The 272,124-nt window shown below is 38.2% G+C and overlaps 36 protein-coding genes, 4 long non-coding RNA genes and 3 pseudogenes across 52 annotated transcripts; 23 read left to right on the forward strand and 20 right to left on the reverse strand.

Moving 5' to 3' along the window:
* Window positions 1-1,704: 1,704 nt before the first annotated feature.
* On the reverse strand, window positions 1,705-2,571 carry LOC126794546 (uncharacterized). The gene has a single exon (XM_050521297.1). The coding sequence runs from the start codon at window positions 2,569-2,571 to the stop codon at window positions 1,705-1,707; it is 867 nt and encodes a 288-aa protein (XP_050377254.1).
* Window positions 2,572-15,210: 12,639 nt separating this feature from the next.
* LOC126794556 (uncharacterized) lies at window positions 15,211-16,077 on the forward strand. The gene has a single exon (XM_050521307.1). It carries the CDS (start codon window positions 15,211-15,213, stop codon window positions 16,075-16,077), a length of 867 nt encoding a protein of 288 aa, XP_050377264.1.
* Window positions 16,078-22,229: 6,152 nt separating this feature from the next.
* On the forward strand, window positions 22,230-23,150 carry LOC126794567 (uncharacterized). Its single transcript, XM_050521317.1, has one exon. The coding sequence runs from the start codon at window positions 22,230-22,232 to the stop codon at window positions 23,148-23,150; it is 921 nt and encodes a 306-aa protein (XP_050377274.1).
* A 1,499-nt stretch (window positions 23,151-24,649) lies between these two features.
* Window positions 24,650-25,414, forward strand: LOC126794683 (uncharacterized). Its single transcript, XM_050521453.1, has 3 exons — window positions 24,650-24,742; window positions 24,828-24,968; window positions 25,076-25,414. The coding sequence occupies exons 1-3, from the start codon at window positions 24,650-24,652 to the stop codon at window positions 25,412-25,414; spliced, it is 573 nt and encodes a 190-aa protein (XP_050377410.1).
* Window positions 25,415-26,165: 751 nt separating this feature from the next.
* On the forward strand, window positions 26,166-29,182 carry LOC126790711 (uncharacterized). Of its 2 annotated transcripts, none has more exons than XM_050517057.1 (9): window positions 26,166-26,329; window positions 26,556-26,688; window positions 27,111-27,214; window positions 27,300-27,471; window positions 27,590-27,730; window positions 27,825-27,904; window positions 27,979-28,032; window positions 28,261-28,302; window positions 28,480-29,182. In XM_050517057.1, exons 1-9 carry the CDS (start codon window positions 26,238-26,240, stop codon window positions 29,063-29,065), a joined length of 1,404 nt encoding a protein of 467 aa, XP_050373014.1. In that variant the 5' UTR covers window positions 26,166-26,237; the 3' UTR covers window positions 29,066-29,182. The 2 variants fall into 2 exon arrangements, with proteins under 2 accessions (XP_050373014.1, XP_050373022.1); XM_050517065.1 differs by lacking the exon at window positions 27,979-28,032 and adding an exon at window positions 28,127-28,180.
* Window positions 29,183-29,732: 550 nt separating this feature from the next.
* Window positions 29,733-30,522, reverse strand: LOC126795129 (40S ribosomal protein S30). The gene is made up of 3 exons (XM_050521955.1): window positions 30,391-30,522; window positions 30,148-30,285; window positions 29,733-29,958 (listed from the first exon to the last, which is right to left on the reverse strand). The coding sequence occupies exons 1-3, from the start codon at window positions 30,392-30,394 to the stop codon at window positions 29,912-29,914; spliced, it is 189 nt and encodes a 62-aa protein (XP_050377912.1). The 5' UTR covers window positions 30,395-30,522; the 3' UTR covers window positions 29,733-29,911.
* A 4,430-nt stretch (window positions 30,523-34,952) lies between these two features.
* On the forward strand, window positions 34,953-37,928 carry LOC126788304 (lysine histidine transporter-like 8). The gene is made up of 4 exons (XM_050514633.1): window positions 34,953-35,498; window positions 35,631-36,195; window positions 36,972-37,103; window positions 37,196-37,928. The coding sequence occupies exons 1-4, from the start codon at window positions 35,026-35,028 to the stop codon at window positions 37,682-37,684; spliced, it is 1,659 nt and encodes a 552-aa protein (XP_050370590.1). The 5' UTR covers window positions 34,953-35,025; the 3' UTR covers window positions 37,685-37,928.
* A 791-nt stretch (window positions 37,929-38,719) lies between these two features.
* Window positions 38,720-43,774, reverse strand: LOC126790181 (protein S-acyltransferase 10). Its single transcript, XM_050516713.1, has 11 exons — window positions 43,416-43,774; window positions 43,086-43,200; window positions 42,622-42,696; window positions 42,453-42,524; window positions 42,176-42,310; window positions 41,488-41,521; window positions 40,544-40,653; window positions 39,969-40,055; window positions 39,613-39,696; window positions 39,451-39,516; window positions 38,720-39,184 (listed from the first exon to the last, which is right to left on the reverse strand). Exons 1-11 carry the CDS (start codon window positions 43,507-43,509, stop codon window positions 39,010-39,012), a joined length of 1,047 nt encoding a protein of 348 aa, XP_050372670.1. The 5' UTR covers window positions 43,510-43,774; the 3' UTR covers window positions 38,720-39,009.
* A 10,546-nt stretch (window positions 43,775-54,320) lies between these two features.
* On the forward strand, window positions 54,321-54,798 carry LOC126794694 (GDSL esterase/lipase At5g55050-like). Its single transcript, XM_050521465.1, has 2 exons — window positions 54,321-54,462; window positions 54,578-54,798. Exons 1-2 carry the CDS (start codon window positions 54,321-54,323, stop codon window positions 54,796-54,798), a joined length of 363 nt encoding a protein of 120 aa, XP_050377422.1.
* Window positions 54,799-55,512: 714 nt separating this feature from the next.
* LOC126789229 (GDSL esterase/lipase At5g55050-like) lies at window positions 55,513-57,579 on the forward strand. The gene is made up of 5 exons (XM_050515703.1): window positions 55,513-55,784; window positions 56,051-56,202; window positions 56,367-56,582; window positions 56,674-56,920; window positions 57,226-57,579. Exons 1-5 carry the CDS (start codon window positions 55,529-55,531, stop codon window positions 57,450-57,452), a joined length of 1,098 nt encoding a protein of 365 aa, XP_050371660.1. The 5' UTR covers window positions 55,513-55,528; the 3' UTR covers window positions 57,453-57,579.
* Window positions 57,580-67,147: 9,568 nt separating this feature from the next.
* On the forward strand, window positions 67,148-72,600 carry LOC126794703 (GDSL esterase/lipase At5g55050-like; annotated as a pseudogene).
* A 6,242-nt stretch (window positions 72,601-78,842) lies between these two features.
* Window positions 78,843-80,878, forward strand: LOC126787201 (putative F-box protein At1g65770). Its single transcript, XM_050513122.1, has 2 exons — window positions 78,843-80,140; window positions 80,513-80,878. Exon 1 carries the CDS (start codon window positions 78,904-78,906, stop codon window positions 80,116-80,118), a length of 1,215 nt encoding a protein of 404 aa, XP_050369079.1. The 5' UTR covers window positions 78,843-78,903; the 3' UTR covers window positions 80,119-80,140; window positions 80,513-80,878.
* Window positions 80,879-83,097: 2,219 nt separating this feature from the next.
* LOC126786094 (uncharacterized) lies at window positions 83,098-83,910 on the forward strand. The gene is made up of 3 exons (XR_007671167.1): window positions 83,098-83,137; window positions 83,229-83,296; window positions 83,555-83,910. It is a non-coding gene; the product is annotated as an uncharacterized LOC126786094 (long non-coding RNA).
* Window positions 83,911-83,930: 20 nt separating this feature from the next.
* Window positions 83,931-86,394, forward strand: LOC126794714 (CLIP-associated protein-like; annotated as a pseudogene).
* Window positions 86,395-96,399: 10,005 nt separating this feature from the next.
* LOC126788087 (uncharacterized) lies at window positions 96,400-98,513 on the forward strand. Its single transcript, XR_007671332.1, has 3 exons — window positions 96,400-96,543; window positions 96,809-96,953; window positions 98,367-98,513. It is a non-coding gene; the product is annotated as an uncharacterized LOC126788087 (long non-coding RNA).
* A 5,903-nt stretch (window positions 98,514-104,416) lies between these two features.
* LOC126793527 (putative F-box protein At1g65770) lies at window positions 104,417-106,561 on the forward strand. Its single transcript, XM_050520080.1, has 2 exons — window positions 104,417-105,596; window positions 106,366-106,561. The coding sequence occupies exon 1, from the start codon at window positions 104,429-104,431 to the stop codon at window positions 105,572-105,574; it is 1,146 nt and encodes a 381-aa protein (XP_050376037.1). The 5' UTR covers window positions 104,417-104,428; the 3' UTR covers window positions 105,575-105,596; window positions 106,366-106,561.
* An 889-nt stretch (window positions 106,562-107,450) lies between these two features.
* LOC126794724 (uncharacterized) lies at window positions 107,451-108,724 on the reverse strand. The gene is made up of 2 exons (XM_050521496.1): window positions 108,523-108,724; window positions 107,451-108,328 (listed from the first exon to the last, which is right to left on the reverse strand). The coding sequence occupies exons 1-2, from the start codon at window positions 108,722-108,724 to the stop codon at window positions 107,451-107,453; spliced, it is 1,080 nt and encodes a 359-aa protein (XP_050377453.1).
* A 6,424-nt stretch (window positions 108,725-115,148) lies between these two features.
* On the reverse strand, window positions 115,149-116,982 carry LOC126786498 (putative F-box protein At1g65770). Of its 4 annotated transcripts, none has more exons than XM_050512365.1 (2): window positions 115,789-116,982; window positions 115,149-115,575 (listed from the first exon to the last, which is right to left on the reverse strand). In XM_050512365.1, exon 1 carries the CDS (start codon window positions 116,944-116,946, stop codon window positions 115,804-115,806), a length of 1,143 nt encoding a protein of 380 aa, XP_050368322.1. In that variant the 5' UTR covers window positions 116,947-116,982; the 3' UTR covers window positions 115,149-115,575; window positions 115,789-115,803. The 4 variants fall into 4 exon arrangements, with proteins under 4 accessions (XP_050368322.1, XP_050368314.1, XP_050368306.1 ...); XM_050512357.1 differs by having other exon boundaries at window positions 115,149-115,578; XM_050512349.1 differs by having other exon boundaries at window positions 115,149-115,587.
* A 4,713-nt stretch (window positions 116,983-121,695) lies between these two features.
* LOC126792515 (UPF0548 protein At2g17695) lies at window positions 121,696-123,348 on the reverse strand. The gene is given in 6 exon segments (XM_050518926.1): window positions 121,696-121,883; window positions 122,409-122,587; window positions 122,590-122,658; window positions 122,737-122,813; window positions 122,815-122,883; window positions 122,971-123,348. Coding segments are annotated over 6 exon segments (651 nt in total). The 5' UTR covers window positions 123,045-123,348; the 3' UTR covers window positions 121,696-121,700.
* Window positions 123,349-126,629: 3,281 nt separating this feature from the next.
* On the reverse strand, window positions 126,630-128,743 carry LOC126787736 (uncharacterized). Its single transcript, XR_007671263.1, has 3 exons — window positions 128,600-128,743; window positions 128,190-128,334; window positions 126,630-126,776 (listed from the first exon to the last, which is right to left on the reverse strand). It is a non-coding gene; the product is annotated as an uncharacterized LOC126787736 (long non-coding RNA).
* A 10,005-nt stretch (window positions 128,744-138,748) lies between these two features.
* On the reverse strand, window positions 138,749-141,212 carry LOC126794742 (CLIP-associated protein-like; annotated as a pseudogene).
* A 20-nt stretch (window positions 141,213-141,232) lies between these two features.
* Window positions 141,233-142,612, reverse strand: LOC126787425 (uncharacterized). The gene is made up of 3 exons (XR_007671242.1): window positions 142,006-142,612; window positions 141,847-141,914; window positions 141,233-141,588 (listed from the first exon to the last, which is right to left on the reverse strand). It is a non-coding gene; the product is annotated as an uncharacterized LOC126787425 (long non-coding RNA).
* A 1,485-nt stretch (window positions 142,613-144,097) lies between these two features.
* On the reverse strand, window positions 144,098-146,939 carry LOC126790396 (thiol-disulfide oxidoreductase LTO1). The gene is made up of 6 exons (XM_050516613.1): window positions 146,524-146,939; window positions 146,021-146,280; window positions 145,819-145,925; window positions 144,943-145,090; window positions 144,566-144,703; window positions 144,098-144,416 (listed from the first exon to the last, which is right to left on the reverse strand). The coding sequence occupies exons 1-6, from the start codon at window positions 146,900-146,902 to the stop codon at window positions 144,333-144,335; spliced, it is 1,116 nt and encodes a 371-aa protein (XP_050372570.1). The 5' UTR covers window positions 146,903-146,939; the 3' UTR covers window positions 144,098-144,332.
* A 789-nt stretch (window positions 146,940-147,728) lies between these two features.
* Window positions 147,729-149,434, forward strand: LOC126791505 (thiosulfate sulfurtransferase 16, chloroplastic-like). Its single transcript, XM_050517965.1, has 6 exons — window positions 147,729-148,003; window positions 148,116-148,226; window positions 148,382-148,455; window positions 148,558-148,628; window positions 148,741-148,794; window positions 149,078-149,434. Exons 1-6 carry the CDS (start codon window positions 147,846-147,848, stop codon window positions 149,150-149,152), a joined length of 543 nt encoding a protein of 180 aa, XP_050373922.1. The 5' UTR covers window positions 147,729-147,845; the 3' UTR covers window positions 149,153-149,434.
* A 1,431-nt stretch (window positions 149,435-150,865) lies between these two features.
* On the forward strand, window positions 150,866-151,475 carry LOC126785158 (protein IQ-DOMAIN 5-like). The gene is made up of 2 exons (XM_050510771.1): window positions 150,866-151,105; window positions 151,208-151,475. The coding sequence occupies exons 1-2, from the start codon at window positions 150,866-150,868 to the stop codon at window positions 151,391-151,393; spliced, it is 426 nt and encodes a 141-aa protein (XP_050366728.1). The 3' UTR covers window positions 151,394-151,475.
* A 74-nt stretch (window positions 151,476-151,549) lies between these two features.
* Window positions 151,550-156,954, reverse strand: LOC126800394 (serine/threonine-protein kinase STY17-like). Of its 2 annotated transcripts, XM_050527763.1 has the most exons (16): window positions 156,589-156,954; window positions 156,080-156,194; window positions 155,755-155,855; window positions 155,524-155,643; window positions 155,322-155,376; window positions 154,782-154,892; window positions 154,644-154,694; window positions 154,038-154,204; window positions 153,859-153,966; window positions 153,682-153,755; window positions 152,988-153,163; window positions 152,725-152,820; window positions 152,382-152,462; window positions 152,190-152,243; window positions 151,990-152,124; window positions 151,550-151,919 (listed from the first exon to the last, which is right to left on the reverse strand). In XM_050527763.1, the coding sequence occupies exons 1-16, from the start codon at window positions 156,786-156,788 to the stop codon at window positions 151,848-151,850; spliced, it is 1,716 nt and encodes a 571-aa protein (XP_050383720.1). In that variant the 5' UTR covers window positions 156,789-156,954; the 3' UTR covers window positions 151,550-151,847. The 2 variants fall into 2 exon arrangements, 1 of the variants encoding a protein (XP_050383720.1); XR_007672711.1 differs by lacking the exon at window positions 151,550-151,919 and having other exon boundaries at window positions 152,110-152,124; window positions 152,382-152,490.
* Window positions 156,955-166,548: 9,594 nt separating this feature from the next.
* On the forward strand, window positions 166,549-168,334 carry LOC126794752 (ammonium transporter 2 member 3-like). Its single transcript, XM_050521529.1, has 4 exons — window positions 166,549-167,157; window positions 167,305-167,590; window positions 167,713-167,917; window positions 168,074-168,334. The coding sequence occupies exons 1-4, from the start codon at window positions 166,549-166,551 to the stop codon at window positions 168,222-168,224; spliced, it is 1,251 nt and encodes a 416-aa protein (XP_050377486.1). The 3' UTR covers window positions 168,225-168,334.
* LOC126783655 (bifunctional nuclease 2) lies at window positions 168,103-171,269 on the reverse strand. Of its 2 annotated transcripts, XR_007670888.1 has the most exons (10): window positions 170,933-171,269; window positions 170,580-170,792; window positions 170,434-170,486; window positions 170,297-170,353; window positions 169,769-169,834; window positions 169,601-169,672; window positions 169,355-169,464; window positions 169,175-169,266; window positions 168,516-169,048; window positions 168,103-168,214 (listed from the first exon to the last, which is right to left on the reverse strand). XR_007670888.1 is itself a non-coding variant. In XM_050509236.1 (9 exons), exons 1-9 carry the CDS (start codon window positions 171,204-171,206, stop codon window positions 168,996-168,998), a joined length of 990 nt encoding a protein of 329 aa, XP_050365193.1. In that variant the 5' UTR covers window positions 171,207-171,269; the 3' UTR covers window positions 168,377-168,995. The 2 variants fall into 2 exon arrangements, 1 of the variants encoding a protein (XP_050365193.1); XM_050509236.1 differs by lacking the exon at window positions 168,103-168,214 and having other exon boundaries at window positions 168,377-169,048.
* A 495-nt stretch (window positions 171,270-171,764) lies between these two features.
* LOC126787008 (ankyrin repeat domain-containing protein, chloroplastic) lies at window positions 171,765-174,147 on the reverse strand. The gene is made up of 7 exons (XM_050512955.1): window positions 173,387-174,147; window positions 173,199-173,275; window positions 172,849-172,947; window positions 172,655-172,753; window positions 172,468-172,566; window positions 172,275-172,373; window positions 171,765-172,083 (listed from the first exon to the last, which is right to left on the reverse strand). Exons 1-7 carry the CDS (start codon window positions 174,069-174,071, stop codon window positions 171,985-171,987), a joined length of 1,257 nt encoding a protein of 418 aa, XP_050368912.1. The 5' UTR covers window positions 174,072-174,147; the 3' UTR covers window positions 171,765-171,984.
* A 143-nt stretch (window positions 174,148-174,290) lies between these two features.
* Window positions 174,291-177,558, reverse strand: LOC126787018 (serine/arginine-rich splicing factor SR45a). Of its 3 annotated transcripts, XR_007671235.1 has the most exons (9): window positions 177,470-177,558; window positions 177,354-177,373; window positions 176,559-176,693; window positions 175,988-176,011; window positions 175,733-175,832; window positions 175,442-175,591; window positions 175,117-175,354; window positions 174,812-174,881; window positions 174,648-174,716 (listed from the first exon to the last, which is right to left on the reverse strand). XR_007671235.1 is itself a non-coding variant. In XM_050512962.1 (8 exons), the coding sequence occupies exons 1-8, from the start codon at window positions 177,470-177,472 to the stop codon at window positions 174,487-174,489; spliced, it is 732 nt and encodes a 243-aa protein (XP_050368919.1). In that variant the 5' UTR covers window positions 177,473-177,558; the 3' UTR covers window positions 174,291-174,486. The 3 variants fall into 3 exon arrangements, 2 of the variants coding, with proteins under 2 accessions (XP_050368919.1, XP_050368923.1); XM_050512962.1 differs by lacking the exon at window positions 175,117-175,354 and having other exon boundaries at window positions 174,291-174,716; XM_050512966.1 differs by lacking the exons at window positions 175,117-175,354; window positions 175,988-176,011 and having other exon boundaries at window positions 174,291-174,716.
* Window positions 177,559-177,883: 325 nt separating this feature from the next.
* Window positions 177,884-183,321, reverse strand: LOC126784495 (phospholipase D delta). The gene is made up of 10 exons (XM_050509961.1): window positions 182,167-183,321; window positions 181,838-181,954; window positions 181,368-181,562; window positions 180,873-181,172; window positions 180,691-180,759; window positions 180,453-180,600; window positions 179,899-180,047; window positions 179,387-179,539; window positions 178,735-178,935; window positions 177,884-178,399 (listed from the first exon to the last, which is right to left on the reverse strand). Exons 1-10 carry the CDS (start codon window positions 183,112-183,114, stop codon window positions 178,103-178,105), a joined length of 2,577 nt encoding a protein of 858 aa, XP_050365918.1. The 5' UTR covers window positions 183,115-183,321; the 3' UTR covers window positions 177,884-178,102.
* Window positions 183,322-203,554: 20,233 nt separating this feature from the next.
* On the reverse strand, window positions 203,555-204,555 carry LOC126805003 (uncharacterized protein At1g76070-like). Its single transcript, XM_050532090.1, has one exon. It carries the CDS (start codon window positions 204,463-204,465, stop codon window positions 203,815-203,817), a length of 651 nt encoding a protein of 216 aa, XP_050388047.1. The 5' UTR covers window positions 204,466-204,555; the 3' UTR covers window positions 203,555-203,814.
* Window positions 204,556-204,775: 220 nt separating this feature from the next.
* On the reverse strand, window positions 204,776-212,564 carry LOC126805002 (DNA-directed RNA polymerase II subunit RPB1). The gene is made up of 15 exons (XM_050532089.1): window positions 212,281-212,564; window positions 211,919-212,182; window positions 211,533-211,826; window positions 211,286-211,444; window positions 211,003-211,164; window positions 210,654-210,874; window positions 210,416-210,557; window positions 209,974-210,309; window positions 209,608-209,894; window positions 209,093-209,351; window positions 205,973-209,013; window positions 205,728-205,799; window positions 205,581-205,634; window positions 205,341-205,486; window positions 204,776-205,110 (listed from the first exon to the last, which is right to left on the reverse strand). The coding sequence occupies exons 1-14, from the start codon at window positions 212,362-212,364 to the stop codon at window positions 205,375-205,377; spliced, it is 5,487 nt and encodes a 1,828-aa protein (XP_050388046.1). The 5' UTR covers window positions 212,365-212,564; the 3' UTR covers window positions 204,776-205,110; window positions 205,341-205,374.
* A 2,692-nt stretch (window positions 212,565-215,256) lies between these two features.
* Window positions 215,257-216,028, forward strand: LOC126795726 (uncharacterized). Its single transcript, XM_050522498.1, has one exon. It carries the CDS (start codon window positions 215,354-215,356, stop codon window positions 215,750-215,752), a length of 399 nt encoding a protein of 132 aa, XP_050378455.1. The 5' UTR covers window positions 215,257-215,353; the 3' UTR covers window positions 215,753-216,028.
* Window positions 216,029-216,784: 756 nt separating this feature from the next.
* Window positions 216,785-218,035, forward strand: LOC126795698 (uncharacterized). The gene is made up of 3 exons (XM_050522478.1): window positions 216,785-217,117; window positions 217,447-217,568; window positions 217,652-218,035. The coding sequence occupies exons 1-3, from the start codon at window positions 216,872-216,874 to the stop codon at window positions 217,794-217,796; spliced, it is 513 nt and encodes a 170-aa protein (XP_050378435.1). The 5' UTR covers window positions 216,785-216,871; the 3' UTR covers window positions 217,797-218,035.
* A 1,306-nt stretch (window positions 218,036-219,341) lies between these two features.
* On the forward strand, window positions 219,342-221,809 carry LOC126797548 (probable prolyl 4-hydroxylase 10). Its single transcript, XM_050524230.1, has 8 exons — window positions 219,342-219,711; window positions 219,796-219,880; window positions 220,123-220,220; window positions 220,338-220,435; window positions 220,556-220,685; window positions 220,791-220,978; window positions 221,212-221,300; window positions 221,512-221,809. The coding sequence occupies exons 1-7, from the start codon at window positions 219,506-219,508 to the stop codon at window positions 221,283-221,285; spliced, it is 879 nt and encodes a 292-aa protein (XP_050380187.1). The 5' UTR covers window positions 219,342-219,505; the 3' UTR covers window positions 221,286-221,300; window positions 221,512-221,809.
* A 256-nt stretch (window positions 221,810-222,065) lies between these two features.
* Window positions 222,066-227,981, reverse strand: LOC126804605 (aconitate hydratase 1). The gene is made up of 20 exons (XM_050531979.1): window positions 227,845-227,981; window positions 227,630-227,734; window positions 227,188-227,348; window positions 227,004-227,096; window positions 226,657-226,842; window positions 226,360-226,521; window positions 226,063-226,207; window positions 225,798-225,940; window positions 225,668-225,724; window positions 225,496-225,575; window positions 225,324-225,399; window positions 224,823-225,008; window positions 224,319-224,386; window positions 224,115-224,233; window positions 223,910-224,031; window positions 223,653-223,751; window positions 223,052-223,531; window positions 222,843-222,941; window positions 222,515-222,757; window positions 222,066-222,435 (listed from the first exon to the last, which is right to left on the reverse strand). Exons 1-20 carry the CDS (start codon window positions 227,846-227,848, stop codon window positions 222,367-222,369), a joined length of 2,697 nt encoding a protein of 898 aa, XP_050387936.1. The 5' UTR covers window positions 227,849-227,981; the 3' UTR covers window positions 222,066-222,366.
* Window positions 227,982-231,967: 3,986 nt separating this feature from the next.
* LOC126787036 (NEP1-interacting protein-like 1) lies at window positions 231,968-234,014 on the forward strand. Of its 2 annotated transcripts, XM_050512982.1 has the most exons (5): window positions 231,984-232,414; window positions 232,890-233,068; window positions 233,201-233,284; window positions 233,375-233,542; window positions 233,640-234,014. In XM_050512982.1, exons 1-5 carry the CDS (start codon window positions 232,261-232,263, stop codon window positions 233,760-233,762), a joined length of 708 nt encoding a protein of 235 aa, XP_050368939.1. In that variant the 5' UTR covers window positions 231,984-232,260; the 3' UTR covers window positions 233,763-234,014. The 2 variants fall into 2 exon arrangements, with proteins under 2 accessions (XP_050368933.1, XP_050368939.1); XM_050512976.1 differs by having other exon boundaries at window positions 231,968-232,414; window positions 233,201-233,542.
* An 8,673-nt stretch (window positions 234,015-242,687) lies between these two features.
* LOC126798097 (probable serine/threonine-protein kinase PBL11) lies at window positions 242,688-245,006 on the forward strand. The gene is made up of 6 exons (XM_050525328.1): window positions 242,688-243,006; window positions 243,239-243,445; window positions 243,544-243,791; window positions 243,884-243,946; window positions 244,051-244,373; window positions 244,449-245,006. The coding sequence occupies exons 3-6, from the start codon at window positions 243,788-243,790 to the stop codon at window positions 244,887-244,889; spliced, it is 831 nt and encodes a 276-aa protein (XP_050381285.1). The 5' UTR covers window positions 242,688-243,006; window positions 243,239-243,445; window positions 243,544-243,787; the 3' UTR covers window positions 244,890-245,006.
* On the reverse strand, window positions 244,972-248,193 carry LOC126795670 (protein ALTERED PHOSPHATE STARVATION RESPONSE 1-like). The gene is made up of 4 exons (XM_050522693.1): window positions 247,327-248,193; window positions 246,648-246,880; window positions 246,080-246,300; window positions 244,972-245,984 (listed from the first exon to the last, which is right to left on the reverse strand). Exons 1-4 carry the CDS (start codon window positions 248,189-248,191, stop codon window positions 245,171-245,173), a joined length of 2,133 nt encoding a protein of 710 aa, XP_050378650.1. The 5' UTR covers window positions 248,192-248,193; the 3' UTR covers window positions 244,972-245,170.
* A 2,388-nt stretch (window positions 248,194-250,581) lies between these two features.
* Window positions 250,582-254,302, reverse strand: LOC126796608 (probable protein phosphatase 2C 60). Of its 2 annotated transcripts, none has more exons than XM_050523633.1 (5): window positions 253,926-254,302; window positions 253,050-253,460; window positions 252,475-252,842; window positions 251,419-251,655; window positions 250,582-251,074 (listed from the first exon to the last, which is right to left on the reverse strand). In XM_050523633.1, the coding sequence occupies exons 2-5, from the start codon at window positions 253,366-253,368 to the stop codon at window positions 250,817-250,819; spliced, it is 1,182 nt and encodes a 393-aa protein (XP_050379590.1). In that variant the 5' UTR covers window positions 253,369-253,460; window positions 253,926-254,302; the 3' UTR covers window positions 250,582-250,816. The 2 variants fall into 2 exon arrangements, with proteins under 2 accessions (XP_050379590.1, XP_050380109.1); XM_050524152.1 differs by lacking the exon at window positions 253,926-254,302 and adding an exon at window positions 253,756-253,774.
* A 7,027-nt stretch (window positions 254,303-261,329) lies between these two features.
* Window positions 261,330-266,024, forward strand: LOC126803846 (CSC1-like protein At4g35870). Of its 3 annotated transcripts, none has more exons than XM_050531744.1 (4): window positions 261,330-264,353; window positions 265,191-265,382; window positions 265,635-265,686; window positions 265,765-266,021. In XM_050531744.1, the coding sequence occupies exon 1, from the start codon at window positions 261,479-261,481 to the stop codon at window positions 263,885-263,887; it is 2,409 nt and encodes an 802-aa protein (XP_050387701.1). In that variant the 5' UTR covers window positions 261,330-261,478; the 3' UTR covers window positions 263,888-264,353; window positions 265,191-265,382; window positions 265,635-265,686; window positions 265,765-266,021. The 3 variants fall into 3 exon arrangements, with proteins under 3 accessions (XP_050387701.1, XP_050387631.1, XP_050387557.1); XM_050531674.1 differs by having other exon boundaries at window positions 265,186-265,382; window positions 265,765-266,020; XM_050531600.1 differs by having other exon boundaries at window positions 261,330-265,382; window positions 265,765-266,024.
* LOC126794925 (aspartyl protease family protein 1) lies at window positions 265,180-269,842 on the forward strand. Its single transcript, XM_050521725.1, is given in 14 exon segments — window positions 265,180-265,382; window positions 266,814-267,056; window positions 267,231-267,375; window positions 267,770-267,999; window positions 268,094-268,146; window positions 268,149-268,189; window positions 268,191-268,336; window positions 268,440-268,575; window positions 268,696-268,769; window positions 268,900-268,922; window positions 268,925-268,998; window positions 269,067-269,127; window positions 269,451-269,501; window positions 269,589-269,842. Coding segments are annotated over 14 exon segments (1,668 nt in total). The 3' UTR covers window positions 269,777-269,842.
* Window positions 269,843-272,124: the final 2,282 nt, after the last annotated feature.

Consider the following 272,124-nt stretch of genomic DNA (forward strand, 5'->3'; position numbering starts at 1 on the left):
TCTGCCATAATGCCTCGTTGCTCTTCAAAGAACACCAACAACAGCATGCATGAACAAATGTCAGACACTCCCACTATTCACTGCCATATAAATGAAAATACGGCCAATCTGTAATAGATCACGAATGAATATAAAAGAGTATCACACCCAGAACATCAGTTTTAAAATATGAGTTTGTGGCCTATAATTCATGGCCATTGATCGATAGTACACAGCACCTTTCCAATTAGTGCTGGTCAGCTGGGCATATCCGCATATGCCTCTCTGGTTCTTTGAATTACGATGGCATGCACAGTCGACACTCCTGAGTCACTGATAGAATCCATTTCTATCATCGCAAACGAAATCATATAACTACTATAGCATGAGAACTATGTCGTCGTTGCACTCCGACAGCCGTTCAATGAAAGTTTATATATGTTACGTCAACGATTTAATATTTGATTATTTAGTTAGTGTAAAGAATATTTATATATATATATATATTGTTTAATAGGGATGAAATTAGTGATGAAATGATCATGCATGAACTCATCAATTGATCACGAAGCAAGTTATGATTTGTGAAAGCAATAAAAGCCATACAATACAAGAAGTCTGGAAATGCAGGCCGTTGTTCACGTTTTATAGAATATATTCGAAGATTAATGTACCAAATCAATGATCACCTACGCCATTGGTTATCTCACCTCATCCCAATTAATGGAATTTTTTTTAAAAGGTTCATTATCGTTTCTGTTGGCTAAGTTCTTAAATCTAATTAAGTTGCTAAGTGCGTCTCTTGTTTAGATTGAGACCACGATATTACATGTATAATAACGATCTTGCATGGATTATAAAATACTAGAAACTACCCACACCCGTAGAGGTGTGGAAAAATAGGCGGTTATTATTGTGAATATGTGATTTTTTGAAAATATTTATGTTTTAACTATAAAACTTATGTTTGTTTATATGCTAATGTTTGTTTATATGCTAATGTGAGATGTGAAAGAATATTTTTAGAAGTTCGTAATTTAGTGGTATTTAGGGTGCTGATCGACTTTATAGTAGTAGAGTTGTCGAGGCTCGCTAGCTTCTTTGTTTCAATTTGTTGATATATCTGAAATAGCTAAGGTTTTTCATTGATATGGGTGAGTTTTTTTTTTTTTTGACGAATTGATATGGGTGAGTTGAAAATGATATGTCATGCTTTGTATAACACAGTTCAAGATCAAGTAATTAAAGGAAACATGAAACATCGACGTCAAATTAAGGTCATCTTCGTGCTCCAGAACAGGGAAGCGACCTGGTCACCTTGTCAAAATAGCTTAGCCTTCTATTCCAAGAAAAATGGAGATCATGATGAGCAAGCAGGCCGGAGTTTGTTCGTTCTTTAACTTAATTTGATGCTACAATCCTAAGAAGTGGGGGTGCTATTTGTACGTTCAATAGTTTGAAAAGAGGATTGAATCAAGTGCAAACTTATTGATACATCTCATTAAGGGATGCACTTGGAAGATAACATAAGAGACATGAATATATATATATATATATATATATGATTCTGAAATAACTAAGGTATCAATAGTACTAATTTTACTGTGTAACTATACATATCACAAATTTCTCTCGATCAAAATGTAATCCAAAGGAAATCCTTATAAAATGCGGATGCCTCCGATGATTTTCGAACAAAAATAGTGGCCTTTGAGAATCCACAAATCATTGTGAGATTATGTTCAATAGAGAAGCTCTTTTTTTTATCAAACGCCTAGATAGGCTTTCCAAACCACTCTCAAGGCATTCGAGGCAGACTTCCAAAGCCTCCAATTCCTTTTGTGCAAATTGAATGTTTTCAACTCCAGCAGATTTGCAGAGTGAGGATAGAGCAGAATTAACACCATCCAATAAATGCCCAGTAATGTCTGCTTGATATTCACATGCTACGACTCCTTTGTGCATCAACTTTGAGACCAAAGACCACTTACTCGACTTGGAAACTGGATACGCCAAGAACACCAAGAGAGATTGGAAAATTGACATGTTCTTTGCACAAACTTGCCGTAGAACCCTAATCACGGCGGCGAGATGCTGATCTTGCTCTAGTGGTTTTGATACAATCTTGTTGTTTGCTTGTTTCAACTGTGAGATCAGTTTTTTGGCGTCCTTCCTCATTTTCTTGCTGAAACTCGTGTAGTTGGCGATGCTGGTCTCAATGCTCGAGTCTCCCTTTCTTCGCCTTAGAGCAGATTGAAGAGCAGAGACATGTTCTTTGACTTGTAACATGAAATCCCTTGTGATCCCACATACGTCTAGAAGCTTCACTGATCCATCCAACAACTCATCCATGCATTTCTCTTGTTTGTGTCGAGAGAGTAGCTGTTGGGTTGATGCCATCTGGAGAAGATCATCAACACAATCATACAGCTCTTGAAGACCAGATAGGCCTCTGCAGATTGAGTCGGATGTTGAAGCACATAAAGTTGACTCCCATGATTGGAGCCTGCTGAGCTCTTCTTCAACTCTGACAGTTGCTGGGTGAGACCTTGAAGGCAAGCTGATTGATCTGGTCTGGTACTTTGAGGCCATAGTCTTGTAACTAACTGAAGCTGCTAAGTACCTAGTGAAAATAATGAAATGCTCAAGTGAAATTTTTAGGGGTTTGAGCTTTGTTTTCACAAGAGCTTAATATTGAGTTGCTTGGTCTCAACAATGACAGAGTTAGGTTTATATAGGAAGTTACACACAGAGAGATCAAAGAATAGAGATAGAGCATGTGGAGCCAGAGTGGGCATCGCTCGGGAGAAGACCACATTGTCACTTATTGGGTAACACTGTATCAATAATTGCTCTTTATTTAACCCTAAATGGTCTTAGATTAAGCATGAGGTGTCCGCAGAATCTGATGATGGGTAGCATTCGTTAGGGCAATAACCTCAAGAGTCATCACCTACTTTTCCCCCCTTTGTGCCACATTAACCCTTCATTAACATTACTTAAATCGTGGGCGACCCATCCTTCAATAGCTGGCCTGTTGGGTTGTCTCAGTATCGAAGAGGCCATAGCTTCAACCCGAAAATTTCCCTTTTGCTTACAAAAGGATACAAGATATATCATTGAGATTTAGATCCATGGGGAGCATTAAGAAAATGTAGCATCTACCAATTATACTCGGTTGTTAGAATGCCAAGATCAACATGGTCGATTATATTGCATAATCTGTACTGATATTAAAATGTGCACGATCACTTTGTAGTACTCGTGTCTCCTTAATTTTGCGAGAGGTGACCAAACCGTTTCATCTGTAAAGGAGCTGTGAGCCTATGTTGCTAGCTGCATGCTTCTGAAGACGCGTGTGCGCGTTTGTGACAGGTGCATGTTTCTCTTTTAGTCCGAGTCATTTCACTAAATCATTGGAGTAGATTCCTACTCAAATTGGTCAAATATATTTTCTCCGTCTTTTTCTTCAAATTATTGGAGTAGCATATATTAATTTACCGGTCCATTTACCGAATTATTGGAGTAATACTTCTGTTGAAATGACCTGTAGGTACCGCAAACGATATGCCATTTAACTTAAACAATCTGCGAACTGGATAATTAATTAACTATGTACAAATTGGCTAGGAAACGGAGAATAATTATGATCAATAATGCCAAAGTAAGTTTAATTTATAGGGCAAGATGCTTTACATTGGGTAGGAATTCAAAGAAAGCTAGATATAAGAGAAAGACCATTAGACCAAAAGAATCCGCACCATGCATGACAATGGCATTGCATATCTGCATTGATGAGGCTCTAACAAAATGTTTATTGCTAGCTTGAACCTAACATGACATGGATTTAGGTATCCTTCAATGATTGAGAAGGCCATATTCAATAAAACGGGGTTAACTGTACCATGTATAATTATTAACTCAATTTCTTTCGTTAATTCGTCTTATAAAAATTCCTTGATTCTTGATTACGGGGAGGACCCAGGGACATAAGATTAGAAATATAGACTCTCATCCAAACTATTATTGAGAGCACGTTTTTGATTAAAGAATTGACAATTAGGTTGATGATATGTGGTTATCAAAAGAAATTTAAATACCTCTACACGTACAATTCCTAGCCTTGTGCTCTTTTTTTACGTGAACATGGTCACTCCACGTCTCCACATGACTGATTAATTGCTGATAATGCTCTATTTGTTTCATTACAATTGGCACTTAATTGTTAATCAAGCTCAGTTTAAGGACTGCAACGATCATTTGCATGCATGTGTCTAGTACTAGTATATATAAGTTCCTAATTTCCTTTTTAAGGAAAATATTTTATTGGGTCGACCAAACTATTCATCATGCTCAGATTTCACGCTTTGCCGGCCTGCGGCATTTGAAATATAATTCAGCAAACTATACATGTATTATGGCCTTATGGGACGGCAAAGTTAAATGGTAATCGATCTGTACCTTATTCGAAGTTCAATTTATACTAATTAGTTTGTGGGTCTAGACAACGTAGACCTGTTCATGACTTCAAGTTATATTAATTAATTATGGATGGGAAATATGTAAATATTCTCTTCTGTCTTCTGATCAGATAATATATATCTCTTATACGACTTAATTTAAGTATCATTATTCATCCTTTATCATAGCGTTTGTACGTGAAAAGTTTGGATTAAAGATCAATTTGATAATCCCTTATTCTCTGTTAATGAGTTAGTTGCAATTAAGTTTTCTGGGTTGCTGCAGAGAGAATAATGTGATCTGAAACTGCAGTAATATTATTCCTTATATATACTGCATGAGATGAATTGAGAAGATGCATGCATGTATACAATTGTGTTAGTTTTATGTACATATTCAAGACAATGCACTGCCTACTGTCCCGTGCATATATTTAACATAAGGCAATTAAGTTGACGATGCAAAAAGTTAATTACCCTGCTAGCCATGGTTTTTTTTTTTTGTTTTTTTTTTAGAAAACTGCTAGCCATGTTTAGTATAGCATGTAATAGGAGGGAGATCGACAAGAAGAAATGAAGAATCATGTATATGTCTCATGAATATAAAATAAGCATGTGCTCAGTGCTTAGCTACCAGTTAATTCGCTTCAGATTTGGTCTGAATAGTTGAAAGCGGCCCACCCTATAATAACCCGATTTTTCGGAACGATTTTTGGATTGTTTAATTTCTATTAAGTTGTGAAATTCAATAAAATGAAATTTGGATCGCTTGCAAAATTTCGAAACTCGGACGGAAACGTTTCAGAACGTTTATTTAGTAAAAACGTTACGATTCCGCAACGTATATATCGACTTTTACTCCGTCGATCGTTTGAGAAAACTTTCTTCACGGAAGTTGTAGAGTTCGTTGATACGCGTTCATAGACACGTCACGCGTTTAATTCAGACGTCGGACGTGAAAGTTATTAACGTCGGAAGTTAGTTTCCGATTTTGGAAACGAGTATAAATAGACATTTTTCAGATTAGGGTTTCCATTATTGGAAACCCTTTCTCTCTCCCTTCAGCCCGCCTCCCTTTCGCACTTTCTCTCTCTTTCTCGTTTTCCCTCCTCTCTCTCTCGGCTTCCACCTTCGATCTCTCTCCCCCGAGGGAGGTGTTCCTCACCGCCGGCTCCAAGGTGCTTAGCAGCCCGATGCGACGTCCCACCGAGCATGGCACGAGCTCCAGCGTCGTCGTGAAGTATCGTCGAACTTCACCGAGCTCAGCAGCGACGGGTTCCAGCCCTCCGCCGATGCGAGCACACGATCCACACCCCTATCCACCCTCTGACGCCACCACAAGTAATTGCAGCCCTAATCGAGCCATCACACGCCTTCCACGAGAAATCGACACGATCGGCGATTCGTTCCTCTCCGACGACTTACGAAGCCTCCACCGTTCGATCTAGGTATGAGATGATGATTTTGATGCTTATGTGTGATTGTGTGGTGATTTGAATTGATTTGGGGAAGATTTGGAGGAGGATCGGAGGTAGAGGTGGAGTGTGGAACACTGCCGCCTTAGGCGGCGCGTGTGAGTGCGTGGAGTAGCCTAGGGGCGGCGTGAGGCCGTGGGAAGGGCGGAGGAAGGAAGGGGAGAGATTTGGGGCGGCGGTGGCGTCATCCGCGCCTTGGTTGGTGTCGGCGCGTGGGCCCCACGCGCTGCCACAGTGAGTGGCGCATGAGCGCCACGCGCGGCCTGCCGGAGGTGGCGCGTGCACCCCACGCGCCGCCACGTGCGGCGGCGTGAACAGTGATTCCGAGAAGGGTATTCTGGTAATTTACTTACGTACGGTAAATGTAAATGTAAATTTTATTTACGTACGGTAAATGTAAATTAAATTTTACGTACGGTAAATGTAAATATAAATTACTTTCAGTAATTGTAAAAAGTAATTTTGTAAAAGGTAATTTAGTAAATTTTATTTACTGAGATTGTATTTACATTTGAACAGTATGTATACGTACAGAAATACGCAAATAGTATATATACGTATAGAAATACGTATTAATTGTGTATTTGTACAGTAATACATGAACAGTACTGTGAATCGTAACAGTGAATAGTAACCGTGAACAGTAAATTCGTAAAACCGAAAATTGCTAAACAGTAACCGATTATTACTGTTTCGGCATTTAAAGGTTTACGAAACGTTTCTAAATTCTTTTCTTATCTTTTCAAGGTGATCTATAAAGCAAGGAAATGAATTATCTTCGGAAATTGTGGAATTATGCTCGACTCGATAAGGTGAGTAAAATCTCACATATTTACGAATCTACCCTTGCGGAGATTCAAGATTTTACAAGAGTTTTTAATATTGAATTACGACATGTATACGATATAGTGGATTACATATATATTGTATAAATGGTAATAAGTACATATATATATAGTTTGCTATATTATATACTGTTATAAATTCATTGGAATTGGTCATTTCGATGACGAGAATTAAATATTGAGCATGTGATTTAATTAGTACAATATGAGGTGTGATTATTGTACGTGGTTTTAACATGGTGTTTGTTAAAACGTTTTGTCTTCGGACGAGTTTTGTTTTCGAATGAGTTTTGTCTTCGGACGAGTTTTTGTCTTCGGACGTGTTTATGAAATATGACATGTATATGATATAATGGATTATATATATATTGTATAAATGGTAAATATGTACATATATATATATATAGTTTGCTATATAATATACTGTTATGATGTTATCGTGATTTATGTCATTTTGATGACGAGATTTATATATCGAGCATGTGGTTTTGATTTGTACAATATGATGTGAGATTATTGTACGTGATTTTAACATTGAGATTGTTAAAATGTTGATTTGTCTTCGGACTTGATTTGTACAATATGATGTGAGATTATTGTACGTGATTTTAACATTGAGATTGTTAAAATGTTGATTTGTCTTCGGACTTGATTTGGTACAATATGATGTGAGATTATTGTACGTGTTTGGCAAGTCTGAACCTAGCCTTTGGCCGGGCGAAAGTTACGATACAGTTAGAGCTCTAGTATGTCTGCCTTAGTACTGCATGTGAGGTAACGGGTGGTTATCTGCTCATGGGTACTCAGATTGTTTTGGATGTTGGGTAGCGGGTGGCTATCCAATATCGGCGGTGTATTACGAGAGGGGTAACAGATGTGTATCAGCGTTCTTGGTACCCGTATTATAAATGCATTTAGGTAACCAGAAGGGTTACTTAATTTCTCATGAGCGCTTCTTTTTCTTTGGGACAACCAGATGGGCCGTCCACTGACTCATGAGTGCATTTATATTTGTTTGATTTGTGGATTTTCGTATATATTGATATGCGAGTTATATATTTTCATTTTACTCATACGAGCTGTAAAGCTTACCGGGTTTGTGTTTACAATCCCGGTGCACCAATTCGATGGTGTAGTGGATAACTCCGCAGGTGTGGATTAGCGGGAATTGACGGACCGCTCAGAGGACTTGAAGTTATTTATCTCCAGTTTGTGTGAGGATTTTGTGTGACTATCTTGTGAGGTTGTTGTGAGGATTATACATTTCCATTTGTTATAATGTTGAATTATAATTTGGTTGTAATAATCGGTTTGACTGAGTTGTATTTTGAACTCAGAGATGATCCGCTGTGGCATTTTAAATGATTTCGATTTCATCGAGATTGTTTGGTGTTTAACGACTTTAAAATTTTGAGTTTTTATACTCAAAATTTTGGGGTCGTTACACACCCTTACTAGTGTCTATGTAGATTTCGTTCACTACTCGAAGTATATATGTAACATATATGCAATTTCCAATGCATTACTACAGATCTGCGCGAGATAGGTTGAGGAATATCTATATCCTACCTTATGGCTCCTTGTCTCCCCTAAAAACCAAACACCATCATCTTCACGATGGCAAACGCACCCTGTGACCCTCGCTCTATATATTATTGATACGATCTGATATTCTGATCAGTTTCACTTTGCCATATTAATCTAATAGTACTACTGTCAATTTTGAGGAAATATATAAGCTTGCTTTGCCCATGTCATATGAATAAACTATTTATCATTCCGTGAAGGCGTGAAGAAAAAGATAGTACATTAGTACTCTCTACACACACCGATATATCTAAACTTCCTTTAATCTAAGATTAATTATTAGCGCCCAGCAGTACGTAGTGCTGCTAATTAATCTTCTATGCGTATTGCGTAATGCAGTAGTGCAGCCATGCAGGCGTGATCGGCCTGACTCCTGTCAGTTACCAGTTGTTCACGTTTTAAATAATATGCTAGCTAGCTGCATGCATCACACATTCACGCATGATATATTCATACCATGCATCTATATGCAATAATTATCAAACGTACGCCACCGATTATCTCATCTGATTCCGCCGGCCGGTTGGGAATTAAAAAAAATGGTGCTTTGCCATTTATGTCAGCCATAATGTGTGAAGACCGGGGTCTCATCAGAGGTGACGACCTAGCTAGTTACACTGCCATGGATCACATGTATGCATGCGCAGGATTTGAATTATGAAGTTTATTCAATGTCAAAAGGTGTCTCCATTTTACACAATATTGGGCCGGGGGGGGGATTATAAAGTTCATTCCTCTGAACATGAAACAATTTTAGAGAAATCGAACCTCTATTATGGGGTCGATAAATCCGGCATCAATGTCCTTGTGACTAGATTGCCAACACAACCACGACTGATACAAGGTGTTAGTGCCTTTTGTGTTATGGATTTATTACTTATTAGGATTCGAATACAATTAATCAAAATTTAGGAGAATGATGTCCTGATACACTCTCACAGTCTCACACCACATGCATCACGGTAATATCTAGTAAGAGATAAGATGTATATCTGGATGAACATACTCAGCAGGAACAATCTAGTGTATATGGTACAAAGACCATTAATCATAAATGTAAAACACAAAAACGGACTAACAAGTAACAAGTCGAAAGTTCAAACATCATCTAATAGTACAAGAGTGAACCGAGGATAAATGCAAGCGTTAACCTGTATCTAATCACAACCATCATGTTGTGAATGTAACAAAATGACGAATTTAGAATAAGTGTCTTGTTATCGAAAAAAAAAAGCTTCTCTTAAAATGTATGCAAAGTATTCCCAAATTTCATTTTAACGTACTTTCATTGGATACAAGTCCTACAATAAATTGGTTATCGATTTAACACATGTGACATGATTTTACCAACATATCATGTTGTCTAATAATGATTATATATAACCGAATTCAATATAGCATTACATATGCCAATGAGATTATATCTACTCTAATATTGGTGTATAAGAGAAATCATTTGTACGTAAGAATGTACATATGGAGGAAAAACATGCATGTATGGATCCCATGAATATTTAATCTTCTTCCTCTCTTCTGATTTCTCAAGTTATATTTGATGATATCCTTTCATCTCAATCTAACCAATTTATACATCCCATCTGATCCCCCCAAAATGTCATGACCATACTTCCTTCCAGTGGTTGTATAACCAACTTCTATTTCCAAATTCCAATATCACTTCAGTTATCCACTCCAATGATTTGGGGGCAATTACTCAAATGCAAGAACCAAGCATATAGAGCACCAGCTGTCTACTTCCAAGTAAAATTCAGTAAACAACTACGACTCCAAATCTCCCAATGATTTGGTGAGGTGATTCGATTCCTGAAAACCGAGCATTAAAGTAGTTTATTTCGGTAAAAGAAAGAGGGATCTCTCAATGATTTGATGAAATAACAAAAAAAAGTTTAATGAGGAGGAAATGACTCATAAGAAAGAGCAAAGCAGTGAGCACCACCTGTCTTTAATCACTCCCATGCATATACACGCGTCTGTAGAAGAAGCAAACTACGCTTCACAGCTCCTCTACACATGAAACATCTAGGTCTTCTATTTTTTTCTTACACAAATTATCAATTGTTAACTTCCCACGCGCCTTTGTAGGCGCCAAAAGAAAAACCCTTAGAAAAGAAAACTTTGTTCCCCTTCCGTCCGCCGCCGCTGGTGCTTTTTACTGCTGCATCTCAGATCGAGTAGGGATGTTAGAGTAGTCGCAGTAAAGTCGGGGAGTTTTCTCTCTCTGATCTCCTTGATAAGGTGTCAGAGACAAGGAGGAGTGAGGTCGTGTTCGGGTTGTGGATTGTCGGCGGGACAATTTTGATATGATCGGGTTCAGTGGCGGATTCAGTATAAAAATGTCACATGGGCTAATTTTAAGGGCGGATGTAAGATTTTATGGGGTAAATTATAACTTTGGCCGAAGGCCAAATTTTTTTTTCAGATTTACAACATAGAGTGTGTGAAGTTCATAATGTCAATTAAACCTAAATATTCATATCATTCCCTAATTCTCTATAATCTTAAGTTCTTGACTAAGAGACAAACTCAAATAGGCAGATACTCAATATCTCATTCGACCATTCTCTAACATACCACCAAATTTCCAATAATTCTAAATCGATAGTTTAACTAACACACTCATACACCAACACTAATTCCCTATAATCTTAACAAACCCAAATAAACAAATAAAATACTCAATCTCTGATCATAATCTCATTCAGTCATTCAGTAAGACAGTAACAAGACTAATATACTAACACCCAATTTCATATAATCATATTCCAAATTTCTAATAAGATCTGTTTAACCAACAAAGTGAAAAAAAAACTCATATACTCACTAAATTCCAGTATCTAATCATTCAATAATCAATATTTAATTTTTTTAATCAGTATCTGATTCAATTTTAAAAGAACTTAGAGGAGAATTGGATAAGAGCTAAACATGTCATTCTACAATAGAAATGTAGAAGTGTAGATGAGAGCAGAGAGAACTTCGGGCGGTCGGGCCTTCGGCAGCGCGGCGACAGGGAGTGGTGGTGACGGGCTTGAATAATTTAAAAGAAAAGTAGTCGAGTAGAGGAAAGAGCTTAAGAACAAAAGAAAGACGTCTGAGAGAGTGAGAGAGACCTCGTACAATCAATTAGTTTAATTGTTTTTTTTAATAGAGGGTTGAGTTTTTTTTTCTGGGCAGAAATCTCACATGGGCTCCAGCCCAGTCAAGCCTGCGTTGGATCCGCCCCTGATCGGGTTGGCTTCGACTATGGGCGGTTCTGGATCTGGCTGGTTCTTTATGTTGGGGTCAACATTTTGGGTGATGGTGGTTACTTCGTCTGGTCTCTGCCGCTTTTGCATCAGATTTAGATCTAGAAGCTTTTCTGCTTCTAGAGGCTCTGGCATCTCTTTTGTTTTCAGGTTGAATAAAGCTCACATGCTCTTGGCATTTGCTTGGAATTCGTCTCCCTTTCATACCTTGCTCGGAGGTTTCTTGATTCCGCCTTCCCTCTTTAATGGTTGGTTAATGGCCTTTTAGTTGAGGTTTTGCTTTGCCCGACGTTTGGCAAGGTGGTGTGGCCGTTATGCGATTAAGGCTTGGTCGGCGTGGTGGCTATCGTCTTGGGCCTTGGGTCCCTGTCTCTCGTTTTTTGTCTCGTGTGTATGTTCTGGGCCTCCTTGGCCGGGCTAGCTTCATCAGTTTGAGTTGTCAGAGGTTCTAGCGGAAAAGGGTTTTGGCTTCGCCTTCCCCTTCATAATCGACCATGCTCGAATTCAACCTGCTGCTGCCAGTTTAGTCTTATTGTCATTATCTTGTCATGTTCTGTTTGTGTTTCAGAGTCTAGGCCTGTTATATGTCACAGTACCGAAATTTCAAATGATAAAACTCGAAATCGAAGCCACGAAAACTCTAAAACAATCTCAAATATATTGAAATCATCTTATAGTAATATTGTATCGAAACTAAGTTCATAGTATGACTCAGTCGACTTGAAAAATACATAACCAGTTTATACTTCAAGTATTATGACAAATGGAAATGTAAAATTCACTCAATCCACACCACAAATAGAAGAAATAAACTTCAGCAGTCTTCAGAGCAAGCCCTATAAATCTGCTAATCCATATTTGTAGAACTATCTCATATATCATCAAATAGGTGCACCGAGATTATAAACACAAACTTGGTAAGCTTTTCAACCCGTATGAGTAAACTAACATTATAACATACATCGCATACAAATGAGATATTACATAAAACATTAAAAGATAAGAGTACACATGAGACATTGGACGACCCATCTTGTTGTCTAATATGTGTACTCATGAGACATTAGGCAACTCATCGGTTTACCCAATATCAAATAAAAACACGGGTACTAATGAGACCCAGATACCCCTCTATTACCCCTCATGCAGTACGCCTCCAGACACTAGGCAACTCATATATTACCCAATATCACTCAAAACATGGGTACTCATGAGACCCAGACAACCCATCTGTTATCCCTCATGCAGTACACCGGTAGACAGAGTATAGCTCTAAATGATCATAATTGACACCCGGCCAAGACTTGGTTCCGATTACTGCCAACAACGTCAGAATACCAGAAACGTTTTAACAAGACTCAATGTTAAAACCACATACAATATAACAATAAACACATGTTTATTGTACTACAACCAAGCGACTATTGCACAACAATATAAATATATTCACCACAATATAATCTCATTGGAAATAAAAACCGTAACATTATATAATATACCAATCCATATATATGTATCGTATTTACCATTTTTTGTACACATACATAACCCACTATATTATATAGATATCACAATTCACTCTTTTTATAAAATCGTAAATATGAGTCACCGCCAATGGTTGACTTGTCATAATGAGATTTACTCACTTTATTTCCTGTGTGCAACTTCCACGACACCGAAAGTGTTTTCCCTCACTTATTTCGTTGGTCACCTAATAGCATGATAGAGTGCTTAGAAAAACGATACGTAAAATTCGCAAGCGACGATTCATTATCAGTAAAACAATATTCAAAAAATTTACTGTTCACGCATTTACTTTTCATGCGCCACCCTCCGGCAGCCACGCGTGACGCTCACGCGCCGCCCATAGTAGCCCCGCGTGGGGCTCACGTAGGCCCAAAACTCTGCCATTTCACTTCCTACATCGTCCTAGATTGTTAACTGATCCCTTGCCACCCTCACCTGCTCCCATGCGTCGCGACAAACGGCGGCACGCGCTTCACCACCACCTCCGCCCAAAACTCCTCAAATCAACAAACTTCTAACATTAAAAACGTAGATCACAAGGAGAGAGACACAACCATACCTTCAGTTTGTCCCAAGCCTGCCGGAAACCGCCAGAATCACCGCCGTAGGTCCCCGGATTGAGATTTGGAGATCGGAGTAGCTGCGGCTCGATTTGAGCTCACTGTTGGTGGAATTGTGTCGAGGAGGAGAAGAGAGGAATCGTTGTCGCAACCTTGAACCCCAGCTTCGTCGGTGACGTCGAGTTCGACGGAGCCGTTGTTGTGCTTCGTCGGGCGCGGCTGAAACTTCGCACAGGGTGGATCGTAACCACCACAGATCGACGCGGCTCGGCTGTGCAGTCCCAACGACACCGGCGGTGTCATGCACTGTGGTCGGAGGAGGGAGATGCCGGTGAAGAAGATCGGCAACGGAATGAGGCTCGGGGGAGAGGAGAGAGAAAGCTGCGGGGTTAATTTTATGATTTTGGAAAGTTTCTAAAAATGTCTTTTTATAGCGTTTCAAGATCGGAAACCAAGTTCTCATGATAATAACTTTCACATATAACGTCCGATTAAGGTGTGTCGCATGTCCACGAACTCCTATCGACAAGCTCTATAACTTCCGTGAATGGAGTTTTCATAGACGAGCGACGGAATCAAAATCGACTCTCGAGCCATAGAAAACGTAACGTTTTTCAACTTAAATTACCAAAATCAGTTTCGTTTCGCAAGAAAATCAACGAGAATGCGTAAAAATGCAAATTTGCTCAAATTACAAAGCTTATTAATGTACATGAATTATACAACTTTAAATCCGAAAATTCAGGGTATTACATTATATATTTTATTATTTTCTAGACAGATTTTCTGAAATCTGTTGGACTAATTTCATTTATGATGGATTATAATCCTGAACTCGTTCTAATTCTTTTTAAGTAAATGAATTATTCTTTGATGAATAAAAAATTTGAAGGCCGACCTGATTGGTACAAACAACTCGTGCACACATTACAGTGATGGTAATTGATCGATATTGGCATACTATATTCTAGGGCTATCTACATTTCTCACAAATTCCTAGACAATGTAGATCTGGATCTCAATCTATTATTCTTTTGAAAACCACTTATTTAACGCAAATTTTCGAGTGTTGAAGCTACCCTCTGCAAAAGAGAGACACAACCCAGACAAAGCCACCTATTGGAGGATTGGTCTGGCACAATTTTATACAAGAACATGAAGGGCTAATGTGTCACAACCGGAGGCAAAGTTGGTGATGACTCTTTGAGGCTATTGCCTTAACCAAATGCTACCCATCACAAGATTCTGCAGACACCTCATGCCCAATGCAAGACCATCTAGTCATAAAAATATTGCAAATTATTGGTTCCATGTTGCCCAATAAGTGACAATGTATCCTTCTCCCAAGGACTGCCCACTCTGCCTCCACATGCCTTCTCTCTTTCTGTATTCCTATATATACACCCAAGTCCTCACCAAGCACCTCAAATACATCTCTTCTCTGTAAAACAAAGCAAATAGCCTTACAAAGTTCACTGAGATTTTCATCAAACAAGTACAGTTGCAAAACCATGGCTGCCAAGTACCATGTCAGATCAATCAGCTTTCCCTCAAGGTCTCACCCAACAACTGTTAGGGTTGAGGAAGAGCTCAGCAGGCTCCAATCATGGGAGTCAACTTCATCTGCTTCAACATCAGACTCTATCTGCACAGGTCTATCTGGTCTTGAAGAGCTGTATGATTGTGTTGATGATCTTCTCCTAATGGCATCAATTCAACAGCTGCTCTCTCAACACCAACAAGAGAAATGCATGGATGAGTTGTTAGATGGATCAGTGAAGCTTCTAGACGTATGTGGGATCACAAGGGATTTCATGTTACAAGTCAAAGAACATGTCTCTGCTCTTCAATCTGCTCTAAGGCGAAGAAAGGGAGACTCGAGCATTGAGACCAGCATCGCCAACTACACGAGTTTCAGCAAGAAAATGAGGAAGGACGCCAAAAAACTGATCTCACAGTTGAAACAAGCAAACAACAAGATTGTATCAAAACCACTAGAGCAAGATCAGCATCTCGCCGCGGTGATTAGGGTTCTACGACAAGTTTGTGCAAAGAACATGTCAATTTTCCAATCTCTCTTGGTGTTCTTGGCGTATCCAGTTTCCAAGTCGAGTAAGTGGTCTTTGGTCTCAAAGTTGATGCACAAAGGAGTCGTAGCATGTGAATCTCAAGCAGACATTAGTGGGCATGAGTTGGATGGTGTTAATTCTGCTCTATCCTCACTCTGTAAATCTGCTGGAGTTGAAAACATTCAATTTGCACAAAAGAAATTAGATGCTTTGGAAGTCTGCATTGAAGGCCTTGAGAATGGTCTGGAGAGTGTATTTAAGCGCCTGATCAAAACAAGAGCTACTCTGTTGAACATAATCTCACAATGATTTGTGGATTCTCCAAATTAAGGCCACTGCTTAGTCTCAAAATTATCCAAGGCATCCGCATTTTATTAGGATTTCCTTCGAGATTACCATATTTTTGAGATATGTATATTAAGATATACAATGGAATACAAAAAATATACAATGAATTTTCTGAATCACATCTCATGTTTCTAAATTACCTCTAATGTTTCCTTTATAAACATTATCGATTAAAAGCCATAAGATTTAGCTTCTCAAAAGTAAATATCCATTGCTAAAGAAATTTGTACGCGAAGAAACAGAATAGTTGGCCAAGGGAGATTGATTTTGCTATATAGTTACAGAATGGATTTTAATGATTGAGGATTTATTCAATCCGTCTCTCAAATCACTCTACCGATCAGATTCTTTACTAAAATTTGGCACATCACTTTATCTTTTCCAGTTCAATACTGTCCCAAAATTAAAGCCGATCGTACGTTATCCATCAATAATCGTAAAAGAACTAATTAGATCATAAGATCTTATGTGGTGTCCTAAGTACACATATGTCTCTTTAGCTACCTTGAAAAAAAATGTCTCTTTAGCTAAAGAAACTTATATACATTTCATCCGATAAAAAAAAAACATATACATTTCTTAAGTTCATATAAAAGATCCTACCAGGCCTTCTTCTCGAGTGATCTTGTGGATTAATCAAATCTCAGGATTCCTATGTCCACTTATTTGCAAGTGTCCTCCACTAAGTCTCTTTAAAGTTGGTTTCCTAAAAAGAAGATCTAATAGTTTTCAGGTTTGGTGTTCCTTTCTGCCTTGTTCAACAAGGTTGATATCCACTTCACATTGATACATGCATTAATTACATTTAATATATTATTGAATAGAAAACAATGAATTAAGAGCCCAAGGGAGGTCTGAACGTACACCAGTAGTGTAGGGTGCTCCGGGGAAAACGGATCGCTCTAGGGTTATAGTCCATTGACACAGTCGTCGGACGAGAGTTGTGCTTGGGTCTATAGGGGCGGGGCAAGGGAGGCTGTATGGTGGAGGTCCAATGGAGGGTGGCTGATCCGGGGTTGGTCGGCTGGTTGTTTCGAATTCTGGTTTTGCAGGGTCTTCATCTGATGGCGATGCTTGTTGTTGGTCTTAAGGCGTCGGTTGGTTCTGTTGGCGGGTGGTGCTAGCGATGGGTGGTACGTTATGGGGAGTAGAGGCGTCGATTTGCCTGGGTTTGCTCTTTTAACCCAAGTTGGTTTCTTGGGGATCTTGCTAGATGGATTCTTAATATGCGGGGAGCAAGATCTGTTGTGGGACTGGGTGGTAGCTTGATGGTGGTGTTGGCGGCGACGTGGGGTGGAGATTTTTGTGGCCAGAATGAGGAACGGCCTGGAGGCTAATTTCGGTGTCGGTCTTTGGAGGGCCATGGAGGTGGGCTTGGGCTCTTCTGAGCCACCTAGGTTGGGTCAACTAGTTGTTATTTAGGTGAGATTGGGTCTTTTGGCCCAAGTCTTTTTTTAGGTCTTTAATTGGTTTTTTGTCCCTCCTCCTCGAGTGAGGGTTAGGTTTTGGCAGTTGGTCGTGTCGTCGGGTGTACCATAGTTACGATGCATGTTATTTCCATAGACTATTTAAATGTCGCTTCTTTTTAAGTGTCAATGTAATGAAGATATTGTCTATACAAATATGCTGGAGGTTTTGGTATGTAATGCTATTGGAGCAGTTCTCGTCTCGAAATTGATGGCGAGTAGGTATTGACTACTTCTGGAATCGGTTTGTTTTGGTTTGGGATTTGGCTTTATTGGCTCTTGTCTATTGCTTATTGTGATAGTTATGTGACTATTAGTTTTGGTCGAACGGAGTGTGGAGAATCTTGTTCTACCACCTAATGTTCTCTTATTGTAATATTTGTCTGATCAAATATATATTTTCTTTTCTAAAAAAAAAAGAATAGAAAACAATGCGTTTGATACCATGCTTATACATTTCATTCAAATTCAATAAATAAAGACAAGGAGAACGTATTGGTTCACACTTCAACTTCATGTACAGCTACCAACTCTCACTTCCTGCAATTATCTGCAACTTTTCTTTTGTTCTTTTGCCACATACCTTCTTCAATTATGGACTGATCATATATAATTATGAAGTGCTAGTATGCCCCATTAATACATTTATTGACAAATTTTAATTTTTCCATTATATAAATGATACATTAATTTTCCTCAATTATAACATGATGTTACCACGTGAGAACTCAGTGTCTAGAATTCTAGAAATTGGCTGTCCTCGCTGAGCTTGCTAGAGAAGCTCCATTATGTTATATTCTAATCCAACCTTTAACAATAAGTTTGCTGATAAATGTGATAGAATAGTATGTTTGATAATTTACTTTGTCACTTTCTTAAGTAAAGGTACTCCATCAAACGAATTTTGTAGACTTTCAAGTTATACGAATCAATCCCTGTTTTTGGCTAAGATTAAGCAATGTTAACAACTTTTAAGCTAGTCTAATAGTAGTATATTGACCTTGCATATATGCTTCTATAAACTTGCTTTCCACGAGTGAATACGACTAACGTTAACTTGCATATTGCACTGCGTCATTGTTTTATGCTATCACATCAGTAACGGCCAAATGCTTCTATTTCAACCTTATCCGGCCAGAAGCTTTTATATGAATGTATAGATAGAATCATCGCAATTTCAAGTATAAAACTCGAAAAATTGAAGCCATGAAAACTCAAAAACAATCTCAATAAATCGAAATTATCTTATCGTCACAGCGTATCATTATTGAATTCATAGTACAACTCAGTCAAATTGTTTATTACAAAACCAATTTAAAATTCAAACATTATTTCAAATGGAAATGTAAAAATCCTCATAATTCTCGTCACAAAATATATAAATAAACTTCTAAATTTTTAGAGTAGTCCGTTAATTATGCTAATCCACACATGCAGAACTATCTCATAACCATCGAATAGGTGCACCGGGATTGTAAACACAAACCCGGTAAGCTTTGCAGCTTATATGAGTAAAACAACAATATAACTCGCGTGTAAATACAGAAGAAATACTGAAACATTTAATTATAAATGTACTCATGAGTCATTGGACGGCCCATCTGGTTGTCTAATAATATCTGAAAATATAAATGCTTATGAGAAATTGGGTAACCCATCTGTTTACCCAAAAACATTTATAATATGGGTACTCATGAGCGCCTGATACTCATCTGTTACCCCTCATGCAGTACGCCGCCAGACATTGGGCAACCACTCGTTACCCAATATCCAAAAATATGGGTACTCATAAGCCGGTAACCCCTATGTTACCTCTCATGCCAGACACCGGCAGACAGACTAGAGCTCTAACTGTATCATAACTGTCGCCCGACCAAGGCTAGGTTCCGACATGCCAACACGTCCGAAGACAACAAAAACGTTTTAACATAACTTAAGTTAAAACCACGTACAAAAGAATTCTTACATGTTAATGATGTTATTGTACAAAACCAAGTGACGTGCTCAAATAAATAAATATCAACGCTATAAATGAACTTATTTGAAAACGAGAATGTGATAGTATATAATATAGCAACTCATATATATGTATCGATTTTACCAATTATACACATACACAACCCACTATCTCATATACATTTCATAGTTCAATCTTTTTAAAATATGTGTAATTATGAATCTCCGCTAAGGGTAGATTCGTCACTGTGAGATTTTACTCACCTTATATTCTTGAGCGTAATTTCCAAAATTTTGCTGCGAATCCTTTATTTATTGGGTCGATCACATAGAATAGATAAGAAGTGATTTCGAAGCGTTACGTAAAACCTCAAATGTCGAAACAGTAATAATGTTTTACTGTTCAATAATTTTCGGTTTTTATGAAATTATTGTTCATATACATACTATTCACTTATTACTGTATAAGTACATACTATTCACGTATTACTGTACAAGTACATACTATTTCTATATTCCTATACAGATACATACTCTTTATGTATTTATGTATACCCATGTACTAATCCATCGTAAATACAGTTCCAGTAAATACAAATCACTCATTTACGTTTCAAAATTTACTTTATAATTATTGTACGTAAAATACTTTTACATTTACTGTGCGTAAATTATTTTTTACAATCACCGTAGAGAAATCATTTTTCACGAAAAATTATTGTTTGAAATTTAATCACTGTTCATGCGCCACCTCCGGCGCGTAGCTCGCCACCGCTGCCCAAAACTCATCCATTTTCTCTCCTCATCCCCTCCACATCCTCCTGCACTACTCCATTTGCGCTCACGTGCCGCCACAAACAGCGACACGCGCCGCTTCACCACCTCCGACCAAACCCAACAAAAATAACATATAACCAACATGAAAATTGAAGAATGGGAGGAGGAGATCACAACCTTACCTTCAGCTTGACCGAAACCGGGCGGAGACCGCCGCAAAGTATGAGGTCGACGATGTCGTTGCTCGATTCGAGCCTCACCGTAGGTCGAATCGTGTCGAGGAGGAGGAGGGAGAGCTCATTGTCGTGCCTACAAGCTCCTGCGACGCCGGCGACGTTGAGATCGACGAGGCCGAGACTATGCTTCGTCGGCGCCGCTGAATCTCCGCCTGGGGTGCGTCACCGTCACCATTGGTCGATGTGTTGAGGCCGTGCGATCTTAATGACACCGACGATGTTGAGCACGGAGGCCGGTGGAGGGAGATCGCCGGAGAGAGAGAGAGAGAGAGAGAGAGAAGATAGGGGTTGCAGGGTGAGGGTTTCCGAAATTGGAAACCCTACCTCTAATTAATTCCATTTTATACCAATTTCCAAAATCGGAAACTAACTTCCGTTGATAATAATTTTCACGTACGACATCCGATTAGAACGCGTGACGTGTCCATAAACTCGTATTGACGAGCTCTACAACTTTCGTGAAGGAAGTTTTTGGAAACGAGCAACAGAGTAAAAGTTTATTCTTGCGACGCGGAAACATAACGTTTTTCCAAATACGGTTATGTTTTCGATTTCGACACGTCGCGAAGCGAAACAAATGCTGTTTATTAATTTTACAAAGTTTATTAATATCTAAGAATTCATAAGATTTGATCCTGAAAAATCGGGTCATTACAGCTGATTTGGCTTGTATGTGAGTAGCGTATTTGCTAAAAACACACTTATAAGAGTATTTTCTCGTAATAATTTTTTTTGACTCGAGAAGCATATATCAAACAATCAATTAGCTAGCTACGAAAATATGTGTCACGAGTTATTAAATAGAATCTCTCATTTCTTACAGCCAAAGTAAGAAACAAAAGTAAATCCAGAGAACAAGAGAGTTGATCAAGCAAGACTCATATAATAGTGGTATACCAGATTAATTAGACTTAATCAATCAAGTAGACAAGTACTAACCTAACCGACTAGGTTTAAATGACGTTAGGAAGGTTGCATGACACTTGGAGGGAACATAACAAAGACATGCCACTCGTGCAACCCATTATAAGTATGATAATGAATATCAGTCCCCATTTCCCAACCGAATCCCCAAAACAAATATAAAACTAGAGTTCCAAGTCTTCAAAGATCTTTCTCTGGATTTTGTTCTCGTCGATATTCAAAGCTTTTCCCTATCCAAAGAGCTTCGGAATGCCCCATTCTTTAGCCCACCACCAACTTCCATAAATTTGCCCAGCAATGCCGGTGCCGGTGGTGCATGAAATGAAGATAAAGCGAGAAAATGCCAAATGAATCTGCTTTCGATACCAAAAACAAATACCCAATTTTTCTTTTCGATCAAAACAAAAACCCTTTTTTCTTTTTTTGTTAGAAACAAAAACACTATTTGAAGATAGCACCTCACCGATATAAGTACATCTCTACATGAATTCATTAAAGGTCACACACAAAATTGGAGTCTTTTGTTTTGTTTAGTAGTTGTAAATAGTGACAACATAACACACCACCATAAAATAGCCCACATCGCCTTCACATGTTGATCACATTGACATATGCACATAAAAGATGCTCCATGTCCCCTAAATATCAATTCAGCTAGGTATATGCGTATATATATGTGATTTTGAATCACACAACTCCCATTCTCAAATCTCAACTCCAAAGTTCATATCTTTCTATGATGAAAAGAGCAACAATGGCTTCTTTCTCTCCAAAACCCACAAAGCGCTACAATGTCAGATCCATTAGTATGCCCACTAGATCACATCCCACCACAGTCAGAATTGAAGAAGAGCTCAACAAGCTCAAGTCCTGGGAGGCAACTTCAACATCATCAAATTGTTCAAAGGCAGATTCATTGTGCAAAGGACTAAGTGGCCTCAAGGATTTGTACAGTTGCATTGAGGAGCTTCTTCACCTGCCATTGACACAAAAGGCACTATCTTTGCACCAGAATGAGAAATGGGTGGAAGAATTGCTTGATGGCTCTGTCAAGTACTTGGATGTATGTGGGAACACAAGGGATATCATCTTGACAATGAAGGAGAGCGTTCGAGAGCTTGAATCTGCGGTTCGAAGAAGAATGGTTGGAGATTCGAGCGTCCAAGACAGTGTCGTTGCATACGTGAGCTTCAGAAAAAAGATGAAGAAGGAAGTTGTGAAGGTTTTGGCAACATTGAAGCAAATGGATCACAAAAATGAGGTCTTTCCTCTGGATCTAGATAACCATCTCGCCGCGGTGGTGAGGGTGCTTAGAGAGGGAAGTTTGATCACCAGCTCAATTTTTCAGTCACTTCTTTTGTTCCTTTCTACACCAGTTTCGAAGCCAAGGGCCAGCAGATGGTCTTTGGTTTCAGTTTTGGTGCAAAAAGGAGTATTAGCGTGTGAGAATTCCCAACACAAAACCATGAATGGGATGGAATGTGTGGATATTGCAATTAGCAATCTGTTTGTGGATAATGCAAGTGAAGATGTTGAGCCTGAGAAGATTGAATCTGCACAAAGAAAATTGGAGATTTTGGATGAAAGCATAGAAGGCCTTGAAGATGGATTGGACGGCTTGTTTAGGCTCTTGATCCACACTAGAGTTTCTTTCCTAAACATACTTTCTCATTAGGTTCACGATCATATCTGATTGTTTCGATTTGTATCCGAATTTTAGAGGATCTGCACGCATAGTGTTACTTCTCATCTTTGTCTGAATGTACATTTATGTACAGGTATCTAATGTATATATACCCGGCCTTCCGATTTAAATCTGAATCCATATGTTTCGACATATTCAACATCATTGAATCTTCTGTGTACCTTTAATATATGTTGCAGATCATCTTTTGGTAATAGTAATCTTTGAAAGGTTTGCTTCCAACTGTGAAATTGCAATTGCACTTGTGGGAAGCCCACATTTGATTGGATCAATCTAATATCCAAATCTTGGACCAAAAAAATAATAATCTAATATCCAAATCACTATCTCACACTTTCTGATTTGTGTGAGATATACTCATATATCTATCTAAACTAATTAATATTCACAAAGAATCGGAAGTTTGATCTCAGAAGAAGTATCCTGACGATTACTTTCCTTATATCGACCTAGAATGGCATATAAAATTCACATATCTAAATGAAACCAAAGCAAACAGAATACTATTACGTACTTTGTCTCGAGACTTCCATGAACAAGATGAAGCGTGGCCCCTCTTGTTTGCTTTCCGGATTTGACTCTTGCAAATGGTTCGTTTAGAACTCAGCCACTACAAAGTATCACTGTATCAGTGATTTACGGAGGAGGCAATTAATTATTTTTTTGTGATACTAATTGAGAACGAATGGTGTGTAACAGTAAACTTGCATTAACTATGGTACTGGCTAGAATTAAGTTTGTATATAACAAGACTGAGAAAGGTGGGGGAGATGAGGCATAACATTGCTTCACTCCTGCATAACGGTCAAGAAGTTGCTGCTGGTATCCGGGCACTTATCAAGCTTATGATATTTGCTTTTGGTTTGTATATTACTTGTTAGAACAAAATATTGGTTACTCCTCAATTTTTAGTAACAACAGTTTAGTTATTTATATTTCAATTTCAACCGATCATTCCTTATATTTTCAAATTTTATATATTTAGTTATTTCGTTAAGTCTCTAACCCATTACACTGTTAACTAACTTGGTAAACATTATATAAGAGGGGAAAAAATAACTTAATGGAATAACTAAATTGTTTAAAATTTAAAAGTATAAAAATGATCAATTGAAATAAAAATATGAAGAACTAAATTGCCGTGTTACTAAAAGTTGGAGGAGTGACCAGTATTTTGTTCTACTTGTTATTTTGTTTACATGAATGATCGTGTTATTCAAAGCTTGTTTCCTTCTTCATATATGACTTTATCTAAACATTGTTATAGAACATATGACCGCTTTTTCTTTGCTGAAAAAATAGTTTTGTGGTTGAACATTTGACAAGTGACCAGAGATATTTGGCTGCCTACGACCTCATTAGGCTCTTCTGCCAATTGGTCGTGGATAGACTTTTGTCCGCCTGATTTGAATGAAGGGGTTGCCAGTTTGATCTTTGCAGCCCCAAGATGCTGTGAGATTCCGGAACTAATGACAGTCGAGAAAATCTTTGAGAAGAAATATGGAAGAGAATTTGTATCCGCAGCTAGTGATCTAAGAGCCAACTGTGGAGTGAATGCTAAGGTACAAATTAAGCATTGTCTTCCGGTCTCACTCTTTCACTTCTTAATTTAGTGTCTAAGTGATTGTTGATTGCTTATCTGTATAGATGATTGAGAATCTCTCTACCAAAGCCCCTAGTGGTGAAGCGAAGTTGAAACTCATGAAGGAAATAGCCAAAGAGTATCGGGTCAAATGGGATGTAACAAAGTATGAAAAGGAGCTTTTCGAGCCTACAAAAGAGCTTATAGTTAGTTCCTATACCTGTATCTCGTACCCCAAACACACGCAAGCAAACACATTATTTCAATACATTTTCCATCTTTAAGATTAACATTCACTTTGTTCGATTCACAGGAAGGACCGAATACATTTGTTAGTGGTGCCCCATTACCTATGCAATCTGTTCAGTTAAATAAGGTCGAGAAAACAACTAGTGGAGAAAGGGAAAACATGCATTTTCAAGACGCACCATCAGCCGCGGAAGCAGCTGCAAGATTTGCTAGTGAGGCAATGTCTGCTGCACAAGCTGCTGTAGTTCTTGCCAATCAGGCATCATCACAATCACCTCAACGTGTTGATAGTAGTCATAGTACTATATCCAAGACTCGAATTATTGACGATCACGAAAGATTAGCTCTTGCTAGTGATGATGAAATGTTTGGACGTTTTCAGAAGCTGAAGTTGCGCAGATGATCACTTATACCTGATCTTATGTCTAGTAATATCCACTAGTCTTACAATCTTTGTATGATCTGAAATTCACGCCATGATGCAGATTGAAGAAACATGAGTTATATGTGAATTATAATATTGAATGATTGATCAACTTGAAGGAGAAACAATGCCAGCTACTTGTACCAATATCATCTTGCCAACAAAGAAAAAGTTGTCGATGTGTGCAAAATTTTCCACCTGCAAGTCTGCAACCCTCTTGCTTCACACCACCTATGGTTGTTAGGATTGTGGCTTTGGTAGAAGGTTCATGATTTCTATGAGAATCCACATAAACAGCATGCGAGTGCAAGAAAGGAAGTACGTGGAATTTCTTTCCAATATAAGAATCCAAATAATCCATCACTACATATTACATTATTACTAATGGATTTAGAGGATAAATTTAAGAAAGAAAATTTCGTCTGTTCTTTCTTTAAGAAATTTTGAGGAAATTAAGTTTTCTTAATCGACATTCAAAATAAAACATGAGAGTTCTCTGTAATCTCCATGTGGAAAACAATATGAGAGAACAAAGATTATTTTGCTATATGAAGCAACATATATACGTGTCACTGTAGAAGGTGCAATAGTGCCTTGCGCATTGGATACTTCTCTCCCCACAGGTGTCAAATCGTAACGGCTATATCAGGTCGGTGGTCATCTATCTAGTAGTGGTAGACCATCTTCCGATCAAGACCCTTAAAGTCTCGCTTTTATTGCCTTTCCATCTCAGGCGACCGTTAAGACTCCCCAAACAAACAAAACCCCAACACTCAGCTCTTTTAGCTTTTGTCTCTTGACCATGACTGTCGCCACCGCAGCCACAACCCAAACCAAGAAGCTCATGAAGCTCGGCCTCTCTCTTTTCCGACGGGGCTTCAACTCCTCCAAATGGTACTCATTTCACTCTCTGCATACTCCCCTTTCTGGGTTTCTCTTCAGTTTTTCTGTGTTCGCTTTGAAGTTGTTGAAGGTTGAAGCTTTATTGAGCTAAATTACTCATTCTTGTCTCTATGCAATCCCCTCTTTCTGGGTCTCTCTATAGTTTTTCTGGGTTTGCTTTGAAATTGGTAGAGTGTGAAGCTTATTGAACTGTTTTGTGGTTTTCTAATGGAAATAGCAAAACGGCGGCGAAGATGGCGGTGGCGAGAATAAAGCTGCTGAGGAACAAGAGGCAGGTGGTGGTGAAGCAGATGAGGCGTGACATTGCTTCTCTGCTTCAGAAAGGTGAAGACGCCACTGCTCGTATTCGGGTACTTATCATATTCACATATCATTAGAATCTAAGTTCAAAGTCTCAATGTCTCATGCTTTCTGCTTCTGAATTTATTTGCAATTTTGCATTGATGCCTCTAGCCAAGTGATTAGAACAATTTCCTAATTAAATGTTTGATTGCCAATGTAGTATTGACACACATTTGTGCTTATAAATTTGAAAATTTGAGAGAAAGAGCAAGATGAGTAGAATAGGAGTACCAGAAGCAATCAGTTCTTCCAAATTGTAATTGGAGTATTGAGTACTTAGTTTAGTGGTGTGGAAGATCTTACTGGAGGCTCCTGAGTCCTATCTCTTGTTTAAGTTAGTACTGAGAATGAAAGTTATTGCTTAATTTTTATGGTTTGTGGTTCTGTGCAAATTTGGTTTATGACTTAAAGCTTTGTTCTACTTTTGTAGGTTGAACATGTGATTAGAGAACAGAATGTTTTGTCTGCCAATGAGTTCATTGAGCTGTTCTGTGAGCTAATCGTGTCTAGACTTCAAATCATCGCAAAACAAAGGTAACAATGTAATATCTTTAGTGCATTTTTTGGTCTGTTAAAAGAGTTGTATGGCATATCTTAGATGCTGCTCTGATTTCAACAGGGACTGTCCGGCGGACCTTAAAGAAGGGATTGCTAGCTTGATCTTTGCAACACCAAGGTGCTCTGAGATTCCGGAACTGGTGGCACTAAGGAATATCTTTGAAAAGAAATATGGAAGAGATTTTGTAGCTGCTGCTACTGATTTGCGACCTGACTGTGGTGTGAATCGCATTGTAGGAGTGCTCATCCTGTCATACCATTTATTAATGCAGCCGTAGACTTATATTGGGTTGTACATATAATAGATATTCATTGGTTGGATAATTGTTGTCTGCATATGTTTTCTTGTAGCTCATTGACAAGCTCTCTGTTAGAACTCCTACTGGTGAAGTAAAGCTGAAAATCATGAAGGAAATAGCGAAGGAATACCAGGTTGATTGGGACACAACAGAATGTGAACAAGAACTTCTGAAACCTCCAGAAGAGACTATAGTATGTTCATCACTGTCTGTTTCTTTCTCTCCCAGACACAGCACGTACTAGATTTAAGGAGTTCCCCATTTTAAAGTCTTCTGTTGTTTATCAGGACGGACCTCGCAACTTTGTTAGTGCTACCAGCTTGCCCATCACAACTCGATCTTTTGAGTCTAACAAGTCAGAAACCAGGTACATTACATGTGATTTGTACTCAACACATAGTTAAGCTTGACAGTATGATGATCGTTCATTTACTATTTCAGGCATTCTTCCAGTTCATTGCGCAGAACAAGTGGTGGTGGAGAAAGGGAAAATAGGTACATTTTTTATTGATACTTCTTAATTTGAAATAATTCAACTCAACACATAGTTAAGCTTGACAGTATGATGATCGTTCATTTACTATTTCAGGCATTCTTCCAGTTCATTGCGCAGAACAAGTGGTGGTGGAGAAAGGGAAAATAGGTACATTTTTTATTGATACTTCTTAATTTGAAATAATTCAACTCGACCCTTGGATTGATTTTTTATCTTGTGTCTTACAGTTCTGTGCGCAGAATGAGTGGTGGTGCAGATAGGGAAACAAGGTAACTTTGTTATTGTAGTGCTCATCACATCTATATATAAACTCCACCAGAACGCATTTAATCATTGCTCCATCCTACTATTTTCCAGCTCCTTTTGCCCATTGCGCTAGTCTGATTGTGATTTGAATTCCAACCATCTTATGAATATTCATTATTATGTATCATTGTTTCTTCCAGCTCTTTTCACAGAACAAGTGGTGGTGGAGAAAGGGAATACTTGCAATTTGCAGATTCAGCAGCAGCTGCTGCAGCAGCCGCAAAATCTGCTAGTGATGCAATGGCTGCTGCCCAAGTGGCTGCATTTCTGGCCAACAAAGATCGAGCATCTGCTAATGAATTCAAAACCCTTTCGGGCAATTCCACTGGTGAAAAAGAACAAGATAGTCCAGCTGTAGACTCATATGATGCAGATCATCAACATGAAGCTGAGAGAAAAACGCACTGGTCTGAGAGTTTGGACAAGCCATTTTCTTCAAACAATGATGTTAGCCATGGAGGAGAGGCGAATAATTTTCTCTATAGAAGGTACAGCTACAATGCACCATCAGAAAATTCAGGTATCAAGTTTGATGAATCAGACACCGATGAGGAGATTGAATTGGAGGCACCTCCTAGTGGAAATCATCAGGCGCCAAAGCGTACTCCACCACCAGTACCTTCTGCAGCTGTTAGGCAGGACTCACTTCATCGCGTCCATCCCAAATTGCCCGATTATGATACACTTGCTGCTCGCTTTGACGCCCTTAAGCATCATCACAAATAAGCCTGGAGTTTTAGATTCGCTTGTGCGCCACTTTTTGCTTGTAAACTTCATATATACACATACTGCATGCGCAGTGCAAATACTAACAGAAAGATTGCTTAAGCACCAGTTTTAGCCATTTTGCTCATATGTTGCATGTTGGGATGCTTGTCGTCTATCATGTCAGATACTAAATAATACAGATTACAGATTTTGCTTATGCATCAAACCAATATCAGAAATCAAACTGAACAACACTCCCAAGCAGCCAGTAAGAGGATAATTCTCTTCGATTCTGAGAAGTAATCCAACACTGCTAAATGTATTATGATTTGTACGGTAGAGACTGAAAGTCACAACCTTGGAGGATGAATGAATTTGATTCTGAGCAAACACAGCTCAGTGGTACAACACTACTAACGAATTATGCTTTGCCTTGTAGAAACTGAAAGAAAAAAAGATCCTCTCCTGCTGTTTTCACACGCAGGGTTTACCTTCCATGATTTCCCATTCTACTGATTCTAGCAGCATTGCTCAGTCTGGTGTAGCCTATATGATACAAACTAATTCATATTCACTATCTCATGATTCTCATCTTAATCAGTATGGGTTTGATCCTCTCAGTATTCAAAACAACTAAACACTGCAAAACAAACAAGATATAGCACAATCGCAGAACACCAACAAATCCAGAACAAAATCACATTAGGTCCAAGTAAATCAGATTCAGAACACAAAATCCAGCATTGCCAAATACTTGAATCTCTATTAAAAAACCAGCATTAAGGGTCCTGAAAATGACAGAAAGGTTCAAATATAACTAAAACATCCCTAAGCTGCTAGAAGTTCTTCATCCTTTCAAGGCCTCTACTTCTCAGACGAGTTGGGTCCTCTCTTCTTGCCAAAGCCAACCACTGCAACATCAACACAACATACAATTAATCAAAACAAAATCCCATACATAGGTTCCTCACAAAAAAAAAGTTCCTAAACACCCACATCAAAAAATTCATAAATCCAAAACGGCAAAACCAAACTCGGCTCAGTCAGATTATGATAACCCTACATAACTTTAAAAGGCAAATCAGAACGAGATGAAGTACCAGCGGTGACGAAACGCCGATTGTACTGCATGCGCTTGTGGGCGCGTCCACGGGGCTTCTTCTTCTTATCCTGCTTGGCCACCTTTGGGGTTTGGCCTCTCACCTTACCAGCACGAGCTAAAGAACCATGCACTTTTCCTGTAATTCACACAAGCTAATCTCAATAATGAACAATACAAAACAAAGTGAATGGATTGAACCCTTCTGTGAAACTAGAGTGAGTGAGAGAAGTATTGAGCTTACCCATGATTTTCTACGAGGAGAGCTTGAGAGAGAGATGAGAGTGCGGAGCTGGGTTGAGTGAACGGCGCGGAATGAGAATGAACTGATTAGGGTTTAGGAGGAGACTATTATAATATGGGTCTCTGAGTGTGGGTCAATTACTTGGGCCTAATTTGTATGGGCTGTTCTAAGCTATTATCCGGGCCTACTAAATGGGGTAATACTATGTGGGAATAGACCAGACACCAGAGGTGAAAGTATATAAACAGTCAAAATTGCATTGTGTAGTTGCTCGTTGAGCATACAAGAATGAGACAACATTGTTAGTGTTAATAATGTTATTTGGTAACAAGAGGTGAAAGTCGTGAAACGTTAAAATGTTTGTTTGTGATATAATTATTGGATTGTAAAGTGTTAGATTTTGAAATTCTTGTTCCTCCTTAGAATTATGCAATGACTTGATGTATACAAAATATATTATTTATGTGGTCAAGTTGTCATATATCAAAGTCTATCATTTTTTAAATAAAATAATGAGAAATTTTAAATACACTCCAGTAACCTCTTAATACACCCATATTTTATTTTATTTCCTCAAATAATATATATAGAAGTTAAATGACTAATATAGATATATATTATTAGATGGAAAAAAAAACAATACATCTTGGTGAAAAATTTAATTGTTGGAAACATAGCTAGCTTACTAGAATTATATTAGTTGTTATGATATATTTTCATTATAGCTATTCTTAGTTTTCTTCCTGTATAATTGCAAGCCATGTTGAATAACTTGATACATGTTTTTATTTGATTTAGATTGATGTTGGAGTTGTAACAACAAAAGTTCTCCATTTAATTATCAATTTGCAATGATCATTTGAATATGGATATAAAATGAAGTTTATAGCCAAAATTATAAAAACCTATGATTTGGAAAAAATAAAAAAAATAAAGATATATAGTTATATTAAATAATATGATAATTAATGATTTTTAGATAAGCGTATTTTAGACACTTTGAGATGTGTATTTAGTAAAAAAATTAAGTTAGTATGTATTTAGTGAGAAGTGTGTATTAAGAAATTAATAGAGTGTATTTAAAATTCCATTAACCAGGTAGAAAGCAAGTAGATCATAAGTGGTATTGAACCTAAGTAAAAACAAAAAAAAGTAACAACAGTACCACCCGGAACAATCATCGATCCAAACTTATGACAGGTGACCTTCTTTAGAGAACATGTATCAAAGCCTATCTTGAAAGATCTACCGATGATTTATAAAAGTCATAATACATGCTTAAAACGTGAGATAAATTGAATGTGCCTGTATATGAGATGGCCGAACGTCGAATACATACCATTTCTAGTTTGCATCATATATACAGTATTTTATAACTTGCTGCGGTAAAACGAAAACAAGACTTTCACAACTACTAAAAAATTTGACCCATTTGGGGTGTGTGTGTGTGTGTAGAATTTCACAGTACAAGATATTGAAAAAGGATTGCAACTAATCCAGGTTCACCAGTCACCATTGTCCTCGGAATCTCCTTTCGAATCCTCATAGCATTGAAGTTCTACGATAGAATGAAACTCACTGGATATTAATTACATTGTGGCTGCCCAAGATTGTTGTGTGACTTGTGTCGTATAGGGGCGGATCCAAAGTATTGCCTGGTGGGGCTCAAGCCCACCCAAAATTTTTGGGGTTTACAAAAACAAATTTAGGTATATATCATTATTTTTGTGGTATTTATATTTGTTCTCAGCTAAATTTTTCCTAATTATACTCATTTTACACCTCTGTTTTTTATTATTTCCCACAACCCTTCCTTCTTGACGCAGTTCACATCGTGTTTGTTATTGAACGTGAAGAGAAAGTGATATTCCCAGTGCCGTTTTGGTTCTATTATGTCTTCTAGTTTTCTGATTGATATATATATATATATATATATTGTAAAATAATTTTCTTCTTTTTAAATAATCAAAATTTCTTAAGTAAAAACTCTTTTAATTATCTTCCCTCTATCTATTGATTTTGAAATTGTAAGTACGAGTTATTGAGGTTCAATCTAATCAATTTGAAAAGAAAAAGGAAAAAACTTGCGTACAAACTAGTATGTACGCGTGCGTCCAAACTCTCGTTTATTTGCACACTTTGCGAATATAAATACATGATTTTAACTGTTTAAAAGTTTAGTTTATTACTAAAGATCATTTATGTAAAAGATTAACATAAACAAAAATCGTCTTCATAGTCGATTGTATCAAACAAATTGACGGTTGATCATGAGACTACTAACTTTCACCATAACTGTTCATTTGTTTGATGCAATCGACTATGAAGACGATTTTTGTTTATGTTGATCTTTTACATAAATGATCTTTAGTATTAAACTAAACTTTTGAACGGTTAAAATCATGTATTTATATTCGCAAAGTGTGCAAATAAACGAGAGTTTGGACGCACGCGTACATACTAGTTTGTACGTAAGTTTTTCCCAAAGAAAAAATTAGTGCGCTTTCTAATGTTTTTGATTTTCATAATATTATTCTATTTACATTCACACCCATTTTTTATTTAAAAACTCATTAACATCTACAGTTTACATGGTTGTAGTGGTAAAAAAAAATTCCTTCAGTTAAACTTAAAGCCCATCCCATGTCCAGATCCTGAATTCGCCACTGGTGTCGTAGACGCTACGTATGATTATGCCGGGCATCCTGGAGATGAGTAATCAAACAAATGAAGTGACTGATAGAGACCATCGATGATAACCTGATCGCAGCAATTATTCAGTGTACCTATTAAATTTCCATTGGAAAAATAGTATTAGTGTGTTTCTCAATCATAACATTAGATATTTGGCCTGTCGTTCATGCTTTCGGGAATCTAATATCTTCACCACAACATGGGATAGAATGTTCATGTATATATATTAAATGTACAGATCAAGTTGATATAGTTAGGTTAGACTTGCACATCGTATGACATATACTGTGATCGATAAACATATTATCGATCTATTTTGTTCTCTTTGTTTTTTTTTTCTGGGGTGGATCGATCAATAATTTATTATCTTCTTCTTTTCTTCCAGGTATTAGTTGTTGCTTGATGACCTAATTCTATATGTCAGCAAGGATGCTATAGTTATTTGACTTCTGGTGTTCTCGATTTCTATGATCATCAGTCATCATATTCTAGATCTTCAAAAACTTTGAACCATATGCCCTTCAGATATTTTTTTTCATCCACTTTATGTTGAAATTTTTTGTTATGTGGAAATAGGAAGTGCAAGCAGCCCAATAAACAGCACCTGACACTCCCCATTGACAATTTCATGTGAGATATCCAATCCTTTTTAAAATGATATGTAGTCAAATTTATGCGATGCTCACAATGTGCATATTAACTAATCTCATAGTATATTGACCGAAGAAAAAATGGGATATAATACACAATCAAATGTCAAATTAATCATAAGGAGCAATAACTCATGAAACTAAAACATAATAGCTATCTCAACACCCTCTTTCTCACCCTAGAGCTCCTGGAAACACATAACTTCGAAAGGACAAGAAAACCAAACTAACATAGACTGAGATCCATGAGTTAGACTAACAAAATGATCAGAAAAAAAATTTGCTTCCTTGTGAACATGATAATAAAGTACGGAAACAGAAAAAGATTAAAAAAATATTTTCGTTACAATTAATCATAGTCAATTTTAGGTGACTTATTAATCAATTAAGTCGTCTGATGAACTTGAAAGTGTGTTTAATTATATGAATTGGCCATACTCCTATAAGTTTCTGATTTCTAAATCAAATGAGTAAAACAAAGATATACTTGGAATATAACAAAGGAGCACATAATCTGTATAGATTTTACATCATAGGCTAGTACTAAAATCTTGGTAAGAAAACAAAAATCACATTCTTTGATCTCATATTCTATTCCATTAATTTAGTTAGAGACCAAGAGACTTGTTTTCCTTGCTTTCTTTTGGGTCCAATAAAGTCAGAAGACTCGAAACTCAAACGAACGCTTATATTGACTCGCTTGCGCACCCTTTGAAAGCTGCAGCTCCCATGTATCGATTTGGTGCCTTTTCTATTCTCATACCACCAAAAACACCACATGATATAATTTGTACAGAATATAAATATATTTATATAACCCTAATGAGGTGTTGCCTCTTTGGTTCGTTCTGCTTAGGAGAGATAGGTTGACCAAGTCCTACTCCATTATGAGATTTTGAGCCTTAATCTACACTCACAATTTCAATTACCAAACAATGAGCTCCAATTCTAATAGAAAACTATATTCCAAAATGCATAAAGCAAGAAAAGATTAGCCAGCTAGCAGCCAAGTTTGCCCGTCAAATAACTTGCTTTTATATCTCCCCAACTAATTCCGATAGTCATAGCAGTCTAAACCAGACCAAGTGGGGTTCACAACGTAGAAGATCCGCTCTGCATTTTCCGACCTACTTCGTATTTTTTTTTCATTTTTCTTTCGTTAGTATTATTCAGCACTGTTTTTCTTCACCTATATGGCTATATATATAGTCCCATGTGAGTATTCCAACCAAGAAACAGGGGTAGAGCATAGAGAGCAAGAATCCCACATCGCAGACAGCGCTAAAGAACCATGAGTAACGAAGCAAATGAGATCAGTTCAGCTCCTATAACACCTCGGCCGGTGGCTCCGAAGCCTCCGGTGGCACCTCAACAGCAGCCTCCAGTGTCTTGTCCTCCTTCCCAGTACAACTCCCCTTCTTTGACCCGGTCACCGCTGCTCGAAGCAGCCATCCCAGCTGCCAACCACCACGGAGGTGAAGATGTCGAGGGCGCTAGTGCAATAGTCCCGAGCAAGACTCCTAAGGGAGCTAGAACCCCATTGGGGATAAGAACGCCAAGGATGTCGACTCCGAGGTTCCTCACTCCCTTAGGTAGCCCGGTAAGGAAGGCTCTCAGGGCTACGAGGCTTGACCCTGAAGATGCTTGGCTACCCATCACCGAGTCCCGAAATGGCAACAAGTACTACGCGGCTTTTCACACTCTTTGCTCCGGTATCGGTATCCAAGCTTTGGTGCTTCCGGTGGCCTTCACAATTCTCGGATGGTAAGCCCACCATCGGTAGTTTCCGGTTAATAAGCTCTCAAGTTTCAAGTAGAAGATACTTGTTACAGTTCATATATAAGACTTTCCGGTCATCTTCTTAACCTTTCTTTTGCTTTGTGATTGATTTTTCAGGACATGGGGAATCATCTGTTTGACCGTAGCATTCATATGGCAACTCTACACCCTCTACCTTCTTGTTCATCTCCACGAAAACATCGAAACCGGAGTCCGGTACAGCAGGTACATGCAACTCTTCAGTCTAACGTTCGGCGATCGAATCGCGAATCTGCTAGGGCTATTCCCTATCATGTACCTTTCCGGTGGTACCTGCGTGGCCTTAATCGTCATTGGTGGATCGACCTCGAAGCTCTTCTTCCAGATCGTCTGTGGCGCTACCTGCACCGCCAAGCCATTAACGACCGTAGAATGGTTCTTGGTGTTTACGTGTTGCGCTGTGCTTCTTTCATTGTTGCCTAACTTGAACTCCATTGCTGGGGTTTCGTTGATTGGTGCAATGACTGCTGTTGCATACTGTACCATGATGTGGGTGGTGTCTGTAACTGAGGGTAGGCTTCCTGGGGTGTCCTATGACCCTGTTAGGAAAGGAACCGAAGTTGCAAGAGTGTTTGATGTGTTGAATGCACTTGGGATCATCGCTTTCGCATTCAGAGGTCACAATCTAATCCTCGAGATTCAGGTAAACTTTGATCACTTACATGTTAATCACTATTGATATTGATTAATGCTCGTTATTCGTTAATATATTGAAAGAGATGTTATATTTCTTGTATACATCAATTCATTCAATTGCATGCAAAAATTTATTTTCTAACAACTTAACCTAACTAACTAAAGGGTTTTTCAAAGTCTACACCCCACTTTTTTCATGAAGAGAAGAATTTTCTAACAGGAAGTAATGGGTTTTGAATTTATCAAATAGAGAAAATGACATCGTGATGCTTTCAGAAATTGCCAATCTTGACCAGATGAACAAATCGTATGAATCAAAACCCGATTGTCAAAACATTGGAAAATGAAAGGTTTCTTAGACACTGTCCTTTGATGTAGTGAAAGTCCAATATAGTAGTACTATAAGGATTTTAATTGCATATAGTTATTTAAATACTACCCACCATGATCAATCATGATTTTTATTTGTTTATACTAGACTCTATTAGCTTTACTGGACTTCTATCACATTCACAATGTTCTTATTATATGTAGGGTATTACAATAATATTGTTGTAACATGCACATAACTTTTAAAAGTTATCTTTAAAGACTCCAATGTCAAAATCAGAGGGGGGACTCCATCTTTATTCCATGAAATTAAAAATTAACATTAAGAATACAAGAACGGGGCCCTCTAGGCTCTAGCCACACACTGATTATGATCATCAACATCGCTTAGGTTTATTTTTAGAATCATTCATTCAATCATAGACTAACTTACTGATACTATATGTGTGGCAGGCCACCATGCCTTCGAGTGAGAAACATCCATCACATGTGCCAATGTGGAATGGTGTCAAGGTGTCTTACACACTCATTGCTGCTTGCTTATTCCCCATTGCCATTGGTGGCTACTGGGCCTATGGTCACTTGGTAAGCACCCTAAACTTAACCTAGAACAAGATTTCAGAATAATGTTATGTCATTTCGATCATGCATTTCTAACTTTGCTTTTAATTTGATAGATTCCGGCAGACGGAGGAATGCTCGCTGCCATTTACGGATTCCACCGAACAGATGTGTCGCAGTTCATTTTGGGACTAATGAGCTTGTTCGTGGTAGTAAACGCCGTGAGCTCGTTCCAAATCTACGGGATGCCAATGTTTGACCACATGGAGTCGAAGTACACTAGCCGAAAGAAGCAGGCATTGCCGTGGTGGCTAAGGTGCATTGCGAGAGCCATGTTCGGATTCGGGTGCTTCTTCATCGCCGTGGCAATCCCATTTTTGGGAAGTGTTGCTGGTTTGATCGGAGGAATCGCCTTGCCGGTGACATTGGTGTACCCATGTTGGATGTGGCTCAAGATCAAGAAGCCGAAGAAGTACAGCGTAAGCTGGTGGGTCAATTGGGTTCTTGGTGTGTTGGGAATGGGTCTAACTGGTGTTCTGATTGCCGCTGGACTCTACGTTGTTATTGACACTGGTATTAAAGTCAGCTTCTTCAAGCCTCACTAATAAGGCAACAAAAAACAGAATGATATTTGGGTGAAGTTGCTCTTATTAATTTGTTTCAGTGATCTTTGTAAAGATGAAAATGTTAGAAAATGTTATTTACAGTTGAAGAGGATAACACAATTATATATAGGGTATTTTTTTGTTCTTGTTGGGGCATGGGAATGTTGTAATTCGACATTTATAGAATCTATTAGGTGTGTGATAACAATTTTAGTGGAAATTTCATATTGAATCTTTAATCTGTGTCTTTCTCTAGCAAAAATTATTTCATATATCTGACATCCTCTGAACAAGATTAAAATAAAGAAAAGCATCAAATTGGTATTTCCCAATGAGACAGGGAAAGGGAGAAAGTTGAGGGTGACTGGATTTGAACGAGTTCAAGTACTCGACTTTCATAAAGCTCTAGTTTACACTTGAACGTTGAAACATTATTACAATATAGTTCATTGAAGATGTGATACATATTCCAAATGAGATGGACCAGTCTTTCTACCTACAGCCTCTGTTTTGAAGAATCAAACGCCGGTTGCGAACTTTAATCTAAACGGGTTCATGAAACTCAAACATGGCGGCACAAGTTGCCAGGGGCATCTAGCTCATGCCCTTTTCAACGAACATGGTCTTGGAAGGTGGCTCAAGGTTAATGATCTCACAAGAGGAACCATGACCTGAACTCCCGAAGGTCAACCAGTGTGGCCGCACAGCAACTATGCTCTGTTTTGTCAAACTTGCACAGAGAAAGAATCGTGAAGCTTCGAGCTTTCAAGTACTTGGAGGATACAATTTCAGATGGTAGATGAATTCAACCAACCAAAAGTCAAAATGTAAATCATATTGATGGACCAAACGCCCTCCTTACAAATATAGTAATATACTATGTATGTAAACTTGCTCCGATGACTCTGCTGATCACACTGGTACATCTCAACTATATCGAGCAAACTTGGTATGCATAGCACGAGGGACATTTTCTCAACCATGAACCCTGTGATAAACTGATAATTGTTCGAAGGAGTTGTGGAAGAAAATAAATATAGTAGTAACGAAAATTGTTCACTGCTGTATAAACCGGCACAAACATTTCGTATCTTACATCCTTCAAAGACCATAGGGTCAAAAACAGACGGTATAACATTGAACAAGCCTAGAGATCTAGCCTAAAATGCAGTACAAACTATCCACCCTCAACCAGTTTCAACCCAAACTTCCGTGGTTGCCATATCTCGGGGCTATCTAAGCAAATGCATGCACTGATATGCCTCTGGATGGAGCTCTCAACAAACACGAGGTCAATGAAAAAAATTCATGGTACAATTTCAGTGTCAGCAACATCGACATGTTACAACATCCGTACATGTATAAGGTCTTGATTTTTCTTCAAGTTCCAGAGCTGTTGGTATTGATTCCATTCTGAATTTACTGCTTTGAAGACAGCAAAACTCGTATAAATTTGTGCACATTCCTTTACTGAAAGGATATACTCTATCAGGAATTCCCCTGTCGACCACAACAAAGTAAACAAGAAATCAGAATCTAATGCAAGGTCAAATATCTAATTCAACACATTACTATGCGCTATGCAGACTAGTCTCTTCAGATAACCTTTATAATAAAGTAACACATGATAGAGTACGTCATTCAATTCACTACCACTAGGAATCATATAGTCATTCCTAGTAGTGTTTGTTTTTGGTCGGTAGTTACTTCCATTGTATTACATCATAAAGTTAAAGAGAAGAAGAGAATGAGTGGAAACAACTAACCTTAAGTATGTGATACGTCTACGTCTTACAAGCTCGTAGGTGGTTTGATTGGTAAGAATAAGATAGCTGCCGGAAAATAAAATAAAATGAATTATGTCTTCAGTTATGTTTTTCACATAAATGACAAATTCAATATGGAGTACTCAGATATAAACAGGTAACCTGTGAAACAGTAGCAAGAGGAGGAGAAAGAATAGTGAAATGGACAAGGTAACCAACAGCACAATCATGATGGCATCCTTCCACCTGACATCCATATCAGTTTGAATAAGAACTCAGAATGAAATGAGGATGCCAATTACAAGTTTACAACAAAAAAGAAAACCCTTAATGGAAAAATAAGAAACTAAATAACTGAAAACCATAAAGGACCAAATATTTAAATGATGTTTTTTTTCTCTCTTGAATGTATTATGGTGTGATTATAAGAACACCACAGCCCCTAGGCATGACTTCACAATGGCAGGGTCAGTATATATATTTCTGAAGAAATAAAATATTGGGACAAGATGCCATACCAAGCACTTGAGATATTACTCTTCAGGTATGTGATATACTGGATGCCAGTCCAGATGCACAATGCAGAATCTTCACAAATGTACCACCTACAGCATATAGATCAAACTACATATAAAAATTTCATTGCTACTTACAAGTTGGAAATGCATGTTTAAATTTGGCCATTTCAATTGGTAGAACTAAAGTACATAAATGTTTTTTAAAAGGGTTTATCAACGGAAAAATTATTTAAAAAAATAAATAGAGAGAGAACATGATATGTACCAGAGAACTATTTAAAATTCTAGGATTTTGAAATTGTTTAAACCAACTAACAAGCAGCTTCTTTCAATTACATGACGCGATAGAAAACTCCTTTAAAAAAATTACATTAAACATAATGGTAGAGAGAATGCAGATGTTGATCAAACAATTACAATATTATACACATTCACAATGCTTAACTCCAAAACTGGTACTCATCTTAGCTTATCACACCACAAATAAAAGACATTTCCAACCTATTACAGATGTTAGAGCTTACGAGTGCCAATTACAATAACCAAGTTTAATATAAGTATCAAATTGCACTCACCAAAATTTACAATGATTACCCACACCAATGCATGTTCCAAGCCAAACACAATGGTGATCAAACTGTAGAACGCATCTGTCACAATCATGACAATGCTTTGATCTTGGAGGCTGCATATAAGTCACAGTCAAAGCCAAGGTTTATTATCTTAAACTTTGCATTATATGAAGATAACAACTATCACATAATTGCAGAGATAGATGGGAGATTCTCTTTCCACTAAAACTTCTGCAAGGAAAGGGCAATAGTACATGATTATCTTTCTGCACAAGCTGTCAAGTACTATGGTTTGAGAGTGTGGCATCTAAGGGTTAGAGTAACAATCTTGCTAAGTGCAAATTATTTTGAATGTTCCAATGTCTCTTGTGGTTCAAGCTCATTTGACTAGATGTTTTGTAACAAAGCTTGTCCAGGAAAAAGGAGGAAAGTGATTCAAGTTGGTCACAACAAAGAAGAATCTTTTGTTAATTTTACTTCTCAGGTTGTATGGTGACACTTGATTCACCTAGTCCAACATACAACACATGTTTTCATGCCAAGCTGCCTAGCAAGAAATAAATATTCAGGCACTCTTATAATGGCAGTGCATGTAAGAGAAGAACTGCAATACCATAATCTTTACGGAAGAAGAAAAAGCTTAATAAAATTGGAACAACAATTTTATGACAGACTCATAAATAATATCGGTAGTGTCATACAATATTGTAATTGCTTTGACTGATTAGACAACCAGAAACAATGCTATTTTCAGGGGAATATAGGAGGCAGGTTTCTTAGGGGAGGGACAGATATCAGCAGCATGTGGATTTTTCTTCATAGGAACATATCAGTTTGACCTAACTTGATGGTCTACTGGAGCGTCTGATTAATAAATTTTGTTGGCAAGAGATCCAAAATCGATGACTAGGTGTATATAAAAAAATTGAAAGCTGAAACGGTGGTACCTGCTCAGCATTACAGTAGGAGCAAGTCAAACTTCTGCAATAAGCAAAAGAAAGCAATCAATAAAAACACTCACCAAATTTTGACCAAAATAAGAGCAATTTTACCCTGACGGTCTTCTTTTTATATTTGAATTCAAAAGAAAATGCACATTGATCAATGTAAACTATAAGGCACTAATTATGTTTGTATTGCAAAAGATTATGAACTGAAAGATAACACGTCACCAAGTCTATGTAAGAGGCATAAACTGTACCCCGTGATACATACTGGGGAGCTGAAGACTAGAGTTTAGACACTTCAAGCCACTCTGTCCTAAAAATCAGAAAGGGTGAGTGGGAGCCCTCTTAGCGTTCCTCCATTTACAACTAATTATCAATTTGTTTTCCTTTAGTGTTCCATGCATTAAAATAAAACAAGATTAGGATTACTAACTACTTGCAAGTTTAAGTAAATAATGCATCTTTTAGCCAACTATACAACACATTAAGAATTTGATTTATAAGTCCTTGCATATATCTCAACAAAGACATAATGCAAACTATTGAAGGTAAATAAATATTTATCAAAACCATTTTAAGTCTATAACTGAGCAGATTCAACCATCCAAGAGATATATGGAAAATGACAAGTTTAGCTTTAATATTTTAACTAGAAGAGCGCATTCAATCAGCATGGTATTCTACCTACCTAACCGATGTTCCGGGAGGATACAAGTCCAGCACAAGTTTGCTCCAAGGTGTTCCATTATCTTTAAGAAGGGATCTTCCCAACTGACTGCCTTCCACTGTCACAACCACGCTTCCTTTACTTGAAGCAGGCTGTCTTTGCTTAAACATTGTCAATATTAAAATTTGAAAGTAAGATGATATCAATGAATTAATTGACTTAGAGGAGTAATGAGTTTGATTTCCACCATAGTAAAGCAAAAACAGAAACAAGAGAAATAAAGGCCAAAAACGCTTACTTTGAAACTGTCGCCGTCCTTCTAAATATTGAATTCGCCTCATTCACTGTCCTCATTGCATCAAGGACATAGCTAAAATATAGAAACAAAACAGTAATGAGCTGAAATTGGAAACAATCACATGAAGTTTTCTGTTGAAATTGACAAGCACAAGTGCAAAAACATTTACCCAGGAGAAGAACCAGAAGTAACAAAGTATTGAATCAATGTAATGACAAAAAGAGCCAAATATGCTCCTGTATACCTGAAGAAGGATAGAACAGAAATACAAAGAAATAAGGAAGACGAAGTATGACCTAGTTAGTTGTGCTCTTCAAGTACATTTGTTTCACAATTCCTAAATTCCACATTACGTTTACGATTACAAGCTGCTTCCTTTTACAACTAATGCAATGCACATACTGCTGAATAACAGCTCTGCTGGTAACTTAAACTTATGCTAATTTGAGACACCAAAGATGATACGATTTAACTTCCTGATCCTAAATTCAGAATTCAAAATTACACGTCTCTTCCCTTCGATACAAGTACAACTGTACCCCAGTTGCACAAATAGGCTAAACTTTCCACTTCACAATTTGAAATGCAACTAAAACACTATACAAACATAAGAGTAAAGAAGAACAAGCATACCATGGTTCTCTTTTAGTTTTCTCTATCAAACCTCCATCAAACAGAAAAAGAACACCGGCATATATCAGATGCAGCATCACCAATGCAGCCTTTAAACCCAACGCAGACCTCCGAGCTAAACCCACCAATCAAAAACAAAACAGAAACAATGTTTCAATGTCACAACAAAAATAAAAAGTAAAGCTCTACCAAACAAACCACCAACACTCACAAAAAGCTACGATCTTTGGCTCAATTGGGATTCAAAGAGCTAATTAAACAGTAAAGATCACATTTTTAACATCTGGGTTTATGAAAAATCCATATAGGGTGTTGTAAAAAGAAGCTCACCGGGATCGGAGAGGCAAGGAAGACACCGGCAGCACCAGTCGAATGCTCGGCATGACGAGTCTCGAAGGCTGCGGCAAACGTTGAAGATCGTCATCGGAAGAATTGAAGCAAATGAAGAACTGGTTGCATCAGTAATTCTTAAAGCTCTATTTTTTATTTTTCAGGGAAAGTGTTTTGGTTTTGGCTCGTAAAATTTGAGGGTTCTGGACAGAAGTGATGGATTTGGATTTCCAAAGAAACCCCGAGTCTGGATAAACTGTGGGAAGAAGGGTTTGGATTTGGATTGAGGTTTGTGTTTTTAAGAGGGAGCCGGAAATTCTGGATGGTCTCTGTCGATCACTGCGATTTGTCATGTGCCTATTGAGGCATTGAGCATCGGATGGTGATGTTGATGATGTTCTTATTTTTTTAATTTTTACAAAATGTACTCCTTTAATTTTTTTGATGAACAGAAAAATAAACAAATTAAAATAAAAGGATAAACTTTAATTTCCTTACTACTTTACCAGAGTTACCATGTAGGTACTAGATTCACTGAAATTTTTAAGACTATATTCATTGTTGTTGTTTGGAGATGTGTCTTGAATATACATACATGCGGAGAGACGATTATATAAAATTATTATAAAATGAAAAACTTAACATCATTAGAGAAAAAAAAAAAACAAGACTTGCTTTTCTAAATTGAGAAACTGATGTGCGATTGTACTAAAACCAGTGAACTATGGTATGTTAACATTTCGATATCTCATACAATTAACTCGTTTTACCACTCTGAGTACTTGTTTACCACTCAAAAACTCATTGTTATAACTATATTTTTTTACCACTTTAAAGCTCATGCTACCACTTTGAGGAGTAATATTAGTTATATTACTATTTCGATGACCAGTTTCGCGTTATATGGTTTCTAAGCTTAGAGTTGAATATAAATATTGTTATGACAATAGTTTCGCAAACTTGGACAAAATTAATTAGTACTATTAAATATCTAACTACGATCGTGAGCACAGTGACTGATTTGGATTCTGAACTCCATTTTGTTCCCTAGCTATTTCCTACAAGATGGAGAACAATGGTGGTACTGTGAATGCATGAGCCACGAGCTCATTGTAAATGTGAACTTGTGAAGCAACCAGTACGTATACGTAATCCAATCTAACTACGCAATTAGAATGAAACTCACTTGAAATTTTTAGTTGATTATGTTTATTAAATCAACACGAGCTAGCTAACTAGATTTAAATATCTCATGCAATAAAAAGATCGAAGAATAGATGTTCATTTCAGGACAGTTCATATCCATCGAGGGTAGAACATTAAATTAGTGACGTTCAGTTTTTCTATTCTTATGGAAGAGGAACAGTGTTTGCATGTTTCCCTTAAAAGAAACTTAACCATTTTATTAAAAGTTTATAGCATGTGCTCACATCTAAATAATTTAAGTCTTCATAAAATTTAACTTACCTTACTTTCAAACCATATAAGTGGGCTGACCCGTACTAGTTGAGCAAAGACGAAGCTCACCATACTATAGTTCCTTGTGCAGGTTAGGAAACCACAAGGGTTTAGAAAACATGAAGTTTAGGAGTACACGAGTCTTCAATTACTTTATCCTTGGCGTTGATGTTCAAATTATGTAATTTTGATTCTTATTATCGAAGTTGTATCCGAGGTGTATAACTTTTGTTTTTTTCTTATGAGTTGTCATTGTTGTATTGTTTTGGGCCAGTGACTTATGTATCGTTTTCTGTTGTTTCAAAAAGATTGTAAAGCTCGCGTAATCATTTCAAGTGTAAATGTTTGTTGTAATTCTATTGTTCATTTAAAAGTTGAGCTTGTGAACTTAGTTTGTAATAACCCTAAATTTCAAACAATATTAGTTTGATTTGAATTCTATAAAATTTCGAATTTTAATTAGAATGAATGTGTTTAGGTGCGACGTTATTAAACGAGAAACGGAAACGTTCTCGGAACGTTTAAATTGAAAAACGTTACAATTCCGTAACGTTTATATCGACTTTTATTCTGTCGATCGTATGCGAAAACTTCCTTCACGAAAGTTGTAGAACTCGTCAATATGAGTTCGTGGATATGTGACGCGTTCTAATCGGACGATGTATGTAGAAGTTATTAACGTCGGAAGTTAGTTTCCGATTTGGAAACGAGTATATAAAGAACTTTTTCTGTTTTAGGGTTTCCATTTGTGGAAACCCCTCTCTCTCTCTCTCTCTCTCTCTCTCTCTCTCTCTCTCTCTCTCTCTCTCTCTCTCCTTTCTCTCTCTTTCTCCTCGATCCCTCTCCCTCTTACTCTCGGCCTCACCACCGATCTCCCTTCACAGGGAGACGTGGTCGTCACCGCCTAGCCAGGAAGCACCGCACCGCTCCCCTCTCCAACCCCCGAGCTTGCGACACACGAACTCGCCGCCGAGACCTTCATCGCTCGCCCCGAGCTCCTTCGCCGACTCTGTGCTCAAGGAGGGCACGCCTCCTCTTTCTCTTACTTCCGGAGCCCTCCACGACAAGGGCTGAACCTCCATTCACCGCGCGGCCTCACCTCTGCTCGAAATCGACGTCGTCGGCCTCAAGCATCACCAACGACGAATCGAAGTCTCCACTGTTTAATCTAGGTATGAATTGATGAATTTGACGTTTGTGTGTGATTGTATGATGATTGGGAGTATTTGGGAGGATTTAGGAATTGATTTGGAAGGGTTTCGGAGGAGAATCGGAGGTGTGGAGGAGAGTGGAGCACCGCCGCCTTAGGCGGCGCGTGTGAGTGCGTGGAGTAGCCTAGGGGCGGCGTGAGACCGTGGGAAGGGCGGAGGAAGGAAGGGGAGAGATTTGGGGCGGCGGTGGTGTGACACGCGTCGTTAGGAGTGTCGGCGCGTGGGCCCCACCCGCTGCCTGCCGGAGGTGGCGCGTGTGTCACACGCGCCGCCACGTGCGTCACACGCGCCGCCACGTGCGGCGTAGTGAATAGTTTTGACAGAAGGGTATTTTGGTAATTTACTGTGTACGGTAAATGTAAATGTAATTTTTATTTACGTACGGTAAATGTAATTAAATTTTACCTACGGTGAATGTAAATATAAATTACTTTCAGTAAATGTAAAAAGTAATTTGTAAAAGGGTAATTTAGTAAATTTTATTTACTGAGATTGTATTTACATTAAACAGTACGTATACGTACAGAAATACGTATATAATATTTATACGTACAGAAATACACATATAATATTTATACGTACAGAAATACGTATTAATGGTATATTTGTACAGTAACCGTGAACAGTAACACTGAACAGTAACTTCTTAAAACCGAAAATTGCTGAACAGTATCCGATTATTACTGCTTCGGCATTTAAAGGTTTACGAAACGACTCTAAATTCTTTTCTTATCTTTTCAAGGTGATCGTTAACTCGAGGAAAGGAATTATCTTCTGGAATTGTGGAATTACGCTCAAGTCAATAAGGTGAGTAAAATCTCACATATTTACGAATCTACCCTCGCGGTGATTCAAGATTTTCGCAAGAGTATTTAATAATGAATTACAACATGTATACAATTTGGTGGATTACATATATACTGTATAATGGTAATAAATACATATATATATAATTCATTATATTATATACTGTTATTAATTCATTAGAAATGATCATTTCGATGACGGAAGTTTGCGTATTGAGCATGTGTGGTGAAATATGACATGTATAAGATATAGTGGACTATATATGTATTGTATGAATGGTAAATAAGTACGAATATATATAGTTTGCTATATAATATACTGTTATGATTTTATTGTGATTATATTGAGCATGTGATTTGAATTGTACAATATGATGTGAGATTATTGTACGTGATTTTTAACATTGAGATTGTTAAAATGTGAATTGTCTTCGGACCTGATTTTTGGTACAATATGATGTGAGATTATTGTACGTGTTTGGCAAGTCGAAACCTAGCCTTTGGCCGGGCGAAAGTTACGATACAGTTAGAGCTCTAGTCTGTCTGCCTTAGTACTGCATGTGAGGTAACGGGTGGTTATCTGCTCATGGGTACTCAGTTTATTTTGGATGTTGGGTAGCGGGTGGCTATCCAATATCAACGGTGTATTACGAGAGGGGTAACAGATGTGTACCAGCGTTCTTGGTACCCGTATTATAAATGCATTGGGTAACCAGAAGGGTTACTTAATTTTCTCATGAGCGTTTCATTTCATATTTCTTTGGGTCAACCAGATAGGCTGTCCATTGACTCATGAGGGCATTTATATTTGTTGTTTTGTGATCTTTCGTATATTTTGATATGCGAATTATATTTTGATTTTACTCATACGAGCTATAAGCTTACCGGGTTTGTGTTTACAATCCTGGTGCACCAATTCGATGGTGTAGGGGATAATTCCGCAGGTGCTGATTAGTGGAGGTTGAGTGACGACTACAGAGGCTCGAAGTCGTTCGTATCTTACTTGTGGTGAGGTTTTAGCGTGGATTTGTGTGGGAGAATTTGTGTAATTTCATTTATGAGATTGTGAGTGATTTGTGAGGATTATTACATTTCCATTTTATGCATGGATTATAAATTTGGGTTGTAATAATTGGTTGTCTGAGTTGTATTGAGAACTCAGAATTGATCCGCTGTTACACTTTAATGATTTCGATTTATTTGAGATTATTTTGTGTTTAACGATTTTAGAATTTTGAGTTTTTAAGTTCGAAATTTTGGGGTCGTTACATAGTTTGTCGTGTTGCAAAAAAATTGCACATATTCCTAAACTAGCGAGTGCTCGAACGTACTTTATTTGTTCGTTCGCTCACTTGTTAATTCAAAATATTTAATTCTAAAACTATCATTATCCTCTTCAGGATGTAACATTAAAAGTCTTCAATTTTGTTGAAATTTTACAGAAGTGATCTATACATTAGATCATAAAAGTTAAACGGTAGAGATGTTGAAATGTAATAAAAAAGTTGGTCTAGTGGCCTATTTTTTGTAAACAAAAAATGGATCCCTTATTAGAAAATGCCCTGATATATATATATATATATATTGAGACTGGACGTCCGCATTGCACTAAAAGTGTGAATGTCATCGATTCCGGCAACTACTGAGGCGCAACAACATCGCAGATGGTGCCGGCCGTGCTCCCCTTCTCGGCGCTCCTGTATATGCCGGTCGAAGCACCATCGCCGGTCAATGGCTGCCGAAATCTGGAAATTTGTAGATTCCAGCTACAGTGGGCTGGCAATGGAGCTCTGACTGACACATGCATGAATGCCGAGAGAGGGGAACATGGCTGACACCATCCGCATCGTTGTTGCGTGTTGCCAGTCTCGGGCGAATCCGCACCGTGAAGACATGCTAGATCTCAGCATGACAATGCTTATAGGTTTTTTTTTCGAGTGGTACTTACTCGTTTATTTGTTTAGGACATAAATCGGCACAAGCGATATGGTCTTCCCCCAAAGAAAATGAAAACGAAAATTTAAATGGTAATATAATATGTAGGGAAATTGTGCGATACCCATACGTGACATTCATTTACATATTTGACATCACACCGATTAGTTATCAGGTTTTTAAAGTAAATTACTTTTGATTAGCGGTGATTACTACACTTGCATGATTCTTTTACAAGTTTATGAACAAATTAACATTGATATGGTAATTTAATTGGTTCTATTACTTATATATATAGGATTTCTTAGGTCCGGACGTCTGGACCGGTTTTCCATCTGAATTTTCACCGTTTCTCCATGATCCAGATGCCAGCAACGCCGTCTCTTCTCACCGGAGTGACACCACACCATCCTAGACACTGCTGTGATAAAGAAAAAGACGAAAGAGATCGGGATCATAAGTCTACCATGATCCGCAGTGAAGTTCTAAGTGAGGTTGCTGCATAGACTTCCGATCACGATATCTTTCACATTTTTCTTCATTGCAGTAGTGTCTAAGAGGGTTTGGTATCACTCTGGAATAGAATAAACGACGTCACCGGTATCCGAATCGTGGAGAAACAGCGGAAATCTAGACATAAAACGTACACGTCCGGACATCCGTAGCTGAGAAGCCATATATATATATATCATATGCAAATGAATATAATAAATTAACTGAGTAATTTTGGTTCTATTAGTTGTAAAAGTGTGAGTTCATGCATCATAGACAACCCCCATGTATCAATGCAAGAATCAATCATATGACTAAGTAGATGCACGCTAAATTGGCAGCAGACACGTGTGTTAGAACACATATAAGCATCAAAGATTATTATATATATACATCAAGAAATTTATAGAATCGGTTTTAAAAACACACTTAACAAGTCTGCAATTTTAGTTCAACTGATGCATAAGGATAATGTTCAACTGCATCCTTTGGGTTCCCTTCTTTCTAGCTGCTCCTCCATGATGACTAATCTGCAAAATACTCATCTTATTCACATCTTCTGGGAATGCAACATGGTTGTTGATTCCTTGGCTAAGAATAACATTAATCATGATCTGTGATTGCTTATTTTCGAGGATCCGCCTGCTCATGCTGCTCAAGCCTATCTTGATGATTTGGTAGGAATCACTAGAGCTAGAAGATCTGGAGTTTGCTCCAATATTTAGGTTTTTTTTTTCTCTCTTTTGCTTGGGCCTATTAGGTCCCCCTTGAAACCAAAAAAAAAAAACACACTTAACAAGGGAATCGAAGAAACAACTCATTGCTAGCTGTTGCAGTCATAATCATTCAATCCTTGCTGAAAACATCAGTTAATTGCTAGCTGTTGCAGTTTGTTTTCCTAGTAACTATGAGGGTTCTAGTTCTAGCCAAACTTGTAAAAGAACTTGGGAGAACGACCCTTTTGATGTTTTGTATGAAGGAGACAATTGATCGACTTTGCCTCGGGAGATTCATGCATTTTGCATGTACAACAGTGCATATTGAAAAAATGGCTGGCTGAACTAATACCGGTATACCTGCTACGGTCCTACGAGTACACATCAATTAATGTTCTATCTCAGTTCTTTTATACGGTACTACAAAGGCGCCTCATCGAGGAATTGAGTTCAGAAACGCATGTAACTGTAATAACCCTAATTTTTAAACAACATTTGAGTGGATTTGAATTCTATAAAATTGTGAAAGTTAAATTAGAATGGAGGTGATTGGTTACGACATTATGAAACGAGTAACTGATACGTTATCGGAATGTTTAATTCGAAAAACGTTACGTTTCCGCAACGTAAATATCGACTTTTATTCCGTCGATCGGTTGCGAAAACTTCCTTCACGGAAGTTGTAGAGCTCGTCGATACGAGTTCGAGAGTATGTGACGCATTCTAATCGGACGTCGGAGGTAAAAGTTATTAACGTCGGAAGTTAGTTTCCGATTTGGAAACTAGTATAAATAGAATGTTTTAGAGTTTAGGGTTTCCATTTCAGGAAACCCTTCTCTCTCTCTCCCCCGCCGCTCTCTCTCCCTCTCTTCCTTTCTCTCTCCCCGATTCGCACCCCCCTCCCTCAGAAAATTCATCATCGGCGATTTCCCTCACCGCTCGATCGTGTCGCCCACCGCCTGTCTAGGCAGCATCACACGACCCTCCGCTACCAACCCCGAGCCTGACACGCCGTCCCACGCAGCGCCGGACCACCACCAGCTACCCCTGGATTCGGCAGGAAGAACGCCCCGACCTAGGCACATCTCCGACGAAGCTCGAGCACGGAGGAGGACTACCCGACGCCGATCCTCGCTGGTGCTCTCTGCCTTCAACATTGAAGGCCAAACTTCATCGATCCGAGCCTTCCCAAGGGTTGAAATCCATCGGTGATTCAAGCCCTTCCAAGGCCAAATCGAAGGGCCTAGCTTCGAATTAAGGTATGGTTTGGTTGTATTTGATGGATGATTGTAATTGTGAATGTTTTGGGATCGATTTGGGAGGATCGGAGGAGTGGGAGGAGGAGGAGTTACCGCCGCCTAGAGGCGGCGCGTGGGGAGGTCTGGGGTGGCGGAGGGGCTGCCTAGGACCGTAGGAGGATAGAGGGGAGAAAGTAGGAGAGATTGGAGGTAGCGGTGGCGTGCTACGCGCCGTGGTTAGCCTCGGCGCGTGGGCCCCACGCGCGGCCCGCCGGAGGTGGCGCGTGTGCCACACGCGCCGCCACGTGCGGCGGTGGGACAGTTTTGACAGAAGGGTATTTTGGTAATTTACTGTGTATGGTAAAAGTAAATGTAATTTTTATTTACTGCGGTAAATGTAATTAAATTTTACCTTTGGTAAATGTAATTATAAACTACTTTCGGTAAATGTAAAAAGTAATTTGTAAAAGGTAATTAGTAAATTTTATTTACTGAGGTTGTATTTACATTTAAAAATACGTATTAATATTTATACGTACAGAAATACGTATTAATATTTATACGTACAGAAATACGTATTAATATTTATACGTACAGAAATACGTATATAACATTTATACGTACAGAAATACGTATAAATCGTATATTTGTACAGTAACCGTGAATAGTAACAGTGAACAGTAAATTCGTAAAACCGAAAATTGCTGAACAGTAACCGATTATTACTGTTTCGGCATTTAAAGGTTTACGAAACGATCCTAAATTCTTTTCTTATTCTTTTAAGGTGATCGTTAAACCGAGGAAAGGAAATTAGCATCGGGAATTGTGGAATTACGCTCAAGTCAATAAGGTGAGTAAAATCTCACTGAATTACGAATCTACCCTCGTGGTGATTCAACATTTTTGCAAGTGTGTTTATTTAATGAATTACAACATGTATATAACTTAGTGGACTACGTATATATATAGTATAATGGTAATAAATACATATATATATATATATATATATATAGTTCATTAAATTACATACTGTTATTAATTCATTAAAAATAGTCATTTCGGTGACAGAAAAATTGTGCATGTGTGATTTTAATGGTACGATATGATGTGAGATTATCGTACGTAATTTTTCAGGTGTTTATGAAATATGACATGTATATGATATAGTGGACTATGTATATATTGTATAAATGGTAAATAAATACGAATATATATAGTTTGCTATATAATATACTGTTATTATTTTTATTATGGATATATTGTGAAAGTTTTAAAACGTACAATATGATGAGTGATTATTGTACATGATTTTATCACGGAAAATGTGAAATATTGTGATTTGTCTTCGGACGTGATGTGTGGTACAATATGATGTGAGATTATTGTACATGTGAGGCAAGTCGGAACCTAGCCTTTGGCCGGGCGAAAGTTACGATACAGTTAGAGCTCTAGTCTGTCTGCCATAGTACTACATGTGAGGTAACGGGTGGTTATCTGCTCATGAGTACTCAGATTGTTTGGATGTTGGGTAGCGGGTGGTTACCCAATATCAGCTTAGTACGGCATGTGAGATAACGGGTGGTTATCTGCTCATGAGTACTCAGATTGTTTTGGATGTTGGGTAGCGGGTGGTTACCCAATATCAGTTTAGTACTGCATGTGAGGTAACGGGTGGTTATCTGCTCATGGGTACTCAGATTGTTTTGGATGTTGGGTAGCGGGTGGCTATCCAATATCGGCGGTGTATTACGAGAGGGGTAACAGATGTGTACCAGCGTTCTTGGTACCCGTATTATAAATGCATTTGGGTAACCAGAAGGGTTACTTAATTTTTCATGAGCGCTTCGTTTTCTTTGGGACAACCAGATGGGCCGTCCACTGACTCATGAGTGCATTTATATTAGTTTTGATTGTGGATTTTCATATATTTTGATATGCGAGTTATATATTTTCATTTTACTCATACGAGCTGTAAAGCTTACCGGGTTTGTGTTTACAATCCCGGTGCACCAATTCGATGGTGTAGTGGATAACTCCGCAGGTGTGGATTAGCGGGAATTGACGGACCGCTCAGAGGGCTTGAAGTTAGTTATCTCCAGCTTGTGTGACTATTTTGTGAGAAATTGTGAGGATTATTACATTTCCAACTTACGCAATGTAAATTATAAATTTGGGTTGTAATAATTGGTTTTCTGAGGTGTATTGAAAACTCAGTGATGATCCGCTGTGCACTTAAATAATTTCATTTTCATTGAGATTGTTATTGGTGTTCTAACGACTTTGAGATTTTGAGTTTTTAGGCTCGAAATTTTAAGGTCGTTACAGTAACATTTGATCAACCTATGCTTGATCGATCACCCTCGTCGATCTGGTAACAGTACTACTCATCTGCCTCTCTATGGCGTCAGGTAGAATTATTACTAAGGTTCTTAATTACCTCACGCCATCGAGGCGTTTATTTTTGCTTACACGTTGAGGGCAAGACTGGAAATGAGTCATTTAGGGTAAAGCTATTCAGCTGTTGATAATGCGTATAGGTCTCCATCACCATATATATAGAGATCAGCACGTTGAGAACATTACTTGAAAATTATTCTACAAGAATTAAAATCCGATGGAGTATACAACAGGGGAATGCCGTGTCCTTGGGGAAGCAAGTGCAGCAATTCCAAACTGTACGGAACAATATATCGGAATTCAGGGGTGCTGGTGGATTGGATAATATTTCAACGTCTCTCTTTATCATCAGCGTTGGAAGCAACGACATGTTTGAACTGTTCGCTGCCGTTAACCTAACGAAGAGAACGGAGAAAGACTACTCGAGCAGACTCATCTCCTCTTACGAATATCATTTAAGGGTTTGTCACTGCGCTAGTATTTGTGATCTTGCTATATTTTACATCATTATATATATTTTCTTTATGATTTCGTTTTACTGATTTGCAGAAACTATTTAAGCTCGGAGCAAGGAAGTTTGGGATTATCAGCGTCTCACCGATTGGGTGCTGTCCTATCTATCGAAAACGCAGTGAAAGAGGTGGGTGTGGCCATGAATACTTATGCTAGCTTGTTCCACACGTCACTCCAAGTCCTCTTGCAGAAGTTAAGCTCACAGTTCAAAGGGATGAGATACGCACTTGGAGATACTTATTCAATGACCAAAGTAATTATGGAGAAGCCTGTTCCACTTGGTATAGTGACGGACATGTTAGAAATGATATTTTCATTATCCTTGATATCTTAAAGTATCGTTATTAACCTACCTTAAATACCCACGAATAACTGTATCTTTTTAATTTGTTGTAGGGACGTTGGAGGTGAAAAAAGCTTGTTGTGGTAAAGGGAAGTTGAATGCAGAGTTACCATGTAAACCAGATTCGAATTTGTGTCAAAATCGTCATAGCTACTTGTTCTGGGACCAATACCATTTAACACAAGCTGCTTCTGGGATGTTAGCCATGTATCTGTATGAAGGTGCTCCAGTTTTGGTGTCACCCATGAGTTTCGGTGAATTGGCCGTTGCATAGTTTCACAGATATGGTTTACAGTATATATAGTTACTAAACGGATGAATAAAAAAAAATTTATTAACCAAAAAAAAAAACGGATGAATAAAATGGAATACCAATTAATATATATGTAAATATATACATCGATTGGGTTAATATACGCAATACTTGGTAGCAAAACTCAATTCAACAAAACAAAGTCAAGAACACTTACTTTTGTTAGAGGGGCTGTACTGAGGTCATTTAAACTCTTTCCGCTGTATTTGATCAACTCTGTAATGAATTTCGAATTCTCTGAGTATATTTGAGCAGAAGCAAGACAAGAATAAGCGGAACTCGATTCAACTATCTGGAAATTAATAATAGCTTAAAAATCACCTTCAACAAGGGGAAAATTAAATCAGATTATTAATGTGCCTGATCATATAGGATATACTAAATAAGAGTCATCTAATTGATCGATTAAACGATGGTTAGAAAATTCCGCCACTAAATTCAAAACAAGACCTTTTTTAAGTACATTTTTTTCTTGTACATATACAGATGCTATGCGGCTTCAAGTACTTCCAGCCAGAATAATTAGAACTTTGGATGATGACTATGTAATTATATCTGATTCCAGTATCTTCTTCATTAAATTTTGTCTTGTAATTGCTGTATTTAAACTAGCTAGTTAGCTTCGTTTCAGAAGCATAGCTCAGAGTATCAGCAACACTAGCCAGCCAATTAGCTAGCTAGTACAATTCCTATGGCCAAGTCTGCCTTTCTTTTTCTCTGGCTCAATATTATTTTGTATCTTTGCATGCTTGGATCCCACATCTCATATTCTCAGTCCCATGTGCCCGCACTATACATATTTGGTGATTCCACAGCTGATGTCGGAACCAACCATTATTTGCCTGGTTCTAGGGCGAAGGCAGATTTTCTTCCTAACGGGATCGATTTTTCTTGTTCTAAACCAACTGGGAGATTCAGCAACGGTTACAACACTATTGATTTTCTAGGTATTACATCCTTTGCTTCTGATTGTAATTAGTGGCAGTATAGTGTACGTGCATGGTAGCTGATTGTAATTACATTTTCTTCTTCTTCTTCTTCTTCTTCGTTTTTTTTACTTGATCTTTGCACATTTAGCATGAAAGAGTTCTTCACTTCTTCATCTGGTGGATCTTGAGCTATTTAGAGTTCCTTAGCTACTAATTATTTAAATATTTGAGCATGTTTCTTTAATTTATTCCACTGACCTTAAAGAAATTTGGTCGCTCATTAGCCCAGCATCTGGACTTTGACGAAAGCCCGCCGCCTTTTCTCTCTTATTTGGATAGCAGTATATCGCAATTTCTCATCACGAATGTTCCAACCAAGGGAATCAACTTTGCTTCCGGAGGATCAGGACTTATGGATCATACTGGAGAAAAGTGGGTACGTAAGCTCCTCCGATCCTCTTTTAGTACTCTCTTGCTAGTATAAAGTATAAACTGTAAAAGTAAATAAATATATATAATTCACAGTACACATATGCAGATTTTTGCTATTAAAACCGTAATGTCATGTATTAAATGTTAATTTGCACATATATGTTGCAGGGAAGGGTGATTTCTTTTACAGAACAAGTCCAACAATTTTCAAGTGTCCGCAGCAATATTTCAGAATTACTGGGTGCGAGTGCGGTCGCCAATATCTCCAAATCTCTCTTTATCATCAGTGTTGGTAGCAATGACATCTTCGATCATTTTGATGCCAACCACACTGGGCGAAAGTACATCAGCACTCTTATATCCACCTACGAAACTCATCTAAGGGTCTGTCACTATACCTATTTCTTCTTTTGTTAGCAATCTTAATTCTGAAAATAAAAGCTAATTAAATACGTTTTATTTCTTTCACTTGCAGAATTTATATGATCTGGGAGCCAGAAAATTTGGGATTGTTAGTGTTGGGGCAATCGGGTGTTGTCCGGTCCAGCGTAATTCGAGTTACTGTAACGAGGCTATGAATGAGGATGCTCAGTTGTTCTATTCTGCACTCCGCAGCCTCTTGCGTAAATTGAGTTCAGAGTGCAAAGGCTTGATGTATGCACTTGCAGATTCATATCAAATGTCCAAAGTTATTATAGACCACCCCACTAGATTTCGACATGGTAATGAATAGTTGATCGATATTGAAACATATATGGATTTTATTTAGTAAAGAAATATGTATATTTACGATCTGTACATGATCTACACCATATGAAATATGCCTTCAAGGTCCTGTGATCATCGTCAGCATGCAGAAACCCTACAGCTTATAAGATTACCTACCTAAACCCTGATTATATTGGATCAAAGAAATAAGATATTGACATCGAATAGTGATAGAAAATTTGCATCAAATGCATTATTAATCGAAATTTGTTTTTTCAGAGTGTCTTGATGGTTTATACGTATATGTGCTTTCTTGTAGTTTTCACGGAGATGAAAAAAGCTTGCTGTGGAAAAGGAAAGTTGAACGCACAAGAGGCATGCAAACCTGGTTCGGATGTGTGTAAGGATCGCACGACCTACTTGTTTTGGGACCAATACCATCCAACAGAACGAGCTTCTTATTTCGCAGCCCTGGAACTTTATGCTGGCACCGACCCTGAGCTGGTGCCGATGAATTTTGGTGATTTGGCCTGTCATCAACCATGATTAATAATTGATTTCCATATATACGTACTTGTAGAATAAGAACATGCAGTCAAACCTTGTCATGAAAAGGAGTTCTGTTCCTTTCATAAAAATAAGGAGTTCTCTCCATTCTGTTCAGGAAGTTTAAATTTTATACTTGCCACAGCCCACATGTGTTTGCAAACATTTATAACCATCTATAAGACCTAGGCACATACATATTTATTTTGCAAGATTATCATAAATTGGTAAGTCCCTAAGTATTGTTTGCACCAATTAATTGACCAAATTAACAAAATATTTTAAACACGCATGCATCATGCATGCGAGCTAACGCCGAATTGACAACGTTTAAAAAAAAACTGGTCAGTTGACAACCTTTATAATTAACTCTTCAAACGAATTGACAAAGTCGGATTGAAGTTTGAGGGTGTATGTTATCCATGTACATATTGTAACGACCCCAAAATTTCGAGCTTAAAAACTCAAAATTCTAATGTCGTTAAACACTAAATAATCTCAAATAAATCGAAATCATTAAAGTGTAACAGCGGATCAATTCTGAGTTCTCAATACAACTCAGTCAACCAATTATTACAACCCAAATTTATAATCCATACATAAAATGGAAATGTAATAATCCTCACAAATCACTCACAAATCTCACAAATGAAATTACACAACTTCTCACACACAAACCCACGCTAAAACCTCACCACAAGTAGGATAAGAACGACTTCGAGCCTCTGTAGTCGTCACTCAACCCCCACTAATCAGCACCTGCAGAATTATCCCCTACACCATCGAATTGGTGCACCGGGATTGTAAACACAAACCCGGTAAGCTTATAGCTCGTATGAGTAAAATCACAATACAGTTCGCATATCAATATATACGAAAGATCACAAAACAACAAATATAAATGCCCTCATGAGTCAATAGTCAGCCCATCTGGTTGACCCAAAGAAATATGAAATAAAACGCTCATGAGAAAATTAAGTAACCCTTCTGGTTACCCAATGCATTTATAATACGGGTACCAAGAACGCTGGTACACATTTGTTACCCCTCTCGTAATACACCGTTGATATTGGATAGCCACCCGCTACCCAACATCCAAAATAAACTGAGTACCCATGAGCAGATAACCACCCGTTACCTCACATGCAGTACTAAGGCAAACAGACTAGAGCTCTAACTGTATCGTAACTTTCGCCCGGCCAAAGGCTAGGTTCCGACTTGCCAAACACGTACAATAATCTCACATCATATTGTACCACACATCACGTCCGAAGACAAATCACAATTTTTAACATTCTCCGTGATAAAAATCATGTACAATAATCACTCATCATATTGTACGTTTTAAAACTTTCACGATATCACCACAATAAAAATCATAACAGTATATTATATAGCAAACTATATATATTCGTATTTATTACCATTTATACAATATATACATAGTCCACTATATCCTATACATGTCATATTTCATAAACACCTGAAGAATTACATACGATATTCTCACATCATATCGTACCATTTAAATCACATACTCATGCACAATTTTCCGTCACCGAATGACTATTGTTAATGGATTAATAACAGTACGTAATTTAATGAACTATATATATATATGTACTTATTACCATTATACTGTATATATGTAGTCCACTAAATTATATACATGTTGTAATTCATTTGATAAACACACTTGCAAAAATGTTGAATCACCACGAGGGTAGATTCGTAATTCAGTGAGATTTTACTCACCTTATTGACTTGAGCGTAATCCCACAATTCCCGATGATAATTCATTTCCTCGATTTAACGATCACCTTGAAAAGATAAGAAAAGAATTTAGAATCGTTTCGTAACCTTTAAATGCCGAAACAGTAATAATCGGTTACTGTTCAGCAATTTTCGGTTTTACGAAGTTACTGTTCAGTGGTACTATTCACGGTTACTGTACAAATATACAATCAATACGTATTTCTGTACGTATAAATACGATACACGTATTTCTGTACGTATAAATACTATATACGTATTTCTGTACGTATAAATATTAATACGTATTTCTGTACGTATAAATATTATATACGTATTTCTGTACGTATAAATATTAATACGTATTTTTGTACGTATAAATATTATATACGTATTTCTGTACGTATAAATTTTAATACGTATTTTTGTACGTATACGTACTATTTAAATGTAAATACAATCTCAGTAAATAAAATTTACTAAATTACCCTTTTACAAATTACTTTTTACATTTACTGAAAGTAATTTATATGTACATTTATCGAAGGTAAAAATTAATTACATTTACCGTAGTAAATAAAATTTACATTTACATTTACCGTTACACAGTAAATTACCAAAATACCCTTTCAGTCAAAACTAATCACACCGCCTCACACGGCGGCGCGTGTGGCACACGCGCCACCTCCGGCCGGCCGCGCGTGGGGCCCACGCGCCGACGCCAACCAAGGCGCGTGTGATGCCACCGCCGCCCCATTTCTCTCCTTTTCTTCTTCCTCCTCCTCCCCGCGGCCTCACGCCGCCTCATACTCCCTCCTACCAACCTCACGCGCCGCCTAAAGCGGCGGTACCCTCCCCTTCCATCTCTCCCTCCGATCTCCACCAAACTCCTTCCAAATCAATTCTAAATTCGCCCAATTCACTCCCACACATCATACAATCACACACATCAATTAAATTTCATCAAGCTTTACCTAAATCAACCGGTCGAGCTTCGATCGAGTCGATCCCTCGAGAAACTTTCGTCGCGTCGCCTCCTTCGGTTGTAGGTGTTGCAGAGGTTGGGGAATGATGGAGGCGCCCTTGCTCCGCACCCTAGCTTTGTCGGAGAACGACGACGATTCGTAGCAGAGGCGAGGTGAGTCGGCGTGACGATCGGCGACGAGAGAGGCTCGATCTTCTGAGGGTCTGACTAGGAGGGTAGTGCGAAGCTTTTAGGAGTGGTGGTGCGTGACACGAACCACGGGTCGGCAAGATCGGCGGTGAAATTTCTGAGGAAAGGGGAGAAATCGGGGAGAGAGCGAGAGAGAAGAGAGAGAGAGAGAGAGAGGTGGAGGCGCGGGATAAGAGAGAGAAGAGGGTTTCCGAAAATGGAAACCCTACTTCTGTTCAGTTTCCTTATATACCCCTTTAAAAATCGGACCCTAACTTGTATCGTTAATAACTTTCATATACATCGTCCGATTTGAACGCGTCACATGCTCACGAACTCGTATCGATGAGCTCTACAACTTCCGTGAAGAAAGTTTCCGCAACCGGACGACGAAATAAAAGTCGATAAATTCGTTCGGAAACGTAACGTTTTCTTATTAACCGTTCTCGGAACGTGTCCGTTTCCGTTTCGTATCGTTTGCAAACAAATCAAATTCAATTTAAATGAATTACAAAACTTTATAGAATTTACTTCAAATCAAATATCGTTTTGAAAATTTGGGGTTATTACACATATACTTATGAGGATTTTCCTTTGTTACGAAGATCATTAAAAGTCACTGCCTAGGCAACCTGGTTAGAATTTAGTAATAAAAGGAACAATGATAGAAGGAGAATATTGAGGATCCGGACCTGGCTTCTTTCCAAGCTAGGGAAGACGTGCATATATTCTAAAAAACGAAAAGAACCAACGAAAACAAATTGAAGGACTAACTGTCTTGTCAAAAATAATTTTGAACTTTTCACTTTTCCTAAAGAATATTCCGGCCAAAAATTATGATCGTTCTCAGGTAGTTGACTACTTGTCGCTAGATCTGAGAATGAATAGAAGCTCAAGATGCCATGACGGACAATGATGGTATATATACAGGTTGAGTGCTCGATCTATCAATCATTCCAAAATCAATATGTGTCATACTGTAAATTTATGTATTATAAATGATATTATTATTTGTTTCATAACGCAAGATTTATACTGTAGAATTATTTATTATAAATAATATGGTATGTCGATTTAGATTCAATGATCGTAGAAAAAAGACAGAATAGATCTTTGTTTCATAACGCGAGTTCATTACCAAAAAAGAAGAAGAAGAAGGTCGACTCTAATTAGTTTAGCTAAGTAGAAAACAGTAATAATATAATATACGGTGACTTAGTGAGAAGCTAGGACATGCATAAGAAACCATGTTTATTTAGCTTTTTAGTGTGTCCATATTATAGGGAATTAGGATATCCGCAGAAAGAGTAGATACAAATATAAACACATGCATGTCCATGGGTATTATCACTAGGAAAATTCCCCAGAAAGGAATCAAGTTTTTTGTTAATATAGAAGCCGGCCAGCGACTACGACATCATTAATCACTACTAAAAAAACATAGCAAAGGAGACGAATGATTCGTGAGAGATGCTCTTTTTTCGTGGGCAACATCCATGTACAGTGGTCGTCTCCCATGTGTGCTGGTTTAACAATAAAATATCTATTTAATTATCTCACATATGTATAGGGTCGTGAGATCCTGTTCTTTTTGTAAGATTTAGGATTTAAATAAGCAATTAACCCACATAGCTACCTAAACGTGGGATCCCAGACTTCAATACACGTAATCATACTTGAATACCAACGAAATAAAAATTGATAAAACACCTAAATACTTAACATATCGGCTTATATCACTTTACCCTTTCTTCCTTATCTCTCATCTCTGCTCCGTAAAACATTAGATCTACACGTCTCTCTTCTTCCTTAGAAACCTTAAAAAACCCACCCAACCAGTTCTGTTTACTTCAGTTCAGTTCGGTGACTTCGGTCCGTCTCTCTGGTTCGATGACGTCATCAAGCATGCAGTACAACAGCCTGGGCCGGTCGGGGCTGAAGGTGAGCCAGCTCTCGTACGACGCGTGGGTGAGCTTCGGGAACCAGCTGGACGCGAAGGAGGCCAAGTCAATGTTGTCGCGAGCACGGCGTCAACTTCTTCGATAACGCCGAGGTCTACCCGAGCGGCCGCGCTGAGGAGATTATGGGCCAGGCGATCCGGGAGCTAGGATGGAAACGCTCTCCGTCGTCGTCGTCTCGACCAAGATCTACTAGTCCAGGTCAGTACAAGAGTTGCTTCAACTATCTTCTTGTAGTTTTTCCTCTGTTCTTGAGAAATCCATAAAACATTGCCCAAACTCTCCTTTAACATTCTCTCACCCATGTCATCCTCATAATTTATCTATCTTCATTTTGTCTCAGATCTTAAATGCAAATTTGAATATAGGTAACATACTTCATCTGTAATAACCCTAAATTTCAAAATAATATTTGCTTCAATTTAAATTCTTTTAAGTTGTGAAGTTTGTTTTAAAAACGAATGTGATGGTTGCGATACTTTGAAACGAAAAACGGAAACGTTTTAGGAACGATTATTCGAAAAACGTTACGTTTCCGAACGATTTTACCGACTTTTATTCCGTCACTCGGTTGCGAAAACTTTCTTCATGAAACTTGTAGAGCTCGTCGATACGAGTTCGTGAGTATGTGACGCATTCGAAACGGACATCGTACGTAAAAGTTATTCACGTCGGAAGTTAGTTTCCGATTTGGAAACTAGTATAAAAAGGAAATTTTTTTAACTAGGGTTTCCATAACAGGAAACACTTTCATTTCCGCCGCTCACTCTCTCTCTCTCTTTCTCTCTCTCGGCCCGACTCTCCTTCTTTCCCCCTTCGAATTCCTCTCGCCGATCTGCCACCTCCAGCTCTCCGTGGCCTGCACCGCCCAGTCCATCGACGTCGCAAGGACCTAGGCAGTCACCCTCCAGCCCGCCAGCACGTGTTTCGCCCCGTGAGGACCCCCGACGTCGCCACAGCCTCTGCAAGTCGCAGCGCCGATCCTCCTCGCCATCACCGTGCTCAAGGCGAGCTCTCCATCATCGAATTGAGGTGAGGATTAGCCTAATTAGGTTGTTTAGATGTTTGGGTGTGATTTTTGTGGTGGTTGAATTCATGTTTGAGGAGATCGGAGAATGAGGATTTTGGAGAGAGATGCCGCCACCTTAGGCGGCGCGTGTGGGCGAGTAGAGGGGGCTAGGCACGGTGTGAGGCCGTGGAAAGGCAGAGGGAAGGAAGTGGGTGGTTTTGGAGGCGGCGGTGGCGTGATACGTGCCGTGGTTAGCCTCGGCGCGTGGGGCCCACGCGCCGCCACGTGCGGCGGTGTGAACAGTTTTGACAGAAGGGTATTTTGGTAATTTACTGTGTAAGGTAAATGTAAATGTAATTTTTATTTACTACGGTAAATGCAATTAAATTTTACCTTCAGTAAATGTAAATATAAATTACTTTCAGTAAATGTAAAAAGTAATTTGTAAAAGGTAATTAGTAAATTTTAATTACTGAGATTGTATTTACATTTACATAGTACGTATACGTACAAAAATACGTATTAATATTTATACGTACAGAAATACGTATATAATATTTATACGTACAAAAATACGTATTAATATTTATACGTACAGAAATACGTATATAATATTTATACGTATAAAAATACGTATATAATATTTATACGTACAGAAATACGCTCGAGTCGATAAGGTGAGTAAAATATCACGTATTTACGAATCTACCCTCGCGGTGATTCAATATTTTGCAAGGGTATTTAGTAATGAATTACGAACATGTATACAATATAGTGGAATACATATATACTGTATAAATGGTAATAAGTATATATATATATATATATAGTTCATTATGTTATGTACTGTTATTAATTCATTAGAAACGGTCATTTCAATGACGAGAAATTGTGTATTGAGCATGTGTTTGTGAAATATGACATGTATAGGATATAGTAAACTATATATATATTGTATAAATGGTAAATAAGTACGAATATATATAGTTTTCTATATAATATACTGTTATGAGTTTTATTGCGATTATATCGAGCATAATTTTGAAACGTACAATATGATGTGTGATTATTGTACGTGAGTTTAACATTGAGTTTGTTAAAAAGTTAATTTGTCTTTGGACGTGATTTAGTACAATATGATGTGAGATTATTGTACATGTTTGGCAAGTCGGAACCTAGCCTTGGCCGGGCGAAAGTTACGATACAGTTAGAGCTCTAGTCTGTCAGCCATAGTACTTCATGTGAGATAACGGGTGGTTATCTACTCATGAGTACTCAGATTGTTTTGGATGTTGGGTAGCGGGTGGCTATCCAATATCAGCGGTGTATTACGAGAGGGGTAACAGATGTGTACCAGCGTTCTTGGTACCCGTATTATAAATGCATTTAGGTAACCAGAAGGGTTACTTAATTTCTCATGAGCGTTTTATTTCATATTTCTTTGGGACAACCAGATGGGCCGTCCATTGACTCATGGGGGCATTTATATTGTTGATTGTGATTTTTCGTATATATTGATATGCGAACTGTATTGTCATTTTACTCATACGAGCTATAAGCTTACCGGGTTTGTGTTTACAATCCCGGTGCACCAATTCAATGGTGTAGGGGATAATTCCGCAGGTACTGATTAGCGGAGATTGAGTGACGACTCCGGAGATTCGAAGTCGTTCGTATCCTGTTCGTGGTTAGATTTCTGGCGTGGATCTGTGTGAGAATTTGAGTGAATTTATTTGTAAGCTTTGTGAGAGTTTGTGAGGATTATTACATTTTCCATCATATTGAAATGTCGAATTATAAATTTGGTTTGTAATAATCGGTTTGACTGAGTTGTATTTGGAACTCAGAGATGATCCGCTGTGCACGTTAAATGATTTCAAATTCTTTGAGATTGTTTTTGGTGTTCTAACGACTTTGAAATTTTGAGTTTTTAGGCTCGAAATTTTAGGGTCGTTACATCATCTCATGTTTAATTGATCAACCAATCCCATCTTCCGAACTTTAGACTTGATGCTTTTATCTCTTGTTTAGATCCATGCCTCAATCATCTCATTGCTCACTTGGTTTTTCAATTACTGTACTTTACCTTTGCCTTTTTTCGTTATTTTGTTAATTGCTTTGGTACCGATTTCAGATCTTGCTCTATGATGGATTAATGTTTTTGCTATGGGTTCACCGCTTGGGTTTTAGATCTTGAGTTGATATTCATCTTCATAATGGTATGTTCTGTGATTCCATGAACCTATATAACATATGTTTTGTTATGATAATTATGTTTCCATTTATTATTTTAATATTTGGTATATTAAGTAAGTTTGGATTGATCAAAGATGTTGCATGTTAAAGTCTACATCAAAGTCTTTAACACCAGTAAAACACTTTGTCCGCTCAAATCATTTAAATTTGGGGATAGTACAAGCTTGACTAATAAAATTTGTGGATGTTAAAGTTGTTTAGTTTGAATTAAGAATTCACAGCACCACATTATTTGTAATCCATTATGGTTTCACATAATAATAAGAAAGACTTGGCCATATTGCTCAAAAAGTCATTCTTTACCTGATGTAACTAGCGTCTAGACGATAGCCATACCGAGATTTTCATATGCCTCTTGCTTAAGCTTTTTTGGCAAAATTCTAATATGTTCTCCTTGTATGCCTCGTAAACTTCTCACATTCAAGAGTGGACTGCGGAGGCTCGTCTATATATATTTTCTTTCCGGAAAATCAAACCTAATGAACTAGAGTTGTGGTTAACTCATCTGTCTCATCATCCAGTGGAGACACTATTATCTCAAACCACTCACATGAGTAAAAACTTCTCATATTCAAATATCCATGTGTTACCTCCAATGCTTCAATTTACATCTCAAGTTCTTGTTCATAATCCGTCACACACTATAGGAGCTCAGCTTCATGACACTTCCTTCCTACTTAGTATATTGTATACAACTCATTTCAATCGTGGTGGTCCATTAAGAATTGCTTAATTGATACTGATGTAGTTTACTCGTTTATTGATAGGTTTATCTAAACGCTAAGGTATCCTGAGTTGTACTCTTGCAAAATCATCGGACATGTGGAAGGTAACAACTTGAAATTGTAAACTAGTTGGTTAACAACTTGTCTCTTGCTACAAAATTTTTACCAATTTATTGTCCCACATTTTTACAGGTACACATATAGCTGCATAGAAGTTGAGGGCAGTTGCGAAGATGTTGAGAGCTTGAGAAACTAGGTGGCCAAGTAGGCATCTTTCCGTGTGTGAATTGAGGCTTATGCGTAGCTGAGGCATAAATATATAAGTGAAATTTATAAAGGTGGTTAATCTATATGAATTGATGATGCACCATAAATTCTAATATATAGATATGACTACACGATACATTGATACTTCAATTTGACTACACATACACAATTTAATAACTTTAAGTATGTATTTGAGAATGAAGCATTATCATATCCATTATATCAGCCAAACAATGTCTCAGGGTGCTTAAACTTACCTTATTCTCTTATTTATTTTCAAATTGGTCAATTGTATAGTTGTACCTAACGGTATTTAGCGTAAAGATAATTATATGACCTTGCACACAAATTCATGTGGTTATATCAAGTATGTGAATGCATTAATAATGATGTCGTTCATTTTATTATTGGTATGTTTACAAATATGTCTTCCATATCACCTGTAAAAGGCTATTCAACTGTCATACTAAATGTTTGGACAATTATAGAGGCTTGTATTCATGAACTCATATGTTTTCCAATTATAATCATCAGAATAAGGCAAATGGGGGGCGCGGCTCTAAGTAGGTGCATTCATGAATTGGATGCAACTACTGGAAGTGATGATTCAGAAGCAACAAGCTCAAATTATGAGGCTGCAAGGATCAAATAATTCCAGACTGGGGACAAAGACAAGTTGCAGCATAGAACAAATTTCTTCATTGTTCAAAGATTTTCATAGAGTTCCCAACTTGTCACAATTGGAAGATGACCAGGTGAATGAAATAGATCTAGCTTAGACATGAGTATGAATATGCGAGACATGATGACCAGCTGCATTTTTGCTGGATGAATCTTTGATCTTTTTGTGATGATCTTTTTGTGATCAACTGGAGATGTAATCAAAAACACATGTTAAAGACTTTATCTATATATATTGGTTTTTATGAATATTTGTGTTTTGTTTAATGTTTGATTGTGAAAATTGGTTCTGCATGACAGGTTGAAAAGTAGCATATGAGAACTAAATATGTAAATAATTTTAATGAAAAAGAATATTCAGGAAAACAAATATTATAAAATTAAGTTACTTGTAAAAGTGAAAATTTTGTTTTACTGCTTAAGTAGTTACTTAAAGGGGTGAAAGATAAAAGTAGAATACTAAATACGGGATTAAACCATTGAATGCATAATACAAGTTGTGAGTGGACCCGTTTTAATGAACAGTGTTGATCAACCCACAAAACAAAAAAGATTTTAGATAATCAAAAGATGGGGTGGGTCCCATATCTCACGAATGCAGCAACTGTGTGAGAAAATTGGCAATGGCCACGCGAGTAGTCCGAAAGAACACAGATTATGTCACTGCAACGTGGGAAAGAGTAATAGAGGCATAAATTTGTGGGCAATTGGGCTATACCCACGAAACAAAAAAGTGGGTAAAGAATACCTATTTGTTAACTTTCGAGACCTCCCGTAATATAAATGAGCAATTACAATACTTAGTTCATCATCACCCTCATACAGAGAAAAGGTTGTGAGAATCGGAACCTTTGCCGGAAAAAGCAATTTGAGCAGCCCTACTCCTAGTGCATCATGGAAAAGTGGAAGCTGACGATGCTTTGTTTTACATTTTGTTTGTTATCTGTGCTTAGTGCAACTGAGATAGCTCCTCCTGCGGCCATTTTCATTTGGAGACTCAACTGTGGATGTCGGCACCAATATCTTGTTGCTCCAAAGTGGAGCTAGGGCTGATTTCTCCCCCAATGGGATTGATTTTCCTTATTCTGTGCCTACTGGGAGGTTCAGCAATGGCCTTAACAGCGCTGACCAAATCGGTACGACCGTCATAAAATATATAGCCTATAGTATTCCGTATATCACATATATATATATATATATACAGTCTTTATCCAGAGTGAAGTTTCACTCTGAAATTACAGAGTGAAGTTCCAATTTTGGCACACTTTTTGATTAAATTTTTTCACCATAAGTGATTCAATATTTAGGTATGTTATTCAAGATCATCTCCACAAAGTTTCATCTAATTTGACAATTGTTTGAGTTTTCAAAATTGAGATTTACACGAACGGTTCACGTTGAACAGTTTTAATTCATTCATTGATTTAATCTAATTTCAATACCTTAACGATGTCCGAATTAGATGAAATTTTATAGAGATGATCTTGAATGGCATACCTAAATATTGAATCATTTATGCTGAAAACATTTGACCGAAAAGTGTGCTAAAATTGGAACTTCACTCTGGATAGAGACTGTATATGTATATATATATATATATGTATATAGTCATATAGAGATCATGCATGCATGGATGACCTATATATATATATATATATATATATCAGTTTATATATATATATATATACATCGTTTAGGAGAGTAATTAACTTTGATTTCTTTTTAATGAAGAACGTTTGACATGAAGCAATATTGCGGATACAATTTGAATAAAATGCATGGTATACCTAGCTAGCAGTAGAACTAATTATGCAAAATTTTAATTTATATTCTGATTGATGATTTTGGTTCCTGGCTTGCTGCATGTTGCAGTGAGACTATTTGGATATGCCAGAAAAGTCCTCCACCTTTCTTGTATGATGTGAGTCATATGTCTACCTTTAAAAGGGATATACTGAAGGAAGTAAACTTTGCATCAGCAGCTTAATTCATGTAGTGAAGACATTTTGTATCTATCACTCAATCTCAGCTTTTATACAAGCTGGGAGCTCCGAAATTCGGTATTATTAGTGTTCCTCCTATTGGATGTTGTCCACATGCTCGTGTTCAACTAAATGTCGATCCTAGGTTTTGTGTGAAGGAATTAAACGATCTAGCTCAAACGTTTTTCATAAAAGCTCAGGATGTCTTGAAAAAATTGAGCTCGGATTTGAAAGGGATGAAGTATTCACTTGGAAAAATTACCATGAGTATCATAGTATGCTTTGGTAAGCATCAAATTCATTTTGACTTAATATCTGAGGTGCGATATAAAATTAAATTTGAATATATATATATATATATCTCGTTACTATTGAGATTATATATATTGTGACCACACTGATCGACAAATATGGATATCGCACTTCTCAATATGCTAGGGTTTAAGGACGTTCAATCAGCCTGCTGCGGAAGCGGGAGGTTGAATGGAGAACAACCATGCATGCGTTATATATTTCAACCCCAACCTCTGTCCAAGTCGGCATGAATTCTTATTCCGGGACTTGTATCATCCAACTGAGTTTGCAACGGATTAGCAGCACGAACACTTTATGAAGTAGGAACAAGATATATGATCACACCGATGAACTTCAGTCAGTTGGTGGCAATTGATGTTTGATATCAACGTACTCCACCCTTGAGAAGAATAAAAGTTATAAAACAAGTCTACTATTCCGGTCCGAATTCACAGCCAGCAATACCATGAGTATGTCATATTGAACTCTCATTTCTAGCTGTACTAAAATTAGTTGATGTCAATGTTTTTTTTCTTGTTATAAGGTGATCGATCTATGCTTGGATATTGAAGACTACCCTATGTTTGATATCAATGTATTGTAAGAATAATCAATTATGAATTGCCATTTTGCTCGGTAGTTCTTCGATTTTTTTGGTTTTTCTCAATCTTCTTCAATCTTCATGTGCAGATCATGCTTACTTGCTTAGTTACTAATGGTGAGGACTGAGGACCTAGCTCAAAGTTATAATTTCTTCTCATGCCAATCAAATCCGCAAACCGCAATTGTTTAACTTCCATTAACTTGATCAAAAAAAAAAAGTCAAACTGTTTCAATCAAAAATTGAATGATGGTGAGAGCACGTACTCAACTACGCCTCATATATTAGCCAATCAAATTCGAGCTTAATTGCTTAATTCTTACTCGATCGCAAGAATTCGTTTATTCTAGAATTTAACTCATAAACTGTCAATATATAAACTGTTGTAATAGGATCTCTGAAGCAAGCAAGCATGCATGCCTACTCACATTATATATACAACATACACGTGTACACAAGTATTCGCTAGGTGAATCCGCCACAAAAGATCAAATTCTTTGTTAATACAGAGGTTGGGACTGTGACAACATACATCATAGTAGCCGTCACCGGCCTGGTGTATTCTTTTTTGGAACTTCACTGATAAATAAGCTCTCACTTCAACTGGTGGTCCGTGATCGTATGAGGTAATGGAAATTAGAGCCCTTTGCCGGCAAAACCGTTTCTTATCGGGTTAATATGGCAAGGGTAGCTGATTTATGGCGCTGCGTTTCATCATATTTTTTCTTTGTTCTCTTTCATAGTTGTCTGTTCGTACTCGTAACGGTTGCTCACACAGATGATCAGGTGCTTCCTAAACTTGCAGCTAGTTACATATTTGGAGACTCCACTGTGGATGTTGGTACCAACAAATTGTTGCCCAATAGTCTTTCCAGAGCTGATTTCTCTCCCAACGCCGACCAAATTGGTATGACCTTGTTGGATATAAACATACCTCAAGTTCCTGAACAAATTATAAGCATGCATGCAAATCAATGACGTAATATATCTCTTGATGGCTCAACCAATTAAGCTTAATTATATTGGTGGCTGACGAACATTAATTATTTCATGCATGCATTAGTTTTTGATCGGTTGATCAGTAATTTATTTCATTAGTATTACAGTCCTTTTATTTAATTCCCTTCTTCGATCGATCGTGTACGCTTGAATTGCATGGTTCTACACTATTTGCAGCATAACTATTTGGGTATCAGAGAAGTCCACAACCTTTCTTGTACTCTCTAAAACATCAATCACATGCATTCAAACGTGATATACTGCAGGGAGTTAATTTTGCATCCGGAGGATCCGGCATTTTCAACCAAACAGGAAAAAAAACTTTGTAAGCACCAATGAGTATATATATACAGTTATATAGATACATACTATCTCAAGTTTGATTGAAATTGTTTCAGCTCACAGAAGATAATCAAGTTTGCTTGATTTCATAAAATTATTTGTTGGCAAAGTATCCATTATGAACATACTTTTTTGAAGGTACAAGTCGTGCCACTGGAAGAACAGGTTAGTCAATTTGCGACTGTTCGTGGAAATATCACAGAACTAATTGGTCTTGGGGGAACTGAGTTAATGTTTTCACTTTTCCAAGTCTCTGTTCGTTATTAGTATTGGAAGCAATGACCTGTTCGATTTAGCCTCTTTTTTTTTTCTTCCTAATATCACTACCTTGTCTAAGGTTGAGTACTTGGAAAATCTTAAATTCAAGTACCGTAGCCCATTTGAAAGTACGTGTGTTTGAATTATCTCCCTTCTCCCTTAAACCCTATATAAATCTGTTAAGTATTACAACGTACGTTGATGAAGACATCGAATCATATATATATATGGCGTTAACATCGATCAAACCATTATTCGACACTCACAATTTTTCTATATGCACGTAATTTTGTAGGAGCTATACAATCTGGGAGCTAGAAAATTCGGAATTATAAGTGTTCCTCCAATTGGATGCTGTCCTGCTAGCTCTGCACGTGTTGGACCAAAATCAAATGACTCTAGAGTTCGTGTAGAGGAACTAAACAATCTTGCCTTAACATTTCTTGCACATAATGAGGATGTCCTACGTAAACTGAGCTCAGAGTTGAAAGGATTCAAGTACTCGCTTGGAAATGCTTATGAAATGACTATGAGTATGCTTGAAGACCAATTAGCATTTGGTAAGAAACCCTAATATTTGATGTTAGTATGCAATCAATTTTCACTACTGTGTACGTAAATCAGCACCTTACTGATGATCGACATTCTATTTCTTGATCATACACCTAGGCTTCAAGGACACATCAGCCTGCTGTGGTTTAGGAAAGTTAAATGGAGAGTTACCTTGCTTCTTCTTCCTCAATCCCAATCTTTGTCCGAATCGGCGCGAGGTTTTGTTCTGGGATCTGTTTCATCTACTGAATTCGCTTCCGAGTTAGCAGCCCTTACCCTTTATGGTGGAGGAACAAGATTCGTCAGTTGGTGGCTATAAACGTTACTCAACAATAATACATAAGTTTTAAGGGTTCCCAACGTATAGTTTACTTTTCACTTCTTTTTTTGTAAGAATGAAAGAAATCCAATTAACTGGCCGGGAGCTTCTATCATATTATTGATAATAATAAGAGATAAAGGGTAGTGCCTAAATCCCTACAATTTTCTAAAACATCCTCAAGGAGAATATCTGAATAATAACAGGGTTTTCTTCCCACCAAATACGGTCTAATCTCTGACCACTAGCAAGGTGAACAAGCTGATTGACTACACCATTTCCTTGGCGATAGACATGTCGAAATTGAATGAAAGTAAAAGAGATAATACTTTCTACAATCCTTTACTTTTCACTTCTTATCAAAAAACAAATTACTCAGAATATGTTTTGATGCTTTTATTTTGTTTTGATCCAAGTTAAATTGGATTGAAATCAGACGCCTCAAGTTGTATGAGTATCAAACCACCCTTATTGGATTGGCGAATATGTTCTTGCAAGGATTAAATACTTGTGACACGCTATACTTTAGGTGTAAAAACAGTTTTGTCCTTCTACTTTCAAATTTAATCTGTATATCCTTTAACTTTTATTTTTAACAGTTTTGTCCATTCCGTTAGTTAACCGTTAAAAAATCTAGAATACCCCCTAATTCAAATCATATTTTTTTTCTTTTTTTCTTATGCATTTTTTATTTTCTCTTTTGGTCTTTCTTTTTATTTTTCTTGTTTTTAAATTTCATTCATCATATGTGCTATCAAATATATATAATTGTAATCAACACAAATTATCAAATTAATTGTAAACATCTTATAATCAATTGGATAATACCTAAATTGACATGTGAGTGTCAGTACTTGTAATAACCCGATTTTTTCGGAACGATGTTTGGATTGTTTAATTTATGTTGAGTGGTGAAATTCATTAAAATGAAATTTGAATTGCATGCAAAATTTACGAATAAGACGTTTAGTAAAAACTCAAATGTTTAGTTAGTAAAAACGTTACGTTTCCACAATGTTTTGTAAATATCGACTTTTAATTTATGTCAGTACTTGTAATAGCTCGAACGGAAACGTTTCGAAACGTTTAGTTAGTAAAAAGGTTACGTTTCCGCAATGTATATATCGACTTTTACTCCGTCGATCGTTTGTGAAAAACTTTCTTCACGAAAGTCGTAGAGCTCGTCGATACGAGTGCATGGACATGTGACACGTTCAAATCAGACGTCGGAGGTGAAAGTTATTAACGTCGGAAGTTCGTTTCCGATTTTGGAAACTAGTATAAATAGGAAAATTTAGGGATTAGGGTTTCCATTTCTGGAAACCATCACCTGCGCCTCCCTCGCGACTCTTTCTCCCCCCTCGCGACTCTCTCTCCCCGACCCTCTCCTTCCAAGCCGACGATCTCTCTCCACCCGCCTCCGTGCTTGACACCGCTGGTGTCACTGAGACCGCGCGACCACGACGCAGCGACCGGTGGTAGTGGCGACGCACCCCGAGCGGGGATCGAGAAGCGCCGACGGAGCTCGACCTCGGGTTCGTCGATTTCTACGTGGCCGGCATCGCAGGACCTCGGCGCCACCACCACGAGCTCGCCCTCCTCCTCCACGACACGAATCAACCCACGGGGAGACTCACCTCGAGCAGCGACGCCAGCGATCATCTCCCCTCGAACCCGAGCCCTCATGGCGATTTTTGGAACTCCTCCGATGAATCCGACAGTCCAAAACATTGATTGAGGTAAGGATTAACCTTGTGTGATTGTTGTGATGGATTGTTGATGATTTTTGGAGGATTTGGTTTGGATTTGTAGGGATCGGAGGATTATGAACACCGCCGCCTTAGGCGGCGCGTGTGGGAGTGTGGAGGGGTCTAGGGGCGGCGTGAGGCCGTGGGGAGGAAGAGGAGGAAGAAAAGGAGAGAAATGGGGTGGCGGTGGCGTGCTACGCGCCGGCCCTAGGCTCGGTGCGTGGGCCCCACGCGCGGTCGCCGGCGAGTGGCGCGTGTACCCCACGCGCCGCCACGTGCGGCGGCGCGTGAACAGTGTTCTCGAAGGGTAAATTTGTAATTTATTTTTACAGACGGTGAATTTAAAAATGTGATTTACGCACAGTAATTGTAAATTTTATTTACGTACGGTATATGTAAATATAAATTACTTTCAGTAAATGTAAAAATTAATTTCGGAAGGGTAAATCAGTAATTAATATTTACTGAGACAGTATGTACTTTTGAATAGTATTTATACGTACAGAAATACATAAGCAGTATGTACTCGTACAAGAATATGTAATGAATAAGTATTTGTACAGTAATACATGAATAGTAAATACGTGAATAGTATACGGTGAATAGTAATCATTGAACAGTAATTCGTAAAATCAGAAATTGCTGAACAATGACAGATTATTACTGTTACGGCATTTAAAGGTTTACGAAACGTTTCTAAATTCTTTTCTTATCTTTTCAAGGTGATCGATAAATCAAGGAAACGAATTTTCTTCGGAATTTGTGGAGTTACGCTCGAGTTGATAAGGTGAGTAAAATCTCACATATTTACGAATCTACCCTTGCGGTGAATTCAAGATTTTTGCAAGAGTTTTTATATATTGAAATGCGACATGTATATGATATAGTGGAATATATATGTTTGTATAAATGGTAAATAAGTACTTATATATATTTTGCTATATTACATACTGTTATGAATTCATTGGAATTAGTCATTTCGATGACGAGAATTATATGACAAGCATGTGATTTAATTTGTACCATATGAGTTGTGATTATTGTACGTGATTTTAATATGGTGTTTGTTAAATGTTTTATCTTCGGATGTGTTTATGAATTATGATATGTATATGATATAGTGGATTATATATATTGTATGAATGGTAAATAAGTACATATATATATATAGTTTGCTATATAATGTACTGTTATGATTTTATTGTGATAATGTCATTTCGATGACAAGATTTTATCGAGCATGTGATATTGATTTGTACAATATGATGTGAGATTATTGTACTTGAGTTTTAACATGGGGATTGTTAAAATGTTGATTTGTCTTCGGACTTGATTTTTGTACAATATGATGTGAGATTATTGTACGTGTTTGGCAAGTCGGAACCTAGCCTTTGGCCAGGCGAAAGTTACGATACAGTTAGAGCTCTAGTCTGTCTGCCGGAGTACTGCATGTGAGGTAACGGGTGGTTATCTGCTCATGAGTACTCATATTGTTTTGATATTGGGTAGCGGGTGGTTGCCCAATGTCTGCGGTGTACTACGTGAGGGGTAACAGATGTGTACCAGCGTTCATTTGTACCTGTATTATAAATGTATTTGGGTAACCAGAAGGGTTCCCGATTTCTCATGAGCATTTTATTTTCATATGTTTTTGGGACAACCAGATGGGCCGTCCATTAACTAATGAGTGCATTTATATTTGTTGATTTGTGGAATTTCGTATATTTGATATGCGAGTTATATTTCATTTTACTCATACGAGCTATAAGCTTACCGGGTTTGTGTTTACAATCCTGGTGCACCAATTCGATGGTGTAGGGGATAATTCTGCAGGTGTTGATTAGTGGAGATTGAGTGACGATTCCGGAGACTCGAAGTCGTTCGTATCTTGCTTGTGGTGAGGTTTCTAGCGTAGATTTGTGTGTGAGAATTGGTGTGGATTTATTTGTGAGTTTTGTGAGTGATTGTGAGGATTATTACATTTCCATCTTATGTAATGTTGAATTATAAATTTGGGTTGTAATAATTGGTTTTCTGAGTTGTATTGAGAACTCAGTAATGATCCGATGTGCATTTAAAACGATTTCGAATATTGAGATTTGTTTTAGTGTTTCTCGACTTTGAAATTTTGAGTTTTTAAGCTTGAAATTTTAGGGTCGTTACAGTACTCAAATCCAATTAGAAACTTCATTTTTATTATGATGCTCTACAAACATATTTTGATTATTTTCTATAATGCTAAGACAAAAAAGACTTCTACTATCATATCCATACTTTGATGCAAAAATAGTTTCAAATTATTTATTTCCAACTTGATGTTAAGCAATTGTCATTAATTCTCCTCTTGTTTACAATTAATTTGATAATTTTTGTTGATTACAATTATATATATTTGATAACACATATGATGAATTAAATTTAAAAACAAGAAAAACCAAAAGAGAAAATAAAAAGGCATAAGAAAAGAAAGAAAAAAAATCTGATTTGAATTGGGGGTATTCTAGGCATTTTAACGGCTTAACGGCATTTTTTGACGGTAAACTAGAATTGACTAAACTGTTAAAAAAAGAAGGAAAAAACTGTTAAAAAATAAGAGTTAAAGAATATACAGATTTAATTTGAAAGTAGAAGGACAAAATTATTAAAAAATAAGAGTTAAAGGATATACAAATTAAATTTGAAAGTAGAAGGACAAAACTGTTTTTACACTTATAGTATAGGGTGTCACAATTATTTAATCATTCATGCAATTACAAGGAATTTTGTGCTTTCAACTTGTTTGTTGTATCAAAAAATAGTTTTGGTACTGTTAAAATCCACCAGGGATATTTTCGATCACGTCATTTTCCTATCTATAAGCAAGTCATCAAATAAAATCTGCCAGTAGCTCACTATTTTTTTTCTTGTGTTAAAACTTAAAAAGATCAAAGGGTTACACGTAAAACTACCATTTGTAATGACTCGAACCGTGCCCATAACCTAATATCATATTTTTTAGATAACGGTGCTCTTACCACTTCTGAATGATAGCCAAATAGCTCACTGGTTATAAGCTGTGTTTAGGTGAAGGGTCCAGTTCAATGGACACATTATTATACACAAATTTTTACACTTTTTTTTTTAACCCTTAGAGATTTAATTGTATTCAATGGTCTTGATCAACTTTCCTCATGATGTGGAAATGATATGGAATTAATTTTTTATTAAATTATAAAAATATTAAATTAAATATTTTAAAACATAATCAAAATAAAAATTTCAATAACAAGAACAAAATTTGTGTTCTTGTGAAAACGGAAAATAAAGACAAGGGGAAGATTTGTATTTGGGTGCAATAAAAAAGCAAATTTAATCAAGTGATGAAGAAGAATGTCCATTAATTAATTAAAGAACTAGGGCTTGAAACTCTCAGTTTGGGGCTAAATTAGTTAGGTTCATGTTTGATGGGGTTTAACCCAGAAAACTTGTTCGCATTTGATTGTGTTATGAGAGCTAAAATCATAGAACAAATTCTTACCTCTGACTAGAAGTAATTAATCTATCACAAAACAAATAATGTTACACCTTCGTTCTATGACTTGTATCTAGTACAAATCAAGTTTTTGGGCTTGAAGTTGCAATACTATCAATTGATTAAGTTTCCATTAATTAATTGATAGTATTGCAATAAAAAAGCAAATTTAATCAAGTGATGAAGAAGAATGTCCATTAATTAATTAAAGAACTAGGGCTTGAAACTCTCAGTTTGGGGCTAAATTAGTTATGTTCATGTTTGATGGGGTTTAACCCAGAAAACTTGTTCGCATTTGATTGTGTTATGAGAGCTAAAATCATAGAACAAATTCTTACCTCTGACTAGAAGTAATTAATCTATCACAAAACAAATAATGTTACACCTTCGTTCTATGACTTGTATCTAGTACAAATCAAGTTTTTGGGCTTGAAGTTGCAATACTATCAATTGATTAAGTTTCCATGCCGCTAGGCGCTAGCACGTTTTCTTGAGAATCTCATAATTAATAGCTAATTAGGGTTTAGTTGTTCTCCTCTTTTCTTGAAGAAGACATTGTAGCATCAAGTTCCGCGTTCTTTTTGAAGTTTTAACTTTTCTGATTTTTATTTTCATTGGGTTTAACATATTAAGTGCATGTCATTTCCACATCATGGGAAAAGTTAATCATAACCATTGAATACAATTAAATCTAAGGGTTAAAGAGAAGTGTAAAAAATTGTGTAAAATAATGTGTCCCTTAAACCGAATCTTTAGATGAATAAAAAGATGGTGCTATTAACACGCTCATTATAGCTATTAACACACAGTAACATACACCAAATGACCAAATGTTAATTCTCTTTCAGATTGGGCCATGTAGTTGGGTCTTCCTAGGTTGCGTATGGGTTGAAGCCTCTGGACCTTTCGGCCTCATCATTATGACCTTTTTTGTCAACAGTCAACCTCTTAAATTTCCCTTCACAATCTTAAATTCCTTTACGATCTTAAATTCCGCAGCTTCTTCTTGACCGGCTCACTCTTGGCCAATTGGCAAAGTCTACAATGGCCACCGTGAACTGGTCCGATCTTCCCGAGGAGCTCTGGCCCATCGTCGGAAAATTCCTCCACAACCGCATCGACATCCTCCGATTCCGCAGCGTCTGCTCCACATGGCGCTCCTCCCGCCCTCCTTTCCAGCGACCCCCACCTCCTCCGCCTCTTCCCCTCAGGTTTTCTCCCGGCGCCGCCAACCCCAAAAACCAAGCTCTCGTTTTCCAGAGCACAATCTACCGCATGGAGCCGATCGCCGACAACAACCGGGACGGTTCTTCTCGGTCGGAGCCGTGGCTGATGAAGCTGGAGGAGGATCTCAGTTCCGGCAAAATGCGGCTACTTCATCCGGTGACCTGCTCCCCGCTCCGGCCACTGAAATTGTCCTCCGGTAGCGCACCAAAGATGTTTAGTTTGTTGGAGTTTCGAGTTGTGGAGTTGCAAAAATCTTACGTGCTCAAGTTTGGGAAGAACAATGTTAGAGTGAAGTCTATAAGCAGATTGGTGGTAGTGCCTTGTGAGGTTTTGGAATTTAGCGATGTTTTCGCGATTTTTATGATATATGATGGAGGGAAGATAGGGTTTGTGAGATTTGGGGACAAGAAATTGACTCGTGTGGATGAGCAAAATGATCACTATGATGATATTATTGTTTATAAGGGTCAGTGTTATGTTGTTGATAAATGGGGCACGATTTCGTGGATTAGTTCTGGTCTCCAGGTGATTCAGTTGCAGATGATTCAGTTTTCGCCTCCGCTGTGTGGGTTTGGGGAGAGGAAGTATTTGGTGGAGTCTGGCGGTGATCTTTATGTGGTTGATCAGTTTTTGGAAAAACTGACTCAAGGTGACAATAGCGTATCACCCCAGAATCCGAATCAGGATAATGAGTTGCTTCTTTGGCACCATGGTCGTATTCAGCAATATGGAGAGGCAATTGGTTTTAAAGTTTATAAGCTGGATCAAGAATGGGGTAGATGGGTCGATGTGAAGGACTTGGGAGATGACATCTTTATTCTGAGTAGTGATGGATCGTTCTCCGTGTCCGCCAGAGAGTTTGGTGGAGTGAAGGGGAATTGCATTTTCTTTACTGAAGGTGCCTTAACTACTGGAAGGGTCTTCTACAGCCGTGTGTTCAATTTAGAAGATGGTAGGATTAGCAGCCTAGCATCGTCGCGCCCTCACACTCACATGGTCCAACCACCTTCAAGTTGGCTCAGCCATGATTGAAGTTTGTCTGCATGTTCTGAATGTGAGTGTGAAATATTGTCCTGTTAATTCCGTAGAGTTTTAATGATTATTTACTTGGTCTTGAAATGTTTGCCCCTAATGTACATTATCTATCGAATACGTCTCTGAACAACCTTAGTATTCTAGACGGATTACATTCTCTTGACTTGCGCATGTAGTAGTAGTACATTGCAGGATCTAAGTTAAGAACCTTAATACTTCTGAACTTGTAAGTAGATTGTGTTTGTTGGACTGGACTAACATTCACTGTTAAATTCTTCCCTTTCTTCCTTCCGAACCAAGGTATTTTGCTGTTGTGTATTATTCCAAACTTTTCATTTCAATAAAAAGAACGATTTCTTTTGGTATTTATTCTATCTTAACGTGATTCCAGGGAAGATGGTTACAGGTTAAGACCATTTGATTTGCATTTCTTGGAGATGGTGGACTATCCAATCCTCATGAAGAATGACCTGGTACCAGTTCTTCTGTAAACTAGTATAAAATATTATGCTAGTTAATTGTTCCAGTGTTTGCGAGTGTGGTTAATTAATGTTAGAACTCTACAGTTGTGTAAACTAGCTTAAAATATTACGGTAGTTAATGTTAGGATATATACATACAGATTATGAGTGTAGTTTGTTGATGAACTTAATGTTAGGAACCATACATACAGATTATATAAGATGGTGTGTCTTTAATGAACTTGTACGTAAATTACACGAGTAATATCATTTACTTTGATGATAATTTGTGAGCTTCTTATAATGGCCTCTTTGGATCATTTCAAACCTTCATAATGATCGAGTAGCAGGTCTTGACTCGCTGAAACTGACAGCATGTTCAAACTTGATATCAATATTTTGCAAGATACAGATTTCTACTCTTTTTGGGAAGATCTCTACTTCGCATATCGGTTTAGCGGCTTTTGAGATAACTTTTTGTGCGGGGGTAAGTTTATGCAGTAAATGAATAGAAACCGGTCCTTTCTTTTCTCTGCCTCTAAGCTTGCTTGAATGAAAGTAGTTGAAGACTTGTTGCAAGGCACACACTCATGTTGTTCAAATCACACGAGGGTTGATCTAAATTACACAAAAGTTTATACTTCAAGGAGATTGTGGTGGTCTACAAACATCTATATAGTGAACGCATTATACTTCGACAGAGTTTTAACGAGGCAACAATAAACGTGTTGTTCATTTAAAGGAAAGTATTATAATCTGTGTTATTATTCACGCTGTATGGGAATAGACTGGGTAAGATACAGGGATAAAATTTGGTTTGGAAGGGAGTGAGGCCGAGCCTCCTAGTTGGGTTCTAGGCGTGAGGCCGAGCCTCCCAACTAGGCTGCGTTTCAAATCCTTTTAAAACAATAAACAAATATGGGGAGTGATTAGCAGAGTGATCACAAATCCTCCATTGCCGTGTGGTTTCGGTGAGTTGAAGCATTTGGTGGAGTCTTGTGGTGATCGAGGGTGAGTGTTCATTAGGGCAGGGTGGACGAGTTCATATCCGGGGATGCAATTGATTTAGAATGTGGAAAACTTGGAGAGCCTATTCCATATACGGGCCGCCCATATACACGGTTCAAAAAATCTGACGTGTCCGTTGAAATTGAGCCAAACGGAAGAAAGTCTTCCGTTAGTGGATAGTTACGCCTATGATTATTATTTTGTTACATGCATGGAATAAGCTCTCATTTAGCTCTCTCCTCCATCAAGTCTGCAACTATTGAATCCCGATCCAGAATGGAACTCATCCACAATCGATGTCGAAGGCAGTAAGTCCACAGAAATGGCGCTGCAAGAATCTTACCCAGTTTGTTGAAATTATAAGATATCGGAGAGCTTGAAATGTACGAATTAGTCCTAAAAATGGATGTTGGATTGTAGTTTTGATTGGCCAGTGTGTCTCTACGGGTCAAACTGGGTTAATTTTGCTTTTACCAAGTGGAGATAAATCTGAGGAATCCCCCGACACCCAAACTCCCATCAACCCAAATTTCTTCCCTCTACCAAGCCTATGAGATTTTGGCGAAAGGGCGTTCGCTCCCTTTGGCGAGATGATCGAACCAGGGTGGTGGTGGCGTGGAGGCGACATGCACTTCTTTGGCCGTGCTCCCTATCGAGGACGCCGTATTCGTAACCGGAAGAGCTGGGAATCTCGGCTAGGATGAGGAATAAGTTGAGGTAGGGATTGGCGGAGGGTGGTGTCAGTGGTTATGCCGGTACCATGGTGGCGAAGATGATGTTGGATGATTAGTTCCAACAAAAAGGCGATGGCTGCGGTTGCGGGAGGAAGAGTGGGGAAGGGTTTGTGGGTACATGGTGGGGTGAGGTCTGGATCCTTTGGCTTAAGGTTGGTGCTTGTTTCTATAATATGATGGATTCATGTTTGTTAGCAATCGGAATTTGGCTTTCTGAATATCTTTATTAGACTTATTTGCTTATTGATATGGGTTTGCTTGCCTTTTTTCAGCTTTAGAATTGATAATGTGATGATTGATGATAATATAGCAATTGCAATCGGGATCGCGTTTGTTTTTTGTATCATATGTTTGTTCGATTCATGTTAAATACCGACTGTGGGCTCTAGTGTTGATTATGCCATAGATTTGTGTTAGAGAAACATTAAATTGGGAAGAACAATTTTGTAAAACATGTTGTAAGCCAGAAACATGTTTTCTGGAACATGTTATAAGACTCGTGCTGAATGATTTGGGAAGTTGGTGGATTGATGTCGTATTGCATTTAAGTTGGAAAGAAACGTGTCTTGCCTTGAATCATTTGATACAATTGCAGATTTAGATAAATATTTTTCAAAGACAGCCCAAAAAAATCCAGACTTTACAAACTGAAAGAGCAAAACAAAGTGAGACAGTTTTGTCTTTGAAATGTGGGTATTGAGCAAAAGCTCCTCCTTTTTCTTCATCCATGATTCACTCAACCTTCATTGAAGCAGACAAAACTTATTGGAAAAGCTTTTTAGCAGGGACAAATTTGGTCTTTGAATCAATCAGGTACATGGGTTTTAATTTCTTGCTATTGGGTTTGATCTGCTGCAATTGATTCTGGGTTTATCTGATTTTGATTTTTTGGATATTGTGTCAGATTAGGGTTTAACTTCATGTCTTTGTGTTTGTGCATTGTGTCTGAGATCCCTGAATATAAAGTTGAAGGTCAGTTATTGCAGTTAAAGATTCAACTGGTTTATGACTATTATTTGGTCAAGAAAATTTCTATCAATCCAAGTGAAAAGAAAGAATAGTAAAGAATTTAATTTTTAATAGAAGTTATATGCGTTTATAGTGCTCTTAATGTAAAAACAGTGATTTGACTACCAAAGGCACTATTTCTTGTGGTCCATTTGCTCTGATATTTTGTTTTTTATTCCTATAGGATAATGGATTCTTATCACTAGTTTAATTTGTTTCTAGGCTTGCCATCTGTTATGCTTTTTGTCGAAGGAGCTATTGGGAGATTTTGAGGCATATGCAGAGATTTTCATTCCAGTATGTTGATATTATCTTACCAATAACAATCCTGATCTGGTCACCAAATAGGAAGTAAAAAAAATTAAAATCATCAAGTGAAAAGGTGGTACTCTAATTTTATCATATGTAACCAGGTCCTTTTCAAGCTGGTTGTGATAGATGTACTTGTAATTGCAGAGTCTGTAGATAACTGCATAAAAACGATAATTTCAATTCTATTGACCCTTTTTCCTGCTACCTTTACCTCTCTCTCTTTTCTTTTTTCTCTTTTTTGTTTTACATAATATTCATTTATGAAAAGTATCTTTCTGCTTTCCAGATGTTACGTAACTGTAAAATTGCTCGGGTGCTTCCTCGTATTGCTTCCTCGTATTGCTGATTGTGCTAAGAATGACCGTAATGCAATACTTCGAGCAAGGTATATATATGACTCCAGTTTATATGTGGCCGCTTGTCAGACTTTTTTTCTATTTGAGTCACTAATATGTCTTGTATTGTAGGTGATGTGACTATGCATTGTTGATATTAGAGTATTGGGCTGATGAACCTAAAATACAGAGATCAGCAGATTTATATGAAGATCGAATAAGATGTTGTGTTGCAGATGCAATGAGCGAGGTATTCATATCAAAAATCCATATATTGTATTTTCTGACTGAGATGGAATGGTTAAATGTTATAGATTTCATATGTGAACCTTCATGTGTATAAATTGACAGGTCCGTTCAACTGCAAGAATGTGCTATAGAATGTTTTCAAAAACTTGGCCAGAGCGTTCCTGACGATTATTTTCACTCTTTGACCCTGTTATTCAAAGGGTATGTGGTCTTAATCTTAAGGATGACGTGATTCTATCTTACAGTCAGGTTCTTATTTTTATGTTAAAAAAATTTTGCACCAGTTAATCAATGAAGATGATGGGGGGATACATAGGCGACATGCTTCTCCTTATGTTTGTGATAGGGGTACACCCATCTCATTCACTCCCCAGCCATCTACATCTTCAAATCTACATGGATATGGAACTTCTGCTATTGTCGCAATGGATAAAAGTTCAAGTTTATCCTCTGGGGCTTCTTTCTCTTCAGGACTTCATCTTTGACAAGTGAAGTCAGTTGCTAAAGGTACTGAGCGTAGTCTGGAAAGTGTGTTGCATGCAAGCAAACAGAAGGTCAGTGCAATTGAAAGCATGCTTAGAGGTCTGGAGTTGTCCGGACATAATTCTTCTACTCTCTGGTTATCTAGTCTGGATCTAGGTACCTTATATCTTGCTTTATTTTTTTATTTTTTCACCTTGATTTAACTTATTGATTTTTAGTATGCCAACCCATTAGATAATCTATGTATGTAAATTGTTAAATTTCGGTACGTTTGTGAGGGGCTAAATTGTTCTTTTTTGTTGCCCCTAGTGCAGGAGTTGACCCTCCATCATCTCGTGACCCACCATTTCATGTTGCTGTCTCAGCTTCTAATCATCTTTCAAACTCTCTAATTACATATTCAACTACTATCAAAGGTAGTAACCGCAATGGTGACCTGGTTTTGTCTGATATCATCACGCAAATTCAAGCTTCCAAAGATTCTGCTAAATCATCATATCGCAGTCATTTGTCAGCTGAAACACTGCCAACAGTTTCATCCTACACCATGAAGAGTGCTTCTGAGAGAATCCACGAAAGGGGTTTTATTGAAGAGAATAATGAAAGCAAGGAAGCTCGGTGAACTCTGAATCATCAAGCTGACAGGCATTATTTGGACTCATCTCACATGGATGGAAACTTTAGGGATTCACATAATAATCATATTCCCAATTTTCAAAGGCCCCTCTTAAGAAAGAATGTGACAGGAAGAATGTCTGCAGGCAGGAGGAGAAGTTTTGATGATAGCCAGCCCTCACAGGAGATGACAAATTATGTAGAAGGTCCAGCATCACTAAATGATGCTCTGAGTGAAGGGCTGAGTCCCTCTTCAGACTGGTCAGATAGGGTTGCTGCATTTAATTATCTTTGGTCTTTGCTGAAGCAAGGCCAAAAAGGAATTCAAGAAGTGATTCAGAATTTTGAGAAGGTAATGTAGTTGTTTTTCCAACACTTGGATGATCCGCACCATAAAGTTGCACAAGCAACACTTTTAACACTTGCGGATGTTATTCCTTCTTGCCGTAAGCCCTTTGAAAGTTACATAGAAAGGATCCTACCTTATATTTTCTCACGGTTAATTGATCCAAAGGAGGTAGTTAGGCAGCCTTGCTCAACAACTTTGGTCATTGTTGGCAAGACTTACAGTGTAGATTCCCTCTTACCAGCTTTGCTCCGTTCACTAGATGAACAGCGATCACCAAAGGCTAACTTAGCTGTTATTGAGTTTTCTATTGGTTCATTTAACAAGCATTCAGTGAATACTGAAGGCTCTGGTAATAGTGGGATTCTAAAATTATGGCTTTCAAAGTTAGCTCCGTTGGTCCATGATAAAAACACTAAATTGAAGGAGGCGGATTATGCATGTATACTCCCACTTTGATCCAACATTGGTGTTGAATTTTACTCACAGATGACGTGTATATTTTCAAACGTGAGAGAAGAAGACTAGTTTCCTTCATGGTACGGCTTCGGACGTGACAACCACAAATTTGGGTTTGAACCATTCATTATTAGGATTCGCGGACGACAAGGCCCACATGGCTTTTAATTACGTGGACGATGTCCCCGTACGAAACGTGTACTGACAACTTGTTCTTCTCGGTCCCTTTGAGAAAGTAGTTACCCACCAGCTCGTATTATCAATCAAGACCAAAAACAGCTATTTGTCATTCCCTCAACGCCGACGCTGTGCGAAATTAAGTCATAGATGATAAATAAAAAATTATTAATAAAAATAAATATTTATTATTAAATAAATAAAATTTAAGACCCTCACATTTATAATGAATTTAATTTATCATTTATATATCAAATTTATGACCTCAAGAGTCAAATATCAAATTATATATATAAAAATAGAAAAAACAATACATTTGATTAAGATTTAAGCCCACAAAATTTGGTAATTGTAATAGTTATTAAATTCTTTTAATAAATAATTGAAGAATATGTGAAAAAAATAGTTAGTTTTGGACCTAATAATTAATTACATATCAATTTTTTGTTAATTTTTATATTTACAAGTAAAAAAACCCTATTTATTTCGGGCCCTATGTATGGGCCTACTTTGTTTTGGCACAGGGTCGGCCATGCATTCCCTATTGCCAACTAGAACCCAGAAGGCCAAGACCCTCCTAGCTAGATTTGGCGGCAAAGGAAAGCGATCGTTTTTCTTAACCATTTTCTTTTTTATGATTATTGATTGGAATTGTACATGATCATCATTAGTAACTTGAATATGGATCGTCAACGGGCCGGGCTGGGCTGGGCCTTAGTACATTTAAATAAGTGACTCGCCTAGCTAGGCTGGGTACTTTCACAAATAAGAAGATTTAAGCCCGCCCACTTAAAGCGGGCTTTGCGGGCTTTTACATGTCAGATCTTGCGGGCTTGTATTAGAAAAAAACACAACACTCTTATTTAAGAGTTTGGAACAATAAACGAATTATTATAAAACATTCTTAAAAAATTCACAAATAAATTCTGGTTTTGAAATATTGTCGATCGACACCAGTAGATGTGATCGATATATATATTTAGGGACCATGTAAACATTTCGTCCGTTTTGAACATGGTTTGACTGTCCATACCTACAGTCAACAAAAAAATAGGTGTTTTGACAAAATAAAACCTCATTGACCGAGATTTTACCAAATGAGTTTCCTCGTTGCGACCGCATACGATTGGTGACAAAAAATTAGGTGATTTTAAATATGTAAACAACTTTCAGCATTCACATATTGGTAATGGGTCATCCCTTAAGGGATATTAGTGGTGTTTTTGGTTTACCGGAAATTCCGACGGTTAAACGAGGTCCGAATTATATGAAATTTTTATAGGATCACTAAATATATATATCGATCACATCGGATGTTGTCGATTGATCTCGATAAGTTTCCTTCATATAGTTGTTTCATAATGCAATAGTTTTATTAAAAACCTATATAAATGTTATGATAAATTAGTGAACATTTCGGCGATCGATAACTCTAGTTTGAAATATGGTCGATCGACACTAGCAGATGTGATATGTATATATAATTAGGAAACCCGTAAAAATTTCGTCAGTTTCGGATAATGATTTTTCTGCTTGAAGAAAACTAATACTTCATACATGTCATCATTCCACATGATCTACTTACGGCATAACAAATGCAATATAATAAAGGAAAAGAGTTGATATGGTGGTATTAATTTAGACAAATTTATCAAATTCTAAATATTCATAGATCTAATCTCGATCAATTAAATCTTCTGCGAAGTGTTCCAATTCTACATTAGAACATATAGCTCATGGTTTTTAACGATAACGAGATTTAATTACATAATTAATAGGAACTGGTGATGGATGTTTATTTCAGATAATAAGAATTTCGAAATTAAAAAGATAACACTCAGGTGGCTGGATCTATTTTTATTGAACGGGCATGGTACCAAAACAACGTTTGGTGGACTTCAAGGGACATTTCAAATAATATATTCTTATGGGAAAAAATGCTTATGAGACGCACGTGCTACGTGTGTGACTACCATGCCAGCTTCAGATGCAGTCTGCTCACTGGTCTGCCGCTACTCACGTGCATCTATACGAACCGTTGACAAATGATTAACTTCAATTTTCTTTTTCTTTTTTACTATCCTTGTTTAACAAAGTGGGTCGGGTCGGTGTTAAACTATTCATGCCTAGGGTCTGGTTGATCGTTGACGGGTACTACTTAAATAGGCTAAAGACCAATTGATTACTTAACCGATGTGGTTAGCGATGAATGAAAATAGTTAAGAACGGTAGGTAGTAGTTATAGGCAGTTGTTTTGAAATATTGTGGAACACGTGATTACTTAAGGATTTTCAAGAGCTCCGGATTGATGAGGGTGAATTGGTTGGATTTGATTCAAGCTTACTTAGGAAAGCATTTTTGATTAGATCTATGAATCTCTTTGGGTATAGTAGAGGCGAAGACTTCATAATGAATGATTTGTGATAATTTACTTGGTGCACGTATGAAAAGAGGGGTTTCGTGTAATGTAGTAGGAGATGGATCATAGTTATATATGATTATTATATCGACAAGATGAAATTAAAATATTATATAATTGATGATTTTTAATTGATTTGATAATTATGATCTGAATCGAATGTTAGACCAACCTCCATGCATAATAAGATATCATTGTTCATTTTCTTAAAATACAAGAAAGTAAGAGGTTATATTTATATTATACTTAAAATGGTATGAACACGCTCGATTAGATATTTAGACCACAAGGAAATTTCTAAAGGTAAATTCTCACAATATCAAAATGATAGCGCATAGTCTCCTTGGTTAAGTAGGGAATTGTGAGTTCAGAACTATAACATTTAAAGTACGTTTTTAATTAAAATGTACATGTTTACTAACTAACTTTACAGCCGAAATAAAATATGGAAAAATCGACCGTATGATAACGTCGTCATAGTGTCTTATAGTTGTGGTAGACAATTCATCAGTTTTCAATAATATTAGGATCTCGATCCACAAATTTAGCTCTCCATTTCTCATTTCTTTCTAAGAGCGGCTGTGTAACCCAAATATAATTGTTTGTAAAATTTTATATGACTAGATAGAGCGCGTCACTGAAAGCGCGTAGTAATTTTGGCATATTTTTTTCAGACACTTGAGCTATTTTTAAAAAGTTTTTAAAGGTGCGAAATCAATTGAAAATTAAACAAAAAATGAGGTGGACAAATGGGTGGCCACATATGTGCCACGTGTTCTTTGTTGGACTTTTAATTATTTTCAAATGATTAGAAGTCTTCTTATCATCATTAAAAATAACTCTGACATTCAAAAAATTGTCCGAAAATTACCAGGGTCTCATCATAAGTCGTTTTATTGACGCATGTCAAAAAATTAAATAGTTTTTACTTCGCACAGGGCTTCCTTTAGGGATGTATTGTGTTAATTAGGGTTGACTAAGTAGATCAACACCCGAATTAAGACGAAAGTCCGTGAATTTCGTACGGTAGCCATATTTCAGTGTGACGATCACATCTAATGGGTAGAGTTTGATATTCTGAATTTTAGTCACTTGAATCGCAACATGCTACTAGTGTAGTATAACCTTTATATTCTGTTTTGTGAAAATTTGTATGTTTAAAAACTAACTACACAGCCTAAATAAAATTTGAAAAAATCAACCATATGATATCATCGCCATAGTGTATTATAGCCATGATAAAAAAAACTCATAATATTTCACTAATGTTTGGGTCTCGATCCACACATTTAACTCATTATTTCTCATTTCTTCCTAAGGGCGGTTGTGTAACCCGAATATAATTGTCCGTAAAATTTTATATGACTAGATAGAGCGCGTCACTGACAGCGCGTAGTAATTTTGGCATATTTTTTCAGACACTTGAGCTATTTTTAAAAAGTTTTTAAATGTGCAAAATCAATTGAAAAATGAAACACAAAATGAGGTGGACAAATGGGTGGCCAAAGATGTGCCACGTGTTCTTTGTTGGACTTTTAATTATTTTCAAATGACGAAAAGTCTTCTTATCATCATTAAAAATAGCTCTGACATTCAAATAATTGTCCGAAAATTACCAGGGTCTCATCATAAGCCGTTCTATTGACGCATGTGAAAAATTTTAAATAGTTTTTACCGCGCACAAGGCTTCCTTTAGTGAGGTATTGTGTTAATTAGGGTTGACCAAGTAGATCTACACCTGAACTAAGACGAAAGTCGGTGAATTTCGTACGGTAGCCATATTTCAGTGTGACGATCACATCTAATGGTTAGAGTTTAATTTTCTGAATTTTAGTCACTTGAATCGCAACATGCCTACTAGTGTAGCATAACATTTATATTTTCTTTTGTGAAAATATGTATGTTTACAAACGAACTATATTACCTAAATAAAAATTCAAAAAATCAACCGTAGGAAATCCTCACCATAGTGTACTCTAGCCGTGATAGAAAACTCATAATTTTTCGCTAATGTTTGGGTCTCGATCCACACATTTAACTCATTATTTCTCATTTCTTCATAAGGGCGGCTGTTTAACCCGAATATAATTGTCCGTAAAATTTTATATGACTAGATAGAGCGCGTCATTAACAGCGCTTAGTAATTTTGGCATATTCTTTGAGACACTTGAGCTATTTTTAAAAAGTTTTTAAATGTGCGAAATCAATTGAAAAATGAAAAATAAAATGAGGTGGACAAATGGGTGGCCAAATATGTGCCACATGTTCTTTGTTGGACTTTTAATTATTTTCAAATGATTAGAAGTCTTCTTATCATCATTAAAAATAGCTTCGACATTCAAAAAATTGTCCGAAAATTACCAGGGTCTCATGATAAGCTATTCTATTAACGCATGCAAAAAAATTTAAATAGTTTTTACCGCGCACAAGGCTTTCTTTAGTGAGGTATTGTGTTAATTAGGGTTGACCAAGTAGATCAACACCCAAACTAAGACGAAAGTCGGTGAATTTCGTACGGTAGCCATATTTCAGTGTGACGATCACATCTAATTGTTAGAGTTTGATTTTATATTTTTGTGTGGAAATCTGTATGTTTACAAACTAACTACACTGCCTAAATAAAATTTGAAAAAATCAACCGTACGGTCATAATTGTGCCACGTGTTCCTTCTTTGTTTTTTAGGTAATGTTAAATGGTCTTAAATCTTATTAAAATCATAAATAATAGCTATGAAGGTAAAAACAAAAGCTACAAATATAATAACAATCTTAGAATAATCCACTATATCCAATCATATAATAATTTTAAAAAACAATTATCCGCACACAAGGCTGCTTATAGAGAGATATGTGTTAATTAGGATTGAACGGATAGATCAAGACCTGACCGAAAATCGAAAAATTGTTGAATTTCGTACCATAGCCGTAGTTTATTGTGATAATCACATCTAACAGTCGAAATTGTATTTTGTGAATTTTAGTCAAGTGAATAACTACGTGCCTAGTAACACTATACAACTTTTATATTAGGTAATATGTGAATGTATTTGTTTATAAACTAACTATACTAAGAGAATAAAATCTAAAAAAATTGATCGAAGGATATCATCACTATAGTGTATTATAGATCTGATAGAAAATTCATGAAATTTCAATAATGTTTGGGCCTCGATCCACATAGTTCTCTTTACGCCCTATATCTGTAGCACTCAAACACTCACACTTGAACACAGAAATACTGAATGACTTCCGTAAGTTTATTGAAAGCAAACTTAGGCTTATATAGCCTTTACAAGAAAAGGATAACAAAACAAAACAACCACATTCTAAAAACATGGGAGCTGTTACTAATCAATTCAAACTCTACTGGATGTTCCTAAACTGCAAGAACTTATTAACAAGCTTTGACTGAGCCACACAGACCAAGTCAGATAACAAAAACAACCTTAACATATCCTCCCCTAAACTGAAGTATATATACTTCAGTTTATACCAGGTACTTCACAAACACCAAGCTCACTTCGAAGCTTCAAGAAAGCATCAAGCTTTAAAGGCATGGTTAGTATATCTGCAACTTGATCACTTGAACCACAATGAACCAACTCCACTACTCCATCATTTGCAAGATCCCTCAAAAAATGAAACCTTACTGCTATGTGCTTACATCTTCCATGCATAATTGGATTCTTGGACAATTTTATAGTGGAACTATTATCACACAGAATAGTAGTGCACTGACCTTGTATATGACCAATCTTTTCCAATACTGCTCTCATCCAAACACATTGGCATGCACATGCTGCAGCTGCAACGTATTCTGCCTCTGTAGTAGACAATGTCACCACAGGTTGTTTCTTTGAAGCCCAGGACACTGCTCCATCACTCAACATAAACACATAGCCTGTAGTACTCTTACTATCATCTGCATCTCCGGCATAATCACTGTCCGTGTACCCCAATAGCTTCTCATTTCCTCCTCTTTTGTAAAACACACCCAAATTCACTGTTCCTTTCAAGTAACGAAGCACCCTCTTAGCTGCTTGCATATGAAGAACAATAGGATTAGCCATAAATCTGCTTAAAAAACACACCACAAACATCAAATCCGGTCTGGTTGCTGTGATGTACATTAAGCTTCCAATGAGTTGCTTGTACACAGTGGCATCAACTGCAGCTCCCTCTCCTTCTTTAGATAGCTTGACACCAGGAACAATAGGATTTTTCACAGAATTCCCATTCTGCAAACCAAATCTCTCCAGTAGTTCACGAGCATATTTTCTCTGACTCAAATAAATCCCCTCTGAATTTTGTATAACTTCAACACCAAGGAAATACTTCATCCTCCCCAAATCAGTCATCTCAAACTCTTTCTTCATAGACATCTTAAAGCTCTCAATCATGCAAGCATTATTCCCAGTAAAGATCAAATCATCAACGTATAAGCTTACAATTAAAAACTTTTTACCTCCTTCCTCCTTCTTGACAAAAAGAGTGTATTCATGACAGCACCTTTCAAAACCCGCTTTGATAAAATATGATTCGATCCTGCTATACCAAGCACGCGGTGCTTGTTTCAGACCATAGAGTGCCTTCTTGAGCTTATACACTTTATCCTCTTCAACTTCTTCTTCACGTTCAGAATCATACTTCTTATCTTCATCATTATCACCCCAAGTCAAAACATCTCGCTTCATTTCTTCAACTGTCCTCCCCCAATTCCAATTCTTATCTTCTTCAAAAATTACATCTCTGCTCACAATGATTTTCCTTGCAACTGGATCAAACAATCGGTATGCTTTGGACTCCTCACTGACTCCAAGAAGCACACATTGAAAACTCTTATCATCTAGTTTCTTTCTTTTCTGGTCCGGCACATGAACATGAGCAATGCATCCAAAAACCCTGAAGTAGTCTACTTTAGGCTTCACTCCACTCCACATCTCTTCCGGTGTCTTGTCCTTTGTCACCAACGTAGGACTTCGATTAATGACATGAGCACTCCACCTTGCAGCTTCTGGCCAGAATTCTTTAGGCATTTCTTTGTCATAGAGCAAACACCTTACCATATTCATAATGGTTCGGTTTTTACGTTCAGCTACCCCATTCTGTTGTGGGGTATAAGAAGCTGTCAATTGCCTGCTAATACCATTAGCTTTACAGAAATTGTTGAATTCATTAGAAGTAAATTCTCCTCCTCTATCAGTCCGTAGGCAACATATCAAACTATTGGACTCCTTCTCAACTAGACTTTTGTAAGATTTGAAAGTAGCAAAAGCTTCATACTTTTCCAACAGAAAATACACCCACACTTTTCGACTAAAATCATCGATAAATGTCAAAATGTACCTCTTGTTACTGTTGGATGCTGGTGTGATAGGACCGCAAATATCAGCATGTACAAGCTGCAATTTGTGACTTGCTCTCCACTGACTTCTTTTTGGAATAATCTCCCTGTGTTGCTTGCCCACCAAGCACTCAGTACAAGTTTTTGTTGCAGCCTTGAAACATGGAAGTCCCTTCACCATTTCTTTGTATTGCAATGTGCGCAGACTTTTATAGCTCAAATGCCCAAACCTCTTATGCCACAACTCGGAAATATTTTCTGAAGTTGTCTGCAAACATGTTGGATCTTCAAGTACAATACTAGCTAACAACACAAACATGCGATTAGCAGTCATCATGGATTGCATAATCAGACCTCGCCTTGGATGATACAGTCTGCATTCCCCATTTTTTATAAGAATAGCTAGACCACGTTCTTGAAGTTGGCCTATACTCATCAAATTATTCTTCAAATCAGGCACATAGTATACATCAGTCAATACTTGATTCATTCCATTCAATTCAAGCCTTATGTTGCCTTTGCCCATCACTCTCATCCTTGAGTTATCACCAAGCTTTACTGAATGTCTGTACTCCTCATCCAGAACTGCAAACCACTGCTTATTTCCACACATATGATTGCTACAACCCGAATCAAGGAACCAAATCTCTTCTCTTTTTGAATTGTTAGCTTCAACAAATGCCATGAGGAGCATCTCATCTTCTTCATCAATCTCGGCATAGTTGGCTTTCTTTCCCCAACTAGGACATTCATACTGGAAGTGCCCTAGCTTGTGACACTTAAAACACTCCACTGTGGCTTTGTTGAAACTTTGTCTGCCTCCACCTCGTCCTCTTCCTCTAAATGCTCCACGTCCTCTTTCTCTTCCTCCAAACCTGTCTTCAACCGAAACCTTAAGAACTTGCTCTTCTTTCTCATGTCCCTTCATCCTCTGTTCATGTACCAGCAGACTACTTTGCAACTCATCAATTGTCAAAGTGTCCAAATCATTTGATTCTTCCACAGAACAAACAACATAGTCAAACTTTGATGTCATTGAACGCAAGATTTTCTCAATTATCACCACTTGCGCCATTGTCTCACCATGACTTTTCATTTTATTAGCAATTGACAAGGTACGAGCAAAGTACTCACTGACACTTTCTCCTGCCTTCATCTGCAAGACCTCAAACTCTTTTCTTAGAGCTTGTCGTTTTGCTCTCTGCACCTTACTGGTTCCTTGATATTTGAGCTTCATAGAATCCCAGATTTGTTTACACGTATCCTTAACAAGGATAGTCTCCAAAATTGTTCGATCTATGGCTAAAAACATATAATTCTTCAGCTTGAGATCTTTCAGCTTCATCTGCTCCACCAGCTTACGTTGTGCCTCCAGTTGCTGACGTTGCTCCTCTGTCTGCGTCTGCTGCCCTTCTATTTGCTGCGTCCTTTCTGCTACCACTGAGGAGAACAATCTTGGTCTACTGGATTCAGCTTCTTGTGGTAACTCCGGAATCCCTGGCTCTATGAGATTCCAACACTCCTTCGACCGAATGAAATTTTCCATTGTCATGGCCCAATGACCGTAGTGGCCATCAAACTTTGGAACTGAAACTGGCACAGAGCTCCCTTCTGTATCCATTCTCACTCTCTTCTTTTCTGGCTCTCACTCACTCTTTTCTTTTCTCCTATTGGTCAGGCCCCTGTGATGGGGCTCTGATACTAGAATTTGTAGCACTCAAACACTCACACTTGAACACAGAAATACTGAATGACTTTCGTAAGTTTATTGAAAGCAAACTTAGGCTTATATAGCCTTTACAAGAAAAGGATAACAAAACAAAACAACCACATTCTAAAAACATGGGAGCTGTTACTAATCAATTCAAACTCTACTGGATGTTCCTAAACTGCAGGAACTTATTAACAAGCTTTGACTGAGCCACACAGACCAAGTCAGATAACAAAAACAACCTTAACAATATCTTCCTAATGACAACTTTGTTACCCGAATATCACTATCCAAAAAAAATCATACGAGCAGATAGAGCGTATCAATGAGAAAATGCATGAATTTTCGCAGAATATTTCAACCACTAAAGCTATTTTTAAAGAATTTTTGAAGTCGCCGAATCATATAAAAACCAAATGCATACTCAGAATTGGGCCACGTGTTTCTTTTTTTATTCTTAAATAATTTAAATGGCTTTAAGTCTTTTTAAAATCATAACAAATAGCGATAATGTAATTTGTGGTCTTAATTGGGTCAAGACGACAAAATTGTGTCGTCTATAGATGCTTAAAGAAAATTGGAAACTAAGACGACAAAATATTGTCGCCTATTAACCGAGAAAAAGTTCATTTAATAGCCAAGATCTCATAACATGCCTCCCTTTCGCACGATCTGTACCTAAAACTCAGAGGAAATCGAGATCTAAAGCGATTATCTGCCTCTGAATCAATGGTTATCAACTCTAGCTCTATACCATCCTGGTAAGCGTCTTTATGAATCAATGGTTTTGAATTTTGTTTTTTGTTTTTGGGATTTACGGTTCACAATTGGGGGTTTTGTGTTCGCCATTTGGATTTGGGATTGTTCATTTTTTTTTCAAATCGATGCTTGCTTGGTGTTAGGATTTTCAGCCTTTGTATATTTTGAGGTCTAGGGTTTTCGATTTTATGGATTTGGGATTTTCCTATTCGGTTTGTTAAATCTATGGAAACAATTAATTATCTCCGTGTTTGTTGCATATTGGAGGTGCTGGTGTAGTTGTTGGTGTTGTCAACTATTGGAGCTGCTGGTTTGAAGTGCATATCAACTGTTTGAGGGGACACAAAGGATGTAGAGGTGAAAAGCTTTATTCTGGCTTGTTTGCTATCGCCCTTGTTTCACATTCCATTGTGTGAGTGACTCTTTTATTTATATTTGGTTTCAGTTACTGCTTCTTTTTAAATCTTATTTGCTTAGAATGAATCATGGTTTAGTGATATGGTTTGGGTTGTACCTTAATAAAATGGTATGAATTGATCAATGCTTCTGTATGGAATGACGTGAATTGGTATGATAGGTAGACACATGAACTAAAAAAAAAAAGATGCCGACTCCTTCAGTTGAGTTAAATTGAATTGGTGATAGTTTTAATTCTTTCAATCCTTCCTCTGTTTTTTATTTTGATAAGAAACTTCATATGTTTCATTTATATGCTGTGTCTTTCAGTCTACTCAGGTTTCTTGTAATCTTGTTAGTTTGTGCTCTTTTTCTTGTGGACAATCAAATTTATTCCAGACTAAAAAACAAGAATCTTATGCCTCTAAATATTAGTCAGGGAATTTTATTAAAGTCTGTTGGTTCAAGGCGCTTATTTGAAATCTGTTTTCGTTTTAAAAAAATATGGAAATTGGGTTGGTTCTTGAGTTTGCTATCATTACAGCTGATGTTCTTACTCTCCAGATTAATTAGCTATGTCTTTGCCTGTGATGTTCTACCTATTCCCAAACATGAATTGTGGTTATACAAATATTTTGGGATAGCAGCCAACCTTTACACAATGATATCTAAATTTATACTTGATAATCTTTTGAAACTCAGCCTCTTGGCGTTCCTTATATCAATATCTTTACAGTTTAGTGAACTTTTCTTCTTCCCTTCTCTTTTACAAGTTTGCAGTAAAGTATCTTTACCGATGTTAGCTGTGTTAAACAAACAACTAATTTTTAGTTATACAGAGCTCATACTATTTTCAATTAGTAACTAAATTTTAGTCTCATTGCGACTCATTTTTGCTGTGTTGTTTTATGTCAATGAATTCAACTATTGTTGACTTATTGAGCTATAATTTCATGTGTTGCCTTAGTGCTCTTCCCGTAATTATATCTTTGCTTTCTGTCCTGAATAGAGTAGCTACATCCACCCTTGTTCTTGCACGAAATGAAATTTTTGAGAATCTAAAGGAGACTACCTGGCTATGGACCCTTTTTCTCCAAAATTTAAGTCATTGTAATGATATATAATGATATACATATACATATTATGTATTTATTGCTCCAAGTTCCAAGTTATACTGCTGCAGTCCATTCGTTCTTTGTCATTTGTTATGTTCCTGAGATTTAAGCTTCATTCTTTGAACTCCACTCTAGTCTTATGAATTCTTTTTATAAATGTAAAAAGGTAGTCTTTATATTATGATAAACTCAACTTTAAGTCTCCTGATTTCAAAAAAAAAAAATGAAGTCTCCAAGTTTCTACATATGTTTACTGATTTCAAGCCTCGTTCAATTCCATGTTATCTTCTAATTGTTTTGCTTATGTATTTTAGATAGCACTATCTAAACATGAAGAGAGCTCTAATGTTAAAGTTGGTCAAATTAGAAGAACATGAGATGCGAAGGTCAGCACATTTCCTACAAAAGAAGTCTGCACATCTCCTGTGAAGAATACCACATCCCCGCATATTCAAAAAAAGAGAACTTGAGAAGATGGTCACATCCCTAGAGAAGAATGATTTGTCAAAGAGGTCTGGATGGGCACAAGAACTTAATTAGGAACTGCTTTTGATCATGTTGAATTGTATGCAGTATCATGTTTCTACTCTCTGGCTAGCTCCTTAAGTAGATTGCAAGTTTTTGTTTACGCCAAAGTTGTAATCAAAAGTATTTTAGGTTCTTTTTTGGTTCTCCTGATCACCAAGCGAGGTGGAAGTACTGTTGGATGTGTTTAGGTGATCTGTGCGAAGCAAAGTTTATTTGATAGCTAGCCTTTGGTGCAATTTTATGACTGTGAACTGTGTCGTCGTTACATGGAGATGGCGGCCACTTATACAAAGGTTACAAAAATGCGAGGGTTTATAATTGCATAGAGACAGAAACCGCTTATACAACTTACTCCTATTCTCCTATAGCGACTTTTTCTTGCCCTAACATGATCATCCTTACAAGATTTAAGAGTATCCTCTTTCGCTCTTCCATTGCCTCTTGCAAAAGATGACATAACTGTCCGGCACTTCCCTAAATACATAAACAACAATGAGCAAACGTAGCAGTGAAAACTTGCTGTACTTCAAAGGAAGAACTGTCATATGCTTCTCTTATCTCATTATTGTTCTTGAGATTTCTAAAGCAAAACAGCACTATGTCCTAAGAGATGCTGCATAAAGTGAAATAACACGAGTAAAGATATTCATATCCGATTTACAAGTGCACAACATATAAACATGCTTTACCAAAAAAAAAAAATCAAAGCAAGCCCGTCATCAACCGCCGCTTACTTCATCCCTGCTGCCTTCAAACCTCGCAATGTCATCTCCGATAACACTCAAAGTTGCAATCAATGCCCTTATATTACCTCCACATGAGAACAATATCTCACCCATCTAAGCAAAGCTCTGTCAAAAAGTTTAGTATTGAGTTAGAAGGCCTTCATTAACCATGGAGAAGAAAAATTATCAAACTACCAACATGAATCAAATATTTTTTGCAGACTCCAAGCTATCAGAGTATCATCGATATTTAACACAATGACCTAGCTGAATTTTTTGCTTACATGAACCTAGCAGATCTCACTAGTCACTACCATGCTACCCTGGTTTCGAAAAATAGAGTTCAATATATATCATGGTAAGTTCCATAACTACTATCACAGCCAAAGTCAGGAGTTGGAACAATATTTGACAACAAATTGACTCAAGTAATAGACCTCAGATTTCATGGTAAACACTTGAAAATGCCACCTTGGTTCCAGACATTAATTCAGAAAGAATGAGAATATGAGAAGTTGTGATATTGTCCACATATTAACTTATGAATGAAGTAAATAATGAAAACAGGAGTACACACACACACACACATCTTTTCTATTGTGCTACCACATGTTTGGAAATTTAGTCATTGTCATACAATGTTACAGATATTTCATTGCTAAATGCTGAGAGTTACAGCAGGTGTTAGGCTTGCATCCAATCATCTTAGTAATTAATAATGCTGCACTCCACTGTTACCATATTTTCCAGGATTCTCATGATTTTTTTCAGTTTGTGCCTCACAGGCATACTATCCTGAACAACAATAAAGAACATAGAAATGTTTTCAAGATGCTCATATAGATCAAATTTATACCCATGCTATACCATACCTGGTCTTCTATTTCTATGTTTCAAAAAAGTTTTAAGGGATCCAACCAAAAAGGTGCCTATATACTTTTTAACATAATCACTCGTTACATTAATCTTGTTCCTCAACCTCTCTTAAAATCCACAAGACTTTTAAGATGAATATGAACTACTATTGTTCCATCTATATCAAGAACACTATAAACGCATGAGGCATTAGTTGCAGCTTTAGAAGCAGTCCTTTACGAGATTGAATGGAAGAGAAAAACTTTAGTGAAGCACACTAACCTGCCACACAGCTTCCTTCCAATGTTCACGCCATACCTTTCTATGTGCATCACGTCCCAATTTCTATGAACCAAGCTTCTTGTGGCCTAACTCAACTGAAGCTTCCCAGTACTTCTCTTGCCACTCGGTAACTTGGTCGACGCTTACACCTCTGATCATTGTCCACCTGCACGTCACATCTTTATTTCCTTCTGTCAGATTGCCCGTATGTCTTCTACAAAAAAACAAAAAAAGCTCGTATGCATTATATCAGTACAACTTTCCTACGACAAGATCAGATCACAACATCATTTGTATAAAACACTCAATTCACGCATGAACAACCCCACGACCTGCTGCCCTTTGTACACTACCCAGTACCCAGAAACAAAGAATTCAAACTATTTTGCTGGGAAAAAAGAAGAAGAAAGAATTAAATTGTCTCAATTCAACCCATAATTCTACAAATCATGAACAAGAAAGCCTCATAGTAGTAGATAGCGGACAAAACCTCCATAATTAAGCAAAGGCCGACTCTTGTTTTCCCAAACAACCAAATTCAAAAATCTTGATGCCACAACCCTTAAACTAATCAAAACCATCGAATCAAAAAAAAAAACCTACCCAATTTCCACAACTTCAATCCCTTATTTAAACTACTCAAATACCTAAATTCAAACAACCCAGTACTAATTGCTACCCAAGATTCCAAACAGAATGCATGAACCTCACACCAAAGTGAAAATCCACTTCAGAACAGAAAAATCACAGCAAAGAATGATACCGCAGTAGCAAAGTTGTGAGGCACCAAATAAAGAACATTAATAAGAATGGAAAAAAAGGAAAGGACATGGAACAATTGGACAACCAATCCACCGCCTCCGCTCACTTAGATCTTTTTTATTAACAACCCATCTCTTTCTGGTCAGATTCCCGACTGATTCCCAACCTCAAACGTGCCTGTCGGGCCGCTGCACTTCATTCCATCGTCATTCAATGTAGAGGCAAATCCTTAATCCGATCACTGCAGCTGCAATCTCAACCCAGATCGGTCGTCCGCTCTACCTCTACATGGATTCTCCCAAAACACTCAACTACGGTGGAACAATTGCAGTTCGCGACTACACAACCCCATCCTTGCTCTTTCATTTCTATTAACGTTTTTACCCTACCAAACACAGACGCCCGTCAATGCATATAATTCTACTGCGTTGTCCACGCGGAAATTTGGATGGTCCAGATGCCCCGTGTATATGGGCGGCCCGTGTATACAATAAGTTTCGGGAAAAACTTGGGTGAATCATGTGTTTTAATCTAAGTAAAGATGGGGCTTTCTTTGTCACTACCAGATTGTTTGATGGAGTGCAGGGAAATTGCATTGTCTTCATTGAACGAGTGCCATCTACTGTAAGAGCAAGTTATCACAGTCGAATGTCTGATTTAGATGAGGGACCTAGCATCTTTGCCGATTTAGAGGATGGTGTAGGCCTTAGGTAGGAGTATAGGACCGTAGGAGTGTGTGACTTGGGTAAATAACTGGTGATATTTTTGATGTAGTCAATAATTTAATATAAGGAGTTTCTATTCATACATCTAAAATCGGCACTTTGACCTTCTTACTTATTAAACCTCCATTTTTTCTTTTACAAGCAGCTAAAATGTTATTTAAACCTCTCTAATTTTTCCAAAATGCCCATAGTTGAATAAAATCAATAAAACTCTATTTCTTACTTCAAAAATTCATTCAATTGGTTCAAATAATAGTTATATCGAGTCTCTCATGTGAGTTCAATCAAAATTACAGTATAATTAGCAGATGAATTTTATATGCATCATTACACAAAATGCATTCAAACGGGTGAATACAATAAATTGGAAAAATAAGAAGCTAAAAATTTAAAAAAATTAAACATCTACAAAGTGAGAAGAATATTTTTATTATGATGCATGCGAATTGTTGTAAAAGATCATTTCATAATTTAGTTGGATGATAGAGGAGTCAGTTTGAACTTATTATGATACAAAAAACAATTAAAAAATCAAATGTATAGTGTTGACTTTTTTTATTTATTCTTATATTTGTCTTTTTGGTAATTTAATATCAGTTGAAAAAATCAATACTAAATTGAAAAAAAATTAAGTTGTAAGTGTTGTTTTAAGATATATGAATAAAAGCTCCATTTAATATGTCTTTATTCAGTTTAAAATATAGAGAAGAGTAAATCCTATTACTTGAATTTTGTTTTGGGCTTTTTGACTGGGCTTAGGCACGGCACTAGAAATATAATCCATATAACATACTAATCTATGACATGTTTAAAGAAATATACAACTATTGTGATTTGATATGATGAGACAATAAGAAATGTCTGCAGTAATTCCATTAGTAAGTTTGAATATGTAGTAACCACAAAACTTATTTCGTGCCTTTGTGTGTGTTAGCTGCTAAGCTGCATGGAATCGGGTGCGGGTACGTGGAAGCGAAGCGTTTGAAAACGCGTAAGCGTTTTTTTTTTTTCAAAAATTAAGAAAGCGGGTGCGTTTTGGAAGCGTCGAAATAATATATATATATATATATATATATATTATATACTATTTTTATTTTTTAATTATTTTATCTAGTGTTCAAATAACTTGATAACTATTAATAACTTATTTTCTAAACCATGATTATCTTTGATTATAGCATTATTAAAGTTTCATTTCAAAATTCAAACAAAAGAATGTACTACATAGTTTGAAGGTGTTGGACACGTGCAAATCAAAGAGACATCACTGGATGAAATTGATTAAAAAAAAAGGTTCATCTTCTCTCTATCTCTCTCTCATTTGGATTTTTTTCATCTCTTCACAAATCACAACTCACCGTCTTCTCTCTCTGTCTCTCTCTCTCATCTAGATTTTCTTGATATCTCTCCCCGGCTCTCCCCCTTCTTTCTGACACGTATTAGATCGATTGATGTTATTCATCTTTAATCGCTTAACGAAATTGAAAGAAAATGAGATGACAAAAATAGTCTCAAGACATTGATTGATGAAATAGAGGTAGGAAAGGAATCGCGCTTCCAATTCGGAAGTCAACGCTTCCGCCGCGCTTCCATTTCGGAAGCCAACGCTTCCGCCGCGTTCCCAAACCCACCTTTTCCGGAATCGCGCTTCCGTCGCGCTTCCCCGCGCTTCCGAGTGCTTCCGCTCCCGCTCCCGCTCCCGCTTCCGAAGCGGGAATCGGTCGTCCAACCAAGCTTCCGTGCTATGTAGGTTAGCTGCAACCGCAATGGGTTGTAGGGTTTATATTGGCTTCAGCTTCACCCTCCTCCTCTTGGACTTGTCAGCTTGTAAGAGAGCAGCGATCAGCAGAAAAAAAATTTGGCACCAAAATATTGCGCTTTTGGGGAAAAATTTCCTAGCAGTGATTTTAAGTTAACCTAAATAAGCAACTTTGCCGGTCGTAGGCAGTTATGTCACCATGTGTCATTATAATTAATTTAATTATTAAAAAAATAGAAAAATGAGTAAATCCGAGGACATGATTTATTTTAAGGGGAAGTTTACAATGAATTTTATGAAAATTGGTTTTCTAAATCCGCCGAGTGTTTTTAAAAAGTACACAGAGAACTTTCCTTAGATAACAATATTCTGAATAAACAGTGAACTTTCCGTAGAAACCATTTTCTGAGGAAAGTTTACAGCGAACTATACGTACACAATTATTTTCTGAAGAAAGTTCGAAGTTTCCGTAGAAACATTTTTCTGAAGAAATTGCGCTGCGAACTTTACGTAGAAAACAATTTTCTAAAGTAAATTCGCAGCGAAGTTTCGGTAGAAACCTTTTTCTGAACAAAGTTCGCAGGTTCATGTAGAAATCATTTTATGAAGAGAGTTCGCAGCGAACGTCGGAAGAAAGTTCGTCCAACTTCTTGCACAGTTTAGCCACTTGTGTTGTGTCGTCTTTGAGTCTACTCTCTCACCTTCTTCTTCTTCTTCTTCTTCTTCGACCAACGCTGAACATGCAGAGCCCCAAAGTACAATGGTGCACTCTCCCAAAGGAGCTCTGGCAGATGATCGGGAAGTTCCTCGAAAGCCGCATCGACATTCTCCGCTTCCGCAGCATCTGCTCTCTCTGGCGCTCCGCCCTCCCTCCTCTCGACCCACCTGACACTCCTCCTCTCCCCCTCGGCTTCCCCCACGCGGACAACGACGAGCCTCCCGCCGCCGTCTCCCAGACCACTATCTACCGCCTCCAGTCCCTGATTGCCGGTGAAGGCTCCGATGAGTCCCTCCCCTGCCTGGTCAAGTTCAAGGAGTCCACTCCCGGCGAAATGCGCCTCCTTAATCCGATCACCAATTGGCAGCTCAGGTTGTCGATAAACCCGACTATCAAAGAATTCAGCTTGCTTGATTTTAGGATTGTCGAGCTCGTCAAGTTGTATTCTTTGAAATATGCTTATACTAACATTGATGTTCCTTATGTGAACAAAGTGGTAGTTTTGCCTCGTGATCGTTTGGATTTGGGGGAGGATTTTGTGATCTTTATGATTTATAGAGGAGGACATTTGGGTTTTTTGAGGTATGGGGATGAGAGTTGGACTCCTGTCGACGAAAACAACTCTTACTATGATGATCTCATTGTGTATAAGGGTCAGTGTTATGTTGTTGATAAATGGGGGACTATATCGTGGATAAATCATGCATTGCAGGTGATTCAGTACTCGCCTCCATTGTGTGGGTTTGGAGGGCACAAGCATTTGGTCGAGTGTTGTGGTGATCTTTATGTGGTGGATAGGTACTTTGGTAGTGAGGGGTTTTTGCCCCAGAGGAGGTTTAATTATATACATGTCGATGGCGAGGTGGTGGATTTTAAGGTTTATAGGCTGGATGAGGAGTGGGGGACTTGGGTTAATGTGACTAACTTGGGGGATCAAGTGATTATTTTGAGCTATGATGGGTCGTTTGCGGTCTCAACTAGAGAGTTTCCTGGAGTGAAGGGGAATTGCATTATGTTCACTGAACAGGAATTAGGTCTTTTACCAGCTGAAATTGGAATGGGAACAAGAAGTCGTCACCGTCGTGTGCTTGACTTGGAGGATGGTAGTATGAGCAACATTGGCTATTCTCAGTTGTTCCGGACGCCCTCAAATTGGCTCACGAATTGATGTCCGGCTGTATCCTCTGACTGTAAGTTCAAATCTCTATTGGTACTACATTATAACTCTTACTGCTACATGAAACTTTTATCTTTTTATTTCCCTAGCAACCATTAGATGTATCAAATTGCAGATTTTATGAAAAATCAGAAGGAACAAGAATTTGGTGTTGTAGTTCTTGAATCTTGAGTTTTCTGTAAATCGTAGGATTTTAATTAACAACTTAGTAATCCTGGCTTAGTTGTTCTGAACTTATGTTGCTTGGTCAAATTTTTGTTAACAAAATTGGGAAAGAAGGATTATCACTTTATCAGCTTAAGTGATGACAAATCCTCATCACACGAATAATCTAGGAAGTTAGAGAATTTCTAGGAAACATATCACAGGGTCAAGTTTGAAGGGCCAGCATATACTCTTGTTGCATGATGATAAGGTTCATTTTACAGGACAAGGAACCACAAGAAAAATTAAAGGCCTTTAACACTTGAAACAGTAGTAGAAAATTTGGGAGGTAGAATGACATAGATTTTTCTAATTTAGGAAAAGGATTCTTCGAACCCCTGCAAAAAGATCTTAAGAAATACGTTTGAACTGTCATGGTGTATGCCTGCTTTCAAGATTTTGTTAAGGTTTCACAGTAGTATGTCAGTTGGTGATACAGACACATTGAAGTATGATGAGACATGCAGCTAATCAAACCCCCTCCCTTGAATGCTCTGTAATATAATGAATTTCAGTCTCTACATCCAATATGGAGACGATGTCTTATGGTAATAATTATTGGCCAACGTGATTTACAGGGAAGTTTGGTTGCTGCTCAAGATGTTAGTTGCATTCCTCGGAGAAGATGGAAGAGGTTTCAATTCTCATGAAGGGTGGTCTGTAAAACTTTACAGTAAAGTAGTGTAAAACTTAGTGGTCTTGTTTATCCAGTAGAGTAAAAATTGCTGTTCATATAAGATACATCAGAGTTATATCATTTTAAGTTATCCGGTTGATGTTCTGTTCAAATTCAGTTCACAGATTCCATGAGAAAAGGTTGTGCTCGTTTTCACTTTCACCCTCATATTCTGTTTCTAAACCCTTTTTGGATCATTTTCTGCAGCTTGAAGAAAGTATTCCCTTAGATACATCCCCAAACTGTATGTTATGGCATAACATCCCCATACATCCCCAAATTGTATGTTACAGGATATATGTCCAAATGACTTAATTGAGGAGATTTAGACGTAACAAACGTTCAGAGGGCCTAGACAACAGATTGGAAGAGGACAAGAGGTGATGAAGATTTCATGAACATGTGAATTATAGCTTCGGCCTTTACCAACAACCAATATATCTTAAGCAACTTTGCTATAATTCACTGAACAAAAACAATATAGAAAACACATCCGATTGATAGACAATTCAGAACAGAAAAAACTATGAAACATCACAAACAAACATAAACTAAAATATCTTCCGATAAAATAGTGAACTCCAGTACAAGTCTTGTGGATTCTTGTAGAGAATCAGATAAAACAATCAACAGCATCTACCCACAGCAGAAACAAGACTTGTTATGAACTGCAAGTCTCCCAAGAAAGTTATTGGATTGCTTCTGGACTTGTGAACTGCAAGCTGTTCCCTAGAAACTTCGGAACTATCAGCAATTGACATGCATCTCAAACCTTCCAACCTCTAGAAGTTCCAAAGTACAAAGCTTTGAATCAAAACAAACTAATCAGAGAGAAATGCATCACCAAGAACTGTTCTTGTTGCATTTTCAGTTGCACAATCATCGATTAAACTGTCATAGTCAAGTATCTATAGAACCCCTTCTCAGTAGAAATCAAGGCTAGTCCATCTAAAACTTCTTGTGACGTTGGCGATTGCAAGTAAGAATTCAGTATCTCCAACTTTGAAAGACCACCAGTGGATGTGAATAGGAAGGTACGGTCAGCATAACTCTATAGGCTATTGATGCATGTGGAAGGAAGTCCAGTCCTTTCATAAAATTCAATATCTCAATGGCTGTCATATTCTCTTTCGGCAACTGCTTCCGAAAGCTTTTCAGTTCTTTGAATAAGCTGTTCTCATCAAAATCAGCAAACTTCCCATGATTAAGAAACATTGCAAGATGATCACAAGAAGTTTGTAAATGTTCCTCCCCTAATGAGTTCAACTTCTGAGAACAAAATAGGAACCCAGAGATATCCTCATATGCTTGGTACTGTGCAAGTGTACTCTTCAATAAACCAGTAACTTGATCCACAGTAAATAAAAAAAAATACTGAACTCTGAAGGATTCTTCAAGTGATTCAGGGGTTGACTGATCAGCATTCTTGCCAAAACGTTTTTTTTTTTTCCTACGAATTTCAAGTTCTTCATCAAACACAGAGTCAATTTCCGTTTTGGTGGCAATTTCTTTAGCAACATTCAGTGCTTCTGCAAACCCAACTTCCCTGTACTTCTCAAAAAGCTTGATCAACCTTTTTACTTCAATAATAGCAATATCAAGACGCATAACTTTAGATTGCAAGTATTTGCTTACAGATTCAACAGCAGATAATATATCAAACCAAATGATCATACCTAACAAGAACTCATATTCAAGACCATATGTTGCTAGACAATTAGTTTGGCTGACTATTCCGAGGTCAAACTCAGTATCTGCTACTTGAAGTAAGGCTTCTATTATATCTGAAGCATGGAACCTTATTGCTTTGACACATTCAAGGCAACTCTCCCAGCGTATGGTTGACAATGGTTCAAGAGCTAACCCTTTTACATTATCGTTCAAAATTTGCCATCACTGTACAATGAGCAAACACTGAATAAATGCACTGGATGGATCCAAAAAAACTGAACAGTTTGCTAGTAGGGTTTACCATATCACAGTGTTACATTGAGACTACGACAACCCCATGGGGTGTACGATGCTCTTGGATTTATACCTGAAAGTTTTTCTTGAATACCTTCAGCTCCTCCTTTCACCAGAGACCCAATGCCATATCCCTGTCCTCTCACATCATCAAGATCAAGAGCTTTTAACACATTCTGCAATTGTTCAAAAGGTCCATGTTCAGACGTATTGCTGAAGTTTAAGAACTCTAAAAAGTACTCATCTACGTTTATTGGACTAGTAGAAAAATCCACACATCGCAGTATCAAAAACATTTGTTTTTCACCATCTGCATCAAGAGCACAGTCCAAAATCACAGAAAAATACTTGGCTTCTTTAACTTTCCGGACGATTGAACTTTTGATCTCAGAAGCTAGAATATTAGTCCTGGATGTTGCGTCCAAGATGATAGGGTCAATCCCTCCTTAATGAAGGTGTGAAAACTATGTGATGTTCACATGAGTAAATCAAGCACACATATTGCTTTGGTGCCCATTAATTGATGGATTTGGTTTTGTTGAAACTTGGAGCAACCTTTGTTGAAGGTAAGAAACAAATCTACAACTTTATGGTGGTAGGTGGTTGATTTGTTTGACAAAGAAAGAAGAATGCATTCATGAGCATGCCAACATTGAGCATGAATCAAGGAAGAATATTGACTTTGCTTCCATACATGTTACATGCAAATGCATGAATTGCACAAAGATGTTTGCCTATATAAAGGCATGAGAAGTGGTGCAATATACATAGAAGAACAATAAGTGAGAGATCATCTTGTGTGTGATCAAGAGTGAGAGATAGAGAGAAAACTCCAAGTAGAGAGTTTTGTGTGTGTAGCAAAATAAAGTGTGTGAGAGTGTATCCCTTCAAGTGTGAGTCTTGAAGTAGTGTTTCTCTCGGTGTAACCTTTTTCGTATAGTGGAGGTTCTTTATTGTTGCTACACGTGGACGTATGCACTTTGCCGAACCACGTTAAATCTCGGTGTTCTCTTTCATTTTATTTTCGCTTGTGGTTGTGAGTTATTTTAATTTCCATTCTTCAGTTCATTCTTCTGCATTCCCTAACAGTGGTATCAGAGCTCCTGGTTCTGACTGGGAGCTGCTAGAATGGAAAGATCACGAAGTACCATGATCAGACTCAACCACTCCAACTGGATTACCTGGAAGCCGAGAATGGGGGATATTCTCTATTGCAAAGATTTACATGAGCCGATCAAGGGAGACGATGCTAAGCCAAGTGAGATTTCACCAGCAATTTGGACGAAGATGAACCGCAAAGCCATCGGTCATATTCGTGAATGGGTAGACGATAGTGTGTTTCACCATGTTGCCAATGAAACCAGCGCGCATGAGCTTTGGTTGAAGCTGGAGTCCTTATTTGAGAAAAAGACTACTGCCAAGAAAGCTTTTCTCATTAAAGAGCTCGTCAACATGAAGTATCGGGGAGGCGTTCGAGTAACCGAGCACCTCAACAACTTTCAGAGTGTACTCAATCAATTAGCCACGATGAGCATGAAAATTGATGACGAGTTACAAGCATTGGTGCTGCTCGGGTCGTTACCAGATAGCTGGGAGACATTTGTTGTCATTGTAAGTAACTCTGCTCCAAATGGTGTATTATCTATGGAAAATATTAAAGATAATATGTTGAACGAAGAAACAAGAAGGAGTTCTTCATCAAGTTCAGAAAATGGTCAATTCTTCGTTGCGGAGAAGAGAGGAAGGAGCAAGAACAAATGACCCAGAGGTCACGAAAGGAGTATGAGCAAATCCAGAACAAGGTTCAACGGCAAGTGTCATCATTGTGGTCTTCCAGGCCACATGAAGAAAAATTGTAACAAATTAAAGTGGGAATTCAAAGAAGCGAGAGAAGACGCTGCTCATCAACAAAAAGAGGACATAAACAATGTTGCTGCTGCGGTGTCTCATGATGAGTGTGAGTTCCTGTCACTTGGAGGTGAATGTCTACTAGTAGATAATCCTGGAGTCCAATGGATCGTTGATTCCGGAGCCTCATTTCATGCCACCTCTCACGTAGAGTTCTTCACTACGTACAAAGCAGATGACTTTGGTAAAGTGAATATGGGCAATGACAGCTACTCCAATATTGCTGGAATTTGAGATATTTGCTTGCAGACAGCTGTGGGCTGTCAGTTATTGTTAAAAGATGTGAGACATGTTCCTGGTCTACGTCTCAATCTTATGTCAACTGGTGTACTTGATCGACAAGGCTTTCATCATCATGGTGGTGATGGAAAGTGGAAGCTTACCAAGGGATCTCTTGTAGTTGCCAGAGGAAAAATGTGTTGCACACTCTACACGACTTATGGAAATATATGCAAGAGTGAGCTGAATGCAGTCGGGGAATCTTCTCCAAGTTTGTGGCATAGACGTCTTGGCCATATGAGTGAGAAATGACTGTAGTTGTTGGCAAAGAAGTCGCTAATTCTTGTTACCAAAGGTAACTCATTAGACTCTTGTGATTATTGTTTATATGGCAAGCATAAGAAAATTAGTTTTTCAAAGACTTTCACTAGGAAATAAAATATTCTAGATCTTATACATTCAGATGTGTGTGGCCCGATGGAAGAAGAATCATTAGGTATGCATAAGTATTTTGTTACTTATATCGATGATGCTTCACGAAAGGTTAGGGTTTATTTGTTGAAATCCAAAGACCAGGTGTTCTAGACATTTACAATTTTCCACACTATGGTGGAAAGGAAGACTGGAAGAAAATTGAAGTGTCTTCGTAGTGATAATGGCGGAGAGTACATAGCGCACGAATTTAGAGATTATTGTGCAAAGCATGGCATCAGACATGAGAAGACAGTTCCTGGCACCCCTCAACATAATGGCGTAGCAGAGCAGATGAACCGTACCATTATGGAGAAAGTCAGATGCATGTTGAAGATGACAAAATTATCAAAAGAATTTTGGGGAGAAGCTGTGAAGACTGCGTGCTACCTAATCAACAGAGCACCGTGTATACCTTTGGAATTCAAGACTCCAAATGAAGTCTGGACCGGGAAAGATGCATCCTACTCACATTTAAGAGTATTTGGATGTAAAGCATTCGCACTTGTATCCAAGGAGCATAGGAAAAAGCTGGATGATAAGGGGACATCATGCATATTTGTCGGCTATGGTGAAGAAGAGTTTGGCTACCGGTTGTGGAATCCAAAGACGAAGAAATTCATAAGAAGCAGAGATGTGGTATTCCATGAAGACCAATCTATTGCAGATTTCGACAAAGAGATACTACCAAATGCAACAAGTGATAGTCGCATTTATGATTCACCATTGCAGCAGGAATACAACGTTGGGCTGCAAGGTGATAGAGTTGAAAATGTACCTGACACGGGAGATGCTGAAGTCGAAGATGAAGGGGAGTTTGATCAGGGGGAGCAGCATGTGAATAATCAAGTAGTTGTTCGTAGAAGCACCAGAAGGCAAATTCCATCCATTAAGTATCCATCATCTCAATATATTTTGGTGACTAATGATGGAGATGATCCTTATACAAATTACATCATTTTGACCAGTGACGAAGAGCCTGAAAGTTACAGGGAAGCAAAGATTCATCAAGACCACGACAAATGGAGGCTAGCCATGGAGTCTGAGATGGAGTCTTTACTAAAGAACGGCACCTATGAGTTGATGAAGCTTCCTAAAGGCCGAAAAGCACTCAAGAACAAGTGGGTGTTCAAGTTAAAGCGAGATGAGAATGAGAAACTAACAAAGTTCAAGGCTCGCTTAGTTGTCAAAGGATTCAGCTAGAAAGAATGAATTGATTTTGATGAGATTTTCTCACCTGTTGTCAAGATGACTTCGATTAGAGTCATTTTGGGCATGGCTGCGAGCATGGATCTAGAGGTGGAGCAGATGGACGTGAAGACTGCATTTCTTCATGGTGATTTAGATGAAGAAATATATATGGAGCAACCAGAAGGCGTCGAAGTCAATGGAAATGAGCATATGGTTTGCAAGTTGAAGAAAAGCATGTACGGATTGAAGCAAGCACCAAGACAATGGTATAAGAAGTTTGACTCTTTTATGGTGAGTCATGGGTGCAAAAGAACGTCAGCAAATCCATGTGTTTATATTCAACAACCCGCTGGAGGTAATTTTATCATCTTACTACTTTATGTAGATGATATGTTAATTGTTGGCAAAGATACTGCTATGATTCAGCAGTTAAAGGCAGATTTATCAAAGTCCTTTGATATGAAGGATTTGGGACCAGCCAAGCAGATTTTGGGCATGGAGATTGCCCGTGATCATAGGAACAAGAAATTGTGGTTATCACAAGAAAAGTACATTGAGAAGGTACTAGAGCGTTTCCACATGGAGAAAGCAAAACCAGTTGCTACTCTACTTGCTAGTCACATGAAGTTCAGCTCAAAACAGAGTCCTACGAATCAGAAGGAGGAAGAAGAAATGGCAAAAGTGCCATATGCCTCAGCAGTAGGGAGCTTGATGTACGCGATGGTTTGTACTAGACCAGACATAACACATGCAGTTGGTGTTGTTAGTAAATTCTTATCTAATCCAGGCAAGGAGCACTAGAATGCTGTCAAGTGGATTCTAAGATACTTGCGAGGAACTTCAAAGATGAGTCTATGCTTTGGAAGTGGCAAGTCTGAACTAGTTGGCTACACAGATGCAGATATGGTAGGGGATATTGACACGAGAAAGTCCACATCCGGATACCTGATCACGTTTTCAGGGGGAGCTGTCTCGTGGCAATCAAAGCTATAAAAATGTGTTGTTTTGTCAACTACAGAAGTAGAGTATATTACAGCTACGGAAGCGTGCAAAGATATTTTGTGGTTGAAGAGATTCCTACAGGAATTGGGTCATACACAACAAGAGTTTGTCTTGCATTGTGACAGTCAAAACGCGATTCACTTGAGCAAAAATTCGAGTTTTCACTCGAGATCAAAGCACATTGATGTAAGGTATCACTGAATACGTGATGTGCTGGAAGCTAAGGAAATGCTGCTAAAGAAAATTCATACAAACAAGAACAGTTCAGATATGATGACGAAGTCTCTACCGAAGGAGAAGTTCGAGTTCTGCAGAAGCGCGTCTGGAATGGCGCATCCCTCCATTTAAGTCGGGAGGGGGAGATTGATAGGGTTAATCATTCCTTAATGAAGGTGTGAAAACTATGTGATGTTCACATGAGTAAATCAAGCACACCTATTGCTTTGGTGACCATTAATTGATGGATTTGGTTTTGTTGAAACTTGGAGCAACCTTTGTTGAAGGTAAGAAATAAATCTACAACCTTATGGTGGTAGGTGATTGATTTGTTTGACAAAGAAAGAAGAATGCATTGATGAACATGCCAACATTGAGCATGAATCAAGGAAGAAGATTGACTTTGCTTCCATGCATGTTACATGCAAATACATGAATTGCACAAAGATGTTTGCCTATATAAAAGCATGAGAAGTGGTGCAATATACATAGAAGAACAATAAGTGAGAGATCATCTTGTGTGTGATCAAGAGTGAGAGATAGAGAGAAAACTCCAAGTAGAGAGTTTTGTGTGTGTAGCAAAATAAAGTGTGTGAGAGTGTATCCCTTCAAGTGTGAGTCTTGAAGTAGTGTTTCTCTCGGTGTAACATTTCTTCGTATAATGGAGGTTCTTTATTGTTACTACCCGTGGATGTAGGCACTTTGCCGAACCACGTTAAATTCTGGTGTTCTCTTTCATTTTATTTTCGCTTGTAGTTATGAGTTATTTTGATTTTCATTCTCCAGTTCATTGTTCCGCATTCCCTAACACAAAATAATGATGACGAATCTCCTTACTTTTGATACGTCTGATATGTGCTTGCATAACCGGATCCCAGTCTGCAATCATTTCAATGAAGATTGAGAAATTTCCACAATCTTCCTGATCCATGATTCCACAATCATCCTCATCCACGGTCTCAGTTGTTTAAAAGAAAAAAGGCGTGTTCTGCTTAGCAAGGAATTTCACAACTGGGATTATTCTCAGTAATACAGTACGCCAATGCTCTTTCTCTAGCTTAAAAACAGCATTGCCGATTCTATCATCTTTCTCTCTTTCCTCTTTCTTCAATCTCGGACGTAAGCCTTTCCAGGTTGTCATGTTCAACATATGTGCCATACTTCTTTTATGATCTCGAATCAAAACACCAAGATTTGCCCAATCTCTGCATCCTTCATTCGCTAACTCAGAGTTTTGGGAACTCTCTTTAAGCAAATCACTAATTCGCTCCCAGTTTCCTTCATCCACAAAATCAACCTTCCGAAGAGAAACCCACAGAGGACTTAAGCTGAGGGTCTCCACTAACAAATCTCTAACAGGACCCTTTTCAACTAACAAATCTCTCAACTCGGCGTTGAGATTATCCCAATTTCTAGGACTTAAGTCATGTGAAAGGCTTATATACTATCCAACATCTTACACCATAAAGTTTTCAGTATGAATGGCTGAGATTGCACGTATACTTGCACCAACCATATACTATATCTTTTCATGATAAGTTCAAATGAAAACCATAAAGTTCAGATCACGATAATTACCGGGTACTATATATAGACCATTGTGTAAAGGCCTAGCTTCTTCTTCTTCTTATATTTTTTTTCTTGGTTTAAGATTCTGGTCAGTACATCTTATGTCAGTTTTGTAGTTGTATTAATGTATGATGATCTTGAAGATGGCATACAATGTGCATCAAAGCAGTAACATTTCCATAATTAGGAGATACCAAAACATGTGAATTTGGCTGTAGACAACTGTATATGCGAGGGTTTATAACATGGTATAAAGAGCTGAATACAATTGTATTTGTAAATTTTATAGATTTTGTGTAAAAGTCTTGGCATGTGAGTGTCACTCTCGCTGCTGTAAATCTTTTGTTGATTGTTTCGTTACCGATCCGTAACAATTTATTAGCCTTTGTTTATCACCAGATGGAATAAAACACAGGAACTCAAAGATGAGCACCTGCAATCTGGCCTTCTTCTCTAGAAAAATTAAGCATGAGCAATACTTTTGATGCTTGAATCTCCTGTCCTCGATCCTACACGCTGCAGATTAAAGATCATGAATATGCTGGTGCTGGTAAGCACATATGACCCAAGCCTGCTGGTGTTGCTGCAATGTTATTGAAACTACATGAGAGATTTGTTCAAATGAGTCAGTGTATCTTTATCATCTTATCAACAACAACACATTTTAAAAGAAATTAACAACAACATTCATCAAAGTTAAACATGAAAAAGAATATGGAGACACCAATTTTTTGTATAACGAACTTGACAGAGTTTTATGACGACAACAATAAATCATACTTACCGGAGAATACGTAAGTCACTTTGTCGGTGGCCAAAATACAGTGGAATCGTCTGGAGAAGATCCCAACTTGTGAGTGCTACGATCCTCCAAGCTGAACACAAAGTTCTCTGGTCTAGTTACGTCTCTAAGAGCAAGATTAACATTATTTTCATCTGTGAAGTAAATGCAATTCCCTTCACACCCAGCTAACTCTTTAGCCGAAACAGAGAAAGAGCAATCATTAGCCAAGAAAATCGCCTGATCAACCAAGCTTTTCACTTCAACCCATCTCCCCAACTCTCCTTCACCCCATTCCAGCTTGTAAACCTTAAAATCAACTACCTTGAGTTCACCAGACTCATATCTTCGGTATCTTCTACGTCTACGAAACATCCCCCAATCCAACCCTTCTTGCTTATTTTGTGCTTCATCAAAATACCTATCCACCACATAAAGCTCTCCACCACACTCCACCAAATGCTTCCTCCCACCTGAACCATCCAATTTCGACGAAATTTGGATCGTTTCTGAACACAGACTAATCTTAACAACACAACCCAACCCATCCACAACATATGTCTGACCCTTATAAACAACAACATCATCAAAAACACAATCTCCATGACTAAACCACCTCACTTTCTGATCTCCACTTTTCGCAAAACCCAATTTCCCTTGGTCATCTATAATCACAATCACACAACTACCCTTCTCAGAAGGCATCAAAGTCACTTTCTTTAACCCACTAACCGAACCAGACGCACGGATGTACCTTAGAAAATAAGACTTCCCTAACTCGACCATCTTAAACTCCAACAAATTCAAACACTCCGACAACGACTCGTCCCTTGAGTACCTGATGCGCCGCGAGGTGATGGGATTCCGGAGAAGCATCATGTCGGACTCTTCCACCTTGAGAAACCAACCGCCGGAGGATGACGTGGCGGGGGAACGGAGGAGATAGAGGGTGTTTTGGCAGAGGAAGGAAGTTGGTTCATTAGAAGAGGAGAGAGGGAGAGGGAACTTGGGAGGAGGTGAAGGGTGGAAGGGAGGCAAGTTAGAACGCCATGAGTGACAAACGCTGCGGAAGCGGAGATACTCGATGTGGAGTTTGAGTTTTTCTCCGATCAGCGTCCAGAGTTCGATGGGAAGATTGGACCAATCGACGATGATGTCCATTGGAACTGAGAGTGTCTTTCAGTTCTGCATTGACTTTACTCGCAACACTATGATTCATAGGCAAATAGCTGCTTAAGTACTTTCATGTGTTACGCGAGGGACGCAGAAATGTCATCAATGACGTTCACAACTGTTTGAATCCAGCACCGCTCAAGTTTCAACGTGACAACTGACAAGTGATATAGACCTAGAATGCATGGAAACGAAGCGTTTTCGGAAGCGATTTTTTAAAAAAATTAAAAAAATATATGCGTTTTAGAAGCGTCAAAATAATAAATATATATTATATATTATTTTTATTTTTTATTTTTTAACTATTTTATTTAGTTTTAAAATAACTTAATAATTATTAATAATTTTTTTTAAACTATGATTATCCTTAGTTATAGCAATATTAAAACTTCTTTTCAAAATTCAAACAAAAGAAGGTCCAGTATAGTGTGCAGGTATTGGCCACGTGCAAGTCAAAGAGACATCACTAGATGAAATTGAATAAAAAAAGGTTCGTCTTCTCTTTGTCTCGTCTATATTTTTTTATATCTCTCCCCAGCTCTTTCTCTTTTCTCTGACACATTAGATCAATTGATGTTATTCATCTTTAACCGCTTGAAGAAATTGAAAGAAGATGAGACGACAAAAAGAGACTCAAAACATTGATTGATGAAATAGAGGAAGGGAATGAATCGCGCTTCCAATTTGGAAGCCAACGCTTCCGCCGCGCTCCCAAACCCTCCTTTTCTGGAATCGCGCTTTCGTCGCGCTTCCGAAGCGAGAATCGGTCGTCAATGCAAGCTTCCGTGCTATGTAGATATAGACTGATTTATCTATTTTTGTTGGTTTATATCCAACACAACATACAAAACAAGGCAAAAGTCAACAAAATTGCTACCAAGACGAACACTTGCTGTCAATTCAGGTGTGGGGGATGGTACCGAAAAAATGGTACTGAAACCGACTGTATAGACTACTGACGGGTCAGGACGAATCGCTTAAAAAATTTCATCACATACTGAACTTAATACTGAAATTTTAGGAATGGTTTGGTTTGATATATGTATAATTCATATCGAATACATAAAATATATTAAATGCATATTTAATGTTTTCTTTAGTTTTTTAAGTTTATATTGTACTTTTAAAGACTTCAAAATATTAATTTACATTCGTTAATAGTTATAAATAGATAGAAATATATGTAAAAGTGCACATTTTTACCGAACCGAATCCATCCCAAATCAATATATACGGGTTCAGTTTAATATCAAGTTTCAAATTTATGATCCTGAACTGAAATCAAAACCGATTACATTATCGGTATCGGCCGAATTCCGAACCGAACCATATAGGTCTCAGCTCTAGTCAATTGTATCGAAAAAATAATGGGGAGAATGACCAAATGCACAAAAATCCTATAAAAGTGACAATTTCAAAAACCATTGCCCAAACGAACAAAGTTCTAGAAAACAAACTATACCATCCTTATTCTTAATCGTCTCTCCCTCTCTCTCACTAATCCCTCCATCCCTCACCACACACACACACACACACACACACACACTCTCTCTCTCTCTCTCTCTCTCTCTCTCTCTCTCTCTCTCTCTCTCTCTCTCTCTCTCTCTCTCTTTTCAGACCATTTTCTGATCGTCGGAGCTATGTCGAGCCCTAGTTACTTTAAAATCAGCTGCCGACTCATCGACGGAGCTAAAAGCTCTTCTCCGTTGTCGGCTTTGAATCCGCACAGTTTCATCTCTTCAGACCATTTTCTGATCGTCGGAGCTATGTCGAGCCCTAGTTACTTTAAAATCAGCTGCCGACTCATCGACGGAGCTAAAAGCTCTTCTCCGTTGTCGGCTTTGAATCCGCACAGTTTCATCTCTCTCTCTCTCTCTCTCTCTCTCTCTCTCTCTCTCTCTCTCTCTCTCTCTCTCTCTCTCTCTCTCTCTCTCTCTCTCTCTCTCTCTCCAGACCCTTCCTCGATCGCCAAAGCTATGTCGAGCCCTAGTCACTTTGAAATTAGCTACCAACTCATCGACGAAGCTAAACATTATTATCCGCCGCTGTTGCCGGTTTTGAATCCACACAGTTTCATCATAGTCCGCTCCGGCGAAGACCACAGTGCCGTGCTTAACACGCTGAACTAGAGGTCGGTGAAGCTGCCGTAGGGGAAGGTCGAGAAGGAGAAGGCCATGAGGAGAGGAATGTTGAAGAGGGACTTCGGTGAGTCCTTCGCATGTGAGGGATGGACTTGGTGCACCGACATTGTGCATTGTTGTGCCTCGCAAGTGATTATTGGGTATCAGTAATGTGTTTTAAAGAGATTTTAATGTGATTATTGAGTGTCAATAATATGTTGTAAAGAAATTTTACATATTATTTGGGGTCAATAACGATTATCGGGGGTCAATAATGTGTTTGTAAAGATTACTAGGGGTCAATATTGTGTTGTTAAGAGATTTTTAATGTGATTACTAGGTGTAAGTAATGTGTTGTAAAGGGATTTTACAGATTATTGGGGTCAATAATGTAATTACTGAGGGTAAGCAATATTTTCCAGCGACAAAAGTCCGGTGACCGGAGAACATACTTAATTATAAAAAAGTAAATATATATAAAATAAAATATAAGGATAAAATAATCTACAAACAAAACAAAAATTTGAATTTTGTAGTAAATGGACAATGGTTTGGTAAACTAGTGTTGAAATAGTCACATTTGAAATTTTCATGGAAATTGACAAAAAGGTTTCAAAATTTATACCAAAGACATTTTTTTCAAAATGATAATAATGTCAAATGACACGTGCACACTCTAACCGTAATAATTGACTTAGCAACCCAATTGTGATAAAGAAGAATGACTAAATGCATAAAAATCGAAGTGTTGAGATCCTCTAATCATTTCTTTATTTATTATTTCCCTTTCATGTCTTTTTCTTCTTTCTTGCGTATCTCTTCTAAACTTCAAAAATAATAATTAAATATTGATATTATTTGACACAATTCTTGGAGTATAGAAGTATCAAAAATAACTGTCATATCATAAATCAAATTCAAATTGACTAGATCAAACTAACTATATAATAATTAAATATTGATATTTGACACAATTCTTGGAGAATAGAAGTATCAAAAATAACTGTCATATCATAAGTCAAATTTGAATTTGACTAGATCAAACTAACTATCATCGGAGATGCTCGGATGCTCTGCTTGAATCCATCGCTGGATGCTAAATCTGTACAAAAAGTCAAAACCATAGGAAGATCCAGAAATTGTAGCCTTATGGACCATGGGATATATGGCATTGGCGCCATAAGGAGGTCAAATTTGTAACGTTGGAGTTGTAAATTGGTTTATGGTCGCTTTGATTTCTATAAACTTTTCTGGTTTTTTTTTTTTGCTTGTATGGATGGGAAGGTGATTAACCAAAAAAAATGGATGGGAAGGTGTAAAAATAATTCTGTTTTGGCAAAGTGAAATTCACCAAACTTGTAACAAAAAAAAGTGAAATTCACCAAACTGAGATGAAAATATAAGTTTAAGGGGATACCAGTTCCTTTTTATTTATTTATTTTTTTACCAGTTAGATTTTTTTTTTTTGGAGAATGAATATTACCAGGTACTTGGCCACTTGAAAATGGACATGTTGAGTCACTTGAATGTAGTGTTCTAAGACAATCACTTCTGTTTAATGGACATAACGGTTGTGTTTTCTAAGCCGATCATGAGGAATTTAAGTCCCCGGAAAAAAAATTATATCTCTTAGATATATACATATATATATATATATTAATTAAAAAAACTGAAGGGTATTCATTCAGAAAATCAATTGTTGTACTGTACCAGAGATGTTATGCTGCATTCATTATGACACGTTTCACTAATATTCATATAAATAGTATGTTTTGCTAATACGATGTGAAGAGGCTAGCCATGGAATCGAGAGTATTTGGTTTCTTCTTAGCGCTCATCTTGGCCTTTTCGTCGTCAAAATTGATTTGTTTTAGTGTTGCACAAAAAGAATTAGGAAATTGTGGGGCGTGGGCTTGGGTTGATAGTGGGCTTGAATGCGATACTGGAGATTTGTGGAACAATTACAATAAAAATGCCAGAGCTCAAAGCTATTGTAAGGGAGAGTGCATCAAAAAAGGTTACAAGCATGGTGCTTGCGACAACAAGTATGCGTCGTTGTTGCCTTGGGAAGTCTGTATGTGCACCAGTGAGGCATGTTAAGTTCTAGCATATTGTAAGCAATAAATAATAAAAGAGAAGATTACCCACCCAGTGCTAATATCTTAATGCCACCCCCAACATGACCGAAAGAGAAACCAAGCCAATCAATGTTGTCAGTTTCCATTCTGTGTTTTATGTCATTCAATTTCTCATCATAAATATGTTATAGTTCATTTTTTCTTTTCTTTTGAAAAAAAAAATTATTTGTTTTTGAGAAAAATGAAATATATATATCACCAAGGTAAATACTTCAAATCAAACAAGGAATGAGCCCTGAAACCATGTCAAAGCAGGTTTCGTGATGGGGTCATTTGACTCATTTTTATTGGAAAGTAGGGGTGATACAGTAGCCTTCTACAGTTGGCATTTGTAGCATTTCAGCGCTTAAAGGATTCTGCACTACGGTTGGGATTCTCAGAGCAACACATTCCAGAATTTAAGGACTCAGTTGGGAACTTGGGATGCTACTTATAACTTGATAGGAACAAATAAACCACAAAAAGATAAAGATATGAACTAGGATTACAAGGTATTTATATGTTTCTTGATTGCATTAGTAGAATGATGAGCAAAGTGCCTTTGCCTCAGCATTACATAAGGGTACCCAACGAATGACAATAGGTGAGCTGGTTTTGAGAAGGAAAGTATCTCATACCACACTTGGTTATTCTCATCCAGTTCAACTGAGAAACGCTCTTCCCCTGCCTGTTGCGTTGAAAAATCAGTTAAGCCTGAATCAGTCATAACTCACATACCTCAACAAAATATGATCAGGAAAACTTATTGAACCAACGATCATTTAACTTTCCTATCTGGTTTTCAATAAGAAGAAGATTATGGCCCAAGCTACAATTTTGAGGTGAGTTATCAACGTGCATACAGTACATTCTCATAATTGATGCATTATGCAACCTGCAGAACTAATACTACAGGTCGGGAATAAAAAGATGCAGATAACATATGTAAATAACCTATAAAATGCTTATCTGACTGACTGAATGATGAATACAAAAGATCAGTTGAACTTCCAGTTTAACAACTAGCAATTCATCACAGCAGTTATTGATCAAGGAACTAAGGAAATGAAAGTTTCACATAAAGTGATGCTGCCACAATAAATATGAAATTTTATGAAGACAGATCTCAACCATCATATTTGTCATTCGTAACTAAAAACCATGTAGGAAAATAGATTCGGGCTTGGAAAAACTATATATCAACTATTGAAACGGCACTAAACAGCAAGTGACTTTGAAGGGTACCACCCCAAAAACGAAAAGACGCCATGGACTGTGTACTACTTCTATTTTCATTCACATACACAATCTGAAGAGGCATCATGACCCATGGTAGAAACTCCTTGACACAAATACAAAACTTCACTCCATTTTGAACCGGCTTCTTCGGACAACAAACGCCCAATTCAATCCAAAATGCCTGCAAAATCCAAACTCAGTCAAAAACCATGACAGTCATCCCTCTCAACCAGATTTCAAAGACATCTACAGAAGACCAGAAGCAGAATGGCTGAACTCCAATCCTGAAGAGCCCTCTTGGCTCTTGCCCTTCTCATAAGTCTCCAAACCCGAACCGACCAAAACAAGGGCATGGTTGCAGAAGAAACCATTTTCTGCATGGTTGCAGGGAAGATAGGGACTTGGCAGTAGCCCCCCTGAACTTAGCTTCATAGTTAAAGCCACCTGACCTGGTTTAAATTCCAACTAAAGGTTTCACATTTCTCAACATTAGAATTGAAATCATACAAAGAGCAGCTAATTAAAATCGTGTTCACCTGTCAATGCAAGCCTTTTGTTCTTTTGGAGTTGGTGGAGCCCAGCTCAAGAAAACCATGTCTGTAAAAATCATCAATAACTTCAAAAATTGACACTGTAGCAGGTAACCTTTAGGTTATGTTAAAAAAAGAAACAACAAAAAAAAAAAAGAGAAGGGCTTTAGCGCTTTTCATATGGAGCAACAAAGTACAAACTTGCTGATGGTGTTGGAGAAAAGCAATCAAATTTAAGCAAACGCAGACTGATAATGAGAAATTTGGAGATCAAAACTAACATTTCTCTTGAATGAATAAAGGAAACTACTAATAACAGAAGCATGATTATAAATCAGCCAGAAGAAAAAATATTCAATTGATCTTCCCTGAGAGAAACCAGTGTGTTCTACCTTTTAGTCTGAAGCTGTTGCTCAGGGATTTGGCTGTGTGCCAGTCCCAGTGTGAGAATATAAGAACTGAATGTATCAAAAGCGAAACTTATTGTATACACGGGCCGCCCATATACACGGGGCATCTGGACCATCCAAATTTCCGCGTGGACAACGCAGTAGAATTATATGCATTGACGGGCGTCTGTGTTTGGTAGGGTAAAAACGTTAATAGAAATGAAAGAGCAAGGATGGGGTTGTGTAGTCGCGAACTGCAATTGTTCCACCGTAGTTGAGTGTTTTGGGAGAATCCATGTAGAGGTAGAGCGGACGACCGATCTGGGTTGAGATTGCAGCTGCAGTGATCGGATTAAGGATTTGCCTCTACATTGAATGACGATGGAATGAAGTGCAGCGGCCCGACAGGCACGTTTGAGGTTGGGAATCAGTCGGGAATCTGACCAGAAAGAGATGGGTTGTTAATAAAAAAGATCTAAGTGAGCGGAGGCGGTGGATTGGTTGTCCAATTGTTCCATGTCCTTTCCTTTTTTTCCATTCTTATTAATGTTCTTTATTTGGTGCCTCACAACTTTGCTACTGCGGTATCATTCTTTGCTGTGATTTTTCTGTTCTGAAGTGGATTTTCACTTTGGTGTGAGGTTCATGCATTCTGTTTGGAATCTTGGGTAGCAATTAGTACTGGGTTGTTTGAATTTAGGTATTTGAGTAGTTTAAATAAGGGATTGAAGTTGTGGAAATTGGGTAGGTTTTTTTTTTTGATTCGATGGTTTTGATTAGTTTAAGGGTTGTGGCATCAAGATTTTTGAATTTGGTTGTTTGGGAAAACAAGAGTCGGCCTTTGCTTAATTATGGAGGTTTTGTCCGCTATCTACTACTATGAGGCTTTCTTGTTCATGATTTGTAGAATTATGGGTTGAATTGAGACAATTTAATTCTTTCTTCTTCTTTTTTCCCAGCAAAATAGTTTGAATTCTTTGTTTCTGGGTACTGGGTAGTGTACAAAGGGCAGCAGGTCGTGGGGTTGTTCATGCGTGAATTGAGTGTTTTATACAAATGATGTTGTGATCTGATCTTGTCGTAGGAAAGTTGTACTGATATAATGCATACGAGCTTTTTTTGTTTTTTTGTAGAAGACATACGGGCAATCTGACAGAAGGAAATAAAGATGTGACGTGCAGGTGGACAATGATCAGAGGTGTAAGCGTCGACCAAGTTACCGAGTGGCAAGAGAAGTACTGGGAAGCTTCAGTTGAGTTAGGCCACAAGAAGCTTGGTTCATAGAAATTGGGACGTGATGCACATAGAAAGGTATGGCGTGAACATTGGAAGGAAGCTGTGTGGCAGGTTAGTGTGCTTCACTAAAGTTTTTCTCTTCCATTCAATCTCGTAAAGGACTGCTTCTAAAGCTGCAACTAATGCCTCATGCGTTTATAGTGTTCTTGATATAGATGGAACAATAGTAGTTCATATTCATCTTAAAAGTCTTGTGGATTTTAAGAGAGGTTGAGGAACAAGATTAATGTAACGAGTGATTATGTTAAAAAGTATATAGGCACCTTTTTGGTTGGATCCCTTAAAACTTTTTTGAAACATAGAAATAGAAGACCAGGTATGGTATAGCATGGGTATAAATTTGATCTATATGAGCATCTTGAAAACATTTCTATGTTCTTTATTGTTGTTCAGGATAGTATGCCTGTGAGGCACAAACTGAAAAAAATCATGAGAATCCTGGAAAATATGGTAACAGTGGAGTGCAGCATTATTAATTACTAAGATGATTGGATGCAAGCCTAACACCTGCTGTAACTCTCAGCATTTAGCAATGAAATATCTGTAACATTGTATGACAATGACTAAATTTCCAAACATGTGGTAGCACAATAGAAAAGATGTGTGTGTGTGTGTGTACTCCTGTTTTCATTATTTACTTCATTCATAAGTTAATATGTGGACAATATCACAACTTCTCATATTCTCATTCTTTCTGAATTAATGTCTGGAACCAAGGTGGCATTTTCAAGTGTTTACCATGAAATCTGAGGTCTATTACTTGAGTCAATTTGTTGTCAAATATTGTTCCAACTCCTGACTTTGGCTGTGATAGTAGTTATGGAACTTACCATGATATATATTGAACTCTATTTTTCGAAACCAGGGTAGCATGGTAGTGACTAGTGAGATCTGCTAGGTTCATGTAAGCAAAAAATTCAGCTAGGTCATTGTGTTAAATATCGATGATACTCTGATAGCTTGGAGTCTGCAAAAAATATTTGATTCATGTTGGTAGTTTGATAATTTTTCTTCTCCATGGTTAATGAAGGCCTTCTAACTCAATACTAAACTTTTTGACAGAGCTTTGCTTAGATGGGTGAGATATTGTTCTCATGTGGAGGTAATATAAGGGCATTGATTGCAACTTTGAGTGTTATCGGAGATGACATTGCGAGGTTTGAAGGCAGCAGGGATGAAGTAAGCGGCGGTTGATGACGGGCTTGCTTTGATTTTTTTTTTTTGGTAAAGCATGTTTATATGTTGTGCACTTGTAAATCGGATATGAATATCTTTACTCGTGTTATTTCACTTTATGCAGCATCTCTTAGGACATAGTGCTGTTTTGCTTTAGAAATCTCAAGAACAATAATGAGATAAGAGAAGCATATGACAGTTCTTCCTTTGAAGTACAGCAAGTTTTCACTGCTACGTTTGCTCATTGTTGTTTATGTATTTAGGGAAGTGCCGGACAGTTATGTCATCTTTTGCAAGAGGCAATGGAAGAGCGAAAGAGGATACTCTTAAATCTTGTAAGGATGATCATGTTAGGGCAAGAAAAAGTCGCTATAGGAGAATAGGAGTAAGTTGTATAAGCGGTTTCTGTCTCTATGCAATTATAAACCCTCGCATTTTTGTAACCTTTGTATAAGTGGCCGCCATCTCCATGTAACGACGACACAGTTCACAGTCATAAAATTGCACCAAAGGCTAGCTATCAAATAAACTTTGCTTCGCACAGATCACCTAAACACATCCAACAGTACTTCCACCTCGCTTGGTGATCAGGAGAACCAAAAAAGAACCTAAAATACTTTTGATTACAACTTTGGCGTAAACAAAAACTTGCAATCTACTTAAGGAGCTAGCCAGAGAGTAGAAACATGATACTGCATACAATTCAACATGATCAAAAGCAGTTCCTAATTAAGTTCTTGTGCCCATCCAGACCTCTTTGACAAATCATTCTTCTCTAGGGATGTGACCATCTTCTCAAGTTCTCTTTTTTTGAATATGCGGGGATGTGGTATTCTTCACAGGAGATGTGCAGACTTCTTTTGTAGGAAATGTGCTGACCTTCGCATCTCATGTTCTTCTAATTTGACCAACTTTAACATTAGAGCTCTCTTCATGTTTAGATAGTGCTATCTAAAATACATAAGCAAAACAATTAGAAGATAACATGGAATTGAACGAGGCTTGAAATCAGTAAACATATGTAGAAACTTGGAGACTTCATTTTTTTTTTTTGAAATCAGGAGACTTAAAGTTGAGTTTATCATAATATAAAGACTACCTTTTTACATTTATAAAAAGAATTCATAAGACTAGAGTGGAGTTCAAAGAATGAAGCTTAAATCTCAGGAACATAACAAATGACAAAGAACGAATGGACTGCAGCAGTATAACTTGGAACTTGGAGCAATAAATACATAATATGTATATGTATATCATTATATATCATTACAATGACTTAAATTTTGGAGAAAAAGGGTCCATAGCCAGGTAGTCTCCTTTAGATTCTCAAAAATTTCATTTCGTGCAAGAACAAGGGTGGATGTAGCTACTCTATTCAGGACAGAAAGCAAAGATATAATTACGGGAAGAGCACTAAGGCAACACATGAAATTATAGCTCAATAAGTCAACAATAGTTGAATTCATTGACATAAAACAACACAGCAAAAATGAGTCGCAATGAGACTAAAATTTAGTTACTAATTGAAAATAGTATGAGCTCTGTATAACTAAAAATTAGTTGTTTGTTTAACACAGCTAACATCGGTAAAGATACTTTACTGCAAACTTGTAAAAGAGAAGGGAAGAAGAAAAGTTCACTAAACTGTAAAGATATTGATATAAGGAACGCCAAGAGGCTGAGTTTCAAAAGATTATCAAGTATAAATTTAGATATCATTGTGTAAAGGTTGGCTGCTATCCCAAAATATTTGTATAACCACAATTCATGTTTGGGAATAGGTAGAACATCACAGGCAAAGACATAGCTAATTAATCTGGAGAGTAAGAACATCAGCTGTAATGATAGCAAACTCAAGAACCAACCCAATTTCCATATTTTTTTAAAACGAAAACAGATTTCAAATAAGCGCCTTGAACCAACAGACTTTAATAAAATTCCCTGACTAATATTTAGAGGCATAAGATTCTTGTTTTTTAGTCTGGAATAAATTTGATTGTCCACAAGAAAAAGAGCACAAACTAACAAGATTACAAGAAACCTGAGTAGACTGAAAGACACAGCATATAAATGAAACATATGAAGTTTCTTATCAAAATAAAAAACAGAGGAAGGATTGAAAGAATTAAAACTATCACCAATTCAATTTAACTCAACTGAAGGAGTCGGCATCTTTTTTTTTTTAGTTCATGTGTCTACCTATCATACCAATTCACGTCATTCCATACAGAAGCATTGATCAATTCATACCATTTTATTAAGGTACAACCCAAACCATATCACTAAACCATGATTCATTCTAAGCAAATAAGATTTAAAAAGAAGCAGTAACTGAAACCAAATATAAATAAAAGAGTCACTCACACAATGGAATGTGAAACAAGGGCGATAGCAAACAAGCCAGAATAAAGCTTTTCACCTCTACATCCTTTGTGTCCCCTCAAACAGTTGATATGCACTTCAAACCAGCAGCTCCAATAGTTGACAACACCAACAACTACACCAGCACCTCCAATATGCAACAAACACGGAGATAATTAATTGTTTCCATAGATTTAACAAACCGAATAGGAAAATCCCAAATCCATAAAATCGAAAACCCTAGACCTCAAAATATACAAAGGCTGAAAATCCTAACACCAAGCAAGCATCGATTTGAAAAAAAAATGAACAATCCCAAATCCAAATGGCGAACACAAAACCCCCAATTGTGAACCGTAAATCCCAAAAACAAAAAACAAAATTCAAAACCATTGATTCATAAAGACGCTTACCAGGATGGTATAGAGCTAGAGTTGATAACCATTGATTCAGAGGCAGATAATCGCTTTAGATCTCGATTTCCTCTGAGTTTTAGGTACAGATCGTGCGAAAGGGAGGCATGTTATGAGATCTTGGCTATTAAATGAACTTTTTCTCGGTTAATAGGCGACAATATTTTGTCGTCTTAGTTTCCAATTTTCTTTAAGCATCTATAGACGACACAATTTTGTCGTCTTGACCCAATTAAGACCACAAATTACATTATCGCTATTTGTTATGATTTTAAAAAGACTTAAAGCCATTTAAATTATTTAAGAATAAAAAAAGAAACACGTGGCCCAATTCTGAGTATGCATTTGGTTTTTATATGATTCGGCGACTTCAAAAATTCTTTAAAAATAGCTTTAGTGGTTGAAATATTCTGCGAAAATTCATGCATTTTCTCATTGATACGCTCTATCTGCTCGTATGATTTTTTTTGGATAGTGATATTCGGGTAACAAAGTTGTCATTAGGAAGATATTGTTAAGGTTGTTTTTGTTATCTGACTTGGTCTGTGTGGCTCAGTCAAAGCTTGTTAATAAGTTCCTGCAGTTTAGGAACATCCAGTAGAGTTTGAATTGATTAGTAACAGCTCCCATGTTTTTAGAATGTGGTTGTTTTGTTTTGTTATCCTTTTCTTGTAAAGGCTATATAAGCCTAAGTTTGCTTTCAATAAACTTACGAAAGTCATTCAGTATTTCTGTGTTCAAGTGTGAGTGTTTGAGTGCTACAAATTCTAGTATCAGAGCCCCATCACAGGGGCCTGACCAATAGGAGAAAAGAAAAGAGTGAGTGAGAGCCAGAAAAGAAGAGAGTGAGAATGGATACAGAAGGGAGCTCTGTGCCAGTTTCAGTTCCAAAGTTTGATGGCCACTACGGTCATTGGGCCATGACAATGGAAAATTTCATTCGGTCGAAGGAGTGTTGGAATCTCATAGAGCCAGGGATTCCGGAGTTACCACAAGAAGCTGAATCCAGTAGACCAAGATTGTTCTCCTCAGTGGTAGCAGAAAGGACGCAGCAAATAGAAGGGCAGCAGACGCAGACAGAGGAGCAACGTCAGCAACTGGAGGCACAACGTAAGCTGGTGGAGCAGATGAAGCTGAAAGATCTCAAGCTGAAGAATTATATGTTTTTAGCCATAGATCGAACAATTTTGGAGACTATCCTTGTTAAGGATACGTGTAAACAAATCTGGGATTCTATGAAGCTCAAATATCAAGGAACCAGTAAGGTGCAGAGAGCAAAACGACAAGCTCTAAGAAAAGAGTTTGAGGTCTTGCAGATGAAGGCAGGAGAAAGTGTCAGTGAGTACTTTGCTCGTACCTTGTCAATTGCTAATAAAATGAAAAGTCATGGTGAGACAATGGCGCAAGTGGTGATAATTGAGAAAATCTTGCGTTCAATGACATCAAAGTTTGACTATGTTGTTTGTTCTGTGGAAGAATCAAATGATTTGGACACTTTGACAATTGATGAGTTGCAAAGTAGTCTGCTGGTACATGAACAGAGGATGAAGGGACATGAGAAAGAAGAGCAAGTTCTTAAGGTTTCGGTTGAAGACAGGTTTGGAGGAAGAGAAAGAGGACGTGGAGCATTTAGAGGAAGAGGACGAGGTGGAGGCAGACAAAGTTTCAACAAAGCCACAGTGGAGTGTTTTAAGTGTCACAAGCTAGGGCACTTCCAGTATGAATGTCCTAGTTGGGGAAAGAAAGCCAACTATGCCGAGATTGATGAAGAAGATGAGATGCTCCTCATGGCATTTGTTGAAGCTAACAATTCAAAAAGAGAAGAGATTTGGTTCCTTGATTCGGGTTGTAGCAATCATATGTGTGGAAATAAGCAGTGGTTTGCAGTTCTGGATGAGGAGTACAGACATTCAGTAAAGCTTGGTGATAACTCAAGGATGAGAGTGATGGGCAAAGGCAACATAAGGCTTGAATTGAATGGAATGAATCAAGTATTGACTGATGTATACTATGTGCCTGATTTGAAGAATAATTTGATGAGTATAGGCCAACTTCAAGAACGTGGTCTAGCTATTCTTATAAAAAATGGGGAATGCAGACTGTATCATCCAAGGCGAGGTCTGATTATGCAATCCATGATGACTGCTAATCGCATGTTTGTGTTGTTAGCTAGTATTGTACTTGAAGATCCAACATGTTTGCAGACAACTTCAGAAAATATTTCCGAGTTGTGGCATAAGAGGTTTGGGCATTTGAGCTATAAAAGTCTGCGCACATTGCAATACAAAGAAATGGTGAAGGGACTTCCATGTTTCAAGGCTGCAACAAAAACTTGTACTGAGTGCTTGGTGGGCAAGCAACACAGGGAGATTATTCCAAAAAGAAGTCAGTGGAGAGCAAGTCACAAATTGCAGCTTGTACATGCTGATATTTGCGGTCCTATCACACCAGCATCCAACAGTAACAAGAGGTACATTTTGACATTTATCGATGATTTTAGTCGAAAAGTGTGGGTGTATTTTCTGTTGGAAAAGTATGAAGCTTTTGCTACTTTCAAATCTTACAAAAGTCTAGTTGAGAAGGAGTCCAATAGTTTGATATGTTGCCTACGGACTGATAGAGGAGGAGAATTTACTTCTAATGAATTCAACAATTTCTGTAAAGCTAATGGTATTAGCAGGCAATTGACAGCTTCTTATACCCCACAACAGAATGGGGTAGCTGAACGTAAAAACCGAACCATTATGAATATGGTAAGGTGTTTGCTCTATGACAAAGAAATGCCTAAAGAATTCTGGCCAGAAGCTGCAAGGTGGAGTGCTCATGTCATTAATCGAAGTCCTACGTTGGTGACAAAGGACAAGACACCGGAAGAGATGTGGAGTGGAGTGAAGCCTAAAGTAGACTACTTCAGGGTTTTTGGATGCATTGCTCATGTTCATGTGCCGGACCAGAAAAGAAAGAAACTAGATGATAAGAGTTTTCAATGTGTGCTTCTTGGAGTCAGTGAGGAGTCCAAAGCATACCGATTGTTTGATCCAGTTGCAAGGAAAATCATTGTGAGCAGAGATGTAATTTTTGAAGAAGATAAGAATTGGAATTGGGGGAGGACAGTTGAAGAAATGAAGCGAGATGTTTTGACTTGGGGTGATAATGATGAAGATAAGAAGTATGATTCTGAACGTGAAGAAGAAGTTGAAGAGGATAAAGTGTATAAGCTCAAGAAGGCACTCTATGGTCTGAAACAAGCACCGCGTGCTTGGTATAGCAGGATCGAATCATATTTTATCAAAGCGGGTTTTGAAAGGTGCTGTCATGAATACACTCTTTTTGTCAAGAAGGAGGAAGGAGGTAAAAAGTTTTTAATTGTAAGCTTATACGTTGATGATTTGATCTTTACTGGGAATAATGCTTGCATGATTGAGAGCTTTAAGATGTCTATGAAGAAAGAGTTTGAGATGACTGATTTGGGGAGGATGAAGTATTTCCTTGGTGTTGAAGTTATACAAAATTCAGAGGGGATTTATTTGAGTCAGAGAAAATATGCTCGTGAACTACTGGAGAGATTTGGTTTGCAGAATGGGAATTCTGTGAAAAATCCTATTGTTCCTGGTGTCAAGCTATCTAAAGAAGGAGAGGGAGCTGCAGTTGATGCCACTGTGTACAAGCAACTCATTGGAAGCTTAATGTACATCACAGCAACCAGACCGGATTTGATGTTTGTGGTGTGTTTTTTAAGCAGATTTATGGCTAATCCTATTGTTCTTCATATGCAAGCAGCTAAGAGGGTGCTTCGTTACTTGAAAGGAACAGTGAATTTGGGTGTGTTTTACAAAAGAGGAGGAAATGAGAAGCTATTGGGGTACACGGACAGTGATTATGCCGGAGATGCAGATGATAGTAAGAGTACTACAGGCTATGTGTTTATGTTGAGTGATGGAGCAGTGTCCTGGGCTTCAAAGAAACAACCTGTGGTGACATTGTCTACTACAGAGGCAGAATACGTTGCAGCTGCAGCATGTGCATGCCAATGTGTTTGGATGAGAGCAGTATTGGAAAAGATTGGTCATATACAAGGTCAGTGCACTACTATTCTGTGTGATAATAGTTCCACTATAAAATTGTCCAAGAATCCAATTATGCATGGAAGATGTAAGCACATAGCAGTAAGGTTTCATTTTTTGAGGGATCTTGCAAATGATGGAGTAGTGGAGTTGGTTCATTGTGGTTCAAGTGATCAAGTTGCAGATATACTAACCATGCCTTTAAAGCTTGATGCTTTCTTGAAGCTTCGAAGTGAGCTTGGTGTTTGTGAAGTACCTGGTATAAACTGAAGTATATATACTTCAGTTTAGGGGAGGATATGTTAAGGTTGTTTTTGTTATCTGACTTGGTCTGTGTGGCTCAGTCAAAGCTTGTTAATAAGTTCTTGCAGTTTAGGAACATCCAGTAGAGTTTGAATTGATTAGTAACAGCTCCCATGTTTTTAGAATGTGGTTGTTTTGTTTTGTTATCCTTTTCTTGTAAAGGCTATATAAGCCTAAGTTTGCTTTCAATAAACTTACGGAAGTCATTCAGTATTTCTGTGTTCAAGTGTGAGTGTTTGAGTGCTACAGATATAGGGCGTAAAGAGAACTATGTGGATCGAGGCCCAAACATTATTGAAATTTCATGAATTTTCTATCAGATCTATAATACACTATAGTGATGATATCCTTCGATCAATTTTTTTAGATTTTATTCTCTTAGTATAGTTAGTTTATAAACAAATACATTCACATATTACCTAATATAAAAGTTGTATAGTGTTACTAGGCACGTAGTTATTCACTTGACTAAAATTCACAAAATACAATTTCGACTGTTAGATGTGATTATCACAATAAACTACGGCTATGGTACGAAATTCAACAATTTTTCGATTTTCGGTCAGGTCTTGATCTATCCGTTCAATCCTAATTAACACATATCTCTCTATAAGCAGCCTTGTGTGCGGATAATTGTTTTTTAAAATTATTATATGATTGGATATAGTGGATTATTCTAAGATTGTTATTATATTTGTAGCTTTTGTTTTTACCTTCATAGCTATTATTTATGATTTTAATAAGATTTAAGACCATTTAACATTACCTAAAAAACAAAGAAGGAACACGTGGCACAATTATGACCGTACGGTTGATTTTTTCAAATTTTATTTAGGCAGTGTAGTTAGTTTGTAAACATACAGATTTCCACACAAAAATATAAAATCAAACTCTAACAATTAGATGTGATCGTCACACTGAAATATGGCTACCGTACGAAATTCACCGACTTTCGTCTTAGTTTGGGTGTTGATCTACTTGGTCAACCCTAATTAACACAATACCTCACTAAAGAAAGCCTTGTGCGCGGTAAAAACTATTTAAATTTTTTTGCATGCGTTAATAGAATAGCTTATCATGAGACCCTGGTAATTTTCGGACAATTTTTTGAATGTCGAAGCTATTTTTAATGATGATAAGAAGACTTCTAATCATTTGAAAATAATTAAAAGTCCAACAAAGAACATGTGGCACATATTTGGCCACCCATTTGTCCACCTCATTTTATTTTTCATTTTTCAATTGATTTCGCACATTTAAAAACTTTTTAAAAATAGCTCAAGTGTCTCAAAGAATATGCCAAAATTACTAAGCGCTGTTAATGACGCGCTCTATCTAGTCATATAAAATTTTACGGACAATTATATTCGGGTTAAACAGCCGCCCTTATGAAGAAATGAGAAATAATGAGTTAAATGTGTGGATCGAGACCCAAACATTAGCGAAAAATTATGAGTTTTCTATCACGGCTAGAGTACACTATGGTGAGGATTTCCTACGGTTGATTTTTTGAATTTTTATTTAGGTAATATAGTTCGTTTGTAAACATACATATTTTCACAAAAGAAAATATAAATGTTATGCTACACTAGTAGGCATGTTGCGATTCAAGTGACTAAAATTCAGAAAATTAAACTCTAACCATTAGATGTGATCGTCACACTGAAATATGGCTACCGTACGAAATTCACCGACTTTCGTCTTAGTTCAGGTGTAGATCTACTTGGTCAACCCTAATTAACACAATACCTCACTAAAGGAAGCCTTGTGCGCGGTAAAAACTATTTAAAATTTTTCACATGCGTCAATAGAACGGCTTATGATGAGACCCTGGTAATTTTCGGACAATTATTTGAATGTCAGAGCTATTTTTAATGATGATAAGAAGACTTTTCGTCATTTGAAAATAATTAAAAGTCCAACAAAGAACACGTGGCACATCTTTGGCCACCCATTTGTCCACCTCATTTTGTGTTTCATTTTTCAATTGATTTTGCACATTTAAAAACTTTTTAAAAATAGCTCAAGTGTCTGAAAAAATATGCCAAAATTACTACGCGCTGTCAGTGACGCGCTCTATCTAGTCATATAAAATTTTACGGACAATTATATTCGGGTTACACAACCGCCCTTAGGAAGAAATGAGAAATAATGAGTTAAATGTGTGGATCGAGACCCAAACATTAGTGAAATATTATGAGTTTTTTTTATCATGGCTATAATACACTATGGCGATGATATCATATGGTTGATTTTTTCAAATTTTATTTAGGCTGTGTAGTTAGTTTTTAAACATACAAATTTTCACAAAACAGAATATAAAGGTTATACTACACTAGTAGCATGTTGCGATTCAAGTGACTAAAATTCAGAATATCAAACTCTACCCATTAGATGTGATCGTCACACTGAAATATGGCTACCGTACGAAATTCACGGACTTTCGTCTTAATTCGGGTGTTGATCTACTTAGTCAACCCTAATTAACACAATACATCCCTAAAGGAAGCCCTGTGCGAAGTAAAAACTATTTAATTTTTTGACATGCGTCAATAAAACGACTTATGATGAGACCCTGGTAATTTTCGGACAATTTTTTGAATGTCAGAGTTATTTTTAATGATGATAAGAAGACTTCTAATCATTTGAAAATAATTAAAAGTCCAACAAAGAACACGTGGCACATATGTGGCCACCCATTTGTCCACCTCATTTTTTGTTTAATTTTCAATTGATTTCGCACCTTTAAAAACTTTTTAAAAATAGCTCAAGTGTCTGAAAAAAATATGCCAAAATTACTACGCGCTTTCAGTGACGCGCTCTATCTAGTCATATAAAATTTTACAAACAATTATATTTGGGTTACACAGCCGCTCTTAGAAAGAAATGAGAAATGGAGAGCTAAATTTGTGGATCGAGATCCTAATATTATTGAAAACTGATGAATTGTCTACCACAACTATAAGACACTATGACGACGTTATCATACGGTCGATTTTTCCATATTTTATTTCGGCTGTAAAGTTAGTTAGTAAACATGTACATTTTAATTAAAAACGTACTTTAAATGTTATAGTTCTGAACTCACAATTCCCTACTTAACCAAGGAGACTATGCGCTATCATTTTGATATTGTGAGAATTTACCTTTAGAAATTTCCTTGTGGTCTAAATATCTAATCGAGCGTGTTCATACCATTTTAAGTATAATATAAATATAACCTCTTACTTTCTTGTATTTTAAGAAAATGAACAATGATATCTTATTATGCATGGAGGTTGGTCTAACATTCGATTCAGATCATAATTATCAAATCAATTAAAAATCATCAATTATATAATATTTTAATTTCATCTTGTCGATATAATAATCATATATAACTATGATCCATCTCCTACTACATTACACGAAACCCCTCTTTTCATACGTGCACCAAGTAAATTATCACAAATCATTCATTATGAAGTCTTCGCCTCTACTATACCCAAAGAGATTCATAGATCTAATCAAAAATGCTTTCCTAAGTAAGCTTGAATCAAATCCAACCAATTCACCCTCATCAATCCGGAGCTCTTGAAAATCCTTAAGTAATCACGTGTTCCACAATATTTCAAAACAACTGCCTATAACTACTACCTACCGTTCTTAACTATTTTCATTCATCGCTAACCACATCGGTTAAGTAATCAATTGGTCTTTAGCCTATTTAAGTAGTACCCGTCAACGATCAACCAGACCCTAGGCATGAATAGTTTAACACCGACCCGACCCACTTTGTTAAACAAGGATAGTAAAAAAGAAAAAGAAAATTGAAGTTAATCATTTGTCAACGGTTCGTATAGATGCACGTGAGTAGCGGCAGACCAGTGAGCAGACTGCATCTGAAGCTGGCATGGTAGTCACACACGTAGCACGTGCGTCTCATAAGCATTTTTTCCCATAAGAATATATTATTTGAAATGTCCCTTGAAGTCCACCAAACGTTGTTTTGGTACCATGCCCGTTCAATAAAAATAGATCCAGCCACCTGAGTGTTATCTTTTTAATTTCGAAATTCTTATTATCTGAAATAAACATCCATCACCAGTTCCTATTAATTATGTAATTAAATCTCGTTATCGTTAAAAACCATGAGCTATATGTTCTAATGTAGAATTGGAACACTTCGCAGAAGATTTAATTGATCGAGATTAGATCTATGAATATTTAGAATTTGATAAATTTGTCTAAATTAATACCACCATATCAACTCTTTTCCTTTATTATATTGCATTTGTTATGCCGTAAGTAGATCATGTGGAATGATGACATGTATGAAGTATTAGTTTTCTTCAAGCAGAAAAATCATTATCCGAAACTGACGAAATTTTTACGGGTTTCCTAATTATATATACATATCACATCTGCTAGTGTCGATCGACCATATTTCAAACTAGAGTTATCGATCGCCGAAATGTTCACTAATTTATCATAACATTTATATAGGTTTTTAATAAAACTATTGCATTATGAAACAACTATATGAAGGAAACTTATCGAGATCAATCGACAACATCCGATGTGATCGATATATATATTTAGTGATCCTATAAAAATTTCATATAATTCGGACCTCGTTTAACCGTCGGAATTTCCGGTAAACCAAAAACACCACTAATATCCCTTAAGGGATGACCCATTACCAATATGTGAATGCTGAAAGTTGTTTACATATTTAAAATCACCTAATTTTTTGTCACCAATCGTATGCGGTCGCAACGAGGAAACTCATTTGGTAAAATCTCGGTCAATGAGGTTTTATTTTGTCAAAACACCTATTTTTTTGTTGACTGTAGGTATGGACAGTCAAACCATGTTCAAAACGGACGAAATGTTTACATGGTCCCTAAATATATATATCGATCACATCTACTGGTGTCGATCGACAATATTTCAAAACCAGAATTTATTTGTGAATTTTTTAAGAATGTTTTATAATAATTCGTTTATTGTTCCAAACTCTTAAATAAGAGTGTTGTGTTTTTTTCTAATACAAGCCCGCAAGATCTGACATGTAAAAGCCCGCAAAGCCCGCTTTAAGTGGGCGGGCTTAAATCTTCTTATTTGTGAAAGTACCCAGCCTAGCTAGGCGAGTCACTTATTTAAATGTACTAAGGCCCAGCCCAGCCCGGCCCGTTGACGATCCATATTCAAGTTACTAATGATGATCATGTACAATTCCAATCAATAATCATAAAAAAGAAAATGGTTAAGAAAAACGATCGCTTTCCTTTGCCGCCAAATCTAGCTAGGAGGGTCTTGGCCTTCTGGGTTCTAGTTGGCAATAGGGAATGCATGGCCGACCCTGTGCCAAAACAAAGTAGGCCCATACATAGGGCCCGAAATAAATAGGGTTTTTTTACTTGTAAATATAAAAATTAACAAAAAATTGATATGTAATTAATTATTAGGTCCAAAACTAACTATTTTTTTCACATATTCTTCAATTATTTATTAAAAGAATTTAATAACTATTACAATTACCAAATTTTGTGGGCTTAAATCTTAATCAAATGTATTGTTTTTTCTATTTTTATATATATAATTTGATATTTGACTCTTGAGGTCATAAATTTGATATATAAATGATAAATTAAATTCATTATAAATGTGAGGGTCTTAAATTTTATTTATTTAATAATAAATATTTATTTTTATTAATAATTTTTTATTTATCATCTATGACTTAATTTCGCACAGCGTCGGCGTTGAGGGAATGACAAATAGCTGTTTTTGGTCTTGATTGATAATACGAGCTGGTGGGTAACTACTTTCTCAAAGGGACCGAGAAGAACAAGTTGTCAGTACACGTTTCGTACGGGGACATCGTCCACGTAATTAAAAGCCATGTGGGCCTTGTCGTCCGCGAATCCTAATAATGAATGGTTCAAACCCAAATTTGTGGTTGTCACGTCCGAAGCCGTACCATGAAGGAAACTAGTCTTCTTCTCTCACGTTTGAAAATATACACGTCATCTGTGAGTAAAATTCAACACCAATGTTGGATCAAAGTGGGAGTATACATGCATAATCCGCCTCCTTCAATTTAGTGTTTTTATCATGGACCAACGGAGCTAACTTTGAAAGCCATAATTTTAGAATCCCACTATTACCAGAGCCTTCAGTATTCACTGAATGCTTGTTAAATGAACCAATAGAAAACTCAATAACAGCTAAGTTAGCCTTTGGTGATCGCTGTTCATCTAGTGAACGGAGCAAAGCTGGTAAGAGGGAATCTACACTGTAAGTCTTGCCAACAATGACCAAAGTTGTTGAGCAAGGCTGCCTAACTACCTCCTTTGGATCAATTAACCGTGAGAAAATATAAGGTAGGATCCTTTCTATGTAACTTTCAAAGGGCTTACGGCAAGAAGGAATAACATCCGCAAGTGTTAAAAGTGTTGCTTGTGCAACTTTATGGTGCGGATCATCCAAGTGTTGGAAAAACAACTACATTACCTTCTCAAAATTCTGAATCACTTCTTGAATTCCTTTTTGGCCTTGCTTCAGCAAAGACCAAAGATAATTAAATGCAGCAACCCTATCTGACCAGTCTGAAGAGGGACTCAGCCCTTCACTCAGAGCATCATTTAGTGATGCTGGACCTTCTACATAATTTGTCATCTCCTGTGAGGGCTGGCTATCATCAAAACTTCTCCTCCTGCCTGCAGACATTCTTCCTGTCACATTCTTTCTTAAGAGGGGCCTTTGAAAATTGGGAATATGATTATTATGTGAATCCCTAAAGTTTCCATCCATGTGAGATGAGTCCAAATAATGCCTGTCAGCTTGATGATTCAGAGTTCACCGAGCTTCCTTGCTTTCATTATTCTCTTCAATAAAACCCCTTTCGTGGATTCTCTCAGAAGCACTCTTCATGGTGTAGGATGAAACTGTTGGCAGTGTTTCAGCTGACAAATGACTGCGATATGATGATTTAGCAGAATCTTTGGAAGCTTGAATTTGCGTGATGATATCAGACAAAACCAGGTCACCATTGCGGTTACTACCTTTGATAGTAGTTGAATATGTAATTAGAGAGTTTGAAAGATGATTAGAAGCTGAGACAGCAACATGAAATGGTGGGTCACGAGATGATGGAGGGTCAACTCCTGCACTAGGGGCAACAAAAAAGAACAATTTAGCCCCTCACAAACGTACCGAAATTTAACAATTTACATACATAGATTATCTAATGGGTTGGCATACTAAAAATCAATAAGTTAAATCAAGGTGAAAAAATAAAAAAATAAAGCAAGATATAAGGTACCTAGATCCAGACTAGATAACCAGAGAGTAGAAGAATTATGTCCGGACAACTCCAGACCTCTAAGCATGCTTTCAATTGCACTGACCTTCTGTTTGCTTGCATGCAACACACTTTCCAGACTACGCTCAGTACCTTTAGCAACTGACTTCACTTGTCAAAGATGAAGTCCTGAAGAGAAAGAAGCCCCAGAGGATAAACTTGAACTTTTATCCATTGCGACAATAGCAGAAGTTCCATATCCATGTAGATTTGAAGATGTAGATGGCTGGGGAGTGAATGAGATGGGTGTACCCCTATCACAAACATAAGGAGAAGCATGTCGCCTATGTATCCCCCCATCATCTTCATTGATTAACTGGTGCAAAATTTTTTTAACATAAAAATAAGAACCTGACTGTAAGATAGAATCACGTCATCCTTAAGATTAAGACCACATACCCTTTGAATAACAGGGTCAAAGAGTGAAAATAATCGTCAGGAACGCTCTGGCCAAGTTTTTGAAAACATTCTATAGCACATTCTTGCAGTTGAACGGACCTGTCAATTTATACACATGAAGGTTCACATATGAAATCTATAACATTTAACCATTCCATCTCAGTCAGAAAATACAATATATGGATTTTTGATATGAATACCTCGCTCATTGCATCTGCAACACAACATCTTATTCGATCTTCATATAAATCTGCTGATCTCTGTATTTTAGGTTCATCAGCCCAATACTCTAATATCAACAATGCATAGTCACATCACCTACAATACAAGACATATTAGTGACTCAAATAGAAAAAAAGTCTGACAAGCGGCCACATATAAACTGGAGTCATATATATACCTTGCTCGAAGTATTGCATTACGGTCATTCTTAGCACAATCAGCAATACGAGGAAGCAATACGAGGAAGCACCCGAGCAATTTTACAGTTACGTAACATCTGGAAAGCAGAAAGATACTTTTCATAAATGAATATTATGTAAAACAAAAAAGAGAAAAAAGAAAAGAGAGAGAGGTAAAGGTAGCAGGAAAAAGGGTCAATAGAATTGAAATTATCGTTTTTATGCAGTTATCTACAGACTCTGCAATTACAAGTACATCTATCACAACCAGCTTGAAAAGGACCTGGTTACATATGATAAAATTAGAGTACCACCTTTTCACTTGATGATTTTAATTTTTTTTACTTCCTATTTGGTGACCAGATCAGGATTGTTATTGGTAAGATAATATCAACATACTGGAATGAAAATCTCTGCATATGCCTCAAAATCTCCCAATAGCTCCTTCGACAAAAAGCATAACAGATGGCAAGCCTAGAAACAAATTAAACTAGTGATAAGAATCCATTATCCTATAGGAATAAAAAACAAAATATCAGAGCAAATGGACCACAAGAAATAGTGCCTTTGGTAGTCAAATCACTGTTTTTACATTAAGAGCACTATAAACGCATATAACTTCTATTAAAAATTAAATTCTTTACTATTCTTTCTTTTCACTTGGATTGATAGAAATTTTCTTGACCAAATAATAGTCATAAACCAGTTGAATCTTTAACTGCAATAACTGACCTTCAACTTTATATTCAGGGATCTCAGACACAATGCACAAACACAAAGACATGAAGTTAAACCCTAATCTGACACAATATCCAAAAAATCAAAATCAGATAAACCCAGAATCAATTGCAGCAGATCAAACCCAATAGCAAGAAATTAAAACCCATGTACCTGATTGATTCAAAGACCAAATTTGTCCCTGCTAAAAAGCTTTTCCAATAAGTTTTGTCTGCTTCAATGAAGGTTGAGTGAATCATGGATGAAGAAAAAGGAGGAGCTTTTGCTCAATACCCACATTTCAAAGACAAAACTGTCTCACTTTGTTTTGCTCTTTCAGTTTGTAAAGTCTGGATTTTTTTGGGCTGTCTTTGAAAAATATTTATCTAAATCTGCAATTGTATCAAATGATTCAAGGCAAGACACGTTTCTTTCCAACTTAAATGCAATACGACATCAATCCACCAACTTCCCAAATCATTCAGCACGAGTCTTATAACATGTTCCAGAAAACATGTTTCTGGCTTACAACATGTTTTACAAAATTGTTCTTCCCAATTTAATGTTTCTCTAACACAAATCTATGGCATAATCAACACTAGAGCCCACAGTCGGTATTTAACATGAATCGAACAAACATATGATACAAAAAACAAACGCGATCCCGATTGCAATTGCTATATTATCATCAATCATCACATTATCAATTCTAAAGCTGAAAAAAGGCAAGCAAACCCATATCAATAAGCAAATAAGTCTAATAAAGATATTCAGAAAGCCAAATTCCGATTGCTAACAAACATGAATCCATCATATTATAGAAACAAGCACCAACCTTAAGCCAAAGGATCCAGACCTCACCCCACCATGTACCCACAAACCCTTCCCCACTCTTCCTCCCGCAACCGCAGCCATCGCCTTTTTGTTGGAACTAATCATCCAACATCATCTTCGCCACCATGGTACCGGCATAACCACTGACACCACCCTCCGCCAATCCCTACCTCAACTTATTCCTCATCCTAGCCGAGATTCCCAGCTCTTCCGGTTACGAATACGGCGTCCTCGATAGGGAGCACGGCCAAAGAAGTGCATGTCGCCTCCACGCCACCACCACCCTGGTTCGATCATCTCGCCAAAGGGAGCGAACGCCCTTTCGCCAAAATCTCATAGGCTTGGTAGAGGGAAGAAATTTGGGTTGATGGGAGTTTGGGTGTCGGGGGATTCCTCAGATTTATCTCCACTTGGTAAAAGCAAAATTAACCCAGTTTGACCCGTAGAGACACACTGGCCAATCAAAACTACAATCCAACATCCATTTTTAGGACTAATTCGTACATTTCAAGCTCTCCGATATCTTATAATTTCAACAAACTGGGTAAGATTCTTGCAGCGCCATTTCTGTGGACTTACTGCCTTCGACATCGATTGTGGATGAGTTCCATTCTGGATCGGGATTCAATAGTTGCAGACTTGATGGAGGAGAGAGCTAAATGAGAGCTTATTCCATGCATGTAACAAAATAATAATCATAGGCGTAACTATCCACTAACGGAAGACTTTCTTCCGTTTGGCTCAATTTCAACGGACACGTCAGATTTTTTGAACCGTGTATATGGGCGGCCCGTATATGGAATAGGCGACCGATATAACCATGTGAGCCCAGAAGAAAACAACCCAACTCTTCTTCATAGTTGCCGGCCTTCATTGTAGGCCCTTGATTGTTTATTGTCATTCGCTTAATCCATTTCATCATCACTGTAATTTGTTTTGTTTTTCATTACCCAGTAATATGTTTGTTGAACTGCTGCTACATGTAGTTACCATTACGTCATTTACATGTTGAAAATGTTACCGAGTTCGGATTTTTTTTTGGTTTTTTTCTTTTGGAGAACGTTACCGAGTCGAATCTCAAACTGCGATTGAAAAAAAAAAAAGGAAATTCTACTACCGGAAGAAGGTTCAAGAGATGACGATAAGCCGCACGGTTGAGAATTGATGGCCTTGCAAGTTATGCCAAGAAAATGATGAACATGGTCACATTTGTATGCTGCCATAAATCTAGCACGGAATGTGGCCCAAGTAGAGATTGAACAATCATTCATATGTGCCCCTAAAATTGTAGGTCATATATTTTCGAAATATCCCAAATTTCCAATAGAATGAAAGACTACAGATATCAAAACTCTAATCCCAACTGTGTAAGATGGTCGGACACTGGGAATGTAAGATTTGGATGAATGGAGATCATTCCCAACTGAGGCTGTGTCAAAATTGGATAATTTGAATGGTAAGGTGTGACATTACGTATGAGTCAGGTTCTATATCAAGGGGTTTCAATTGTACACATTTTGCTAATCAAAAAATTGTAACAAATACAGGAAACTACTGGTAACGATATGCCACCCAAAGTGCCTAGTTGAAGTATAATCATCAGGTATGCTATATGAGGTAACTTTCTACGATCGTTACCTGCACTGTGATGAACATGGTTGCTTACTCTATGAGGGGGTCTGATCAAATTCTTTCAACTCAAACCCAGATGCCTCTGCGAGCTCTAACAAATCTTTCTCTCCACTCAAAACCTGCAGTAAGAGCCACAATATGTTACAATCTAGTAAATCTAAAAAATACAGCAATTTTTCCTATTGGTAACAACATTATTTGATTGACGATATATCAATAAGGATGAAAGAAATGACAAAGTTCTGGAAACTATGAAAACATTTATCACCTCTCCATTGATCACCCAAGTAGGAAAACCTTCGAGTTTGGCATCAATACATGCCTTTGCCATTATAGTTCCCTTCCTAAATCCACTAGGGAAGCACTCAACATAGTTCAATTCCTTGGCTGCTTCACGTCCAAACATCTTCAAGAAAAAAACAAACAACCAAAGTTCAAAGACATGGCAGCCAAAGCACTTTTTTCATTTTGCAATTTTGTTTCTTTCTGTTTTCATTTAAGTAACACTATGATATGACTTGTCAAGATGATAGTGAAAACATAACCAATGTAATCTACATAGTTTTTGTTTTTCTTTTAAGAAGAAGTTAATATACATAGTTAAGAACACCAGAAAGTGAAAGGAGCCAAAAGTCGAAAAGTTACCTGCTTTTGTTCTACACAATGTGAACACCAGAAAGCGCCATACATTTTAGCACCTATAGCATTTAGATGCTTTGCAAGTGATATAGCAAATGGACTTGATGGTGTTGTTATTTCAGTTGTAAAGTATGGAAGATCAACATCATCCGGGCTGTTGACAGAACGATACAACATGGATATATATCAACATAAAATTCCCTTTACAAAGCTAGTGCATAATAAAATCACAACAATATAATCAGCTTCCCTGATATACCAAGATGTTTGTGAATACTCAAATTTGTTAACAGTTGACACTGTGATTTACATTCATAATATAACATGCCGAAAGTCTGGTTCCAAGGGTACAGGTGACCAGGTATTTGAGATCTTTAATCACTGGAAACATATATAATTCAATATACATAGATAGCCAAGTAGTCAGCGTAGTTTATCTCAATTAAACATGCTGTAATGAAATAATAGTCCATCTCAAATCAACAACCAATAATCTGACAGTTTACAGTCTGCTTAAACAAAAAAAAAAGATACAGAAGTGGTGTCAAGGGAAATACATTGTTGTATAATTGTGTGAGGCTAAAGAGATAAAAGCTGCATACTGTTTGTGGCACAATAAGGATTTAGATTTAGCTTTCCTTTACATGAAAGGTTCATGAGATCTAATCAAACTCATCACTCCAATCTTTCCGATTAATGAGACAATAACTAATATGAAGTTTACATTCTATCCATTCTCTGTCAACTAGCTTGATCAGGATATCCCTTAATCCTAGAATATATGGCTTCAGAGGAAAGTAAAGGCTCAAATGATTGCATAGTTTGCCAATTGAACATACTACTGACGACGAAAAACATAAGAGATTAAATGAAGCTAATCACCTTGAGGAGACAGGTGCACTATATGACCTGTTAAGAGTCACAGCCACCAAGACAGCTACACACACCAATAAACCCGCCTCTTTCTGTACTTTCTCAAATCCAAAATCCTACATTCATAAACCCCCAAAAAAAAATTCAAGTCATTCTCCACAACAACATCAAACCATACGAAACAACAAATAACAAAAAACAAAACGCACACCTTCAAAGTGATGAAAAACAAGCTGAAAGAGAGAAACGCCGATAACAAACAATACAAGCACGAAGTTCCTGAAAACTGTGTGCTAAGAATGTACAGGAAACAAGCACTGGCAGCTGCCATGGAAGTCGTAGTCCCAAGTAAAACCAAGCTAGCATCAGATTTCCTAATTCCAAAAGGTAAACTCTTTGCAGTCAATAGATCCAAACCAAGTGCAGCAACTGATCCATACGCAAGCATTCCAAACAAAGGAAGAGGAACCCCTATAACATCACCAAAAGCAAAGTCACACAATCATAAAACCCGAACCTTTCTCAAATCTTAATTCACATTTTTCATTTTCCTTCTTCTGGGTGTTTAAATTAAGTTCATTATCAAATTGGGTAGTAGCTAAAACGACGGCGTATCACAAAGATCAAACATTTTCTCAAAACCAAATGAAAAAATTTCATACTTTTCTTGCTCTAAGAGTTTGAATAAAGTTGATTAAGAAGTTGGGGAGTTACCAAAAACGACAGCGTATTCACTGTTGAGGATGTCGCCGCAACTGCCGCCGGCGCCGGTGGGGCAGAAGGCGTCGGAATTCGTGAGCTTGAGGATCGTCAAGTAGGTAGTTTCGAGGAACCCAATACCTCCGAGGCCGGCGCATAGCTTGTAGGTCAAGTCACTGGAGGACGACGGCGGAGACGGCGTCGTTTCGGGTTCGGATTCGGCGTTCTGATTGGGCTCCGGAGCTGAGAATATGGCGGGAAGGTGCACAGTTCTCGGAGCCCGAGGCGGAGGTGTAGTAAGTATTCCGAATCTGGCGGGATATGAAGGAGGGAGAGATCTGTGGGGAGAAGAGAGTGAAGGAGATGTTAGGCACAGGAGCGCCAAGGTTGCCATTTTCCACTCTTCACATTCCCACCTGAAAATCTCGCAGCTTTCGCGCGGTTAATCTGGGCTGAAGCGCTGGACTATCCGATGTCACCTCAATTTTGGGCCTTATGTTTAATTTTGTGAACCCCAACCCAAATAGAGGGAAAGAGAGAGCCTATAACAAATTAGGGAATGCCTCTGTCCAATGTCGGTGAGTTGTGACATGTTGTTTCCGGCTAAAATTAGTCTCTATAGTCGAGTGCATTGCTCATGTAGTTGTAAGTTTACGACAGACGGATAGTTAAATCAGAAAGCGTTGGAATAAGAGCTGAACTCTAGGGCTCTCAAATTTACTTGGGCAAAGATGGAGTTAAGGAATTGTAAACGTGTTCAAATGTTTGGTGACTTTGGTATGCTTGGGTTCAGGGTTGATTTGTTTGAGTGACGAGATCAAGTGACAAACACAAAAGTGGAGCTTGAGATTGTCATAATGCAATTGTCATTAAAGCTCAACCCTTGATGATCAACCAAATGAAGGCGTCAAACTTCAAGTAAAGGGCTAAACTCATTTTAACCAGTAACACTTTCAATTAACTTTGAGATGAAATTGTCGTAGACTTGAGAGATTAATTATATCGTAGTAGGAGGAATGTCAAAAACGAATCTTTTGTTTCCAGCTTAGCCAACCAGGTGTACAAGAAGATTCATGCATTGGAAAATGTGAGACTTATCCATGCAAAATCATGTGTCCCTCCTTTTTTGTGTCTATCTGAAATTTTTGAAAACAGAACAATATGGATTTACACCCCAGCACCTCTTTGGCGTGGCAATCATGTATTTCCCCCATATCTCCAAAACTCTATCATTAAATAGTGTCAAACTGTGATCACATAACACCACCAATTCAGACAACCATTTCTCAGTTTACCAATACCAAAATAATCAAAAGTCATCATATATACTCATAGCAATGTCTTCATCGTCCACCTCTTGCTTCACTGGCTCTGTACTTCGGCTCCCTTCTCTTCTTTCTCCTCAGAGTATCAATCAGAAGTCTTTGTTGTCAGTGACTGGAAACCCAGATAGAATTCCTGGCAATCGGATTGCATGCAAGAACTTTAACTTCTGGTGAGCAATTAGTCTCCAGTTCTTCACCCAGATTAAAATTGTGATGTATAATATATACTTTTATAGTGTGTTTTTTTTACTGACTCTGATTCTTGTTTGGTAATTGGGAAAGTCCGAAGGCTAGTCTCAGAGGGAATTTGGAAGTGACCGGACCTCCGGCGTCGGTGCCGGTGCGTGTGGCTCACGAGCTTCTTCTGGCCGGACACAAGTACTTGGATGTCAGGTCTGTTTTATATACGAATCAAAGATGTTACTTTCATCTTTTCTTATAAAAGGTCTTCTCTTTGATGCAATTCTAACATGCAAAGTCCCCCCCCCCCTTCCCAAAATAAAAGTCTGATAGTTCTGTTTTTGTTTTTGGGTACCTTTTGTGTTTAGGACTCCTGAAGAGTTTAGTGCAGGACGTCCTTCTGGTGCAGTCAACGTTCCTTACTTGTACAAAGTTGGATCAGGTTCAATATTTGTTCTTTTTCCCCACCTTCTTGTTCACTGATTTCTGTTTATGCTTGAGGTACCAAATATTGAAAATCCACATGTATTGTTGTTCTATGCAGGGATGTCAAAGAACCCAGACTTCGTGAAGGAAGTGTCATCACATTTTAGAAAACATGATGAAATTATTGTTGTGAGTTCCAATTAGAATGAAACTTTTGCTAGTTCTGATGACATTTTTGTTCAGAGTAGATGAATAAGTATATGTTCTGTATAGTTAAGTGTTTGATATCATGGTTTCTCAGGGATGCCAGCTCGGGAAAAGATCAATGATGGCTGCAACTGATCTTGTAGCTGCTGTAAGAACATTACCTACTTACCCAATTTTTTTTTTAACTTTGTTGTAAAGCAATTATTTTGTAGTTGGCGAAGAATATGATACATAGATAGACATCACAGATTCACAATTAGGTAGAAGTGTTGGACATCAATATCAAATAGCTTGCATTGCACCTAAAGTTTCAGAGAAGGCTTTAGCCAAAAACAGCCTATTTACTGTTCATATTCCTCATCGGTTCTCAACGATCAATGGAAGAGTTGCTAAAGCTGACCAAATCTTTGTCCTATAATATTTGTTTGCAGGGTTTCACTGGGATTACAGACATAGCTGGTGGATATGCATCTTGGAATCAAAATGGACTTCCAACAGAGTTGTGAAAGTGAAACCCGGGAATGTTAAGGGACTAGAGGCCGAGAGAAACAAATACGAATAAAGTTGGCAATAGAGCCTTGGAGAACAACCATGCATCAGGAACAGAATGTACAAGAAACATACAATGGTAATGTCCAATGCAATGTGTGTAATTGCGTAGTTTAGTGAAGTTAAAGTAAATCTCCATATTGGCATGTATATATGTATGTACCTCATGCGAAGTTCACAAGTCACAACTACTCATAACTCACTGAAACCAATTCTAATGAATCAAATAAATTCAGCCGAGTAAGATTGGTATCTCAGATTGCTAACATGATAATGTAGTATGGATGAAGAGACTTTTCTGATGTACTCATGTAACGGTCGTGTTTTAGTTTTCAACCTTTTGTTCGAGTTTCTTGATTCTCTGGCTTGGAATTTGGAAGGTTTACTCCGTCATGCTTCTATATATCCTCTATCACCTATTTTACAAACTGAAGTCTAATCTGAAAAAGGAAGCTGCAATTGTATATAAAGCCTGGAAAAAGATTTTAGAGTTATTCAATACTATATCAGCCTGTACTAATTTCCATCACTAAAGATTACTTCAATACAATATCCCAGCTTTTAAAGCTGATCTGATACTGTGACAAGGCTTGCATCTCTGCATTAATAGTTGCGCCGAGGGAGAAAGATTCTAGCACTGTGTGGTAAAGAGTTTAGGTCTGAGAGAGTACCATTACTCAAGTCGAACACTCCCACCTGAGAACTTTTCCTAGTAGAGAAATAAACACAGTTTCCCTGGCATCCTGGGAAATCTTTAGCAGCAAGAGAGATGCCATGTTAATCATCACCGGCCAAAATTACCAATATGGCAATCTCTCAAATCCGAAGCGGGGCACATTTCTTCTGAACCGCATTCAACTTATACACATTGAACTTTTTTTTGACATGTACGTATACACATTGAACTTGACATCACTCTTGAGAGTATTTCCATCACTAACCTTTTCTCGAGATTCTTTCAACTAAAAGTAGATCTCCTGAAGATTCCACCAAATTTATCACCCTGTGATTCTTACAATGGTAATGGTACTTAATACATATTGGAAATGAAACCGCAACCTTTGTCTTCTTTTTTCTAGGATTCTTCTGTTTTTTGAGGACCTGCCATGGCTAACCGGATAGTTTGCGGCTCAAGCAAAGATGCGTATAGCCTTGATGAGCTCTATGGGTGGTGTACTTTTATGGCCTTAGTTTTCTGAAGCAAAGTCTTAGTATCGTATGATGTTTTATGGGTTGGACTTGGACTCGTGTACAGATATTGCTATTAATTGGGTTTTATCCACAAGGTATTGTTAACCTTGATCATTAGTTCATAACGAAAGTTGGAGAGTTTTGTAATTTGAAATGCAACGCAAAGTTTTCATGAATTTTGTTTGTTTTGTCAACTGGTTTGCATTTCAAACAGTTTATTTATGAGTACATTGAGACTGGGTTGGTGAAAGCGTGGAGCAACGCTTCAACCTCACACAGTGATGACAGAGCTGATGCCTGATGGTACGTAGGCGATAAGAGATAGTCATGGCCACCACGTTCTAAGTTTCTGACGAGCACTACGCAAGCAAAACATGGTGGTCACATTCTCTTCCTTTAAGACACCTCCAACTCCAATTTAGCTTTTTTAAGTGGAGGATCAACCACCTGAAAACTCGAACACCCCTTCAACGCTAGCTATGGGAACTTCCGGCAAGTGGTTCCGAAGATTCCGAAAAAAGTTTGTGAGATCTCCCGACAAAGATATCATTGTCATCTATAACACTAGCCCAAGCTTCCATGGAGAAGAAGCCAATTATGAAGTCCTCATTCACGAGGACACTTCATCTACAATGTCTTCGCTCATAACTAGAGAAAGAATTTTAACCAAGGAGGATATTGCAGCCATCAAGATCCAAGCATTTTTCAGAGGCCAACTTGTACGTTACATATACCCAACTCACTGGTTTTCTATGCGAAGTTCTTTCTTTATGAAATAAGCCTTTGAATGTTTGCACAAAAACTGAAAACCACTGTTGCAGGCGAGACAAGCATTTCGAGCACTCAAGAGCCTGGTGAAACTGCAAGCACTGGTTCGAGGAGTATGTGTGAGGAAGCAGGCGCGAGTCGCAATGCAATGCATGCGTGCACTTGTGCAGTTGCAGGTCAAGGTCCGTGCACGGCAGCTCCTCAACGGGTATGCTGATGCCAGATCCATCACAGCTTAACTATATTTGCAGAGCAGGTCCAAAGGTTTGGGAACTAATATAATTCGCTAATAAAAGTTTGTAGTCATCAAAATTGATTTACAGTAAACAATTTTTCACCAAAATTGTAAGGCTCACTGAGATAAAATGGGTTCAAGGCTATTATATAGTTCACTATCAATATGAAATCTGCTCACTGAAGAATGCATTCATACAACTGCAATATGTGTGAGATCTTGCACATTTTTGTTCACAATATTTATCTGATAATGGAGTAGTTTGCTACAATCAGTGGACTAGTTAAACTAAGAAAACCCAAGTCTGTAAACACACAAGAAATTCAGTTTAAAATCTGTGCAGTTGGTAGCAAAAACTGTACAAGGAGAAATGTTCGTCATCACCCTTGGAGAGGTCAATTTATAATCCCAGTAGCTGCTGGGGGCATACATCAATAGAGTTCTCTCATCTTCTGCGACTAGTGATGGCCCCATCTCAGTGCTGAGAAAAATGATTTATCCTTTTGTCGATCTTCACCCTCATTTCCAACCTGTATAAAAATTATAGAATGTAAATATGTTTCAAGGGGACAGGAAAATTACAGTTGGGCAGGACAGTACCTCCTTGGCCAAATGTTGAAGGATTTCTACAATCTCGGAGAAGTCAGGTCTCTGAATCGGGTCTTGCTGCCAGCATCTCTCGAGCAATTCTGCAAACTTTGGGTTCGTATTCTTTGGAATTGTAGGTCGTAGTGCCTGAAAGGATGCCAATTAGAGTGATCCAAAATATTGGTCAAGTATAATGTTTGTGAAAGAAGTACCTTTTGCACCACACCAACTGCTGCTTGTAATGGGGTCAAAAACGAGTAGGGTAGCTGAAAAATACAACATACAGAGATTTACGTCATCCAGAACTGGTGGATATTTAAACTTTAGAAGTAATCAGGGAAGCACACAATAAGCAAGGGAACTTGCACACAAACACATTTTCTTTGTGAAGGAAAAGATCTTACCTGTCCTGTTAAAAGTTCCCACAGTACTATACCAAAACTGAAAACATCTGCCTTGTGATCATATGGTTTGTGTTCAATGACCTTCATTAAAGCGGCAAAAACTTATTAACTGTACAGAGAGACTGGAAAATGGGTTAAGCGCATACTGACCTAATAATTTAGTTATATAGCCCTAAATACACTGGGATATAGGCGTGGTTTACAGGCTATTCCACAAAAATTTGTAATTTATCAGCTACATAACTATTAATGAACACTCTTAAAAGATGAAAATCATTTGTACTGCAATATTTTTTTCTATAAAAATTAAAATGTCAAGTCATATCCGAGGAGAGATGCCTACCTCAGGAGCCATCCATCGGTATGTCCCGGTTTCAGCTGTCATCACTCCAGATTGAGCTTGCACTCTGGCAACCCCAAAATCAGCAACCTTAACAACCTGCAAAAGCAGAACCTCAGACATTATTACCAAACATGCTTCAGAGAACCTAGTTAATTGGTACCTAATTGCTCTGTGAAGTCAAAATTCTAGGCAATTATAAAGAAACTTTATATTCTAGTTGAAATGTAATGAATCACTGATGAAGAATCATGAAAATTACTTACTTCATGTTCATCCATCAGAAGATTGGCAGTCTTAAGGTCTCTGTGGACTATATTATTTTGGTGCAAATAATTCATTCCCTTGGAAACATCAATTGCCACTTTGAGCAGAGATGGAAGCTTGAACACACCCTTTTGTTTATGCAGAAAATCGTATACACTTCCTCTGGACATAAACTCTGATAAAGCAGAAACACCAATATCAAAAGAAGTCTATCGGTGAATATGGGTATGTATCCATATATTGAGAACTTCTAGGTGCTTTCAATCGGGTATATCATTACTTGACAGACAATTTTGTTCTCTTTGAATTTGAACAGTTAGATATGTATAATAAATTCGGAGATAAAGCACTCATCCATATCAATCATGATTTCTGAATGGGTTTCGACATTCAAATTCCCCCTTCCCCACTTGAGGCTCTTTCTTTTTTTCTTTCTAGATGGCTTTTATACGTTTATATGACTTTTATCTGCAAATCTAATATATGTTAGAACAAGTATTTTCAAATCATTAAAGTAATCCCAAGTCAAAGGTTGCAGAGAAGATAACGAAATACAACACATAGAAATATATGAAATCATTGAAAAAGAGGTACACAAGTTATACAAAGAAAAAGATTGACAATTGTTGGAGTTTCTAAAATAATAAAATACCGTACAAGGATAATATAAAGAAACACATAACAAGGACATACCAGTCACAATGCAAATGTTTGGAGGTTGAGTACATGCACCAATAAATTGCACAACATTCTTGTGCCGAATTTTCCTACAATATTCAAGATAGAAACAAGTTCAAAAATTGCTGAATGCATGGGAAGTTGGGAACTGCCAATAAAATGTACGAGCAGGCATTCAGATTAACCTCAAACCTTAGTATATAAACTTCCTGTGAAAAATCCTTCAGCATCTCTGCATTGACCCGCTCAGGTTTTAGAATTTTGATGGCAACTTCCTGACTACAATATGTGCCTCTGTACCTGAAGAAGTTTGAAACAAAATGTCAAACGAGAACCTGTATAATCAAGACATGTTTCAAAATGCAACTTACAGATCACCGAATGATCCAGATCCAACTTTATTCTCAAATTTTAGCTGCTTCGTATCAATCTCCCATACATCAATTCCGTCAGTTGGTATTTGCAGGGCATCAGGGAAAGGCTCAGTTTTTATTTTGTTATCCTCACTAACTGCAGAAACTGGATACTGCTTTGAATCCTGCAGAGTACACAAATATCACTGACTATATAACAATAACAAACAGATGTATCATTTTCTTTTTCTTCTTTTTGGGGATTTTGAGGGGGACATCAGCAGGGAGAGTGATTAGAATAATGGATTCAGAACAAACTTTATGAAATGGCATTGGCAAGCAAATGATATTGATTGAAAGGTAACGTGGAATATGAAAACACAATGAGACATATATTAAGCTGGGAATCTGAACCTAAACTTATATATTGATACCACTCAGGTGACACTCAGCAGATTTACCAGAATGTTCACAAACCCATTCTTCTAAAAAGAAAATCAGAATATGGATAAAATTTATTTTTGGAATAAGAAACTATGAAATAGTTTCAGACTACGAAAAGAACAGAACTTTGATTTTAGTCCCAGAGCACACAAACTTGGAATAAATGAGCAGAAAACTTACCTTAAATATTAAAATTTCCTTCTCCAACACCCTTTTAAGTTCTTCAGTTTCCTAAACGTTCCCAAAATGTAAGAAGATTTATTCAATCACAAAGAAGTAATGAGTCAAACATCTATGAAGAAAAGTGCCGATTGATACCTCTAAGTGCCAGCCATCAACTACGAAAACATCCAGAGAAAATCCATCAACAGTGGAAAAGGCGTGAGCTTCTTGAATATTCAGTCCAATCTCAGCAAGTAATGAAGTTAACTGGAAAAGTAATCACTAAAATCTTTTAGTTAGTAAGTAGTTACAGGGGAGAGAGAGAGGGAGCCCTACAAAATTATGCAACATGGCATGTACCTGTTATATATGAGCATGAACTAAGCACCATATGCAGTGTATCTTCATTTTCATTTACAAGACATCTAAGGTCAACAACCTAGCACTATTACACTAAACACCTAATGCAATAGATAATTTACTGTCAACTACCTGGTAGAGTTCTAAACAAATGAGAATTTTGTTAAGAGGTAAACTAAGACCCTATCTAGATTGTCTCCACAAGTTCAGGTCATTAGAAAAGCTAAATGCATTCAATCAATAACATTTGATTAAAGAGCTCTTAATCATTCACTTGCTTTAACTACTCATGCTATGGATGTGGGAGCATTCAGTAAATATACGGATGAGACCTACCTGACTAAGAAGTTTAGGCTTGTCAACCGTTGAAAAAGTGATCTCATGCATAGGCCTGCACCAATCACCAGAAGAATAAAAGTTTAACATGTAAATTAGTAAATGACTGATACTGTTTGTGCTCATAGTAAACTAAACAACCTCAAACTCATTGCACTAGAAAACTTATTACCAAAGATTGAGGTGAATGTTCAAATTTTACCTAGAAACATAGGGTGTTGCGCTCATTGCACTGTCTCCATCATCAACATGAGACCTATTGGCTAGAAGTGAAAGTGCCTCGAGATTAGGAGATGAACCAAAGGTAGGCGGTGCATGAATCCTGCTGACACCATAGTTCATTGACTACCACATAAACAATAAAAAGAATGACACAAATAGGCATTTCATTACAAAAGTAGCATAGACTAGTAAGTGATATAATAAGCCCTACCCATGCCTGTTATTATTAAGAGAACTTTGTGCATCTTCTTTCATCGAAGAATCTGAATGGACCGAATCGCCAGCATTTCCATTGTACACAGGGGGATAAACCTGCATTAAAGAAAATCCACTCAGTTAAAGTACTTCTCCACCACTGCTTCACAGAATTGCAAACTTCAACTTCAAGACTATAACCATGCATACATGTAGGATGGTTGCCGTAGCCAAAACAAAACAAATACAAACACACATACATGTATACATGCACAAACTCCGTGTTAATTAATCGAAAAACAAATAATTCATGACATCCAATAATTGCATATTTTTGTCACCTGCACAGTTCGGACTTCAAAGGCCGGTTGGTTAGCAGGGTCCTCAGCTAACTGCAGCAACCTCTTATGCGTAAGCACATCCTCCGCCCTCTCCACATTCACATCCAACGCGTACCTACACAGCACAACACCAACCACCACGTCAACAAACAAACACGAAAGACCACACAGTTCTTGAAATTTTCAACCTTTAATCTTCATATCTATCAGTTCACATGTTCAAAAACCATTACTCATAGGCTCATGGCTTACAGACACATATATCTGATAGTTAACATCATACACATTCACTACTTCACCACACCTCGAAATTCTTGAAAGCGAAAACTACAAACGTAGCAATCTTTAAACAATCATTAGTATAATGCATAGTTCAAGTCCCACTAAGTTTCAATTTTCATTAGTATGATACAGTTTCTCAAGCACTAAACAAAAGCAATGCCGAAAACGCCCCTAAATCCAATGAATGAATGAAAACAAGAGAGAAGCTAGGGTTTAAGCTTTGATACCGAGCAGGTAAGCGGTTGAAATGAAGCCAAAGCTGATCATCAAATCCAGGAAGACTCGCCTCCTCATAATCAAACTCCTGAATTCTCCGCAGCACCTCGTTGTAAACCTCCAGCTTCTGCATATGGTGGCGCGGCTGCGCCTGCGCCGAGAACGCGGCGGCTCTGCTGCCGCAGCTCTCCACGTCCTCGTCGATCGCCATTGACACCTGCTAAAACCGAATCTGTCTCTGAATTTGGGAGAATATGCGGAGTAATGAGATCGGAGAATTTCGGGGAGTGAGGAACTTGAGATTGAGAAGAAGACAAGTGAGAATTGCAGAAGAAGAAAGAGAGATTCTTTCTTTCTGGGCTGTGATGGTGGTGATGAGCTCTCTCTCTTCGTTTTATCTATTTCTAAATTTGCAAGTGTGGTTTTATTTTGGTTGATTTGGCATGGATCCACTCCATGCTGACTCATCGGATAATCACACTCCACAGTGTGGCCGGTGGGAATATTCCGTCGAGACTTTCTGTTAATTATGATTAAGTGAGATTAACACTGTCGTTATTGACCGTCAAATTGGCCTATTAGCTCAGCTGGTTATAGCGTCGTGCTAATAATGTGAAGGTCGCAGGTTTGAGACCTGCATGCGCCAATCTTTTCAATGCAAACCGACCCCTGTTTTTTTTATGAAATTAAATATGAGATAACTTGTTGGGAGATTCTATTTAGACTCCAAATTTACTATTTAAACTTTCTATAATTTTTATAAAAATTTAATTCCTTTTTTTAAATCCTTTTACACAAAAAATCTAGAGAACTCTTACCCTCGTCATTTTTCCCATGTTTCTCGATTTGTTGAAAATTCTTTAGCTCAACAACTTCAGATTTCCAACATAAATTCTTGCTAAGTCTTGATTTCTTCATAATTTACCAAGCTTTAAATTTTATTGGCAAGACTTGTGAAATAGGAGAAATTTGGGTACGCAATTGGTCATATCTTCATCATCTTGAAAGCTTGAAATTTAATCATTGATTGGAATTGGAGTAAAATGAAGGATAAATTCCTCCTATGGTACCTGATGTTTGGCTACTTGGACAATTTGGTACCTTATATATGAAAACCGACAATTTGGTACATAAAGTTCTCAAATTTAGGCCATTTTAGTACTTATGTCAATTTTGACCATATTTTCAGGGTTATTTCCGTCATCATATCTCTACTTTACTTCATTTTTTCATAATACCTCCAAATTGCCTCTAAATTATCACTAAAAATTTGATAACTCGTCCACTTAGTATCTGTGATGATTTACTTATATAAGTTTTCATAATGTAGCTATCAATCTAAATTAATTTTAATTATAAGTAATTTAAAAAAAATTTAATAAAAAATTGCAATTGAATAAAGGCAATTTATTTTCTTTGCAGAAAATAATTAGGATACAATAAGTATATTAAGAAAAAAATTATTTTCGATATATGCGAAGTAGATGCTAAGTGGAGTAGAAATATCAATTTAATTATCTCCAAAGAGAGGCAATTATAGGAAGAAATGAAGAAAAATGTGAATTTAATGAGTTTAGGCCTAGAATGACGAAGATAACCCTAAAAATATGATCAAAATTGATAGAGGTACCAAAATGGCTTATAAATGAGAACTTCAGGTACCAAATTGTCCGTTTTCATACATCAAGTACCAAATTGTCCAAGTAGCCATACTTTAGATATCGTAGGAGGAATTAACCCTAAAATGAATATATAGGACTAATATCCGGGTTAGAAGTTGAAAAGAAAACAGAGAAAGTTGGTATATATTGAAATATTTATAATGAAGAGATGAAGATGGGGATTAACGTCACGGATCATGCATAGCATGAGTGGCTGGGTTTTTTAGTAGGGAAACGAACCCAGAAGAAAAAAAAATTAATTATAAATAATTGGATTCACACATGTGAATCACAAGGATAAAATAAAACTTCAGAAGAAAAAAAAATAGAGGTGGGCACGGGACAGGATGGGACGGAACGGGGCTCATCTCACTCTTTTGAATCAGGACGGGACGAGGGTTTTTAAGAATGTATGACACTCAGGATTAATCCCGGTTGGGACGGGACGGGACAAATCCTAACTTCCTATAAAGTTAAATAAAAACCTATATTTTTACTTTTTCATTAACAAAGTAACATTCAATAATGAAATTTTAACAAAAAAATGCATATTATTTTCAAAATATTATAATTTACCATTATTATTTGAGTTGATATAATTTTGGAGTTATTAAGAACATAAATTAGTTTCATTTTGATACAAATATATACGAATTTTTAAGTTTTCATTAAAGGTGGGACGGGACGAAGTGAGATAGAAATTATTCGTCCTACATCTCATCCTACTATTATGAAACGGGACAAGACAGACGTTTTTAGACCTCCGTCTTATCCCGTCCCTATGAATTTCAGGACGGGATCGAGATTCCGTTTTTTATGCCCACCCCTAGAAAAAAATATTAGAGGTTCAAATAGCAAACTTGGAAGTGGACATAGAACCTCCTAATTTGCTATGTATGGGCCAATCTTTTTAGTGCAAACCGACCATAGTAAACATGCCATAGTTGGCTTCTCTAGATTGTATTGAGATTTGATTAGGTTTTGGTGTCCTGAATGAGGAATGTCAGCCCTTCATTTCCAAGTGGATTTGCTATATATAGGAGGACTCTCTATAGTTTATATATTTATATCCAAGTATAGACTATAAAACTTGCTATGTACGCAAATGAAGAGATAAAGCAACAATATTATATTGATGACGTTTTCATTACTTATTACGAGCTAGCTATAAAGAAATTGTTATATTTTGCTATTATGGATAGACATGCTTGATAATTGACGATATTGGCGTGCATATAATTTCATAGTTCTTCATTCCACATTTGCATCTTACTTAATCATAGTGACTTGGTAGAGAAATTGTAAAAAAATTTGTGTTGAATGAGGCAGAGTAATCGCACTGAGTGTTGTGACTTCAGTAATGACTAATGACCATCACGTAAACAACTTAATTAACAACATGCAACTCTGTGGGACTAATAAAATAGTCGTCACCTAGACAATTAATGAAGCACTTCTAAGACAATATAGACAACTAACCCAAATTACTTAGCACTTCTAACAAGACTATCTGCAACAGAGTTAAAAAAAAAGTCTTTGTCTCTAGGTCGGCGCCTCTCTCTCAAAACCCTAGAGGATGCATGTGTTGTTCTATCCTATCCGGCTAGCCGGTGCACGAGTTGTGTGGCCGGATAGGAGCTTGTTGGCGTATCTCAAGGAGGGAGGAGAGGGTCGAGGTCGGTTCATTTTTCCCGGTTCGAGAGGATGGTCGAGTCACGGTGGTGTGAGCAGAATGGAGGAGAGATCGACGGAGATCAGAATATGGGTGGCATTGGGGATACGTTTTACCGATGGGGGTTTGGTCATTGGCCTATCTATGTGGTTGACGACAACGCTCGGAGGTGCAAGTTGGCTTCGATGGTAGATATTTGATCTGGAGACTAGGATCTCATGGTGCACTTGAAGGTTGGGGTTATCCTTGGTGGCGGTGTCTTCTTGATGGTAGTGCAGATTTGGCTCCGACGTCATTGCGGTGGTCATGGAGGTTGTCGGTCGGCTTGACCAAGTCTTGGGTTGTGAAAGATGTTCATGGGCTTGCCTTACCCTTTTGGACCGGATACTGCTTGTTGGCCCGATCTGGGCTAGTGTATTGGTATGGTCTCTCCTTTTGGGCCCTGCCATAGTAAGTACGTTTTTCTTTTGTTAGAGATGTTTTTTATTTTTATTTAATAATTATGTTGCACATTTTGCATATAATAAGCCCATGTAAGGCGAGTCAGGTTTTGTGTCTGTGTGCGCACTCAATGTTTCTTGTCTGCTCTAGGTAGGTGGTGAGTTACGTGTTTCGTTACATGATCATTACTGTCTAACAGCAGGGTGAGACTAAGTGTCGTCGAATTATTTTCCAACGGCAACATAGTTGGGGAGCTGCTTTATTGGACATTAAGATATGTAAGCAATGCTTCATCATTCTTAGGTTTACATATCTACTGTGTTACATTGGGATTCCGGCGAACGCGTAAAGCTCTCTGTCACTGGAAACCACAAGCACACGACGTTACGGAAAGAAGACCGGGTGGCCGGCCTTCCACACTCAGATGCCTAAGTCATCAAAGATAGACATTAGGATATGTGTTAGTGGAGGATAAGAGGCTTATGAGAGCTTTCTTTTTTGTGGAGATGAGAGGTGTATATATAGAGGCAAATAAGGTATAACTTGTGAACTTACCGAACTACCCTTGTGGGCTAATAATACCTACAATGGGCTTTTGGGCCAATCGGACCCTAAAGCGGCGAGCTAATCACGATGTTTAGCCTATTAAAGGGCGTAGCGTTAACATACTGTGCTCTCAATTATGTCACCGCTATTTCAAAACAAACATAGTCGTCATTAATGTAGTATACTCTTTGCTAGTTGATGTTTATTAAGTATTTGTTTGTATAGATTACTAATATTATTTCAGGTCTTTATAATCAGGAGTTTAGGCTTCATGTCCCCTCTTTGCATGTATTCACCAATTTCATTAATGAAGGCTTGAGGGTAGTTGCTAAAGCCCTTAATTCAAAAAAAGAAAAAAGAAAAAAAGACTGTGTGCAAGTTACAGTGATCAATATAAATTATAACATATATATCGATGCTAAAAACCTTCACCTTCTCATATTAGTTTGTTGGTTTATCTGATATAACGCAATATAATTCGATGCCTAATTGTTTAAACTTTTGAGGTATCTTTCCCAGTATATACTATTTTCAGAATTTGAGATGCCTTGTGTGACCAACCTACATGTTGTCTTTAGTAGAACAAAGGTCCATTGCTAAATTCATAATTTCATATTTGAAAAATAATTACTGTATGATGCTTGAAATCTCAATTATGTATCGGTTGCTAATTAGGAACATTGTATTAATTATTGATTGAAACTATGCACCGAATGTGAATGTGGAATGCTGTACGTTATGCATCATCGATCTATGGTGGGATGACCTCGCGCTGTTGTTTTCTAATTTAGACGTTAGACCTGTGAATATATATGGTTTCAGACTTTCAGCTACTTGCAAATATATTATAAACGATGACGATGACTCGATTAATTATCAGATGACCAAGAATTATGAGCCCTTCTTTATTTATACGACCAGTCGATCAACTATATTTTAGTCTTGAAACAGGGATAAATGGTTCGAAGGTTAATTGTATATTTCGAGAAAATTGGCACCTACTGTATCTAGCTAGTAAGTACTAAGTAGTTGGTTAGTTATTGAGATCTAAAAACGGTTTTCTATAGCAAATTGATAACGTTCCACGTTTAACTACAGAGCAATATAATGCAAAGTAGTAAATAAATCTTACTCTACCAAACTTAATTTGTGATATCATTATTTTATTTTATTGTGTAAACTCCCACCAAGCCACCAACTTATGTATATGGTTGATGCAAAAGTATCATACATGCACATATACAACAATACTACAATAACAACTACAAGTCTACAACTCAGAATTTTGTTATGAGAATTTATTAGATCTAGCTATATATGAGGTGAAAATTCTTCCATGCACGGCATGTTTCAAAGACATGTATATACATCATAGCCTTCAGTTTAGGGATTGATAAAGAACTAGTATGAGCCGTCAGATTATACTTACATTTCAAAGAGCCAACGCCATGTTTTATGGGTGGCTAACTGGGTATAGGTTTGCTAAAATCTTCAAATCAATATGCATCCCTTTTACCAAATTTTTCATCTGCGATGGGCCCTGATCGGCGCCTATGATTTGAATGTGTTGGGACGTTTTTGAGGGACTGAGGGTTTTTCTATTGAGATTGTGAGATCATGCTTCTGCAGAGACTAAAAACCTTGTCTCTCATCTGTATTCAAGAGATTCAAATAGCATAATTCTAATGATTCATCGTTGTCAAGGTGCTGAGGTGATTTAGTTAAGGTAAGTATAACCAATTCTTTTATGGGCTATCCTGATGATTTTGTGTTTCTAATTAGCTGTGTGAGTTTACATATCTTGATTTGAGTTGGTGCAAATGGATTTCAATTCAAATTGGGTGAGCTGTTGGCAAGGTTCTAAAAAACGTTAGGCGTTAATCGGGCGGACAGCTAAAAACCAGCGCCCAGAGGATTAATCGGAGATTAATCGGGAATTAATCGGCCTAAAATCTAGGCGGCCAAGGATCTCCGAGCGCCTAAGCGCCGCCTAGGCGGTCCTAGGCGGGGATTTTTAGAACATTGGCTGTTGGTACTATATGAAGTTATACATGTACTTTTATAAAGGAAAAAGAAAAATGCATCTTGCTTTCGATCACTTGTGTATGATTTACTCCTGAATTGATGCTTGTATAGGGATGAGCATTACCATTGCACTATAGTAAGCAAGAGGAGGAATCTGGTTGAACTGGACAGTGTTTGAATCAAGAGCAGGAATCTAGTTTCCAGTGAAACATTGTTTTTACTTTATAAGTTGTAGACTTGCATTTGACGTCCATTGATTCACGCCATCTGTATTCTTTCTAATCACGTGAGAAACACGTGGCCGTGTAGGATTACGGCCGTGTACACAAGACGCCCGATATATGAGGTTTCCTTTTTATAAAAGAAAGTAAATTCCAAGCAAAAGTCCTCGTCCACTTCAAAAATACAAACCGAGATTGAGTACATCTGAACCACTTGAATAGCACAAAACGTGGACGACAAAACCGCATGAGTAATGCTCTCGATCCCATCACAACCGTCGATCATGACACCAAACCCTCCTTAGTATCGAAAAAAAAGAAACCGAACCCCGAGTTTGGCCATTCATGGAAACAAATTAAAAAGACAGAAGAAGAAGAAGAAGACAGATATCGAGTTGGACGCGTGGCTGACATGAATAGGAAGAGCACCAGGGATTTGCTTATGGGTTTATGTAAGGGAAATCTTTGCTGGGATTACTATGTTTACTGTTTAGGATCTTAGGTTTCGATTCGGTTCGTTCTTTTTACAGTTTTGTGTATATAACTATATATTTTCCTCTTTCTGGGTTTACATTTCTCATTTGAGATTTGATTCTAGTGTTGTAAATGGGTCAATGCACGTCGAAGCAGCGCAGAGGAGGAGGGCTAGATGGGAATTGTGGTGGGTGTATTGAGACGACTAGACGTGGATGCATGAGCATTGTGAGGGAGAAGAGATCCAGGTTCTATATTGTTAGGAAGTGTGTGGTTATGCTTCTTTGTTGGCATAAGTATGGCAAGAACTAATGAAGTTCTTCATTTTTCTTGTTCGATCATCATCATCTTCTTCTTTTTCTCTTGATCGGTCGTTATTGACTTCTTGTTCTAATGGATGATTGGTATTTTGGTTTTCATGGATGATTGTTGATGCCATGTATATACATTAGGTACGTACCTTATATGACTATAATTAAATATATATATATAGAGGATCGAGAATGGACGTCCGCATTATACCAAAAGTGCAGACATCGGCGATTTCGGCGACTAGCGACGCGCAACGACGACGCGATAGTGCCGGTCGTGCTCTCCACATCCTAGCACTTCTGTCTATGTTGACCGAAGCTTTGTCGCCGGTCCATGGCGGCCGGAATCTGTAAATTTCCCACAAACTTAAAATTTTCTGGAGCTTTGTCGTCAGTCCATGACAGCCGGAATCTGTAAATTTCCCACAAACTTGAAATTTCTAGAAATTTGCAGATTCTTGCCACCCTGAGATAGCGATGGAGCTTCGGCCGACACATATATGAGCGCTGAGAGGGAGGAGCACGGCCGACACCATCCCGGTCGCCGGAATGGGAAAATCTGTATCGTGTGGACGTCCAATAGTCGATATTTTCGGTTTGTGAGAAAGGTCTTGTAACGATTTTTATAAGCGCAATTAATCTGTTTTAAGGTCCATAACCGGCCTCTATATGTATATATATACCTGCAGAGTTGGGTTTGAATTTCATATTTTTTTTGTTCGTACATTGGAGAACAGAAGTAGTGCAGGTTTGACAATAGATAGTGCATCCCAAATACAAAAGCATTTTTTTTTTCAATTTTAGCTAAAGTATAAATATATTCCAAGGGTTTAGTATAACATATGATGAGGATACTCGCATCATAAATTATTTAGAGTAACTAGAGCGCAGGTAGGTCTCTAGAATGTGAACTTCTCCTAACATTAGAAGGAATCTCAATGACATGATGTAAGGATAACAATTTCTTTTTACACATAGATAAGTTGAGGAGAAATATATAATTGATTTTACTTACCCTCATTTATTCAGTGTGTTTGATGACTTTAATCTAGTCGATCATTCTTCTATCGAAGTAAATGTGAGTAAAGTTGTGACCTAGCTTCGTTTTTGAAACAGGTAGTTCTGAGAATAATGCAGCAATTTAGACTATGGGAAAGTATATACAGAATCTATATCAAGCCAAATATTGGATGAAGGCAATGACAGTTTGTTCTGTATAAACTATCAAACAAATGTATTACACTCCTTTTGTTCTCATTTAGCTAGACAACCTTTATTCAATTATAATGTTCTCAAAATAAATTAATTTAACAAGAGTTTTAGCTAGGGTTGGTGAATCTCGAATGCATCCAATAAGGGTTACTATCTCAGTGTCTGTCCAAGAGGACAATATACAATATCGGCATTGCTTTCCCCGACTCCAGCTAATCGATCACTCAGAAAAATAATAGAAAGCAAAAGGAATATGAATCATGTATATGGTTAAAATATTTAACCAATGAATGATATCGATGCATGGGCGTGTGTGTTCCTCAATTATATATGTTTATTTTTTCAAGCAATATTTGCCGATTCTCACTCGCATGTCGCTGTTTTGATTCATGCATATATTCCCCTTGTTGGAATCTTTTGATAGAAAGCTAGCTAATGAATTAGGAACCTCTCACATGTACACACACATACTATCAAATTTGGAGGTTTCTGAAGAGGGGATGCAGAAAACGATATTCTTTTGTTTATTCTTCAAGAATATTGAACCTTGTTGTTCGTTTTGAATTGACAGTATGAGATGAACGAGGAATCAAACATATATGACTCTCAGATTATAGGTCGCCTTCAAGTATGATCTCCTGTTAGAGACCATCTAGATAGAGGGCTTTATATACGTACCTATGATCATTTAGTTCCCATTACCATGCTTCGTTTCAATTCGATCCAACACATAATTACTTGCGTGTACATTGACTCCGACTATTGAACTTTTACATAATTGTTGAAATAATGATATGAAGGAACACCTTCAGGTATCAATCCTTCATTAATTTGATGATCAATTACGGTCACTACAACAACAACAAAATGGAGTAAAGGTTACATTTGATTGTTTGTGAAGTGTGGCTAGATGTCACATTTGACATTAAGTGTGGCTTTTCTCTATATATTTCTATATATATATATAGAAATATATAAAGAAAAACCGCACTTAATGTTATATATATATATATATAAATATATAGAGAAAAACCACACTTAATGTCAAATGTAGGTGACATCTAGCCACACTTCTATTGGCTACACTTCAAATGTGGCCTTTGCTCCATTTTGTTGTGGTGTGTTACAGTTGGTCATGATATATACCCCATATATATCCCCATTAGACCCCTGCACTCAAGTTAACGTTTGTAATGTTTCCAAAATGGTACCTGCTCACTGCGTTAAAGAATTTCAAAATGAATCTCAACAATTAGCCAGCAAAGAATGTTGATATAGTACAACAAAACTTGGTAGATGATCTCGAAGTGCAGCTCCAAAGAGACAAAGAGCATGACCTTATAAATTGCCGTTCCTGCTAAGCTATTCCAAAATTTTCAAGAAGTTATCTTCTCTCTTTTCAATCTCAATGAATAACTACACCAATAACGTACAATCTTCTCTGCCAATAAACTTCCAAACTGACGATGCGACACCAGCATGGCTCAACAAGGCAGACAATGCATGGCAACTCACAGCAACCACCATGGTGGGCATGCAAAGTGTTCCAGGGCTTGTGATACTCTATGGCTCCATGGTCAAGAAGAAATGGGCCGTGAACTCCGCGTTCATGGCTCTATATGCCTTTGCGGCGGTGCTCTTGTGTTGGGTACTTTGGGCTCATAACATGTCATTTGGTACCAGGCTCACCCCTTTTATGGGAAGGCCTGGTTTTGCTATGACACCAAGTATCCTGAGCCAATATGAAGGCTATTTTGTTCCAAAGGCTGATTATGTATACTTCCAATTTGTTTTTGCTGCCATTACTGTGATATTGCTTGCTGGGTCTTTGCTTGGGAGGATGAACTTCTATGCTTGGATGTTGTTTGTACCAATGTGGCTCACATTTTCTTACTCCGCTGGAGCTTTTAGTATTTGGGCAAGTAGAGGGTTTCTTGAGAAACACATTATTGATTATGCTGGCGGATTTGTGATTCATCTTTCTTCTGGTGTGGCTGGTTTTATTGCTGCTTATTGGGTAATTGACATGAACACCAAACACCATGTCGTGCTTAATGTTTCATTCTTTGGAAATTTTCTCGTCAAACATTATAGCAATATAACATACTTTAATCGAGTCTTATTTTCAACCAAGTGCTTCGAGTAATTCGTGATCGTTATGCAGGTAGGACCTAGGCAATCACACGACAGGCAACATTTTCCTCCAAACAACATAATTCACATGTTGGGAGGTGCAGGGTTTCTATGGCTTGGTTGGACAGGCTTCAATGGTGGCTCTCCATTTGCAGCTAATGAGATTGCATCTTTGGCCATTATCAACACTCATGTCTGTACTGCTACCAGCATTTTGGTTTGGGTTTCCCTTGACATGATTGTGTACAAGAAAAGCTCTGTGATTGGTGCGGTCCAGGGAATGATCACTGGACTTGTCTGCATCACCCCCGGTGCAGGTATATATTCATCGAATGTTTTATACTAATCTGAGATATATTGAAGAGCATGTTCTCTCTGTGAGAAGAAAGTAAAAAAAACAATTTTGCAGCATCCCACCAAATAATATCTGCATGAGCAGGGATTGTGGAGCCATGGGCGGCCGTACTAATGGGAGCATCGTCTGGTTCAATACCTTGGTACACCATGATGGTATTGCATAAAAGGTCACCGCTCTTCCAAAGTGTAGATGATACATTGGGAGTCTTCCACACCCACGCCGTGGCCGGTGTCTTGGGGGGACTCCTCTCAGGCATGTTTGCAAAACCAAACCTTCTGAGAATGATGTACAGAAGTGACCGTTATGGTCCTGGCTTAGTGTACTCCATGTTCAGTGGGCATCTACATAATGGTCTCACACAAATGGGGTACCAGATCCTAGGAGCTCTCTTCATCATTGTATGGAATGTTGGTGCGACGAGCTTGATTTGTTTTTTGATCAGCAAAATTGTTGATCTGAGGATGAAGGAAGAGGATCTTGATGTTGGTGATGATGCAGTGCACGGAGAAGAAGCCTATGCTCTTTGGGGTGATGGAGAGCAGACGCAAGCGTCGATAAGGAGGCATTTAAGGATTCCTTCCATCTGTAGATAGCCGAAATGAGCTTTGGAATGGAATTTTAATAAGTCCAAAGGAATGAACGAAAGCATGCAACAACTCTCGTTGCTGGCTTGCTATTTTGTACCCACCTCTAGTAAATGTTCACATTGGTGAAGTATAAAGCTCCTGGGATTATTTGTATACAATGATGAACAATCATCGAATCATGCAATACACGATAATATACTATTGTGGTTAGCAAAATGAGTTTTGCCCAAAAGGGTTTGGTTTCAACTTTCAAGTCCATTAGTTGTGTGATTGAAGTTCATAAACATCTTAACTGACCTTGAGATGATCCTCCATAGCTGTGGTTGTCGAGGATTCAAAAATAAACACATCTTTAGAACGGTAAAGAATGCAGAACTCGGCCCAAATTTCAGTACAAGCACCCTTGCATAAGTGTAAGTATTATCAAAGAAATGGCAAGACAATTAAGTAACACAAATCGTTATTTCTTCTCATTCCACATTTTTGCCAAGTTTACAACTGTTAATATGCAATTCCAAAGAAAATTGAATTCATTCTGGTTTGAGATTCTATCTGAATATGTGACCACATGTAGATACTTGTGGGCTATATACTATGAAACTGTACACTTAATAAAAGTCCCTGAATTATTCACAAAGGAGGTCCTTAAACTAAAGCTTCTACTAAAATGCTATGCCAGAAGTCTAGAAGGCAAGAAGGCGTAACAGGGACTCTTCCCTAGTGGTACATCCTCATGTGTATGCAAGAAAGCAGCAACTTATTAGAAGCAAATTAACCTTAATGCCCTGGACTCGACTTGCGAAGTTTGACTAGTTCGTCTCTCCACATTGCTGCAGAAACAAGCAATTAACTTGTAAATTTGGAATATAAGTAGATTGATAATCTGAAGCAAATTTATGTGGGAACAAGTACAATAATACAGTCAAGAAAAGCAGTGGATCAACCTAATAAAGTACCTGCATCCCTATATCTTTCTTCTTTGATAGCTGATTCGATATTCTTCAGCAAAACAAGTTCTTGAGCTAATAAATTGGGACCATCTGCAGCACTGCAATGAATATGAAATGATTAGCATAAAGAAAAAGCTGATGAACCAAAAGTCCAAAACTGAGACCCCCCAAATACCAACTCAGTACCTATCAAGAGAGACATCGTAAGTAGACTTCATATCACGCATTCTTCCTATCCCATAACTGATTCTTACAGCATCTTTTAAAACAATCTGTTTATTTACATATATGGGCGCCTGCAGATAGTAAATGTAACGTGTTTTAAGACAACAGGGAAGTAACAGGTTCTTGCTTGAACGAAAAAAACAAGGACATGCATTTACATAAGTTTATGCGCAAGTTGTGTTGAGAAGGCGCGAAAGACACACATACCTTGCATCTATATGCAACGTTTATGGCATCTGATGGACGGGCATCCACACTAAGAATGTCACTTTGGCCTGGCTGCAGACAATAGGAACCTCAGAGTTAAAAAAACAGCTCAAGTTTTTTTTTCCTCATAGAGAGATTATGAGACATAACTCATACGATTTTCACCACCTTGGTAAAGTACAATCTGGCAGAGTAAGTATTTAGCACTCTTTCTGTGATTCTCACCATATTCACCTGCAATTGAAGAAGAGTCAAAAAGAATGCTAGAAGAATCTTATGCTCCAATGAAACAGTGAGTTTAAAGGATTTGCATACGACAACAAGCCTTGCTTTGTTAAGAGAAAAGCTATAATGTACAAACTTAAGAGGTGACTAGATAAAGGACATTTAATTTGTTTTCTCCTTATTCAATTTAGGACATAGTGTCAAGTAATATCTTATCCAAATTTTATCTGGTAATTACTCCAACTTAGATGCAATGCTACTCAATTGGCACTGAAACTCAATGACTGTCTTCCTAAGTGGAAAAAATTGGCATATCCGAGTTCCTTCTCACCGTACACTTATCTTAATCTTGTTATTAGTACACAATTACACATAATGTCACCTACCAAGTCTAAACAAATAACTTAACCATAAAATTTCCAATACTACAAACTCAAAATGTCTTAATGAAGAGAAAATTTAGCTCCATACTTGATGGTCAAGTTTCTCGACAAGATTTTTCACAAGCTGAAAGTGGTCAGGAGAATCCTGCAGCAAGACAAATATTCACATTAATATAAATTCCACTAGATATTAGACAAATGTAGCTACAAAGCTGAGATATTTACCCCATTATCATCTCCCCAGTGGCCATTAATGAGATTCTCTATCGCAAATTCACCTAAATAATCCATAAAAAATACAATCAACAACTAGAGGATGTGACAGTTCATATTGTATTTAGATGTTCATTTCCAAATTCCATTATACCTACCTACAACAACTGGAAGCAAAAAGTCTCCGTCACACGAAATCTTGAGGAAGATGGTAGGACTTTGGAATCGCTGGAGAAAGTTCCTGCCTAGTTTATCCAAAACACTCCGGGGCTGGGTTGCTTGCACCGAAAACGGCCGCAATTTTCTGGAGGAATTCCAATTCGTCTCTTCTTGAAATCCACTTTTTTGCATACGGTAGTGAGATATAGTTTCTGCACTCATTAAAACACAACTAAACAAACTTCAGAGATGAACTCCTTCACCACATTAACTCACTCTACGCTAACAAAATCGTCGAAAAAAATCAATAGATTAAAGTTGATGAAGGTTTAAAATGTGAGAAACTGTTGACCTGAAAGCAATAGGGAGGCCTGAATGTACTCGTAATCGCGATGATCGGTATCGGTGGATCTGTCGCGAGCGGAGGAGTTGCAGGCAATGCGGATCGATTTGAGTCCACGCTGGCGGCGTCTGGCTCGGAAGCCTAACCGGAAAACGACGGAATCGAAGCTGTTAGAGGAGGAGGAAGATGAAGAAGAAGAAGAAAGAGCTGGGCGAGTATTTGGGATCGGGGAGACGGCATTCGAGCGATCGGCGACGGTGAATTGAGCAGCTCCGAGCATCATCAAAACAGGTGAGAGAGAGAGTTGGTTGGGGGTTTCAATCAGAAGGCGCTTTCCATTTCTTCGAGTTCGTCAAATTGATAAAGATGCGATGCTTGCTTTTGTGTCTGTTCTGTTAATTAGTCGATTATAAGTAATTTTCCTTATAATAGTGATAATTTAAGAGTTAAACACTGATTCTAATCCACGCGAGATTCGTGGTTTTATTGAGAGCTCAAACCATGTGTTATTCATGGCACGAAACCATGTTCTCCTTATCATGTCACGTAATGCAAACATGTTGTGACTATGTATGTTCGTTGCTGATCTTATCTCACGAGTCATTATGTAGATCAGTGCAGTCCGGGCCTATTTCTAACGAGGACCATCTTGTTCAAAACTAGTTGAAAACTTCTTTAATTTATCAAGTTTCCGATCTCATATTTACATCTCTATCGTTTAATTTATAAATATACATATGCAGATCATAGTTGTAAAATTTCATTAAATTTGTCAATTGTTAAGACATTCATAAATATGATTTACTCATTATAAATTTAAACAGTTCAGATTTGATAATTTTAGTTTCGTTCATAATTACACAGAATTACAAGTAACAAAGTCATTGACTTTGATATTTGGAGACCCTCAGTTTCATTTTCATTTGTGGGTGGCACTTGGCAGTTGTATCTGCATCCGCTTGGGACTTTCAACTAAGATCAGACCATGGCTTGTCCGCCTCATACGACTTTGGGTAGCTGAAGCACTGTAGAGGTGAGTTTGTCACCATAACATTAACCCATTAGCGAGTTTTGGGAAGAAGCTTCAAAAGCTTAATTAGCTCGTACGTCCTCGTGTCTCGACCAGAACGGAGGCAAAGCTCAAGAGGGGTTAATCCATCCTGCAACAATGACATGAGAAGCAATCAATCATCAGAACATTAGTGGTGTCACAGAATCAGTAATGAGAAGCTTGTACTGGGAAGTCAGTAAAGCTTCATACTCGGACAACAAGACAATGGTGCTTCATAGGTTTCAAGCATTCAAGATGAGCGGAGTGCAGAACAAGCTAATGGAATCGGTCAATAGTTACCTTGTTTTTCAGTGTCTTATCCGCGCCTTTAATCAACAAAAGCCTCACCACGTCTGCTCTTCGGCCTTGAACAGCTAGATGTAATGGTGCCCACCCGTCCTATGAAGTCCGAACAAAAGCTCTGTTTAGTTATAGCTTAATTGAATTTGCATAACTGAAACGTTATCAGGAATGGGAAAGCAATAATCCATACATTGTCCTGAAGGTTTATATCAACATTATATAACAGAAGAATCTTGATTGCTTGACTTGAAGCTGTCCGGACAGCATAGTGCATCAAGGTAGCGCCATCCTGTATTGAACATAAACTTCTGTCAAAGCAAGGACCACTACAATACCAAACTGGATCAATAAATATGCATCTATAGACTTCTACTCACCCTATCACGAACAAATGGATTAGCCGATTCCCTGAGAAGATAGTTTGTAATGGCCTGGTTTTTACCAATAATTGCTTTGTGCAGAACAGTCCTATCATCCTGAAAGCAATGAACCAAGCTCAAATCACAAATGAAAAGGCAAGAAAATATTCAGTACTTAACAAGTCCAATGGAACATGTAGTCATTTAGGTACCTTATCAACAGCATTGATATCAGCTTCATGTTTCAATAAAGCATCCATAAGGTAATATTCTCCGGATGCAGCCAGAGTGTGAAGGGGCAGCCACTTGCTCTGGAAAAGAGTTCATCAAATTAGAAACACAAAAATATGCTTACGAGGAGACTCGGGCACTCAGCTCCTTGCACAATGACAAATCCTGACATCAACTTAAGCCGCGGTTTATAAAATCATTTCATTCGAAAAACTCAATCTACGAAGACAGTAAGTATATATCAACAACCAATCACTCATCACAGAAAACAACTTTCTAAAGACAATTGAAAACAATACATACATTAGTTCATAACAGATATGATACTTACAGAGGTGGCAGCAGCTATATCAGGTTTTCGCCTATTCATCATCAGCTTCTCCTCTTTGGTAAACAACGGCCGAGGTCCTATTCATCCAACCAAAATAAACAAACACATCAACCTCAACCTATAAACTGAATTCAACACAAAGCAAAACTCAATAAAAATCTCACTACTTCTCAGACACATAACCTCACCTTCAGCTCTCCTCACACCAGGCTCATAATGTCCACTGTTAAAAAACTCAGTAACATCCTCCAACCCCTTCCCATAAACAGCCCACCTCGGATTCTTCGGCGCCACTCTCTCACTCACAAACCCTTCACTCCCTTCTTCCTCCTCCTTAAACCTCTCCGGCCTATCCAAAACCAGCGGCTTCAGCTGGTTCAACTTGGCCTCCCTAAACGCCTTGTACTCCTCCAAGTCCAAATTCCTTATGGGCTCATATCCCCTCTTTTTCTTCTCAACCCTCGACCCAAACTGCACCTCCTGCGCTATCTTCCTCCTCTCCTTCTTCGTTATGTTCACCTCCGCCTGTACCTCCTTCCATTTCTCCGGCACCAAATTCTCCGTCTCTATCTCAACGCGTTTTCTGGGCCTGGGCTTCTCCGGACTGTAAGGTCCGACTTCGGCGCTGTCTTCGAGAAACGGGTCGTCGAATATGCCTTCTTCGAAGACCACGCAGTCGCCGATGACGTGGTCTTCTTCATAGTGGTGGTGGGGTTGTGAGGAGTTGAAGGAGGGTGAGAGGGTGTGGAGCTTGGTTGAGAATCTGAGAGTGGTGGGTGGTGAGAGCTTGTAGGGTTTGGAAGAGAGAGATGGGTTGGGGAAGAGGGAGAAGAGCTTTGAGGTTTGGGGGTTTAGAGCTGAAGAGACTAACATGGTTTATTTTGCAGTGGCTCTCAGCTCAAGTGGAGATGAAGAGGGTGATTGTCGATGAATTGGGTCTTATTGGCAGTTGGGCCAGGCCCATAATAGGCTTAAAGGCCCATAAGGAAAGAACCTGTTCATGTTCATCCCATTGATCCAAACATTGGCGGCAGGAAAATGCTTCAATTTGTAACAGGGGAAGACAAATATTTCAATCCAAGGGCATGTATATCAATAATATCATACTATTATATCAAATACCAATACTCCAAAGTCAAGAACCAGAAACCTTATGAGTTTTAACAGAATGTGAGGAAAAGAGGAAATCCGACTCCAAATCATAAGATCATTACATCTCGACAATAATGCCTCCCAAGTTTATCACTTTCTCAAATATGAAATATCTAGACCTACGAGGCTATAACCTTCATCTAGAGCCACGGGCGTACTTCCTTTCTGGACTGCCATAGGGTGAATAAGACCTCTCCCTTCTTGATCTTCCACCACCATAAGGTGAGCGCCTAGGGGAATAATCACGGCCACCTCTGTAGGGCGAGCGTCTAGGAGACCTCCTGTAACCATAGTCATCTCGACCTGAGCCCCCACGGTACCTCCCACGATCACGGTCCCTGTCGTAGTCCTGTTCGCGGCCACGGTCTTCCACCAATGCAGAAAGGAAGCATGAGATATGGGCAAATAAATCAAAGAGACAGCTCAACATTGAAATATAAGTGGAAGGGCATGTCACATACCATAGTCCCTAGTATTTTTCAATCCAAGATAATGCCCAGGTGTAGGAGTCCTTGGTCGCTTCCTCCGGGACTGAAAATAAACAATCTTCAAATCTCAAATTTCCATCATTGCAACAAATGAATAAAATTTCCAGAAAAAAAGGGGAAAAATGTGAGATTCATGTATGAGAAAAATATTACACCAACATGAAAACTGCATAAACAATACCAAAAAAAAGAGTGAAAATATGTATCTCAGAAACAAGTACGTGTTATCTAGGCACATATAACAAGTACCCATATAATGAATGCGAGTTATAAAATACCATAAAGGTCTGATAAGAAAGTTGTTGAAGAAAGTTGTTGGTAATGTCCGTTGATTAGTTGAGATGAAAGTTGAAAGTGAATGCTGATGTTGTATAGTTGATGAAATATAGTTGCTATGTTTAGTTGATCAGGCGGATTTGTAAAGCTGATTAAGCTTGGCATTGATCAAGCTGTTTCACTAAAGTTGAGAGGGATAAACTCATCAGCTTTGATTGCTGCCAACTTAGCTGACACAATCTGAATATAACCAGAAAATCTCCAAGTCAAGAAAAAAGAAAACAAATATAAATGGTAGAGTTTACCACTGTGCTACAATCAAATTACCCTTTCCACAGTTATGTATCTGCCTTCCAGAACTGACTGGTTCAGATGTTTAATGCACCGTTCTGCATCTTCATTTGAATCCATCGTCACGAAGGCAAAACCACGGGATATTCGCGTACGAGGTTCAACAACTAGAAAACATGAAGCTACCTGAAGAGGGGGAAAATAACCGAAATCATAAATGCAAAGTGAACTCTGAATTCAGATACCATGAAACAAAGCAAAGCATATATACCATCACATGCAGAACCAGGAAAGGAAAGCATATAAGACAAAGATAAACTAAAGCACCTTTCCCTCCTTTGAAAAGTGCCTCTCAACGTCCTTCTCTAAGACTCTTTGAGATAGGCCCGTCACATAGAGTGTATTTCCAGGATTTCCAACAGCATCCCTGCCACATAAGATCAAAACTAAATGAGACATTCTCCTTGTGATGATCAAAGTAGAAAAAAAAACACATCCACAAAAAAAAAGGTTTGAGTTTGACTACTGTTCGTTTGAAAGAGCAGATTTACTATCAATCAGAACCACCAAAATTATACCAACCTTCCACGACTTCTGGATCTTGACCTGCACCAGAGAGTACCAACCATTTTATTTGAGCACCAGTCATGTTTCAAAGGAAAGATACTGTAGGCTATGGAATACAAAAATTACAGAAATTCTACTGAGATGCACCTTAAGAGTTACTCAGTTGTAGGATAGTTGTAGGAGATGCCAAACATTGTTAGGGCTATTTAGGTTTACGTCACAAAAACGAGCTTGGCTCTGGACTTTTAGTTTACTTTTCTAATATCATGCTCATTTGTTCGGATGGCACCATTCAGTTAGCCTAAATAGAGCAGATAACAGGCTACAATAGGATAAGATTTATTTCATGCACTTCTAGTTGGCCAAGAAGACTTAGCACTGATATCTTAACAGTTGGCCAAAATGGATTCTACCAGGGGAAACTCTTAATGAGATGTCAAGGGTGAGCTATTTTACTTGGAAAAGAAAACCAACAGAACTACCACCGATTCCTCCATATAAATGCATCCAAGATATTGCCATTAAAAACACTCATCATGACCAACACGGAAACTGAAAAGCTTTTAACATAAACATGAGCACCAACCTGCCACGACTTCTAGAATGAGACCTGTGCCTCGGCCTAGACAAGGATCTTGATCTTGACCTAGGCCTGGGTACAGACCTGGATCTGGACCTGGACCGAGATTGAGCTCTCCATGGAGAAGGGGATCGGGAGTGCCTGATTTAGCCATATGAATGACATAAAATAGTTAGAAACATAAAATGTACAAAATATTTGATTCTTAAATCTGATTTAGAATCTTTTACGTATGGTGGACAAATTGACAGAATTTGCTCAAAATATTCCAACAATCTGCTTTTAGCTAAAATCAATGCCAGAAAATGAGAGCAAAGACAGAATTCACCCCACCACACGAGTCACACTTGCAAAGAAAAGAAAAGAAAAAGTAAAAACTCTTAATCATGAACACTCACAGTCACACTGTCATTCACCCCAAAACCCAAACCTGTCCTCATCTCCATCACAAACAAAACCTCAGATTCACTATCTTAATAGATTCCTTGGGACTACGGCACATCAGAACAGTAACATTGATCGGCACAATCACATTGTTCCTATTAATAATTAAACCGAGCAAATATATCCCTGCATGCAATCAAAATCTACCAAATCTCAAACAAAACAAAACGACAAGCATAACCGAAATCTTGAAACACAGAAGCCATTAGAGATCCAATGCCTCAATTTTGAAAAGACCGAACGAAATCTTCTGGTTATTCTAACACCATAAAGACGCAAATCGGAGAACTATTCAACCAATTACACACTATATTCAAATTGAAACCAACAAAATGAAGGTAGCTGCAAGAAATTCACCTTTTGCGAGGTGAATCCGCCTACATATAATAAAAAGAAGCCGCATTAAACTAGTCGTAAATTTGAGGAATGATGTAAATATATGAGACAAAAATTTCAGTAAAAACAAAGATTACCATCGTGAGGGCGGGAGGAGAACCCTAGGAAAAATCGACGAATTAGGGTTTCAGAGGTCAATGAGCTTTCCTCAAAGGCCAAATTACACTTCGAAACTATTTTTGCAGACAAAGAAATAAACGAGATTATATATTTCCACGGGAGTAATCCTCTGCGGTTAAGGTTTGGCGCAAACACCCGCTCTTCTTCTGCCACGTGTTTATGAGCCAATAGGAGTTTGTTGATGGTTTTTAACCATTTTACTCGGCGAATTAAAAATGTACGTGTTTCTGGTAAATTTGGTGGAAACGGTAACGAATTTCTGCACGCAAATGCGGGTTATTTTGATCCTTGTGGTTTAGTAAATAACAAAGCCTTTGTACAATGCAATTACTGTAAAGAATACACCAGAGAATAAAAAAGAAGAAACTCCATTCACAATTCTAATGCAATATCTACCCAGTATCTGGGCGAAATGCCACGAACCGTTCACGATATACAAATTCACAAATGTACAGAGGTCCTAAAATAGCAGCAAGAAAGGAACATCAACTAGTTTGATTTGAAGTAAAAACTCAAAATGCTATCAACACCTATTACTTCATATTTGAACAATCCTGTAAAAAAAAACATACAAAGTATACACGGAGGTCTTATGTTGTCAATTGATCAGGAATTGTAGCAGAACAAGCTCCAATAACTTTGCCACCAACATCAGGGAAAGTTTCATATCCTTGCAAAGGTCCAACCTTACCATCCTTATCTACCTGCAATGGATACCTGAGGAGGTGGCCCTGTAGTTCTGTGAAAACTGGGTTTGTGAATCTCTTCCAATTTTCTTCGGCAATACCATTCACAATCCTCACAGTTTCCAAGCTCTCTGCTTCTTTAAAGCATGGGTCCAACATACCAAGATGCTCAGCCCATAGCGACATTCGATAACCATATACCTACACAATAACATACGATTCAAAGTTTATGAATTATAAGTGTTAAACATACTTATTTGAGGGTTAATGTCTGGCATATAATTCCACCAAATGGAGTTTCCGTGAAATTTCTTAGGATTGGGAAGCAAATGAGCAACAAGGGGGGTTGCTTCTACTCTTTACATTCAACACCAAGACAAGTCATACAAATAGGTTCTTGAACAACTATAGTGCTCATGAACATCATAAGAGCTAACAGTATTAAGTCAATTCAACTTAAATGTCTTCTTAAGCATCAGAAGAGGAGGATTATTAAATAAGAGTCTGCAACTGGAAAACAACCAAAAATTACATACCTGACCACATGGATGTTTTTGCTTCTCAGCCCAAGAGTGATGGGGTTGATACGCACCCATAGCTATCTCAGTGTCTTTTGTACCAGCCATTGATCTTTGGTTAATATTCGCAGATCCCACTATAACATACTCATCATCTACTATCATACCCTTAGCATGAACATAAATCATAAACCGCTGATACTTGTATGCATCAGAGATCTGAAAAAGAAAAGAAAAAGACTTGTTGAAAGACCAAAAATAAAGCATTTATGGCAGATAACAAGTTAAATCAGATAGATGATCTAGGATTGAATGCTGAGGAGATAACCATTAACTATAGTTCAAAAGCAAGTCAAATATCATAAGAGAAGCATTTGAGTTTCAATTGGTTACCAGAAGTGAGAATGTTTTTGCCTATCTATAGTGGGAATAATATGCAAACCAGACACAAAAGTTAAGGACAACTTTTCCCTTTTTTCCTGCAGTCTTAAAGGGTTTATAAAATGGGTTATGGAAAACTTATGCAGAATAATTCATTGGGACATGCATCATGGATATATTGGTTGGAAGCCACAAACTCATAGGCCACAGTACTTCTATGAAAACTAATAAACTAGCATTAAATGATAAAATAACGGCAGTATAGGAGATGATCATTTTTGAATAATACCGTAGCACCATTGTTGTTTAATGTTCCATCAGGAATCTTTTCCCGATTACCAAGGCAATAGAAATTGAGGTAATCTTGAGGATGTACGTCATGAAGCTGCAAGGCTTTCAATTCACGTGCAATTACATCATACATCATTTGCATTGTTTGGCTCTGTAAATTGCAAAAATACACAAGTCAGACGGAATGTTGGAATCTACAATGTAAGTCCTGAATTATCAGTGTAGACTAAGACCATAGATAGATTGAATGATATATTCATGGGAATATATGCCAATACTATTATGAACAACATCTCTTTCTACAAATTTTATGAGTAAGATAACCAAAGTTAACAATTATGTCAAACGAGAAACTCTATCCCTGTTTATATGAGAAGAAAAGACAAACCCGAAGTACATAACAACAATCTCAGTTATCAAGTGTCCCTGAAACACACATTTCACTTTTTTTTGAGAAGGAAAACACACATTTCACTTATATAAGCAAATACATAAAACACAACCAAGTACCTGCCAGAAGAGAATTTCCTGCATTGCACCAGATTTCGGATCACCTTCAGGCCACATAGGCAAAACTATGTACACTGCAAATCTTTCATTAGCTCTAATTTTGCTGGCAACCTTCAGTGCCAACTCCATTGGAATAAGATTGTCAGCTCCTGCTTGGTTCAAGAGAAGGGGATTAAGTGTTGAATCAAATAGAGAGATACCAAATATGATTAGATGCCAATAGAATGATTAGGGTATTAACTATTAAGTGTTAAAATGCACCTGCCTACGTCAATTTATGAATGAATAAATATGCAATTTAACTATACAAAAAAATATTTTGGTTATACTTTTTCCAGCAAGGTTGATACAACCCATAGGAGAGACAAATATTGAATTATTGATCTTGTACCCATGCACAAGATGACAAAAGCCAAATATTTCAACTGCAGCTTTTTACATAAATGTTTTAATGTTTCATATGATGTGTTGTTCTAAAAAAGACTATTGCAGCCAAAGTAACAATATGTTTTTCTAAAAGTTATACTTAAATGGAAAGTAGATTGTCTTCTTACCTGCATATTTATAATCTAGCCATCCATATGATGAGCCAAGAAAATATTGATTTTCAATATATATAAAATGTTGAGCAGATCTGATTGCTTGAATGTATGCTTTCTGAATGCTTTTATCTATCACCAGATCCTTCGAGCAAATAAGGTTCTGCATTTACAGTCAGAAAGTATGGTCAGCTTTCCTCCAGAATTCAGCTTTCATAAAATAAAAAAATAAAAAGGGAGGAGGCTACAAGACCTGTGACTCGGCAACGATGACATCTTTGGGAAATCCTTTTAGCGATCCCGAGTCAATAGACCGGAAAATCTTCAAAAGAAAGATATACACTCAAATTAGATTCATTGTTTTTATTTTATTTATAATGCATAAAGTAAAAAAAAAGAGAGAGAATAGAAGCAAAAGATATTCCATCATTCAACCTGAACATGCCAATCTTCGGGATCATCTTCTCTTTGAACCCACAAAGCTTCGTTGTCTTTGGGAATATTTGTGTGTTCCTTTGAAACTATTATCTCAGGACTAAGTATCCATGAAATACGGCCTATCTTAATTAAAGAGTCATCATGCCAATGAGAAACCTTTTTACGTAGTCCAAACTCCCTCCACTGTGTTGCTTTCCTCCATCGTTGCTCAAAGTTTATAAGAACATCATAAGCAGCCGGCCCGTCAATTCTACAATGCAAGTCATGCCATGGTTGTCTTGGAGCCTTGGTCCCAGCCTAATGCATAAACATACATAAAAAGCCCCAATGAGATACTTACTATCAGAGCAGTCCAATTCTAAATGCCATTATACTTAAAAACTATATGTTACGCTAGTCCATAGTTACAATTAGTCAGTAGAAGAAGAAAAATGGAAGGGTCTAGCATCAAGAAATATGGAAGATAATACTGTCAAGACACCAACTACTTACAGCGAAAGTAGGTTGATGAAAATCTTCTTTGAACACAGTGTCAAGATCACGAAACAATCTGTGCTCAGGTGTGTCATAACGACCATCACAGAGATCCAGCCCTCCTAAAAATACAGTGATCTTACGATTATTACCAGATGCTTGTGTGTCCACAATAACACATTTTTGATGATGTGTGAAGAGGGTTCCAACCACCTACAGAATCCCATAAAATAAGAGTTACATTTGAAACAGCAAATAATTCCATTAAAAGCAAATTTGTTGAACAAAGCAGATAATACGTCTACCAAACCTCAAATAATTCAAAAACAATATAGAAATGTTCAGTAGAAGTATGAATAGTGAAGACAAAGTTGATCATAACACAAGTCAGATATCCAAGCAATCAACTTATACTTATACCATCATCACTGAAGTCTATGATCAAACTAAACAAACACTACTACGAAAATGTAATAGTTGAAACCTGCCTGTTGTTTCATGATGCTAAGCTTACTACTAGCATAGCGAGGGGCCAGAACACAATTGACAGACGAATGCTTGAAAAACTTCCGGGTTTCTTCATCATGTGTTCCCATCATTCCTGCCTGCACCATTCCCACCTCACATTATGAGTCTACGAGCCAAACTCCATACAGTCATATAAAAACCATATCAATAAATAAAGAAATTTCCAGATTTCAATTCATACAGAATTCCATATCCCAATGATCAACAACAAGATTCATATATCAGCATTGCCAGTTAAACAACAGTAATTCAGCAAAGTCAAAACCACAATGCAGGTTAAAATAATCACCGATTTGAAGTAGAACTTATCATGGGAGGTCTTATCATCCCAGACCAACAGCAACACCCTTACACCTTCTTCAGACTTATACTTGAGCAGCTCCCCCAGTGTCAAATCGCCACCACGTGGCAGCGGCCGGCTCGGCTCTCTAATTAGCCTCACCTTATGAAACACAGACCATCCCACCACATATATCAAATGATGAGCCTCTGTAATTTGATAACAAATATCCTCCCAGCAATTCTCAGACTTGTAAACTTTTCTTCCGTCCAACTCAATCTGCGGCACCAGCCCCTGCGGCACGTGCGCATCCTGATAGAGCCGCACGTGACTTCCTTTTCTCAGAGGGAAGTAGGTGCCGGGGACTCCCTTCCGTTCTGGATCGCCGGCGATGCCGCGCTTGTAGATTGGGTTTCTATCGACGGGAGTGAACTTCATCTCGACATAAATCGCGCAGTCCGGCTTGGGAGGCTTTCCGGTGGCTCCGATGATGTCGAACCAGCCGGAAATCTTTTCTCCGGTGGCGATTTTGGCCGCGGAGATCGAGGCGGTGCCGATAATCTGGGCGCCGAAGACGTCGTTGTCTTTGACCTGAAACTCAAGCCTGGCCACGGGATGCGCGAGCGGGATGCAGAAGGTCTCGCGCCACTGAGGATTCTGCGAGTTCTTGATGACGCGCGTACGCGCCACCGTGGCCTGAGGCACGACGACGCTGACGTAAGAGTCGCTGGTGATGATCTTGCGGTGGTGCGAAATCTTGCTGTCCTCGTACGACTCCGGAGGCTGGTGGTGGTCGGACTTAGAGGAGCGGGAGCAGTTGATGGTGTCGCAGGCGGTGAAGCAGCGGCGCAACCGCTCCGAGACGAGGTCCATGTTCGGTAACCGCCGCGCCTCGATGATTTGGAGGTCGAGGTCGCCGTGCAGATAGAGTATCTGCTCCGACGTCGGGTCTGCCATGGACGGCGTCAGTCTAGGACTGAGATTTGGGTTTCGGATAGTGACAAAAATGAGGAGGAGGAGAGGTTTTTGGTTTTGCGAAGAAAAACAACTGGAGCGCGTTTAGGGGCTTTTTTCAAAATCGGGAAGGTTTAAAAACGGGAATAGTGTGACCGTCGTCGGAGGAGGAGAGTGGTTGTCAGTTACGAAACCGGAAATACAAGAAAAACCCGTTTCTTCTTTCCTCTCTCCTCCTTCCTCTTTCCTCTTAATACAGCCCGGATGGATCATCTGCTAAAAACGTAATGGTAAGTTCGTAATTACAACACGCGCTGCCGGAATATATTTTTGACGATGTATTATGTATATGTATATGATACATTGTTATATCCACACGAACAAGTTACTTGAGAAGGATGCTACACCGGTGGATCACATGTAGCACCAAAGTCTACTTGGAGGAGATGGTTGATTATTGAGGGTTTTGGATACTTTACTTTGGAGGCGATCCCATTAGAGAACATGTTCCATAAGTGCAAATAAATATTGGACCAACGTCACTTTCCACAAAATGATCTTGTGGTTATGATATGTTCTAATTATGGCACTAAATATATCTATAAAGTCCATTAGGAAATTGACGCCTCCAATTTGGAGTGGTGACAAATGTTATGTGTTAAAATAGGGAAAGTGTCGTATTAGATTACATAGATCACCCTATACATGAAAAGTTGTGTTTATATTTACACTATATTACATGTAAAGTGGAAGAAAAGTGAGGACTAAGTCACACAATTTAATATTCACACAATTTCATTGATGTTGTAAATCCTAATTCTTAAAATCTCACTCGTATTTTCCGTCGAAATCAAATCATTTTTTATTGAGAAGAAAACGTACTTACCTACATTGTATAATATACAATTAGAGTACGGGGACTTTTTTTTTTGGGGTACATGTGAGGCCAAAGGCCCAGACAAAACAGAGTACGGGGAATATGGGCAGCTGTCCCACGCTATCCTCTCTTGTATTGCCAGTCGGAATACAATCTAAATACACTAAGAATACGACTGCAGCTGACAGAATATATAGTTAGGATCGCCCTACAGGTAAGCTCCCAGCTAACTTATCCAACCAACACGATTCCCAGAATCATATCATGTTCAATTCAAGTAGAAAAATAAAGCTTCCTGGTGTTGCTTAGTGCCCTACCCATCATCCTTGGGGTGGTTGCCATGTCGGCACGATGTAACCTCCTCCCCCCCCCCCCCCCCTCATGATAGGAGAAAATTTCTCTCATAATCTTTTTTTTTTGGGGACATACTCTGATAATCTCATCTAGGAGAGCTAATGAAGTAAGAACTAAAGAACACCATATCCTACTAAAGTTCTTACATGCTAGTGTTGCATGCATGATGACATCAATTTTGACTGTTTGATTTTTATTTTAATGACAGGTCAGCGATATTTACATTTATTAATAAGTCAAAATACTGATATTTTAAATATGTAAGACGTTATTCCATATCGTATTTCGTTTGAATCGAATTGTGACTGCATATGGAGTTCCAACCCAGAATAACAAAAATAAATACGTTTGTTACATATATGTTGGAAGTCTTAATTGACAATACTTCCTAATTTTCGAATTAATCCTAGTTCATGATATATTATATCATTTCTGACTATCCGTATTTATCCGGAAATGATAAAAGTTGCACATAATTAATCTGGCCTTGAGTATTCACTATTCAGTAACCTGTTTGTTTGGATTGACCTACTGATTACTACATGATCAGCATGCATCCCCATTTGTCTCTTCTTCAAATTGTTTTAGTTGTTACTATAGACGAGTTTCTTCTGTGCCCTTAGTGGGTTATGAAAAATGGGATTGGTGCGTGACTACTGTAGTGGTCCTTTTAACGGAGAAATATAATCTTGATCTCATCCAAGACCAACCGTGAACAACAAATTTCTGATATCTAGTGGCTGGAGCTCAATGCCAGAGCTGAAGCAGCCACCTCAGGCCGTCATCTTCCGGTAATACACCCATATATATATACAGGGTTTTTTGGCTGCAGAGGTCCGTCCCAATAGTTTTAGTGCAGATTTCTATTTTTACACCACTTTTCGTTTGAATTTTTTCATATTCACATCTAGTATCTAGATAATATCGTGTATATTATCTCTGTAAAATTTCAGCCAATTTAATAATTGTTAAGGCCCTCAAAAATTGCGTTTTTATATTATAAATATGAAATGTTCAAGTTTGATAGATGATCTACACAATAGATAGTAGACGGTTGAGATGAGAAAATTTGATCGAAAATTATTGTAAAAATAGAAATTTGCATCAAGACTAATGGTGTGAATCTCAACAGCTTAGAAAAATCTTTTTTATATATAACAAAATGTTAAAGCTTACCAAAAATCCTGTCACATCATAGCCGGTAGGGGTCACAATCTAGTTCTTTATTTTGAGCAAATTGTTAAGGGATCACTGGATGTTATAAATGAGGATTTTGTTGTCCAGGCTGACCACTATGATTAATCACTTATGCCGTCGACTGAAGCTTGGGAATTATATATCAAATTGTCAAGTTGTCAACACAAGAAACTCAGCATGATAATTAAATTTTGTTTGAAACGAAACGAAACACGTACATATATTATGAACAAAAAGAAAACTAAAAGAACATATAAAAATCATTATATAGGAAATTTTGAATGTTATTGTTTTCATTATTGAAACAAGTACATACGACCCATACACGTACAACTACATCAGAAACCTCCTACTATTTTTGTCCTGTATTTTGTATATTTGTAACACAAAATGTTACATCGAAGCTGACATGCTAGTAGTAGTTGATGAATTCCCTAAGAAAGTTGTTTGTGATTCTTGGAGCAACAGTAGGAGCAAGAATCAAGGAAGCCTTGCGCATAGTTTGTAAGATTTACATGACAAACAATGAAACAATCACATCATAACTACCCTGAAGCACAGTGAAAATACAAATTAGTAAGTGAGAATTTAAGTGGAATTATAGGTACCAGAAACAGAGGGTTTGGTAATGGGGATAGTAACATTTCTCGCGGAGCTCACACAACTACGAGCACAACCATAGGCACTAACGTTGTCGGAAGCAGCTGGAATTGCCTTGCAGGCAATCATGCCGCAAGGCCGAAGCACGCTACATAATTTTCGGGAATTTCTAAGGCAATAATGCAAGAGACGCCACATTTTTTGGCACAGGATGAGGTCTTTGAGTTCGGAAAGATACGGAGGCTGGGGGAGCTGGGGCTGCTGCTAATGAAAGAACAATCATGCTTAATTAGTAAACCCAAACATCTCAACATTGTTTTAGTACTAGCCTCCATTGGCGAGTTCTTTTCTCTTTTTCTTGGTTTTGGTAAGCTAGATTGCTTCGTTGTTGGGTTAAGTAGAAGCTAACCTCAAGTTATTTATAGGGTGATTTCTCTCGCCCTGTATCGAAATACAATCAATTTCATATCTTTTTTTTTGGGGTCAATTCTCAATTTCATATCCAACTACGTATTTGTGAATAATGTTGTATTCAATTCATCTTCTTATGATGTAACTTATTTAGTGTTACATCCATGTACCTAAAGAAAGTAAAGTAGTCAATTCAAATGTTGGTCAACTGTAGCCTTGATGATAATTTCGTCATATACAAAAATAAGTGTAAGTGATAAAACTCGTGACGCACTCCTTCTCAAGTCGGTGTGAACCTTACTACTAAATTAAGAAACTTCTAATTAACAAGAAAAGACAAATCAATTCCAAATCTTCTCTCCTTCCGTTTTCTTCACCACTGGAGATGCATTTAGACATTTATCTTTGACAAAATTTACATACATGCATCAAATGATTCAAACTTATCTAAAAACAGTTTAAAGCATTCGGTCATCTCTGGGATAAAATCCTGAGAAACACCTAAAATAATTCAGCGAGACATATGATTTACATGATCAATAACTGAATGATAGATTGGAGGATACATTTTATTTTGGCCGCAGTCGAATATGGAAAACATCACTATCTTGAATTCCTGGAGTAACTACGATCATTCATTTGCCTATTGGGCTTTTTGCTGATTGGTGGGATGCAGGCGTTGCCAAATGAAGAGAATTAGGCCCATGATGGAATGAGTTCTTGATCTCTGCATCTTCATCAGATGTTAACTTGAGGAGGGTTTCCTTCCAATTCAATTAGCCGAGTAGTGACTGATATCTTCTTTTTTTGCATGCGTAAGCGACGAACTTTAGTCAGGCGGACTAAGCCCATCACCTAAGTGTAATAATGGCGTAGTGCACACAACTCTGTCATATCAAGAATACGTTCAGGCATCCAAATCACTTCACCACCGGGATCAAATCGGACAAACGATTGGAATCACCGACACGACGCTTGATAACGGAGACATGGAAGACTAGATGGATTCGAGAAGAAACAAGAAGATCCAAACAGTAAGCAACTTTCCCATTGATAATGGAGACATCGAGAGCGGACATCGCCGCTTCTGCGACCGGAGATGTGCAACAACGGCGCGGAAGGTGCCGCCCATGTTTACTCCCTCCCAGCGCTCTTGTTTGTGCTGGTTGAATCTCTATCGCCGGTCCATGGAGGGCAGAATTTGGAAATTTCCAAAAAAATTAAGTTTATGAGAAATTTGTAGATTCCGACCCGCCGTGAGCCGGCGATGGAGCTCCGCCCAACACAGATAGGAGTGCCGAGAGAAGGGAGCACGACCGGCACCATTTGCGTCATCGTTGCGCGTCGCCAGTAACGACGACGTCTGCACTTTTGATGCATTGTGGACATCTGCTCTCGATCCCGCCTATATATATATATATAATCTTGGTGATAGCCTGCGAGAAGAATGCTTGATCAATGAGGGAGTGTTGTGAGAAGAGGTGGACGTACTTCAAGAAACATGCAGTCACTGATCTCAAATTTGCCCTTCGATGCTTTCTTTAATTTGCATTCTATATTTGGGCAACAATTGTGGTGCTTGAGTGCCAAGTCAACGTACTACATGAACTGAAGTACATAGCACCTGAAAGGTGTCATCTATATAGCATGAATACAAAAAAAATTGGGTATGTCTGTATCGTACCCGTGTTGGATATGGGTACAGTCTGGATACGTTGCATACACGTATCCATGGATAGAAAACGTATCCTAACTATGTAGTGCAAAGTCAACCTAGCATATACGGTCCGAATGCGATTTTGGATACAAATAGGATGGCAGTGGTGAAGATGCAGAAAGAAGGGAAGAGGATTAGCCTTTTATTCAAGAATTTGAATGAAGAATTAAACCGGGTATTAATTCATGAAGTTAGACTTATCCATAGAAGGAAGATGGGTGGCCGAAACTCGAGGTCCACGTTGGAATTGCTCTGATGACGTCAAGTTGCTCCTTCTCCAATTAGCTTAAGAATAAAATCAAGTGCATGTTTTTTCTGGTATGATTGAGAAGCTAAGAATGAGAGGAAGATGGTGGTGGATTGCATGTGTTCTTCCTTGCCGGATGGCGGCGCTGCGAGGAAGAGAATGTGGTGGCAGTGAAGCTCGGTGGAGGAAACATGAAAGAGAGAGAGATGAGAGTGTTATGTGATGTCATACAGAAATGAGAGAGAAAGAAGGTGACTTGGAGGATTTTACAGGAAAAAAGAATTTGGGCTCGGGTCTTGGGCCTCAGTCATAAATTTCAAATTAGAAGAAAGAATGAGCTCTTTTTTAAAGCCCAAATTTATTATATATATATATGTATATTAAATATTATTTTACAAACGTTATATATTTGAAAAAGCGTATCCCCGTATCATACCGTACCCATATCTGTGTCCCGTACACGTATTGGTACATCATAGGGTGTCATTCGAATTATTGACCGGCTAAATACACCTATCACTTCACAAATATAATATAGTATTATGAGCTCTGATGTATAACAGATTCTTGAGGAGCAGCATGTCACGAGCTTACTCTTTCGCTATGCAACTCGTGCGGTCTTAGCAACTCCCTTATGCTAAGTCAGCCTTAATCTCGTAAACGCCCTGCTAGAACAATTTAAAGGCAAAGGAAATATCTCGAAAGAGAACTTATATTGAACAAAGAAAGAAAGTTTACAAGTATGCTCCTTGCTTGATTGCTTGCTTACTTACTTACTTGATTGAGCAAATGAGCGGGGTGCCTTGCTATTTATAGGTCTCCTCATCCTACTTCACTAGTTCTAGAGATTTCTAGGATTATGTATAATGTAGAAAATTCTAGAGAACTCTAAACAAGTCTACATACATCTAAGATGATCCTTGAGTGTTCAAGAGAATTCTAGAGTGGTCTAGTACTACTAGCCTCTCCATGGTTCTAGAGAAATCTGGAAATGTCTCAAGGCTTCTTGAGACTTCTAACGTCTTCTAGGATCTTCTAAAGAGTTCCGCCATATTCTCAATCCGTCTAGAATGCTCAAGATAAAATTTGGCTTAAGTTTGGCGTGATGTGACATTCTCCCCTACCAAATCCCGCGATGCCCTCATCGTGCTTCGTTGTATTACTAGATCTTGTCCTTGAACTGCCAAACGGTATCCTCGAACTTCCAGCTTGCTTCTGTATTGAGCAGACCTCTCCACTTGATGAGGTACATTTTGTAACTTGGTACGCCTCGACGTCGAATGACCGATTTACGAGTACTTCATCGACTTCCTTGTCGAAGTTGGTGATGACCGCCGTAGGTGTCCGATGGACTTGATCACCTCAAACGACCCTTCATACCTGAAGATCAGGCCTTTGTGCACCTTTCTAAAGGCCTTGAACTGTTGCGGAAAGAGTTTCACAAGTACAAGGTCGCCTTCCTTGAACTCGACATGCCTCCTCTTCTTGTCCGCACACTTCTTCATCCTCTTGGTAGCCTTATGCAACTCCGCTTGAGCTAACTCCGCTTGCTCATGCCATGACTTGGCAAATTTGAATGCGGCTGGAATCTTCCCTTCATAGCGAGTGGCAAGGGATAGAGGTATTGTAGGCTGCTGTCCCAACACAACCTCAAAATGACTTTTGTTTGTGGCCTCTCTTTGCTACAGGTTGTAGGAAAACTACGCCACACTAGAAGCTTGGCCCAATCATTTTGATTGGCACTCACGTAGTGCTGTAAGTATAGCTCTAAAAGAGCATTGACGTGTTCCGTCTGACCGTCGCTTTGTGGATGGAAGCTTGTTGAAAAGTTTAAGTCCGTCCCTAACATCTTGAACATCTTCGTCCAAAATCTCCCCGTGAAGTGCGAGTCTCTATCGTTGACAGTGTTCTTTGGAACTCCCCAAAGCTTGACTACATTGTGTAGGAATAGCCTTCGTAGGAATAGCCTTGTTTTCTCCTCCGCTGTGCAGTCGACTAATGCGGCCATGAAGGTTGCATACCTACTAAAGCGGTCCACTACCACTATGATGCTCCCAAATTGTTCGGATTTCGGCAGGCAAGTGATGAAGTCCAGAGAGACACTCTCCCATGATCTCTCGAGAATGGGCAAGGGGTCTAGCAAGCCCCCCGGCTGCTGCTGGACTACTTTGTCTTGTTGGCAAACTAGACATGTCCGCACATACTATTCGACCTGTCCCGCATACTTGGCCAATAATACATGGACTTTCGCAAAGCAAGTGTGAGCTTCATACCTGGGTGGCTGGCCCATTTGAAATCATGGCATTCCTTGGTTAGCTCCATTCGTAAGTTTCCCCACTTTAGTACATAGATACGGCGGCCTCTCGTGTAGAGAAGGTCGTCGTCTAGCCAAAACCTCCGAGTTTTGCCTTCCATTACTAAGGTAATGAGGCTTTGTGCTTGAGGTCTACCCTTAGTCCCTCCTTGATCTTGCTTAGCAATGGGCTAGTGACTTGCGAAATGCTTGCAAATTCTGCCTTGCGGCTTAGTGCATTCACAACCACGTTTTCCTTCCTGGGCTTGTACTACATGGTGTAGTCGAACTCCGTCAAGAAGTCTTGCCACTTTACTTGCTTTGGACTTAGCTTATTTTGAGTTTGGAAGTAGCTTGTAGCCATTGTCAGTCATGATTATAAACTTGGTCCCAAGCAAGTAATGTCGCCGCACTCAAAGGCAATGGATGATGGCAGTCATCTCCTTCTCTTGCACGGTGTAGCGCCGCTCCGTGTCATTAAGCTTCTGACTCTCATAAGCAATTGGATGTCCCTCTTACATTAGTACTTCGCCAATGATAAAGTCGGAAGCATCGGTGTGCACTTCGTATGGCTTGGAGTGATCCGGTAGGCTAAGTACGGGATCCTCGCATATTGCCTTCTTCAAGTCTTCAAAGGCTTCTTGACATTCCGATGTCCACTCTCATGCCATGTTCTTCTTGAGAAGGTCGGTTAAAAGTGCAGCCCTCGCCGAGTATCCCTTGATAAAACGGCAATAGTAGTTAACTAGACCAAGAAAAGATCTTAACTCATGTACCTTGGTGGGTGGCTCCCATTTTTGGATGGAATGCACTTTGTTGTCCTCCATCATGAGTTTTCCGTCCTTGATCTTATGCCCCAAGAACGACACCTCCGGCTTAGCAAATGAACATTTCTCCATCTTGATGCATAGTTGGTTTTCTCGCAAAACCTTAAGCACTTCCCGCAAGTGCTCCACATGCTCCTGCATGGTCTTGCTATACACCACTATGTCGTCCAAGTAGACGACCACAAACCGATCGAGGTAGGGGTGGAATAACTTGTTCATCAAGGTGCAAAATATTGCAGGTGCATTAGTTAGACCAAAAGACATAACCAAGAACTCCTAAGAACCATACCTTGTGATGCAATGCGCACTTGGTAGTACCCCGAATGAAGGTCTAACTTGGAAAAATATCGTGCATGGCCCAATTGATCAAAGAGATCGGCAATGAGAGGAATATGGTACTTGTTCTTTACCGTCACCTTATTGAGTGCCCTATAATCGATGCACATGCGTAGAAATCCATCATTCTTCTTTTGGAACAACACCGGGACACCGAATGGGGCTTTCGAAGGTCTAATGAACCCCGCGTCCAAAAGCTCCTTTAATTGCCTCCTTAGCTCCGCTAACTCCAGTGACGCCATGCGGTATACACCCAAGGCAAGTGGTTTTGTCCCTGGTTCCAACTCTATCTCGTGGTCGATCTCTCTCCTTGGGGGTAGTCTCTTGGGCAGCTCCGCAGGTGAAACATCCTTGAACTCCTCAAGAACTACTGCTACCTCCTTGGGCATGGCATCTTGCGGCCTTAGCTCCTCGTCATCGAACTCATTAAGGATGGCCAAGTAGCTTTCCTCTTCCCTCTTGATGCCTTTCTTCAATTGCAATGCCGACAACACCTTGATGTCTTCCTTTGCTCTCCGGATTGTTGGCACCACGCACGATCTCTCGCCATCTATTATGCATAAGCTATTGGCGAATGGCACTGGGAATGCCTTGACTTGATCATGGAATTCCAAACCCAAGACTACCTTGTAGTCTTCCATCGGTACTATCGAGAAGTCTATGCTTCCACACCAAGCTCACACGCTTGTCTTGACTCCTCGAGCTACTCCTTGTATGGGGCGGGCTGGTGAGTTAACCGCCTTAATGGAGCCTTCTCCATTTGTTGCCTTGAGTCCGAGCTTGCGCGCCTCTTCCACGGAAATGAAGTTGTGAGTTGCCCCCGTGTTGAGCATTGCCATTGTTAGCTTCCCACATATGGTGATGTCTGTGTAGAGCAAACCTTTGGCTTGGACCTTGGGTGTAGAGCGGATTGCATTAAGCACCTGCAAAGACCCCAAGTGTGCACCTTCATTGCCACCCTCGGCTTCACTCTCGCCTTAATGACTCCCTAAGAGTGCGCTTAGAGCTCTCCTTTATGGGCAATGCCTAGCCCAATGCGGACCATCGCATAACAAGCACTTGTTGTCATTAGGCTTGTCCTAGCTCCACATGTCCCTTTGCTTGCCTTTATCCTTGAACCTTGACGAGTAGCTTTCACGGCGTGGCTCCTCCTTGCGTTGGTTTTTGTCTCCCCCCACCTTTGGCATAGTTGCTCTTCTTCTCCTTGGGCTTGGTGGACTCTCTTGGACTTGAGAAATCCACTAAGCCTTCGGCCACGTCAATGGCAGAAGCAAGGTCTTGCACTCCTCGTCGCCTTAGCTCCGTCTTGGCCCATGATTGGAGACAATCCATGAAATTGAAGAGAGCATCCTTGTCGGATAGGTCGGGAATCTCAAGCGCCAAGTTAGTGAATTCTCTAAAATAATCACGAATAGGCCCGGTGTGCTTGAGCATTCGCAAGCGAGCTCTTGCCTCATCCTCGGTATTCTCAGGATAAAATTGCTTCTTGAGCTCTTTAACAAAGTCATCAAAGGTAGAGATGGTGCACATACCTCTTTTGACATCTCCTCGCCTTCTCCTCCACCACAACATGGCGGTGTCGGTGAGATAAAGAGTCGCGGTCTTTATCTTGACATCCTCCTCCACGATGCCTACGGTCCCAAAGTATTGGTCTAGCCCCCATAAGAAGTTGTCTACTTCTCGAGCGTTGTGCATGCCTCCGAAGCTCTTTGGCTTTGGCACCTCGATCTGTTTGGCTTCTAAGTTGCTGCTAGTACTAGCCCCCGTGGCTAGTGCGCGCTTGCATAAGTCAAGGTCTTCCTACATTGCCTCCATGCACGTAGAATCTGCCTGCATCTCTTCCATGCGTGCAAGCATGCTATTGTGCTCCATTTCTTGCACTTCACGCATCCGGACGAGTTCCCCCATGAACTCCTCGCGAACCTTGTCTATCTCGCCCTGCATGGACTCTTTTATCTTGAGCATCATGCCCTTGATCGTAGTGTGGATTGCGGCGTCCTCTGCTTCCAAATCTTCCACCTGGGCTCCCATGCCACTCACGCTTTCTTCCACTTGAGTTAGTCGTGAGTCGATTGTAGCTAACATGTCCTTGAGCCGTTCCTTCCTTGGAACCGTCGGGTTGACAAGTTCTTCATGACCCTTCTCTTGTGTGATGTCGGAAACACTACCAACAAGATTGCCATTCTTTGCCATTGTGTCGAGTTAGCCTCTTGATCGAACTTCGGCTCTGATGCAAACTGTCACGAGCTTACTCTTTCGCTATGCAACTCGTGCGGCCTTAGAAACTCTCTTATGCTAAGTCAGCCTTAATCTCGCAAACGTCATGCTAGAACAATTGAAAGACAAAGGGAATATCTCGAAAGAGAACTTATATTGAACAAAGAAAGAAAGCTTACAAGTTACAAGTATGCTCCTTGCTTGGTTGGTTGCTTACTTACTTGATTGAGCAAATGAGAGGGGTGTCTTGCTATTTATAGGCCTCCTCATCCTACTTCACTAGTTCTAGAGATTTCTAGAACTATGTACAATGTAGAGAATTCTACAGAACTATAAACAAGTCTACATACATCTAAGATGATCTTTGAGTGTTCAAGAGAATTCTGGAGTGGTCTAGTACTACTAGCCTCTACATGGTTCTAAAGAAATCCGGAAATGTCTCAAGGCTTCTTGAGACTTCTAACGCCTTCTAGGATCTTCCAAAGAGTTCCGCCATATTCCGGATCCGTCTAGAATGATCAAGGTAAAATTTGGCTTATGTTTGGCGGGATGTGACAGCTACTAAAAGTGAAGCACAAGCATGCCCATGCCAGCAAACACGCACAACTCAACAGAATTTTTGCACTTGCTAGCCTTCATTGCCAAGCTCTTCTACTATATATTTGATTTGGTTATGTGAGCTGGATTACTTTTATTGCTCAATGAAGTGGAAGTTAACCTCGAGCGTTAATTTATAAGAAATGCCTTCAAATATTTCCTTTAATTTTCCAAACGTATATGGGAGTACTGTGAAAATTTCAGCCAATTCTAGCAATAATTAGAACACATACAGAAACAAATCACAATGTAGTTACTGATACATCACATGTCACACTCTCCCTCAGCAGGTGAGACACAACTTGAGGAGTGTGATACAGCTCCACTAATATATTATAACAATTTAGAATTATTTTAATAAAAAATTCTAGCATACATTGATGCATGCATTTATGCCCGGCCACACTTAGGTAAGAGAGTTTACAAATAATGTTTTTAAAGACTTATTCGTCAGCAAATTGTCCAATCATAAAATGAAGGAAGATATGTAATCCATATATATCCACCATGAACACCTCTTACGTCAGCTGATTCTTGCAGGATCATATGTAAAAAAAAAAAGACATTATGATAAACGTATAATGAACGAAAATAAAGAAATAGTATGGAGAATTATGAATGTTTTTGTTTTCTCGATCGAAATTAGTACATATGGTCCTATGCAGGATATAAATTACATATGTAAACCTCCTCACTACTTTTTTTTTTGATATTTTAAATATTTATAACAACAGGATGTTCCATTGAAAGTTGATATGATATATATTAGCAGTTGATGAAATATCTAGACAAATTTATTAGTCTTGGAGCAGCTGTAGGAGCAAGAATCAACATAGCCTTGTGCATAGCTTTTAAGATCTGCACCACAAACAATCACATCGTAAATAACTTGAAGTGCAGCAGAATTACAACTGATGAAGAGAGGATCTGAGTGAAAGTATGGTACCAGAAACGGAGGATCTGGTATGATTAGGAGCCCAAAATTTTCTCACAGAGCTCACACAACTACGAGTACAACCGTAGCTAGACAGCAACGTCTTCATCGGAAGTAGGACCTGGAATCTTGCATGCAGCTATGCAAAGGGCGAAGCACCCGAAAAAACCAGGGGATCTTCGATGGAAAGAGCGCAGCTGACACTGGCGGATCTGGCTCAGGGTTTGCTTGGGCTGAAGCCCATGCAACATTTGTGGTTCCAAAAAATTTCCTATATTAGTGTTAACAAAAAAATAAAAATATTATATATATGTGTAAAATTAGACTTTTAGTATGCATTTCTTCTACATGAAAGTATTTTTCTTTTTTAAAACATAAAAATCTTTAATTACAACTCTTTTAATCTTCTTGCTACTCTACATATTGAATTTAAGATTGCAAGTATGAGTAATTAAGTTTCAATATAATTAATTTGAGAATTTTTTTTATTCAATATTGTAATTTGTCATTGATTTTAAGGATATTATTCTATAATCATGAACACTTAATTTATTTTTAAAAGACTTATTGATGCCAAAAGTTTGCATAGTTATATACTTGTATTGACAAAAAAAAATTTGGCATTAGGTCAAACTTAAAGCCCTCTTAAACTTTGAATCCTAAATCCGCCGCTACAGCTGAGACCACATTTTTTTAGCACATGTCTGAGTTGAGGTATTTGGAATGACAACAAAGTCTCGAGGAGCTGCTAATGAAAGCACAAGCATGCCTAGCAAACACATACATTTCAACACAGTCTTTGCACTAGAATCCATTGCCAAGTTCTTCAATGATATTGGTTTTGGACTTTTGATAATGTAAGCTAGCTAGATTTCTTGATGGGGAATGATAGTACATACCCGTATGTCACATACAAGGACCATATATATGTAGATACAATATGAGTGTGATAAACTTATCAGACATCTCAGTACTATATTATCATTCGTCTCTTGATTGAATATGTACATGCAGTCATAATTACAGGATATACGTACGTTACAAAGTATTTACATTACATATATGTAATCTCCTACAATTATTAATCGGGTGCAACACCAAGATGTTCCACTGAAGCTGACATGCTATTAGCAGTTTATGATTTTTATGAAAAAACTTTGTTATTCTTGGAGCAGCTCAGGAAGCAAGAATCAACATAGCCTTCCGCGTAGCGTTGAAGATCTGCATCTCAAACAATAAAATTATAAATACTTCGCGTCACAATCAAAATAGTTAAATAGATATGAGAAAGAGGGAGTTTAAATGGAAGTATATGTACCATTAGCAGCGGGTTTATTGGCAGGAGTAGTTGTGTCTTTGCCCATAGTTAATTTGGCATTAGTGGTCATGACTTTGCTCATAGAGCTCACACAAGTACGAGTACAGACATGGGTAAGGTCAGAACTCGGCTGCACGGCGGCGGCGGATTGCTCAACGTCGGTGTCGGCGGTTGGCTGAACGACGCCGGGCGGCTTCGGCTTGTCCTCAATCTTGCAGGAAGTCATGCAAAGACCAACGCAAGCTGCATATTTTGCAGGCCTGAACAAATCCAAAGCGCAAGAGATGGCACACTTTTTGGCACACGTTAGAGTACTTATTTTCGAAACTTGGAAAATGTCTTGAGGAACTGGGTCTTGAGGAACTGGGGCTGCTGCTAATGTAAGCACAACCATGCCTAGAAAAGCTACACATCTCAACAAAGTATAAGCCTCCATTTCTAAGCTGATCTTTTTTCTTTTCTTTATTTTGGTAATGATTTTGTTTATGCTAACTAATTTTTTTGTTGCTAAATAGCACGAACTTTATTAGAAAACTCTTTCAATTGCTTGATTAATGATTCAGCTGTTCCGGTTTATATACACATGCACATGGTTTCCTAAAATAGAAACTAAAAGATAATAAGTGAATTTAAACCGTAGATGATATATGGTTAAAATTCTTTAATCAACACATACCTTGAACTTTTAATGGTTTCAAATCGTTAGATTTGAACCTCAAAATTTTAATAATTTAAGTAATTAAATCATATAATACAATTTAGATTCAATACACACGATCCAAGTGGATCTACTCGGTTTGCGTTTGCCCTTAATAAATGAATTCACTCATATATCAAAAAAAGTGGATCCACTTAGTGAAGTGGAAGTTATTTAACCTTAAGCCTTACACATTACAGGGTGATTCTTCTGCTATCTATGAAAATGCTATCGATTTCCATTATTTGGTATGAGAATGAAAATCATGGATAATCCATGGTGTTGCATGCATTTACATGCCTCTGCTATCCTGCAATAGAATTTCCTTGCCATATGATTAATCAGTATTTGATTTTTGATTTTCTTCCATAATAGCCAAGTTCCTTTAGAATATTTAGTACAGTAGGTGAATATTGAATTGTACGTGTTATCTATTAGCAAATAGAAGACTGGAATGGATCTATTAATTTGCATATATCTTGGCCATTTTGTAAATGCTTGAACGTTTGAGTCCTCGAAATAGTGATTGTATATACGGGCTTCCAAACAAAAAGAACAAAATAATTAGGCCAAACTGATCATGCATGCATGTTTGTATGTTGGAGGGATCGGAGTCGATCGAATAATATCTGATTTAGTCTAATCTCAACCGAATTATTTACTCCCCTCACTACTTAAGCTAACCTGGACTCGTCGAGATTGTAAGCCTTAATCAAACGGCGCGGTAAGTCACTTACCGTAAGTGCAAGAAAGAAGGCAAAGGTTGTTGTTACAATAGTAATTGCATTATGTTTATATTGTTCCTAGATAGTATCTACACACTGTAAGTGATACTGTGTCCGAATTCCTGATCAGGTACATGTCCACCAATTTTCAAGAGCAAGAAAGAAGGCAAACTTATCCATATTAATTTTGTGGACCAATTCATATATGAAATTTTGAGTCGTGCTCAAGTGTTTCAACTTATCGATATTTTTTTATCTGATCCAAGACTAGCCATCCCCCATACAAACTACACCTAGAGAAATCTCGGATTATTCTTTTTGATAAAAAAAACGGATTAATTACTGGTGACTGCTACCGAAGGCCGGACCTGAGATTAGCCTGCAGGCGAGTCTGCCTCCTGACTGCCGCCATCTTTTCTGGAAGTATTTTTGAGTGTTTTAAAGCTCAAGGAATCTATACTTGTATATGTAACGACGTACGTACCAATATGTACCCACAACATATATAATTGTCAGGGCTGAGCTCATAAATCTTAGAACTTATTAGCCCCAAAAAGGGCTACTCAATCAATCACGAACTAAATAATCGTAATAAGTAAAGGATGACATATATATTTATCCAGATCGACCATGTATATGTCCGCACGACTTGGATCGATAAACTCGATCAGTATCGATATTTCCAGAAGTCCAAACACAAAATTTCGACGAACACATAATAACATTAGTAATAACTTGAGAATTAAGTTCTTAATTATTTGTTGATCGAACCAACTCAACCGAGTACATTTGTACATAACCATAATATACAGTACATACTTAATACACATGCAATAGTCTACTACGTTACAATTCTTATTCAGTATTTTGTATATCTGCAACACCATGCCAGAATGTTGCACTGAAGGCCTGAAGCTAAGATTGCTAATATATAGCTAGCAGTTGATGAATTACTTCTCTAAAAAAAGTTTATTATTCATGGAGCATCCCAGTGCGCAAGAATCAACATAGCCTTCCGCGTAGCGTTGAAGATCTGCATGTCAAAGCATAGAACCCTAAATACTTGGAATCAAATTCAAAATAGAAATGAGCTATAGAGAAAGTTTAAGTAGAAATATAGGTACCAGGAATGAAGGGTTTGGCAGCAGGAGCGGCAGCTGTGTCTTTGCTCGCAGTGAGTTTGGCGTTAGTGGTCATGATGTAATAACCCTAGATTTTTAGAACCACATTTGAATTGAATTGAATTCTATAAGTTATGAAATTCAATTAAAATGAAATTGTTTGTTTGCAAACTTTACGAAACGGAAACGGAAACGTTCCGAGAACGTTTAATAAGAAAACGTTACGTTACCGAACGATTATATCGACTTTTATTCCGTCGATCGGTTTCGAAAACTTCATTCACAAAAGTTGTAGAGCTCGTCGATACGAGTTCGTGGATATGTGACGCGTTCTAATCGGACGACGTACGTAAAAGTTATTAACGTCGGAAGTTAGTTTCCGATTTGGAAACTAGTATAAATAGATATTTATGGGATTAGGGTTTCCATAATCAGAAACCCTCCCTCTCTCCTTTCGACCCGCCTCCCTTCTCCTTCTCTCTCCCCGAGCTCGACCTCTCCCCTTCCGAAAAAGCTTGCATCGGCGATCTCCTCCGTCAGCCGACCGTGTCGCCCACCGCCTGCCTAGGAAGCATCACGCGACCCTCCACTACCGACCCCGAGCTCGACACGCCGTTCCACACCGCGCCGGAGCTCCACCAGCTACCCTTGGATTCGGCAGAAAGAACGTCCCCATCCTAGGCGCATCTCTGACGAAGCACGAGCACGGAGGAGGGCTTCTCTACGCCGATCCCCGCCTTGGTGCTCTCTGCCTTCAACTTGGAGACCATCGACGATCCAAGCCTTTCCGAGACCAAATCGGAGGTTCTAGCTTCGATCAAGGTATTAATGGATGTGTTTATTGGTTGTGAGTGTTTGATGTTGAATTTGGGATAGTTTAGAATGATTTCGGAGTGAGAATCGGAGGAGGAGGAGTTTTGGGGATACCGCCGCCTTAGGCGGCGCGTGTGGAGGCTTGAGGGGGGCTAAGCACGGCGAGATGCCGTGGGGTGGTAGAGGAGGAAGAGAGAAGAAGTTTGGTGGTGGCGGTGGCGTGATACGCGCCGTGGTTAGCCTCGGCGCGTGGACCCCACGCGCGGCCGCACGTGGCGGCGCGTGTACCGTGTTTTCCGATAGGGGTATTTTGGTAATTTACTTAAATGTAAATGTAAATTTTATTTACCACAGTAAATGTAATTAAATTTTACCGTCGGTAAATGTAAATATAAATTACTTTCAGTAAATGTAAAAAAAAGTAATTTGTAAAAGGTAATTAGTAAATTTTATTTACTGAGATTGTATTTACATTTAAATAGTACGTATACGTACAAAAATACGTATTAATATTTATACGTACAGAAATACGTATTAATATCTATACGTACAGAAATACGTATTAATATCTATACGTACATAAATACGTATTAATATTTATACGTACAGAAATACGTATATAGTATTTATACGTATAGAAATACATATTAATTGTGTATTTGTACAGTAACACTGAACAGTAACTTCATAAAACCGAAAATTGCTGAACAGTAACCGATTATTACTGTTTCGGCATTTAAAGGTTTACGAAACGATTCTAAATTCTTTTCTTATCTTTTCAAGGTGATCGTTAAAACGAAGAAAGGAATTATCTTCGGAAATTGTGGAATATCGCTCAAGTCAATAAGGTGAGTAAAATCTCACTTATTTACGAATCAACCCTTGCGGTGATTCAAGATTTTGTAAGAGTTTTTAAGATTGAATTACGACACGTATACAATATAGTGGATTACATATATATCGTATAAATGGTGATAAGTACATATATATATAGTTTGTTATATTATATACTGTTATGAATTCATTGGAATTGGTCATTTCGAATGACGAGAATTAAATATTGAGCATGTGATTTGATTTTTGTACAATATGAGGTGTGATTATTGTACGTGGTGTTAACATGAGTTTGTTAAAATGTTTTGTCTTCGGACGAGTTTTGTCTTCGGACGAGTTTTTGTCTTCGGATGTGTTTATGAAATATGACATGTATATAATATAATGGATTATATATATATTGTATAAATGGTAAATATGTACATATATATATATGGTTTGCTATATAATATACTGTTATGATTTTATCGTGATTTATGTCATTTCGATGACGAGATTTAAATATCAAACATGTGGTTTTGTTTGGTACAATATGATTTGAGATTATTGTACGTGATTTTAACATTGAGATTGTTAAAATGTTTATTTGTCTTCGGACATGATTTTGGTACAATATGATGTGAGATTATTGTACGTGATTTTAACATTGAGATTGTTAAAATGCTGATTTGTCTTCGGACGTGATTTGGTACAATATGATGTGAGATTATTGTACGTGTTTGGCAAGTCGGAACCTAGCCTTTGGCCGGGCGAAAGTTACGATACAGTTAGAGCTCTAGTCTGTTAGCCATAGTACTTCATGTGAGGTAACGGGTGGTTATCTACTCATGAGTACTCAGATTGTTTTGGATGTTGGGTAGCGGGTGGTTACCCAATATCAGCATAGTACTTCATGTGAGGTAACGGGTGGTTATCTACTCATGAGTACTCAGATTGTTTTGGATGTTGGGTAGCGGGTGGTTACCCAATATCAGCGTAGTACTGCATGTGAGGTAACAGGTGGTTATCTGCTCATGGGTACTCAGTTTGTTTTGGATGTTGGGTAGCGGGTGGCTATCCAATATCAGCGGTGTATTACGAGAGGGGTAACAGATGTGTACCAGCGTTCTTGGTACCCGTATTATAAATGCATTTAGGTAACCAGAAGGGTTACTTAATTTCTCATGAGCGTTTTATTTCATATTTCTTTGGGACAACCAGATGGGCCGTCCATTGACTCATGAGAGCATTTATATTGTTGATTGTGATTTTTCGTATATATTGATATGCGAACTGTATTGTCATTTTACTCATACGAGCTATAAGCTTACCGGGTTTGTGTTTACAATCCCGGTGCACCAATTCAATGGTGTAGGGGATAATTCCGCAGGTATTGATTAGCGGAGATTGAGTGACAACTCCGGAGATTCGAAGTCGTTTGTATCCTGTTCGTGGTGAGATTTCTGGTGTGGATTTGTGTGAGAAATTGAGTGAATTTATTTGTGAGCTTTGTGAGAGTTGTGAGGATTATTACATTTTCCATCATATTGTAATGTCGAATTATAAATTTGGTTTGTAATAATCGGTTTGACTGAGTTGTATTTGGAACTCAGAGATGATCCGCTGTGCATGTTAAATGATTTCAACTTCTTGAGATTGTTTTTGGTGTTCTAACGACTTTGAAATTTTGAGTTTTTAGGCTCGAAATTTTAGGGTCGTTACACATGACTTTGGTCATGTAAGCTAGTTTAGAATTTTCGCTAACTAGCACGAAATTTCTTCTAATTGATTGATTGATTCATTCACGATTGTGTTTATATACAAAGATGGTTTCTTAAAATAAAATAATTAAAAACAAAACAAGTGAATTTAAACCATGAATGAGAAATTAATGGTTTAAATTCTTTGATCATTATAAACCTTGAACTTTGAACGGTTTGAAATTTTCAAACTGAACCTCAGAGTTTAATGGTTTAAAGCTAGTTGATTGGATATATCGACCTAGATGGCTGGATCACTGGATGTAAGCCATCTTTGAAAATGCCATTGCTTCGTATGATAATGGAAGTCTGGGATAATCCATGTTTCATGTTCAAGTTGATTTAGGCTACTTCTTGCAGTATGGACGTATGAAATCAGTGCTGTATTGTCTTCCCAAATATATAGAGAAAAAGTGCATCTATTAATTGCCTAGATGTTTTACAATTGCCTTATCTTGGACATTGACCTGTAAATGTGAAATTTTATCCTTGCAAAGTTGGAGCACAGTTAGCGCACAACTTCCACTGTTCCACAGAACACTTGGTTTAATTTTACTTTTTGCAAGGCGCAAAGAAAAACATTTCAGCCTCTTAAGAACAAATCCAATGAACATTTCTAGTTGTTGAACATATACTTCTGATGTCGAAAAGTTCATACATATTTCAAAATGGTGGAGCACTGAAAACCATTTCCGTTGTTTGTGACATCCTATCAGGTTCCTTGTGTCGTAGGAATGTAGGATAGAACAGAATATGAACAGATTGAATCTAATGCAATACTGGTTTACAGAACTTGATCCAAGGAGGGCCAATTACAATAGAAATTATATACACTTAAAAATGCATATTTCACAACTGAAGAGGCGTAGGAGGAGACAAGCTTCTTCTTTTCCACAGCAAAACTTCTTTCTTATTCTTCTTCTCCTCATCTTCTTCTTCCCCAGCTAACCCAATTTTCAAGTTATCCAAACGATGACGATCATCATCAAGCTTTAGTAGATCAAAATCCGATAGCACACTACGGCTGTCAAACCTCTTCATCTGACCCAATGAAGGCACTCTTTCTGGAGCACTACTATTTCTGGATAATGAGCTTGTAGCAACCGTAGCATCATCCTTGGTATTACCTTCGTCTATGAGAGCTTTTGGGATCATATAAACCTTGAAAGTCTTCTCTTTGGGAACACACAGAGCTAAACTGGTGCTCTCTTGTGCTGGTGCTGGCGGTGGTGGAGGGCTGACCTGCTTAGCCTTTGGCTTGCTCTTCTTCTTTTTCTTGTTCCTGCCTTTTACTTGTCCCATGCAAGAAACCTTTGGAGAAGTAGGTTCATTTAGAGAGAATCTGCTTGATTCACTCTGCTTTCTCCTAGCCTCTTTTGGAATAATCGATACAACAGGATGCCGGGGGCTTGCCGGCGAGCCTTTGTAGGTGACCGCAGGCGCTGCAGCTTGTGAAAGGAACTTTAGAATCTGGATACTTAACTTTGTTTGCTTCTCCATTTCTGAGCGTTGAGCTTCAGCTCAGCTCAATTGTTCCTCTTCTTATATAGAGAACATAGAATTTCAACTTCTTCGCCCAAACCGAGAGAATGAAATAGTTGACATTGTCACACACGTAACGTTTGGTAATAAGATGTGAATTGCGACAAATGAGAATTGTAAGGAAACTAGTGATAGCTCCATGCCAAGCCGGCATGAATAATAAACAAAAGGTTTGCTTAAATCACACGTGAGATGGCGGCAACGCAAAATTCAACGCCGCTCACAATAATTTAGATTCAAGCAATTCTAGCTAAAATGTCAGCATAGATACGGATTAAAAATAACACTTAAGAAAGATCGAGAGAAAACCTGATCGTTTTCATTACAAGTGGTACAACTCGCGTGCAACTCTTGAATGTTTTATAGCCTATAGGATAAGGTAAACAATGACTTTGTAACAAAGCTAGAGATACGACAGGTTCTGTAAACCTTGTTTGTGGAAATCCGTTATCAGAACACCAAACCAGAAAAATAATACATATCACTGAAACAGCCAATAGTTTGGCAACAAAAAGCTGCAAAATCATACGCTGCTCCAGAGTCTTCTTCCCAATCTCACTGCATTCCTCAAAATAGCTCCAAATTGTGAAACTAAAAGATCAACTGCAAGTTCAGACAGATAAAAGAATGAATCAATGCTATAGCTTTGGGCATATAGATTGATATAGAGAAAACTAAATGATCGTCATTTTCTGGAAAAAGGGAACTAAAAAAATAAGCCCTTCCTTTTTCGTTTTCCACACATTTGGCATTAGAATTGTTATCTTTTGTCTATCCAAAGTAATTTGATGCACCAGTAATGCAAAGACTAGAGCTTGAGAAAAAAAAAATACCTCCCTCTCTCCAGCTACAGAAAGGATTATTGCCTTAGCGAGTGCTCCTGTCATCTTTATCACCCTTTTCACTTGTTTGCGGAGTGTACTGGCCAGTGGATGATGGGGAGTACCCTGGCTGACTGGGTGAGTACCCAGCACTTGGACTGAAAGCAAAAAGAGGAGATTCAATGAGCAATCGCCACAATTTACAAAATTTGAACGTCACTATTCAATGCAACTCATGCGCGCCCAGTTTACCTGTACTGTGGAGAACTTGGGCTGTAATCGGGGCTCACTCCAGCGGTATATGGGCTGAACAAGACAATTTCATCATCTTTCAACACAATATCCAAATATAATAGCAAACAATGAACTCCATTATAGTAAATAGGACATTAAGATTACCTGCCAGGAGTGTATGAGGGGCTAGAGGGAGAATAAGATGGTGATGTGGGTGAATATGACGGTGACGTGGGGCTGCAGCAAAGAAAATGAAAAGTTAAGCACATAAAAGTAATCATTCTAAGCTAGAACAATAGGTACATCAATGAATTAAGGGGAAAAAAAATCTCATCAGAACTGCACTAGAAAATGCTTCGCATTCTTTGAATGCCACAATGAACTCAATTGAAGTCTGCAAGTTAGCCCACCTGTAATTTGGAGAGGTAGGACTGTATGGGCTGGCTGGTGACAATCTTGGACTGCTCGGAGAGTACGCCACCGACGGGCTATATTTTGCAGAAGGAGGATTATAACTCGGAGAGGTAGGGCTATAACTAGGAGAGGTTGGACTATAACTCGGGGAAGTTGGGCTGTAACCAGGTGAAGTTGGGCTATAGGCAGGGGATGTTGGGCTGTATGAAGGGGACGTGGGGCTGTATGAAGGGGATGTCGGGCTGTATGAAGGGGACGTCGGGCTGTATGATGGGGATGTTGGGCTGTAAGCCGGGGAAGTAGGGCTGTAAGCGGGGGAAGTGGGGCTGTAAGCGGGGGAGGTGGGGCTGTAGCTTGGGGAGGTGGGGCTGTAGCTTGGAGAGGTGGGACTGTAGCTTGGAGATGTGGGGCTGTAGCTTGGAGAGGTGGGGCTGTAAGACGGACTTGTAGGAGAATATGCCGGGCTGGTTGGACTATAACCTGGAGAGCTCGGACTATAAGTTGGAGAAGTCGGACTATAACCAGGAGACGTGGGGCTGTAACCCGGCGAGGTGGGACTATAACCAGGGGACGTGGGGCTGTACCCAGGAGAGGACGGACTGTATCCAGGAGATGATGGGCTGTAACCTGGAGATGAAGTAGGAGAGAATGCCATTCCACTGACATAGGGAGAAAACTGAGCATCTGACATGGGAGACATTCGCATATTTGGGCTCAGCAGATAATTAGGTGACATCATTCCATCACGATATGGGGTTCCCGACACTGGAGAACGGGATGGTGTCATGCCAAAATCAAGGCCATCCATATAACTAGGCAGCTGCAGTTCAATGGCATTCTTTAGCATCTCATCATTGAGATACAGCGCACAGTCTCCAGTCCCAATTGGTGCCAGCTGCCCTAACATTATATTTTCAGTCACACCCCTCAGATGATCTGTTTCTGCAAACACAGATGCATCAAGCAGAATATCCACTGTTTCTTCGAATGAACAACGCATCATTGGGCCGGTATCATTCCTGTTGATACCATGACGTGTAATGGCCATCAAGTGACCACGATATGTCATGGTATCACATAGGATAGCCAGATGGCGGTAATTCACATAAGATCCATCAAATGATATGACAACACGCAACTCATCCAGCAAAGACCGACGAACAGCCTCAATACCAAGAACTTCAATAATTTCTATCAAATGATTACTTGTCGTTCTCCTGGCATCAACGTCATCATGGCACAGCACTGCTAAAAGATTAACACCTTCTGTATCTAACATCCACTCTTGCTCTGCTTTAAATCCTTCATTCTGATCAAACTTGTTAACTTTACCATGCTTTATGAACACTTTGTTGATATCCGGGATACCTCGAAGAGCCATTTCTGTAAGCATGTTACTCTCAATCTTCTTCAGGAAAACATCATCTTCAGCAGAATCTTCTTGTGAGTCCCCTTTTGGAGTTTCCTCATTCATGATACGAATTCGAAGGATCAACTTCTCAGCATTGTCATCGTTAAAAATACAAGTTAAATCACCATCAAATTCAGCGTTTATCTTCTCAGCGATGTCAGCCATGCTCAATTTCTTATCCACCATCATTTCACGATTCAACTCAATACGAAGCAACCATGGAGATATTTTATCAGGGTTGACCTCTTCATCTGGCATTTCGTAGTAAGATCTCACAAAATCAAGATCCTCTTCTATTAATGTGCTCATTGGATCCGGATCGTACCATACTTCTGTGGCTTGAGTAACACTACGTAAGGTAGTATATTCCAAGGCACACTGCACATTCTTGGCCCTCTCCTTTGTTTTATTAGCTTCAGGCTTCAAGTAAACAGACAAGGATGGAGTTTTGATTCGCTTGGCAACATTGATAATTTCCCTCAACCTGGGTACACCTAGTGTAACATTTTTTGCACTCACACCAGCATAATGGAAGGTATTGAGGGTCATCTGAGTGGCAGGCTCACCAATAGACTGTGCAGCTACACAACCAATCATTTCTCCAGGCGCTACAAGTGACTGCAGGAACCGTGACTCTATCTCCCCAATTACCCACTCAAATGCCTCACGAGTGAGCCTGTACTCCTCCAACACCCTTTTACTAGCAAAAGTGCTGCGGAGCAAAATGTTGAAAAAGAGAGTTGCATTCTTTTGTGCTTCAACACTCAACAAATCATCACCAGGAACAACCCTCAACCTCTCCTGGAGTTTATCAATAGCCTCAACGATTTCCATTGGATGCATATCAGAAGTCCTCCTGAAGTCGATTTTAAAGGTTTTTTGGGCATTCCAAATGAGCCTCTTCAGGTTAACAGGCAAGGGCCAAGAATTATCACCAGTGACAGCAATCTCTGTGCCAAGTTGAAGCCTATCAGTTTCAAGCTTCGAAACTTCTGCATCAAACACACTGCGGAACTCTCTAATAGTTTTCAGATCCTCAACATGTTCAGGCAGCATATAGTCCGGATTCCAATTTTCATCATCGAACACATAGGCAAAGGTCTTGTCGAACTCCTTCTTTTTCATTTTTAGAGAATCCAGCTTTTGAGATTCAATCCATACAGCATCCATTCCATCTTCTCCATAGAGAAACTGTATGACGTCCCCCAGGGAATTTCTCACAGTCCCATCATATTTGACCATAATATCCTCCATAGCCTTCACCAGTCTCCTCTGGATATACCCAGTCTCAGATGTCTTAACAGCAGTATCTATAAGACCTTCCCTACCTCCCATAGCATGGAAAAAGAACTCCTGTGGAGTTAATCCTCGAAGGTATGAATTCTCAACAAAGCCACGACTTTCTGGTCCATAGTCATCCTTAGTGAAATGGGGTAAAGTACGGTCTATGAACCCATAAGGAATTCGTTTACCCTCAACATTCTGCTGTCCCACACAAGCAGTCATCTGTGATATGTTGATGAAACTTCCCTTGGAACCGGCTGTAACCATAGCCTTCAGATTGTTACTCTCAGACAAACTCTTCTGAGCACTACTTCCAGCATCATCACGAGCCCTATTCAAGACCTGAACAGAGATAGTTTTAGTAATGAACATTTTGCAGCCTGAACCATAAGAAATTGAAGAAAAAACCATGTAAACACACCTGATTCACTTTGTTTTCAAAAGAATCCATCATAGTTCGCCCTGGTTCAGGTTCCAGACTCTTAGATTGGGCTTTACTGATAAGTTCTTTAACTTCATTTTTAGCCTTGGAAATAGTTTCATTGATCTTTTCCATCGTTGCTGCATCAGCGATAGTATCCCCAATTCCAATGCTAAAAGCATTCTGCAACAGCCAGTAATTCACTAGCCATTGGGTATGACCAAGGAACTTCCGGGCAGCATCTGGACCAACCTCTTCCCTACACGGGCAACATAATTTATCTCATAAGTTTCACATCTCTCATTTCAGTCATGGAAAGATGCCATAATCAAACACAAAAGAACATATAAATTTTCTTTATTCTATCCCAGTTTTACACACTTAAAAAAATGCCTTGCACACGTGGCTAAACATTTCGCAGCCTCTACTACTCAAAAAGAGCATTTTTCTGTAAAATAACTACACATCTAATGCACGAATAATGATTGCAGAGCTGATAGTTATATATTACATACCATATGACGTGTATAAGACTTCCAGTAGATGTCCCAAGTGCCTTCTTGCACAGAGTTCCAGAAAGTAACTCGCCTTTTTCTATTCTAACGTGAGTGTCACCAGGGGTGATGTTACCAGTTTCTGACTCCGAGTGCCATGCTGAAGTTCTCTGGAGATTTATTTGCTTTGGTATTATGAGATTAAACACCTGTTTTCCAGTCCAAAGAGGCCGTGGTTTCAATATTGCAGGAGCAGGTACTTTTCCATCAAAATCCTCCCACCACATCAAGATGTTCATGAAAACATCCTGAAAAGAATGGACAAAGATATAAGAAACATATGACAGACACCTCATATATGGGAAAACATGACCAATATCACCGTACCTTCTCTATGAAGGTATCCCTCTTCGTGATCTTACGACAACCAAGTAGAGTATCTTGGACAATTCCCATCACAGGACGATTTGATTGAGGCGAGACAATGCATTTGGGCACCATCATTAGCTCCAACACTTCTGCCCTTGTTTCAAATGATTGGGGAACGTGCATGTTCATTTCATCTCCATCAAAATCAGCATTATAAGGCGAAGTGACAGAGAGATTTAATCGAAAAGTTGAGTAAGGCATGATTTTGATTCTGTGCCCCATGATAGACATTTTATGCAGACTGGGTTGACGATTGAAGAGGACAAAGTCTCCATCATTCAAATGACGCTCCACCTAGAAAAAGTAATAAAGGTTCAGAATAGTACTTCAAACTGAAAGAGAAACAACCAAGGTTCACCATGCTCTCATCAGATGTTGTTTTCCTTCAAAAAAAACATACCTTATAACCAAGCTCCAAATGGTGATCACTACTTTTCTTCAAGTAACGTAGATCAAGCCTTTGTCCATCATCTCTTATTATATACTTTGCACCAGTTTTACCTGGTGGAGGATGGGGCCCGTACTCAACAAGCTCCTTCAACCTATATTAGTGAAAGAAGATCCCAGTAGCATAAGATTAAAATGAAACTGCATTACAATATAGATGGAAAAATGAGAAAACAAAAAAGAAAATTCACCTTTCAATATTGTAAGGAGTCACAGTTTCAGGGTAAGTGAGATTCAACGCAATACTCCATGGTACTCCTAATTGATCAATATTTATGTTCGGGTCTGGTGTAATAACTGTACGTGCTGAGAAATCAACCCTCTTCCCCATTAAGTTTCCTCTAATCCGGCCTTCCTTTGCCTTAAGCCTACTACAAATTGATTTGATAGGTCTCCCTGATCTCTGTGTAGCCTGCTCAGGAGCAAACAGATTCAGAACATGCATATTACAAAAGTGATGATGGTTAAGACAAAGGTAGGTCTACGGACATTAATGAATCCAACAAGAACCCAGATTTTGGTTTATAGGCAGTTACATACCCTTGGTAGTCCAGGCAACTCGTTATCAAAATATGTAGCTATGTGGAATTGCAAAAGTTGTGCAAACTCTGAGATAATATGAGCGGGTGATCCGTTTCTTTCCTGCTTCCTTAGATTCTCATTGTGGCGGATAATCATAGCCAGCTGATGTGTCAAATCATCCTGAACAGCAAAGATATGATATCAGAGAACAGCCCAAAAAAATATAAACAAATAACCAAATCAAGATTCTGTCTTCAGCTGCTATTAACAGCTTGCTAACAATTGAGAAAATGAGACTTGCCTCACTCCTCGAGGAGGTATCCATCATCACGGAAGGTCTCACAGGTTGTGGAGGAATAGGAAGAACTTGCAGAATCATCCAATCGGGACGTGCATACTTTGGGTTCAATCCCAGTAATTGACAGTCCTCATCACTGATCCTCTTCAATACACTAAGAACCTGTCAAAAATTCAACACACTATTAACATCATAAAATACGTGCGCGTGGAAAAACACATTATATCAAACTGAAGCCGGTTTCACTCACCCTCTCGGCGGTAAGGACTTGCTTCCTCTCCACAGGTTCAGGAAGCTGCTCCTGGTCATCACTCTTCTTCCTCTGTGCTTTATACTCCGCAACCATCTTCATACCATCTATAGACAGCTTGGGCTGCTGAGCACCACACCCGCCCCGGCTTTTCTTTAAAGGCTCGTCGGTATCCTGCACATCAAGATCATCACCTCCTTCACACTTTGTTTTATTCTTGCTCGCATCCAAAATTTTCTTCAGCCGATTTTTCGGATTCTTTATCCTCAAAGCTGTCTTAAACTTGTGGTCATCCTGCAGTAAGTAACAATCACATGAAACTTATTAATGCCAGCTCAATCATCTAAACCCTGCGCAATTCTGTAGAAACTAATTAAGGCTCATACCTCATCAACAAGGATTTTGGAGCAGTTAAAGCAGACGCAGCGCATTATAGACAGCACAGTCTTCATAAACCCGATGTGAAACATAGGCTTGGCAAGCTCCAGGTGTCCAAAGTGGCCGGGGCACTCGGCCATGTTCGCCGTGCAAGTCTCACACTTGAGCTTCCGGTCAATTGTCCCCAGCCGAGGGTCACTCAACCCCGCCGTCTTCGGCTTCCCTCCCAGCATTGTCTCACTGTGCTCAATCTGCACCACAGACATCTGCCTCTGCAAAACCAAAACGAAGCACAAAGCTTCAGAAACATACTAAACGAATCAAAATTCGAGAATGGAAAAATTGAGAAGCTAAGAAGCTGAGAGTTTACGATTTCGTCGGGGCTGAGTATGCCGAACTGGACGCGGCGGACCTTGGCGACCTCGCAGGGGGAGAAAGGGAAGCGGATGTCCATGGTGGCGATCCGTTTAACGAAACCCTAGGGTTTTCAGGCGGAGTTGAATTTGGGGGTTTTGGTTTTTTGATTCTAGAATTAAACTCTCACTCAGTGTTTGAATTTTGTTCGTTCTTCTTTTTGTTGTTTTGAATTAAACGGGTGTTGTTTTTGTAAGAGGGAGATCGAGAGAGCTCGATTTCGCTCTGGATCGTCTCCAAAAAGAGAGACTCGGTTAAATGGCGGAATGGGAGCCCCTAAGGGTGTATTTATAGAGGAAGAGGGGAGGATCGGGTACCGACTTGACACAGAGACGAAACTACCCTTTCGATTTTGACTAAAATTGTGGCGGCGAAGTAAACTCGGAAGGTCCTGATTTGTAATATCTCTGGTAGATATAAATCCTCCGAAGCCCAAAGAGTATGAGTTCAATGGCCCAAAACGATAGTCAATCTTCCCCAATCATCTTAGGAACGTAGGGACAAGAAGGGATCATAATGTTATGGTTTCACCAAGTTTGTTATAAAGGAAAATCCTTATTGAGAACTCGAGGCATGCTCAGATAAGGAAATGTATGAGAAGTCATAGAGTTAATGAATCTAAGAAATGCGGTAATTAGAGTTTATATACACAACTCAAATTTATTTGTCCTTCGCATATTGTCCGTTACCTAAAGTACGAATAGTTAAAATCAAACTTTCACTAGTAATGAAAAAGTGTAAGGGAAATCTCATATGGTAATTTATGACATGTCCTACTCAAATACCCGTTTTTTTTTTTTCAATGGATAAACTCCATTAAAGCATAGACAAGCCAACAAATAAAGAACAACAACTGAAGAACGAGACTAAAGAAAAGAAAGTAACAACTCAAAAACCGTCAAATTATGTTTAATAGACAAGAGAAAGCGTAGTTAGTGTCTTATTTTGTAATTACTTTGTTTTGACGACTGATTGTATTTCTCAAACGAAGAAGTCTTTTTGTGAGCTTCGAATCTCTTGGGCCTAATCAACAGGTCGTTCTAATTTCTAAACACCAAAAAGAAGAAACAGGTTGTTCTAAACACCAAAGCCGCCAACAAACAAAGAATGACGAGAAACTGAGGAAAAGCAACTGTTGCAGATCGAAGAAAAACTATCAGCAAAGCAAGCCAGCCATCGACAAAACAGCTACCGCACCACTACCATGCGGGGGCAGCCCGGGGCAGAGCTCACTAGCTCAAACAGAAAAAAAGAGTTTACACCCCAAAGTGGTATGTTGAGTTTGATTCTGATGATTATGAACATGTTCTTTATATTCCAATTCCGATAATGAGTTAATATCAGAGATCAAAACACATCCCATAACTAATTCAATCTAAATCGACACAAAATAGCTAGTTGTTTTTGGAATTGATATGCCCCAAATGGTTTTATCATAGATTCAAAGACTCTCAACCTCAGAGTCTATAAACTATGCAACTCTAGACATGTACAATGATGATCATTCCATTTATCTCAAAACTGATGTTTGCCTTTTAAGGTTTATGCCCCGAGCCCCTGACCAGTACTCTGGTTATCCTCATCATTCTGCTCAGTCATTCTTGCCGTCCTTCTTAGACATCCTTTCATCCTCCTCGCTTATCGGCGTTGAATATTGGCCAGATGGGGAGTGCTCACCACTTGGGCTGGAACAGAGGAACGAGTGAACATTTCAACATTAGTTCCAACAATGATGCAAAAGACGTGTCAAGAGAAAAAGGAAGGTTTTATACGGATCAATTTAGAATTGGTTTGTGTAGCAGCATAGAAAGGTTGTTACCTGTACTGTGGAGAAGTCGGGGAATACTCTGGGCTCATTCCAGAGGTGGTGAATAGGCTGAGTAAGAACCATATGTTTTTTAAGACACAACAGTGAAAACAATGCCGTACAAAAGGTGAGGTGAGAGGTGATTGAACCTCTGAAGATAATCTGTTTCTGCAAAGCCTGAAGCATCCAACAGAACATCCACTGTTTTCTCAAACGAGCATCGCATCAAAGGACCAGTGTCATTTCGATTGATACCATGACAAGTGATGGGCATCAAGTAGCCACGATAGGTCATGGTATCACAAAGAACAGCTAGGAGTCGGTAATTTACATAGGATCCATCAAACGATATGACATTACGTAACTCATCCAGCAATGCCCGTCGAGCTGCCTCAATTCCAATAACTTCCATAATCTCATACAGGATCTCTTGGTATCAACATCCTCATGGCACATGACATCTAGGAGATTAACACCTTCAGTATCCAGTATCCACTCTTGCTCTTCAGTAAACCCTTCATTTTGACTTTTTGAGCACCACAGCCACCCCGACTTTGCTTTACATGCTCGTCAGATTGTGCGCCGTGCAGATCAGTTTCATCACCACCTTCACACTTGGTCTTGTGAACTGGAAACCTCCATAGGCGAGTAAGGGAACTGGAAATCCATGGCGGTGGTTACTCCGATTTGGGAAACCCTAGGTTTTTCAGTGATTCAAATTCGGTGAAGCTTTTTTTAAAAGTTTTAGTTAGTTTCAATTTTTATGGCGGTTAAAATTTGAGTTTCTGTTAATGACGGAAGGTGTGTGAGGAGAGAGAAAGCGATTGTAGAGCTTCATCTCCCTTTGAGTCTCTCTGAGGAGTTCTCTAAACGAATGAGGTACGAGGCCAGGGGTTGCATTTATAGAGGAGATTGGGAGAGTTGTGGGATTTTGTAATGACCAGAGTGCCCTCAAAGGTCGGCCGTAGTTTCGGGACCTCCCCCCACCGACCATACACGTGGACTCCAAGCCAATCGAACCTGTATTTCTAGTTTTCTACTACTTGTTTCGGGTATCCAGTTTCATACGGGCCAAGAGCAGATCCACCGGCCCAAAACGGAATGCGCGAAGTCAAGCCGCCCTTTTCACTTTTCAGAGAAAATTCCAGATAACGTCACCAAACGCGCTTTTGCGAGAAGTACCTTATATAAAAGCCAAACGCGAAAAACCCCGATCGCCAAAATGGCTTCAGCTTATTCTTCATCTTCGGTCTACACCTGCACGGAGTGCGGAGCCAACCTGAACCTGAACGCCGCCTATCTCTACCCGCCGGACGTTTACTTCGAGGCCGGAAACAAGAACACGCTGTCGTTTTCGGGGATCGACACGACCAAGTTTAGGTTCGAAAAGGAGGACAAGATCAGGCCCTTTTGGGAGACCCGAAACTATTGGGGGATCCAACGGACGAGGACCAAGATCAAGTGCAACGGGTGCGGGCGGCTGGTCGGACACGTGTACGACGATGGGCCGCCGATGATGGAGGGGAACGGGCAGTTTGGGTTTGGGCCCAGCCAGGTTATTCCCAGGGCGGCTAGGTACAGGTTCAAGATCAAGGCCTTGAGGGTTGCTTCTCAAACATAGTTTGTAATTGATTTATTGATCATTTTAGTGTTTTACTGTAAAGAATGTGACACTTTTTGGCTGAACGAATAATGGTTTTGTGGTTTTATTCTGTGCTGAATTGATTCTGTTCTACCAAGATTGAGACTCAACCGTGAGCTGAAACCAAATGAAAAAACAATCTGTATTGAAACTTTGGTTTCGAAATTGGAGTGGCAAACCCCTTGTCACATCCATTCCCAAGCTGTGTTTCGTCACGAACTTAATCAACATGTTGTGTCGACTTGTTTACTACCACGACATGTTTGGTGTTATGCAAGGAAATTTGTCCTTTTGAAAATAGGTTAAAGTGAAAGTTGATTTTGTGTCTCACTTCTTGGCAGGGTCGTGTTATGACACAAAATTTGGTGATGTGTTGTATCACGTTGAATTCCGTCGTGTTTAAGTAGGTAAACAATTAAGACAATACATTCAATTAAGGTTAAAAACTTGAGACAATACCATAATCACCTGTAGGTATGAATTGCTACCCCAAAGTAGATGTTTCTGTGGAAGATTTTTGGCAGATCACACCACAGCAGGTTGATTGTTTAGTAGCTATGGAAAAGATGTTCAGCAAAAGTCCAGTACCAACATTTATACAAAATAAAATTTCATTGTCCAGAATACTAAACCACACCTGTAATGAAATCTTCTGAGTTAATCTTTTAGTATATGTGTCAATTTCAAGGGAACTTCTTCTGGGTTGTTATCAACCTGTGGTGGTTAACTTTGATCTGATGTATTGACTATTGACCAAGCAGTCTATTCTTAATTCTTTGTATGTATACATGCTTGGAAATTAATTATCACCCTTTAAGAACATGCTGCCAAACATTTCTTACTACAAAACTTCAATTTTCATCTACCAGTCAATTGTCTCCTGTTTCTCTACTCTTTATAAAAGATCAGGTTGGAGAATACAACAGATTATGTCTGCAAAAACCAATATCTATCAGTCAGACTTGAAAGTTAGTTTGGAGTAGTAGCTAATTCTGGGGGGTTGGTCTTGAATGTTCCATTTCCAATTAAGACTAGCTTCAATCTTTTGTTTCTTGGTAGCAACCGACACCTGAGCTGAGAAAATCAACTGAAAGGTTGATGAAGATGAAGCAAATGGAGCAGGAAAGTGCAAAGTGCTGCGTCAAGAGAAAACAGATGAGTTCATCACCATCACCGCCGCCTCCGCCACCACCATTCGCAAGATTCTTGGCTAAGAAGAGTGTTGTTGAGAGTGTGACAAAGCGAGAAATCGCCAGGTTTTGGAGGCAGAAGCGCATTAATGAGGAGGAGCACCTCCTTGCAGCGATCAAGGCTGCAGCACGCATTAGAGCTCGCAAACTCTCGGTATGATCTACTTGGCACTGATTAGTGATTGCATGTATTGGAAAATTTGGTCAAATTATGATGAAAGTTACTGATACATTCACAAGTATAAGCTGGTTTTGTTAGCAAGGTAAGGCTAGCCATGTTAATGAGCTAGTTAGGAACTAACACTGAGGTTAACCATTTTAAGGAGATCAGTTGCTTGCCTCTCAAGTATTCTTGAGGGACTCACAAAAATTAGATGATTGTAGCCATTCCTTCTCTTTGCAAATAGGAGACAGATGGAATATAAGAAGAAGGGATTAGTTTCTTACATTAGCTTAACTTGTTGGAAGATGTATGGTTTGTAGGAGGAAGACTACAGATCTTTTGAGGAGTCCTTGAATGATGATGACAATGATGGCAAGGATAGTGACGCCGCATTCAAAGAGAATGAGAACAATGCTGAAATCCGTGTTGGAGTAAAGGACTGGTTAGTTAATTTCTCAATCAATCATAGAAAGAGAGCAAAAGTCACAAGAGTTTCCTTAACAGAAAGCTTTCAAACATGTGCAGGTGGACAAAAAGCAAGTATGCATACTTAAACCAGCCAGATATGGATTCCAAGGAGCCTCCGAAAAGGCGTAGCTCCACATTTGTTCCTAATTGTTTCTCCTATAAGCCAACTCCTCTGTACCCAACATCTCTTGGTGTCTTTTAAACCACCTGAGCTGCTTCATTTGATTCAATCATATGTCTGCTAAGAGATGCAAGTTTGTATGTATAATATATATTTGAAATAAGTAAAAGGTTGCAACCTTTGATGGAGCTAGGTTTCTGTGTACAGTCATAGACACTACGATTTATTTGATTTGAATTGAATGGGATCTAGTGTAGCAGACCCTTAGGGGCACAATTTTTTATGTGCTTCATCTGGTAATGAAGAATGGATTGTGCTTCTCTGTTTTGACTCTGTAATCAACTTACCGTATAAAATCTATGGATCAAACCAAACTCCTCACTTAAATTACAGAAGAAGTTGAAGCACAAAAAATGGAAAGAAGAATTAATAATGAAACATCACCAATGGTACACAGCACAATGACCACCTTCAAAGAGAAATTCATATTTACTGCAGCTGCAGTGTTTGTCTTTCGGATCTGCAGTCAGTTCCCCTCTATAATGTTCCTCATTCTACAGTTGTCATATCTGATACATTTTGCAAGTAGACAACAATGAGAAAGACCTGAAAGATGAAGACAGTGGCTGCCTTTCATGAGTCTTTGGAAGTGAGATCAAAGTGAGCCCTATCATCAGAATCATATCCTATTAAGCTCTTCTATACTTCTAGCATGCCAATCATTCTCCAATTAATCTCATGTCTCAAATCTTTGTCTTGCATCTCATATCATCCACAAGAGGTACAGTGGGAATTATTTCTTGCTGAACCATGCATATGGGGGAGTGGCAGGAATTTGACCAGCTAAACATTGCCGCCGGTGGACATAAAAATTCGGGCATAGAGATGAAACTGAAACGATATGTACCTACTGCGGCTGCGCTTGGTGGAATCTGCATTTGTGCAATGGCTGTTATGGCAGATCTCATGGCAGCCATGATATCAGGAGCTGGGATTTTGCTTCCTCTAACAATTTTATCTTAGTGTTAATTGTGAGACGTATGAAGAGAAAGAGTGCTAGAGAGTGTACACAAGCCACATTTTGCAGAGAAATCGGGAGATATCGACATATAGTGTAATTTGTATTGAGCCATGTAATTTCAGTAGTAACGTTTGATTATACTAAGGTATTAGCTTTTTCCATATCTTTTATTCTTAAAATCATGTGTGGAACAGTGGAAGTAGATAGTTAACAACACTACATACCATGTGAGTATGTAGACTTTCTGAGCAGACCAAAAAGTTACGATATTAGCTTGTTTTTATGAAAGATTAGAGATTATATTTTCTAGATCAAAGATTATATTTATGTATTAGTCAAAAATATATGGTATACTCTGTGGTTTTATGAACTGTGTTGATAGCTCTTGCCCTCTGTGGTTCATGTACTGAAGACATTGACCATTTGTTCTCATCCTGCACTAAAGCCTCGGCTGTTCGGGACTTCGTGAATCATTTTCTTACCCATCCTCTAGGACATGCTTCACAAAGTCCCGTGTTGAAAATTGTAACAAAAAAAAAACATGAAAATAATAATTAAAAAAAAAAGAAATAAACTCGGCCAATTCGTATTTCGGAGCAAAAAAAGTCTTCGAAAAACAAACAGACGTGTGTAGAAGTAGTCACACTGATGAAGAAGCTTCTCTAAATCTCTCTCCCCCCTGTGTTTCTCCAGATCTTGATTCGATCCCTAACAATCCCCAATCTCTTACACTTTCTCCTTTCCACCGTCACTGTCAAACCCCACAGCCATGGCCGTTAAGCCCAGGCACGGCCGCGTCGGCGGTCGCAAAACGGCGACGTCGTCCTCGACTCTGGTCCTCACTTTGCTCGTCATGTTCACCTTCGTCATTCTCATCCTCCTCGCTCTCGGAATCCTCTCTGTCCCGAGCGGCTCCTCCGGCGACTCGCCCAAGGCCAACGATCTCAGCTCGATTGTGCGCAACAGCGCCGAGAGGTGAGCTTGAATTGTATTTGTGGCTCTTGATTTCGATTCTCGATGGTTAATTTGGTAATTAACGTGAATTCTGGGGTTTAATAGGAGTCCGGGAGATGATCGGAGCAAGGAGCAGTGGGTTGAAGTCATCTCGTGGGAGCCTAGAGCTTTTGTTTATCACAATTTCTTGGTAAAGCTCTATTTTTTAGGATTTTGATTTATAAATCTTTTCCATTTTTATTACTGTTTATTATTTGAGATTAGCATTTATTAAGTTCCCATATATCTGCATTGCCAATTTTACTCTACACACCAATGCTGTAATCTGTGACAATTGCTTAGATGAGATTATTGCTTCATGAATTATCAATAATTTGATTCGATGTGATATGAACCGCGGAAAGCTGACACCTGGTTGGGTGATTTTGGCAGACACAGCAGGAATGTAATTATCTAATCGACCTAGCCAAGCCTCATATGGAGAAGTCGACAGTGGTCGACAGTGAAACTGGAAAGAGCAAAGACAGCAGGTGTTTGTTACTCACCGGCTTCTTTTGTGTTTTCTCAGTGGAATGTGTTTTGTTCTTTGTATTTCCTTGGTTTTTTGGGATCATGTGTGATAAGATTGGTTTACGGCCTGTGTGCAGGGTTCGTACAAGCTCTGGGACATTTTTGGCTAGAGGACGGGATAAGATTATTAGGAACATTGAGAAAAAGATTGCTAATTTCACCTTTCTACCTGTTGGTAAGCTGTTGTTGTCCTGCACGCTGTATTTAATATTTGTTAAAATTTATGATTCTGTAGTGTGTATGATGTCTCATACAATTTGAAGCTGTTTTATTAATCCAAACCCTCAATATACAGAGCACGGGGAGGGACTTCAAGTTCTCCACTATGAAGTTGGACAGAAGTATGAGCCTCACTTTGACTATTTTCAGGATGAATTTAACACTAAAAATGGAGGTCAACGTATTGCTACAGTTCTGATGTATCTGTAAGTTTGATAGCATAGTTGTGTAAACCCTGTTTCCTCTGGTTCATTACATAGAGCCACCTGTGTTGATCCCTGATATATGTTTCCTCCTCCTGTGCGGTGCAGCTCAGATGTTGAAGAAGGGGGTGAGACCGTATTCCCTAATGCCAAAGGGAACATAAGTTCTGTGCCTTGGTGGGATGAGCTATCCGAATGTGGGAAAAAAGGACTTTCGGTTAAACCTAAGATGGGAGATGCATTGCTTTTCTGGAGCATGAATCCTGATGCAACTTTAGATCCTTCCAGTTTGCATGGTGAGTGGTTGCTTACAGGAAGTTATTTAATAGGTTGGAAAAGCATCAATTTTAGGTGTTGGGTGGTTTTAAGCTACATTATGGAAGATTTTCTATGTACATATTGCATTGACCAACAGAATATCCTTAAAAGAGTTTATTTGAATTTTTGATACAATTTTTATTATTAACTTACTGACAAATATACACCAATAATACTCTACAAAAGTTTTGAATGTCCTATTCTGTTTCAGGTGGATGCCCTGTAATCAGGGGGAATAAATGGTCGTCTACTAAATGGATTCGTGTGGACGAGTACAAAGTCTAAAAAACTACACAAGAGGTGATTATGATGAATGTTTAAACGTACATATGGGAATCTTTTTAATTTTGGGTTGCTGTATAATCTGATGCTACAACTGATCGAATCTCTCAAAACATGAAAACAAAAATTCTTGAAATCAGCATTTTAACTATTTATTGGTTATTTTCTTTATACTTCTGTGTTGTTTCTTTACTTCGGTTATGTTCTTCTCAAATATCGTTTCTGGCAGGTTATACAAGTTCTTATGTTACTGCTGTACTTGTCAAAATTTCAAGCCCGAGCTTCAATACCTGTGCTTCCACTGTCATTTAACCCTAGGGAGCTGGTGGACACCTGCATGGCTTGGAGATTTGATGGACTAGTTGTTGCTCTACTAATTCAAGTTTTGTTTGTGAGCTATATTCTTGTTATCCCTACCACTAAAAATAAAGCATTCACATTTTTCCTTCGCCAAACAGCAAGTCTTAGGACATTGAGTCGATATTATATGTATAACATCAACGGAAAATGAAGAAATTAGATTTACCGTCGTATGTTTCTATCTTATGTTTAGATTTACTTCATATGTTTCTGCTGCATAATTTTGGATGAGCCACTTTGCATCTCACAATTCCGATATGGTCGACTTATTGAAGCTCAATATGTCATTCCAAAGTCCATTAAGTACTACAGAATCAAATGGAACTTTTGGGATCCATGAATGGAACATGGTGTCCCAGATTATAATACTGCATTGGTTTTCAATATTCCACAATAGCAAGAGAAATTAAGATGGAGACAGCAGAAGAACAGACCATATTTAGAAAAGTAAAATATAACAATTTAATTCCATAATTCAAAAGCAGAATCAATGATACAATATATATTGGAAAATTTTCATCATGACCAATGCAAGCTCTACAGGCCCTGAATGTTCAAAAACTAGTATAATCTCATTCCCAATATTTCTTTATTTATGACGTAGTTGGAGTCGGATCTAAGACTGAAACAACCTTTTTTCCCCACCATGTTCATTATTAGAACTTATCGAAAGGATTACTACAATGGTGACCTGCTCCTGCTTGACAAGAGTGTGGTTCCTGATCTAACTCTTTATTAGATTTCTGATGACATACTGCAAAATGCCTCCGTGATCAAAATACGCAAGCTCGACCTGCACCAAAGAAGGAAGATCAGCAAGCTGAGGCAGACAAAGAAGCAAAAGCAGTAGTAACAGCATTTGAAACTATTACCTCTGTATCAAATCGTAGCGTGGATACAAATGACTTTCCATTGTCTGTTACCACTGTGATGTCCTGACCAGGTTTAATTTCACTAACATTGCTTGGAAGGTCGATGGTGTAACGTTCCTCACCAGTCAATCCAAGAGTTTCAGCATCCTCCCCACCCTTGAAGCATAGGGGAATGATACCCATGCCCACAAGATTACTCCGGTGAATGCGCTCAAAGCTCTTTGCTATAACTGCCTTCACTCCCTGTGAGAATAATTATGATTCTAAGCATCATTCCATGAAATAAGTCAAATGCATTGTCGAATAAGGGTATTGTCAATAGGCATACCAGTAGCTTTGGACCCTTAGCAGCCCAATCACGAGAACTTCCACTCCCGTATTCAGCACCAGCCAATATAATTGTGTCATGCCCTTCACTTCTGTACTTCTGAAAAGCAAAATGGTAATAATAGACGAAAGGTGAGAATAATACAATATATGGAATAATTATTTTGGGATTTCCTTTCTATAACCATTGTATGAAAAAGTTGACATTACCATGGCAGCATCAAAGATGGAAACTTTCTCTCCTGTGGGATGATGGATTGTTTTAGGGCCAACTTCTCCTTTCAAGAACTTATTGACCAGGCGAATATTTGCAAAAGTGCCTCTCGCCATTATTTCATCATTACCACGACGACTACCATAAGAGTTGAAGTCTCTTCTATCAACGCCACGCTCCATAAGGTATTTGGCTGCTGGACTATCTCTGTGGATGCTACCAGCTGGTGAGATGTGGTCAGTTGTAATACTATCTCCAAAGTTGAGCAAGCAGTATGCATTCTTCACACCATGAGCGCCAGGAGGAGACATGGTCATATCTTTAAAATAAGGTGGCTCATGTATGTAAGTGGACTTTGGGTCCCACGCATATAGAGAGCCAGAAGGTATAGATAACTGATTCCACATGGGATTTCCTTTGGTTATTGCTTCATATGTAGCCACAAACATCTCAGGAAGAACATTTGATTGCACAGCCTGAAGACACCAGACAGAGAGTGTGAACTTGAATCCTTCAACTTGGTGGAAATTGTTCTGCAATTTTGATTCAAAAGTTTCAAGTAACAAATGTTCCCCAGGATCAGTACAGAAATCTCACCTCAGCTACTTCTTTATTAGTTGGCCATATATCCCTGAAAAAGATCTTCTTTCCATCTTTCCCCACCCCAATAGCTTCAGTTTCAAAATCAATATCTACCTACAGCATTTACTCGAAGTTAGACATTTCACAAAGGGGAAAAAATTACAAGCACCAAGCCAGATCCGTACATGATGAGTATGCATATTATACAGCATACAATATAAAGTGAATGGTGACAGATTAGCAATTGACTGCAAGAATATATGTGCTCATACTGTGCCAGCAAGTGCATAGGCAACCACAAGGGGAGGAGAAGCAAGATAATTCGCCCTTGTTAAAGGATGTACACGCCCCTCAAAATTCCTATTTCCAGATAATACAGCCGCAGCTACAATATACATATGCAGGAAATCTAAGGTTTAAACCTTGCAAGACTCTGTAGATTGTCAACTGATAAGCATTATCTGTTTAAATACTTACCATTTTCCGTAATAGCTGATGCCACTGCATCATCAATATCTCCCGAATTTCCAATGCAAGTGGTGCATCCATACCCAACAATGTTAAATCCTAGATGATTCAGATACTTCTGTAACCCACTGCACAGATAATCCATGGACTATTAATACATCACTAAGACAGCAAAACTTTTCCCGGGATACAGTAAATGATTCTTATGAGTACCTTTTTTCCAAGTATTTGGTTACAACTCCAGATCCCGGAGCAAGACTAGTCTTAATCCAAGGTTTGACCTAACCAAAAAAAAAACACAAAACTTCAGGTCTGATTATAACCAGAGGGAAAGATACAAGGCAACAAGAAAAGTAAGCACTCTGTTATATAACTTGAGAAGTAGAATGCTCTACGATAACCAGCAGAGAGTACTTCAATATTGAGGAAATAAGTATTAACTCCAGAGACCGTTGCCCTTAACGTGCATCAAAAGCAGCCCAATTACAAATATACTCGTACTCTTTAAGATAGACTACTTCACATATACAGTAATGCACCTTATCTGATCAAACTCATCAATTATAATACCAGTACACCAGTATTCTTGTATTTCAAGCATGATATATAACCTTTGTTACTTGTTTCTTTTACTAATTGATGCATCACACTCCTCCCTTCACACCTTTTCACAACCTATATATAAAATACCAACATGAGAAATAGTAGACATCTAACCTCCAATCCTAATTCGCAAGCTTTCTTTGCAACCAAAGCAGCTCCCAGCATTACACTGGGATTCGAGGTGTTTGTGCAACTGGTAATAGCTGCTATTACAACATCTCCGTGCCTAAGCTGTGCGGGGGTTCCATGAAATGAGAACTCTGCAACTTTCTTTTGAGATTCCTTTGGCACCGCAAACCCCTAAAACGCCAGAAAAAAAAAAAGCAAATACAAGATATAATCTCAGTCATTCAATCAGTAAAATGGATATCTAAAACAATAACACTGCTATGATCATTGACAAAAAAAAAATTATAATCAAGATTTTAAACATCCAGGTCATGAGACAAACTTTTCAGAGATGCTTTCCATACCATAGATACTCAATAGAGAAGAATATATCAAATTTGATCTACAAATAAGCTAAATCTGTTAGGTAATAAAATATAAAACATCCAAATGCAGGTGCAGTCTCCATGCTCTTACGATTTCAATTTAACTTGTGGAAGTTCTCACCTTAAATCCAACTCTATTGTCAAGGCATGCATGCCAATCAACCTTCATTTCCTTCAGAGGAACACGATCATGTGGCCTGGGAAACATATGCTCTACTTAGTGTTGCACAATGGCTTGAGATTCAAAAACAGGTACAAAGCGCATAGTGATTTGATTTATTAAGAAAGTCTACCTCTTTGGCCCGGATACGCAAGGCTCCACTCCCTCAAGTTTAAGCTCAAGATTAGCAGAGTATACTCTCTCTACCTGGGGCTGAATCCAGAAAACTCGTTCTTTCAGAAATCATATTGTAGAAAGATATTCAATACAATAGGAATTTGAACTAACGAGCGACACATTTTTACCTCACTGTAATCCACGAACATCTTATTAGCTCGCAAATACGATTCTATCATAGCAACCTACATGACAATTTTCATCTTAAGAGTGTACACAGAGGACAATTGTAAGGAAATCACCTAAACAGGCACTCACAGTGTCAGCAGTTCTGCCAGTTAACTTTAGATATTGCAACGTCACATGATCAACAGGAAAGAAGCCCATGGTTGCACCATATTCAGGAGACATGTTGGCAATAGTGGCACGGTCAGCTAATGATAGTTCACTCATGCCTTCCCCTGGAGAAAAAAAGTACAAAGCCAACATGTAATTTGAGAAACAAACAAATCAAATAGCAGCTGCATCATCTACCTCTGACAAGATTTATCATGAATTACTATGGTTACATATGTGGACATACCATAAAACTCCACAAACTTCCCAACAACTCCATGCTTTCTCAGCATTTGAGTAACTGTCAGAACCAAGTCTGTAGCTGTCACACCATCTCTCAATTTCCCTAACAACTTGAACCCAACCACACCAGGGAGGACCATGCTCATGGGCTGTATATCAATAAAACAGAGAATAAGTGAACTTTCTGGACAATAAGCTGCACAAGGGAAGTGCTTAAATATAAATTGTAACTAGTCAATGAATCACTAGAAAATAGCTAGTTTTTAACAAGCACCAAGAACATAAAAGCACACTCCTTTACCTGGCCAAGCATAGTGGCTTCTGCTTCAATCCCACCTACTCCCCAACCAGCAACACCTAATCCATCAATCATCGTGGTGTGTGAATCAGTCCCAACAACACTATCAGGGTATAGCAAGCCTTTGGTGTTGAATACCACCCGTCCCAGGTATTCTAGATTAACCTGCAAATCAGCATATGAATTTGTATATCAGGTTGGCGTATTGGAAATACAAATGGAGACCGAAGAAGAAAACAAGAAAATAGGAGAGATACATTGGAGAAAAAACTTATCATGTCACTGAATTGATGAATTTACCTGATGAACAATTCCTGATCCGGGAGGAACAACAAGCATGTTGTCGAATGCATTTGATCCCCATTTCAGAAAACCGAACCTTTCCTTGTTTCTCTGGAACTCTAGTTCCATATTGGCCTGCACAGCATTTTCTGATCTTGCCACATCTACCTGAACTGAGTGATCAATGACAAGATCTACTGGTACCTACATTCATGAAGACCCCCATTGAGATTCTTTCAAATATTTGTTATTCATGCCACTAGAACAAAATAAGCAACTGAAATAGGCCAACAAAAGGAAAAAAAACAATAATTATGAAAACAAAACCCATATGAAACAATAATGAAGCCATATGTGTAGCTTACCAATGGGTTAATCTTGTTAGAATCTCCCTTGAGATTGTTCATGGCATCTCGCATGCAAGCTAGATCAACCACAGCCGGCACCCCAGTAAAATCCTGCGAACCATTAAAACAACTGAACAATAAACTACCAATACACACTCACATTGCGACGCTAACAAATTACAAGAACTACTATCCACAATACCTGAAGAAGGACTCTAGCAGGTTTGAATGGAATCTCAACCTGCTTGGGAGCACTGTTCTCCCAATCAATAATTTTCTCAACATCCTTACTTTTAACCTGAAACTCATCGCAGTTACGGATTGCCGACTCAAGCAAGATCTTAATAGAGTACGGCAGCTTATCTGCAACACAAGCATCAACACTACCACAGTCAATTCATCATCACCTAAACTTCAAACTCGAGAGTCGAAACTGTAAAATCACAGTGCACCGCTCGAACTCGAATCACAAATTTCCAGTATTCCATTACTCTAATGAATCAAAAACATTAAAAAAACAAAAAAATCATCGATCCAAATCTTGATCCAAAACGACTTCCACATTTGATCATACAGATTCATCTCATTTCCTACTGTAATCAAACCGAAAGCGCAGTTAAAAAGCAGAGTGAAAAAAAACTTACCGACTCGAGGATCATTGAGAGCCGGCAAGCTGTAGTACTTTCCGAACTCGCCGCCGTCCGGCTTCTCGAGCGATTTCAGTAAACTCTTGAACGGATTCTCCGCCGCTGCGATCAATCAAAAACGCCAGAAATGAAAACAGATACAGAAAACTAAATTCAAAAAATACAAAACCTCCCATCAGAAATGAGAAGACTGAGCTCGGAGTTCACAGTACCCATAGCGCAATCGATCGGAGCAACGAAGAAGGTGATCGGAGCAACGGAGAAGGTGATCGGATCGGTGAATGAGATCGGAGCGGTTAGTTGAGGTGTGTGACTTCACGTTATATGAAGCTTTCGGTGTCGTTTAGTGAATTAGTGTCTGGGTTCCATGAATATCCCTGATTTTCAGTGGAGTAGTGATTCAGTGCGGGCGGGTGTAGATCTGTATGGCTGTGGTGACTTGGGATTGGATTGTTAGTTGGGGAATTTTTTGTAGATTCAATATCGTGGCCCTCTTGGCGCGTGGCTAGCGATGGATCATTTTTCCTTGTCCGAATTGTTTTTGATTTATTATTAGACATTTTAGACCACGTTCCTATTTTAATTGATTTCTTGATTAGCATTATTAAGATTCCCACTAGCTAGGAGCAATGTCAATGATTGATCATAGGATCTCCACTAATGTGTTCGGAATCATTGTCCTAAAACTTCTATCAGAAAAATTTCATATTAAGGTCACTGACTAAATAAGTTTTAAAGAAAATATCAAATCTATTCAGATTTAAAAATTAGATAACAAATGACAATTATCTTGTTAACTTCTTAAAATGTGATTTTTTATTTATTCATATTATACTGGTTTTCAAATGTTTTATAGACATCGAGACTCAAATATATTAGATAATTGTATCAAAACATCTCCTCACCTGATATTTATTATTAGTCGGGAGATTCAATATGTTGTATCTTAAAGGAATGATAAACTAATTTTTAAGGATGACAATTGCCCTCACAATAGATTAAGTGCACACTTAAGGTATTATGTGTTAAATAATGAGTCCAATATGGTTAAAACCATGTTTGGTGTCACTAGATACTAAATTGTATCAGCTTGTGTAAAACTTTTGTTTTAAATTTGAAATCCTTAAATGGTGTTACAATAGGTACTAAAATTGGTGATCTTTAAGTAACACATTCGAAACTACAAACCAAGAACAACTGCCCTCTAATAATGTATAACACCAAACAAGGTTTTATATTAGATTATTAGTACACCTTAAAACAACGTAAATGTGTCCAAAAACATCCTTAAGAAGCAAGGAGGTGTACTTGAGACCATAAGGTTTGAAATGTACCTTGATCACACGAATGAGAATTGGTAGGAGTAATTTGGATTGTGGAAGCATATGCGATGAGATGCACTTGCGGCACAGGGGAACATTCTTGGGAAATGAACTATCATTGTCATAAGTCATAACATATGTTTGTGTGCCCGAGGATGATGTGGAGACACCAAAGAGATATATAACCAAAAAGGAGAAAGATATAAGGGCCAGAAACAGAAACTAATCCAACAAAAAGTTGGTCTGTTTTGAGGCTCAATAACTTAAAAACTTGGGCTCGACAAATCTGTTTTTGTTTCTATGGCCCATATGCACATTTGTGTTCGAGGCTAGACCTAGTTATTGCCTAATTGCTTAATTAGGTTTTCTAATCATGCCATCAAGCATATCTGTTGAATTGAAGTCCCCTTAAACTTTATTTATACTCATATAATTTTCCTGAATTATTAGTAACTTTGATAATTTGGAAAGATATACGAGACTTCTAGTTATTATATTGATGATCAAAATTGGATGAATTAGACTGCATATAAAAGAAGTCTACTTTGGGCAATTTCCATAGATTACTTGATAATGGTTGTTGAAAGTCTTGCACCGCCAGACGCCGAGGGAGGCATTCCAATACTTGAACAACCACCAATAAATCCAACATGCATGCGCGCATGACACAATGCGCATAATACAATTAGCATAATTATATTGCATAATTCATATATTGTTACTAGTAATGGCTTGGTAAGTTGGTACGAGTACGTATGACGCAATACGTATAGAGGATATTTCCTAGCTTCTGTCAAAATTCTTTAGCATCATCAAGCTCAGAGGCTGCTCCAAAATTCCTTTTATCAATCATTCAATGAAATATTTGTATCTGTGGTAGCACTTCCATGTTGATTCTATTAGCTCAGCTAATAATTATAGATATCTTTGTCGTGCATGAAAATTAAGTTGTTGTGTAAAATTGCTTATGTTAAACTTCGATCTAAAGCAAAGTATAATCTGATAGACACAAATGCTAATCTCCTTTTCTGGATCGATATGGACATGGTGATTCCCTTTTAATAGCTTATACACCCCTCTTTAAGGGCAAATCAATCAAATAAATATTAGGCCAAAAATCAACAAGAGAAAGTGAGAGTGCTGAAAGCTAGTGCTTGCTACTCCCAAACTTAATCACCAAGAATCACTTATTAATTTAGGTTTAAGTCAAATGTCAATGCATTGTACCACATAATCTCTACACGTAATCGGTTCCTGGACAATCCTTATCATCCTACTTATTGCTCTTAATCCGTGATAATCGAGCTACGTCGCTAGCTCGTTCTCACAAAACCAAGTGGACGACTGGCTTAGTTTGTATGCAATTAAGTTGCCGAAGTCGTTTTGTCTTTCTGTTGGAAAAAGTCATCAGAAGCAGTTGCATGCACGCAGCTTCTGCTGTTTCCAGAAGTCGTTGTTTCTAACCGTGTCGAGGGAGGGAGGTTCCGAACGAATGAAGTTGCGTTTTTTCAAATGAGGCTGCAAGTAGTTATTAGTTAGTACTACGACGAGCCTCAGAAGTCAGAAGCCCACCGCGTGGCGTCTTTGAAAATCAGTGTGACGTAAAATGAAGACTGGAAATGATCGACGTGATACTGTACGTGATAGATATACTGAGTACTGATGAGTTCGACCTCGAGGCGACATGGATATGTATGTTATGTGAATTCCATATATACGACCATGCATTGAGATTAACGAATTTATTCTTATGCGTATTTCTATCGTTATAGAATCACACCGGAGAGTCGAATTAAAGTAACGTGCGTATTTCGAAGTGTGTTAATGTCAAGTTTTAACTACTTTACGGTTGGATAATTACAATATTTCACGAACTACATCTGTTACTAATTTTGTATATACATATGCAGGGAATGCGTATAAGAGTAGTGGCCCTAAATAATGATTTCAACTTTTCTAAATCTTCAATGAAACAGAAAAATTTCTTCTCCAAAACTAAGTATAATTTTTCTACACTTATTAAAATTCAACTAATAAATTGAATGAGTTGATGACGAGAGATGCATTACAAAACAGAAGATACACCTAATTCAGTGTCTCACTCATTATTCAAACATTTACACTCTGTTTGTTTGTTTCTCAAGCAAGGAAAATGCAAATGAGAAAGAATATTACTTACTCCAAATGTAAATGTGCCTATTAAAAAAAAAGGCAAATGTGAAATTTCCCATCCTAGGTTGGAACGATTATATCAGTAGATTGGGACGACTGTATTAAGGCCTAATTTCAGCACTTACTTCAAACGAAAAATGTGAAATTGCCCATTATAGGGTGTGGGCGGCTATATTCAATTTATCTTACGGAGGAAGTTAGTGTTAGATAAATGAAAAAAGAACTTTAAAGCACATATCTTATTTTAGTTTCCTCATAAGATCTGAAATTGTTTTCGATTAGGAGTAATATTAAGTTAACATATAGCTATCTACATGTCTGTCATCATTTTTCCCCATTTGTAAATTCCCAACCACTACAATGGTCTATGATAGAAATCATAGGATTTTCTAGCGTTTTACCTTATTTGGGTAGGCTAAAAATAGTAAGCAAACCTCATCGAAATCCAAAAACAAACCAAAATGTCCAAAACCGTCAAGAAATCCACCGCAGATAGTTTCACCAATCTCCTAACTTCGGTAGAAAAGTCCAAAGCCAAAAAGGTTGGAAGCACTTGGAGTCAGCGGTGGCCAATCAATTTCGTGTTAAAGAAAGTTTGATTCACTCTCTTGTGTTGTGGTTGAAAACTATAAAATGGGTGATGGAAAATCACTACCATATCTGCAGTGACTGGTTTTGTGGAGACGATTTGTCAAAGCATAAGAAGAAGCTTCTCTATATTGGGTCCCGTTTATATTTCTATCTGTCTTTGTTTGTTATATTACTTTGATCCATGAGAGCAAAAATAGCTTAGCTCTAATGGAAGAGCTATTTATCTAGAGATATAAAACAGAGCAAGAAAACGATGAGAGAGAGAGAGAGAGAGAGAGAGAGAGATTGTGAATGTCAATGTGAAGAAAAGCCATAAATGCGTGTTGGTTGATGTGGTTTTCTTATTTTTATCTTTCTCTTGAGGACTAAGCATTCCTATCCTTCTTCCGCTTGCTCGGGTTCTTCCCATCTTTCTCTTTATATATATAAAGGGTTTAAATTCATATGCCTTATAACATCACCAACAACATCTGAGCTATAATCCAAAAGCCTCCCCTCTATTTATAAAGCTCTGCAATTTCTGACCCCCCACCACCTCCAGCTATGGATTTTATAGCGCACCCATCTCGTTTATCTTCCTCCTTTTCCTACTCCTTTGAAAATATCTTCGACAGGGTTAAGGATTTCTGCAACTTTGCGATTTGTGCAATTATTGGGAACGTTTTCTCTGCGATCTTCACCTTCTTCTTTGCTTTGGGTGAGTTGTTATGGTCTCTGTTTGTCTCACTTTTGCTTTATTGGGGGAGTGCTTATTCTCTTGGTTTTGTTTTGTTCATTGTCTATCTTGTTCAAAGTCTTTGTCTTTCTTGACTGTTCTTCATTGATCTGGTTCTGTTTTGATGACCTGGACTTTTTAATGAGTTAGATCATTGATGTCTGCACCTAAGATCAATTGGGTCTCTGTTGCTTTGGCAGAGGAATCATGCAATAGAATTTTCAGTTTTCTCGTAAAGAATTAAAATTTCATTTGGATGCATATGCCATTGTCTTGTTGAATTCTAGCTCTGTGTAAAGTGCAAACCCCTTTGCCTTATAAATTGAGGGGTTCAAGGCCTTTACATTCCACCAAAATCTGGAAATTTTGGATCTTTGGAAAATGAACGCTTTTTCGCAATTGAGAATTTTTGCTTTGTTCATATTCTGACAGTAGGACTTGTCATTTTTGTGTGCAGTGGGAACCTTGTTAGGAGCCATGACTGGAGCTTTGATTGGCCAAGAGACTGAAAGCGGATTTATTAGAGGAGCTGCGGTTGGAGCAATCTCAGGAGCTGTTTTCTCCATTGAAGTGTTTGAATCTTCCCTTATTCTCTGGCAATCAGATGAATCCGGAATTGGGTGTCTTCTCTACTTGGTGAGCAATTGAGCTTTGGTCCCATCATTCATATTGTTAGGTGCTAGCTGCGAGTCTTAGCTGCCTAGCTGTAATTTGAGCTGAAATGTCATTCTTGGAGTGTGCCTAACTGTTCTCGCGTAAACTATGCAGATTGATGTCATTGCGAGTCTCCTAAGTGGTAGATTAGTACGCGAGCGAATTGGTCCAGCCATGTTAAGTGCAGTACAAAGTCAGGTAATATTATACTGGATGCTAGTTTTCATGGAGACATTAACTCACATATTATACTTGCTTACTCTCTTCATTTCTTATGTGCTTAACCAGATGGGCGCTGTTGAATCAAGCTTTGAAGAAATTCCTAACATCTTCGACACAGGTGGGTCTAAAGGATTGCCTGGAGATTCAGTTGAAAAGATCCCAAAGATCGTCATTACGAGCAACAATAATGTGGATGCTTCTGGAGATAAAGTCTCTTGTTCAGTGTGCCTTCAGGTATATAAAAGCTTAAGCCCCATCCGTTTCTTTCTTTGAAGCTGCGGTTAATTTTGAAGCTCTGTTATTGACATTGAGAATTTTTACATTTCATCAGGACTTTCAGCTTGGAGAGACGGTCAGAAGTTTACCACAATGCCATCACATGTTTCACCTGCCATGTATAGATAAGTGGCTCTTGAGGCATGCTTCGTGCCCGCTTTGCAGAAGGGATCTGTGATGATGTTCATGTAAATTACCGAAATGAGTAAAGTTCTTTCATTGATTATACAAATTTTGTACCACGTTTCTCCTATATTGTTGTTTCACAGGCTGCTCCGGTAGTGTTCTTCATGCTACACTGTGAGTTCATGTATAAAATTTTGATTATGATAGTTTTTACTGCACAGAAACTTCTTCTTTTCTAGTACACCCTTGTACTTATTTCTACTAGAAATATTATTGCTACGGTTGCAAGGCATTTAGAATCTAATCCGGTTAGTGTTATCATAATGGCAAACCTACAAGGGGAGAAATAACTTGAAGGAGTTCTTTACTTCTTGGGTATTCTATTCTTTTTCTTGTGAAATTGATTCATTTTCATTGTGCCGATCGTATCGGATGTGATTCTTGATCTCGTCACCAGTTGTTCTTAACCACGGTGGGATCCGATGCTAGGTGCTGTCAGCATAAGCAAAGATGACATTAACTATTCAATCATGTTCATGCCATTGTGCCACTAGATAGATCTTATTTTGAAATCCTTCTGTTCCACTTTAAACACAGAAATTGGTTAGAGCTTAATGCCCCCACTCTAGGAGTGCAATAACTCTTGCTCTCCTGGGGCAAGTAATTGAGAATTGCTTGGCTCCACAATGAAGATATTTTGTTTTGAATATTGCTGATAAAATCACGGCATCTGGTAGGTAGGAACATAACTTCACGACAGAAAAAGCTTAATCTTTTATGGGTATTTTGTGTTTTGTTTCTATCACTTCTCATTTTGCATCTAACCAACTCTATAAATGAAAAAACATCACTTGTGTCTATACGTACGGCCACATAGGCGTGGTTGGGACTCGGACATCTTTGTTATGGTACAGAAGAGCTGTAGGCTCACATCCTAACGGTCCGTTTTCGGAAACTATCTGAACTATCTGAACATACCACCACCACCGGAGGTCACGAGTTCAAATCTCTGCAACCATTCGTGGCGGGAAGACGGGAGGAGTACGACAGCAATATGCAATGTGCCTCCTCCCTCCCGCAGATTGTGCTAGGCTATGAACTGTTAATTCTAAGACATGCTTGTCGATGAAGCAACAGTTCCAAGTATGTTTTTTTTGGTTAATAGTTCAAAGTATGTTTGTTCTTGTGTATTCTTGGGAAACCAGTGCATACGTCGGCCATAACAACACTTCAAAGTTCAAACCCAACCCCCTCTACCATAAAGAGAAATACTGAATTAATAACAACATGAATATGCCTCATGGTCCTCTTCCCTGTAACTTGCAAAAAAAAACATGGGCGGCATAACAAAGCAAAAGACAACATTTTCTAACCTGCAGACACTATTCTAGTAGGCCAAAACAGCTAGTCCTCTCTGCTTTTCCCAGATTTGGTGAGATTATATCTCATCCTTGCGAGAATGGATCTGTAAAGTTAATTCCAAGTCAAGTCAGTGAACCAGAATATTATCCTTCCCAATCTGTAAGCAAAACCTCAACCAGTCACCATCATGATGAGTAAATTCTAAATGGGTAAATTATAAAACCCAGGAGATTCCTAGGATGATCAGGATTAATTATTTGCTTGCACAGTACGAAGAGTGTAAGGTAAAGTCATTAAAGCCAAGCATGAAAATATCTCGTAGCCATGGAGCAACAGATTATTATTATTATTAGAGATCTAAACCCATCTGCAGAAAAAAATTTGAAGATCGATGAATCCAGTGGTCAGTAGCAAGTAGCCAAGTAGTAATATAAAGATCTTCATCTACCTCATGAATTAATATATCTAGAATTATCGATCATCTATCCTTCTATCTCCTTTGGGGCCATAGTAGTAATGGAATAGTGCGAGATCTGGGGCAGCTTTTAATTTCTTGCAGAGAAGAAGTACTCTGCTTAGGTAAGAGTAGTTATAACAATTACATAAAAAAGATTGCTGGGCCTAGTGAATCATAGTTAGGGTTCTATATACTTTTTTATATAACCATAACATGAGATAAACGGATTGACATGTACATCCATAATTTGATGATCGATGAAATTTATACAGTTTTCTTCTTGAGCTCAAATAAAAACTCATGTGTCAAGCTATTTGCTCGGATCTAATTGAAATAATTCATTGAACACGTTATCTTACAACAATTGTCGGTATTTTCCTGCCTATTATTCTTCATTCAATAAAACTTGCACCGTTACATAGTGTAAATTAAATTTGAAGGTCTTTTCAGATGATGATGTATATAATTAATGCATGCCACCACCTACGTGTTCTTCAAAACAACTAAGATTGATCTGCCACCTCAAGAAAAATTGATCACATTCTTTGATCAATTAGCGTCACTTCACATTTTCTGATTCTCCCGCCACAAATTTGGACGAGGTAAAAGGGAAACCGATTCCGACTTCGTTGCTTTCCAATTTCGTGTGGTTCATATTGCGAAGATGCGATCATGTGATGATCTTCTCACATGCTGTGTTTGACGTATGAGACATTTGCCGTCAACTTTATGCGATCAATCAATTTACTTGCAGATATATGGTCAAATACTCTGGAGTAACTAGAATTTTATGAACGTACGTGTATTGATGGCCCCAAAACACTAGATTATGTACGGTCAACTTCTATTTCATCTACCAACTGCAAAAATTGATGATTGTACGAGTTCTTTATCTGTCCAGTACGTACGTTCTTTAAGTTCTTGCCAACCACTGAACCATATATGTAAAATAAGCAACATATAACGGTTTGGAACTTTATTGCCGGGAAATTGATAGAGAGCTTCAATTCATTGAAGAAAGACCAACCAATATGGCAATATGCAAAACTATATATAGTCCACAAGAGGCTAAAGTTCTAGAGTTGCTTAGAAAGTATTAACAGCTTTGATCACGAGCAGTAAGCAGAAGGATGAAGATCGAAGAACCATGAGTTCTAGTAAATCTGAAAAAAAAATGTTGTAAATAAAGTAATTATCTATAATTTGTTGTCATATTTGTAAATATAGGTATTATATACAAGTAGGTACCTAAGAAAATTACATACTCTATAAGAGAATCTTAAGAAAATCAAAGACTACCTAGGGACATTTTGTTTAAAGAATCCAACGTGAGGTCCTGCTTAATCATCATCTTTATTTTTCTAGTTCATAACAAGGTCAATAAAAAAGGACAATTACAGATAAAGACATTGCAGTTTGAAAGTAATATAGAAAGCAAGAATTTCTTTATTTCTCCTAAACATTTACCTGTCCATGCATCACGATTTGTACATACAGTCATTCATGTTTGTTCTAGTTGGCTAGAGTAAAACTATTTTACAGTTAAATAGAATTGATACAAACTCTACTAACAAAACAATTCTTCTTCATGATTTGTCTACCCCAACCAAATTTACTGATACTGTTCGTTGAATCATGGAGTTGTTTCATTCCACACTCACAGTGTTGAAATTTGTTCTAGGTTGTATCTACTCCTTGTACCTTGCAGACAAGGATACGTCTGCAACATGGTTCTCATGCTTCCTCTGTTTTTGTTTCTTTTTCCTTGATTTAAGGAAGTTTGTTATGTTGCTTTCTCCATAAATTAAGGAAAATAGTTTTAGTTCAGATTTGATATGATCTTGTTTAGTCATAGTCAATGGCTCATTGTTGTATATACTGTTGCTAAACTGATGTAATTAACATAGAATCGAATATAGAGTTACTTTTTCTCTTATTCTCCACTGTTCAATTTCCTTCATGGTATCAAAGCAGGTCTAGGCATGTCTCTGTTCTTCTACAACTCTGTTGTAAAATTCTTATATCATGCCGAACGGTATGTCTTGCATTCCATAAATGAATCCACTCCAGATCCTAGAGATCTAGTTCCTGTTTCAAAATCCCTCTTCTGATGATCCCAACACTGTGCTCAGTTTTGCTCAACAAATTTAATTATCTTCACTGGTCAAATGTTGTTACTTTGGCCCTTGGTGGAAGACAAAAACTTGCTTTTGTTTATGGAGCCTCCACTGCTCCTGATATCTTTGATCCTGGTTATGATGCTTGGTTAAGCAAGGATCAACTCGTAAGAGCCTGGATCCTCAACTCCATGGAACCACATCTTGCTGAAGTATTTCAATATGTTGTGTCTGCCTTTGATCTATGGAAATCTCTGCTTGAAAATGTATGGGAATCAAAATAATGCTGCTCGTGTCTATCAACTGATGTGAGAGATCTCTGAAATTCAACAAGGTGAGAACTCGTTTATTCAGCTCTTGGGAATTCTCAAGTCTACATGGAACGAGTTAAATTTGTATCGTCCTCACACCACTGATGCTGCAATTTTACACAAGAGAGCTGATGAAGACAACGTCTTTCAACTACTTGGAAGCCTAGGAGATGAGTATAAAGATCTGAAAATGCCATTTGTTGATGAATGTTGACTTACCTTCTTTCTCAAATATTTGCACTACTATTCGACGTGAGGAAGTGAGGAGGCAAGTTATGAAGGTTGAGTTCAAGAGCAATAATGCTGACGCTCGAGCTTTTGCTGCAAATCAAAAAGGTAAAAATAAGTTCAAAGGGAAGAAAGGTGACTGGAGTTGCAGTTTATGTGGAGATACAAACCACAAGAGGGAGACATGTTGGATCTTGCATCCAGAGCTAAAAGTCAAGTATGAGAAGGAGCACATGTCCTCTTTCAAAAATGAAGCCAAACCATCTTCATCTTCCCTTGAACCTAAGTCCAAAGCTTGTGTGGCTAGTTCATCAATTATTACCTCAGCTAATCAGTCCATTAACTTCACTTTGAATCCAGTGGCACTACTCAATGAGTTTGCTAGTTACTTACAAAGCAAGAAACTGGGAACTGATCAACTTTATGAAGAAACCTCCACTGCCTTGCTTGGCAAATTTGCAGGGTTCTTAGCCGATTCTGAGCATATGGACAATGATGACAAGTCAGGTATCCTTAAAGCATTTGGCACTGCTTTGAAAATTTGCATAAATGATGATATGTGGATTATTGACTCTGGGGCTTCAGACCATATATGCAATAAGAAATTTTTGCTTCATGAGTTTCAAAAAAATTCTAAACCTTCTCATGTATTTATAGCCAATGGTCATAGTGTCCCAGTTCTAGGTACATGAAATATCAATTTACTCTTAGACACCATTAAATATTGTGCCGTGTTTGTAACAGGTTTTCCTTTTCAACTCTTGTCTGTTAGCAAGTTACCAAGTCTCTAAAATGCCTTGCTATTTTTTCTGAGGATAATGTTATATTTTAGGATCGTGTTACTCATATGAAGATTGGTGAGGGGTTCTGTCTTGATGGTCTGCATTACCTGTTAAAGTCATCTTTTGAAAAATGTCAAGCTCTCAGTGTCAAAGCCAATCATGCAGACCAAATGTTGTGGTATCAACGCCTTGCCCACCCCTCAAATAAAGTCTTGTCCACTTTATTTCCTAGTTTTGATTGTAGCAATCATCTTTGTGAAATTTGTGTAACCTCTAAGTTCTCAAGATTGCCTTTTGCTCTTTCTCAGTCTAGAATCAGTAAGTGTTTTGAACTAGTTCATTCAGACATTTGGGGTCCTGCTCCAATTCAATCAATTAATGGATATAAGTACTTTATTTTATTCATTGATGATTTCTCCAGAGTTACTTGGTCATACTTGATGAAACTCAAAAATGAATTCATATCTATTTTCACTGATTTTCACAATCTTGTTGAAAATCAATTTTCTTCCAAAATTCATGTGTTAAGGTCAGATAATGGTTCCGAATACACTTCCAATGCTATGCAAAATTATTTAAGTGCTCATGGGATTGTTCATGAAACAAGTTGTGTTGCAACACCTCAGCAAAATGGTGTTGCAGAGAGAAAAAATTGAGATCTGCTAGAAAAAACTCGGTCCTTAATGTTTCAAATGAATGTTCCAAAATCTTATTGGTCTCATGTTGTTCTAGCTGCTACTTACATCATCAATAGATTACCAACCAGAATTTTAGATGGAAAATCTCCATGGGAAACTTTAAAAGGCAGAGAAATTAATTTATCTCATTTGAGGGTCTTTGGCTGCACTTGTTATGTCAAAGTGCAGGCTGATCATCGTGATAAGTTTGATCCAAGGGCAAAGAAGTGTGTGTCTTTGAGATATTCATCTACACAAAAAGGCTATAAATGCTACAATCTAAAAACCAGAAAAATGGTTGTGTCCAGGGATGTGAAAATTGATGAGGGCACCCTTTTTTTTCATGAGCCTTTGAGCAAAAGTGATTTGCAAGATTTTACTGCAGAAAAATTTGTATTACCTGTTCCAGTGGAGTTTGATCAGCCCAATACTGAAAAACGTGGCAGTGTTTTTGTTGATTAAAATGTGGATAGTCATGAGAAAAGCATTGAGTCTGAGAATGGTAATGATTACTATGAATCTGTTGATCAACCTGAAGTGGTTCATAACGAGGCTAATGATGTTCAACAACAAAATTATGTTCAACCTAGGAGAAATCCAAGTCGGACCAGGAATCCTCCTCCCAGGTTCAAGGATTATGAATTTTATACATCTAAGCATCCAATGTCCAATTTGTCTGCTATGATAAGTTTTCTTATGAGCATCAAGTTTTTTTTATCAAAAATCTCTAACAATCGTGACCCTTGCAAGTTTGAAGAAGCAGTCAAGGATTCAAAATGGAGGGCTGCGATGGATGAGGAGCTTAAAGCCTTGTCTGAAAATCACACATGGAGTGTTGTACAACTTCATGTAGGCAAAAAGGCTGTGGGAAGCAAATAGATCTACAAAACTAAATTTCTCTCAGATGGTTCTGTTGAAAGATGCAAGACCGAACTTGTTGCTCAAGGCTTCACTTAAACTTATGGTGTGGAGTACAAAGAGTCATGGCACACTGGTTGTTCTCATATATGTTGATGATCTCATTGTAACTGGTACAGATTTAGGGGAAATTGGAACTTTCAAGGCCTCTCTTAGATCTAAATTTGCTATTAAGGATCTTGGCAGGTTAAAATATTTTCTTGGGATCAAAGTGGCTACTTCTAGCAAATGTTTGTTTTTAAATCAGCGCAAATATGTTCTTGATTTATTGGAACATGCAGACATGAGTGACTGCAAGCCAGCCATGACTCCATTGAGTGAAAAACTCAAGCTCACTGAAAATGGTAAAATTGTGAGTGACATCACATCCTATCCGTGTTTGGTTGGCAAGCTTATTTATCTTACCATAACCAGACCTAATATATCCTTTGCAGTTAGCTTGATCAGTCAACACATGCATTTTCCAACTTCTGAACATGTTAAAATGGTGACTAGAGTCTTGCGCTATTAAAAAGGATCTACTGGTCAGGGCATTGTTATGAAAAATCATGGTCATTGTGATAGATATACTGATGCTGATTGGACAGGTAATGCCTTGGATAGAAAGTCCACAACTGGAATCTGCACGTTTGTTGGAGGTAATGCAGTCACTTGGAGGAGCAAAAAGCAGGCTATGGTTGCAAGATCAAGTGCAAAAGCTGAATATCGAGCAATAGCCTCGCTTTTTTTGAATTAGGGTTCAAGAGTTCTAAGCCAATGCTCATGTTATGTGACAATCAATCTGCCATACACATTGCAAAAAATCCAGTATTTCATGAGATGACCAAACACATAGAGATTGATTGTCATTTTATTCGTCATCAAGTGCAGGCCAAGGTGATTCAACAATTAACCAACTGAGCGAGTCCCAAAGAGAATTTCCCGCTACCCCACCGATGTTCTGGTGGACAAGACTTCAGGACATTCAATGGGTTATATTACCACAAGGCGGGTTACACATTCCACTGTGCCGAGATATGAGGTGCAGGTGGTGATGATCACCCCGGGGTATGCGCTAGCGCCCTTGACAGGCACTCCAGGGCCCGCCAACGCTCGTGAAACCCGGGTCGGTCGGTCCTCCATTCATCCGACCGGAGGTGTGGATAACGAGGCCACCTTGACAACCTTCTCCCTTCTGTCCCGATGCATTAAACCTAAGTTCCAGGTTCTGAAAGAAATAGCTCGACTTCGAAAAGCAGAAGTCTTTGCCCCAGTCTTTCTTATGTGTCAGCATTTTGTGAAGAGGAGGGTTCTTCTCCAACTGTGCACACTTGCAGTGAAGATCAAATAGAAGACATGTTCACTAAGGGCTTACACTCTGCAAGATTTCAGAATTTCTCTCCAAACTTGGATCAATTAATCCTTTTGATCCAGTTTGAGGGGGCGTGTTGAAATTTGTTCTAGGTTGTATTTACTCCTTGTACCTTGTAGACAAGGATACGGCTGCAATATGGTTCTCATGCTTCCTCTGTTTTTGTTTCTTTTTCCTTGATTTAAGGAAGTTTGTTCTGTTGATTTTTCCCTAAATCAAGGAAAATAGTTTTAGTTCAGATTTGATGGGATCTTGTGTAGTCATAGTCAATGACTCATTGTTGTATATATTGTTGCTAAACTGATGTAATTAACATAAAATCGAATATAGAGTTACTTTTTCTCTTATTCTCCACTGTTCAATTTCCTTCACACAGTTCGTTATTATTAGCCTTTGTTTCTAACTGATACTGATACTCTCTAACTTTGTTTCTCTGCCCGTTTGGGAAGCAAACGCATACATCTACGCGTACGTCAATTTACAAATACGCAGACAGATGATATATACCTGTTGTTTTGGCCCATTTGCCGTCTTACATAATAAGACCAAGTCATAAGTGGTGAGTAGGAGAGCGACACTGTATTTTATCTTGTGGTTAACTAATCAATCTTAAGACTGATTCTCAGAAACTATAGTAAGGCTTCCAATGTCTGAAACATAATAAAAGGCAAGCCGGCGATGCAACAGTTTTTAATAAGCTTATATACAGTGACCTCTTTCTTGATATTCCTCCCCTCCTTTTCAAGACAAAAGGAAATCAGATTGTAAGTTTGACAGAACGAGAGCGAGTGAAATGCCTCATGCAAATTAATGCAAGATCAATTATTTGGCATGTAGAATGAGTTGCTTGTTCTAGGGTTTTAGGATTTGAGCTTTGGAGGTGATTAATTGAAAATGGATTCACCACACTCTCCACCAGTTTCTGCTAGTCAATCTAGTCATCAAACACACATATGGGGAGGCTTCGTTATAGTCATTCTATCAGTAGTGATAGTTGCGTTGTCATACTTCCTTTGCAGCAGGAAGCTTATACCAGCTCTAAGGCGCCGGCGAGAAGAAGGGAAGTTGTCACCCAAGAAACATGCTCTAAAAGGTGAGCGGAACTTGAACTTATTTCCAGCAACTTACATTGTCATATGTTCAATAGATGGAGGTTCAAACCAAGAAAGTATGATGATTGGACAGTTTAGTTATATAATCTGGGAATATTTCAGTTAACTCACCACAACCATTATATCAAAAAGTTTTGGTATAATTCAAGGAGATAATTATTTTAGTACATTAATTCACTGATGGTCAGTAATTTGCTGTGCATATATGTTTAGGAAGATTGAAACAGGAGGAGAAGATAAATCTGAGGCGATTCCATTTGGAGGAACTAGAAAAGGCTACCAACAATTTCGACAGTGACTGCTTGTTGGGTTCAGGTGCTTTTGCAAATGTTTACAAGGGGACCTTTGAGGATTTGGGAACCCTAGCCATAAAGAGATCTCATGCTGATTCGTTTCAGAGTGTTGAGGAATTCAGAAACGGTATAGATTCTGCAGTCTTTGTGTCACACACCAGAAAGAAAAGGTTTAATGACCAAATGAATTTATCTGATTTTTGTTTAGTATTTTTCGTTGTACAGAAGTGAGGCTACTCTCTAAAGTTAAGCACAGAAACCTTGTTGGACTGGTTGGATATTGTGAAGAACCTGGTATAAATGCATATATACGATACATGGTTATCAAGTTTACCATATAGTTTGATAAATATTTGATTTCTGTTTAGTATACTAATGAGTCTGAATTGGTTGTGACCTGGTAGGAGCAAGAGGGGGGAAAGTTTTGATCTATGAATATGTACCCAATGGTTCTTTGCTAGACTATATTATGGGTATGTTCCTTTGCTTACTAAATAACTTAAAAATTAATTGGTACTTGCTAATTAGGCCCGAGTTTGCTAAATCATGTTCAATGACCATGTAGGAAGGAAATGGATCAGCTTAAGTTGGAGGCAAAGAGTGAACATAGCAATTGGAGCAGCAAAAGGTTGATTGTATCAGATTCATCACCTATGGGCTATGTCTTCCATTTGATTTGAATAAAGAATATTACTGTCGCTAATGTTGGTCTTAGAATTTTACCATTTACAGGCATTGCTCATTTGCATGAGGGGGTTCATCCAAGCATAATCCACCGTGACATAAAGCCGAGTAACATCTTAATCGGAGATGGCTTTGAAGCCAAGGTTTCAGATTTTGGACTTTCAAAATCAGGTCCTGTTGGAGACGATTCACATGTCAGTAGCCAAATCAAAGGGACTCCAGGGTACCTTGACCCTGCCTATTGTGCAAGTTTCCACTTATCCCAGTTTAGTGATGTGTACAGCTTTGGTATCATTCTTCTTCAACTTATATCTTCCCGGCCTGCAGTTGACATGACTGGAAATCGGCCTAGGAATCACATCATTGACTGGGTAGGCAACTCATTATGACCTCAGTTCTTATCCATATTTTGTTCATCAAATAATGTGATTGTTTTCTTGGTGCAGGCAAGGCCTAGCTTAGAGAGAGGTCGTGTTGAGGAGATTTTAGATGCTAATCTTTTATCAGAACCATGTGACACAGAGATGATGCTAAAGATGGCAAGACTTGGTTTGAGGTGTGTTGTTAAAGTACCCAAAAACCGTCCTACAATGTCCCAAGTGTGTCGACAACTTGAAGAAGCCCTCTCTTGTGCAGACAGCAAACAGCAGTTGAGAGAGAGTGGAAGATCAAATCGCCGAGCAACAGACCTAGGGTTTAGGAGATCAATGGACTATGATCAATCTCTAAACTCTGTGAGCCTAGATGGCATTGGATTCCAGAAGTTTCATGTAGACTTAGACAGCATCTCCTTTCAGAGCACAAGCTTAAGGTGCTTAGAGAACAATAGTATCGAAATTGACATTGATGATTTGAGAGATAAAAGAGAGGAAGTTGGTGCAAAATAAGACTCAAACATTAAGTGAATGTTTCAATGTATCTGCTTGTGAGAAAGGTTAAAATTTACCTGCGCTTGGGTTGTAGGTACATTGTGTATTACTAATGTGATATAAGCTAAATTCTTAAGAAGCAGCTACATATTCTTAAAAACTAACAGATAATTATACATAACCTTTACATAGCAAGAGCCTGCAATGCATAATCAAATAAAGGAGAGCAGGTTTGACACAAACTATCATACGAACTACTTCTTCAACAGCTAGCCTAACACTACATGAATGCTGCCACTTCAGGAAGGCTTGCTACTTTTTTCATCTACCGCCTTTGCATTTTCGCTGAAAGTTATAATGTCAGCATACAATCTCGTAGCAGTCTTCGAAAACTCGGCTAAGGATTCAAATACTGAACTAAACCCCGTCTGAAATCCTTTCACTGCAATGTGTTGTGTCTCCTGCATGCTAGTTTGATGTTTTGCCTTCTCACTGTCTAGCTTCTTCTTAAACATATCCAGCTGATCCTTCATCCCAGTCAAATACTCAATTCGATTTGGCACATGTAGTTCTGTTTCTTTCTCAGAAAACTTAAACCCAAGAAGCCTTCTCTCTGTCCTCTCAAATGCCAAAACTTTCTTATCAAGTTCTCGGGCCAGTCCATCAACCTTCCTTTTTTGTTGGTGCTCCTCCCCTTGTTGAACCAACAGGGATTTGATATCTTTCCCAAAGCTTTTCATGGCACTAGTCACTGCCCTATCTGGCAGTTTATCCATAAAAGCTAACCAGTTATGACAGATTGCAAGTAATGGTGGCCCATTGAGCGTACACGATGGAAGTGGAGACATGCCCTTCAAGTAGAATTCAGTTTCAGGGGAAACAAACTTTAATAGCCAACCATGCAGAGCTTCAATGTACGCCTTCTGGGAACAAAAGTATAATGCAAAACAAGCACACCAGTTTTGAAGTTCGGCTTCAAGCCCGAAAGTAGCAAGCTGGTGTGAGTCATTGCAAAACATTCCAATGGTGGGGCAATTGAGTGATTTTACTTCAGACATAATTTTGTTTTGAGTTTCATGCAACTCTGACATCATCTGCCAATTTCTCATTAAGCTGCAGTAATGGAAAAATCAATGTTAATAAAAATTTCAGTATTGCCAAAAATTATCAGCTTCCTAAGAAAACATAGATGACAGTAGCTGTCTTACCCCTTCAGCAGCTCGATAAGTTGTGGCTGCAGCTCATCATCTCTCAGTTTTTCAATTCTTTGCGATATTGATTCAGCGCTTCTTATGGCAACCAAAATTCTGGCATACAAGTCTTTTACTTCAACTCCAACCTTGTCCCTACTGTTGATGCCATCTCCAACATCGTGATTTCTCAATTGGGAGCATTTTCGCTCATAAAGTCTCCTGGTTTCCTCTCCAGCCTGAATACATGAATTTAAAGATGTGAGATTTTGACAATATGCGATATATTATTCAAGATTCTCTTGAATACCTTTCAAAAAAAGATTATCTTGAATATCAAGGAGGGTAAAAAAGAAGAGCTAATAATTGGAAATCGGTACATTTAGCAGATACAACAATGTGAAACATAAGTGGGATACACTAATCACATATTTACTTCATAAAAAGCATCTCTTTTTTAATTATAAGCTACATATAACAAGAGCGTCCTTCTATATTTTGTCTAATTATAGGCTACCAATGTAGATGATAAATTATAGAAACATATAAATTGATTGAAGAACAAATGATTGGAATCATATATTACCTTCACCTCCTGAAAGAGCTTCTTCTCCCAAGCATATAACCTTCCTAATGTCAAAGAATGGTTTCCGGATCCCATTGCTCCATAGTCATCAAATAGATCATTGCTGAACTGAGTCCAAGCTGAAGAACTCTTAGAACTAGATGTAAGCAAACTTTTGCCAGAGGATGACCAAGACAATGTGGACGCAGTGGAGCGACTCCGTGTGATTGAACGGATGAGCTTAGTCGAGTTCTCTGCACCCAAATTTGCACATAAAATGATGGTAGAGCTATACTCAGATTGTAATCACTATTAAATCTGCAATTTTCTGCACACAACACCAGTAACTGATTCAAGCAACTAACTCAACGGAATACCAAATGAGGTGTTCAGCAGATAACTAGGCAACTTAACAACTGCTCTATAAGCCAATCCAAGCATAATACAAGGTTTGAACAAGGTAAGTTGGCCAGTTGGGCAACAAAGAGACACAATCTCAACAGTTCTACATATGCAAAAGGAAAAATTGGGTTTCTTTATTTGGCCATATCAACGGAAACAACTCTTCTCTTATTGATTCAATAATGGTTCTTTGTTATGTCTTCTAATCATATCAAACAAAGAAATGAACTACACCAATCAAAGATGAACAACAAAACTTTTCTTCATAGACAAAAGTAAACAAAATTATAGACCCCACCTTTGATCTCCTCCAATGCAGATTGCATCTGAACCATGTTAGTCTCAAGCATCCTTGAAACATCCAAACCAGAATCATAAGCCTTCATGAAATGGTCCTCAACATCTCTCAAAGCCTCCAACAACTCCCTCCCCTCTTTGGGTGTATCAATCACCCTCAGACTCCTCTCCCCTTCTAAGTTCCCATTCACATCACCCACAGCCTCAATCCCACTCTCCTCCTCATGATCCACATCACAATTACTCAAATCCCTCACCTTTTCCTCACTCACTACTCCTTCTCCCACTTCCTCCAACTCAGGAATCCCTTCCTTCTCTCTAACAGCCCTCAAATCCTCATCAAAACTCTGCCCAAACCCATTTACCACATCTGCCCTCACACCATCATAAAAAGGATTAAAGAAATCCCACCCAAAACCCCTCTCTGGTGACCCCATTGGTGCCTCCTCCACCCCATCATAAAAATGCTCACACACCACTTCCCCTTCCTCACTCTCACTTTTCCCATCTGGGTCTTCTTGTAATTTCACAGACTCATCACAAACTGACCCTGCAGCAATGCTCTTGTGGGTTGTTGGCTCAGAAGGCCTCTGCTGAAGCAACATGGGGTTGTTTTGGACAATGGGCTCAGCATTTTCAAGGTTCACAGAAGGAAATGTGATTAGAAAAGGTGAAAATGGTGATGCATGTCTTGCTACAAACAACCTTATTGCAGCTGCAACTGAGTAGAGTGACTGATTATACTTGCATTGTGCTTCTGCAAAAGCATACCTTCTCTCCACAGCCAGCTTCAGCTGCCTCTTCCTCTCCTTGCAGAGCCAAACGACGTCGTCTCCTTCGTTTTTCTTGGACACAACACACCCCATGGTTGGTTTTGAAGAAGTAAAGGTGGGATTTTTAAGCTAATGAAAACTTGAAAAGGTGGGGTTTTTTGAGAACCCAGAAAGCTGTTTTGGGGTAAAGCTGTGACCTTTGTGGAGAATCAAATCATGTCATAATGGTAATGCAGATTGTGTAACTGATGGTAGCAATGTAGGGTTTATGGCTCTGATGGAAAATGAAGTGGGTTTTGGTTTTTGGTGGGAAAATTGAGAGGAAATAATGGGTTGTGTCAGAAACATGAGTCAAAGTGTCAAACTGATTCTAATGAGTACCAAAATCTCAAAACCAGATTTTTTTTAGGACTAGGCTCATGTTACTTCATTTCTACCTACCATCCCATTGCATTCTACATACTAAATCTCAAAACGAGTCTCGACTTTTTGTCAAATCACAGTTTTAGGCTCGTAAGGTGATTTAAGGAGAAAAATATAAATGCTTAGCACTTGTTTTAGTGTTTAGTCACACTGAATTTAAATGAGCTTTACAACAGCCTAAAAAGGGGTTTATCATGGGTTTGCTGAAAAGCCTGAAATGTCCGTTAATTAAGTTTTAATTTGGAGCTAGTAAGCTTTCTGCAAGTCTGCAATTTCTTACATAATTTACAATCCATGATATTCGTCCTCCTACTTCACTAACATATATATACAATGTCTCTCTTCCATGCCCATAAAAACCAGTTTATTATAATAATGAAGCTTTGATACTTTGATTAGGCTAATGGGGGAGGAGAATTGGTTTACCAGAAGTCAAAGTAACTGTTCCTCATTGAGGTATACTGTGCCAAACCCTTATAGACCTGCCAGAAGATAATTTATTGTGTGTACGGAAATAATTAACCCCACCCTGCCACTCGGTTGCATAGGGGTGGACGAGTCAGAGTGTTGTTGAATACCCAACCCTGGTCTGTGAGCTGAGCTCCCATTACTAGTGTATTAGATGTCTGTGACAAATTAAGAAGTACGTAACATCCTGATGTAAGGGTTATTTGAAAATTAACACACCATAGAAGTCACGAGTTCGAAATTCACTAACATATTGAATAATTAAGATTACTGAAAAATTGTATTTGTTTCTTCTCTGTCCAAACTCCAAAGTAGCCTGGGAAGATCAATTTGGTATGAACTATACAGGTTGACCTGCTACACAAAGATGGACACAGTTAGCACAGATACCGAATCAGTCATCTATTAAGCACCAAAATATCCAATACCATTTTAATCCGACACTTAATTTAGAGTTCAGAGGTTAATAACCTATTTGTGGTCTTTGACAACCTCAAACAGCCTTCTGGATTTTACTATGAAGCACAGAGACTGTGGGGGAAATAATGGCAATTGTAATGTCATGTGCCCAGTAGAAGTGAAGAGTAAAGTGGCAAGAAAATTGACACAATAATAGAGCAAACTAAGGCCTCACCCTCATGTGGATTGAATTAGACTATGCACTCAAAAGCGGTAAAAAGAAATTTAATAGTCTTAATCAATCATTCAATTAACTAATTCCCGCCAAATTAACACCGACTTGGCCCTAAATTTCTTTTGTTCCTTAATTGGAATTAGCAACAAAGTTCACATGGTAACACCGTAACATAGATTAGGGTAACACAAACAAAAGAGATAGTTTTCCATGGTTGGCTTTAGCTTTGCATATTCCTTTGTCCCCAGCACTTGTTTGTTCTTCCAGACTTGATAATGTGGGGTTCGGGATTCCTGTGTTTTGACCAGAGCCAAAAGAAAAGCCAATGACAAAAGGTAAGAGGATTCTTGGGAATCACTACACTGATAAAACAAGTGCACAAGGAACCAGTTTCAGGAAAAAGATGGCCAAAAGCATCAATAGGATTCATTTTCTGCAACCCAGATCTTTTTCCCTTAACCTCCCACAGCTGGAATGCGAAGAGAAGCATAAAAATGAGCCGCATAGAATTTAATATCAGTAACTCTTCCATCTTCCACAAGCTTGAAGAAGGGCCTCTGGCTCTAGTTTTATCTCTAATTTCAGTTTCTTAAGTCAAAATCCATCAGAAACCATGCACTCTTTTCTTTCTTGCCCAACAGAACCAGAACCACAGGTGAGGAAGCTAAAATGTTGCAGCACATTGACTTTAACTTCCCTTCCCTGCTAGCAAGGCACATGTTCCATTTTGCCCATGAGACTCCCGTGCCTACCTGAAGCAAAATCTTCACAGGACAGATTATATCGACCTCATGTTCTTGGCATAGACAAAGAAGCCAAATTCTCGGTGTGTCTTATTGTTTCAGAGCAATGTACTGCAAGCTACAGATATATCTCCTTCGAAATCTATCCAGAAGCTCTACGTTGAAGTGGAAAAAGAAGGGGATCTTTAAGAGAAGATTTTTCTGAAGAAAGAATCTTTATCATCAATCTGAAGCTCTATAATTTTGATTCTTTCCTTATACACCTCTACTGCTTTCAATGTCTCAGAAACTAAAATAACATACAGGTCCAAGTTAATTGTTACATTGTACAGTGAACAAGGTAAAAATGACTGCACCTTCCCTTATCTCGGATGTACAAGCAGATGATTCACCGGAGTTCTCAGAATGAGTCATCAATAGGTACAATATTACACTGAGCTGGCTGCTTCCTCAGGTAGCATTCAGTTCCATGGGGGCAAGAGTTTTTGCAGGTAGACTAATACCACCTCCTCTCACAGACAAAGTAGGGCCTCTGGTTGAGCTAGCTCTACTCACCAGGTTCGAGTCAAGAAATACGACTATGACTGTTATGTCATCGTGGAAATGCCTGCGTACACCACGGTCTATTTTTTTCAAATCAGAGTATCTCATTTCTCTCTTCTTAGCCGCTTCAAGCAATGCAGCTTTGACGAGCCTCCGAGCACTTCCCTGAAAATGAGGGAGGGAGGGATCAGAATTTCACCTTCATTTTATTTCATACAATGTTGTTAGATGTACAACGCAATATTCTTTGGTCCTCCTGCATTGTCAACCATAACCTCGAACCTAGTAATGCAGCCATTCAAATTCTCCTTAATCCTATTTCAACTTTAAGCTATTTGTCTATTATCATCATTACCACGTAACATCATAGAGTAGAACACTAAATTTCCACTCTGATGAAATAAAAACCAAATTCACACCTATTTCCTTTTACTATGCATGTTCCTGGTAACACAGATACTTCCGAGCAAAATCTAAATTTAAATAAGACAAAAGACAAAGTATATTACGCTGTGTGGGTGACTTTGGACCATATCAACTGCTTCCTGATTGCTAAGGTGCTCCCAGAGACCATCAGAAGCGAATATGAGAAATTGATCATGTGGTTGAAGCTCATGCACAGAAATTGCTGGTTCAGCACTTAAAATTGGCCTTCTAAACGGTTCACGCAGGCGAAACTTGGCATACAAAGGCTCCCTGTTAAACTCAGGTTTTTTTAAATACACATCTCCAATGGATCTAGAAATCTGCAAAAGAACAATACCTCAAAAAAATCAAAATATTCACTACTGTGAAATATAAGGCTCAATGAATTTCAAGCCAAAAAAAAACTATAAATGATAGAGTATATGTACCCTAATAAAAGAAAAGGACTGTCCCTAATTAAATCATTCTTATGTCAGTTCATCTCTCGGGCATCATATTCATTGCTCATGTCAATCTTTAAGAATATGCTTTTCGAAATATGCAGCCTGGCTATTCAAGTGAAAACATATCAGGCCACAAGTCCAATGACCCCAAATGAAGCCAACATGAAAGTTCCTTTATATTTTAGATATTAACATTGCTTTGTACGATTAAAAAATCAAAGTACTCTCTGTACGAATTCCTGACTGGAAAGCCATTTGTACCTTCCAGTCGGACATATAAACCGACAAAGAGATTTGTAGTATCAAGAAACCTACATGATACAATTTATATATCACAATCACAAAGTCACACTGTCAGTGATGGTTTGGAGTAGAAACCAGAAAGAACATGTTTTTTTTTATGGAACATGTGTTTAATCAGATGAAAAAAATTTCAGTGTATTTCAGGGAATGTCCTGCACTAATCTTGGTTTAAGGGATTTCCCATCAATGAGTAACCTAAGGAAAACCCAAAGCAAGACAAACCTATTCAAACTTATGGTTTATTGCAGGATTTTATATATAATTACTGACGACAATAAAGAATCCCCTGGTCACTCGTAAAACCTTAATGTGGCAGAATAACATTGGCCTAACTAACAAACATTAAAGAAACAATCACTTTATTAGAAGGAAAAGAAACAATATTGAAGTTACCTGTATTAATCCTTTTACACGCCATACATTATGCTTCAAAACTACGATACGCGAGTCATCTGGGTGCATAGAATGCATCTCCTGTCTGACAGACTCTATGGCCACATTGTGCTCTGCTGACAGCTGGATAGCAAGTACTTCTCCAGTCGCCTTCACAACTCTCCCCAGCACCGCGCGGGAGTCACCAACATTGGCAATGTAAAGGGTGCCTCCACAGATCACACCAGCAAGGCAACAAGATCCAACGGCTGCAATTTGGGGCTTCACAGACCACTGTTTGGTAACAATGGAGAGGAATCCATCTTCTGTTGCTTGATATGCTTTTCGTATCACATCCACTGACATGGACTGTTGCTCTGCGGTGAACCCTACATGTAAGGTTTAAGGAATTGTTAACAATGAAACTACTTCAATCTGAATAACTAATCGCTGAATGATACAATAAACATATCCTCTAAATGGTGATACTCGGCTTCTTTATTTCTGAAAACTTAATAAGAATAAGTTTCGGAGAGTCTGCTGTATTCTTCTGAGATACAATTTGATGTTAACGAATATGAGATTGGGTAACTTACTTTTCAAATTCTGGAATAGGTGATCATTGACATAACGAGAGGTCTCAGGGCCACCATGCCCATCATAAACTCCAAGAAAAGTGCCATAGGGGCCAGACTCAAGCGAGCTCAAGGGACCAGACTCAAGCTGACTCTGATCCTCAAGCAAATTGTTGGCCTGTACAACAGCCATTGAGAAGTCACCATTCAAGTGTTGCCCCAAGTCTTTATACCAAAGTAATCCTTCCTGCTTGCCAACTGCATCAGAACCTGCGTGTACATATCCGTCCGAAGATGGTCGCCAGCAGGCCCTCAGAAAGTTCATCAACCTTGATAACATCCCTCATTTCACCTGGGCCAGCCTCAAATGCCTCCACATCCAAAATGGATGCGAAACTTCATCCAACCAAAATCCCCCACCAGCCTTATCCCCTAAACAACAAAGAAAAGGTCCACTATAAAACTGATACCGACCACATGAAACACAACAATACACAACCTAATTGATCATATAGCTAACCGAAAAAATCAGCTAACTATGTAAAATTCAGTTAACAATCATATTCAACACAATAACAACAATCAGGTCCACAATCAAACTCATCCGCATTCCTACTCCAAACCTGAAAAAGATTATGACCCGCATGATGCCAATACTATCCTGAAATGAAGAAAGCAACATAAACAGAAGCATATAGTTGCCTGAAACAGTGACAGCCATATCTACCTCCATGTCCCAAACTTCAACTATTCAATTACTCAAACTACAAACCCCACAAAAAAATTCAGCAACTTTATGAACCTTACTACCAAATTTCCAACCTTTCAAATTCAACCAAGCAAAAAAAAACAAACACAGAACTAGAAAACAAAGAAACTAAGGAGATATCAACTCACAGAGTTAGGTAGTTTGATGATAAGAGTGATGCAGGGTCAGCTAGTGAGTCACGGCAGATGAAAACGATGGAGATCTGAAAGAAACAGGGTAATACATGTGGGTATTGACGCGTTAGATCTGTAGATCCATCAAACCACAAACTGTAGCCAAAAGGGTTTTTGGATATAGACCACTTTTTATTGCTCTGTAAAATAAAAGGTGAATAAAGATTGAAACTTTACTTGCTCAACTTGTTTTTTTTTCTGGTTTAAGGTTTGTGGCTAACACAGAAATGGAAGCAGATACCGAAGGAGAAGAAGATAGGGTGGAATTGAAACAAAAGGTCCAAGCTTTCAATTCAGTTTGTGAGATTGAACCAACTGAAACTCTCTTCTCTAGTATTTCTCAGCAGACAAACCTCTATAAAAAAGAAAACTAACAAAGCAAAGCCAGCAATGCACATGGGCCCGCCTAAGAAAGAGAAAGTAGATAGAAAGAGGGGGAATAATTTATTGTTTTTTGGATATTTTAGAGAAGAAAATTTTCAGAAATAGTGAAAAGGAAATTGTGATATTGTGTTGGATATAATTAAGGGAAACTAGTTTTATGAAACTAGGGGGGAAGTCCACTTTCCTTGATGGTGTTATCAATTTGACTTTTTTTCTTTTGTGGGGGAAGAAAGGCAACTTGTTCTTTGTGTATTTGTACATTAAAAGGGGCGGCCATGTTTTGAAAGATTGATCGAGTGGTATTATTGTTAGCAATATAAGGACATGTGTAATTAACATGATGGTGATGTTATGTAGCACAGAGGATATGGTCAAGACAGATGGAGGTTTTATTATGTGTAGCATCATAATTTTTTGGCATCATAGTTTTTCTTTTTGGGTTACAATTTGGCATCATAGTGTGCTTCTTCTTTTCTTTTTTTCCGAGATATGGTTGAATCTCACACTTATATATGGTACCTAATAATGTAGTAAGATACTAAGAAGTGACCTTTAATGACCATAATCATCAATACAGTATACTTTTTATTTCTTAAATTGTAGACTAAATATATAATCGTGTCGTTAATCATAGTGCTTATTTATTATATCTGGTCATATCATATTGAGAGACTTTAGAAAAGCAAATCTTAAAAATGATCATGTTCATTCGTAATGATAGAATCGTATTGTTCCCCGCGACTTTGATTAGCAAATTATCATCCTAAACTTTCATGATGAACGCCGTTTTTTTCTAATCAAAACTCGATCCTTTATGCATCAATTGAACAAATCAATAGATCACTATATCGGCCATCGGAATTTATTTTATTTAAAAAATAGATGTGAAAACTGATATGCATACATCAAATATACGGAGAGTATATACTGTACCTTGATGTAATTCAACATACGTACAATGACATAGTGACGATATAAAAATCTTCAGAAGGAAAAAAAAGATATCTATACTTTATTTTTGGTAAACACATTACACATGCAGGCTGCCTAAATTTGTTGCGTGTAATATGAGAGACTTATAAATTAATTTGATTCTTGGCTGGCTTTGTTTGCTTTTGAGCCTATGATTCTTGTTCAGCTGCTGCATATAGGTGTCCATACCACGAGTGCATTCGAGACACGCGTTTGCATATAATCACGAGAAAGTGTCAATCATTTTATGCAATTCTTGGACTTGAAATATATAAAAAAACGAAAAAAACAAACGGTTTTTATTTTATTTTAAATTTAGTCATTTAGATTTTCTGGAAATGTTGCTACAAAAATGAACAAGATCTGTGTGATCAATACAATGTCGCATCCCATGGTGCCAGTTCCCGGACAAGACTACAATAGCTTTCATTTTCTTTTGGTTATATATAGAAAATTATTAACTTGGCTTATAGTTCTTCTGTTTGTTCTTATTCCTCATGATTGATTAAATATTCTTATCCGGCCTTTGTAATCTGTAACATTCGGCCTTGGTGGCATTCTAAGGGCTTGATGAACAAACTGAAGCTGGTTCATAGTGAAGGTTCCTCTTTAGGCCTGTAATTTAAGCCCAGGGCCGACGGGCATACTTAAATTTAGTTAAAAAATTGGATTGTGAGCCGGTTCGATTCAAATTAATTGACGATTTTTACTTGGTCCATTTTGGAATGGATATAGTATGAACAACACTTTTCAAGTCATGTGCCAACCCAAAACCCTGCCCATATGACATAACTAGCAAATTATGTTAGTTCAATTGGCAAATGTGTTATTCTTATAAGAATGAGTTCACGAGTTCAACTCATATATCAATCAAATTTTTAAAATGAAAATAAAAATATTTTATTATCTAAAAATCACGGGTCAAATGTATGTCGGGCCATGAGCAAACTTTTTTTAAGCCCAAACTTTATCAACCAAAAATGCAAGTTCAAACTTCACATATTTTGATATGATCGATCTAGCTTTGCCTATTTTACACTTAAGGCTGAAAAGACATGAACCGGGTAATATGTGGGTCTTTATATCTTAGAATCGGACCGACTCTACCTTGTCATGCCCATTTTACAGGTCTACTCCTCTCTATATGGGAATCTGAATTATGATTCAAACTATTCTATATAGTAAACATCCCAATAAAATACAGTATGTCTATTTTCCAGTCACTTTCAAAATAAAAACGTATAAAGGCATATTTCCGGAATTATTCATAATCTCTAGCTAGCAGGATCTAATTAAACAGCAAACTGAGGCTATTGAGTGTGACTTATACTAGTTATGCTATAGTTGTAGGTACTAGCTAGCGAGGATGTAGTTGAGTGGCCGGTTGCTAGCTAGCTACTCTTCTAGTTTTGCCCATGCAAATCTTTAATCTCCACCGACAAATTAATTAAAGAGCTGCTTATATAGGAAGATTTACCCACACGTACTTATCCATCAGGACCATCGATCAATCCATCACCATGCATGTTATTTCAATCCACAAAAGAAAACCAAATACCAAACCGACCAGTAAATTTGGGAAGAAGCTAGGTGTATGCTTGTGATTATTATTATTATTATTTTAAAGATTTAGCCATTTAGGTATGAATCTGTACGTACGTACGTATAGGTGTGTATGTATATAGATGTGTCCCATACCTGCCTACTAGTTTCCCACTACATGAAAAGCACTCTAGCTATGAACCTAAATTTAAATTATTCCGGAATTTGGTTTCTTATTTGGTCACTAATCCCCGAAAGCTTAAGAATTAAGGTTCTATAATCGGAGGAAAGTCTTTTGCATGCCCAGTAAAGCAATAAATCATGCACATGCAATCGACCTGTCGGCGTGAATTCGGCCGGTAATCACGGCCCGTATTCCCTCCGTGAATCACGGAGCAATTAGTGGTAGATTAGGTTATATAATCAATTACAACATGTGTATGAAACAATTAAGCAATAGCAATAATCTTTCAAGTTGGTATCAGAGCATTCGTGCTCTGTTTTTTCTGGGTATTTTTCCCGTTTTTTCTGCCGGTTACCGCTCTCGTGCTCACCGCTGCCTCCCCCCTCCGGCGCTCCCTCACCTCACCGCTACCCTCCGGGGCTCCCCGACGTCGCCGTTCATCCTCCCTGAGCCAAGCCCGACGTCGCCGAACGCTGCTGCTCTCTGATGCCGCTCGACCCGACGCCGTCTGCTCCGCACTCGACCCGACGTCGTCCTCTCTCTGCTCCTGCTCCGACGTCGCTCGCCGCTCCTCGCCGGACGTCACTCCTATCCTCTCCAATCACCCGAAGTTTTTTCACAAATCAGATCCTAAATCGGCCTCTCCCGACCCGGTTTCATTTCACCCCGGCCCGGCCCAAACTCCGACCCGGCCCAGCCCATAATCGGTGCGACCCGACCCGATCCACTCGGTCTGACCCAGTCCACTCGACCCGACCCGACCCGGTCCAGCAAAGATCATTAGACTTTTTTGTCTCCTGTCAGTGCATACTCACCGACAGTGCAAGTGCACCGGAGACATATTCTTCTCCATTTTTTGTGGTATTTGCTGTCTAGTCCCTGACTTTTACATTATTTCTTTTTCAATAGGTTATGGACACAATGTACTCTATGTACATGCTTTATCTCATCATTTGATATATGTTCCCTAATTAAACGCTGACGCTCGTACTCTGTGACCTTTTTTCCTATGTATGTGATATTTCAGGATCTTCTCACCGGATGGATAATTGGTCGGGGGTCTCTGAGGGGCCGGTTGTTTCATCTAGATCTGACATACGCATGGGAAAAACCAGGGGACAAGTCTCTGACCGCTTTACTCTCCACATCTAACAAACTAAGTGAAATTTGGTTATGGCATCGTCGCTTAGGGCATCCATCTTTTAGTGTTATGAACAAATCTATGCCTACTTTGTTTATTAGTGTGGACGAGTCTTGTTTATGTTATGAGACATGTGTTTTGGGCAAGAGTCATCGATCTACTTATTCCTTTAGTACTTCTCCTACAAGTTTTCTTCATTTTGAATTAATTCATTATGATGTTTGAGGACCCTCTAAAAAGTCTAATGTGTCAGGAATGCGATATTTTGTGTCATTTATTGATGATTTCACACGTCTTTCATGGATTGTTCTTCTTAAAAATAAAGATGAGGTTTTCCAACTTTTCGTGCATTCCATACCTCTGTCCAAACACAATACAATGCCATCATTCGAGTTCTTCGTTCTGATAATGGGGGGGGGGGAATATGCGAATCATGTCTTTCAGGAGTTTTTTAACACACACAAAATTATTCATCAAACAACGTGTCCTTACACACCTGAGAAAAATAGGGTTTCTGAAAGAAAAAATCGTCATTTATTTGATATGGCTCAGTGTATTCTTTTTAGTGCCCACATGCCTAAATACCTTTAGAGATATGTTGTCATTACTTCGGCCCACCTCATTAATCGTCTTCTATCTCGTGTCCTTCAAGGGAAAATTCTCTATGAGGTGCTTGCATCTCATGTCTCATTACCCTCTTTTCATAATCTTCATGCCCGTGTTTTCGGTTGTGTTGCTTTTGTTCATCTTTCACAACATCAGCGTTCTTAGTTGGATGCCCGGGCAGTTAAATGTGTGTTTGTTGGGTACGGAGAACATCAGAAAGGGTATCGGTGCTATCATCCCCCTACCTGGAAGTACTATGTCACTATGGATATTACCTTTTTTGAGGACATGAGTTATTTTCCCTCTTCTGATACTGATCTTCAGGGGGAGAATTCATATTTTGAAGAGTTGGATCATGGAGAGGGGAAGACAAGTGAGCCAGTCAATATGGTAACAGATTCCGTTGAGATTACCAACGTGTCAGCTACACAGGCACCACCGGATGTCGTCACTCGAGAGATGCAGGTACCAGAAGATGACAACACAACTGCCCCTCATGTCTCCCGTACAACTGTTTATACCTCTGACCAATGCTCTCCTGGTACAGAATATCACTCATCTGAGGTGAGTCGTTCTATTAGGGCTATTAGTAGGAAATATGTTTTTCCAAATAGATCTACTCGGGGTCAACCAACAAAATAATATGAACCTACCCTTCAGACTAAAACCAAGTATCCTGTGGCAAATTTTATATCTACCAAAAGATTATCTAAGTCATATGAGATTTGTGAATCAAATATCTACTGTATCAGTACCTAATAGGTCTACTTGGGGTCAGCCAGCAAAAAAGTATGAACCCACCCTTCAGGCTAAAGCAAAGTATCATGTGACAAATTTTATGTCTATCAAAAAGTTGTCTAAGTCATATGAATCATTTGTGAATCAAATATCTACTGTATCAGTACCTAACAAAGTGCAGGATGCATTGAGAGATCCAAAATGGAGGAAAGCCATAGAGGAAGAGATGGAAGCATTACAAAAGAACAATACTTGGGAGCTTGTATCTCCATCACATGGCAAGAAGACTGTGGGATACGTTGGGTATTTATAGTGAAACATAATCCAGATGGGATGTCGTTATCAGAGGCTAGTTGGACGCCTAATTTATCTATCACATACCAGACCAGATGTCGCGTATGCAGTAAGTGTAGTGAGTCAGTTCATGCATAATCCCAGTGAGGACCACATGGATGCTGTTGTAAAGATTTTGAGCTACTTTAAGTCAGCTCCGGGGAGAAGAGTAATGTTCTCTAATCACAATAATATCCTCGAAATTTGTGTCTTCACAGATGCAGACTGGGCTGGAAATATTACAGATCAGAGATCCACATCAGGATACTTTACCTTTGTTGGGGGTAATCTTGTTACATGGAAGAGTAAGAAACAAAATATGGTAGCATGATCTAGTGCTGAAGCAGAATACAAAGGTATGGCTCAGGGAGTGTGCGAATTGTTATGGCTTAGAAGTTTGCTACAAGATTTGAGTATTAAGCCTAAATATGCTATGTTGTTGTACTGTGACAACAAGGCAGCCATTGATATTTCCCATAATCCTGTGCAACATGATCGTACAAAACATGTGGAGGTTGATCGTCACTATATAAAAGAGAAGCTAGACGCGAAGATCATTAGTTTTCCTTTTGTTTATACAGAAGAACAATTTGCCGATATGCTTACAAAAGGAGTGTCTGAAAAAGCCTTTTATGATTCACTTAGCAAATTGGGCATGATTGATATGTATGCATCAACTTGAGGGGAAGTGTCGGCGTGAATTCAGTCGGTAATCACGGCCCGTGATTCTCTCCGTGAATCACGGAGCAATTAGTGGTATATTAGGTTATATAATCAATTACAACTTGTGTATGAAACAATTAAGCAATAACAATAATCTTTCAAGTCGACCTAGCTACTCGATCTCTGAAAGTAAATTTGCGATTTGTGGTGATCGATCTTGTTTAATGTTTAAACAAAAGACCAAACAGGCAAAAGAGAGTGATGGTTGAAAACTTCCATCCAGCTAATCAGATCATGAGCGCTTGAGTTCACATCGTTAGCTTAGGTTAGAGATATTACTGCACTCGCGCGCGCGCTAACCTACCTTTCTTTGGCTTTCAGCATAATCATTTTTGAAATGAACTCAAAGACGTCGATTCGATCAGTTTAGACAGAGGAGAATGATTAGCAAGCAAGTAATTGAATTTTGCAAAGAAACAAAAGGGAAAGCTCGAACCACGTAGTTGTTGGGAGTTGGCGAGAATCAGTGAATCACAATCACAGCTTGGTGAGAAACTGAGAATGATTGATAGGTGCTCGATCATACAACCCTATCAGAACTGGCAAGAATGTGTGCTGATCGATCAAAGTTGTTTGTCTGGTCAAATTTGATCCAGAAAGCCCAAAGAGATGACAAATTGAAATGGGCTGGGCCTAGCAGGTCGTCGGGGCCCACTTATTTTTCTTTCCATTTTTATTTTCTGGCTTTAATTACCTTCGTCTTCCTCACCACCTCCATTCCCAAATTCCCAAAACCCAAACCCTCTTGCATCCAACCTCTATTCCTCACATGAAGAACGACCCAATTCAATTCACCTCCAATTACTTCAAATCCCTCCATAAAAACCCCAAATTCTGCTTCTTCCAACCCTGATCCTCCACCTCGCCTCAAACCCTAGCTCCCCAATGGACGACCCTCTCTCCCCTCCGCCGTCCCCCGGAGGCGACGGCGACTACGCCGCCTGGTACGGCAACATCCAGTACCTCCTCAACATCTCCGCCATCGGCTCCTTCTTCTGTCTCTTCATCTTCCTCTTCGTCAAGCTCCGCTCCGACCACCGCCGCATGCCCGGACCCTCCGCCCTCGCTGCCAAGCTCCTCGCCGTCTGGCACGCCACCGGACGCGAAATCGCCTGCCACTGCGGCGCCGACGCCGCCCAGTTCCTCCTCATCGAAGGCGGCAGCTGCGGCCTTCTCCTCGCCCTCGCCGTCCTCGCCGTCCTCGTCATGCTCCCCTTGAACCTCTACGCCGGCACCGCCGTGCTCGGCGACCAGTTCTCGCAGACGACGGTCAACCACATTGAGAAAGGTTCAGCTCTGCTCTGGGTGCATTTTGTTTTCCTTGTTGTGGTTGTTGTTTTCGTGCATTTCGGCATTTCTGCTATAGAATCAAGGTCAAAGATCACTAGGATTAGGGATGGAAATGGTAATATGAGTGACCCGGGTTCGGATTCCACAGCTCTTTTTACTATAATGGTTCAGGGGATACCGAAAACTATAGGGAGTGATAGGACTGTGTTGCATGAGTATTTCCAGCATAAGTATCCCGGCAAGGTTTATAAGGTTGTTTTGCCGATGGATTTGTGTGCATTGGAGGAATTAGCTTCGGAGTTGGTTAAGGTTCGACATGACATCGCTTGGTTAGTTGCGAAAATTGACTCCCGGCTGTTGCCTGATGAGAGTGAAGACAATGGATATGGAACGGATTCGTCAGAGGGAGCGTGGGGCTGGGCTTGTAATCTGTGGAGAAAGGTGAAGGATGTATGGCATCATGCTATGGCTAGCTTGGGTTACACGGATGATAGGAGGTTAGGAGAGTTGCAGGAATTGAGAGCTGAATTGGAGACTGAACTGGCTGCCTACAAACAAGGCCGTGCTGTGGGTGCTGGAGTTGCGTTTGTGGTGTTCAAGGATGTGTACACTGCTAATAAAGCAGTTCAGGACTTTAAACATGAGAAGAAGAGGCGGATAGGGAAGTTTTTTTCTCTCATGGAGTTGCGTTTACAGAGAAATCACTGGAAAGTTGAGCAGGCACCGTTGGCAAGTGACATTTATTGGAATCATTTGGGGTCGTCAAAGGCCTCATTGAAGTTGCGAAGAGTTCTTGTGAATACATGCTTACTGTTGATTCTTCTATTTTTTAGCTCGCCTCTTGCAATTATCAGTGCCGTGAAAAGCGCTGGACGGATCATAAATGCAGAAGCTATGGACAATGCTGATTTGTGGTTAGCTTGGTTTCAGAGCTCAAGCTGGCTTGGGAGCCTCATCTTTCAGTTTATGCCCAATGTTTTTATTTTTATAAGCATGTATATTGTGATTCCATCAGCACTTTCCTATCTCTCCAAGTTTGAACGACATCTTACAGTATCAGGGGAGCAGAGAGCCGCACTTCTTAAGATGGTTTGTTTCTTCCTGGTAAATCTTATTCTTCTGAAGGGTTTGGTTGAATCTTCTTTAGAGAGTGCCCTGCTCAAAATGGGAAGGTGCTACTTGGATGGAGAAGATTGCAAGAGGATTGAGCAGTACATGAGTGCATCATTTTTGTCAAGATCCTGCCTTTCCTCTCTGGCATTCTTGATTACCAGTACATTTTTGGGAATATCATTTGATCTATTGGCTCCAATCCCTTGGATAAAAAGGAAGCTTCAGAAGTTCAGGAAGAATGACATGCTGCAGCTGGTCCCTGAACAAAGTGAAGAGTATCCATTAGAAACTCAGGAACCAAATACTTTACAAAGACCCTTAATTGCGGAGAACACATATTTTGATTCTCCTAGGCTGAGTGGAATGGACATCCCAGGACAAGATCTTTCTGAATACCCCATCAACAGAACCTCCACTGCCCCCAAGCAGACATTTGATTTTGCGCAATATTATGCGTTTAATTTGACAATATTTGCCCTGACATTCATCTATTCTTCATTTGCTCCACTTGTGGTTCCGGTTGGCGCAATTTATTTCGGCTACAGGTACGTGGTTGATAAGTACAATTTTCTGTTTGTCTATCGGGTTCGTGGCTTTCCTGCTGGAAATGATGGGAAGTTGATGGATACAGTCTTGAGCATCATGCGTTTCTGTGTCGATCTTTACCTGCTCGCAATGCTCTTTTTCTTTTCGGTTCATGGAGACTCGACAAAGCTGCAAGCAATATTCACACTTGGGGTGTTAGTACTGTATAAACTGTTGCCTTCTCACAATGATACATATCATCCTGCTGTATTGGAAGGCATACAAACTGTAGACAGTTTTGTGGAAGGGCCCATTGATTATGAGGTCTTTTCACAGCCTAAGTTTGATTGGGATACATATACATGATTTCAGCTACAACTTCTTTATTCACTAATTGTTTGACTCTTAGTCTTGTACCCTGCGTCAGTGTTATTGTACATATTGCAATATTGCTGTTATTATGAAGGAAAAAAGAACACAAAAGAGAGAAAGGACTCGGATGTTCATTTTGTGATTATTTTACGTGTCTATGAGATAAGAATCATAAGATTGCAAGAAATTTGCCAAGGTGATATACCAGATAGACCATCTATTCTATTACACTTTGGTTTCAGCATTTCAGGAACCGGAAAGGATGTCTCTTAACCGATTTCTGGCTAGATTTGGTCATTTCTGGCTGCAGCTGATGAAATCCGGTGTAGATCTTGCCTTGCCTCACATGCTCAGGTGTATGACGTTTTCAATGGTGATTTGGGAGGCCTAACCACAGACTGAACTGAACTGAACCAAAATCAATGGTGCGTCTGTTTCCTGGTGCTGGAATATTGGCATAGTAAGTTTAGTTCTACAATAATGGTGCTGTTTCTTTTGGTTATGTGTACCTCTTTCTTCGTCACTGTGTTTTCAAATGTTTCGAATCTTGGTCACTGGTTGTAAAGTTTCTTAAATCCTTGAAAAGAATCTACCGTAAATCAATTCCGGCTTCCTTGACTTGGGTGGAGCATTTAATATATCACATGAGTTTGATGGAGGGATGATAACTTATGAACGGATACAATGACCATTTCATTAACAAAATAGAAGAAAAAAGCTGAACTAACCGAGTGAATTTAGGCCCCTGCAAGAGAGAAGGAAGGTTCTGTAATTTTTGTGTGAGAAATGCGGAAAACATGTAGTGTTCATCTTATGGTCAAGAAAACACTTCCTTCATTTCATGATCACAAAAAGGGGGATAAGGAATGATTCAATAATTAGGATAATGCAAGTTTTATTTTGGACCAAATAAATGGAAATCAAAGATGGAAAATTGAGAAATACTAGGAGATTAAAGCCAAGATTCATCCTCCTAACTCCACTCTTGACCAAGCAAATTGCTCAAAGAGGGTCTCTACTATACTTGCACAGTTGAACAGGGTCTCTTTTATCAAATGTGGCTGTTTCCTCCACTTACTAGAATCTCCCACTTCCCTCTCTTAAATGTGTGGTTACTATTGAAAATAAGTATCATATGTTTAATATCTTAATTACCATTTCAATGAGGGTAAATAAATAGCAACAGTTGAATTGTCTGTCACAAGTTAATCCTTTCTTTTCTTGTATACTTGCGACTTTGGTTTTTCTTCCTCCTGTTCTTCAATCTTCATCTCTGTAATTTGGTTATGAAGGGAAGGCAGATCACAGCAAGGAAAGAATGTATGCCTCATTTAGGAGTGAAAAGCCTCCTTCTCGATTCAGGTTCTGCTGAGACAAACAAGCTTGGTGGCTCTGCAACCATTTATAACCAGCCTCTTTGCCCTAAGCCTCGCAGAGCCAACTCTGCCATACCTGAATTCCTCATGCCCTTAAGATGTAACAAGCACAGGTTGATTTGATTCCATCAATTTTTATTGTGTTGCATGCATTTTTTTATTTTTGCTTACTTCACATCTCATGTTGTATATATATATATATTCTAGGTTACAGTGAAATTGGGATTTTAAAGAGATCAAACCTCAAACAACTTTCCATGAAATAGGAAACTTTCAGGGCTTAAACGATGATAGGTTTTCATTTTCATAGAAAAAATGTACAACCTATATCCCCTAATGATATTTGTTTCAATTTTTTTGACCAGCCAACAGAACTCTGATAAAATTAGTGGAATTCTGAACATGATCAGTGAAAAGGTCAGCATATTCATCCTTAATGAATTTCAGTGACAGCATATGATGATTGATTAAGTAGCCCTGTGGATTAATATACAGGATCTAATATTTGATGGAAGAGAATCTGTATGTACCAAGTGTTCACCAAAATGTTACTCAGGCTCTCCACCAGGAAGAACACCCAACCCTTTAGTTCATGATGTGCAATTCATTCACCAAATGGAGCTTCTTTCACCATTTACCAGAACAAAGCTTTCGGATAAGTTCGGATTCACATCTGCTTCTCCAGTATGAGATCGGAGGCCGTCAAAACTCAGAAATGGTTTTCAATCCCGATTCCTTGGGACAAAAATGAGAGATTCAGGATACATTACTACCTTTCAAGGTTCATGATTCCTTTTTGTAGTGTCTTAATTTGTATAAGCTTGTATTTAAGTAAGTGTCATTTTTGGGTATAAAGTTGTATATATCATGAGATTAATGAATTACCTCGGATTTGTCTTTGTGTGTATAAGATTGTGACAATCTGCTCAAAATTTTTCTACTTGTCCCATTTGATAGGCATCGGACAACTATTTTTCTCTTTCAATAACTAGTAAGCTTATCTACTTATTCATGCGTTCCCCAGCTCAGCAGCTCTCATTTGAATTATTTGCCCAGGCAGCCTGTAGACCAGTGTCTCTACCTTAGCTCAAAAACACACGAAGGTAGTAAATTGTCCTGATGCCAAATAGAAACTTTATTAACCTCCATATGAACAAACTCCTTTGCAAAACTGTTTCAATCATGAAAACATAGGTGAGTTTTCTGATCATATCTAGTCACATAGAACCATACTAGGACTGCCATTTACATCATTCTACTTGTATCAAACAGTCTAAATATCAGGACAGGCTGAAAATCTCTGATTAATGATAAGAACATATACAAACTTAAAGCCACCTGGATCATCATACGAAGTAACAGAACAAAGCGCGCCAAAACGCAGCCGTTTTAACACACTTCCAAGTCCCAACTTCTTTAACTGTCACTAAATCCCCTGGGGACCCACACCAACTCCCTCCCTCACTCACCAACTGTCAACTAATGATCCCCAAATGCAAAACCCCTCCCACTTCTCACATTCTAATCTCCCTCACAATTTGAAGTTCTAAACCCACAAAAGATTTCATCTCTTCTTCTTCTCCACCCAAAAAGATTCATTCTTTTGAACAAGGAAAACAAACCCAGCTCACCAAATGCATACTCTTCCTTTTCCCATCAATCTTGACCCTTGTCCTTCTTCTTCAGAGCTGCGACGGCCGAGTCTTCAGCTTCGAGATGCACCACCGCTTCTCCGACCCCATCAAGCAGTGGTCGGAGGCCGTCACCAGCCTCCTCCCGGAAAAAAGGTAGCTTCGAGTACTACGCCGAACTCAACTGTTCAGATCAGGTCTTTGGGATAGTACGTTTCCTTTTCTCCTCAAAGTATCCATTTTTAGCTTTCATCTTCTTAAAGTTTCAATCTTTAGTTTCATTTTCTTAAAGTTCCATTCTTTTTTTTTTGTCTTTGAATTCTTGAAAATAATGGGATTTGGTTTTGTTGTTGTTTTGGGTAGTTTGCATTATACGATGGTGCAATTGGGGACGCCGGGAATGAAGTTTATGGTGGCGCTTGATACCGGGAGTGACCTGTTTTGGGTGCCTTGTGTAGGAACTGCTTATGCTCCTGTAAGTTTAACTTGAATAGTTTTTTTTTTTTTGCTTCACTTCTGTTGCTTTTACCAATACTTGTATGAGTTGTATCTATGATTCTATGAGGTTTGGAGTAGTGTTGATGATAATTTCTATTAGTATTTTGCAGTCTTTTCGGTTTGATTATGTGGATGATCTTGTTCTGGTTTTGTCAAGAAAATGTGAGCTTTATTTGGAACTAAAGATAAAATTACGAGGAAGTTATGCGTTTGTTTCTGTATCTTTGTATTAGTATTGTCACCGAATTTCCTTGTTGTCGTGTCAAGTTTGAAAAAAGATTTGTGGCAGTAGTGTTTAAACGTATTCATGTGCTGTTGCTCGTGGTGTTTGCATGTAGTACTTGAGTAATTGGTTGCATTAACTGTTGCAGAATGTTATGGTTTATGATCCCGAAGGGTCATCGACTAGCAAGAAAATCCGTTGCAACAACAGGTTGTGTATGCAGCGTAATAAATGTTTGGGAGCGTTGTACACGTGCCCTTTTAGTGTGTCTTTTAAGTCTAATGAAACTTCTACTTCTGGGATATTGGTAGAGGATGTTCTGCACTTAACAACAGAAGATAGTCATCACGAATTTGTTGTGGCATGCCTTACCTTTGGGTGAGTTCTGTATTATTATAAGCTCTGAAAGTTTTTGTTCTTGTTGTATTATGTTCTCATGTAATCAGCTAAAAGGGCATTGTGAATTTTGAAGTTGTGCACAGGTGCAAAGTCCTTCGTTCCTGGATATTGTTGGCCCTAATGGTTTGTTGGTCTTGGTATGGAGAGGATATCTGTTCCTAGCATTTTATCTCGGGAGTCGGGAAGGCTTTACCGCAGATTCATTTTCCTTGTGTTTTGGACCTGATGGAGTTGGGAGAATCAATTTTGGTGACAAGGGGACTCCGGACCAGGAAGAGACCCCCTTAACCCCTTTAATTATAATCCTTTACAGTAAGTCGAACCAGTAACTTCATGTTTTCTCTTCCTGAGATCAGAATAATATGTTGGTTGTTATAAATAACATTGTTCTTATCTGCCATTATTTGTGATGCATGTAGTCCAACATACAACATTAGTGTAACTCAGATTAGAGTGGGGACAGATATTATGGACATTGATTTCACAGCTCTTTTTGATTCTGGAACTTCTTTCACATATTTGATGGACCCAACTTATATAAGAATTTCAGAGAGCGTAAGCTGATTTTCTCCCTCCATCCCAATTTTTGCCTCCCTCCCAATAGAAAATACACTTTGGTCACTTATATATGATAACCGTATATGACTTGTAATTAGTACTTTATAACTATTGCAGTTCCATTCACAAGCTCGAGATAAGCGTCATCAACCTGACTCAAGGATTTCATTTGAATATTGTTATAATATGAGGTCTCACTAAGCTCTTTTGTATGTGTTCTTTTTAAATATTTATTTATTTATTATTATTAGTCTTATTCTAATTCCCAATCCGCTAAAGTTTAACTTATACAAAAAATGCTCCTCTTCTCTCTACTTGCAGTCCTCGTGCAAATGCCAGTTGGATAGATGTGTCAGTTTAACCATGAAAGGTGGAAGCCAGTTTGAAATATATGATCCAATCATTGTTATATCCACTGCGGTAATGTTTTGTAATTACTTCTGTTTGTAATTACCAGTATTCTTTTTGTCATTGCTAATGATTTGCAGAACGAGCTGGTCTATTGCCAGCTGGCTGTTGTCAAGAGTTTGGGACTAAATATAATTGGACGTAAGTCTTCTTCATAGCCATTGTTTCACATGCTCTAATTTTTAATTTAAAATAACCAGATGGAATACATGGCTAGGAACCTGCGAAATCGCAGACCTCAAGTTTCTCTATCAATTTCTCAGCTTATTAGCATCTTTTGCTGCTGGTAATCAATATAGAATAATTGATGAAGTAGGCTTTAACAACGAATTAGTAAGTAACTCATGTGACTTTATTTGCCTTCAAAGTTGAAACAGTAACATGCTTTGATATAAATGTCTAGTGCATTTCATTTGTTTACTGTTAAATGCTGGCTTATGCTTCAGCTATTTATCCCTCCACAGAAAATTTCATGACAGGCTACCATGTTGTCTTGGGCTGGAAGCAGTTTGACTGTATGTGTTACTCATATATATGCTCCATGGCCTTATTGATGATCTTTTTCCAATTTTCCATGACCAAGTTTCTTTACTTCCATGCAGGCTATGACACTGAGGACCATCATACTTACTTACCTTTTAAACCAAGCTCTCACAGTGCCCCTCCTGGTTTTGCTCATGGACTACGTACTATTTCAAGCTCGACTTCAGCTGCTTCTCTGCTTCACTATAGTCATACCTCTCTTCTGACTTGCTTTATATTCATCAGCCTCTCCTTCCTATTAGTATAGCTGTGATTTTCTGGTCTGTTGCAGAGTTCCATGTGGTACATAAAAATGTAGAACTGTAGATCACAACCCTTTCCGATCAGTCCCAGTTTACACCATGGCCAGATAAAGCTTGTAATGTAAATCCTCTCAGCTCTAATGTAAATCTTCTCACCATCTAGCTTAGGCATTATAGTTGTAAACAATTTTACACAGATAAGAGGGATTTGAGTTCTTTGAATACATACAGGCATGTACTACATGGTGTTGGTCACCTCTTAGCCTAAAGAATATGTACTCTCTTTACTGTTGTCTAAAATCGGTGTTGATTACTCATTAAGTCTCTATCTCATTGTCTTACACAAGTGTTCATGGTAACTGGTATCACTAAACGTGTATATATATATATATATATATATAGTTTACAGGGTTGACGCCAAGCTGAAAGTTGGATGCAGGAATTAGAATTAGATCAGACGTCTTTTCAAACCGATGGGTGAAATGACCTACCCGGAATTGATATATATATATATATATATATATATATATGTTGTTCAGTTCATATGCACTAGGACTTGATCTCTCTGGTGCTCTTATTTTAACTCCACCATCCATGCACCATTAGTAGTTGAGCAGTTCTGGGAATCTTCTTCTGATCGTGCATGCTTGTGCGTCTAAAATAAGTTGGCCAAAGTCATGGAGCTTCAACTTTGTTAATGACAAGGAAAATGAAATGGAATTGATCACACACTTTAGTAATGTGTTTAAGTATGACTTGGTCACAGAGAAATAGTGAATGGAACTCATGATTCATCATATACGAGATCAGAATGAGTCTCCATCTGATATCTCTTTAAAGGAAAAAGAAAAGGCCATCAGACTTCTCCATTTTCTTGTCTTTTAATCTATTATTTCAGTGTTCTGGTTGAGCTGTCAACCAAAGGGAGAGGTGAAACTGAAATTTCTATATCAGAAAAGAAGATGGTGAATGGTGTAGAAAGCATACAAGCTTTTCTTTCGCTAAAGATAGGAAAACAAAAGCATGGAGCTCTGATCTGAAAATTAAAGTTTTTTTTAAATCTATTTTGTTGGGGTTTTCTGGGGTAGTAAAGTCTATGATGCCTTTCCGACTTCTCTATTATTCACTTAGAATGGTGTCGATTGTCAAGTATTATAATCAAACGCCTGCTTGAAGAAAAATTGAGAAATATATTTTGTTACCTAACACCTTGTCCATTGTCAATGATTGTAATATTTTGTCACACCTATTCGTTTCATGTTTATGATAACTTGCTATTGTTATATATACACACATGATTGAAAATACGATCAATGTTATAGTGATTGTTTTTTGAATGGATGTTATAGTAATTTTAGGAGAGCTAGGAAAAATAAAAGGAATATGTGTAAGTAGAGACTAGGGTGTTAGTGTTGATAGAAGTTTCATGGATGATCATGTTTCTTCATAACCTTATTGATCGATGAGTTTTTCAAAGTCAATATAACTCCTCTTTTGGGGGGATTGAAAATGTCAACGATAAACTCCTACTAGTAATTAGTACTATGCCTCTGTCATTGCTTCTAAATTGCAAAATGCATTTTCATGATAACAATGACTTTCTGGAAGAGAACTGTGTGTTAATCGATATGCTTCCATATATATATATATATATATATATAAAGCAAGATAAATAGCATTTATCTTGCTTCTTGACTTAGAAGTTTGTAGATGAACTTATTTATTGAAGCAAGTTTGAGTTTTCTTAATTTCTTTTGTGTTAAAGATTGAAGTAGGAGTTAAGGCACTACTAGGCAGGGTTGATTATACATGTCAATGATTCATGTTACTAACCACCACTTGATTCGGCTTTGATTGTGGCATGTGATGTGGTTTGAACTCATTCCAAGCTTCAACCTTCAATAATAAGACTTCTTAGTCAACGTCTTTACCAAACAAACACCTAATTCCCTCGCCTTCAAAGTGTCTATTCAGTACACCCTCGAGCGTGCACACCAGCGGTTGCTACTAATGTTCCCGTTAAATAAAACTAACCTCTGTTATACAAAGACCTAGAAGCATGTGCAAAAGTATTCTTGAAAGAAAAAAAACTATATTTTATCTATTTTCTTGATGACATTTATTTATTTATTTATTCATTTTGTTATGCTTGTCAAAATATAAAAACTTCTAACCTGAATACAAAAAATTTAGAAACTAAAATTGAAATGAGTCGATTTATATTTTTAAGGGGATGTTGACTTATTCATGTTTTTTATTATAATTTATAAAGTTTACAACCTTAATATTTTATGTTCTTATAATAGCACAATAAATCGTTAAACTTAAACGAAAGTTATTGATTTCAAAGTTG

Source organism: Argentina anserina, chromosome 1, assembly GCF_933775445.1.
Source record: "Argentina anserina chromosome 1, drPotAnse1.1, whole genome shotgun sequence".
Lineage (NCBI taxonomy): Eukaryota > Viridiplantae > Streptophyta > Magnoliopsida > Rosales > Rosaceae > Argentina > Argentina anserina.

What these genes read in the sequence shown, in the direction of transcription:
- LOC126794546 (XM_050521297.1), bottom strand. Translation starts at nt 2,571, where the DNA reads ATGGCCTCAAAGTACCAGACCAGATCAATCAGCTTGCCTTCAAGGTCT.
- LOC126794556 (XM_050521307.1), top strand. Translation starts at nt 15,211, where the DNA reads ATGGCTGCCAAGTACCATGTCAGATCAATCAGCTTTCCCTCAAGGTCT.
- LOC126794567 (XM_050521317.1), top strand. Translation starts at nt 22,230, where the DNA reads ATGGCTTCTTTCTCTCCAAAACCCACAAAGCGCTACAATGTCAGATCC.
- LOC126794683 (XM_050521453.1), top strand. Translation starts at nt 24,650, where the DNA reads ATGACAGTCGAGAAAATCTTTGAGAAGAAATATGGAAGAGAATTTGTA. An exon ending in ACTGTGGAGTGAATGCTAAG is followed by an intron (nt 24,743 to 24,827) that starts GTACAAATTAAG and finishes TTATCTGTATAG; the next exon opens with ATGATTGAGAATCTCTCTAC. An exon ending in AGCCTACAAAAGAGCTTATA is followed by an intron (nt 24,969 to 25,075) that starts GTTAGTTCCTAT and finishes TTCGATTCACAG; the next exon opens with GAAGGACCGAATACATTTGT.
- LOC126790711 (XM_050517057.1), top strand. Translation starts at nt 26,238, where the DNA reads ATGACTGTCGCCACCGCAGCCACAACCCAAACCAAGAAGCTCATGAAG. An exon ending in ACGCCACTGCTCGTATTCGG is followed by an intron (nt 26,689 to 27,110) that starts GTACTTATCATA and finishes CTACTTTTGTAG; the next exon opens with GTTGAACATGTGATTAGAGA. An exon ending in GGTGCAGATAGGGAAACAAG is followed by an intron (nt 28,303 to 28,479) that starts GTAACTTTGTTA and finishes TGTTTCTTCCAG; the next exon opens with CTCTTTTCACAGAACAAGTG.
- LOC126795129 (XM_050521955.1), bottom strand. An exon ending in TCGGCGTTTCGTCACCGCTG is followed by an intron (nt 29,959 to 30,147) that starts GTACTTCATCTC and finishes TTGATGTTGCAG; the next exon opens with TGGTTGGCTTTGGCAAGAAG.
- LOC126788304 (XM_050514633.1), top strand. Translation starts at nt 35,026, where the DNA reads ATGAGTAACGAAGCAAATGAGATCAGTTCAGCTCCTATAACACCTCGG. An exon ending in ATCTAATCCTCGAGATTCAG is followed by an intron (nt 36,196 to 36,971) that starts GTAAACTTTGAT and finishes TATGTGTGGCAG; the next exon opens with GCCACCATGCCTTCGAGTGA. An exon ending in ACTGGGCCTATGGTCACTTG is followed by an intron (nt 37,104 to 37,195) that starts GTAAGCACCCTA and finishes TTAATTTGATAG; the next exon opens with ATTCCGGCAGACGGAGGAAT.
- LOC126790181 (XM_050516713.1), bottom strand. Translation starts at nt 43,509, where the DNA reads ATGACGATCTTCAACGTTTGCCGCAGCCTTCGAGACTCGTCATGCCGA. An exon ending in CTCTTGCTACTGTTTCACAG is followed by an intron (nt 39,517 to 39,612) that starts GTTACCTGTTTA and finishes ATTTTCCGGCAG; the next exon opens with CTATCTTATTCTTACCAATC. An exon ending in AGACGTATCACATACTTAAG is followed by an intron (nt 39,185 to 39,450) that starts GTTAGTTGTTTC and finishes TGTGGTCGACAG; the next exon opens with GGGAATTCCTGATAGAGTAT.
- LOC126794694 (XM_050521465.1), top strand. Translation starts at nt 54,321, where the DNA reads ATGAATACTTATGCTAGCTTGTTCCACACGTCACTCCAAGTCCTCTTG. An exon ending in GGAGAAGCCTGTTCCACTTG is followed by an intron (nt 54,463 to 54,577) that starts GTATAGTGACGG and finishes AATTTGTTGTAG; the next exon opens with GGACGTTGGAGGTGAAAAAA.
- LOC126789229 (XM_050515703.1), top strand. Translation starts at nt 55,529, where the DNA reads ATGGCCAAGTCTGCCTTTCTTTTTCTCTGGCTCAATATTATTTTGTAT. An exon ending in CAACACTATTGATTTTCTAG is followed by an intron (nt 55,785 to 56,050) that starts GTATTACATCCT and finishes GTCGCTCATTAG; the next exon opens with CCCAGCATCTGGACTTTGAC. An exon ending in CCTACGAAACTCATCTAAGG is followed by an intron (nt 56,583 to 56,673) that starts GTCTGTCACTAT and finishes TTTCACTTGCAG; the next exon opens with AATTTATATGATCTGGGAGC.
- LOC126787201 (XM_050513122.1), top strand. Translation starts at nt 78,904, where the DNA reads ATGGCCACCGTGAACTGGTCCGATCTTCCCGAGGAGCTCTGGCCCATC.
- LOC126793527 (XM_050520080.1), top strand. Translation starts at nt 104,429, where the DNA reads ATGCAGAGCCCCAAAGTACAATGGTGCACTCTCCCAAAGGAGCTCTGG.
- LOC126794724 (XM_050521496.1), bottom strand. Translation starts at nt 108,724, where the DNA reads ATGTTTTTGATACTGCGATGTGTGGATTTTTCTACTAGTCCAATAAAC. An exon ending in GGTGAAAGGAGGAGCTGAAG is followed by an intron (nt 108,329 to 108,522) that starts GTATTCAAGAAA and finishes ATAATGTAAAAG; the next exon opens with GGTTAGCTCTTGAACCATTG.
- LOC126786498 (XM_050512365.1), bottom strand. Translation starts at nt 116,946, where the DNA reads ATGGACATCATCGTCGATTGGTCCAATCTTCCCATCGAACTCTGGACG.
- LOC126790396 (XM_050516613.1), bottom strand. Translation starts at nt 146,902, where the DNA reads ATGGCAACCTTGGCGCTCCTGTGCCTAACATCTCCTTCACTCTCTTCT. An exon ending in TGAATACGCTGTCGTTTTTG is followed by an intron (nt 146,281 to 146,523) that starts GTAACTCCCCAA and finishes GTGATGTTATAG; the next exon opens with GGGTTCCTCTTCCTTTGTTT. An exon ending in AGTGCACCTGTCTCCTCAAG is followed by an intron (nt 145,091 to 145,818) that starts GTGATTAGCTTC and finishes TTCTGTCAACAG; the next exon opens with CCCGGATGATGTTGATCTTC.
- LOC126791505 (XM_050517965.1), top strand. Translation starts at nt 147,846, where the DNA reads ATGTCTTCATCGTCCACCTCTTGCTTCACTGGCTCTGTACTTCGGCTC. An exon ending in CACAAGTACTTGGATGTCAG is followed by an intron (nt 148,227 to 148,381) that starts GTCTGTTTTATA and finishes TTTTGTGTTTAG; the next exon opens with GACTCCTGAAGAGTTTAGTG. An exon ending in CTTGTACAAAGTTGGATCAG is followed by an intron (nt 148,456 to 148,557) that starts GTTCAATATTTG and finishes TGTTCTATGCAG; the next exon opens with GGATGTCAAAGAACCCAGAC.
- LOC126785158 (XM_050510771.1), top strand. Translation starts at nt 150,866, where the DNA reads ATGGGAACTTCCGGCAAGTGGTTCCGAAGATTCCGAAAAAAGTTTGTG. An exon ending in CATTTTTCAGAGGCCAACTT is followed by an intron (nt 151,106 to 151,207) that starts GTACGTTACATA and finishes CCACTGTTGCAG; the next exon opens with GCGAGACAAGCATTTCGAGC.
- LOC126800394 (XM_050527763.1), bottom strand. Translation starts at nt 156,788, where the DNA reads ATGGCGATCGACGAGGACGTGGAGAGCTGCGGCAGCAGAGCCGCCGCG. An exon ending in GCAACACCCTATGTTTCTAG is followed by an intron (nt 155,377 to 155,523) that starts GTAAAATTTGAA and finishes TGATTGGTGCAG; the next exon opens with GCCTATGCATGAGATCACTT. An exon ending in ACCGATGGATGGCTCCTGAG is followed by an intron (nt 152,463 to 152,724) that starts GTAGGCATCTCT and finishes GCTTTAATGAAG; the next exon opens with GTCATTGAACACAAACCATA.
- LOC126794752 (XM_050521529.1), top strand. Translation starts at nt 166,549, where the DNA reads ATGAATAACTACACCAATAACGTACAATCTTCTCTGCCAATAAACTTC. An exon ending in CTGCATCACCCCCGGTGCAG is followed by an intron (nt 167,591 to 167,712) that starts GTATATATTCAT and finishes CTGCATGAGCAG; the next exon opens with GGATTGTGGAGCCATGGGCG. An exon ending in CCAAACCTTCTGAGAATGAT is followed by an intron (nt 167,918 to 168,073) that starts GTACAGAAGTGA and finishes TTTTTTGATCAG; the next exon opens with CAAAATTGTTGATCTGAGGA.
- LOC126783655 (XM_050509236.1), bottom strand. Translation starts at nt 171,206, where the DNA reads ATGATGCTCGGAGCTGCTCAATTCACCGTCGCCGATCGCTCGAATGCC. An exon ending in TTTGCTTCCAGTTGTTGTAG is followed by an intron (nt 170,487 to 170,579) that starts GTAGGTATAATG and finishes TGGATTATTTAG; the next exon opens with GTGAATTTGCGATAGAGAAT. An exon ending in TACGATGTCTCTCTTGATAG is followed by an intron (nt 169,267 to 169,354) that starts GTACTGAGTTGG and finishes TATTCATTGCAG; the next exon opens with TGCTGCAGATGGTCCCAATT.
- LOC126787008 (XM_050512955.1), bottom strand. Translation starts at nt 174,071, where the DNA reads ATGTTAGTCTCTTCAGCTCTAAACCCCCAAACCTCAAAGCTCTTCTCC. An exon ending in ATATCAATGCTGTTGATAAG is followed by an intron (nt 172,754 to 172,848) that starts GTACCTAAATGA and finishes CATTGCTTTCAG; the next exon opens with GATGATAGGACTGTTCTGCA. An exon ending in ATATAAACCTTCAGGACAAT is followed by an intron (nt 172,374 to 172,467) that starts GTATGGATTATT and finishes CGGACTTCATAG; the next exon opens with GACGGGTGGGCACCATTACA.
- LOC126787018 (XM_050512962.1), bottom strand. An exon ending in AGATCCAGAAGTCGTGGAAG is followed by an intron (nt 175,833 to 175,987) that starts GTTGGTATAATT and finishes CTTATGTGGCAG; the next exon opens with GGATGCTGTTGGAAATCCTG. An exon ending in ACTTTTCAAAGGAGGGAAAG is followed by an intron (nt 175,592 to 175,732) that starts GTGCTTTAGTTT and finishes CCCCCTCTTCAG; the next exon opens with GTAGCTTCATGTTTTCTAGT.
- LOC126784495 (XM_050509961.1), bottom strand. Translation starts at nt 183,114, where the DNA reads ATGGCAGACCCGACGTCGGAGCAGATACTCTATCTGCACGGCGACCTC. An exon ending in ATAAGTTCTACTTCAAATCG is followed by an intron (nt 181,955 to 182,166) that starts GTGATTATTTTA and finishes GGAATGGTGCAG; the next exon opens with GCAGGAATGATGGGAACACA. An exon ending in GCTAGATTATAAATATGCAG is followed by an intron (nt 180,048 to 180,452) that starts GTAAGAAGACAA and finishes TGAACCAAGCAG; the next exon opens with GAGCTGACAATCTTATTCCA.
- LOC126805003 (XM_050532090.1), bottom strand. Translation starts at nt 204,465, where the DNA reads ATGGAGAAGCAAACAAAGTTAAGTATCCAGATTCTAAAGTTCCTTTCA.
- LOC126805002 (XM_050532089.1), bottom strand. Translation starts at nt 212,364, where the DNA reads ATGGACATCCGCTTCCCTTTCTCCCCCTGCGAGGTCGCCAAGGTCCGC. An exon ending in AAGTCCTTACCGCCGAGAGG is followed by an intron (nt 211,445 to 211,532) that starts GTGAGTGAAACC and finishes AATTTTTGACAG; the next exon opens with GTTCTTAGTGTATTGAAGAG. An exon ending in CCTACCTCTCCAAATTACAG is followed by an intron (nt 205,800 to 205,972) that starts GTGGGCTAACTT and finishes TCTTTGCTGCAG; the next exon opens with CCCCACGTCACCGTCATATT.
- LOC126795726 (XM_050522498.1), top strand. Translation starts at nt 215,354, where the DNA reads ATGGCTTCAGCTTATTCTTCATCTTCGGTCTACACCTGCACGGAGTGC.
- LOC126795698 (XM_050522478.1), top strand. Translation starts at nt 216,872, where the DNA reads ATGAAGATGAAGCAAATGGAGCAGGAAAGTGCAAAGTGCTGCGTCAAG. An exon ending in TTAGAGCTCGCAAACTCTCG is followed by an intron (nt 217,118 to 217,446) that starts GTATGATCTACT and finishes TATGGTTTGTAG; the next exon opens with GAGGAAGACTACAGATCTTT. An exon ending in CGTGTTGGAGTAAAGGACTG is followed by an intron (nt 217,569 to 217,651) that starts GTTAGTTAATTT and finishes AAACATGTGCAG; the next exon opens with GTGGACAAAAAGCAAGTATG.
- LOC126797548 (XM_050524230.1), top strand. Translation starts at nt 219,506, where the DNA reads ATGGCCGTTAAGCCCAGGCACGGCCGCGTCGGCGGTCGCAAAACGGCG. An exon ending in TTTCACCTTTCTACCTGTTG is followed by an intron (nt 220,436 to 220,555) that starts GTAAGCTGTTGT and finishes CTCAATATACAG; the next exon opens with AGCACGGGGAGGGACTTCAA. An exon ending in AGATCCTTCCAGTTTGCATG is followed by an intron (nt 220,979 to 221,211) that starts GTGAGTGGTTGC and finishes ATTCTGTTTCAG; the next exon opens with GTGGATGCCCTGTAATCAGG.
- LOC126804605 (XM_050531979.1), bottom strand. An exon ending in CCTATGCACTTGCTGGCACA is followed by an intron (nt 223,752 to 223,909) that starts GTATGAGCACAT and finishes TAAATGCTGTAG; the next exon opens with GTAGATATTGATTTTGAAAC. An exon ending in CTAATAAAGAAGTAGCTGAG is followed by an intron (nt 223,532 to 223,652) that starts GTGAGATTTCTG and finishes TGGTGTCTTCAG; the next exon opens with GCTGTGCAATCAAATGTTCT.
- LOC126787036 (XM_050512976.1), top strand. Translation starts at nt 232,261, where the DNA reads ATGGATTTTATAGCGCACCCATCTCGTTTATCTTCCTCCTTTTCCTAC. An exon ending in CACCTTCTTCTTTGCTTTGG is followed by an intron (nt 232,415 to 232,889) that starts GTGAGTTGTTAT and finishes TTTTGTGTGCAG; the next exon opens with TGGGAACCTTGTTAGGAGCC. An exon ending in CTTGTTCAGTGTGCCTTCAG is followed by an intron (nt 233,543 to 233,639) that starts GTATATAAAAGC and finishes ACATTTCATCAG; the next exon opens with GACTTTCAGCTTGGAGAGAC.
- LOC126798097 (XM_050525328.1), top strand. An exon ending in AGCAATTGGAGCAGCAAAAG is followed by an intron (nt 243,947 to 244,050) that starts GTTGATTGTATC and finishes TACCATTTACAG; the next exon opens with GCATTGCTCATTTGCATGAG. An exon ending in GGAATCACATCATTGACTGG is followed by an intron (nt 244,374 to 244,448) that starts GTAGGCAACTCA and finishes TTCTTGGTGCAG; the next exon opens with GCAAGGCCTAGCTTAGAGAG.
- LOC126795670 (XM_050522693.1), bottom strand. Translation starts at nt 248,191, where the DNA reads ATGGGGTGTGTTGTGTCCAAGAAAAACGAAGGAGACGACGTCGTTTGG. An exon ending in AGCTCTTTCAGGAGGTGAAG is followed by an intron (nt 246,301 to 246,647) that starts GTAATATATGAT and finishes TCATGTATTCAG; the next exon opens with GCTGGAGAGGAAACCAGGAG. An exon ending in CTTATCGAGCTGCTGAAGGG is followed by an intron (nt 245,985 to 246,079) that starts GTAAGACAGCTA and finishes CCATTACTGCAG; the next exon opens with CTTAATGAGAAATTGGCAGA.
- LOC126796608 (XM_050523633.1), bottom strand. Translation starts at nt 253,368, where the DNA reads ATGTTATCAAGGTTGATGAACTTTCTGAGGGCCTGCTGGCGACCATCT. An exon ending in GTGTAAAAGGATTAATACAG is followed by an intron (nt 251,656 to 252,474) that starts GTAACTTCAATA and finishes GTTCTTTTGCAG; the next exon opens with ATTTCTAGATCCATTGGAGA. An exon ending in TCCAAAGTCACCCACACAGC is followed by an intron (nt 251,075 to 251,418) that starts GTAATATACTTT and finishes CCTCATTTTCAG; the next exon opens with GGAAGTGCTCGGAGGCTCGT.
- LOC126803846 (XM_050531600.1), top strand. Translation starts at nt 261,479, where the DNA reads ATGGACGACCCTCTCTCCCCTCCGCCGTCCCCCGGAGGCGACGGCGAC.